General features: G+C 40.8%; 5 protein-coding genes across 8 annotated transcripts; all 5 read right to left on the bottom strand.

The window, feature by feature from the left end:
• Positions 1 to 44,362: 44,362 nt before the first annotated feature.
• LOC124118186 (eukaryotic translation initiation factor 4E-like) lies at positions 44,363 to 121,316 on the bottom strand. Its single transcript, XM_046480298.2, has 7 exons — positions 121,228 to 121,316; positions 110,345 to 110,550; positions 83,660 to 83,723; positions 75,766 to 75,879; positions 75,256 to 75,395; positions 69,653 to 69,707; positions 44,363 to 50,938 (listed from the first exon to the last, which is right to left on the bottom strand). The coding sequence occupies exons 1-7, from the start codon at positions 121,255 to 121,257 to the stop codon at positions 50,879 to 50,881; spliced, it is 669 nt and encodes a 222-aa protein (XP_046336254.1). The 5' UTR covers positions 121,258 to 121,316; the 3' UTR covers positions 44,363 to 50,878.
• A 37,614-nt stretch (positions 121,317 to 158,930) lies between these two features.
• On the bottom strand, positions 158,931 to 159,449 carry LOC125375989 (angiomotin-like). The gene has a single exon (XM_048387126.1). It carries the CDS (start codon positions 159,447 to 159,449, stop codon positions 158,931 to 158,933), a length of 519 nt encoding a protein of 172 aa, XP_048243083.1.
• Positions 159,450 to 160,886: 1,437 nt separating this feature from the next.
• LOC125375990 lies at positions 160,887 to 162,437 on the bottom strand. The gene has a single exon (XM_048387127.1). It carries the CDS (start codon positions 162,435 to 162,437, stop codon positions 160,887 to 160,889), a length of 1,551 nt encoding a protein of 516 aa, XP_048243084.1.
• A 3,991-nt stretch (positions 162,438 to 166,428) lies between these two features.
• On the bottom strand, positions 166,429 to 168,809 carry LOC125375991. The gene is made up of 3 exons (XM_048387128.1): positions 167,976 to 168,809; positions 167,327 to 167,881; positions 166,429 to 166,515 (listed from the first exon to the last, which is right to left on the bottom strand). The coding sequence occupies exons 1-3, from the start codon at positions 168,807 to 168,809 to the stop codon at positions 166,429 to 166,431; spliced, it is 1,476 nt and encodes a 491-aa protein (XP_048243085.1).
• Positions 168,810 to 177,216: 8,407 nt separating this feature from the next.
• On the bottom strand, positions 177,217 to 215,124 carry LOC124118191 (SPARC-like). Of its 4 annotated transcripts, none has more exons than XM_046480307.2 (10): positions 214,901 to 215,123; positions 204,176 to 204,240; positions 203,921 to 203,971; positions 201,752 to 201,836; positions 197,942 to 198,057; positions 178,958 to 179,096; positions 178,687 to 178,769; positions 178,410 to 178,528; positions 178,004 to 178,152; positions 177,217 to 177,769 (listed from the first exon to the last, which is right to left on the bottom strand). In XM_046480307.2, the coding sequence occupies exons 2-10, from the start codon at positions 204,233 to 204,235 to the stop codon at positions 177,717 to 177,719; spliced, it is 855 nt and encodes a 284-aa protein (XP_046336263.1). In that variant the 5' UTR covers positions 204,236 to 204,240; positions 214,901 to 215,123; the 3' UTR covers positions 177,217 to 177,716. The 4 variants fall into 4 exon arrangements, with proteins under 4 accessions (XP_046336263.1, XP_046336260.1, XP_046336264.1 ...); XM_046480304.2 differs by lacking the exon at positions 214,901 to 215,123 and adding an exon at positions 207,527 to 207,599; XM_046480308.2 differs by lacking the exon at positions 203,921 to 203,971 and having other exon boundaries at positions 214,901 to 215,124.
• Positions 215,125 to 288,358: the final 73,234 nt, after the last annotated feature.

Here is a 288,358-nt window from a genome sequence, read left to right on the forward strand (position 1 = left end):
TATCTTAGTTAAATTATGTCCCTTACCCATCATCACATAAGGTGGGGTAATGACGATATTCAGTAGCCACTCGATGTTTGCTTCGATCATAGTCCATTTATTATCGTCGTTGCGAGTAATATTGTACGAAGTGTTTTTAAGGAGTCTACTAACATCAACATCGCTTAAATCTCCTAGATTACCCGTGAATGTAACTTCTTTCCGATTGTATACATTATCGTGTAAGTGTAAAGCGTATAACTTACCATCGGTACCGGGTTTACCAAATCCTTCTGTGTCTCCGAGATCGGAAAGCGCAATTGTATTACATTGTCTTACTGTTCCAGGGCCTGATGCATCAACCATTATTTTTAATATGGAGTGTTACACTTAAGTATCCTATATGTACAGGTTGGTGTTTTACATCTAATACAGAAATTTTGAGGTCTGAAATAATACCCCGCTTTAATTTTTTATATTGTAATGACGAGAAAGATTCCGTTCTACCGCTATTATATTTTTCATTTTTCACTGGAATAGATCTGAGCAAAGTTGAAGGACTTTCTAGTTGAATATTATCCGTCGTGCTTATTTGATCAAGATGGATGAACAACTCTTTATAGGGAACTAAATCGGGTAATTTAATATAAGGATGTGCGTCATCTAAGCGACTAAATTCCTTTCTACCTGGTTGGCCAAATACAATTATATTAGGACCATGGTTGTATTTCACTGTCCCAGTCGCCTCATTTTGTGTGAGACTAATTTTATTAGGCTTAAAAATTTCATCATTGAGTGAGCTTACGCTGTAATACCCATCAGGTATAGTAATGGATTTGCTAGTACCATATGAAGTTATTATCATTATCCCATTATTATTTTTTATAGCATTTATATTGGTCCACCTCGGGTAATACGTTACATCGCATAGGGCGACTTCGAGTTGTCCATCCGAGTTATCGATAGTACGAAGCAGTTGAATAGACTGACCATTTGTTATTCCCAGGAGTGTAACATACATATCAAATATACAATGATACTATATCATAACTTAAATATGGAATCAACCATTATTTTTAATATGGAGTGTTACACTTAAGTATCCTATATGTACAGGTTGGTGTTTTACATCTAATACAAAAATTTTTGGGTCTGAAATAATACCCCGCTTTAATTTTTTATATTGTAATGTTGAGAAAGATTCCGTTCTACCGCTATTGTATTTTTCATCTTTAACTGGAACACATCTGAGTAGAGTTGAAGGACTTTCTTGTTGAATATTATCCGTCGTACTGATCTGATCAAGATGGATGCACAACTCTTTATAGGGAACTAAATCGGGTAATGCATATACAGTCACTGTTTTTTTGGGTGGTAATAATGCTGACTGTCCAAGTCCAAGTGTAATTGCTAAGTACTCGTAAATAATTACACCTTTTTCTCCAGTGTATATTTTCACTGTCCCATTCGACTCATTTTGTGTGATACTCATTCCATTAGACTTAAAAAATTCATCATTGAGTGAACATACGCTGTAATACCCATCAGGTATAATGAGTTCTCTGTCAATACCATTGTTTTCACCTGGTATACTCATCTTATTATTATTTTTTATAGCACTTATATTGGTCCACAGTGGGTAATACGTTACGTCGCATAGAGCTACTTCGAGTTGTCCATCCGAGTTATCGATAGTATGAAGCAGTTCAATAGACTGACCATTTGTTATTCCCGGGAGTGTAACATACATATTAAATATACAATGATACTATATCATAACTTAAATATGAAATCGACTCACATTACTAATCAATTGATTATAGTAACTGCCTCCGGTGCTGAGTTTACCGTTAAATTCCACGATATCTTTGAAAAATACAGTCTCACGGCAACTAACGATAAAATGATTGACGATTGGTTTAACCGTCCGATGCAATTTTGGCAGAATCAGTTAAACTTTGCCGTATGGTGTGCCACAACGGGATGTGGCGTATCTGTTAATGTCCCAGGATTTAAACTATATAAGTCTGTTATATTATTTCACGTGTACTATCAGATTAGACGTATACTTAAAGAAATTAGTGCTCCATTACCGATGGATCCAGCATGGAATCATGCAAATAATCATTATAATAAGAGGGCCTTCGAACGTATTTGTAATGAATTTAATGTTTCTACGAGTAAAGATTGGCGCATTAGTGGACCTAGCCATGGTCTAGGTATTCCGTACAATGGACAAAGAACTATTAAAGATAAAAGCGATTATTTAATTAAAGCGGGTGTGATCCCTTCAGGCTTTGCTCTCTCGGATAAACAGTTTAGAGCAGATCGTATGAACTTTGAGAGTGGCATTCCTTATCTTATAACAAAGTTTGTGCATCCAAACGATACAACGGGCGCTTGGAATGAATTTCTTAATGATAAAACGGAAAATAATTTTACTAACCCAGGATTTGAAAGAGTTAATGAATCGATAAGAACTTATGTATGGGCAATTCTCGGAGCACAATCGCAAACACGAACGTCCATTATCGGTACTGGGACGGCGTTTGATGCGCAAAAACAGTTTGTCTCAAACATTGAGGACGCCATTAATTCACCAGTTGACATACCATCGTCTATAAAGCGTTTTCAAGATGCATTACAGTACGCTCAATCCAAAGTGGACTTCGTTTATGTGCCGGGACTATACATGTCTCCGAGTAATATGGAACTTAAGATCGGTCAAGTGATAGGCTATAATAATAAAATTGTTATCGCTACAGATCAACAAAAACCAGGTATAAATTCAGATATTAACGTCGAATTAATAACGCAAACGATCACGGGCGAAAAGGGAATAGTCAAGCCGCAAACACCACATGTTTCACAACCATCTACTAATGCACACGCACAAGTACCACCGCATATTGAGGCTAAAAATCAACAACATATCGATGAAAAAACAGCGCTTGTAGTGGGTGGAGTCTCGGTTGGCTTACTCATGATTTGGTGGTTAAATAGTTCTTAGCGAACTGATTTGGTGGATAAATAGTTCTTAGCGAATACGTACAACAGCCCTGCAATTGCTACGATCAGCCCCCACAAGTTTTGACTAAGCCAAGTGGTGGTCTTAGCTAATAAATTCAATAGCCAGGAAACAACACTCCCTATTATACCGGGAAGTGCGGCTGCGGCTTTCTCAGCGAGCTTTCCCAGTGCTGAACCTAATGCTTTTAAATGCTTTTTTATCCACTCTTTTATACTGTTTTTATCGCTGGGCGGTGTACCTCCACCTGTACTACCACCTGTTAAAGAGAGAGTCAAAGTCGATATAATAAATCCCAACGCGGTTAAAATACTGACAATGGTTATTCCCTGTTCTCTGAACAATGTTTTAATTTTATCGGCCAGTGTAGTATCATCGTTGAGGACTTGATCGATAGTTTCTCGAATACGACTGATTTGCGAACGAAGTGCCTTTCTATTACTGGAAGCAGCTTCGAGGCGGGCCGATCTTTCGTCTTCAAAGTTACGCAATCTTTCCGCTACGCGGCGTCTACTGAACTCATCGCCCGCCTGTTCGAGTTTTGTTTTCTCTTTAGCTATATGCTTGTCGATTTCGGATATCTTGGCTATATTATTGATGAGTTCACCCCGCATTGTTCGCATTGCCTTGTCAAGACCTCGTAATTCCCTAATACTGAACTCTGAATATGGTGATACACTGACCGTGGAATTATCATAATAGGTATCTAAGATTTCTCCGAGTCCGTCCATGGCCACCTTCGAGGAAGCTTCCAAATCATCTGTATTAACGAGTTCATCACGCACGGTTCGAAGAACCTTAGTAGTCTTCGCGGAAAGTCGTCGGTAGTCCACAAAACCTAATTTATCACGAACAGTGCTGATGCCGTGTTTAGCGGCTATCGTAGACAAGGCTAGGGGCTTACGAGTACGGGAATGCATAAGATCAATATCCGGAGCGCCACGCAGTCGCAATATTCCTTTACTATCTATCGTAAACTTTGAATAGTCACGACCTATTGGGGTATCATCTTTTAATGCATCGTAATAATCATTGACGGACGATTGTAAAAGTTCATCGTTAAGATTCGTGCCACCAAAGTTGGTTTCATCAGTACCCTCTTCGTTTGGGTTATCAAAGTCATCAAAGGTACTTAGATCAAAGTCATTATGTTCAAAATTAGCCATTTTTATATTAAACATAGGGTACATAATTTCAATATAAACAATGTCTTCGCAATACGGACGCAAGTTAAACCCACAACGTAGACTTCGAGATCCATTAGGGGTCAAAGCAGTTCGTCAGTCTGTAACTATAACTAATAACCCTAGTACCATAGATCAGAATCAAACGCTTCTGGTTCGCTTTCCTAATCTCGGCGCACACGATGTGTTAGTTCCCGGAACTGTCCGACTAGCATTTACGATTAGTTTGACTTCTACAGACGTTAACAGGGAGCCCGTTCAGAACATAGGTCGTGCTATCGTTAAGAAAATCGCGATTAAAATTTGCGGTAATGAGGTTTTGAGTATTGACGATAGCGATGTATACTATTGCTACATGGATCTCTGGAGAACGGATAAAGAGCGGGAAAACTTACAGTACCAAGGTATTTGTAATAAGAACACATTGAGACTGCGCGTGGGTGCTGAAAATGGTGTTGATACCAACGAAAAAGATAAGGCCGTTGCCGACGCATTAGGTAACAGATTCTATGTTCCCCTAGACTTTGAATTACTAGATTCCCACATGCCCTTTTATCAAGCATCCCTAGGCGATAGGTTAGAATACGAACTCACTTTTAATGACTACGGTAGAGTAATCAGATCTGCTAATGAACATGCTAGCTATTCCATTGACAATATATCGCTGGAGTACGATATGATAACGGATCCCGAATTAGCCAGACAAATTCGTAACCAGTATACGGGAAGTTTAGCCATTTTGTACGATCGCGTGCTGCGACATCGAAAGATCACGAGGGACAAAAAAGATACGATGTGGAATATCAATCTAAACGTTCCCACGAGGTCGTTGAAGGGTATTTTAATGTTGTTCGAGGACCCCTCCGATGCGTTTAAAAGAAATACCGAGAAGTTCTACAATCCCAAGATTACAAAAGTAGAATTGACTATTGAGGGCGTTCCTAATCAACTATATAGCCAAGGAATGCTAGCGTATCACCAGTGGGATGAGATTAAAAAACTTCCTTCTATAAAACGTTCTCCGGAAGTTAACGCCGTCGTGAAAGATTTGTCTCTCGGGAGTGTATCGATGGGTGAATACCTCACCACGAAGTACGCGCTATGGCTCGACATGCGAACAACGGACGATGACCAATTACACGGCAGTGGGAGGAGAATAGAAAATGCTAGCGAGGGTGCCACCATACAGATAACGAAGCTCCAGGAAGCGGCTGGTAAATTAAACATATATTTGTACGTGATTATGGATGCGCAACTTAATATACAGAATGGAAGATTCGTGCAAGCAATCTATTAATAATCTTTTACCAACAGATATGCACTGCGCTATCATATGCGGGCAAACGGGCTGCGGAAAAACAGCCTTTATTCTAGATATTTTAGAAAGTCATTATCGGGACGTTTTCGATCATATCATTATTCTTTGCCCGACTATAAGCGTTAATAAAACCTACTTATCGAGAGATTGGGTAATGAATGACGACGGGGTACACAGAGTCGATCCGGGCGATCGTTTACAAGACTGCCTCCGAGTATGTCACGAAAAATACAAAGGAGAATCAACCCTTTTCGTAATAGACGATTGCAGCGCGAGTAAAGAACTCACAAAAAAGAAAGATATGCTATCGTATTTAGCATTCTCCGGTCGGCATACTCAACATAGCGTTTGGGTACTTACTCAAAAATACAACTCTGTCCTGAAAGATCTCAGAGAGCAGACCAAATGGGTAGCGCTTTTTCATTGCAAAGATCGAGATTCATTCGAGGAATGTTTACGCGAAAATGATGTCATTTATACCAAGGGCGAACGAGACAAAGTCAGAAAAGTGTTAGCGGCAACGAAGCACTGTAAACTCGTATTAAAAACCGATCAACCAGCTGCTTATGCAATTGCTTAGCAAATTATAGCAAATTGTAGCAACTGCTTAGCAAAATTATAGCAAAATGTAGCAAATTATAGCAAAAATGTAGCAAATTGAACATTAGCGGTTAATATTACATAAAATGTGGTTCGAAATCCTCATTCTTTCACAACAGTTCATTATTACGGGTTGTATTGGATATGCCATATTATATTATGTTAGACTTAAATATCTCCTTAGGTATTACATTATGGAATGCGACGAACTCATCGAACAAATGCTCAAAGAATCTGATGCAGATCAAAATGTTACAGATAAATCTTTAGATAAACATAGAGAAAGACTCGCCGCTTTGGTAGCCGGTGGAAAATGTTCCCAATATTTGGGGGAAAATTATACCATCGAAAAAATTGATAACATGACCGACAAAGAGATTAAAAAACTGTACGCTCGTTACGAGTCTAGACTGGGAGCTACCATGACTAAAACGATAGGGTCTTCTATATTACAACTATACACAGCTGTAGCTAGTACGTTTCTCCCCATCCCGGCAGAACATCGCCTGTATTTATGCGAATCTCTCGAGAAAGACCCATTCATCGAACACGCTATAAGCGCAGTGAGCTGTGAGTTTTATCATAGATTCGGAATGTTCTTAGCTCCGTTCACCACAGCTTTAATAACGGCTAGGTATTGTCAATTTAAACATACTTGCCCACTTAATAATATAAATGGAGACACAACAGATTGCGGAAACACAATCACAACAGGTGACACCACAGATTGTGAACGAGGAACCACAGATTGCGGAAACGCAACAACAAGTGAACACACAACAACAAGTGAATGAGGAACCACCTGTGAATGAGAAAATACTGAAAGCTAGAGTTACTAAGAACCCCCCAAAAATAGCCGCAGGAAGAAAGGGTGGGCTGGCGCGCAAAGCGAAATTAATAAATAATTCAAACATTTATCCGATTAAAACATGGGCACTAGTAGGAGTTGCTGGTATAGCGGCTGTATGGTTCTTTTATAAGACCGGAGAAGAGAAAACGTCACCCCCGCCGCAACAACAAGTTCAATTAGAGGTTAGTCCTCATATAATGCTATAAGAAGCATGACTACTCCAGCTACAGACGGTAAAATGTTGGTAAACGCGACGTATCATTCAGCGGTGGTCACCGGCTTGGCCATTGGCTATGCCCGTATGGCTAAAATGATTACTAAAGCCACACCTCCCAAGCTAGATTTTAATGGATATGACATACCAATGATGGTTCTGGATATTGGATTAGCTATGGCAACGAAGGATATGCTCATCAAACAAGGACTTATCCCGGAAGACATAATGAAGTAATTAAACATTTGAATATTTATATTCATATAAAGATTTGAATATATTATATTCATATAAACATGGCAACAATTGCGATGATGGTCGGTGGAGCTGTTGTTAATGCTCTAGCTTTTTCGGGGAGTAATTATTTATTTTCCAGTATGAGGGAATCAAACGCTAAAGAAGTTGAAGAGGAGCGTAAACGACATAACGAAGCTTTAGAACAATACCTAGCAGCCCAGTTACAATATACACAGCAGAGAATGAAGAGATTAGACTTTATTCATGAACAACTGATTAAGGAAGCACATTCAATTCAAACGTTTAAGGATGTCGAATCTGCCATGCACGAATACTTCCTCGTTTATGGGAAAAAACTAGACCCAATACTGATACCAACAATGAGTCAGTTTTATACACCGTCAGAGGAACAAATGAACCGAGAGGTCGCATTTATTATTATTGGATTGACTTCTCTATTGATTTTCAGCTATACCATGCATAAGTCAGAGTGACAGCTGTGGCTATGATCTATAAATAGCATAATCAATATCTCGCAGTGTAGCTGTGATTTGCATTTAGACAAATGATATGATAGATGTATATACCATGAATAACTGCAAGTTTACACTCATGGGGAAGACTACCCTTTGTAACCGACGCTGTGTTGATTTTTTTTACTGCGGCATACACAATTATTACATCAGGCGCGGAAACATTAACTATACGTGTTCTGTATGCGGGATAGGGGTCAAAGGTCGTTATTGTTTATGTAAGGAACACGGTGCCGATAGGGTCAGGAACCAGATTATTTATGCTAGGAAGAGAGATTACATCAATGAGAGGAATAGGTTGGGGAGAATATGTATTTAGATATATGAAAACAACCAATTAGACATTTGTCTCATTTTGCATATACCATTCAACCACAATGGTTTTTGTCAGAGAATTAAAAGCTATGGCAAAGCAAAGTGGACTGCATGGATATTCTCGTATGAGAAAAGCTGAATTGATTGATTTACTCGGTTTGGAATACAACAGACCCCAGACTGTTAGAGAACTCAAAGTTCGAGCGAGAAACAGTGGGCTGAGAGGTTATTCTCGAATGAGAAGAGCTGAATTGATCGCTTTACTAGATAATAATCAACCTATTGATAATGATATTCAACCTAAGAATGTTGATAATCAACATAATAATGATAATGATAATCAACATCAAGAATTAATATTTGTACCCACATCCGCCGGCGTTGGTAAATATCTAAGAGGTTGGAAGATGGATATTAATTCCAACATGGATGTTAACGATATTAAGCCCATCATATCGAGTAAAATTAACGAGGAATTAGATGATTTAAATAGTATAAAATACCAGCTGACGATTAAAATGACATTGAGTAAAAGTAACACAGACGATAGCACCGAATATACCGAACCATATTTCCGTAGCAATCAAGAAGTTATAACCGAATCCGATACTATAAACTCATCATTAGATACATCAATTCAGAGGATACAGGAAACTTTAGAACGCTGGACTAATAGAGGTTCTGGTTGGGGTGTTGATAAAATCGATAGTTTATATTTAGATATAGCAAATTATATGCCTTTCAAAGGTGGATCTTATATAGATTTACCCCCGTATTATAAGAAGAAAAAAGCCATAATTAACGTAAAAAATAAATCCGATGACTGTTTAAGAATGATGATAAGATCTGCATTGTTCCCCGTAGACAAAAATCCGGATAGACCTTCTAGCTATCCCCAAAACGATGGACTCAACTTCGATGGTATAGACGAACCTACACCAATATCGCAAATTGATAAGGTGGAAAAGCAAAATAATTTAGCTATAAATGTTTTCGGACATTCTAAAGGAATTGTTGTACACAGGATAAGCTCTGCTCCGGAAAATATCACCAGAATCAATTCATTTCTGATCGAAAAAGATGGTAAATATCATTATACGTGGATAAAGAGTTTAAACAAGCTATTATACGATCAAACTAAATATAAGGGAAAGAAATATTTCTGCGAAAGATGCCTGCATGGGTACAGCAGACAAGATCTATTAGAAGCGCATAAAGAAGACTGTAGAGGTGTTGGACAGAATGCTATCAGGATCGATATGCCTAAAGAGGGAAAAAATATATTAAAATTTGAACATTATTGTAATCAAATGCCAGTACCGTACGTAATTTACGCCGACTTCGAAGCGCTTATCAAACCCATAGAAAATACCAACCGTAGCAATACTGATAATAGTTTTACGTACAAAACTCAAGAACATATTCCTTGTGGGTTTGGATATATAGTTGTAAGGTATGATGGGAAAACAAACCCGCCCGTGATTTACAGAGGACCCGATGCAGCGGGAAAGTTCCTAGAATATCTACAAAATGAAGAGAGAATAATCAGGGAAAAATTATCGTGTAAGAAACCCATGCGTATGACGAGGGATGATTGGAGAGTCCATAAGAAGTCAACGAGTTGTCACGTTTGTAATAAACCCCTGGATGGGGATTCCGTAAGAGATCATTGCCACGTCACGGGTAATTATCGGGGAGCCGCTCATAACGAGTGTAACTTGAAACTAAAAATGAACTCTCAAACAATACCCATCCCCGTTGTGTTTCATAACCTTAGGGGATACGATTCACATCTCATTATGCAAGCTATCTCGAAGACCGAGGGTGGTTTAACGTGCATTCCTAACAATATGGAAAAATACATATCGTTCTCGTTAACTAAACCTATACATTATAGGGACAAGGATGGGAAATCTAGAACAAAGCAAAGTAATGGGCTAAGATTCATAGACTCCGTACAGTTTCTGTTATCTTCCCTGGACAATTTAGCTAATGCGAACAATCCCGATGACTTTGCGATAACAAATAAATATACCGATAAGATAACTCGTCATTTGTTGCTGAGAAAAGGTGTATATCCTTACGAATATATGGATGATTGGTCTACATTCGAAGAAACTGAATTACCACCCCTCGAATCATTCTATAGTAACTTAACAGAATCTAGAATAACAGATGCCGATTATGAACACGCTCTGACGGTCTGGGATAAATTAGGTTGTAAGAATTTAGGTGATTATCACGATCTGTACTTAAAAACCGATGTACTGTTACTCGCCGATATATTCGAGATATTTAGCAAGACGTGTTTCAAACAATATGGCTTGGACCCGGCATGGTACTATTCCAGTCCCGGACTATCGTGGGATGCATTGTTGAAGAAGACCGGCGTAGAACTAAAATTACTCACAGATTACGATATGCACTTGTTTATTGAGAAAGGATTAAGAGGTGGTATATCGATGGCAGCTAAAAGGTATTCTAAGGCTAATAATAAATTAGTGGAAGGATACGATCCTAGTAAACCCGACACGCACATATTATATCTCGACGCCAACAATTTGTACGGATGGGCTATGAGTCAACCTTTACCTACGGGTGGTTTTGAGTGGGTCGATGATATCGAAGTGAATGATATCCATAATAATGATGCGAATAAAGGGTACATACTAGAAGTTGACTTGGAATATCCAAGTTCGTTACATAAAGATCATAACAGTTATCCGCTAGCTCCCGAAAGATTAATGGTTAATAAGGATTGGATGTCGGAATATCAACGCTCCTTGATGGGTAATAGTAGGTTAGCTAACATAGAAAAACTCGTACCAAATTTGATGGATAAAACAAAATATATAGTTCACTACAGAAATCTCCAGTTGTATCTATCGTTAGGTATGAAACTTAAGAAAATACACAGAGTTCTAAAGTTCGATCAAAGCCCTTGGATGGAGCCCTATATAAGGTTGAACACAGATTTAAGAAAGATAGCTACCAGCGATTTCGAAAAGAATCTGTATAAGCTCATGAATAACTCAGTATTTGGTAAAACTATGGAGAATCTAAGGAAGCGTGTTGATGTTAAATTAGTCAGATCTAACGAGGAAGAAAGACTCAGGAAACTTATAGCCAGTCCGGCTTTTAACAGGAGCAAGATATTCGATAACGACTTAGCCGCGTTGCATATGCAGAAGAGTAATATAAAATTCAACAGACCGGTGTACGTCGGTATGAGTATTCTCGACTTGTCAAAACACTTAATGTATGACTTTTATTACAACGAACTTAAGAAGCAATACGGCGATAGATGCGAGGTGTTATATACCGACACAGATTCTTTGTTGATGGAAATACAAACCGAGGATGTGTATAAAGATATGGCAGAAAAAATAGATATGTACGACACGAGCGATTACCCAAAAGATAATCCACTGCACAGCGTAGTAAATAAAAAGGTGTTAGGTAAGATGAAGGATGAATGTGCTGGGACCCCTATAGCGGAGTATGTGGGATTAAGACCTAAGATGTATTCTATAAAGAAGTCTGATAATGGGGAGATAAGAAAAAGCTAAGGGCGTTAAGAAGTATGTTGTAAAAAAGCATATCAAACACGAACAGTATAAAGAATCATTATTCAACGGTAGAACGTTCAAAAACGAGATGAACTCTTTAAGAAGTTACAATCATAGGATATATGGATTAAGAATGAACAAGACATCATTATCCCCCTTAGATACAAAGAGATGGATTGATAATGATGGTGTAAATACCTATGCTTATGGTTATGGTGGTAATACCGTACCGTCGGGAACTATGAACAACTCTTCTCGTACAAATGCCCTACCCGGTCCATCTTGAAGATAATAAAGAATAGGCTCTCCTTCTTTCGTAACCAATCGACTAATGTTATACGTCTTAAGGGACCATATGGGATCGGTTGCGCGACGTAGGCCTCCTTCGAGTTCACCGGCCTGGTATAAATATCTTACCCTTACTCTATCCGGAAGTTTTTCGTTCTTTGCCTCTCCTCGGTGCTGAAGATTCGGAAGTCACTGATTTCATTTTAATAGCATCGGATGGTTTCTTCCCTATTAATCTCGTTACTTCATTATTCAGCGCTGATACAACGGCTGGTAATCGTTTCACCCATTCGGTTGATCTCAATCGTTCCGATTTCATTTCGATCCCATACTGATAACCAAACAAACGTTCCGCTAATGTCCTGTTAAATCTTTCGACGATAGCTTGACTTCGGTGGGCCTCTCTTTCACCACGGACGATTTCGACATCGTTCTTTGTTAACAGTTTAGTTACTGATCCCATAAACTCGCGACCGGGATCTACTTGAAATAGCTTAGGCCATTTTAGCGGTCCACGTTTGTATATGCGACTCAGTGCATTAGCTACCTCTGTTGATTCTTTCGATGTTAATGGCTCAGCCTCTTTGTATCGACTAGCCACATCCACTACCGTTAAAGCGTATTTATACGTTTTGCGTTTTACCTTATCGTGGGGAAGAAACAAGAGGTCAGCCTGATGAACTTCATTCGTCGTAAAAATATCAAACTTCTTCCTCGGTATATAACGCGGTGCCGGTAAATATATTTGCCACATCGCTTGTTTCTTTAACCAATCCTTGGCCACATCTTTAGATACCTTAGCCGCGGTGGCTAATTTTTTTATTGCTCCTACACCCTTCCAATATCCTCGTGGGCTATAGTAAATTTTATTCATTATTAATTAATATTGATATTTCGTTTAATACAAATCCGGCTCCAGTGGAAGTGGTGCAGAACCATCATTACCTATAAAAATTTATATCATTGGCCCCAGGTATTGGTGAGCTGGGGCCAATTTAACTTAATCTTATGACTATCATTGAATTGCATAATCATTTTGGCAGAAAAAATCCCCCCTGTAGTGATGGTATAGGTATATAAATCCAGCTCCAGTGGAAGTGAGCCAGAACCCCTATTACCTATACTACTCTATGCTTGAGGATATGGTTAGGGCGTTAGACAAAGATTTTTCAAAACATACGCTTGCGCCTTCATTCAAAGCGCCAAAATTCAGAAAAGATGAGTTTCCTATACCTGCCTTCGCTGTAGCAGATCAGGGCCTAGAACTAGATTTTCGAAACGATAGTAGCCCTAAAGTTATCATAAAGTTATTGTTCGAAACTATCGTAAATCGAAGATAGCCCCATACCTGTTGTAAGTATATTTTATCTTCATCCATACTTTGCTATAGATATTTTGCCAAACAATAAGTCTGCTTTACGTTCAAACATTGACATTTCATTTTGTTAAACTGTGTGATTCAAATTGACACTTCGAAAACACGAAGAATGCATCAATGACTTCACGTTAGAAATGTTCTTAATCATGACATCGATCCACATAACTATGGAGTTGATAGCTTAAAGTATATTTCTATCCAAGTCCATGCTAAAGAAGTCTGAAACAATGTACCTTTTCGATAATTTGGGAAGGATAAAAGTGGAAGGTGTCGGCAGGCTATAGTAATGACTGTACCTTATTGATAACTCAGGGGCAGCTAATCTTAGTTCATACTCTAGTTGAGAGTGGTTTCCCTTTGTATTCGCCCGGCAATACTTTGCTCAATGTTACAGTTTTCATAAAGAGCATAGTTCCCCTGTTATATTTTCTTGATCGCATTTGTGTCAGTGCTTTAGTCTTTATTTTCGCATTTTATAAAATTATATCAATCTATATATGTAGAAAACCCATTAAGGTTTCACACCAGTTTTTACCTCTTAAACCATGTGGGACGAGCGGTTTTAACAGTTGAATTTTTACCTTACAATGTAGTATTTATTGACTTAACAAGGAAATACATGTGATCATATATTTGTATGGTAAACTTAATATTTTTCTAGCAAAAGTAATTGTATTTTGTTTCGTTTTAAAAACAACACCCAGGTTATCTATATTATTGAAAGACAAATATTTGATAACAAGTGATTAGAAACTGTCTGTTGAACAGTTGCATTCTTTATAAACAGTTGAGGCATATAGATGCATTCCATTAAATATAACAATTTATTGAAATTTTGACAACAAAAGTAGGGCACAGATTTTCGTATAGAAAAATCAAATACAAAATGGGTTCCCATGCTCGTTCGGGTTTAAAGTGCTGTCAAAAAGTAGAATAGTTTGCACATCGTCCAAAATTCACTTTCATATATATGTTCGCAGAAAATGTTTTAATGAGTGAAGTTTACTGATCAATATAAGATAGACATTTTCAACACAATAATCTTTGAATTTTGCATTCAATAAACTGATTTTAAAATGATAATTGATTTTGGACTTTTTAATATTTAGTCGTACATCTACCCATTTTATGTTAAAAAAATATATAGATACTTGAGACCATGTACGATTAAATGACCCTCAGCAATGCTGCCTAACGTCATCGAACTACGTTCGGGATTAGATTTCACACATTTACAATGTAGATAATGTTAACTTTATATTTTTGTTAGTGCAGTGATCAACATAGCCTTTCACCTATTATTAACATTGATGTCTACACAATAGATTATATATTTGTCACCTACGTAAGGTTTTTCTCTTTATTTCCAGTTGTCATTTTTCATTCAGAATCGTCCGTGAACGATCACATTTCTTCTCTGTATCAAGTTACTATTTTCTATCCCAGAATGCAATATTTTTTTCTACAGAGCATGCTCAGTACTACAGATGTGACGTCAATTTGTTTATCTATATTAACAACAAGAGCCTCAATGTCGTTCAGCTTGTTTTCATTATTCTCTCAGCTGTCATTACAACCCTCCATCCATCCCCATCTCCGGGCTGGCTCGGAAAGGGCTTTTTTTCAATTATTCTATAAACTATCATTATATGGCTTGCTGCCCCCAAAGTATTTTCATTTTCACTCATACCCGCAGGGTATCACCCTTTCTACTGACCTAACTAAGACGAATGCACCCAAATAGGTGTACTCCCAAATAAACATTTGAGGTACATAGGATATATAAAAATGCCAAGAGCATCCCTACCAAGAGAAGTATACACCGAAATTCGTTTGGGCACTTTATCTGTTCGAGCAGCAAAACAGAAGTACCACATTTCACAAGCTAGATATATGCAAATTTGTGGGAACCAAGAGGAGGCAAATTCTGAACAGCAAGAAGAGGTATTGGAGGCCTATGATTGTAGATAGAGTTGATAGAGAGAAACAAATCTTGGAGTATTTAGGGTATACTTTCTACGAGCGGTACCAAATCCCTAAGCAGTTTCTAGAGATATATCTATGCGTCTTCCATCCTGCAATCGAGTCTGGTAAGATACTAGACTTCGTTATCTTATACAACAGACATCGAGGCCTCGGCAAACTTCGTATTATTTCCTCTAGAGAAAGTGAAAGAAATCCACACAACCAATGCGGGGACTGTCTCTCCACTTATCCTACACCACCAAGCATCTTCGAGAATCCTACTTCCACTGGCAAATGCGGCGCCACAGACCACTGCGTCGATAGCAATAAACGCCCACTATGGATAAACAGATTCACCACCATACCACCACCAGAAAAGCGGCTGCCTCTAGTAGCCCCACCGGGGAGGAATCCACCCATCTTACAAATACTAAACCACGGCGGTCCAACAGATCTAGAACTATTACCTTTGCCACCCATTTCCAAACATAGGAAAGCATCAACATTGCCAGCTGGAAAATATGTGTGCACGAAGTTTGCCGTAGCAACGCTAGAGAACAATGGACGAAAGACGAACAGACTACTCCTACTCCTTTATGTGGGTGGAGAAACAGTGCCAGTCTATGGATACCAGATACAAGAAGCCGTTCGAGAGATGGGTGGCTAACTTGCGGCTATCCAATGCACCATTCTATTGCATCCTAGACAAAGTCTGCCACTCACCAATCTCGGATAAAAAGGATGACAAAAAAACAATGCTCATCTTTCCTCCTAGCAAAGTAGTCGAAGAAGACAGGACAGTCAGCCTGTTCTTATAGACAGGGCAGAGAAACAACTCAAGCCACCAACAAAGGAAATACCTCTTAAACAAGGAGAAATAGAGGAAACTGAAGAGGAAACCAATCTATGGTTTCGTGCTGTAGGAGAAGAACTAGAAACAAAGACAACTACGAGAGAAAAGAATAGACGAACTGGAAAAAACAGCTGTGGACTACAAAGAAAAAAGCATAGGTAGTAGAAAACTAGTCTATATGATTTCAAGAGAGCGCATTTTTCTTCTTTGGCACCCCCGATTTCGGCACCCCCCTACAATATTTTTTCCACTGGAGCAATAAGATGTGCCCAAAGCATACAACTGTGAACATTTGTGCCCAACTATAGTATAGAACAAAAATGGAAGAAGCGAAATATACAACTATGGAGATCATGGGCATAAGTGCAGAAATGTCTGTGTTCCAACATATACTAGTGGAGAATGCATACAAAGACAACTTGCTACCAGATATATCCAAGGTAGACTATTTGGAAGGAAATCTGAGTAGAACACATCTAGAACCTTTGGAGGGCCTACCAACATTTGTAGATGATATGTATTGCAAATACAATTTCCTATATAGGAGGCTCCGGAAGCAAAATACGAGACACAATACAACAAATACAAAAACAAACAGAATACAAAGCGAAGAAAAAATGGATGGAAAGATTTTCCAACGATGAACCCAAAGGTATATTTGTATGCAAAATAGATGTCTCTGAGTTGTCCCTAGAGGAAACACAAAAGGGGTTGGATGCACTACAGTGTAGTGACTACACGCAACTATATTCCTTCGGATACGAGATAAATTCCATAGACTATACTAGAGACTTTCCTGGTGTGCTAGATAGGGAAAAATTAGTGGAATACCTACAAAGCCAGGGATACTTTCTACAAGGTATAGAAGGAGAAAAAGAAGGGACAATTCTAGACAATACAGAGTCTGTAGGAGAAAACGTATGTACTTTATGGTCAATGTCTAAACGTTCCCAAACAGGCACAGACTCACTGGACAGGGATTCCTGCAGTTCCTGACAAAGGAGACCAGTGAAGACCCGGGGTAGAATAGGTCTTCAGCAACCCATGCTTTCCGTAAAAGGCGACCTGTGAAGATTCCGGGATAGAATAGGTCTTCAGCAACCCATGCTTTCCGTAAAAGGCGACCCGTGAAGATTCCGGGATAGAATAGGTCTTCAGCAACCCATGCTTGCCGTAAAAGGTGACTATGCTTGTCGTAAAAGGCAACTAACGGGATCGCTGTAAGGCTCGCTGACTTGGTTGATGCATGTCATCGATCCCAATTGCGTGGATCGATGATCATTATATTAATCACTGGATTGTCCGGTCCAGACTCCATTTACAGACCGCCGTCATATAGGTGGAATATTGCTGAGTGCAGTGTTAAACAACAAACCAACCAACCAACCAACCCAATCTTTTGTCATCCTTTTACGATGTCATTCCATGTTTTACCTCTGTTGTATCCACACTTTTGTATCATGTAAAAGACCCAGTACTAAACCAGTGCATAGAAATATAGGAAAGTCTCGTCTTCTCTTCACCTTCACCTTCACAATGAGTAGCCTGTTCATCTTGGTTTTAAGAGCGAGTGAGTGAATGAGTTGTATAGACCGAATTACTCTGAAACTTACATTAGCAAATATATTTTGCACACGGCGCATTTTCTTCATTTGAACGCAAAGTATTTTTACTTTTGCTTATATGTGCAAATTTACTCTGTATGTAAAGATACTCATGTGTGCATATTTAGGCATGTGAACAGGGTATTAGTTTAATGTCATGACGATTGTAGAATAGCATTATCATTTTAATGGAAGAGAGAAATCCTTTTTGATAAGCTCTGGCGACAAGCGGTAATATGACCTTTTGTGACATCATCGAGGTCACACATGTCAGCGGCGATGGTCCTACAAAAAGCGGGATTTGAGATTGAAACAGCTTTTTCTCTTTCACCCAAGATGATTGCTTGGTGCTGTCTTTTATTGTCGTAAGGTAAGCAGTATATGCATCAAGGAGTAATGCAGGATAAGCATGCAAATGTAAAGAATATTTAGATTTTACTCAATTTTACTACACTGTAGTAACTAATTTAATGCTCAGGTTTATATAGTTGCATTCAAGCACAAGGTTATAAAACATCTGATTTGAGGAAAATACCTTTTAACAATATAACAATTTGTACTCAATTTGCTTGCCAGGGTCCCTTAGTTTAGAATCCTGAATAATGCTGTGTACTTGCATCATGTTTTGAACATATTTCAGATCCCCCTGACAGACCCCCAGTTGAAAGACCACCAATCAGTCCAGTTCATGATACCTCTATCGATAGTACTTTAGAATGCTGTTCTGCATCACTCAACCTGCTTCCAGATGCAGCCAAAGCAGGACTCATTGACACACATATGTTGACTATATATATATATTCAGGTTATCATCTGGCATTTACCTTTCTAGCTCTCCTGCCCCACATCAGCTGCCGAAACCTTCCACATTTTCCACTTCTCTGAAACCGTTTGGTTGTGTGTGGCATTGTCCATATTTGAGTGAGTGAGTATGGTTTTACGCAGCTTGTAGCAACGAGCGGGGGACACCATAAATGGGCTTCACAAATTGTACCCATGTGGGGAATCGAACCCAGGTCTTTGGCATGATAAGCGAACGCTTTAACCACTAGACAACCCCATCACCCTGGTTCAATTTGAAGCAGGGCTAACTTCTAACATTGCCTTTGAGTTTTGTTATGTCTGTGTTTAGTAGAAACCATTTACATAGGTGTGCATACTGAATTTGAAATAAGGCCTGCTTCTATAATTTTGGGACATGATAGGATCAAATTTGGTCTTTGTGTTCATAAAGGCAATGTGTTCGTGTAAACCTAACAATATTTACATATTCATTTGGTCAAAGTTCCTTGTGTTTCTTGGCTGAATTATGAATGGCTCTGACTCTTGTAAATACGAGGGGCGTTCAATAAGTTTTGCAACTTCAATATAAGTCTGGGCTGTACAGTTAAATCACCCACCCTACAGCCCAGACCTAGCCCCCAGTGACTATTTCTTGTTCCTGCAAATGAAATCTGCCCTACGTGGAAGACGCTTCCAGGATGACGAGGACATAAAGGCTGCCACAGAGGCGTGGTTAGAGGGCCAATCTGCAAATTTCTATAAAAAAAATGGTATTAAAAGCTTGAAGGACAAACGGAATAAGTGTATTGAGGTAAATGGAGACTATATTGAAAAATAAAAGTGCAAAAGGTATTCTGCAACTTGGTCTTATATTGAAGTTGCAAAACTTATTAAACGCCCCTCGTACAATCTGATTTGGACCACATTTGGCTTTTGATTTAACATATCATTGTCTCTCTATGCCCAACAATATGCATACTTGTAGATGTGAATTAGGTCAACTGTCATTTGATTAGCTAATTTGAAACAGGGGTAACTTCTACGAATGGATACCAAATTGAATTAAACTTGGCCTTATACAATTTCAAGGTGTTCATCTGTATGACTTCATGGTTAGCTGCATAGCCATTGGGGCTATTTTCATTTTGTGTGTGAGTGTGTGTGTGTGAGAGAGAGAGAGAGACACACACACACACACACACACACACACACACACACAGTCAGTTGTCTGATGTGTTTCCTATGTTATACGCTCAGCCTGCCCCAAATAGCAAGCCAGAGGTTTGTGTGAGTATTGCAGACAGTACAGCAGACACTAAAGTCAATTCAAACCCAAGGCAGTTTGTGACTGTGTCAAAATCCACAAACACTTAAACTAAACTTTTTTGGGATAAAGTGAGTGCATGTGTGTATTGCCAAAAAGTCTATGCTAAGTAACAAAGACACATGGAACAAAAACATAAGGATGACATTGAAGTTACTGCCATCTTAAGTTTCCTACAGAAATCTGCAGAACATAAGTTAAGATGGTAGAATCTCAGAAACAGGTGGTTTTAGCCAGTAACCGGGGGAGTACAATACCTGTGAAACGAAAGGGACGTGGGTGCTGGGGATTTTCTGCCTTTTGAAAACTGTTTTGCATTTCTACGTAGAAAAGACCATTGGTGACATGTTGCAACATGCAAATCCAACACTTGACAAGGTGGTAAAGGGTTGTTTGGACGATGACATCAAGCAGCCATTTAGTGCTAAGTTGCCTGTTTCAGTAGAGGCAAATGCTTTGCTCAGACGAAACATACTAGATTGAATGGCATGTGATTCTATTCCGTGTTTTTAGGAATGATGACTTACTTGTTCAGTTTGGATCCAGACTTTTCAGTACATGTGCAAACAATGCTCATCAATACCAGTATGTGAGGCAGAAAACGAGAGAGTTGGGAAGATGCTTGCTCAAAATGCGGGAGATTGTACAGTTGTTGTACTGTAAAGCAGTTGTTGTACTGACTGTATGAAACCCACATATTCAAGAATGTTGTTCAAGCTGTGCAACACACTTCCAAGAACTAGGACATTCCCTTAACATGTGTGCCAAGATTGTCAAAGCATCTGCTCTAATTGTAGATGAAAAGATGATAAGAAAATAGGCAGAAGCTTTCTTTGACCTGTGTGAAAGTGAATGAAATACTGCTGTTTCTAGCTTAGCTTAACAGACCCTGCATGTTTGGAAGTATATTCCAAAGAGAATACCCCTAGCCATCTTCCTGAGGCAAGCGTGTTAACTGACTATAAAAGTCCAGTTTCCACCCTTGCCGAACTAGGCTGGTATTATGGAGTTAGAGTTTGGCTGGACCAACGAGTCCATACATAGTCCATATCAAAACCGCACAATGAAATTGAAATCTGGTTCGTAAACTGTCATGCAGATTTCGGTCGATTGCAGGATTTGCAAAGCATGTGCACTGCCAACTAGGTGTCAACAGATATTTTCCAAATCTTTTCATGTTTTTAATCAAGGTGCTCACATGATTTGATGCACTTTGCGATGTAAGATCTGTTTTATCACAGTAAAGATCTTGATCATCAATCAGATCGTCTTGACCAGGCGCTGCCATTTTGTTTGAAGCAAATGCAAGTGATACGAGGGGTGGAACTTGATTGGCCCATAGGAGAGGCAGAGAAGGGATATCACTTGTAATAACCACTGGTGGCGCTACGATCAAGCACAGGATTTCCAGCGTAATTCGCCAAGGGTGGAAACTGGACTTTTAAAGTTAACTTTCTTGCCTAGGGAAGATGACCCCTAGCAGACTAAGTCAAGAAGATCAACCAATATCTAAAGAAGAAGGGTGATCATCTCTGCAAATCACTGGAGCCATTTCCGTGTCAGGATACATGAAGCGTATTAGCTTGTGCTTGCTCAGCTTGTGCTTTTCAATAGGAGAGGGATGGTGAAACTGAAGGAATGGAGTTGAGACAGTACACTGATGGAATGATGGCTGATGGCAAGTTGCAAGAAGTTGCTCTCTCTCTCTCATCATTTAGGCACGGTGGTGAATCTCAGTCACATCTAAGAAGAGCTGATGTGTTGAGGAAGTTTAGTGTTCAATGCAACGCAAAATCACCTGAGCTTGTGGCCATTGTATCGCACATACTGAATCTGAAGGACCATGAGTTGGACACTTTAGCAGACATTCTGGGGCATGGTATCAGGGTCCAACAAGAATACTACCGTCTACCAGTAAATACTATCCAGATAGCAAAGGTCGGCAAAATCTTCATGGAACGTGAGAAGGGGACAATTCAAAACATTGCAGGAAAATCATTGGCAGAGATGCCGATTGATGTTGATTGTAAATATTTATATAGTCATTTCATAATATCTTTAGTTTGCATGATCAGCACTGAGATTGATGTTTGAAAATGATCATTCTAAATGTTTTTTATCAAATTTTGCACAGATCCTAGGCTACCAGCCATTGGTTTTTAACTTTTCATTTCTAGAGCATAATGCCTCTGTCACATTTCCTGCGGCGGCCATGGGGTCTAACATATCTCCGGCCAATAGCAATTATATGGCCGCCACAGCATACCCATGGTCACATACTGTAGCAGTCACATATGTTAGGGTAGCCCCACAGCGTATTTTGAATTTGTGGAGACAGAAAGCCTGCCTTAGGCCTTTGAAGTGATGATGCACGTTCGCCTTAGGGCGTCCCTGCTGTGGCCGTAGGTTTTTAACAAATACCAAGGCAGACGCAAGGTAGCCTCAAGGCGGCAGCAGGGGGACCTTACGGCGACCATGCGGCCAGGCTGACGCTACCGCTACACACAGCAGCCGTACGGCAACCGCAAGGCCACTGTACGCCCCGCGTTATGACTGAGGCATAATTTGTGAACTGTCCGAGTTTCCACACTTATCAATCGCATGGTGACAACTGGTGACATTCAAGATACCAATCTACTTCTCAGACCTCGAAAAAATTGATGTTTTGCTGAAAAACTGCAGTGTATCGGATAACCATTGCGCTCCTGGTGATCAATGCTGCCCTACTTTCCTCAATTATCTTGATTCTTGGTTAAGTAATACCCCCTCATATATTATCTCATATTTATTTTACTTCCTATTAAATGGCTAAGGTACCACTCAGCTAGCAGCATGTTAATTAGTTTTTTATTCAGTACTTTTGGGCTTTTAGAACAGGTCACAGGATGAACATAGTCGGGGATATTAGTATTTCATGCTTCAAGTCTTTGAAAGGCATTTAGAAGTGATACACATAAGGCAGAGAATTTTATGGATGTCAATTTCTTTATTATGAGGAACAGAACGTTTTGGAGTATATACTTACTCGTTCATCAGGTGAATAGAAGGTATGAGGCAGAGAGCATATATGTTAGTTCCACCTTTATTGTATTAGTATTGTTGTTCTCACAGGCACATATATATGCTCTCTGCCTCATAGCTTTTATTATTGTTATTGTTCCTGTGGTTTGCAACCTCCTTCCAACTTTATCCCTTCCCCATGTGACGGGCGGTGTTCAGTTTGTTTTATATGTAATAATTTCATTTGGTGCTTCTCACTCAATGGGTGGATTGAAACCATAATGCACCTCTTTGTTTACATCATTTCCGTTACATCATTTCCTCTTCCAATTTCCCACCACTTACATCATAATTCTACTCCCTTTGATGTCATCAAACTTTCTTTTGCGTCATCGCCATCGTCCGTTAGTTACACATATCTGGTATGAGTAAGGGCAAGCTTAACTTAACTCTATACAGCTGTTTTTCCCACTGCTTTCTTTAGATTTTTCGGAGCAGGTGAGCTGGTACAAAGTAAACCAGGCCAATTGGGCATTGCCATGAAGGACATAATATTACAAGCAGAACGGGGACAAGTCACAATCATTCTAAGGCACTCCAAAGGTCACAGGGCTCAAAACGGGGTTTCCATCACCCTTACAGCTATTCCACATCATCCTCTGTGCCCAGTCACAGTGCACATTTTCAGCATCTCAAGATTTGTGCTGGGTTCCCTCTATGTCTGGGACAGAGTCCACCTCTCAGTCAAAGGACTGCAAATATTTACTAGCTCAATCTGCAAATCCCTGATGCCAATGTATGTAGTAGATAAACAAGTAAGTAACACCTAATTCTTTTGTCTGTGCTTAGTTAGGAGGTCCCTCATGGTTCATGGTCCGGTGTGGGCTTAGCACATGCATGCCGTTGACGTAGTTCTTGTGGGCTACAAACGTAAATACTTACTTAATCACCAACACCTAGGTTACACCTTTCCTTGTCAACTTTGGCAAGGCTGGTTACTATGCAAGGGGTGTTTCAATAATATGTGTTATTAACACGTGAAGGTGACGTTCGTCATAGTTTTCACATGTTCCATTCCACCATCTTGAATTGCTAATTTGTAGGGGACATCGCAGAACTTCTATATTTCATGGCTGGCTAGGTATTTGCGTGTAAATACCTTTAGCATTTTATCCGCTGTTATAGTGTAATACAATTCTCTAATTACGCTAATTTTCTATTATTGTGAACTTCAATTTGATGCCATATTTATAATAACTTCTGCGTAATTTATTTAGCAATTGGCCTTAGTTACTTGCACTCTAAAACCATTTTGCGGTTACTGTAGTGTTACATGTTAAATATAACGTAAATTCTTTGTGGAGAATAAAAACTGATATGTTTGTCCGTTATAACACAACAACAAACTTGTTTCCTACTTCAATTTAAATTGGTTTGCAATTTGTGCTGTTGCACTACTAGTACTAGTATTTGCCAGGGTAAAACATCTACCAGGGATCCTCAGTGTCTAAACTGCATTCAACTTTGCACTTCGACACACAAGTGTAATTTTTGTGTTTCACTTTCTCCTTTAAGTTTCACCAGGTATCAGCAAAGCACCTGCCTCAAATGTCTCTGTGGCACTCCAAAAGAGTGCTGGACTCACAAGAGTCTACAATGCTTACTTCCCCGGTAATTATGACTCAACCCTCTACCTCTGGGTGGGCACTATCCATGCCCGATATTCGAAATAGAATTTCCAGGAAGCTGGTGAAATCGTATTATCTACTGCAGTATTATTTTTTGTGTACTTTTTAATGATGCTCCAGAAAAGTTACTGATTTCAATAAATTAAATAATTTTTAATTAGATCCTCCTTCTTCAATGAAATCAATGTCATTGTCCATTTCTGCCTCATTGTCTGTGGTGATGTGTTTAATTGTGTAAGTTCATACACATTGCTGTATTATAATGTGGGTTAAATGTACCAGTGTGTGTACATGAGACTACTTTAATACATAAGTTTTAATGAGGTAAGTTATCTTTATTTCCTTGAACATATGGTTCAAATAGCAACTAACATAAAGCCAGCTACATTGTTCTTGGTGATATATTTTAATGATACACTGCAAAAGTTAAATTGTGATTATTTGAATATTAAAAGAGTCATGAATGAAAACTCAAGGCTCACTTATTTTCTCATCAAGGCACAGCTCAAAATGGCAAACACTGAAGGTCTCGTTTATGATATCCAACAATGACCTCACAATGAAGTTGTTTTAATATCGACGTAGTGCCACACACCAACCTCATAGTCTGACCCTTAAAAATAGTGCACATAAACACACACCAATCATCACTAATTATACATACTAAGGTCATCAGGATGAAGGCATTTCTGTGACATTCAAGCCATTTTTTTTATAACAGCTAATAGCTATTATTATTTTAAACTATGTCTAATATTTTGTTAGGTTTGGGTAAGGTTTCATAATGTTTTTTTGCTTTTGTTAGGGATATAGAGAACACTAATTTTTAAACTTATCCTATCTCACTCTATGCATTCCTCCTTCTTTCGAGCCCTTGAGAGGAAACGTCCTTGATCAAAGTTTCAAGCTACTAAGCTTCATTTGCCCAGCCACCCATGCATCACCATGACGACCACCCCAGTATCAAGGTCATGCACCCGGATTTCGTGCAGCATGCTGTCCTTGATCTGGTCCATTGACTGCCTCATTACTCTCTTTCTTTTCAACTCCCTGTGGAGACATACTTTTTTTGAGAGAAAGAATATTTAGGCCTTTATTTTTCTAAAAAACAACAACCGTGCAACCAAGACTAGCAGTCTTCCAACTGTGAAATCTGTGGTAAAGCTTCAGATTCCCTGTCAGTGGAAGAGATACCGTTTCCGATAGTTTTCTGCACGACAAAGTTCCCGCTTGTTCTTCACAGTCTAACAGTGATTCATCGACTACAACAAACTCCCAGTCAACAAATATGTCAGACAAACATATGGTGCTGACAGTAAATTTTGATCAGTCTACCGAGATATGTTTATCTTCTCAGACCCGATCTACAGGAAGTCATGTATTGACTTCGGAGATTACAACGCGACCAGTTGATTCTACATCGACCAGCCATACCTCCACTCTGATCAACCAAGCCATTTCGGAATTATCTACTGAGACTACTATTAACACTAGCAGAGACCAGGCATCGTCATCGCCTACCGGACAGAAAAAAAGTACAGAGCGGTCTCGACCCAAGGACATTTGCCAAGATAAGGATCAACATTCAGAGTCGACTTCAAAGAGTCGACATGCTACAGAGAAATCAACATGGAACCACGATCGACCCTCCAAGTGTCGACATTTGGTGGGTCGACAGTCCAAGGAACCCACTCCCTCCATAGATCTCGAGATTGGATAAGGATTGACTCTCTAAGGGTTGACATTCAGATCACTCTCCTCAAGGTCGATCGTCTCAAGAACACACTTCAACACCGAAACAGGGAGATTACTCAGATTCAGAACATCACCTCTCTACAAATCGATTGTATAAACATGAACTGAGGCGTTCTCATCCTACAGTTCAACATCTTCACCTCGACCGATCACGTTCATCGGATTCAGACTCACAGGTTGTCCCTATCGACAATCATCTCGACACTTTGGTTAGCATAAAGATGTCCACTGGGATCAACATTGATCCCCATCACACCGATACCAACCTATGACATACTATCCTTAACTGACAACTGATCGATATGGAGACCATTGATATCGGTCCTACCCTGAATATACTTTGATGCCAGACTATACTGAACAACAAAAGTTCCTGTGTCATTGAATAAGATTTAATGCAAAGTTATTTTTTTTACCAAATCTGATACAATTTCGGTTTGCTACATATAAAAGACTCCTGTAAGTGTTCAAATGGTTTAATTTGCCATACTGACTTCAGAAAATGCATGATTTCATAAAAAACATGAACATGCCAAAATGTCAATTTACAAATCAATAGCCTGTGTGTCCAGCTCTGGTTGCGATGCAGCCAACACATCTTCATCTCAAGGAATGGACCAGGCGTCGCACAAAGTCCTGTGTGATATCTGTCCATATCTGCTGGAGCATGTTTCGAAGTTCCTGGAGTGTCTGTGGAACATGTGGTTGACGCCAAAGGCACAGATCCATCTCATCCCACATGTGCTCGATAGGCTTAGAGATCAGGGGAGTGAGCAGGGTATGACATTCATGTTGTTTTGTTGAAGAGAATCCTGAACAAGTCAAGAAATATGAGGCCGGCCGTTGTCATGTTGAAAGGTCATGCCTGGGCCATGACGACACAATAATGGTAGATCTCGTCCTGGTAGCGCTGTCCATTGAGACCACTATCAAACGGGTCCTCTGTCTTGCTTTAATCCCACCCCATACCATAACGCTACCGCCCCCGAACCGATCTTCTTCCATGACACAATGGTTGACGTAACGTTCACCTCGACATGTACACTCGAATCAGTCCATCCCTGTGGCTGAGGTGAAAACGAGACTTGTCAGCGAATAGAATTTGTCCCCACTGCATGGCCGTCAAGCGTAGATGCTGTCTGCACCACTGTCAAAATGGGATGTCTGGTGGGTCTTCTGGCGACAATCCCTGCACATCTGAGGCGACGACGTAAAGTTTGTGAAGATATTTGTCGAAGGCCAGAGATGCTTCTTGCAGTCACATTGCTGGCTGGAATCGATTCCGTAGGTGTGTTGTTCGAATCCAGTTGCCTTGTTGATTATTGGTTACGCGTGGCCTGCCACTCCGGGGATGGTCTCTGACTGCATTCGTCTGTTGCCAACATTGCCATAAACACCAAATGGTGTTTCTGTGGACATTAAATTGTCTTGCAACATCACATTGACCAGATCCTGCTTCAAGCATACCAATGGCTCGCAGACACTCATTTTCAGACAGGCGTGGCATTTCGTTATGTTGAATAATTGCGTAATTTTGTCGTTTTTCTGAGTGGTTGTTGTCTGCACGATGCTAAACAATGCATATGGAATCACATTAACTCACATGTTTTATACCCATTCTTGGGTCGTGAAATGCATGGGGCTTGCATAAAAGTCAACTTTTGCGTCGAATGCATGCTTTTCTGTAGCAGTTGCATTTTTTGTGACTTGATTCCATACATGTACTACAATATTGAAAACCAAACTTTACTTGTTTGAAAAATACACTAAAATATTGGTGTCACGGGAACTTTTGTTGCTGAGTATATTATCGATATGCTGCTCCTCATCAACATCGAGTTGACATCGATATAAGGGTCGACAGATTGAACAAGATGGATCCTCCTCACACTCACGTTCCGAGTCACCGATAGAGACACACATGGACCAGCAATCTCCAGACAAGTTGCACTCTCCAGTTGTGACACTTCCCTCTTTACCTCCACTGTCGAACCCAGTTATTAGTACGGCTCCTCTAATATGGAATCCCCTATCGCCTTCACGGGATCAGAGTGATTTATCTGAACAAATCAGATCTCTTCTTCAATCCCTTGAATTCCTATGTTGAATATCGGCATCGAAAACGTGTCCTGTCTGCAGAAGGCCCTGAATGCCTGATCTAACTGTATAGTTAAGTCCAACATGATAGCCGCTGGTGGTAAGGTAACGGTAGAAGCCGGGTTAGATGTCATCACGAAACCTGAGTTGATGTCTTGAGGGTTGGGCGAAACTGCCCGTGGATGACGAAGGTGAGGTCTGACTTTCAGCAGTAGCATCCGACAGAGTAGATGTATTATTATCTCTTTCCCTTATCTCTGTTCCTGGTACATTGATATCCAAGCATGCTCTAGAGTGTTAAGGCCCATGTCCCTGAACCCTGGGTTTCTACTCGCTAATATTTCTGGTCAGGAAAAAAGACAGCAAGAAATTTGGCATGACCTTCAACATGAAGCTGTTCAACGTGCGGTACCTAGAAAAACTGGCTCATTTTCGTATGACGTCTGTCGCGCTTCTTTGCACCATCATTCGACAAGGGGACTACCTCCACGTGCCCATCCACCACGAGCACTACCACTACCTCCGGTATATTTTCCAAGGTCGACACTACCAATGGAAGGTGCTCCCATTTGGATTTTCTTCGGCCCTGTGGCTTTTTACCCGCCTTACTCAAGTTGCAAAATTCCTACATGTCAGATGGATCATCTTCGAGTCGTTCATCGACCATTGCATTCAACGCTCAAACCAAGCAGATCTCGACGAGAGTTGTACCGACTCTCTGTTGCACCCTCAGCTATATTTAAGATATTGTTCATTATTCTTGTAAATAAAACTGAAATTAGTCTCCCACGTGACTCCGGTTCTTTGCTGACTTATTCCTCTAAGAAAACCAGCACACCATTTGGAAGGTAAACTCAGGTCTCCCGTTCAGCAGTCACCTTTTGGTTACGATCTACAATACACGGAGCCTACAACTTTGTGGGATTGCCTCCACCCCAGACATCGAATCCTCATGAGACGAGAGTTGTCACATCTACCATGGCTCCACATAGCAAGTGTTCCCTCAGTGCGATCATAGAAGGATGTTTCTGGAAGTCCGACATGGTCTTCGTTTCCCACTACTTAAAATATATCACCGTAACTTATGTCCAAGGGCTACACCACTTTAGTCCGCTAGTCCTGGCTCAACAATAAACAACAGCCCTTCAACGGAGATAAATTGCGAGTACACTCCCTTGTATCATGTACAGCATAAATAAAAATTTGAGAGCCACTCCCTTTTGTTTATTATTATTAGGCCAGGCGTTTTATATTTTTCGGATTTCTAATTTTTGAAAAAAAAAAAATTAAAAAAAGATTTCCATTTATTTCTACCCCGCCGATACCCGCGTATGTCAGTTATTTTATTTGTTATCATCAATTATTTACCGTTGTAAACTAGTAAAGAGATACATAATCGATCTTTGTTGATCTTGAAGCCGAACATGAATAGCCTCCCTTGACAATTGTCCGTGTTGTAAGTGGTAGAATTTCTATTGTTATAAGGGGCTTTATCGTCACAAATGGCGGTCTTTTGAGCAGAGAATATGTTCATAATGTATGCCAGAGGCATTCTGCATTTGCCTGCTTTCCCTTGCAACATTCGAAAACATCTAATTAACATTCAGGATACGAACAACTGCGTTGGGGATGTTATTTTAACCTTAGTAGATGAATAGGAGCAAGTAATGTCGGCACATGCATCAACTCAAGAAACTTCGAAAGATGACATGTTGATTGAACTTAGTACAACATCTTTTCGTACGTTGTTGAAGTTTGGGAATCGCAGATAAATTCATGTCAAAACGAAAACCACCGGTAAACTGCAAGTGCAATGGTTGAAGACCCCAAAACGGAACCAGCGAAGACAGCATTCGATGTTCTGCTGGCGATGTCAAGAAAATACTGTCATCTTATCAGTGTTGTGAGTTGTGATATCGGGGAAAAACAGGTTGAGTTTAATATAAATGTTTGGTTTATTTTTGTTACACTCTTAATAGTATTTTATGTGAATAACTGTAATGCAGCAGATCTTGTAGCAATATTATGTTCAATATGCTGTTGGCTCTATGATCATTTGGACATTCAGTTTTTGAAGTTTGTGCTGAGGAGACTGTGCTGCAAAATACACAATAAACTTTCATGAAGACATCAGTCTTTTTTATTTCCAGCACTAAAAAAAGTTATTACTGGTGTTGTTTTACCATCTGCAGTTTATGATAGAATATGTAACTGAATTTGTAATGAGTAAGGATGAGACCTTTGGACGAACAACTTCTTTATTAAAATTAGGAGCGATGGTTTCGGTGTAGGTCCTGACACCGTTATCAAGCAAGTGAAGTACAGAGTATGGTTGACAAGAATATATAGTGTTTATACAGTTGAGTAGGTTTAAGATCAGTTACACTGTTGTATTTGTAATAAGTTGTGTTTCTGCATGAAGTTAGTCAGTGAATGCAACAACTGTGTCCATGACACTTTTGGAGGAACATACACACAAGCAATGCAGAACTTACCAACAAGAAAGGAAATGTATTCAATACTGTGAGATGACATTTTGTGCCAAGTTTGGTGAAGAAATATGGTACGGTTTTCAAGATCTGCTCCAGAAAAGAGGACTACCGCCATTTTCAGTCTAAATCAAAGTCGTTGCCATGGAAACTCCAAAAATAATTTTTTTTAAAATCCCTTACTATCAAAAGGCACCAGTTCACCACTAGATCTATCTATGTGCCAAGTTTGGTGAAGAAATATGGTACGGTTTTCAAGATCTGCTCCGGAAACGAGTACTACCACCATTTTCAGTCTAAATCAAAGTCGCTGCCATGGAAACTCAAAAAATAATTTTTTTTTAAATCCCAAACTATCAAAAGGCACCAGTTCACGGAAGGACGGATGGCACCCATTCCTATATCCCCCTTCAACTTCGTGGCGGGGGATAATAATACCTGCATAATTGCAGAACTAATTGACTTGGGACCCCTTCCGAATTGGTTAATAGTCGTGGTTAAATAGCCTGCCATATTCAAAACCATACGGTTGTCATAGTAAGATGTCCTATGCGAAAACACACAAGCGTATGTTACAGCTGAAGACATCCTAGCAGCGTAAAGGGATTTCAAGATCACTCTATAGCAGTGATTCCCCAATAGAAAAATCAAGTAAATCTCCAGACGCTGATGTGTGACAGTCCCAGGATTGAAGCATGTCATCACCAGCTTCCACGTGTACATCTCACGGTTACAGAGGAATACAGACTAGAGTAATCTGAGACTCACTGTCCAACTGTGGGAAAAATGTATAGAGTGAGATAGGATAAGTATTATAAATACACAATTTATTGTAAAAAAAAATCTTTTTTATACCCCTAACCTAAAAGGGTGGTGGTATGTAGTTATACCAGGGAATTCCTTCCATCCGTTCCTCGAAGGAAGTGTTTGTTTGTTTGTTTGTTCCTTAACGCCACACTCAGCAATATTCCAGCTATATGATGGTCAGTAAATAATCGAGTCTGGACCAGGCAATCCAGTGATTGACATCAAGAGCATCGATCCACGCAATTGGGAGACGATGACATTTTTTGTGTGACCTACTACTTGAATACATTTTCTTTTCAAAGTTGAAAACCTTTTGAGTTTTCATACCTATTGGAGAGGTGCAGTGCAAAGTTTTGATTTCAATTTTTGGATTTTATGAAAACAAACATCTTTTTTATTTAATTAAATAGTCCTAGTCCAGGCCAGAAAATCTTGTGGTTGGCTGCATGAGCAACAATCTATGCCATCCAAATAGGACACACAATAAGCCAGGTCCCGTACTGTTAACAACTGATTAGATGACACTTATTATAAAGTTAAACTGGTAGTAGTGAATAATAATTATTATAGAGTCTCTTTGATTTAAGGAAACATAATATAAAAATGCTGTCATCAGGGATTCTGGATGTGGAGCTGGCTTGTCTTGGCACTCTGTACTGGTGGTTTTATGGGTGATGTAGGAGGCCTTGAGTTCCACATCCTGGATTGGGGTTGTAAGATAGAAGGCTGTGTCCATGGAGGTTTTACATGGAAACAAAGAAAAGAGAGTTAGCATGTTCAAATAATATGTCATATATAAATACTTCCTCAGTTTGTCTGTAATAACTAGAAAATAAAACAAATATGATAATTATGATGTAAAAGATCAGTACATAATTATTACTAAATGGTGTCATGACCAGGAAGAATGTATTGGCGGCAAATTACAAAAGTATATCATGAAAAAAATAGTAATATCCTTCTACTTTTGGATACAATCATTAGACGCATTATATATACATATGTGTGCATGTGCATATAACAAGTGCATTGATTTATTACATTAATACGGTATACAAAAAGTGTTAGAAAGGTGTATATCCTTTTTAGAATTCATTGTTAGTTTTCGTAACTATTTGGTTTGCCTTTTCTTTGTTTTGGTTCATTTCGGTTGTTAAGTTTGCTTTATTTGAATTTGGTTTGTTTCGCTTTGATTTTCGTTCGGTTCAATGCGATAGGGTTTGGTTTATTTTGCTTCGGTACGGTTTGCTTCGCTTCGGTACGGTTTGCTTCGCTTTGGTACAGTTTGGGTTCAATTCGCAGTAGGGTTTGCTTCGCTTCGGTACGGTTTGGGTTCAATTCGCAGTATGGTTTGCTTCGCTTCGGTACGGTTTGGGTTCGATTCGCAGTATGGTTTGCTTCGCTTCGGTACAGTTTGGGTCCGATTCGCAGTATGTTTTGCTTCGCTTCGATAGGTTTCTGTGCAATTCGCAGTATGGTTTGCTTCGCTTCGGTAAGGTTTCGGTTTGCTTCGGTACGGTTTGGGTTCGCAGTATGGTTTGCTTTGTGTCATTTCACTTCGCTTTTGTCTTTGTTTACCTTTTCATTTACCTTGGTTGGAGCACTAGGACCTGGTGTGGCATGATTTTCCTTCATTGTTGCCGTGGGACTGGTAGGTTTTTCTGTTGTACTTGAAGCAGGGTTATTCTTCTTTGTTGGGGTCTTTTGCTTCGGACTCTTGTTGCTGGAAGTACCTGCCTTTGTTTTGGAATTGACCTTGTTACCTTTCTGTTGTGGAGGTGATTGATCAGTAGCCTGGTAAGTTGAACTTGTTGGTGGGGAATTGTTGCTGTCAAGATGAGTATCATTGACTGGTTCCTCGTTGTCATCCATGACTCCTGAATCTATGTTACTGGAGTCATTGAGGTATGGTTCTGGAGGATACTGTGGATGATCAGCAGGATCAAAATACGGCTTCAGGCAGTTGGCATGGACCAGTGGTTTGTGTATTTTGTCGGCGTAACTTCGGCGTAGTTTGTAGGTATAATTTGGACCTGTATGGATGATATAATAGCTACCATACCACTTTTTGGTTAATTTGTTGGAAAGGCCTTTTTCAACTTTTTGACAATAAAGCCAAACTCTTTGACCTGGGGCTAATTCTGGTTCTTTAGCCTTTCGATCATATTGTTCTGAATACACCTCCTTAGCCCGAGCAGTGTTTTCAGCTGCAATTGTTCTAGTGATTTCCAGCTCCTCAAGCAAATTTGAAAGATAACTTTTGTTATTGTGGCCTAAATTTTCTTTTGGAATTAATGCTACAACTTGTGGACCTCTCATTTCTCGGCCAAAAAGCATAACATATGGGGATTTTTGTGTTGATGAATTTGGAGCCATCCGATAGGCCATCATGATGCCAGGAACAAAACGGGGCCAATCATTGTCAGATTTGTTACAATAGGCTCTTAGTGATTGATTGATGTAAGAATTGAGCCTTTCTACACAGCTGTTTGTTTGAGGATGGTATGGGCTGGTATGGGTAAATTTAATTGCCAAAAGTTCACAAATTGCTTTGATAAGTTTGGACATGAAGTTCTGACCTCTGTCTGAAATTAAGGTCCTTGGAGCGCCATACCGACAAAATATTTCTCTGACGAGAACATCTGCTACTTCTTTGGCTTCTTGGGTCCGAAGTGGAAAGGCTTCACACCATCTGGATGATGCATCTGTGATGACCAAAATGTACTTTTACTTGTCTGGTGTTGTTGGCAGGGGACTGAGAATGTCAACGTGCCATCGGGTTAAGACCTCTTCTACAGGTAGTGGACGAAGTGGTGCCTTCTTGCCATGGTAGTGCCTCTTTGTCTGTTGACATACCTCACATGTCTGGACATAAGTAGCAATATCGTACATTTTGGGCCAGTAGTACTCATGATGTTGTGCATCCTTTCTTTCCCATGGTGGCAACCGCCAAACTCATGGTAGGATTGGAGGACTTGATTCCTGAGGGTTCTTGGGACTGCCAGCTGTTTAATGAACTTGTCTGCATGGCCTTTCTGTCTATGTGGAAAGAATCTGTATAGTATGCCTTCATCAATTTCAAAAGTATTGGCTTCGATAAAAACTTTTGACGATCCTTTTCATTTTGTGGAAGGACATCATCCTCTTTGTAGTCAAAGATTTGGATGAAATCTTGATAAATCCTTTGTAGGTGACGTAAATTTGGATGTTCTTTTATACTTACTTCAACCAATGTGTCTTGAGTAACATCAGCATTTGTAGCATGAAATGCTGCGACAGCATTAACTGGTACTGACTGATAATCCTCTTCATATTCAAAGGTGACTGACCAATGTGTTGTCTGTGTGTCTGATTCTAAGTGATTGACAATAGGTGTGCAATTATCCTCAGTCTCAGTTGTCTGTGTGACCAGTGTGGATGAATGGGTATTTGGCAAGATTGTACTGCTAGTTGATTTGCTTTGCTGAGTTGAAGTTGTTTTTCTCAGCATCTTCTTCTGTCTGATCATTACAGTTAATATTTTCCTCATATTCCCTACGTGAGAGAGCATCGGCATTCCCATTGGCTTTGCCGCTGCGGTGAACAATGTCAAAAGTGTAGGTAGAAAGTTCCAAAGACCATCGCCCTTACCTACCTGTGGCATCCTTGATGGATTTCAGCCATTTCAATGCTATATGAACAGTGTAGACTGTGAATTTGGAATATGCAAGGTATGGACGAAAGGATTCTAATTGCTTCAACTAGGGCTAAGCCTTCCTTTTCTGTAATGCTCCAGTTCTTTTCGCTGCCATGAAGAGCTCTACCACCAAAAGCTATTGGATGTTCATTATTTTTCTCATCTTTTTGACTTAAAACAAAACCTATGCTCATATCACTGGCATCAGTAGCGAGAAGAAATTCTTTGTCAAAATTTGGATAAGCCAGAACCGGTGTATTACTCATAGCATGTTTGAGTGTGTTGAATGCCTGATCACTCTCAAGTGACCATTGGAACTTTGGTTTCTTTCCTACTTCTGACTCTGAATGCTTCTTTAGCAAGGCATTCAGTGGAAGCGCTATGTGAGCGTAATTTTTCACATACTTCCTGTAGAAGTTTGTGAGACCTAAGAAGGAGCGAATCTGCTTTTGTGATTTGGGCACTGGAAAGGTTCTAATTGCTTCAATCTTTTTGTCATCAACTTGAACACCTCCACATGATAAAACATGACCCAGAAAAGAAACTTTGTCTGTTGCAAAATTGCATTTGGATGGCTTTAGTGTTAATTTTGCCTGTTTCAGACAGTAAAACACTTGCTCCAAATGTTGGAGATGCTCTTCAAAGTTTTTGCTGTAAATTATCAAATCATCAATGTAGATCAGCGCAACCTTAAAAAGCAATTTTCGTAGCACTTTGCTCATGAGCTGTTGAAAACAAAGTGGAGAATTTGTCAAACCTTTGGGAAAACGTTTGAATTGATAAAGGCCTTGATGGGTGACGAAAGCAGTTTTATGCTTTGAATCTTCATGTAATGGCACTTGGAAGAAGCCATTAGCAAGGTCTAAAGTTGAGAAGATCTTAGCTTGGGCATTGGCGATGTGATTAACAACATCATCAAAACAGGAAGAGGCCATGACATTGGTAAAGTGACAGAATTAAACTTTCTGTAGTCAAAAACAAATCTATATGAGCCATCACGTTTTTTGACTAGGATAATGGGAGCTGAATACATAGAAGTAGACTCCTCGATCAAATCATACTTCAGAAAATCATCTATAAGTTCTTCGGTGACTTTTTGGAGATGAGGAGATTGGCAATATGGTCTACTCTTAACGGGTGGGTGGTTGCCAGTGTCAATGATATGTTGGTGCATGTCAGTCTTTCCTAAATCTGCAAGACTCTTTGAAAACATGTCTCTATTTTGTCCCAAAAATCTAAGTAGTCGGTGTCGTTGGTCTGGAGTCAGTTGTGTATTGGTCAAATCAAATCCTAACTCTTGTGCAATTTTAACATAATCCCTGGTGTCATTGTCTCTCTTCTCATTGTCAGTGTTAACGGTACTTATGAATGGTTGGTCAGAGTCGTTTTCAAAAACAGAGTCTTTGTCAATGTAACTAAATTTGCCTACAACTGTACCCTTGTCAAGAACCTTTTCTTCTTGGGAGGGATTCATAAGCCTAAATGTAGCAGTTTTGCTTTTTGCTTAAGAAAGAGTTCTACCGCCTGCTACTTCAGAATGAGCAGTGAGGGAAGCAATGGGTTCAATGAGGATGAGGGAATCCTCTTTGGCTTCTGATAGTCTAACCTTGAAATGAATTTCACTCTGAGGGGGGATGTAGATCTGATCTATTGTTTTTGCTAATCCACAAATCTCTTGCACTGAATTGGCTATGAAATTGATATATTGCCTATCTGAGGTGCTGTTGTTAAGTATCAAGGAGTGACAGCTATAGTCTAAGACTGCATCATTGTCATCAAGGAAGTTCTCACCTAGTATCACTGCTTCTGGTAGTGTAGGCAGAACATAGAATCTTTGAGAAACTTCCTGATCCTCAATGACAAAATCTAACACAACTGAACCTAACACTTTATGCAATTCGCCGCCAACACCTTTAACCTGTGGAAAGGGTGAGTTTCCAAGAGTAAGGTTTTCAAAAGCTGTGCTCAGAAAAGCAGACGAAATACAACAAATGGATGCCCCAGTATCTACTAAACAATTTGTTGTTTTTGTGCCAAATTTTGCCTGAATTACACTTTTGGCAAGGGGCGTAACTAAAGACACTGTTGGAATTTCACTTACAAAGTTACTTTCCATTCCAGACTCCATATTTGCCATGACACCTATTAGTATGTACCGTACTAAATTAAAGGAAGACAAGTAATCAACAATGTAGTACTTACAATATTTGAAGACTTTTTCTTCCTTTGTTGGTGTCTTTGGAGGAGTTGGTTGTCTTTAATCCAGTGTTGAGGTCAGAGGTAGATGCAGCTTGCTTGTTATTCCATCAGATGATCACGGTTGGACATGTCCTCCAATGGGTTCTTGTAGGTGGTCGTAGTTCCTGGACTCCGTGGTTCCGGAAACGATGATTCTCCGCCAAATTATCATGGAACTGTTCTGGGTGAACAATACCTTCCAAATAACGTGCTGGTTTTCTTGGGGAATTAGTCAGCAAAGAGCCAGAGTCACAGGAGACTAATCACAATTTTATTTACAAGAACAATTAACAATTTACAATATCTTACAAAATAACTGAGGGTGCCACAGAGAGTCGGTACACACTCTGGGCTGTGGGAAAGAGGTCTGCTTGGTAAGAGAGTCAAACCCCTTCTCTGCTTAAAACCTGCCTACAGTATGTATTTAACAAAAATTTGAACAATAAAAGGGATGTGATTGGTTGATACACGATTGGTTGTGTCCTAAGCTAAATGGATGGCTAGACAGAGGGGAATACTAAATCCTGTTTATCCTGTTGGACTGGCACTAATCTTGTTGACATATTTACTGGATGCTTTGAAAGAGATTAGGGTGTCACTATAGATGAGCTTGTGTGGGGGCTAATCCTTAATGCCCTATAGACGAGCTTGTATGGGGGCTAATCCTTAATGCACTATAGACGAGCTTGTATGGGGGCTAATCCTTAATGAGTCTTAATTGAAGTAATGTTATTCTAATATACCCCGGTAGGTGATGACAGATATACTTAAATAAATATCCTTTGTCTGGGAGATGGGACCTTGATACCTTAGGCTAGCATTTATCTAAAAGCTTCAAATCAATTAAACTATGTAGACGTAACTCTTGTCTTATTGAATAGTATGTCTAGAAGACGCGCTCCCATTACCTTAGGCTAGCAACCATCTAAAAAGCTTTAACTGAAACTACTGATATTCCAAATCTCAAAATTCCCAAATCTATATAAGCAACCCCTAAAACCCCCCTCTTGGGTTGCACAGACCACTTTCGCCCCTTTTGGAAACACATTAAATGGCCTGGCCGGGCCGGAGTGCGAAATACACATCAGTCGGAAAGCGCACGTTAAATCTCCAAAGTAAGTAAGTACTACTGATATTTTATATATGCATTTTACCTAATGATAATTATTACTTGCTAAACTATAATTATATGAAATGATGTATAAATGTTACGCAAGATAACTCATAAAAGCACTTGATGTAGATCTAATTATTAAAAGATAACTTAGTATAAATGTTATCCCATGATATAAGCATCATTTTTTTTTCCTGAAAAATTTGTGCAACCGATAACTTTTTGGATTTTTTTCTAAGTTAGGAAACAGTTTCCATTCAAATAGAAAAGGTGCAGTGGAAAGTTAAACTTTGATATGTGTAGTTTTTGAAACAATTATGTTTTTACCTTTTAGCACATCTTCTGTTTTTCAACTCAGAAACTGCTATAAACACAAGAGGTGTGATGATAAGTATTTGCAAAGTGATATGTGCAACACAAATACACTCTTATTGAAAGAAATTACTGATCTGAAAGGTAATTTTACCAAATTCATTATTGAAAGTTGGATACCTAAATCCATAATAACCTTTGATAAGACAGGATTTGTTGTATGATGACAAACTTCATGGCATTGAAAGCCTTTTAACTGTACTCAATGGGATTGTATGGAAATGATCAATACTTTGTATCGTTGTTCTCAGTTTATTGTAACGCCACTATTAAAGACATACACTTACTCCTCGCCGCCTGCTTGCCTGCCTGCCACAGGAATGGTCAGCTGGCCTAAAGTTTTCTCTTTGTCCTAATGGAGATAGAACTTGTTTTGAGAATTTTCATTTGGAATAAAGACAATATCTCAAGATGTTGCATTATATGGAGGGCATAACATTATTCTGTGACAATATTGCAAAAGTGGAGACCCGTTACCAGAGATGGAGACCATGCAGTCATCCACTTTTTGCATGAATACATATCAGTATAGTTAATCGTAGCTACCATGACAGATTAACTAATGTAATATTAAAGAATCGGTTGGTCCTTAAACCTTTTTTAGTCATGTAGGATGACACCATGATCTGTACAAATGATGTTGATTCCATTGGAATTTTGAAGTAACAAGTATGATATGGCCTGTCTCTTTATTAACCCTATTGTGACCCTTTTATTTTGACTATGCCACATGTAATATTCAAGTAATAAAAGGACTAAAGTGTTATTAAATTTTGAAAGGCTCCATTTCCTGTTAATGCTGCAGACATTTGGCCATTACTGGACAGGCTTATTCCAAACACCACACATGGTTCCTTGCTTATTATACATGACATATCCAGGTTTTCATGATGAAGGCATTTTTATACATATCTCTCTCTCACACGGGTCCTTGCTAATCATACATCCTGGTCCTAGTAATGTGAAATGGGGTTTAACGTCACGTCCAAGATATACATGCGAGTGCGTGCATGTTTTTTTGTGGTCTTTTTATACTGACTCCAAGCCAACCAGTTCTTGTTTTAGCCAATTAATGCTAAGCGCCAGACAGGGTAGCAAGATGTACCAAATTTTAACCTCTTTTGGTATGACGTGGCCGGGGATCGAAGCCGGCTACCACTAGACCAGTCCCTCGAATGGAGGCATCGTAGTAAGTCTTAAGGGCACACATCCAGGTCCTCCTAATGAAGGCATCACTATACATCATAAGGGCATACAGACTCGGGTCCTCAATAATCACACATTCAGATCCTCGCAATGAAGGCATTGCCATACAGGCACACACCAAGGCTCTTACGATGAATAGAGATCAGACTAGTAGAACACATGGTTGTTTTTGGAGCGTGTTTGATAACTTTCTACCTTTAGCATGAGGAACACACATGGAGGATAATTCCAAGTTTTATGAAATATAAATATATATTGACTTGTTTTACGTTAGCAGAATGAGGACCTACACATATCCAGTATTATTCATTGCGAGGACCAACAAATTGCATTATGGGAATGGTCCTCACTTGTCTTGCAGGTTTGAAAAATGCTATCTCTAGACCTATTTGCCTTAGGTGAGGTGAAATTGGGTTTAACGTCGCGTCCAAGATTATTGCACTTATATAGCGACGTGCATGCACGTGTATGTGTGTGTGTGGCTGCTTGTACTAGTCCGGACTGATGCCGATTTATAGTGCTAGCTCACTGAGATACCATGCCGCAGTTTAACATGAATACCCCACTCAGACACAGTATACTGACTCAAAGCCGACCAGTCCTTGTTTTAGCCCCTTAATGCCGAGCGCCAGACAGGGTAACAACAAGTACAATCTTTTAATGTCTTTTTGTATGACGCGGCCCGGGATTGAACCCTGGACCTTCCGCCCTCTGGGCGGACGCTCTACCACAAGACCACGAAGGCGGTCTATTTGCCTTAGGAATAAAACAATGTGACGAAGTTACTTGTGGAAGAGGACATATTCAAAATACATAAAAACCTATACATAGCACCTCTGGGACTAAGGGTCCTCCTTACGGGGTTTCAGTATATGGCCTCACTCCGCTGCGTGTGTGTATCCGTGCCGCACTAAGCAATAGTCCAGCTGAATGACGGCGGTCTGTAAATAATCAAGTCTGGACCAGACAATCCAGTGATTGATATCATGAGCATCGATCCATGCAATTGGGATATGATGATATGCATCAACCAAGTCAGTGAGTCTGACCACCCGATCCCATTAGTCGCCTCTAACGACAAGCATAATCTCTTTTTACGTCAAGCATGGGTTGCTGAAGACCTATTCTGTCCCAGTTCTTCCAAGTCGTGTGTGTGTGTGACTAGTCCGGACTTATGCTGATTTTTATAGTGCTTGCCCACTGAGATCCCATACCGCAGTTTAACAAGAATACCCCACTCAGACACAGTATTCCGATCTGAGCTGACCAGTCCTTGTTTTAGCTCCTTAATGCTGAGCGCCAGACAGGGTAACAAGTAGTACCATAGTTCAACTTCTTTTGGTACGACGCAGCCGGGGATCAAACCTCGGAATGATATTGTTTGAGATTATGTTCTACCCTTTGTGCACATGAAGGGATGTATCATGACGTTGCAGTAGAATAATGCCCATTGCACTTGTAACCAGTAGCCAGCTGTTTCTCCAGACCTCTCCTCCATGTCTGGGATGAATTAGAACGATGCCTAAGACACCCAGCAGGTAACGCTAGCTCAGTTGGCCCAATCTTTGGTCGTCATTTGGAACAACATACCCCAGGCTGTTTTCAATTGTGTGGTGTCTTCAATGTGCCGCTGCATTGCCTGTATCAACACAAATGGTGGTCACATTGACATTGCTAATGGAGTTGTTACGCCACACCTCTTGTTAGGGCGTGTAGCTCTCTCCTGTTACTAACAGGTACTGGTTTTGTCAATGAATTGGTTATGATAAAACATTGATCGGCAAATGGCCAAATAGGTTATTCCCACTTATATGAATCACATTTACGTTTTTCCACTAGTATACTCTTTTTTTGCTCAAAAGTCTTTTGATTAAGGTTACAACATTCAGGGCCACATTAAAGCTTTCAAAACATTTTATGATACACATGTGGAGGACATTTCCAACATTTGACACATCAGTGACAAAAATTATTTCCAATGCAATTCCCTATTTTGACTTGTGCAATATGTTCCAGTACGTTTGTTTTTTTATTTTGATGTAACTCACTACTGACAAACGAACATGATTCTTTTAAGCTATTATCTTTTGCCTTATCAGAAAAGAAAAAAACTATATGTTTTCATAGCTACTGTTTGGTATTCAGCTTCCTGAAGTACCCATTCACTATAATGAAGCCATCTTTGACATTGTGCGACCCAAGATTCAGTCATTTCCTTTTGTAAAGTGGCATACAGTAACCCATTACCAAGCTCTTACACCTTGCTTCTTTCAGACGGACACAAATGTCCATGACATCAGCAAATCTTTCAACATCTCGAGAAAAGCCTGGGCAAATAGGCTTCAAATTTGTCAACTTTCAAAGTTTCCCCCCCAAAATATTGCCTTAGCTGCAACAGCTTGTATTCAGCAGTCGCTGGTGCTTGGTCTTTGCCTGTCATAAATGCAGCTTTTGAACTTCTACTTGACATAATAGTTGCATTTGACCTATTATCTATGTGAACTTGTGCCTGTTCAACTACATTAGTTTCATCTTCAAGATGGCTAATTTCTTGGTAAGTTTTAGCTACAATTTGATCTTGATGCATTGTAAAAGCCAAGGTGAGTTTAGTCGTAACATTTGATTGCTTTCACCTGACTATGCCATCTCCAATGTCAATTTGAGATGGTTGATCAAGAAATTCTAGTATATTGTACAACTTGTTTGGGGCTTTTGTTAAGGCTGACTTAACATAAGCTTTTAGTTTTTTCAGTTTCAAAATGTTCCCCATTTAACACTCTTTACAGAGCACTTTTTCCAGAATTTCAGACATAACTGACTTAAAGCTTGTAACCACGCTCTGCTACCATGATATGGGTAGGGCTCACAAATACCCCCGACTTCTACTCCAGCATGTTTCTAAGTTCAAAACATTAAAAAAAAATTTTAAATAATAAATATTTTCTCAAATCCACTTATCGAGATCAAACTTTGCACTGCACCTCTCCTATTGGTATAGAAACTGTACCCCAAATTGGAAAAGATACCATGCAGTAGTTATCAAGTTATAGATCGCACAAATGTGGAAGTAAAAAAACTAATTTCAAAACATGAAAAAAAATCATATGTTCTTAATATCCACATAGAAACACTTTGCACTGCACCTTTTTTTATTAGTATGGAAATTGTTCGCTTAATTTGAAAAGAATCCATGCAGTAGTTTTCAAGTTATAGGTCCCACACAAAAATGTTCTCCAAAGCAGAAAAGAATTCCTTGGTTTTACTACCCTGAGTATGTACCTGGCTCTTTTAAACCTGTAATATAATGTCTGAATTTAAAAACCCCAAAGTACAATATTCCTCTACATTCACCGCAAGTGTGAACATTAACTTCTTTCTATCATAAATGGTGTTTTCTCCCCGATAATGAAAGTTCTATTTCCTCCAGACAAAGCAAACTTCTGTCTTAAAGACTACGGACATCTCCGTCAAAAAAGGATTATGTCAACAGCTGATGTCAAGTTATTTAGTGTAGTCTGTCAACAGATACAGAGCATGAAGAGCACGATTCACAACATATGGAAAATGTTCAGTGACGGGTGTCTTGGGGTGTGCTGTCCCACAACGAACCAAGAACAACTGTTTCCTTTTGTTCACATGCTAAAGTTCAGCTTCCTCAGTCAAGCAACTTCAGATGAGAAGATGTTTACAGAACCAAGAATGCATTTTGAGAGAATTTAAGAGCATAACATCACATTTTGAACAAACATGGCTGAGCTGTGGCCATAGTCTTTTCAAAATCTGCTTTGAACCCCACAACTAACTTCACATGTATACTTGACACCCAAATAAACTGTGCATGAGCATATAGCATCAGTAAGATTGTGACAACAAAACCAGAAAGATAAATCAGACGGAATTTGAAAGAAAACCCATTTTATTCAGATGAGGTGATGGTTAGGATCATGAAGTGCTACTGAGAAATCAACAACGTCATCATCCAGTCGCTGGGACAACTGCTGCTGTGGTGGCCATATTGAAAATTGGATGTGAATCTTTTAAATAGATCCGGGTGTCATCACTGACGGAAACAAATACCGGGGTATGTAAAGTTTCAGCTTTTTTGGTCCAGTGGTATCTTTGGAGACACACTATAGACAATGGATGTCAAGGAAAAACACATGAATTAACCGTCAACAAGGTGAGCTAAGAATGATATTTTCAATGTGGCTGCTGTGGCAATTTTAAGTTTTATCCATAAACGAACCAGTAAAAGCATTCTCCTTAGCCATTTCTATTCCATTGTACCATGTTCAACTGCGTAGCTCATACACACTAATGAAAGGGAAAAAGAGAGAGTAGATTTCAAGTTTATTTTTTTCTAGTAAGTAAATCTGCCCTTGTCACTGTGAACTATTGCCCCAAACACTTTAAATGAATCCAGCGCTGATTTATCCCCATTCAGAAAAAAAAGAAATGTATAATTTTCAACAATGATTGTCGTGACACGGATGATATGCCTTCAATTAGAAACCACAGTTTTTGACAAATCTCTGGCCACATGTAATTACATATCTAATGTATCAGTCATTTAATGGCAATTTCTTTTTCAAAGACAGTGTGAAGAACAAAAAGAAATACTGCTCAAAGATGTGAACTATAATAACTGAATCTGCCACAGTCACCTTCATCCAATTCTCTATTCATCTTTGTAAATTAATTAAATGCAACATTTGATTGAAACCATAATAACTAAAGTAGAAGCTCATTCCCAGCCTTTCTGCAACTGATCATGTTACTTCTGTTGATCAGTTGTACTGGCTTACACCTCAACATATAACGACCCAAAAACCAGCTATCTGCTTTCAACAAGAAACTACATGTTAGGATGTGACAACTAGCAAAACATACAAAACAAAAGATGTTTATGAAGAGGACTATGTGATAATCTGAATAACATCCTGTCAAACATGCATTTACCCCCTGGTAATTAATTACATATGTCTGAATTCCAATATTTTCCTTAAATTCAAAGAAATCCTGAATCCTGATTCTGGAGCATACACATGCATCTGTATATCTTCCGAAGTTCACGATGGAAACAAAAAACCCAGAAGAGTGAAACAATTCCAGTACTAAATATAGAGCTACAGACTAGTTCACCTGAAGACATCCAAACTATATGTACATGGAATTACACATTGAGAATTTAGTAATTGTATCTGGCCAAATATTCATTTTCAGAGTATACTCAATATAAGGTATTTTGGTTTAAAAAAAAGATGTCCAAATGCAGTAAGACTAGATTTACAGGGGTATGTAAAGGTCATAGTTGATAACAATAATATAACTAACATTATTCTGCATACAACATTTTTTAACTGCACATCAAATGATGCCTGAAGAAATATCAATGTTACAGTAAACGTGACAATTTCAATATGGTTGCCTTGGAAACCATGTTTAAAATCAGTTTGGTGAGAATTATTTAATTCTGGGATCATCAGTGTAGAACCTTAGCAGAAATGCCAACCCTAATTGAAGCTTTTGAGCAATCAGTGGGGCAAACAAAAATGTTAATGTTAACTTTCTTAGAAAGGGTGTCACCTTTGAGACTATCTAATGTGTTCTAAGTTTTGTAGTAATAAAGTTATCAATTTGCAATTAGTTACCAACTGCACCAACAAAGATCTAGCGATAACATGACTTGAGTGTTTTAGCATAATAACTAATCAGAGACCTCGTATCTCTGAGTAGTGGACATTGACCTTGTTGTAGAATGTTTCATCTCACAATTTGCTCTCTTGGATATTTTATGCATATAGAATCCTAAATGCGCTCCCGTGTAATACCAATTTTATGAAACGGGTGAATAGTTCTTGTAATTGACGAGTGAAAGCGAGACCTGCACCACAAAGTTTACAATCACGTCACAATACTCTATGACCTGTGGAATTATGTTGCAAGATCCTCCAGCGAAACAATGCCATGTGATGTCAGCCTAGCAACGGGGTTGCTGGGGTCATTGAGTGTGCATAAGCTCCTCTCAGTGATCTATCATCTCCTCATACTATGTCGTTGAATAAGCCAAGAGATGTTGAGAGCTTTGTCAGTGTAACTTGTTCCCCGCAGCACATAGGCAAGTGCTTTGGTATTAAACGATGTGTACACGGGCATGTAATAAATTTAAATAATTAATGAAAAAAAATGTGTTTCAAGGAGGAATGGCTTATTTTTAGGCTCAAAATTGTAACTATTTGGCCGAAATCATAATGGTTGGCATCTCTACCTTAGCTTCATAGAGAAATTGAATGTTTACAATTACTGTATGCATGGGAAGATGACAGACAATGCTCCTGGGAAAAGCTCACTTGAACTTCAGTTGAGGTAAGCTAAAATCAAATGAACCTGGCCTAATCACATTAATCATCTTAAAATCAATCTCATAAGGAATGTTTATAAAAAAAGGGGAGTGGACAATTTATTATAATACCAATTTCAGGCCATATATTGCAGAGATCATTTATGAAAGTTATTTAGAATGAGGCCACTTAAGGTCACAGAAATAGAGCCAACATCGGCATGAGAGCTCACCTGAACACAACAGTGGGGTCTTATGAAATAAGGAAACAATGTATAGTGAGACACACGATCATTGCATCTGACATAACTTCCCTCAAAGTGAAAGGAAAATTAGCATTTCTAATAAACATGAATCAATTTTAAGACACTCTACATGCAAGTTACAAATAACAGTGAAACATATCTTGTTAACATCACTAGATTCAGATAAATAATAACATGTGAAGAGGAAAGCATCATTAGCATCGCTGTAAGTACCTAACGAAGGTACTTTGCAAAAATTATATAAAATAAACCAAAAGAGATTTTCAGCATGCATGATATGGAGGCCAAAACTGATTTTAAAAAAAATTATCATTTGACTTGTGATAGTACCAACATTGCTTGGAGCGAACAAACTTTAGCAGAGTCACGGGAGAGAATCCGACAAATAAAAATGGTCTGTGTAGTTGGCTAACCTCAGGCTTGAAAGTTGCAACACAGCTTTATGCTAAAAGTGATAAAAAGCAAAACATGGTGCCAAATTGTAGACATCACAATGAAATGACACAAAGATTACCAATACTGTAACAGGTACAAAAAAAGTGTGACTGCACTGCAGCTCACCTGGAGATTTATTAAGTTAATAAGTTGCTGTCAATATTGATGTCCAAATATTTTATAAGTGAGTGAGTATGGTTTTACGCCGCTTTTAGCAATATTCCAGCAATATCACGGCGGGGGACACCAGAAATGGGCTTCACACATTGTACCCATGTCGGGAATCGAACCCGGGTCTTCGGCATGACGAGTTAACGCTTTAACCACTAGGCTACCCGACCGCCCCAAATATTTTATGAAGGGGTAATGGAGAACTAGAGGAATTAATACATAACCACCCCAAATTTCCAATGTCACGCCATTTCTGTCAGTTTGTTGATGCATGCATACCACAACCTCATACTGGATTAAACAACCTTGCCTCTGCTAACACAATGAGCCTAAAGACACTTTTCCTGTTATGTTATGAAATATATTCTTGACACACGTCTAATGCAAGACAGCTTTAAACCATAAAGACCTATGCCTCCAACTATCTTCAAAAGAATGTTACACACACTTCCAAGTTGGATGATAACACTCCCATTCAATGATATTACTTCTGGTTGGGGAAAATATAGAAAACAGAAAGTCCCATGCCTCTACAACTTGTTTGTTGACAACCACTGCTGCTAGCAATATTACAGCAACTTCCAAGCAGAAGGACCAGACCAACCAGTGGAAAATGTTATGAGCAAAATGCTCCCTTCTGTTAGGTGCCTTCTATGCCTCCAAATCAATTGAATAGTAATGGAGCTTTTCAATAAACAATTCAATAAGTTAATTCAACAATTAGGCACAAGGCTAAGCACTTGCATTCATTAAGAAATATTGAACGGTTGGTCTACAAGTTCATTATGACTGTATGGCACAACTGTCAAAGATCAAAGTTGTGAAAAGAAATATTTCAAACATGCTACGTTAGGCTAAAATAAATAATAGTCTTGGTTCTCAGGCACCGCCCGCTTCACCATAAAGTCTGCCGCAAGTTTCGTTTTTATTTCCATTTTCAAAAACAATTAAAAAATTCTAATACTTCAAAAGAATGTGATCCAATATACCACACAGTTACTTCCCTTCACATGTGCACTGCTTTATGGCGGCAATAGGAATTTGTATGCTTGTTTATGTAGGGAGACCCTTTCCCAGGTTGATGGTACACAACTGTTCATTTGCTTACATACTACAGTTTGAACAAACAAAAAACTACCAGTGCCCACCCGCATTATATTTTCAAACGTCATTGCCTAAGAACCAATTCATTTGTTTTTATAAGTTTTATTCCCAAATCTTACAGAATATAAAATTCAGAACCTTGAAGTGGCTGAACATTGTGGAAAAATGACATTTTCATAATGGCTGTCATGAGTACTTGAACATGTTTAAAACATGGCTTCTGGAATTCTGTGAGCTACTTGGAGACCCCACAACTGGATTTTCATTTCCAGGCTTTGAAATTTCAGGAGATATGGAAATTGCAAAAGTTAATGACAAACATAACCACATGGATAGCCAATTGATAATAACATGGAATGAAGCAGGAATTTCTGGGTTTTATTCAAAATATTATTGTTGTGGACAGATTTATGTCTATCATCATGCCTTAATAAACTCAAAAGCACTAATCATTAGCGTTCACACAAGGTTTGCACTTTGAAAATCTTGCAGATTTTTTAGAAGATGTTTTCAAATTTTAAACATTTCTTATGAAAATTCTAAATACTATTTAAGTAAGAGAAAGTCTATAATATTTCAGTTACGTCAATGTTGCCTGTAAATAGTCCTAGTCCAGGCCAGAAAATCTTGTGGTTGGCTGCATGAGCAACAATCTATGCCATCCAAATAGGACACACAATAAGCCAGGTCCTGTACTGTTAACAACTGATTAGATGGCTCTTATTACAATCATAGTAATCTGCCCAAGAATCCCCATTATGCCACTTTTAAAGAAATTTCATCTCACTATTGATAGAAATGTATGTGCCAAATGTCTACTTTATGAGTCAAGAACTTAAGAGAGCATAGAATACATCTTTAGGGAATCTAAAGGAATGAACAACATTCAATTTTCTTACTTCAAATCAAGTTTAAAATTCAAAAATTGAAAAAATAGGTTCAGCCCTACCATAAACAAAACAATATCAATCTCAAAACAATGGCCAAGTGATGTCCATAAAGTTTGTCTTTTTCAATAGGCAGCCATTTTGCAAATCAGATTGGAACCTCTTGAACTGCAAATTGATAGAATGATAGAAATTAGTAAGCAAAGTTTCAGCTTCATTTGTCCAGTTGTTCTGAGGGGTGATATTTACAATGGACACACAGGCCATCAATTAACTCACATGGCTTGACCAAGATGAGATAAAAATCTGCCCTTTTTCTCGACCCTCCCAAAATAGCACATTTATTTACACAAAACTCTCCCTACAACTATCATCACAATGGAGACCCTCCTCTCATGCTCTCGAGTTCACCACCACCATAATAAATGGTCTGTTCCTTTGATGCAACTTGATTTCGTTTGGTAAATAAAGACAATAAAACAAGAGCGTAATTACATGTTCAGGTGAGCTGCATTTAACGCAAACAAAAGGGAACATATTGAAAAGGAGAGATTACACTTGCAAGACAATGGTTACTCTTGTTTCCATTTCAACCCACGGAAAGTAAACATGGTTATAACAATGTGAACTAGTATTTATAAATAACAAATGAACAGTATAGATCTCCATGTGGTTGAAATGTAAACACACCCATGCTGTAAAGCTCTGAGGCCATCATTACTTACGATGATGAATTATTGAACCATGGACATGATTTTTTTTTACATATGTATGAAAATATGATACATTATTTTTTTTTCTTTTAGAATTGTCTTGGACACAACTTTATCGAAGAGGAACTACACATAATAAGGTAGTCCACATATTGGTCATTCAGAAGTGTAGATAGTCCTTTTGTCTTTAGTGTTTTCAACTGTTAAATCCATGAATATAAAGTGTCAAGGAGCAAGCAGCTATCATGTGTTTGTGTCTCTCTGCCTTATATGTACTGTACACAAGGGGATGCCACAACCAATGACAGGGGCCGGCAGGCTGGTGGTAGGCAGGCAGGCAGACACAGACACACAGGTATGTTGGTGCGCAGACAGGCAAGTTGGCAGGGTAGCCATCACTCCATTGATGGGGAACACTTCTTGCTGCCAAGCATAGCACTGGAACCACCTGCATTCAAATATGCACAGCCCAGCATTGTCACTTTACAAGGCCAAATGTTAGACAGTGAAACGATTCTTGGCAGTCGAACCTGTTTTTGATATGGTATCTTGGTGAGCCTGAAAAATAACATACAACTTATTAAGGAGAGCAGAAAGAAATATAATATATAAAATATAATATATAAAATATAATATATAAAATATAATATCAAAATAAAACATTGCTAAAACAGTATATTCAAAACTAAAAGTAGCCATTGCAAAACAACTACCCAGGACTTGTATAGATTTGTCCAAGTTCAAGGATTTTCAATACAAATATGATTATAGATGATAGATATCATGATTTAACACATTTTATTATCCAATAGTTAGACAATTCACATAACAGTTCACTGTTATATGGTTACACACCAAAAGAAGGACAATTTAATGTGACAGCCTATTGCTTCAGTTCTGAAATCTTATTTTCCAGTTTCTGGGCTACCTGCAACAACTGTTTTTCTTTTCCTTTGCTGCTCTCCCTATAGCATTAGACTGGGATATGAATGAGATCCCGCCTCTGTTCTCTGCCTAATTTACTGATTTTATTTTATGGTCCATGTCCATGCTTAGTCATTTTTAATTGGCTTTGAGTTCTGACAGCTCTTCAAACACATGCTTTCTCTTTCTCATGAATGTTCTTTTCTGTCTGCCACTGGTCCAAATAGGCCTCATACTGCTGTCTTGACATGGCTACTTTAAGAAGTAAGGGCTTGCCAATTGATACATCTAAAATCCCAAACACATTACTGACATGGTCACAAACATCTGTCCACAAGAAGGGTTGCCACTTTGTTCAACTTCACATTTCAGGGCTGGTTACCATTTCCTTGGGGTAAAGTGATGAGATATATCTTACCAGAGAGTAAGTGAGTGGGCATTTGGTGAGTATTTTCATGACAACGCTCAAAACCAAAACGAATTCAATGCACTCCATTCTTAAGTCCATGACCTATTTGTATCAAGAAAGAAGTGAGCATAGCTCACATACCCCTGTTATCCCCGCTGGTCAACAACAAATAGTAAATAGTTTGTTAATTAATGAAATATACCTGTTGCTTTAAGTCAGAGAAACTGCCCTTTCCTTTGTAACCCCATGAGGATGCATTATGTTTGAAATGAACACATGTTTTTGCAACTATATTTCAATCTAGTGTGGGATAATCATTGCTTAGCACAACATACATTCTTGGAATCCTTTGATACTGGAAATTAACTATAAAGCATGACGCATACTTATTATACATTAAATGAAAAAGAGCAAAAGAGAAAACTTTCAGAATCTTATAAAAGATAATAAACAATCATAGTGGTTAATGTAGCAATTTTGCTGAAGCTAGGAAACATAATATTGTAAACATGGATCGTACAAAAACTCTACCCAAAATTTATGTTTCACCATGATTCCATGGAAATGGCAAAAACAAAAAAACTCAGAATCTTCAAACTAGCAAAAGGCTTAAGTACTCATTGTGGTAAATGGGTGTAGCACGTTGGGTGAAGCTAGGGTGCATAGTTAAAAAGATATAGGCCGTACAAAACCCCACCCTAAAAGTTGAAGTTTCTTAATGTTTCCATGGAAACGGCCAAAATTAAAAAATTCAGAATCTTCAAACTACCAAAAGGCACAAGTACTCATTGTGGTTCCATTATAATCCTAGATATTTATTATATTTGTATACTAATCCTGCATATTACTGCTTGTTTCTTGACAGAGAAAAGAGCTGTGTGAGGGTCTTTGCTTGAAGAAGTTGCTCCAACTAGCTTTAGAGGCCAGCCCACCACGCAGCTCCCACGTTACCAAGGGAAGTGACGTCACGGATCCTCACATTAATCTGTAGTCCGAAACATCGGAAGGCATCGTGGAGAGGTAGATCTGCGGTGGGCAGGTCCCTTTAGACGCAGTCATGCAGGATAAGTATACAAATATAAAAAATATCTAGGATTTTACTAGATTTTTTACTTATCCTGCATTACTCCTTAATGCATCTTTATCGGACCGAAACGGAGGTGGGCATACCTTCAGATGTGGACTTTCATCTGTTATTTCCAGACTCTGTTCGCTAGCCAATCCTTGGCTGTGTGGTCGGCATCGGGTGACCACTCCATGTATAGGAAACTCTGTTTCCGTCAGCCCGTCTTCGGCTGTGGTCGGCCTGGATGACCATTACATGGAAGGGAAGAGTCAGGTATGCGTTGTGTCCTGGTACTGCACAGCCTGACAATAACGCTCGGTTAGGTCGAGACTGGAGCACCGAGCCGTATGCAAATGAGGCATGAACCTTCTAGTCCAGGGCTTATGCCAGGGGAGGTCAAAAGGCTGGCTCTGGACTTGGAGGCGTGGTCAATGACATGTAGTAGTGGTGACCTGCTGGGCCACTACTAACGGACCAAAGCTGTGCGTGCCTTGCACATCCTACAATGCGACGTCTCGCAGGTAATGACTGGCAAAGACCGTGTTGGATCGCCAGAAACATCCCTCCATGATGGCGCATAGAGAGCAGTTGCCGTGTAGCGCCATGGTGGAGGCGACCGCCCGGATCTCATGCAGGTTGTTGGAGCATAGGGGGTCCAATCCTGCTGCCCTGTAGGCCTGAAGGATGATGGCGCGTAGCCAGAGGGCGATCGTGTTGTGGCTGACTTCCGCTCGCGAGGTCGCAGATACCAGTACGAAGAGGCGTCGTCGTTGTCTATGGCGTTCCTTGGATCGTCGGATGTAGCAACGAAGTGCTCTAACCACACATAGACGGAGCTCTTCCGCGCCTACAATCGATGAAAGAGGGGGGATGAGGAACGATCTATCGGGCTGGCCTGGGAGCTGATTCTTTGCATAGGCCCAGATGCACGGCTCCGTGTGCTCCCTGCTCAAAGCAGACCCGTGTGACGTCTAGGGCGTGTAGCTCACCGACACTGGCTGCTGTGGTGAGCGCCAGTAGGAAGACCGTCTTTTTTGTCAGGTTGTAGAATGACGACGTTTCGAGTGGCTCGAAAGGCGCGTCTCTTAGCAAGGTGAGAATGATGTTCAAGCCCCAAGCTGGTGTACGAGATTTCGCCTTTTGGTCTTCCAGGCTGAATGAGCGGAGCAGAGCCTGTAGTTCCGGGACTTACGTCATGCGTCGATCTTCCGGAACTGCCAGGACGGAGTTGTGCGCCACCAGGTAGGTCATGATGGTACTGCCCTTCAGCTTAGACTTGTGACCCAGATGGAGCTTGAACTCCGCCAGGAATTGAGGCGATGCAGATGTGGGGTCTAGGTGCTTGCCCGTGCAAAAGCTCTCGAAGGATTGCCACTTGTCATCATAGAGGCTCCTGGTGGTTGGGCGATGTGGATCAGCAGATTTGGCACTCTGGGTGTGGCAGTGGGTTCACGTCGGACAGCTCACTGAGGTCGACAACCCAAGCCCTCGCTGGCCACTTGGGGGCGACCAAAGTCAGATCGAGGTTCCGTGTCGATCTGATCTTCTGGACAACTTTGGGGAGGAGTACAGGTGGCAGAAAAGCGGATGCTTTAAGTCCTTCCCAGGGGACACTGAAAGTGTCGACTGCGCAAGCCAGTGGATCCAGCACCGGACATATGTAGGTTGTGGATCTGTTAGTCTTGCTGGTGGCGAATTGGTCTATGTTGGGGAGACCGTGGTCTCGACAAACAAGAACGAAGGCATCTAGGTGAAGTTTCCACTCTGTGGGAGTCACTTTGCCTGGCCGAGAGAGGGCATCCACTAGGATGTTTCGGCAGCCCTGGATGTGGTGGACCTGGAACTGAATCTTCAGATGATCCACCAGGTGAAACAATCGGAACGTCTGTTGAAGGAGCGAAGTGGAGTGAGTCGTTCCTTGGTTCCGAAGGCACCATACGACAGTGATGTTGTCCGTCGAGATGGAGAGCCGGGCGTGTCTGAGGGCCTACTTCCATTGAGCAATGGCCAAGATAAAAGCTTCCAGTTCAAGGTTGTCCATGTGCCATAGGCGCTGATCAGGCGGACCACAGCCCCGAGGCAACCTGTCCCTCCAGGTGTGTGCCCGAACACTGCAGGGGCCCGTCCATGAATAGGCGCAGAGGTGTCGTAAGTCCTGTTAAGGAAACGTCGCCTAAGACATTTGATTCCACCGTCCACAACCAGGGATGCCCAGGAGGAGGCCCAGGAGGACTTGCCATTGGTGCAGAGTGCGTGGTAGGTGGAGAGCTGGAATCAGGTGCGCCTGCTGCGCTCCAACCGGTCTCTGGGTACAGAGAAGAGATAGAGGTCCGTCTGGAAGAGGCCCCCAATGAACTGAAGGCGATTTGAGGGTGTCAACTCTGACTTCCTGAGTTTGATCTTCCACCCCAATAGGTGCAGGAGCCAGGAGGTGAAGTCCATGTGGCGAAGTAGAGTGACGGTGTCCCAATGATTCAGGAGACAGTCGTCTATGTATGCCTCGAACTGAATGTCCCGGTGATGGTGGTAAGCTGTGTGAGTAGCCACCGTGCCGAAGAAAATCCAAATGGGGGAACCGCCCATTGGTAATGGACCCGGTCGTCGGGATGTATAGGGACATGTCGATAGGCATCCTCGATATCTAGGCTGATGAATACATCCTTTGCCTGGTCCTGGGAGCACAGCAGCCTGAGGTGGTCATCCTAAATAAGGTGGACGCTCCAGGTAGCATTTGTTGAGTAGGGAGGTAGGTGGCTATAGGCAACGACGTGAGCGGCCGGTCGTCTATAAGTGCCAGGTTGTACCCATGTAGCGGCGGGTCGTCTATAAGCGCCAGCTTGTTCCCATGTCGGATGTACAATTAAGGCACAGGGGGTGGGGATCCCACGCCGACATATTACACCGGCTCCTTGAGCAGGAGGGCATGATATCTGCAACGAAGCAGTGTAAAATCACAATGCGTCCCCGCCCGATTATGTATGCTTTAATTTGTTTATCCCACTGTGTGGGTTTATAAAACAAATATTACGACAAACGTAAGACAACATACAACAAAACAAACAATACTTGCGAGGATACACCAATCGTGGGGTACCCAGCAAAAGAATATAGAACGCAAACCAGTTCACAAACTGCTGGCTACGCAAAATATTCAAGATGGCTACTTGGAGCAACAAGACACCTGGCCTTATGGTTTTTTTTTAGAAAATGCCAGTAAGTGTCTAATAATGTTATGCACATGTTTATCAAACATAGAATGTACAAAATACAAACTGTAGGCACAACACATAGACAAAACAACATTAACCCAGATAGCAAACACGTGTTAGGGTTTGAATCAGTTTTATGTTACAGCAAAAAAAAAAACAGTGACAAGAGTAATGTGAGGATCCGTAACGTCACTTCCCTTCGTTACGTGGGTGCTGCGTGATGCTGGCCTCTCAGCTAGTTGTAGCAACTTCTTCAAGCAAAGACCCTCACACAGCTCTTTTCTCTGTCAAGAAACAAGCAGTAATATGCATTAAGGAGAAATGCAGGATAAGTAAAAAATAATGTGTGTAGATAGTTTGGTGAAGCTAGGGTGCATAGTTAAAAAGATATAGGCCGTACAAAACACCCACCCTAAAAGTTTAAGTTTCTTAATGTTTCCATGGAAACGGCCAAAATTAAAAAGTTCAGAATCTTCAAACTAGCAAAAGGCACAAGGACTCATTGTGGTAAATGTGTGTAGCAAGTTTGGTGAAGCTAGGGTGCATGGTTAAAAAGTTATGGGCCGTACAAAAGCTTGGACAGAAGGACGGACAGACGGAACACTATATACCCCCGATTTACTTCGTAAACGGGGATATAATTAACACCACAATTGGATTCCTTAACAGCATCTTGACATGGAAGATCAGTCTTCCTGTAGTTAAGAAAGTTTCGCTGGTCACTCAATAAAGATGCCAAAGTTTCTACTATTTTGGCCTGGGTTAGTTTTCCATCCTAGAAAAAAAAAAACACTGCACAAAGCTCCTGAACATGCTGTTCAAATCCTGAGCAAAGAAACACATTATTGGTTTCTCACGCAGATGGGTTGTAGGTAAATACATTATCACATGTGCCATTATACTTACTGCACGGGATTGCTTGGTGGAGGAACTGATAATTCAGTTGTGTCGATTGTGTTAGGTTATGCAGTAGTACATGTTCTTGGTTTCTACTCCTGATTGTCAGCTTTCATTGAAAAATAGACAGGAATTGTTGACAAGTCCGGATAATGTGATCGTTCATTTTACCAAAGTACACGGTTTCAAGCATGCAACTTCAAAGCCGATTTCGCCCATATTCCCTAATTCAAGAAATTGGTGGCAAACACTGCACAGTGCTTTATACCTTCAAACTCCCACATCCATTTACACGGTCCGTTGTAAATTATAGACTGTCCTGTCCATGTGAAACTTCATGAGTGATAAACTTCAGGGCCTAGATTTTCGAAACGATCTTAGCTAAGATAAATCTTAACAACTTACGTTCAAAGATAAGATATCTTAAGGTTAAGATAAGATAGATTTTCGCAAACCTGTCACAGATCGTTCAGAGTTTCGATACCTATTGTAACTCTGACAAAGAACTCATTTGTGTTAGAGATTGAAAAAGCGGGGTGTTCCCCAATGACGTCACTGGGATTTCCCAGCTGCTGACAATATTTAACAACATATATAAGTGAAAGGGAATTCATGATCACATTGTCAGGTCACATTGTTTAACATGCACATATTTGAGTGAAATTCTGTACAATCCTACATGTAGACGTTTTGTTCTTATGATAAACGATGCCATGACTACCCGAACACAAATAACATTCGCGTGCCATGCAATAGCATTTTTCAAAACCAATAAGTGTTATAATCAATAAGTGTAGTGTTACCACACTTTAGAATTGAAATAATGTGCGAAAAGATACTTCACTATTTTCCATTCAAATGGTCCTCTCGTGAGCGCGCAGAACTATAGGACGAAAGTAAGAGACGTTATTCTAAATGACAATGACGAGACCCTTGATCGAACTGCATATGCGTTCAGCATTTAACATGCGTGTTCAAGTCTGATGTTAAGTGATGTATACTGTATATATTTTGTGTTTATGTCAAAAGTCAAGTTTATATTAGTGTAAACAACAACATTATACGTGGAAACACTCAAAACAAAAATTGTTCAGGAAACAGCGCACCCACAAGCAAGTTTTTATAACAATCTAAGCTAACTTAGCTTGTTAAGTTTGTTTTGTTATTTATGTACCCAATATATTTCACAAATTAACCAAGGACTTAAATACAATATCAAGCTATTAGTATTTAGATAGTGAAATAATTTTTTTATCTATCTAGATCCATAATTATTTTCAAAATTTAAAAGTGACACTAATTTTCGTTCGCAAAGAGAGATAATTTAGGAACTGTCAAGTTATGTTGTCTCATTGAACATGCCACAAGTTAACATACATATAATGTAGTCATTTTCTATCCTTTTAAATTAAGTAGAGCTAATAAACTGATTTGTATGATTTCATTTAAATCTGGCTGAGGAGTGAAATACTTTGTAATGTGTCAAATCTATTCCAGAACGTAGTTCAGTGATGTTTGGCTTGTCTGACAGCATTGCTGAGGATCATTTACTAGTAGTTGTCTGTTGACCCTATACGTTACAACGATTTTATTGTCTGAATGGTCTCAAGTCTATCTATATATTTTTTAAACATAAAACGGGAAGATGTAGACTTAAATATTAAAAACACCAAAATATTTTAAAACCGGTTAATTGAATGCAAAGATTATTGTGTTGAAAATGTGTATTTTATATTGATCAGTAAATTTCATTCAATAAACGTTTTTTCTGCGAACATATATTGGAAAGTGAATTTTGGACAATGTGCAAACTATGCTACATTTTGATGAGAACCAGAACGAGCATGGGAACCCATTTTTCATTTGATTTGTCGATACGAAAATCTGTGCTTAACTTTTGCTGTCAATATTTCAGTAAATTGTTATATTTAATGGAATACATCTATATGCCATAAATCATCTGTTTTTAAAGAATGCAATTGTTCAACAGACAGTTTTGAATCACTTTTTGTCAAATATTTGTCTTTCAAGAGGATATAGATAACATAGGTACTGAATGTAAAACGAAACAAATTACAATTACTTTTGCAATAAAAAATATTAAATAATGTATACAAATATTTGATCACATGTATTTCCTTGTTAAGTCAATAAATACTACACTGTATAGTGAAAATTCAATTATTAAAACCACCCGTCCCACACGATTTTAGATAATATAATCTTATGCAAAACCTTTATGTTGTTTTTTTACATTTGTAGATTGATATAATATTATAAAATGCGAAAATAAAGACTAAAGCATTGACACAAATGTGATACAGAAAATATAACAGCGGAACTCTGCGCTTTATTAAAACTGTAACATTGAGCAAGGTGTCCCGGGCGATTACGAAGGGAAACCACTCTCAACTAGAGTTTGAACTAAGATTAGCTTCCCTTGAGTTATCAATGAGGTCACGGTCATAACTGTAGCCTGCCGACACCTTCCGTTTTTATCCTTCCCAAATTATCGAAAAGGTATGTTGTTTCACACTTCTTCAGCATGGACTCGGATAGAAATATATTATAAGCTATCGACTCCACAGTTATGTTTTTTTTACGTAAAATCCTTTTTGCGTTCTTTGTGTTTTCGAAGTGTCAATTTGAATCACTCAGTTTTACAAAATGAAATGACAATGTTTGAACGTAAAGCAGACTAATTGTTTGGCAAAATATCTATGGAAAAGTATGCCGCCATCTTGGATGAAGATAAAATAAACTAACGACAGGTATGGGGCTATCTTAGATTTATTACAATCTTAAGATATCTTAGGGCTACGATAGTTTCGAAAATATGCTACGATAGCCTACGATTTCCTTACGATGAATTTACGATAATTTTAGGGCTACGATCTTTTCGAAAATCTAGGCCCAGCTTGCTGCTTACAGACGAAAAGATTTAGTGCCATGATGTAATAGAAAGAGAACTCATCCCGGATCGCACTTGCATTCAACTGGTAAAATACTTGTAATTTAAGCAAACAAACTACGTAAAATCTGCTACAAAGTTTAACTTACTTGTTTACAATGCAACATTACTGCATAGATTCGTGAACATTCATATGTGTATTTCAAATATATATACCAAAAGAAAAATATGTGTAGTTGGGTGTTATTCAAGGGTTTTTTTCAAATCATGTATAATTTCAAGGCCTATTCATGGCAAATGATGATTTAAGGACTTTTCAAGACAAAGTCTAAAATTCAAGGCCTTTTAAAGTATGCATGCAACCAGAAACCTCTTATTTAATCCAAATTCAATCTGTCCCTATTAATACAACCAAGCTCCCAATAGTTTTCATCAAGAACCTGAATGCAAAATATATATGATGCAAAAAGGTATTGATAGTATGAGACAAAGAGAGCTACAGAGCTAAAGAGCTACACATAGAGTGCTATTGGGTTACAGTTTTACAGTCACATAGCTACTGGGTTACAGTTTAAAAGTCACAGACCTACTGGGTTACAGTTTTACAGTCACAGAGCTACTGGGTTACAGAGAGCTGCAGGGTTACAGAGCTGCATATGATTCCTAGTGGGCCTTCCACAGAACTTGGAGAAGTATAGGTTGAGGTGGAAGAAAATAAGTCACAATACTTGTCCAATCCAGCGTGAGAGCAATGGATGCCCACATCAGCGCATCAGAGACAAAAACACTGGCAGTCTACTGACACACACAATGCCATGGTAAGAGCCCAGATGGGCTCCCCACCCAATCTCTGATGCTTCTGTGAACAAGACAGCAGTGGTGGTTGCAAGGGACATTTCTGCTGTACAAACTCTGCTTGGAGCTACTGAACCACAGCAGACCTGAACCAGGTCCCAGCTGACACGGTCTCAACTATGCGCTAGAGATGGAAACCTAACTGAAGCTTTGGAGTAGCTGCGATAACCATATCTGTGCTGCTACCCATAAATTATTTTGATTTGTTGCTACACAGATTCATGATTCAGAATTACCACACGAACAACACTGCCATTATGTACGGGAATCCTAATCCTGTGAAAACTGCAACATGACTCAATTCCTAAAACACTTGCCTTCAAATATGTGCACTTATTTTTTCGATCATGTAACTTCCTATATACTTATCGGGTTGGAACCATCGAGAGGGTACAGATCTTTGGCCTCCATTGCTGGTTAGTAAATAAATTGTTGGACAATCTAAAATATACCCTAAGTACTCATATTTGAAGGCAGGTGCCTGAAGGAAGGAAGTCATTTGTCATCTGTCGTTACATCAGAATGCATGCAATTTGCTGAAACATATAAGGGCTATGCAGATTTGCATTGGGGATGTATTAGGAAAACAGGTAAACACTTTGGTAAGTCATTACCAAAATTGTTTATAGGGAGCAGCACAGGGATATGGTTACCACAGCTACCTTTGGAGTAAGCAGTGGTGTAAAATAGTGTAATTTCATGTGAAAAAGAAAAATGTTAAAAGTAGCATGATGTCGGTTTTCGCTTTGACAGTTTCATTACGCCTTGATGTATGTGAAACATTGGTAGACATCAAACAATAGTTATCATTGTGTATTATTCTAAGAATACTACCTCTATTACATCATAGCCATAAATTCCTGAATTCTGAAGTAAACCCTTTCCTTAGGCTCAATTCATCTGTGTATGTGCAAGGCCAAAAAACATCACTTCTTTCCAATAACCTTCATCGACTAGATGTAAGATATATTGGGGAGGTGGGAGGGACTATTTCCTGATGTAATAGAGGTAGTATTCATAGAATAATACACAATGATAACTATTGTTTGATAATTCCTTCGAATATCCTACCTCTATTACATCATAGCCAGCATTTACTAGGACAGGCAGGATATGGCATCTTGTACTCCCAGATAATTGGCAGCAGTGAAGTAGGGAAATATATAGAAAAAAATGGGGATGAACCAATGCCTAACCTTCTGATTTTACCCTGGTTGGGCCAACCTGAATCTTTTGTCACTTTGTGGCATCATCCCATTCTATGATGTCGTAATTGTTACTTGTTTGGTGATATATGACCATACATGATATTTACCTCCGATTCTGAGGTCTTTTATGACGTCACTTCCAGTTCTGAAGACATCTATGATGTCACTTCGGTTCATTCTCCTTGTGACGTCACTTGGGGTTATTAATGTCGTCACTTCCAGTTCTGAGGTCATCTATGATGTCACTTGTGGTTAATAATCCATTGTGACGTTAGACATATACATGTTGCTCTATAGCCAACAATATACATGCTTATCTCAACTTAGATATGATAATGATGTACATTCCTACTGATGACGTATCCTCCCTTTTATGTTGGTGATAATACGTACTATTCCTCCGGTAGCTACACGTTACGCCAAGAGACTAATGATGTAATAACCATATCACCTATATATCTGTGATCTCTGATGTTAGCCTATGGTTGCCCAACCTAGTCAACAATAATCTAAAGGCTAACTTACACCGTTTGGGGCTTTTTCTGGGATCTGGAGAGGCTACTGAGTGACTACAGCCTGGGCAGCCACCATGGGGCCCAAGGAGTATAGTCCCCTCTAGATCTAGAGTAGAAATTTGTAAAAGTATGGTGTGATCTCCAATTGGCACCTTGAAACCACTTGTTCAATGGATACTGAATTCCATTAGGCCAGACTTGTTGCTGATGCTGAAATTTCATGAGCCTTGCAACTTCTCCATTTTGGTGTTGACAGCTGGGCTTGATGACAACTGTCAGGTATTGTGGTTCCAAGCCATCCTACCACAGTAGCCTTAGTAATGTCCTTTTCTGACAAGGCTTGCAAGAGGTAAAGAGAAGTTTTTCTTCTTTCTGTGGTTTTGTGTAGCTGTGATATAATTCCTCTGAGCTCTGATTGGACATAATAACCTATCTGTATGATCCACAGTTTTGCATAGATGGAATAGTTTTGTCTGTGTCCTAGTGGTCTAAACGCTGACGACTGGTTCTTGGCGACAACTCCGGAAGCTATCTCCAGTCTTGTGAGTGCGTAATGGAAGAGATATGAATTGCGTGAAGCTCAGATTCTCTGGCTGCTGTAGCTAACGCTAAGAGAAAAGGTGTCTTTTTTTAAGCTGTTAAAAGTGTAGCATCTGTCGTTGGCTCGTATGGCGCCATCAAGGTGGTCAGTACAATAGACAAGTTCCATTTTGGGAAAGTGCGTGGGACAATAATATCTTCCAGAGAAAATGACTTCATGAGTTGATTTAATATTGTGGGAGTACCTACAGAGAGGCCTTTATGCTGCAGTACTGATTTTGGTTGGCGGGGAAGATCGTGACATTCTGGCAGTTTGAAAGGCTCCTCTACAAGTAGTGGTAGCAGTCCAGGGAACCACGCTCTTTGGGGCCATGCCAGAGCTATCATGACACAATCTGTGTCCGCAATCTTCCTTATAACTCTAGGAAAGGCCAAGGTGGGAAAGCATAGATGAACATCCTTTGCCATCTTATGGATAGGGCATCTATCTGGAGGGCTAATAGATCTGGAACTTGTCTGACATATACAGGTAGTCGATTGTTTAGGCATGTGGCAAAAAGATCCAGATGAGGAGTATCCCACGTCGAGGTGATCCATTTGAATACCGCATGATGAAGGGTCCATTCCATGGGTACAATCTTGTGTTTCCGTGATAGGCAGTCTGCAAGTATGTTCACCTTTCCCAGTATGTGCCGTGCTTCTATCCTGCAACTCACCGAGTCTGCCAAGGCAATTAAATGTGTAACCTCCCTCAAGAATGTAATAATCTCGTGCCCTCTTGATGTTGTATGTAAGCTAACACCATGGTGTTGTGTGTGGCTATCAATACTGATGAGTGGTGCATTACATGAGTCCATGCTTTAATTGCTTGGATAGTGGCACATTTCCAGGCAATTTATATGTAACTTCTTGTCTTGGACACTCCTTGGACTATGACATCGTCCATATGTGCACCCTAACCTTCGCTGTGGAGGGGTTGTGGAAGATTTTCCAGTTCCATATTTCTGGAAGTATTCATCCACGCTTGCAGTGGACATAACTGAAGTGATGTTAACGTTCCTAGGAAAGACAACACCCAACAACGTGATCTGCTGGGTTGGTAGAGTGCATTTTGTATCATCTCTCTTGCTCTAGATATCTGTCCCCTGGAGGTTTTAAGATACCTTTTAAAAGCTGAAACCTTGCCCCTATGTCCACAATGTCTTGAGTTGGTATTAATTCCGACTTGACAGAATGTACCAGGAAATCCATATGTGATAGGAGTTGAATAAGAAATTCAGCGTTCTGCTTTATCCGAATGTCAAACAATAGTAACCAATGAAATGCTTTTATGTCTGTAATGCTTGTGGTATCCGTGACAGGAAACAGCTCCATGCCCCAGTTTCCAAACTTAATCAAGTCCACACAGCTACCATGCAGTGCCCATGAGAGAGATTCATCCAACTGTAATTTCTTTTCACTCTGAACAGAGTCTAATTATAAATTTCTAGGCCAGACCCCCGATGTGTGCGAAGACTAGCCATCCAGTCCCTGAATGACTTCTTTGTCTGGGTGGAGGACCAAGCTGAGTGCTGTAATCATTTTATAATCACAAATTATGCAGGTTTTTTTTTGTAGATGAAAACAGAAAGTGAAACACAGTGATCAGTAAACAATGTAGTCGAAATGGGGTCAAAGACTGAGACTGGCTGAGCTGTAGAGCAGCATTGGCAAATGTTGCCAAACTGTTGGACTGATTTTGTTCCGCTTCTTAAGACTGATGACCTCGAAACATCAACAGAGCTCTACTGCCATGTTGCTAGCTTAGAAAAACCAGGCAGACTGATCTGGATAGGGAAACCTATGGTAATGGATATGCAGCCATATTTTGAAATGCAAATATCCAAAATTGACTGTATGATGGAGGCCTCTGAAGTATTCAGTGTTGCTGAAAGTGGGAATGCAATGGGGAAAATGTTAATTTCAAGCGTCAAAGTGCGATCACCAGTGCAATGATCAGCTGGTGTAAGACATTTGGCAACTGTACCAAAAATGTTCTTCCGCCCGAGCAGACCAATCACAAAAGATTGGACGACTTCCGGTTCATGTTTCAGCATGCTGACTCTGTAGAAATGCTCTGGATAGTATATTTGAACAAATGGGAAATACCATGATATATTGTCCTTATAATATGAGTTTGTACATCTAGGTACATTACAATGGACTTTGATCTATGTTTACCTCAGAAAACACTTTGGAAAAAGCTAGTGAACCAAAGACGGCAATGTTTACCGCAGTGACTTCAAGGTGCCGAGATATAAACTTGAAGTCCATGTGCGTCAGCCTACACAGCCAGAGGAAACAATGTGCAATTGTCTCATGTGTCATCCATGACCATCTTCCCGAGGGAAGCGAGTTAACTGACTATTAAAGTCCAGTTTCCACCTTTGCCGAACTAGGCTGGTATTATGGAGTTACATTTTGGCTGGACTAAGGAGTCTATGCATAGTCCAATCAAAATCGCGCACCGAAATCGAAATCCGGTTCATAAAGTGTCATGCAGATTTCGGTCGACTGCAGGATTTGCAAAGCATGTGCACCGCTAACTCGTTGTCGGCAGATATTTTCTAAATCTTTTCATGTTTTTAATCAAGGTGCTCACGTGATTTGATGCACTTCACGATGTAAGACTCGTTTTATCACAATATAGATCTTGATTATCGATCAGATCGTCTTGACTGGGCGCCGTCGTTTTGTTTGAAGCAAATGCAAGTGATACGAGAGTTTGAATCTGATTGGTCAATAGGAGAGGCATAGAAAGGACATAACTCGTAATAGCCCTGGTGGCGCTACGATCGAGCCCAGGAATTCCAGCCAAGTTCGGCAAGGGTGGAAACTGGACTTCTAAAGTCAGTTAACTCTCTTGCCTCGGGAAGATGTCCATGACAGAGCCATTGGCAACTAGAGCATATTTTGTTAATACTTACAGACTTTTCATATCCTTATTATCATGGATAGCTTATTGAATGGTGTTTAGTTTGATCAGTTGATGTGATGGCCATGTTGTGAGAAATCAGACAAAGGCTGATCAATAAAATGGGTTTGTATTATTTAACTGATGCAATGTTACCCTGGACTGCCAGAATGCCGTCAGTTTAAATATGTAGAAAAACGGCCAGGACAATAGTTTTGCATGGTGTGGTCATCGTGCCAGTTCATGCTATAGTTGCAGACTGAACAAACGTTGCTATTCTGAACTATATCATTGATTACAAAACATGTATTAGTTTCAGACATTCAGAATATAAATGACAGTTTTTGAATGAAGTTGCTATATGGAACAGTTTAAGATTGGTGCCATCTTATATGTTACATGTTGTCATAGTTCACACTGAACAGGGAACCAGCGACAGAAGCGACATGCTGGACCACTGCTATTACCCTTGCAATAGAACAGCTATTTCTCTTTGGGTGCAAAAGATCTCTCACTGACCTGCTACTAAAAGGAACTATTTTACTGTCAAAAATGGTCGCCACCATTTACAGTTCCAACACAAATCTTGTCTGTTCATGTTGATTTAGTTGAATGTTACAGCAAGTTGACCAAAGGGGGAATTTAATCAGCCAACCATTCTGTCATTGAGACCGTGCGGGTGGAACGTTTTAAGCTCAAATATCCACCTCAGTTCGAGTGCTCTTCTTTTAACTGTGGTGTCATTAGACTCAGGGTTTTCCTTGAGCTGTGCTATGATGTTATATCTAACATCTTTAGTGCTGTGATCATCACTATTGAAGTGATTAGCTACAGGTTTGTCTCTCTTGTAGCTGATGTCTGCAAAGTGTTCTTTCAGTCTAGTTTGAAATTCTCTTTTGGATTCTCCGACGTATTGTTTCTTGCATTTGTTGCAAGTTAACAAGTAAACTATGTTTTTACTTGTACATTCAAACTTGTGGGTTTTGAATGTTTTGCCTAATGTTGAGCTGCGAAACGTGTGTGTTCTGCCTAGGGAGTTGCAGATTTTGCATCCTTCTCTTTTGCAACTCTCATTAACGAAGTTGACTACCTTGCCGCTGATTTGCGGTTTGGAGGGTGGGTAGTGTAGTACTGTCCTGACAAGGTAATCCTTAAGGGTAGGATTCCGTCTATAGGCCGAGACATGGGGAATTGAGAAGCAACTTTTGCAAGTGTCAGAACCGGTGAGTAAGTGCCACCGATTTCTGATGATCCTGTTGAGCTCCATGTTCAATGGATTGTAATCGCTAATAAGCACCTGTTTCCTGATGGGAGCAGGTTTGGGTTTGGTTGCTAAGAGTGATTCTCTATTGCAAGCGTCTGCCCGGTGTTTATTTTGTTGTAGTGTTTTGTTAGGGTAACCCCTTTTCAGGTAGTAGTTGATGAGATTTCTACTATGTGTATCATAGTCTGATTCAGAGGAGCAAATTCTCTTAAGTCTCAGGAATTGGCTGAATGGCCCTTTCGTTTTGATATGGCTTGGGTGACAAGACGTGTACAACAGGTAGGAGTGTGTGTCCGTGGGTTTGATATATAAAGTGAACTGCAGTTTGCATTTCTGTTTGTTGTACGAAACCCACGTGTCCAAGAAGGCCACTTTATTCCTGGAAAATTCTGCGGTGAATTTAATGGAGTGGTGTGCATTATTAAGAAAGTTAATAAATGCAGCTAGGCAGGTTTCGCCTAGCGTCCAGATAATGAAAATGTCGTCAATAAATCGGGCATAGAAGTCCGGCTAATCGAGATACCCAGATAGGAGTTGAGTTTCTAATTCTCCCATGAAAATGTTGGCATAGGACGGGGCGACTTTCGTCCCCATGGCTGTGCCTCCAACTTGTAGATAATGTTGGTTATTGAACACAAAATTGTTATTGTGTAAAACGATTTTTAGGAGAGAGAGTAAACCAGTGGGCGAAATTTGCCAGTCTGGTTTAAACTTACGAATGGCTTGTGCAACGGCTCTAAGGCCTTCGCCGTTTGGAATGTTGGTGTACAGCGAGGTGACATCCATAGTAACAAGTAAAATGTCTCGGTTGTTGGGGAGATTGAGTGATTCTAATCTCTGTATAAAGTGTGTGGTATCCCTGAGGTAACTGGGATATCTGCTGACAAATGCTTTGATGTGTTCGTCTACAAAACTACTGATGTTTTCGGTAGGTGTGCCATTCCCTCTGATGATGGGACGGTCACACAACAATGCCAATCACGCATTGTGACGTCACAATCACACCAACCCTGGCTACTTGACGTCATCACGTCATGACGACAACAGTCCATCGTCAGTAAACAATCAGCCAAACAAGATGTCTAATTCACACTCTTGCGCTCTATGTGGGAAGAACTACACCCGTAGGGATAGTTTGCGTCGCCACTTTAGCGCCACTTTAGCGCCACCCACTCTTCAACACGTATCGTGTGCATAATCTGCACTAAAAACTTCAAAAGGCCCGACGATGCCAAGGCGCATGTCAAGCGAGTACACGGCCCCTACCTGGAGCCTAACTACAGTACGGGCGATTACTTAACCAAGAAATCTGAAGGGCAGCCCTGCCACAACAACAAAAATGTGAGTGAAAGTCTCCACACCACCACCTATCAATTTCCATTCCCATGGATACCGGTGCCACCGTTCACCAAATGGGACCATTTTGTGATTGCAGGCGGCGACCTCGACACTGAGCCGTGGAAGGTGTTCCCTCAACAAAATCGGGAACACCTAAAAAAAACAAGCCGGTAATATAGTCGCCCCACTTGATACCATTCTAGAAGATTTCATGGAACTCTAACCCGGAGTCGCCATAAGGACATTCTTAACACCAGTGACCAGCTCACTCAACAATAAGTTTGAAACTCACCAAGTGTGCCCCACCGATGTCCTTCCTCCTCCATTCGGGACTCATTATTTACAACTTCCTTCTCTTCGTTGTTAAATAATAAAACACAACACGTGTTTATTTTAACCCTTTATTCCATTGTTTCGTTTTTTTCTTCCATAGTATGTTACATCCAACATACATTTTCTGACATTCACATTTATTATGTTCACCAAGGACACAATCTTGAACCCTTGCCTTCTGAGAGCTTTGCTAAAACATATATATATAAACCTAGAACAAATCAGTGTTCTAGTAACGACCCCCACAACCAAATAGGCGTCTGGAAAAAACCGGCGAACCTCCGGTCACCTCCTCTCAAACCGGCGACCACTTTTGACCGCCACCGGCGACCAACCCAGGCCACCCTCACTCACCCGGCAATAACACCGGCGACCAAAAATAACTTCTTTTTTCTGTACCATAAGCATACCTAAACCGGCGACCCACCGGTCTATGTACACTTTCCACAGTTTCAAAGCCACCACCGGCGACCACTATAAGTCACGGGAGCTCACGCTTAATCGCCAATACCGGCGACTACATTTTACGCCACATCACCGGCGACCTAATAACGACGTGTCACTATAACACACCACTCAGCCGCCATAAAAACAACCAATGACAGGCTTACACATCATGGAACAAACGACTTCGCTTGTTTATTCAGGTATTTAAGGACGCACACGCCCCTAAGCAATCAGTCTGATGAGCACAAGTCGTGCGAAACTAGTCACTACTACCATTGCTACTTTTAGCTTTATATCTACTGGTGAAGCCCCCACCAGTCAGTTTATTTAGTTGAATGTTAGTTTAATTATTAAGCTGAAAAGGGCACTTACTTTAAGTTATTAATCAAAGCTTTTCACTTACCTGGAAACCTATTGGAAACTTTGCAGGTATATTAAGCCGTTCTTTCAATTTCTTTCTGCAATGTGAAAAGAAAAATAGTCATAGCATTACATTGTCAACTCAGTAGTCTTGGATATATAATTTCACTCATTCATCTCAACAGAGGTAAATGAGTAAATCAGACATACTGACTGTCAAGGACAGTAACAGAAAGATACCCTGTCATATTGTGTTGGCATTGTTCCATGTAGGTTTGGTGACAAGTTCGCACAGTGAATTATGAAATCTTAAATAACTGGTCCAGCTCTATTGAACTCAATAAGCAAAGCATGATTCTGGCTCACTAATACGACAATTAAAAGCATGCTCTTCGTCTGGTGTGACTTTGTGTTTTGGAACATATCTACAATTCCATGCTGAACTCACCAAATTCTACCTATATTCATTCTGGACCCCTAATGTTGCTTAATGCAGTCCTATGACTCAATCTTCATTAAATGAGAGTTACAAGCACTTCTGGAACAATACTGCTTCCTTTTGGGGAAAATGCATGCCCAATGCAGTGCAACTTCTATGACAATAGGTACCTTGTAACAAAGTTATCATTGTTGTACCCTGACTTGTATGTCAAAACGCAATGACTGCACAATGGCACAACACACATCTATACTACAAGAACTTTATTGAATAAAACATGTTGCTCACGTTTTAATTACATATTGTAAGTGAAATATATGCCCTAAAAAAATCTCAGAAAAATTAATTCTTACAGACTAAATGTTTTGTGTTTGGGCCACATTTCTGAGGTAGAATACAGAGGGTAAAACACCAGATCACTTCAGCTGTATATAACATTTCGTGTGTATGCTTTAGAAGATTACACTATGCAGTGCTGACAAGTCTTGTAGCATTCACAAACAACGTGTGAATGTAGTGGCTAATTCTAATGTTTACATTTGGAGCTTGCTGGGGTTTATCTTTTTATAATACTATGTCAGCCTTTTTCAATTCCAACATTCTTGTATAAAATATGGATGGTTATTTTTTATCTGATTAGTAAGATTTTTCAAAGTGGATGAGTGAGTGAAAGAGTTTGTTTGAGCAGTAATCCAGTTATATCACGGCGTGTCAATGTGGGAGGATCACAGGTATCTGGTGTGCCAAAGCGACGCAATTAAGCACAGTGTATTGCGGCGCCTTAGATAACTGGGCCACCCATGCTCCTTCAAAGTGGTTGATGGCACATAGAAGCACTTAAACTTGGGATTTTCTATAGTAATCAAGTCCACTATATTGGATTCACTGTGTGGGAGTCGCCATTGCGCTGTCATTGTCTGGGGCTTGGTTCTGACTGAAGACCCAGTGCAACAGGATGGCGCAATGCTATTCAACTTTGAAATAGAACTTGCCAAGCCTATGGTTTCTTTAATAACAAAGTAATAAGCATTTCCGGCATCAGTTCCTGAATTAGGAAAACACATGCCTAATATAGAACTCAGAAATAGTAAAAGACTTAACAAGATGATAAAGTCATTGATTTCACCATGCCCTTTTAAATATGTTAGTTAAATAGGACAGCACTCTCAATATTCCTGCCATATATCATGGCAACCTGAAAATAATGGAGTCTGGACCAAACAATCCAATGACTGACACTATGTTCAACATCAGGGTGCACTGAGCCTGACCCTGACCCTGAATCACTTATTACAACAAGCATTGGCTGGTGGGAATCCTCACAAGACTGTATGATGTCTGACATGTCATCAAGATACTGAACGGTTGGAGTTTTACCCCGGATAGAAACTCTACAGTCATCAGAACCTAAGTCCACTTTGCTGTCTTGGAAATGGAAACAAAAGCAAACATTTATATACATGTATGTCAAACTACTGAATGTCAAAAGGCACCAGCTCAGCACTTATCTGATGTGTATTCAGAGTTTACAAAAAAATATTTTACGGTTTATGTTTGTTTGTTATTTAATGCCACATTCAGTAAAATTCAGGACAATGAAGTGACTGATTTTGTGAGCAACAATCCATGCTATCGGGGTTTGACATGCAGTCAACCAAGTCACCAAGCCTAACCACTCAATCCATTTGGTCGCCTTCACGACCATCATAGGCGGCTGCAGACTTAATTCTAAACCAACCTCCTCACGTGGTGACAGTTTATGAGTTATGGTCATGAAGTGAATAGAAATTGTCTACATGTAGCTCATTGCCACGCACAACAGCCACATGTTTGTGCCGCCCCTTACAAATCATCATATTACCAATGATGAGTCCAGATTCACTTCACATTTCCTTGATAAGCGTAGTCCTGTCTGGCAACATCAAAATAAACGTCAACCTGAGACCCCGAGTCTGACCCCAAGGACCATAAAGTCTCAAAACTTGCTTGACAATAGTATGTCCACTGATGCGCTAAAACCTTTGCCTCATATGAGACAATTTGTATACATGACCCTTTGCTAGAGAAATGTTGGATATTTTTGCGAGATAATTGTGTTGGTTAGACAACCACCAACACACAAGACACCTCTGTCATTCCATCTGAGGTTCCAGTTTGTAGACTGAACTGGACTTCCATCACTGAGATCCTGATATTCCTTTGGAAGATGGTATCTTTGAACATATTTGACCACTTCAATTTCAACATCTTTAAGCTTGTCTACACTTAATGGAAATGGGAGATTTCAAACAGGCTTTTCTCCTTTGATTCCTTTCAATAACGAGGAATGATGATTATTGCTTAAGAAGTCTTGAAGTGGCGCATTCAGAAGGAACTTGCACCAGGCACACCTTTGCCTCCTTTGTCTGCAGGTTCTCATCTGATACCCACAAAGCTTCTAGTATGCATGGTCAGACACTCTCATCTTGCTTGATGCAATCTGGTCCATAGGTCCACAGTTTCACTACGGGTATCTTATCTGCCCCTAGGCCTCATGATGTATACTACTGTATTTAAACTAGTTCCAACAAAACTCCCATTATCAGATGATGATCCATCACAAATAACACTAACTCTGCAACAAATGGCAAGAGCCATTGTGATTCATTCTTGCTGTCTGACGAAAATAAGGTCCAATTTGACTGATATCACTGCAGCCAACAATTCAAGATGTGGTATGCCAATTTGTTTAATGGGTGCCAATCTTGATTTACCCATTAAAATGGTGCCATGAATCAAGCCATCAGTTCATAATTCTTAGATATGACACAGCACCATAACCAACCATTGAAACATCTGAGAGTGAGTGAGTGAGTTGGGTTTAACGCCGCTTTTAACAGTATTCCAGTTATATCACGGCCTGTTAGCTTAATGTGGGAGGAAAGCCCGAAGTGATGCCGGTCTCAGACGTTGACCACTTCAGTGAAACCCACGAGCACGGGTATGGTGCTGACAAACCTAGAATCATAGGTTTCTGGCGTGTCCAAGGGACGCAACTCTGCACAGCGAATCGCGGCGCCTTAGACGACTGGGCCACCCGTGCCCCCCGAAACATCTAAGAAATGATGAAGTTCACAATTCATAATACCAAAGTCAGAAGGTGTTATACATCTTGCAGTTGTAAACTACTTGATAAAAGGTAGTTTCTGAAGCCATGTGAACCATCTATCAGCATTCACCTGCTCCAATGTAGCATCCCACTCTTTCTTCAATCTGCATTCCTCCTGGAATATTTGTTTTGCCTGAAGAACAACTGGGCACACAAAGCCAAAAGGAACAGAGCTGATTACACTTATCAATCCTCTTCTGGTAGCTGGCCTTTTTTTGGGTAAGATTTTGAAGCCAAGCTCATCTAATTCAATGTTCCACTTTGATATCATTTGATTGTCAGCACTTTAGGAGTACCTTTAGCATACAGAACACAAGTACTTGTGAAGACAATCTCTGTCGAAGGTCATTATGTTGAGGGCCAGTGGGTGTTTGGAGGTGTTGAGACATTGGCCCGAAACAAGATTTTTATGGTACCAGTAGAAAGACGAGATACTGACACTTTTATTCCATTAATCAAACAGTGGATTTTACCTGGTTCCATTATCATTTCTGATAGTTGGAAAGCCTACAATCCTCTTGATTCTGATCAGATTATACACATCTCACTGTCAACCACTCTGAGAATTTCAGAGACCCCATCACAGGTGTACATACAAATACAATTGAAGGCACTTGGCTTCATGCGAAGCGATCCATGAGTAAGTATGGCATTGTCAAGTCACTCTTTGAATTGTATCTCAATGAGCATATTTGGAGAGGAGGAGATCTATTTGACGCTTTTCTTCGTGAAGTTTCCTGCCAGAATCCGCTCTCAAACTTACCTGGATCCATTCCACACCTCTTGCTGCTACCTCCACCCAATGACTGAGTACTGATCATGCCTTGAATGACGTCCAGATCCATGTTTGGTATTCACCAAACACCAATGCAATTTTTGTCGATTGTTGAATTAAATTCATGCACATTTGTAAGTGTATGGTATTTGTGTGAACAATCACTGCATTGATGCAAGCAAGCAAGCCAGCAAGCAATAAAAAAAATCCCTGTGCCCACACAGTGGCCTCTCTCCTAATAAAAAAAAGTCTCCCCACTTCCCCAGTAATGTTATTAATGTTTAAAAAGGTACATCTAAATAATTAACACAGAACATTATTTTTTTTAATTTTCTGAAATTATCTTTTTTTAAATATATTTTTTTTTTAAACAAACATAAATAATTAACACTAAATACATTTAAAAAAAATAATATTACGTACGTACTTAATGCGTTTTACAGTCCAATTTATTAATTTTACATGGAAAAACAGACACAGTAACCTAAAACAAATGAAAAACATTTTAACTTTAAACTGGTCTTTGTAAAACAATGGGCGACCGCAGGCTATTTTGGATAAAATTTTAATGAAAACTAACATTACTCTTACAATTCACTCAATATGCCCACAGGAACAATGTTACAGTGACAGGAGTTTACACGCACCCGATGACCCCAGCAACCTTGTTGCGAGGCTGACGTCACAGGGCATTGTTCCAGCCGTGTCTTTTGCATGCTCCCTCTCCAAATTACGTCATTGGGTATTATGACGTGTTTTTAAAGTTTGTGGTACTGCATTCTAAAGGTAGGCTGCACTTTGCCATACAGATATATTCAAATGATACATGCATAATACTTCAAACATAAGTCTGCATAAAAGTCACTTTAGTGTAAATGTCAAACATACTGTACAAATGACTTTCACTTTCAGCTCCACCCCAAGTATGACATCTATCAAGTTTCATTGACACACAATATTGAGTGAGATGGGTTTAACAACGCTTTTAACAGTATTCCAGTTATATCACGGCGTGTCAGCTTAATGTGGGAGGAAAGCCCAAAGTGATGCAGGTCTCACACATTTACCACTTGGGTAAAACCCACGAGCACGGGTATGGTGCTGACAAACCTAGAAACATAATCAAGGCGAACCGGGATTCGAACCCACAATCATAGGTTTCTGGCGTGCCCAAGGGACGCAACTCTGCACAGCGAATAGCGGCGCCTTAGGCGACTGGGCCACCCGTGCCCTCCCATAAGATACTTGAGCTGAGATAACAAGGATATGATAAAGTAGAAGTACCCAATTTTTGTGTTGGATTCTGCTCTATTTGCATCAACTGTCCATAATGCTAACTTGTCCCCTTTGCCTCGAATGTTAACCACTGCTCCGCATACATCATCACTTTGTTCATCAAAGGCCTCCCCGATCAAACACAGTAACTGAAAAATAGAAACATTGCTTAAAGTTATCATGAAATTGTACTTTTCAATGTCTTAGGTAATCTGTTAAAAAGATTTAAGCACTGACAATCCTTGGCAATATCATATTTCCAAATATACATGATGGTTTTGTTTTTTTGTTGAGTGCCTCAAACTTCAGTTGTTCTATTGCTCACCAACATTCAATGAGTATAACTTACATGTACACAGATCCTAATGTATCAAGAACTGTATCAATTTAACTATTTAGCAAAAGAGTTACAAATGTGCTGCCTTAAATCTCGAAACTCTAAAATGTAAACGTAAAATCAACACCGTCACTTTCAGCAATGATGACTACAAATTTCAACTGGTGTGACCGTAAACTTACCGTTTCCAGCCAAAAATTATCAAGATCTGTATGTCTCTGTTGTTTGTTGAGACTAATAAGCCAGCGGCCACCATTCTTATTGCGAGAATCTTCCCATGCCGGCTGTATTCCTTCCTATTTATATAAGACACAGACATCAGTTTTCACATGTAGCAGTATCATTGAAAACCAGGGGCCATAGCCCTGTAGCTCACCTTCATATGTAGCCAACAGTTAAAAAAAACAATAGAGAGACACTTACAAAAGTTGCTATCACCACTGATATTCAAGTGTTATTTACATCAATACTAATAGCAAACACTAAATCTACAAACGAACTCAACACAATACGGTGTCATGACAAGGAGAAACAAAATGCAAAATGTGTCGAAGCATTGACCAAAAATAGCTTTTTCAATATGGTTGCTGTGGTAGCCAAATTGATAATGGAATTCAACCACTTAAAAAACATTCAGGGGTCATCATGACTACATGTTAAATTACAGCTTTATTGGTACAGTAGTTTCTGTGGAGTGATGACTACAGTTTGAGACAAGCTCATAAATTTGTCCATAAATTTTCAGCTTTCAGTATGGTTGATGTGCAAAGGTCAAATCCAAGTCAAAACATAAAATATCACCAAACGAAATGCAGAACATATATGTTTGACCCCAAGTACTATCTACAGATGCACCAAATGTCATTCCACTTGGCTTGTGAAAGGCCAAAATAAGTGAAATCTAAAGAGTTTGTACATTTGTATACTTATCCTGCATTACTCTTTAATGCATTTACTGCTGTGTTTTGACAGAGACGGAGCTGTGAGAGATCAAGCTGCAGAAGAAGTTGTTCCAACTAGTTGTGTGGCAAATATCCTCACACAGCTGCAACATGAACCCAGAAGTGGAGACGTCTTGAATGAGCACATTACTGCTTGAACATAACATCTGAAGACTTCATGGGGATACACCACGGCCATTGGGAGGGCACTTAGATGAAGTAATGGAGGATAAGTATACAAATTTAAAAAATACTTAATTTTTACCTAATTTTTTAACTTATCCTGCATTACTTCTGCATGGATCTTTATCAGACGGAGGGGGGCATACCTTCAGATGTGATCCTCAGTCTGGGGTGACAAAAACCAGAGAGGTCAAAAGGACAGCTCTGGGCATCGGTAAGAGTAAATGGCATTTGGGGTTGGTGACCTGCCGGGTAACAACCAATGGGCAAAAGCTGTGAACGCCCTCCATGTCCTCTAAGGCTACATCTCTCCGGTAGTGGCTGGCAAAGACTGTGTCAGGACTCCAAAAGAAACCTTCCATGATGGATCAGACAGACGTCTGTCTGCGAGGGTCATGGAAAACCGAATGACGGTCGTCTTCTGGCACCACTAGGATCCTTGGTGTATCTGTGAGATAACAGCTCAGTGCACGAACCGGGCATGGAGTTCTTGCTCGTCTTCGGCACCCACTTTCGAAGAAAGACGTGGGATGATGAAGGAGTGGTCTGGCTACCCTGGGAATTGATTTTTGGCTATGAAATCACAGCACTCACATTTTATATAGGTGGCGCTAAAGGTCTCGTTACTCCGCATGTAGGCATCAGAGGTCTTCTGAAATTAGTGATTCGGTCACATTGAAGTAAGCATAAGGCTTCTGATCGAGAGGTTACATCATTTAGTACAAGCAAGCTTCCAAACCAATCTGTCCAAATACACTGCACGGCTAACATTAGGTCAGTTGACCTAATTCCAGTCGAAGATTTTTACAAGAGTTCTTGACATGCAACATTTAAATCACCTTCAAAGTACCGGTAATCTAGAATCCCGCATTTAGTCGGATATGAGGTTCACGCTCCACAAACGGACAATCCCCTGTGAACTGTGTGGTAGACAGACAAGTGGTCAAAATGATCACTATGATATTTGTGACGCCTTGTCCTGAACTCTCAACAATGATCCCGAGAGGTGGGTAACCGGTAGCCTATGACAAATTAGTCAAGTGGCTAATCAATCTTGAATATTGATGACCTACAAGATTTGGTACAGATGATGTCTGAAACCAAGGAATCTTAAACACCGGTGATGAAGATAATATCGCAAAATCTTCGTCCAAAGCTGAAACCAGATCCTTCAGCATCGGATCCAGCATAATGGGGGTGGGCTTGGCGTCTCGTTTATGCATGCCCTGGCCGGGTGATGGAGTAATGGTGGCCTAACAGGACTGACGGCAGACAGGGTAACAAAAAGTACCATCTGTTAACGTCTTTTGGTATGACACAGACGGGGATCAAACCACTGACCTAGCTCTCCGGTCAGACACTTTACAACGAGACCACTGAATTGGATCCTTCATCCAGTCAGGGACTTGGTTACGGCTTAGATGTGTGTCCTTCTCAGGGGAAGATTCGTCTTACTTAGGCACAAAAGAGAATTCAGACGAAATCTAGTGGAATCCATATGATCAGCCTGCAGTACCTTCAGCACTCCTTGATATCACCTGTCATAATTTAAAAAAGAAGACTGTAACACATGAAGATGCACTTGCCGGAAATATGGTCTCACTTGCAATGCTGTGTGTGTGGAATACCATGGTACAAGCTGTACCAATAAACAGTTACCTGACTTCTCAGGGGATGACAAACCAAATATTGGTATTTGGTGGTTATATTGAATTTCTGCAAATGAACTGCATGTACTCATCGACTTCAAATGGGTCAAACTTGTTTCCAGTAAGAATTTACATGATTGAAAACAAAACTTGTTATAGCATTTATTGTCATGTTGTAGGTAGATTCAGACAATAACAATCAACATTGATATCTAAACTCGCTAAAATTTGTCAATTATGAGATAAATATTCATATTTGGAGGTTATATTGGATTTATTCAAATGATTGAGTATTCTACATGCATCCCTGTATCTGTTTACCCCAATGTAGAAGTTCAAATCACTTAAATATGTCATCAGAGACCAACAGTGTATTGATATTCTATGTCTATCTAGCCATCAAACTCTTGGCAGCCATCTTGGAATTTTGGGCCTCCAGGGAGCTCTGGTGACGGAGTTTCTATCGAAAAGTGTTGACTGTACTTCAGTGAGTTAGTGTGCCAAGTTATATGCACATGACTCCTAGCACACTGTTTTAGAGTTAAAAGATTCAACAGTGTAAACACACATTTAGGAAACTTGTTGGACATCTTGAAATTGGCAGCCATCTTGAATTTTTACAGATTTGTTAATAGTCGAAAACGTTCTGTAGTTGTGAATATCTTATAAGAAACATAATATGGCTATTTCGCAATACAACAAATGCCTTTTTAACATCAAAACATTGAACCGCATCTGATTTGGTTGGTTGGTTTGTTGTTTAACGCCGCATTCGGCAATATTCCATCTATAAGAAGGCGGTTGAACCTCATCTGAACTATGAAGATATATTGAAAATTGGTGGCCATATTGGATTATGCAAATTAGACATATTTCCCAAACTGGGATTGCTTGATACTTTTTGTATGTTGTTTTTGGGACTTGTAGAAATTCATTGTGGTGAAATAAATTCTGTTGCAATTTGTTCCAAGTTGAGTGAAAAAATGGCCTAGATTGCCTGGACTAAGGGAACGCTGATATTAATGAGATGATGAGAGGAGAAGTGAGTCGTTCCCTGATTACAGAGGCACCATACCACGGTGATATTGTCCGTGGATATGGTGATCCGAGCATCTGCTTCCAGTGAGACAAAGCCTCGATGAAGCACTTCTATTCTAGTTCGAGGTTGTTGATATGCCACTGTTAAGTGGTGGACCACAGCTCCAAGACAACTTGAGCCTCCTGATGTGCTCCCGAGCCTTGAGGGAGGCGTTTACGAACAGGTGTAAGCAGGTCGTGAGCTCTGTCAAGGAGACACCATTAAAGACATTCGACTCCACCGTCCACCAACGGAAATGTGGTCCTGGCGCCTGATGTAAGGAGCGAGGACACTTGCATTGAGTGGAGCTCAAGCTGTCCCCTGATGTGAGGAGACCCAGGAGCACCTACCTTTGTCCGAGAGTGTGCAGTTGTTGTACAGTAGATGGCGCAGTCCGTCTGAAAGCGGCCTTCAATAAATTGGAGATGGTATGCAGGTGGGAGCTCCGATATCCGGACATTGATAATCCAGCCCAACTGATCGTCCCATAGTGTCATCCCCGTGGCGGATTAGTGTGGCCATGTCCTGGTTGTTTAGGAGGCAATCGTTGATGTAAGCCTCAAACTGGACACCCCTCAGGTCGAGGTCGGTGGCTACCACCTTCGTAATGCCTGTAAATAGCCACGGGGCCGAAGAAATTCCAAATGAACCATTGATAGTTGACTCCCTTGAAGAATAAGCAGAGGAATTTCATTAAGTTGGGGTGGATTGGTACATGCAGGTAAGCATAGATGGCTAGGCTGATCAGGGCATATGGGGCTTGATCTTGGATCTGAGTAGCCGGAGAGTAGACATCCGTAAGTACAGTAAGCACCAGATAGCGCTTGTTGAAAGTCGCCAAGTTGTGAATCAGTAAGGATACGAATTTATGGATGAACAACTTCTTTATTACAATTAAGAGCAACGTTTCAGTGTAGGTTCTAACACCTTTATCAAGCGCTGTGTCTGCAATGTTCAATGCATGGATGAGAAAGTCCTCTTTCCTATATTTAGGAGCCTTAAAGCCTGTTGTCAAAGAAAGTTTGGCAAAACCCTCGCTGAGATCATATCCATGATCAAGGGCTTAGGTGGAACTCAGGTAGGATGGGACCACAGAGTGTCCAGTCTATTAACCTCAGCGCCACTGCTGCCAGACAATCTACCAAACAGTTGGAGATGGAGCCCTCATAAGAAGGGATGAAGGAGCCCTGTGAGGTACTCTCGACAGTATCATACTGGACCACTACTGGAGGATCTACTTCCACTACGCCTCGAAGTAGGAGATGTCGAACAAGGGAAGGTGGGGTGATATGGGGTTTAACGTTGCGTCCAAGATTATTTCACTTATATAGCGATGTGCATGCACGTGTGTGTTTGGTTACTTGTACTAGTCTGGACTGATGCCGATTTATAGAGATACCATGCCACAGATTAACATGAATACCCCATTCAGAAACTATACTGATTCCAAACCGACCTGTCCTTGTTTTAGCCTCTTAATGCTGAGCGCCAGACAGGGTAACAAATACCATCTGTTAATATCTTTTGGTATGGTCAAACCCTGGACCTTTCGCTCTCCGGGCGAATGCTCTGCCACTTATCAACTGAGGCGGTACCAAACCAAGGGAAGGGCATGTGACAGGGGTGCCGCAAAGGTCCACAGGAAAAGCCGAGGACTCGAGGTGTATCTAGACACAGGTTGCTGAAACATCATACTTTGAATGAAGCTTTTGAGTAAGTGAGTATGGTTTTACGCCGCTTTTAGCAATATTCCAGCAATATCACGGCAGGGGACACCAGAAATGGGTTTCACACATTGTACCCATGTGGGGAATCGCACCCGGGTCTTCGGCGTAACAAGCAAACACTTTAACCACCAGGCTACCCGGGGCACCTGAAGCTTTGGAACCAGGTTGCTTCCATGTAATGTGGCGCCTGGAGTGTCGCTGCCACGGGCGCCGTGGAGAACTGGTATGACGCCTGAACGGTGACAGGATGAGATTGAGTCGGAGGGCAGGAGGTAGCAATTGTCCCTGCTGAGGATACGGGCGTGGGGGTAAACGCTGGAGGAGGTAGAAGCAAATGGTTGGGTGGGGAGGCAGGTTTGGCCGAGTTGGACATTCTTAATAAAGAGTGAGGCTGTTTCCGAGTCTGCTGGGTCTTCTCTTTCCTGGACACCTGTAGGTATTTGGAGAAAGCAGTACAAGGAGCTGACAATCTTTGCACCTAGCAGTCGGGGCACAGATGGTGGTGCAATTGAGACATAAAAGGTGCGGGTCCCACCCAGACTTATTCCTGTGACACTTGCTAAAGGGGGCATGTATCTGCAATGAATGTGTTCCCACCCATTTATAAATAAAGTTTATGCAACACAAAAAAAAACAGTTAAATAATAATTATAATAATAATAAGCCCACAGCGACATTTGCTAAGATATTGGCTAGTGAACAATCCCAATTAGCACCCCTTCCGATTGATCAATGTACACAAGACTTATTTATTCGCGTATAATACACACTTGTGTGTTATATGCACCCTTAATTATGGGCATTTAATTCTGGAAAAATATATCTGTCGTACATAAACATTTCAGGCTGTCAGCATAAACCACAAAATTTATCTTTCAACTGTTTTTTTTCACCAAAATAATATTCTAATAAGAGCCCCCTATTTCTAATTTTGAGACCGCCCTGGGCGCTTATTACGTTGAATACGGTAATAATAATTATAATAATAATAATAATAACAATATCGCTAAGGTATGCCAATAAATTGCAATACCAAGCAATACAATGAATACAGAACACATGACACGTCAATACATGACCACGATGTGAATTCAAGATGGCCAGTTGGAACAACAATGCGTCTGATAATTACTGTGGTAAACACAACACCAGACAATAAATTTTAATTTGAAAAGTCACAAACCGTAGGCACAATAATAATTCACAATAAATAACAATAGAGTAGCCAATACTCAAAGGATTCAATTAGCTAATACTGAGACACAAAAACAGGTCTTGTCTCTGGGCTTGACTGCAGTAATGTGCTGTTCAGTGACGTCATTACTTCCAGGGTCACGTGGGAGCTGTGTGATAGGGTTAGCCACACAACCAGTTGGAACAACTTCTTCTTCAGCAAGACCTCTAACATGCTCTTTCTGTCAAAAACAAGCAGTAAATGAACTAATGAGTAATGCAGGATAAGTTAAGAAATTAGTAATTTTGAACAAAACTGGCCATAAGAAGAGATTCCATTGTGATTCCATTGTGATCCAGGTCAAACGTAAAATATTGGGAAAAAAACCAGAACATACACGTTGTGAGTGAGTGAGTGAGTTTGGTTTAACGCTGCTTTTACCAGTATTCCAGTCATATCACTGCTTGTCAGTTTAATGTGGGAGGAAAGCCTGAAGTGATGCAGGCCCCAGATGTTTACCACTTCAGTGAAACCCACAGGTATGGTGCTGACAAACCTAGAAACATAATCGGGGTGAACCAGGAGTCGAACCCACAATCATAGGTTTCTGGCGTGCCCAAGGGACGCAACTCTGCACAGCGAATCACAGTGCCTTAGATGACTGGGCCACCGTGCCCCCACATACATGTTGACCCATTCTACCTATTACACATGCACCAAATGTCATTACATTTTTTACATAAAAAGGACCCTGTAATGACCATAAACAGGGAAGCCTTTATGGTTACATTGAAAATCAGACTTGAAACTCTTCAGCAAAATACAGTTGTCACGGCCCAGTTGTGGGACCAAGCATGTGAAGTTTCAGCTTTATTGGTCAAGTGGTTTGCGAGGAGATGATACGTACGCCGGATGATGCATGCCAAACAAACAAGCCGAAAGATAAATTTCGTGGTTTATACTGACAGCCTGAAATGTTTATATACGAGAGATCCTTTTTTCGGAATTTAACTGCCCATTATTAAGGATTCATATAACAAACGAGTGCGTATTATACGCGAATAAATAAGTCTTGTGTACACTGATCAATCGGTAGGGGTGCTAATTGGAATTGCTCACTAGCCAATCTATTAGCAAATATCGCTGTGGGCGCTTATTAGAGCGGGGCGCTTATTACGTCGAATACGGTAATCTTTTTCTGTCATCTCGGAAAACGGACTCATTTACAGTCTAAGCCTCAATTTTTAGGTGTAAGATCATTGAATTACTAAGAAAACATAGCTGTCCCTCTTTCAGTGGTCCCATAGATGGACCCCAACATTACCTTAAACATGGAATAGTCACAGCCCGGAGGCAACTTGCTGGCTTTCTGTACATGGTTGTACAACCTGGAAAGAAGATGATAGGGGCGATAAAACAATGTATTTCGTCAAAATATCATGCTTACCTTGATTACAAGGTAACAATACAATGCATGAACAAAAGGAAAACTGAAAATACACAATAATCTAGATATTTGCATGCACCTGCAAAAACAGAAGCAGATCCTTCACTGCTATTTTTTCTCAAAGTCCTAAAATACCACTGAGTACTTCCCATCCAAAGACAATTATTTCCAAACCTTGACACTAATCAAGGCACCTTCTAAAGATCCAACTGTTACCCTGTCTCAGGAGGGTACAAATAAATATGCAACCGTAACCAGCAATGAAAAACAACACTTGTGACTCCCGTTGGCACAGTTAGGACACAGGTTTATCAAGAGAAAATGTTTACTGGTGGCAGGGAGCAACCCTTAAGAAAAACAACAAACAGTAAAGATCTTTTCACTGGGCCTCTGAAGTGTCTATGCAGGGCCTTTTGTTGATATTTATCTAAATATTAAGAATGTTTCTGAAGAATCTTACAAATGCACTCTTGTCTTAACATAAAGATAAAGAGAACACAACATAACACAATTGCAGTAAACATTTACTGATTTTATTAAGACACAAACATCACTTTAGTACAGAAATTTGTTTCCATTGTGAGAAACAAGTGGCTTTGTAACAACCCTTAACGTAAAAAATACTCTTAATGTAAAAATATTTGACATTAAGGGTTGAAGTGATAGATAATAAAAAAATTTACGGTAAAGGTTACCACTATGAAATAATACTTATCAAACTTTCATGAAACGTCGCAGATTTAATTGATCGTTACTTTGTCAAGATGTGCAAATGACTAACCATTTTTAGATTCCCTCTCTACAACGACCACCTGGTTGTTATGTTCAGGCTTCATAAAAGGGTTTATGACTCCTAACCCTTTTAACCGAATTTGATCAAACTTACTGTTTTACAAAGGCTATTTTTCGCTACTCTGCAAGGTAACCTCATTACTATCCTAATACCGTAACGACGGAAAGGAGGACTCAGCGCAGGCAGATCAGACCAAGTTGTAGATGATGGTGGGTTGTTAGAATGGTCCATTAACAGAGTTTTAGGCATAAAACAATGGACATTTTGTTGCAGTATTACGGATATGACAGTTAAGCAGACACCAGAATCATATGCTATTACAAACAACTGGAATTCAAATGCAATGATGTTTGGTTTAAAAAAAACCTGAAGGTTTCCCAAGTACCGTGCCGAGTCAAATATAGCCACTAAAGTTTATATTTTTCGGATATGAAGTCTATACCTTTTCTATAGCAACTTAGCAGATCAGGTAGTAAGACATGGATTGCGAATAGATTTCTCATGACAGATGACGCACACCGTACAAAGACGGATGGCATTACGTCACATAAGCCTTTTGGACATGTTGTATGTATGGATAAAAATTAAGCTAAAACTTGCCTTAGATGGCTATAACATAGAAAAATTTACAAAAAGTGGTATTCATTTTCAATATGGTTTAGGTTACAAACTTTAAATTTTCTAAATTCACCAGGAATATTGAAATGTCATCCACGTTCAATTTCTAAATTGTGAGAACTGAGCCAAAAACGAGTCAATGTGGTCCTGAATTTATTTACAGTTATACTACTCAAATAGTTCTCACATGAAATGGATGTTTTAAACTGTGCATAATAAGAGATTTGGGGGCTTTCGCATAGATCACAATGCCAAACCTGAAAAAAATGTTTTAACCGCTGATGTAACATATTAAAAAATGTGGTTTTATTACCACATGTCTGAAAGCACCAGACATCACCAAATCCTAATCTGAAAATATCAGTTTTAAGTTTCGTTATCCAATTTACGTGGCCTTGATCATCGTACAAATGCACCATATTGTAAAATTTTGGGGGGTAAATGAGATTCCTGCATATTATAAAGAGAAAGCCAATATTTGACACATTTCAAAACAGCTAGCGACTTAATAGAACATCTGCCAGACTCGGTTCTATGTCACTGAACCCCAAATTTCAGCCCCGTATGAAAGTATTGGTGTTATGTTTGTAATAAAACATTTGAAGTAAAAGTGAGGCGAGTATGGTTTCAAGGAATGTATACTTATTAACAGGACCATGAACACCTTTCTTGCCTGTAATTGCAATATTATTTAAGCAATCGACCTCAGTAATCTATTGCTACAATATAAGCCAAGATAACTGTATCCAGTAACTACTTCATACGTATTTCCACCATAATACCATTTTTTTCGTGATAAACCTCCCCTACTTTTGAAAAACAACTATTTTTGTTTTTGATAGACTGGCATTTTCCCATTTACAACAGTCATCATGCATGATATTCAACTTCATTTGTATGTTGTTGACAGTATTGCCAAACACAATAAGGTCTTCCGCAAATAGAACCGAAAAATATAAATAAATTCCAGATGTTACTTAACACCAAAGCGACAATTTTGTTCCATTTCAGTAACCAATTCGTTTATAAAAAAAACCTGAAACAAAAAGGGACAAAGCATACACCCTTGCCCCACACCCATGAGTGAGTGAGTGAGTGAGTGAGTGAATACGGTTTTACGCCGCTTTTAGCAATATTCCAGCAATATCACGGCGGGGGACACCAGAAATGGGCTTCACACATTGTACCCATGTCGGGAATCGAACCCGGGTCTTCGGCGTGACGAGCGAACGCTTTAACCACTAGGCTACCCGACCGCCCCTCCCCACACCCATGAAGCAACAAATATACCAGATACTCTGTTGTTTGAACAAACACAAGCCTTTACATTACTGTACATGGATTTAACATTTTACCCATTCTAGCACTCAAACCATGTTTGTACAATGGCTTCCATAGACGTCACCAAGGCCACCTTATTTATTATGTTTCTTGGCATTGATGCTTTCAAAAAGTTCTGATCTGGTGATTGGGGATTCTAATATGTCAATTGTCAGTTCTTACACATAACCTTGACATGTCACTACGTCCTCCACCTCACCAAGATTATCCTGAATACCCATTGGTTCACAATTTAGCGATGAGAAATAGTTCCCCCCAAACTTTTGTATATCAATAGGGTTGGATTATTGCGCTCGTCCAGACACACACTTTATGATGTCCCAGAAACGTTTAGAGTCTACCGCTGCTGCATTTTCTAGGTCACTCCTTTTACATTGTGCAAACCGGTCCTTCTTGATACCACACAGTTATCTGTATTCATTGCAAACTTTGTTATACTTAATAAGGTGTTAGTTATCTTTAGTTTCTTCTGAACGCATTTAAATAATGGCACCGTTCATATTTTTTACAGACATTCATCATCATCGGGGAACATGTCACTCGATACTAAACCATAACACTATCACACTACACCCTAAATGTCCAATAGGGGGCACAGGTGGCCCAGCCATCTAAGGCGCCACGATTCGCTGTGCAGAGTTGCGTCCATTGGGCACGCCAGAAACCTATGATTGTGGGTTCGACTCCTGGTTCGCCCCGATTATGTTTCTAGGTTTGTCAGCACCATACCCGTGCTCGTGGGTTTCACTGAAGTGGTAAACATCTGAGGCATGCATCACTTCGGGCTTTCCTCCCACATTAAGCTGACAAGCAGTGATATAACTGGAATACTGTTAAAAGCGGCGTTAAACCCAACTCACTCACTCACTAAATGCCCAATACATGTACAGTCACCGATTCCAAATCTTTCATTCACAATGTGTATGTTCAGAATTGAACACATTTTCAAAAGAGTTTTTCCAAAGTTATTTAGTAATTTATCCCATGAATATCTTTCCATCTGAAATTGTGTAAAAAAATCTACTAATTATTACTTTCAACATGGTGAGTAACATCTTTCTCCACATAGTCCCGTGTCACATCAGTTCTGCTGTTCATGTACAATGGACCCGTGAAGATCCGGGGTAGAATAGGCCTTCAGCAACTCATTCTTGTCGTAAGAGGCAACTAACGGGATCGGGTGGTCAGACTCGCTGACTTGGTTGATGCATGTCATCATATCCAAAATGCGTGGATCGATGCTCGTGATGTCGACCACTGGATTGTCTGGTCCAGACTCGATTACAGACCGCCGTCATATAGCTGGGTGCGGCGTTAAACAACAAACAAACAAATTCAAGTACAATGATAGAGACATCTGGGTACTCTTCCAGTGTACTCAATAAAAAATACAGCAAAATCTCTACCCCATTTTGTCCATCTTTGTTATCATACTAGGTCGATCTATCCGGCTGAATATATGTAAACACACATAATGTAGCTCTAATGAAACCAAACATACTTTCTCCAACAGAATAGTAATAGCATGTTCTCTGTATCGAACATCAAAAACATATCTTAACTGTGAATATTTTATCAAAAAGTATTCCTTCCAAATACCTCCAGAATTTGGACCTTTTTGTGGCTGGTAAACAAAAAAGTTTATACTCTGGAAAAATGTCACTAAAGTAATTTTCTATTGACTATGTTTCATATAAAGCAACAATGTCATGTTCAGATACAAAAGAAACAAAGCCAATGTCTGACAGTTGTTGGTTAAATCTTCTATATTCCTTGCAATGTAAGATATGCTTTTGCATAACCTTTGACTCTGACGGCAGCACCCGCTCCTGATCCACAGTTGACGATGTTCCACTTGAGTCACGATCTGCGCCTGGAGCCTAGTACTAGAGTAGTAGCTGGCATGTCGAGTCTGCCATTCTTATAATAGCCCCTCTTGTTCTCAGATCTGAGCAAAGTCAGTTTCTCACGCTGTCGCTTATTACGAATAATTGCAAGAAAACGAGCAAAAAGAATAAAAAACATGAAAATAGCAAAAAGTATCCTATGTTTCCAATCAAACTTTGTTGATAAGAATATTTTCACTAAGGGGTGATATGTGCGATTTTAACCCTAAATGTAAAAAAAATATTCTTTACATTAAGGAGTTAACACGTAACCCTTAATGTAAAATTATTTACATTAAGAGTAATTTTACATTGAGGGTTGTAACATGGCTTTCACTTTTTGCCAACTTAAGCTTAGATCACTTAAAAATGTTAAAGGTAAGGCTAAAAAAAATATTAGTCTTTGTTCTCAGGCACTGCCCACATCATCATAAAGTTCATTGCATGTTTTGCTTTTGTTTCCATTTTCAATTTTTGTTGTGCATTGTGTTTATGTATTAGGATTTTTTTGAAAATGGAAATAAAAACAAAATGTGCGGCAGACTTATGATGATGCAGGTGGTGCCTGAGAATCAAGACTATTATTCTTTTTAGCCTAAGTTGCCTTTCCCTAGGCTCTAAACTTATATACCGTATTCGACGTAATAAGCGCCCCGCTCTAATAAGCGCCAACGGCGATATTTTCCAATATATTGGCTAGTGAACAATCCCAATCAGCACCCTTCCGACTGATCAATGTACACAATTCGTGTACATTTATTCGTGTAAAATACCCACTCGTGTGTTATATGCACCCTTAATTATGGGCAATTAAATTCTGTTAAAACATATCTGTCGTGTATAATATGCACAGACTTTTCTTTTGTATCATTTCAGGCTGTCACCAAAACCATAAACTTTACGATCTTTCGACCCTTTCACCAAAATTATATTCCAATAAGAGCCCCTATTTCGCTTATTACGTCGAATACGGTATAGTTATTACTTTTGCAGCCTGCGCCTTTTGCATTTAAAAATCTTTGTAAAGATATAAATATATATACTCATTGCCAAAAGAAACACGCACAATAGGAACATATAGAGAAATATGTTAGTCAAGAAGAGATGTTTCCAATGTGTACCAATTAATAACAAACCTAACAATCAGTCAAGTGTTACCACAGAGTGTTTTTCTTCTTATCACAATATGCTCCACTTGATTTCAAAACTGTACATGCTAACCCTGCACAAGACAACTGGTACATCTGGAGTCATGGATCTATGACGTCACATGTGATGCGTTCAAGAGCATCGTTTCACACAACATAACATTATGTTCGACTGCACACTGAACTAATCTAATATCTCTTGAATATGAGTAATTTTTCATATATCAACCAACATGTAATTGCAGCAGTAGAAACTAACATTTTTAGTCGAATAGTCCTTATAATGATAGCATATAGCAAAAGCTGTAAAAATGGCAAATTTTGACTAGTCCTTTGATACGTAACTTAACTATTGGGCACTTTGGCAAGGACTACAGGACTATTTATAACACTGTAATTGTATGGTATTCGCGTTTTTGTCAGAGAGTATAAAAACTGTGAAGTTTGAAATTAACGTGAACATGAATTAAATGCGAAAAATATGCGTGGTCTTCGTTTGCACTAACGAAACTTCGCATTTATGTCTACAAAACAACTATCAACAATAAGACGGCCTCACTGCACACTACCAACTTGAATACAAACACAAACATAGTTTATTGAGCAGCAGTTGTAACAAGTATATAACAACGTCAATCAAAGAATAGGAATAACACAATAGGCATCCAGTGAGTTATCACTGCTGGGGTCAAGAGTTCTACACCCTCGTGTCAAACTAGGCATCATTGACCACTCCAGCAGTTCAGACAGACGCCACCCACGCAACACTGTGTCAAAGGCCGACACGACCCAACTGAACTGATAGGCTTTATCACACTCCTCAGATTGATCTTTGTCTTGTCATCTGCCTTCAAGTTTGTTGACACTTTCTCTGCATACCAATCAGTGAGCTGTTCTTGGTGTAATTTCTTCTGTTGCCTTTGAACTTCCTTGCCAGTCAACAGAATAAACATATAAACTTTTTTTTTTCCCTTTTCTTCTTTAATCATCTCAGCAGGTACAGCATGCATGTGTGTGTGTGTGTGTGTGTGTGTGTGTGTGTGTGTGTGTGTGTGTGTGTGTGTGTGTGTGTGTGTGAGTGAGTGAGTGAGTGAGTGAGTGAGTGAGTGAGTGAGTGAGTGAGTATGGTTTTACGCCGCTTTTAGCAATATTCCAGCAATTTCACGGCAGGGGACACCAAAAATGGGCTTCACACATTGTACCCATGTCGGGAATCGAACCCGGGTCTTCAGCGTGACAAGCGAACGCTTTAACCACTAGGCAACCGGTACGTGCGCACGTGCGTGCGTGCGTATGTATGTATCAGGGTTAGAAACTAACAGTTTTTGTCCACTAGTCCTTAAATGATAGCATATAGCAAACCCCTTAAAATGGGCCAATTTCTACTAGTCCTTAGGATACCTTTACTATTGGGCAGTTTGGTAAGGACTACAGGACTAGTGCCAATTTCTAACGCTGATGTATGTATGTATGTATGTATGTATGTATGTATGTATGTATGTATGTATGTATGTATGTATGTATGTATGTATGTATGTATGTATGTATGTATGTATGTCATGTCAACACAATTGTAGTACATGGTATTCAAGAAGTGTACACCTATTCATACATATAAATTCTTGCCTAAGTCAACGTGACTGTATCAGTATGTATTACAGATTGGATTGTAAACAAAGTGTGGAAGGATGACCAGAAACTTAAAAAGTAAGCATAGTTACAATTTGTAAATGACATTACCTTTGTAGCATTGTAATAACTAATTTTATCATATAATGGGTAGGTTTCTCGGCAGGATAAAGCCAACGGATAAAAACGATATCCGTTGGGGTCATATGCGGATAGAGATGCAAATATCAAAGGTCAAGTAGGGACTACTTTCACTGTTTATAAACAAACATGGCGTCGCCCTCGTCTTTCGGCGATCGAGTCAGAATTAACCATCGGGAATCTGGATAAACTACAGGGATAAATGCTATCATCATCAAAAGAACAGTCTAATATACTGAAAATCATAGTCTAAATGTGACGTAGCTAAGGCATTTTATAAGTTTTGGCAACTTTGGCGATATAAATTTCGAAACAATTTTACGAGGGCACGAGGCCTAGCCAAGCGGGATCAGTAGCCATATCTGTGCTTGTAGACCTCTGCGGCTTGAAACCTTCTCCACAAATTAAAATAGTTGGATTTGGCCGAAATATGTTTGAATTGTTACCTTGTTTCGTTTTGTCTCTGTGTGTACATCTGACTACACTTCTTAACGTTATGACAGGACAGACCGACTGTCAACAACGTCTGACCGTGGTCGTGACGTCTCATAGACTAGGGTTAGAGTAGCTTCCCTTTGAAAAAGGGCAGTTACTCTAGCGGACAGACCGATGGATTGCCGCGAAAGGCAATTAAAAACAATTGTTGTTTTGCGTATATGTTGCTTCGACACTGTATAAGAAACAGATTTCAGTTGGAACTATATTGGCTACTGTCACTGTCCGACTGACACATCACTTACCCTGTGACGTAATAAATATTAATGCGCGCATTCCAGGAAAACTCGCAATGTTTCGGTAATGTTTATGAGAGAGGGAAAGCGATTTTGAAGCACAGAATTAAAGAATGACATTATATGATAAAGAGGTTATCACGCTTGTGTGTTAGGGGATGGTAAATATCCTGTATTAGGAATAAACACTATGTATTTAGCTCGCCAAGGCTCGCTAAATACAATGTTTATTCCTAATGCAGGATATTTACCATCCCCAAACACACTCGCGTGATAACCTCTAGATCTCATGCTGTATTTGTTCAAAATGTGGCATTAATGGTTTCCTACATTGTCTGTCTGTAACTTGTTTGGTTATTAAAAGTACAATATTCAATCAGTTGTCATATTTGCCTCATTTTCTCTGTTCAAATCAATGGTTCCTTCCACAAAGTTTTTTACCCAAATGAACAGTTTCTCCCAAATCTTTCTGTTCACAATCATATAACATATGAATTATAGTTTCAGGCTCATGTGTACACGAAGTACATTTTATATGAATATTTGTTAGCTGTAAGAATGTAATGAATAATCTTAAACTTAAACCATAATTTGTTTAAATTCCATACATATGCACAAAAACATCAAATATATAAATTTTACCTTTGTCATCCACTAAATCCCCAATGAAGGTTATAAATCTGCTTGACCAATGTTTATAAAAGGTTGGGCTATTTCCAATTTGTATTCTTCTATTAAACCATATAGATTGTCTCATAATATCTTGACCAGTTTCCATTTTCTTTTGGACAAAAAAATAAATTCATGGTATTTGGAGTACAAACTACATCAACATCGGAGGCATCTGCCAACCATAATCTCTCTCTATTTGGAGTTCAGCAAGAAACTAACTCAGTCCATTTTGAGTGATTACCGTATAATCTCCTGATCCATGAAAGTTTTTGTGCCACAATCACAATAATAAACATAAACTGTGTGTAGTTTTTAGGAAAACACTACCGGTGTTTATTGTTTTTATGGAAGTGCACTACTCAACGCTAATAAGCGATGCTATTTGCTGTTTGATTGCATTAAAGTAAGGTTGGATTAATGGTAAGGATATGTATCATTCCACTGGGGATGGGGGGGATGAGTCGCATTGATATTGAGTCACATTTCTGGCTAGGGGTAAGCAGTCGTATTAATGTGGGGAGGCATTAATTTCAAGATTTACAATATACAGTCAAGTCTCGTTAATCCGACACTCGTTAATCCGACAATCGGCTTTATCCGACGCTAATGATGGGAACAGATTACATCAGTGCTATTTAGACCCGTTAATCCGACAGTCTCACACTCCGACTCCGACACACCTAATTTGCAACAAATTACCGAAATCACTCATTAATCTGTCTCGTTAATCCGACACAGTCATCAGCGTACTCCGGGTCATCTGCCCCGAGAACACAGCCCATGTTTTGATGCGAGACGATTTGGCTGGTAGCTGCATATTACAACAACAATATTAAACTTGCCTAAAAATAAACAATTAATGCTTTAAATAAAAAGAAAAAAAGGATAAATCACATGCTTACATTACCTCAATCTCATTAAAATCAGATACAAGTTCTCGCTCGATGAGGACATCCCATTACAGGTCACGTCAGAACAACCTTTCGCGAACTATGACCTACCAATGAAATGGCCAACAGGAAGTCGACGTTAGCCACTTAGAAAGCAGCTTTCTTAAGCTTTAGGTACCAGTTTCAAAGTTGCGACTTGCATTCCAGACTATGCTTTTTAAAGTATTTTGAATAAGTCATACAGTCTGTAACAGTTGTTTTGTGTTAAACCTTAGAGGTTGCATGATTAGAAAACATATTCCGCCAACAATGTAACATAACAATATAAGTATTTATTTTATATTTTGTATTACATGTTTAAATCCTTATATCTATCGTGTAGTTGTCCGATTTTCGATCACGAACGTTGATACTACTTAATTTCGTTTATCCGACATACTCGTTAATCCGACATAATCATATGCAACCATCGATGTCTGATTAACGGGACTTGACTGTATATACAGTAGAAGTTGCAACTAAAATATTGGTTATATATCATTCCTAATAAAATAATGTTCAGATACAACTCTACTGGACATTGTATCCAAATTCTTTGAAGTTATATTACTGGGTATTTGAGACACACGCCATATGTCATTTTGTACACATTTTTGTGCTATTTTGAGGCTTCACAGCTGACACTTACAAATCAAGTGTTTTTTAAGAAAATGCAAAATTTCAAGGCCTGTTCAAGCTTGAATAGTTTGACCAGAAATTGAGAATTTTTCAGCCCATTTTGCCATCAATGATATCAAAGGTGTATGTAAAGCTTATTTGACTTTGATTCAAGAGAGACAACACCATGTGTCATATTTTTAAGTATGACGAGAGATGTCTCCCTTGGTAAACAAGCCAGCAGACAGGCAAACAAGACCACTGTGGAAATGGCAGCTTTGTAATGAATCAGATCAGCACAGACATTCCACCATCAACTGTGTACCATAATGTTCGAAAAATATGGAGTGGAGATGGGATTAAGCACAAAAAGGTAGCAGAAACTGACTGTTGGTGACAGGTGACTTGGTATATTGATGTCTAAAAACAGATGCATGACCACAGAAAATATTAGGCATGAAATGATTAATAGAGGAACAGTTCATGTTTCTAAAGAGACAAATAGAACGCATTTGCATGTTATGGATTGGCAGAAAGCAAGAGGAATTCCATCACCACCCCTAAAACCTGAAAGTTTGAACTGGTGTTTCGAGTATAAAACTTTCAAAGTTCAATGTGTCAATGCCAAACTGCACAAAATGTTGACCAAAGGTACAGCAAAACCAATTTACAAGCCTCCAAAGTAGAGTCCTAAATTTCATGTGTGGGGTGGGGTGTCTGTGTTGGGTGTAAGGGTGAAAGGATACACTGATATTCCGATGCATTGCGATGCTTCACCTACGATACGATACGATACGATACGATACGATACGAAACAATACGATACACGATACATGTGGGCCTATACATTGATACGCCACGATACGGAATGCAAAAGTAAATTGTTCCCTCGCTATTGCACCCTTCAAAATAGCTCTAACTAGGTTATGGCGCGGTAATGCATGGCTCCCAAAACTAATTTATGTTTTTAATAAGCTCAAATTTTAACTACACAATATTTTTTTCCCCCCATCTCATAAATCATCATCAGCTGATCACTGCGAGCAGGTAACACCGTAAATACCAGTCAACAAATCCGACCTGAAGTTCACAATTTAATCCCATTATTATACTATCTGGCTATAAAGAAGTGTTCATTGTATATCTGGACTTATATTTGAAAATATTGGAAATAATGTTTATTAATTTTTATGAATTTTAAAATTTTTTATTCAATTTTAATTTCAGCGATCACACAACTCACTTATTTGCAGCAACCACAGTCAGATTACCACTACTGACACCTTGAAGTGAACTTTAGTTGCCAGAGAATGGATACATATATTATAAATGCCATACTTTGACTCTTTAAAAGTTATATTTGTGGCATTATATGTCAACATAATGTTTTCGCTATCGAAATACATGTAAAGTGTGAAGTTCCTCATCTATAAATATCCTGCAATAGCAAACACCTGCACCAAAGTGCTACACTTATGTTTCTAATAAGTTTAAGTATATACATGTATTCTAAAATTTGACACTAAAAGGAACACTATATAGTATTAGAATATCTTATTCCTGATGAAACAATAATTTCAGATACAATTTCTTTCAACCACTGCATAAAAATTCTTATGTGTTGTATCATTGGGTACTTTTCAGCTGAATCAACAGTAGAATGGGGAAAAACTTGTGTACAGCTGATTGCTATTTCCGGCATAGTGTACACGAAAATACAATGTTAAAGGGCAAGTTCACACGGAAATTAACCTACTTTTCTTGTACTTTTTCCACATTAAAAGTGTTAACCTAGAAGTGTCATAGACAAAATTATAAAAATATCACAATTAATCAACATATTTTTCGCATTAAAACGATTTATATTTTTCACATTTACCAAGTGTTCTATTTCCACAACAAAAACACCATGGCTTATGCCCTTTGCAATATGACGTCATTGGTGCCAATTGATAAACATTATGACGTCATCATGCTTTGTTAGAGCCGCTTCACGTGGTGTAGGTCTAGGTGTGTGATTCTAGCGTCTCAGATGCCAGCCAGCATAGTGTTATGCTGAGTCACCACTGCGCCGGAGTGTGTCGTAGGCCATGTTGTTTTACCGCAAACTGGTACTTGATATCTTTTGCGTTGAGAATAGACAGGGACCCAGTTGAATTGGCACCAATTACGTCATAATCTAAGGGGGATAACTCAGGCCTGTTTAGCTCGAAAAACGAAGGCCTCATAACGGCATATCATTTTCACACTATTGTGAGCTTCCTACTTTCACTATGAAAAAAATGAGGGTATATTTTCAAACACAGATACTAATTAATTCTAAAATTGCGTTTTGTTTAGAAAAAGAAAGAAAGTGATTTTTGCGTGTACACTTCCCCTTTAATGAGAGCAGGAAATAACATTTGAATGGTAAATCATCGTGTCTAGTGATGTTTTATATCAAATTTCAAATTTTCATTGACCATGTTTGTTATACCTGCTCTTCATCTGAATTCGCTGAAGAGAAACAATGTGTTTTTTTATAGCGCATAACACTCAATAAATATTTTTTTACACTATGAATAATAAACAACTACTATTCTAATCTTTTTTCAAATTCTGAAAGTACATAGTAGATCATGTAAGGTAGGCACAGTATGTACTGTTGTGTTGTCATCTACCCCCCATGACTCCACCTCCGTTAAGACTCAACAGCAGGAGACATTGTCAGAACCCAGAGGGCATCACTGTCTCGACAGTGTTGACATTTTAATTTTTCTGAAAAAGAACCTGAAGTTGAACTATTCAGACTGTGAAGTATATTGATTATTTTCTGGTGTTTTAAAATTTTAAGTGTTTTGAAGGAAAGTTGGAGAAGGTTGAAGCTTAACAACTTAAGTAATCTTGTTATTATAAAAATAATTTTGACTGTTCCAAAATCATGAAAGGTCCAATCTTGACATACTTGAAGTCTTGAAACTTAATAAATGCTGGAGTACTGTTGTCTGGGTTTTATTAATTGTTGTGTATAGATTAATGTTTCGTATCGTGACCAGAATATTGAGATACATATCGTATTGTATCGTGACCTTCCTGTATTGTTGCAGCCCTAGTAGGGTGCCACACAATTATATGTATACTCAACAAAAGTTCCTGTGACACCATATTTTAGTGTATTTTTCAAACAAGTAAAGTTTGGTTTTCAATATTGTAGTACATGTATGGAATCATGTCACAAAAAACGCAACTGTTACAGAAAAGCATGCACTCGACGCAAAAGTTGACTTTTATGCAAGCCCCATGCATTTCACTACCCAAGAATGGGTATAAAAACATGTGCGTTAATGGGATTCCATATGCATTGTTTAGCTGACAACAACCACTCAGAAAAACAACAAAATTACGAAATTATTCAACATTACGAAATGCAGCGTTTGCGAGCCATTGGTATGCTTGAAGCGGGATCAAGTCAACATGATGTTGCAAGACAATTTAACGTCCACAGAAACACCATTTGGTGTTGGCAACAGAGGAATGCAGTCAGAGACCATCCTCGGAGTGGCAGGCCACGAGTAACCAATAAACGACAAGACAATTGGATTCGAACAACACACCTACGAAATCACAAACCATACGTCGTCGCCTCAGATGTGCAGGGATTGTCGCCAGAAGACCCGCCAGACATCACATTTTGACAGGAAACCACTGTCAGCCATGTCTACAGTGGTGCAGACAGCATCTACGCTGGACGGCCATGCAGTGGGGACAAATTCTATTCGCTGACGAGTCTCGTTTTCACCTCAGCCACAGCGATGGACGGATTCGAGTGTTCCGACGTCGAGGTGAATGTTACGTCAATCATGGTGTCATGGAAGAAGATCGGTTCGGGGGCGGCAGCGTTATGGTATGGGGTGGGATTACAGCAAGACAGAGGACCCGTTTGATAGTGGTAGAGGGAAATCTCAATGGACAGCGCTACCGCGACAAGATCATCAGCCCTGTTGTTCTACCGTTTTGGCGTCGTCATGGCCCAGGCATTACCTTTCAACATGACAACGCCCGGCCTCATATTGCTCGACTTGTTCAGGATTCTCTTCAACAAAACAATGTGAATGTCGTCCCCTGGCCGGCTCGCTCCCCTGATCTCTCACCAATCGAGCACGTGGGATGAGATGGATCGGCGCCTTCAACGTCAACCACGTGTTCCACAGACACTCCAGGAACTTCGAAACATGCTCCAGCAGATATGGACAGATATCCCATAGGACTTTGTGCAACGCCTGGTCCATTCCATGAGACGAAGATGTTTTGCTTGCATTGCAGCCAGAGGTGGACACACACTATTGATTTATGAATTGACATTTTGGCATGTTCATGTTTTTTTATGAAATCACACATTTTCTGAAGTCAGTATGGCAAATTAAACTATTTGAACACTTACAGGAGTCTTTTATCTGTTGCAAACCGAAATTGTTTCAGATTTGGTGAAAATCATAACTTTGCATTAAATCTTATTCAATGTCACAGGAACTTTTGTTGTTCAGTATATATAATGACTAGTGCAGTATAAACTGATATTCTACAGGGCCTCTCCTTCCAACAGCACAAGTTTTGTATGGGTACGGGTGGGTATTCCAGCTAGACAATGATCCAAAACATAGAGCGAGGCATTCTCAGGAATGCTTCAACAAGCAACATGTTGAGAAAAATGGACCCGCTACAGTCCTGTATCTGAACCCAATTGAAAATATTTGGGGAAGTACAATATCAATCAAAATAATAATAAAAAATGTGAGATGCGGATAGAGGTAGTGAGATATTGGGACAGTACAGTTTCTAACTTCCTTGATAGGCAGTTGGTCTCACCACATTGAAGCATGTATTAAGAAAAGAGGTGCTCTGATAAAATGTTGAACAGTTTGCTGTTTTGTAAGCTTTAGGTGAGCAGTGTTTCTTGGACAAACTTATCTCTTGGTTAATAATGTTCTATGTTCTCATTCTCCATAATTTCTGGTCAAACTGTACAACCTTGATGCGGTAAGATGTTTATAGACATAAAAATAGGAAGGATCAGTCATAAAATTCTTAATTTGCTATGTTTAGCAGGTCCTATTTGGTAACAAAATAAACAATGGCAACCATGTAATACCATGTGGTTAAACTAATACATGTCTACAAACCTCATTATTTTGATCTTTAATTACCGAGTCTTATGCCGACCAGGTCTTCTAACATGGTAAGAGGTTTCTTTTTGTTCTTGTTTTCAGATCTCTGTTATGACCAGTTTGTTGATGCAATGATATGCAACTCAAGGCTGAGAATTAACCTCTATCTTTGCGAACTTGCATTTTGGAATGAAGGGAATATTTCTCCATGCATTTGGCAAGTGTGTAACATTTAACACATAATAAAAATTGCCACCGGGTATTTGAAATCACCAGACATGAAGAGCATTATAAATTGATATTTTGATACATATCTCGGAAAGAATGAACCTGAATATATACAGATAATACAGCAAACCCATAATCATGATAATAGCTTGTGTTGTTTGAAAAGAAACACAGCAATAATTGATCATTTTATTTTGTACATTCTGCAGTTTTTCAAAATAAAAGGCCAGACCATTTCCCCCTTGGAGCACTTTTATATTGTCTTTGGTATCTACTATGTCTACTGCTATGTTAAAGCCATGGATGCCGCACGCTCAGTAAAAATTTTACATGCAAGGGAAAATAGGCAGAACTTGCTATTAATAGCAACCCACATGTCACAATCTAAAATACATGCAGTAATCGCCAACACATGAACAATAGAACATCATTATGCACAGCATTAAAGTCGTAACAAATTAACGTTGTTGAAACTTTAAAACAAAGTACCAATGTTTACTTGAGGAAAATGGTTGGTAATCCAAATCCCACACGTAAATTTTCTGTTTGAGAACTTTAGTCTCAGCATGACTTATGGGATTTCTGGCATCCATGACATATTTCAATGATTTCACTGGTGTATTTTGATGTTCATTCCAGTCTAACAAGGCCATACGCCATACTTGTAGAAAAACGATAAACATCTTCACAAAAGTTCATTCTTTTGTTGTGATCAGTGAATTGTTTAAACATTCAACGAATAACGTGCCCATACATGAATGTAGCCATCAGTCCTTTTAAACAAAGTCCTTTTCCAAGCTTGAAACAGCAGTAGCTAAACCTTTAGGTCCCAAATCAATGCTTAGGAAGATTCCTAGTGCGTGTCGATTGTACATTTCTGAACAGTTATTATGGATATCCTTGTTATGACTGACCACATTCAAATTATTATCTCAGAGCTTGTTAGCATCTTGATCACAGTTTCTAATGCACCAATAAAAATGAGTCTTGATACTTCCTGCTTTGTCCGATAACTTGCGATGTCATGTTACATACCCCTTGTATTTGTGACCCAAACACTTGACTTCCTTTTGTGACATTTTCTGACGTGAACCGTAATGGGATGTCCTCAGATCTTTGATTAGAGGTAGTGAAAACTAAGATCTGATTTTAATGAGATTGGACTACTGGACTAGTGCCAATTTCTAACGCTGCATATTGTCCTGTTTTCGATCAGCATCACATATGCCTTTATCATTATTCATGACACAATACTATTATCGTTGGCTCACAGGTTTTCAGACATCATGCTTTTTCTATCACGAATACTTGCACTATAACGAGATCACGAATACTTGCACTATTATGAGGGGTGTGGCATCACACAGAAATTGTAAATACTCAGATGATGGCTTGTTTTTAAGATAAAGTTGTCCTTTATAAGTGAATGAGATGTTTTACAGTTGCTATGCCCGATTTTTTAAAAGTACTGATTTAACTTCGAAAATTTTACTGCATCCGCCATCTTTGTTTATTTGACTTATTGACTTTTGCCATTGACTTAATACATATCTTAGGTCAAAGTCATTGACCTGTATACAGCCTCTTGTGTCAGATAGGGCCATCATATCACATAAGTATGGTTTTACGCCGCTTTTAGCAATATTCCAGCAATATCACGGCAGGGGACACCAGAAATGGGCTTCACACATTGTACCTATGTGGGGAATCGAACACGGGTCTTTGGCGTGACGAGTGAACGCTTAATCCACTAGGCTACTCGACCACCCCTCATATAACATGATTTTTTTCACATGGGAAAGTAATATAGACAAATTATCCAATCATTTTCATGTCCGATTTCTGATCAGGAAACAAGAAGGACAAAAGTACAAATGAAGTCGATCACATAGCTCTTCGAGACAATGTTCAGAGGCACAAAAAACTTTTGGTGACATTCAATGATTCATCAGAACTTCACACTTGCAAAAAGAAACAAGAGTCATCAGAAAGATGACATATCCCCCCGGCAGCTGTCTGTAAAGTAACCACAAGTAAATGTGCTATTGTGTATTCTGTGGTTTTTTTTTATGCAAACAAATGACAAATTACAAGAAACAATGACTAAACAAGCGTACAGTCACGAAGTCATCTTTATCCCCCACCCATTTTAACACGTTATGGTCCCAAACCAGGTAAGTGACCCAATATTTCTTTTAGCCCATTTAAAAATAGCTGCAATGGAAATTCTAAAATATACATTTCTAAAACTTATTAACTTCAGTTTATTTGCTTTACTCCATAAGTGAACCCACCCTATATTAAAACTTAAATCCAACTTGTTGCCATGGGAACGTAAAAAATAAAAATTTATAAAATTCCTACATAGCAAAAGGCACCAGTTCAGCAAGAGTCTGATAGACATGCAAAGTTTGGTTAGAAAGTTTTGAATAGGTTTTGAGTTATGCTCAGGAAACAAACTCTACCCTATAGAACCTAAGTCCAACTTGTTGCCATGGAAACATAAAAAATAAAAATTTATAAAATTCCTAAATAGCAAAAGGCACAACTTCAGTATTAGACTGATAGATTTGCCAAGTTTCGATCAAATACAGAGAATTGTTTTAGAGTTCTGCCCCGGAAAAGGAAATGATTACGGACAGACAGACAGACTGGCTGATCGCTATATCCCCTTTATTATATGCCGGGAAAAAAAAAATCATGAGTGAAAGATTCATCTGTTATATTCCATCGTTGGCATCATCCAGCATTCCTGTTTACTGGTAATTACCATTTTTTAACTGGTATCATTAGGCTTGGACCGGTAATTCATGTGGCTGCATGTTGCTGACTGGCAAATATAGTACCTTAAAAATCATTGTTGTTGACAAAAACATTGGTGATCATGGTGATAACCAATAAAGTATATTTTTGAATTTTCATCCAACCCAACAAGTATTAGACTACCCACCAACGCTTAGTTTACACAACACAAGAAAACGCTGGCCAAATCAAAGCGCTACCATTATTTTGAGGATTGTCAAGGATTGACTACCATTGAAATTTTGATTAATGATGTCTACTAGCCATGAATAAAAGTTCTTAATGTGAAATGTCCCTGATTCTTGGTAATAATGAAAACTTTATGCAATCGCTACAAAAATGTAAAAATCAAAATATTTTTTATGCTAAAAAAAAAGAATAATCTTGGTTCTCGGGCACTGCCCGAAACATCATAAAGTGTGTTGCAGGCTTGTTTTTATTTCCATTTTAAAAAACAACAGCAACAAAATCCTTAAATATTCCAAACAAATAGTCCCAACACATGCCCCAGGCAGTGAAATGCTACATGCTACAATACAATACTCCAATATAGCGTGCAGTTACTTCCCTTTACTACGCATCTCGTGTTATGGTCATGGCAGAAAAAGGCGTTTGTTTGCTTGTTTTGCCGTTTTCAAATTTGGTCAATGAAAACATAATTTACGATAAAACATCACTAGACATGATGATTTACAAATTCAATGGTATATGTGTACTGTATACCTGATAATGACAATACGAGATTAAGATTACATGTGTATTGTCTCGTAAAATAAGCCAGAAATAGCTATCAGCTGTTCTCCCCTATCTATGGGTGATACTTAATGTCATGGCCAATATCACAACAGAAAAGAAATTTCAATACAGTGATAGGAAGACCGGCCACTGGTCTTGATGTGACTTGCCTGTCTTTTCATACAAGAGTTCGCCGAAATTAATTTTAAAAAAATTGAATGAAATCTTGGATAAAAGTAAATTAATGGATTTCAAACCTAAGTCCAGATACACAATGAACACTTTCATAGCAAGACAGTGTTATAACAGGACAAAACTGTGTACTTCAGTAAAGATTTGTTGAAATGCTTCTTCCGGTGTTGTCTGCCCATGATATTGTCTCCTTGTGAAAGAAAATCAAAGCTTATTGTTTGTGCGTATTATGCACACACTGATACTCCAACAGTAGCCAAATACTGTATTCCAGTATTTTACTCATCAAGGAGTACATTTATGTAGGGAGGCCCTTTCCCAAATTGATTGTACACAAATGCTTTACTTGGTTACATACTAGTTTGAGGGGAAAAAAACAACCCAAAAACACCCCCCCCAAAAAAACACCGCCCTCCAGCACTGTATTTTCAAAAGCCATTGCCTGAGAACCAATTCTTTTATTTTTTTAAACTATACATTAAACATTAAACACATTTGTAAACTTATCCTGCATTACTCCTTAATGCATTTACTGCTGTTTTTTTACAGAAAGATAAAGCTGTGAGAGGTCCAGCTGTTGTTCCAACTAGTTGTGTGGCAAATATCCTCGCACAGCTGCAACATGACCCTGGAAGAGGAGACATCTTGAATGAGCACATTACTGCTTGAACATAACATCTAAAGACTTCATGGGGACAAACCATGGCGAAGGAAGGGCACTTAGATGAAGTAATGCAGGATAAGTATACAAATGTAAAAAATACTTTGATTTGAAGGGGGCATACCTTTAGATGATATCCTCAAGAGACCCTTGTCAAAATGTCGAAGGAACTATCAAAGAATCCTTTGTGATGACCAGAACTGTGTGACCATTCTTGTCAAAAAGAACCGAGAGTGTGAAGGATGCAGGATATCCAGGTAACAGTACAGTTACAGAAAAAAGTGTGAGCTTAGGTCTAGAACTGACGTACCGAGCTGACGCTAGTAGCATGTAAACCCTCTAGTCTGGGGTGACAAGCACCAGAGAGGTCAAAAGGACAGCTCTGGGCATCGGTAAGAGTAAATGGCATTTGGGGTTGGTGACCTGCCGGGTAACAACCAATGGGCAAAAGCTGTGAACGCCCTCCATGTCCTCTAAGGCTACATCTCTGCGGTAGTGGCTGGCAAAGACTGTGTCAGAACGCAAGAAGCAACCTTCCATGATGGATCCGACAGAGCAGTTGCTGTGGAGGACCATGGTGGAGGCAGCGGCTCTGATCTCGCGAGGGTTATTGGCCTGGGGGGATCCAAGCCAGCGGTCTTGTAAGCCTGTAGAAAGAGCTTGTAACCACAAGGAGATTGCGTTAATGGCTACCATCTGTCTGCGAGGTCGTGGAAATCAAAAGGAATAGTCAAAAGGAAACGTGGAGCCTTGGTGCATCGGAGATAACAGCTCAGTGCACGAACCGGGCACAGGTGGAGTTCCTGCTCGTCTTCGGCACCCACTATCGAAGAGAGAGGTGGGATGGTGAAGGATCAGTCTGGCTGCCCTGGGAGTTGATTCTTGGCTATGAAATCACATCGCAGCACAAGATATACAGCACTGTGCATCTTGCACTCAAATCGGACAAGATGCATGTAGCTTGTTCACCCTTGCTGCAGTAGCCAGAGTCAAGAGGAAGACCAACTTCTTGGTGAGGTGCTAAAATGAAGCTGAGTAAAGTGGCTTAAATGGGGCATTAGACAATACCATGTTCAAATCCCACAGAGGGGGTCTGAACTTGGCCTTCTGATCCTCCAATCTGAAGGAGCTTGGAGTTCCAGAATATCTGTCATTTTGCAAACTTCCAGGACTGCCAATACCGAGTTAAGGGCAACCAGGTAAGTAGTAATAGTACTGCCCTTGAAGTGTCTTTTGCTGTGCAGGAACAGAAGAACTTCCACCAAGAATGGGGAAACACAGTAGGGTGCCCTGATGTTTTTCCTTGCAGTAACTCTCAAAGGATCGCCACCTGTCGTCGTTAATTCCCTTGGTAGAAGGTCTTCGAGTCAAAATTATAGTTGTCGCTGCTCTGACCGGATAACCCTTGGTGCTTAAGGCCATTTGCAGATGTACCAGGCATGAGAAGAAAAACCTGTCTGTTTGGCCCATCTGGTAGTTCAAGGGGGTCGTCTGTGGACATGTTTTTGAGATCCACGAATCAGCCCCTCATTGGTCACCAGGGCTCTTAGTTGACCTGAGCTTCTGCATAACCTTAGGAAGAAGCACTCATGGCCGAAAAGCATAGTCCTCTCATGCTTGCAGGTCTGGTATCGGGGAGACATAAGGTGAGATCAGGCATGTTCTGGCAAGTGGCGAAGAGGTTGATGTTGGGATGACATAGCCGCTGACATAGGAGAAGAAACACCTCTGGAAGGAGCTTCCTTTCCTGACCTAGATAGAGCATCTGCCAGAACCTTGCTGCATCCGTTGTAGGCCCAGTCGATCTACCAGATGGAAGACCCGGAACGTCTGTTGAAGGAGGGAGTGAGAGTATTATATCGCCAATATGAGGGCCTCCAAATCGAGGTTGTTGATGTCCCAAGTGCACTGTGCCCTTGACCACAGTCATAAGGTCAGCTCTAGGTCTTGTGGTCGTCTGGTCCAAACCTGTAGAGAACACCTATCAACAGCTGGAATGTCAAAGATAATTTTGAGAGGGAGACACTTCCTTAGATGTTTGACTCTTCAGTCCACCAGCTGTGTGTCCGGAATCTGGATAGTCATTGGCTTTGACAACTCCTGTCATTCGGTGGATATTAGGGCTGCAACGAATACACTATGCGGCGAATACGATTCGTATCATGAATATGGGTAATGAATATGAATATTAATTCACGAATACAATAACAAGTCATCAGTTTATGTATTATTTGTCATATTCGGTGAAACAACAACAACATAAATTATTTGACATCGTTTGTTAATTATTAATATATTATACATTTATATACTGCTCTTATCCAGGTACCAGGTACTAGTATCTGCTAAAATGCGACAATAACCAGTGACCACAATATTGTTAAATGATTTACCGTTTAAATTGTATTTTTTGTTCAGCTAGGCATTGTTTTATATCCAGGGATTAAGATTACCATGTTCATTTTCTCGTAAACTAAGCCGGACACAGCAATCAGCTGTACACACGTTTTCTTGGAATCTACCGGTGATTCGGTCAAGAAACACCCAATGATATAACTTTACAGGATTTTAAATGCAAGGATCGGCAAAAGTTGTATCTGAAACTATTTTTTTATCAGTAATAATATATTCCAATATCTTGTTAATTTAGATGCAGCTGTTACTAAACATATTTAAAATAATAATAACCCTAAGCGATGCAGCTGATCGCTATTGCTGGGTATTATTTTTTACATGGAACCAGTCTGACCAGTCACCGTCAAGGATCCCCTGCACGTGATCGCGTGATCGCGAGAATTACGTGTTGACATAGAATCGTCCAACAAAAACAAATATGACTTTTAACGAATCAATGTATGGCATTTGTGATATATGTATCCATTCTCTGTCAACTTAAGTTCGTTTCAAGGCGTCAATAGCGGTAATCTGACCGTGGTTGCTGTTAATAACGGTGAGTTGTGCGATCTTCCGATCGCTTCACACACGAATTCGCCGAAATTAATTACAACAATATTAAAAGGAATTTTGAATAAAATTAATGAAATAAGTTACAAACAAAAGTCCAGATATACAAAGAACACTTTTTATAGCCAGACAGTGTAATTACATGAATAATTTGCGAACTTCAGTATGGATTTGTTGACATGGTATTTCCGGTGTTACGTGCTCACAGTAATGTCTTTCCATGGTGGAAAAAACATCAAAACTCATTAATTCATGTATAATGCGCACCCCCTTCTACACAGCTGTGTTTTTTGGAAAAAAAGTTCGCACTATTCTCAAGAAAATACGGTAAGGCTTACTGATGAATTTACGCCAATTTGACTGAATTGGTCCCAATAAGCGCCCACCCCTTCTGTCTTTTTTTAAGCGCCCTGGGCGCTTAATGGGTCGAATACAGTAGGTGTCATTGTCAATAGCCTTTCTTAAATTTTCATCAGTCCCATCTAGAAATATTTCTGTATCATCAGCATATTGTCGGAGTTTATGTTCCATATTATTCAGTTTTGATACCTTTTATTGCATTATTATCATGAATCATTATTCCCAAAGTTTCAGCAACGAGCAAGAATAGATATGGAGACAATGGGTCTCCATGATGCAAGATGAAGCATTATTTAGAAGTATGTATATCCATTTTCTCATATTAGGTCCAAAGCCAAACTTTTCCAGTGTCAACATGGTAAATTGTTCTAAAAAGGTATCAAAAGCTCTTTCAAAGTCTAAAAGTAATAGTAAACCCGGCTTATTTTGTAATTTTGTTTCAATCATATAGTAGTTGAATGTTTCCAGGGATAAAGCCAGTTTGGTTTTCATGTATAAGAGTATTAATTGTATTTTTAATTCTGTTTGCTATACATGTACTCAAAATTATATACAATGAATTTGAGGGAGGAATTGGTCGCCAGTTTTTGAGTAGTTGTTTATCTTGAGAGCCTTTTAGGTAATGACACCTCTATTCATTGTAAGGCTTAAAGCTAAAGTGTTATTTCTAAATGTTTCTGTAATATATCTGTATACCCATATTCCATTTGTATTCCAAGATCCTTCCAGAAAAGTTTGAAAAATTCTACTGGGAATCCATCAATACCTGGGCTTTTGGTTTTTTTCATAGATTTTACAGCCTTTATAATTTCATTCAATGTTAATCATGTCTTCTAAATTACAAAACTGTGATTTACTAAGTTTTGGTGTATTAAGAATGTGTAATAATTTTTTGGATTCTTTAGATATTTCTCCACTTGAAGAGTATGGTTTCTCACAAAAATTTCTTTGTTCAGGTAAAATGGATTGTCCATCAGTTATTAACTCCCCTTTTTCAGTTATAATACTGTTAATCAGTTTACTGGTATAGTTTCTGTTTTCCAAATGACAAAAATATTGTGATGTTTTCTCTCCTTCCTCGTACCACTGGATTCTGTTTCTTACCTGTATTCCCCTTGATTCTTCTTCTTTTCAAAAAGTACTTTATATTTTGACACGTCTGACAGCTTTGATTCACTCATTATATATTCTGAAAATATTCCCTAATTTCTTCTATTTGCTCTATTTTTACCTCTCAGTTTTTACTTTCTTCATTTTTGGTTTTCTTTAAATAAGTGGAAAATGATATTGATTTGCCTCTCACTTTCATCAAAAAGGTTTCTAAAAAAGAGTATCAATGATTAAATTCTACGTTTAGGTCTCCAGTTTTTCTCGCTTTAACTTTGGAATATTTAATGTTTGAATATTCTAGCTTTGTTTCTTCTAGTGTATCTTTCGCTATTTGGATATATTCATTGTTAAACAGTAAGCCCATACCTCTTTCTTTGCTAAGTGTATCTGAAAAAGTCAAAGTTATTGCAGAAGGATCAGATTTGTATCCTGTTATAATTGTAGAATCAATAGTTATATTTGCAATGTCTTTGGAAGACCAAAAAGAAGTCAAATCTAGCTTGTTATTTTGGCTTTTTCTTCCACCATGTGTATTTCTTTGCATCTTAATTATCAATTAGATCAAAGCTTTCTGTTTTTCAAGTACTAACTTTCTTACTACGGGATTGTTGAAATGCTTATAATTTTCCAAATCAACAGCTGGATTGAGTCCCAACTTCCAATCTCCGCATATGACCAGTGATTCGTTTACAAATTCGTCAAAATTATTGAATAAAGTATTTTATAAAGCAGGTTCATCTTCATTTGGCCCATAAATATTAGTCAGAGTTATCCTTATGCCCTCTATTGTGATATCTGCTATTATATAGTTTCCATTAATATCTTGTTTTTATCTATGGACTTATATTTCTAAAGTGTTACTAAACAAAATGGCAACCTTTCTTGCATTTGACTTGTAAGGCACTATTGTACTTTGAAGTACCCATTCATTTCCCATTATTGTCTTCTTTAGAAATATGAATGTCTTATGTTTACTTTTATCTGCTAGGCCCCTGCAATTTGTTGGCACTATTTTGATTCTTTTTGTTTTACTTGTCCAGTAAAGTATGTGGTGCAGCCAGTTCATCGGTTGTGCAGCCAGTTACTTGGTCCAGTGGAGAGAAAACTATGAAATTGCACCCTGTATGAGCATTACCTTTTGAAAACACATGGTTGTGTTGTGGCCCAAAGTTGGCTTTTCAAAGGACTGCTGTAGCAGATTTAAACCTCTTGAATAAATACAGTTGTCTTCATTGTTGGAACAAGCCAATGATGATACTGACAATACCAGACAACCAGGCCACGAGTGAGTGAGTGAGTGAGTGAGTTGGGTTTAACACTGCTTTTAACAGTATTCCAGTATGTGGGAGGAAAGCCTGGAGTGATGCAGGTCTTAGACGTTTACCACTTGGGTGAAACCCATTAGCACGGGTATGGTGCTGACAAACCTAGAAACATAATCGGGACAAACTGGGATTCGAACCCACAATCATAGGTTTCTGGCGTGCCCAAGGGACGCAACTCTGCACAGCGAATTGTGGCGCCTTTGACGACTGGGCCATCCGTGCCCCCCAACCAGGCAATGACATAAGCTCACATGCCTTTCAGTGAGGTGAGCTAAAAATTATAGAGAAATTGCCACAAATGGATTTTTAACATGGCTGCTTTGGTGGGAACAAGCAATGAAACATTCAAATTTACAAAGAGACATTCAGTAAACTACGGTTATAACGAACTCAAAGGGACTACTAATATTAGTTCGTTATAACCGTAGTTCGTTATAAGTACATACACAGCAATGACTACAGCAAGTAGTCGGGACCAAAATGTAAGTTCATTATATCCGTAGTTTACTGTATATGCAAAGTATTGAATATTTACCCCCAAAAGTCCTCCACTGTATCAAAAGAGGTGATACAACGCTGATTCTCTGTCCAATCTCTATTCTTGTCATTCTTGAAAAACCACAAGGACCATCTGTTCTGCAAAGGATGCTTAATTAGCATCTCAGGAGAAGCAACTGCATCATCCACAACTGCAATGCCACCATCCTTCTCTCCATCTTCAGATTGGGAAGTTGCCCCCTGCTAATAACAGAAATCATTCACAATATTCATGTGTAACCTTACATGTATGGAGTTTAACATTGCATTCAAGATTATTGCACTTTTATAGCAACATGCATGCACGTGTGCGTGTGTGCCTGCATGCATGCGTGCGTAATGCTGATTTTGTAGTGCTAGCCCACTGAGATACCATGCCACAGTTTAACATGGAATACCCCACTCAGACATAGAAAACGGACTCTGAGCCGACCAATCCTTGTTTTAGCCCCTTAAGGCTGAGCACCAGGCAGGAAAACAAGTCCCATCTTTTAACGTTTTTAGAATGACGCGGCCAGGGATCAAACCCACGATCTTCCGCTCTCATGGCAGACGCTCTACTACAAGACCATGGATGTGGTCTTACATGTATGAAATGCATATATACTTAAACATAAGAATTGGAAATTTCAAGTATGAGTTAAGATGTAGTAGCCTTATTGCTGTATATCCACCAAAATATAAAGAAAAGAAGTGAAATATACCAGTAAAAATCTCTGACCCCGTTGTCCATACAGCTTTATTTATCATGTTTTATGTACTGCAAACAATTTTTCTCTTAAATAATATTAAATATGAAACATTTATTTGTATGCTTGAAAGGCCCCTATTTTTTTTTGTCTTATACAGTAGCAATAGAATTACCCTACTGTTCCCGTCGTCTAAGAAACCAGAAGAAACAGCTACCGGTACTACAAGATTACATCCTGTTCATGATTCAACTTTGTCATGGCTTCCGAGTGCAACACTGCCCAACAATACAGTAACCTTCATCAACTGGGCCCTATCAAACAATCTGAAGAATTGCAGCATTCATTTGCCATGCATAAAAGTTTCAGCTTTATTGGTCAAGAGGTGAAGTTTCAGCTTAGTTTCAGAAATTTCTGATACAGTGAGCTTGGATATAATGAACAACTAGGGACCAGAGAAATCAGTTTGTTATATACGTTGTTCGTCATATACGTTTTCGCTCGAAAACGTCCACCATCTTGGCTAAAACAAAACACAATACACATACACATTTATGCATGTTTCCTCCAGCATCTACCAGTGAACCATAAGCATAGCACTTTGGTACAGGGGATTGCTATTAACTCATGTTTTTATGTATGGAACAATTTAACCAGTCACCATCGTGACTTCCGGCACTACATGTATTTCGATTGTGAAAACGTTATGTTGACATTTTTTTAAAAGACTAAGGAGGCCATATTGACAATCAGATATGAACCTCTTTCACAAGCATGTGAAATTTGAGCTCCATGGTCTTACGGTTTCTGAAAAGATGTTAAAGATAGATGACACATGACTTTTTATATTTACCAGTATGGTTGCTGGCAGTGGCAGATATTCAAGAAGCCTCAAACAAACTATAAATATGATGACAATCTCACCAAGTTTCACCAACGGTTGCATCAAGATAAGAAATAATATATGTGAGTTGGAATATTTATTATAAAATATGCCGCTCCACTTGCCTGTCATTTCCAGAGAGGAAAATCATCCAGAACACTCAAAACAAAGACAGACCTTCAACAACAGCAAATGATCCCACCAGTGCAGTTAACCACATTACATGTGATTGTGGGGACTCTTGTGTTGGAGAAACATTAAGCCCTCTTCCCAAAATCCCTCATATCTGACCATATCCAAGCCCATCCATTGGAACAACATCAACATACTCACCATGCTCTTCAAACCAACCACAATATCTGGAAACTCCATCTTCATCGTAAGACCCCAACCAACCATCAACAGAGTAAGTGAGTGAGTTGGGTTTAACACTGCTTTGAAAAGTTTTCCAGTTATATCACTGTGTGTCATTTTGATATGAGAGGAAAGCACAAAGTGATGCAGGTCTTTGACATTTACCACTTTAGTGAAACCCAAGAGCAAGGGTATGGTGATGAAAAACCAAGAAACATGGTTTCTGGGCGAACCAGAATTCAAACCCAAAATCATAGGTTTCTGGTGTGCCCAAGTACAACTATTCACAGCAAATTGCTGCACCTTAGACATTCACCTTGAACACATTCAATATGTCTAAGCTTATTTTCTATACTAAGTCTACAACCCCCTTCTAATATGAACATACATACATACGTACGTACGTACGTAGGGGGGCAGTCGGGCAGCCTAGTGGTTAAAGCGTTCGCTCACCACGCCGAAGACCCGGTTTGATTCCCGACATGGGTACAATGTGTGAAGCCCATTTCTGGTGTCCCCCGCCGTGATATTGCTCGAATATTGCTAAAAGCGACGTAAAAACAAACTCACTCACTCTTATGTCATTTATCTTGCTTTCTTTTGCTTGATGTAATCAAAATGTGGGAACTCCAATTAAGGATTGAAGTTGTATTTGTTGACGTTCATCAGCTGATGAAGACAGTGCCTCACGTGAGCAAATTCCATGATAACAGATACATAAATCATAACAAAACTATCCATTAAAATTAATCTTTAATTATCTGAAGTGAACTATATTAACACAGAGTCGTGATGCCATCCTTCCCATACATTCCATTTGGAGTGACATCCCTTGGTTTTACAAACAGCAGAAAATGGCGGCTACGGCATGTCATTCACTTGAAATGAGCATCCAGAAAAAGTTAGCGCTGGAAAAGAAATCCAGACCCAGCTGATGCTGAAAATAAATTGATATTAACATTCAGTGAACTTGGGGTGTGTGTTTGAGTCTTACTACAGCTGCAGATGACAGGAATTACCGCTTGAGGCGGTGCGGTTGGATTTCCCAAAGCAATACATGACAGTGTGGAGCTCAGTGATTTCTTTTGGTAAGTCGAGTGTTCTCTGTTATAGCTTCGAATGGACACTTCATTATGGTGACCCGACATATACATGATCTGTCTGGCCTCAAAGCCTGCATCATTCATAGCCTGAATAGATGTCGTCAGTTTCCCTAATGATTTTTAATGTTATTTTTAAACATTGAGGAATTCCTCTCAAGAAGTTCTGTATGTCTCTGCTCGGTTGACAACGTAATTGCGTGACATACTGACGCTCATCGTAAAATGAACGACAGTCAGCTACTGTCGATATAAATTCATGGCAACCTGGTTTTGTGACGTGCAACTCGTTTTTCATTGTTAACATGCACCTGGTGCAAATTAAATCAAGTTCCTTAAATCTAGCCGTGTGCGTGCATGTGTGTGCCCTTCTCATCTTAATACTGGCTTCCAATCAACTTGTCCATACCAATCACTGTGTTGTTTTTACTATCATGCCTTGTTAATCATATTTACCATGTTTACAGTCAAGTCTTGTTAATCCGACACTCGTTTATCTGACACTTATGATGGGAACCGATTAAATCAGTGCTATTTAGACCTGTTAATCTGACAGTCTTGCACTCCGACACACCTAATTTGCAACGAATTACAAAATCAGTCTGGTTAATCTGACACATTGATCAGCCTGCCTGATGACTGCCTGTGAGTACACTGCCTGTGTTTTGATGCTAGACGAGTCGGCTAGTAGCTGCATATTACAACGGCTGCAGAGAAAAACTTGTTGAACAATAAACATCTAATGCTTTTAATAACAAAATAGGATTAATAACATGCTTAGATTACCTCAATCTCATTAAAAACAGATACACATACTCACTACTGTACTACAGGTCACGTCAGAACGTCCTTTCCAAAGGTTGCCTTTATATGCAAAAGGCCAAAATTAAAGACCAACTTCAAGAATGGTGTGTCTGGTAAGGGATGGATTCCTCAGTTTATAAAGCACCACCCCAATATCCATGTAAGATCTCCATTCCCGTCTCCATAGTCAGTTCAAGAATGCTCAATGTCTGAGAGACACAAACAACTTGTCAAGGACATGGAGCTTGGCAATAAGCCACGTAGATAAAACTAGTGTCCCACCGAGGCACAAACAAAACAAAGTGCTGATGGAAGCAGGGGTCAAAAAAATTCCAGGGCACGTGGGAAATGTAACAGTGTTGGCGACTTTGCGTGCATAAATGCAGTGGGTTACCATATCACCCAAAGTGACCCATAGGAAGACCAAAATCCTGTGGGCTTACAATACTGTTTTTAGTGGTAGAGAGGCGATCTTTGCAGAATGGTGGGAAGTCAGCATCTCACTCTAAGGTTACTAAATACCTAAAACAGACATCAAGTAAATAGGATCCACATGAGTTCCACTGAGGAATAAAAGAGTATTTATTATTCGGAGAGTGTGTGGGACTGGTAGTTTTTATGTTTGATCGCTGTTTTTTCTCTCTCTGAAAGACGGAGCCGTTTTAATCCACCATGTCAAACAAACTAAATTGTGTGTCAAATCTGAGGCAATTCATTTTTTCCCAGCATGCCAGATATTGATAATTTTGCATCGGAACAATCACATGCACAGATCATGTACAGGTTGATGTCAACTTCCTGTCGGTAATGTCATCTGGCACACATATTTTTAACTCTCTAGAGTCTAATCAGCGGGATATCATGCACAATCTCTAAAATGTTTTATCAATTATTAGAAGGTATCACAGGCTTCATTGTACAGACAGTACAATCCTGAAGCCTTAACACATGCTTACTTGACAATGTACAGTAGGTGTTGATGTGGGTATCAAGACTGCTGCACAGATGTTGTCTGTATCTGAAATTACTCTGAGAAAAAGGGCAATAGGTAGACAACACCCTGTAACCATGTTTCGGTTTATATGAGCACATTTTCAATGCCATGAAACACAACCACATGCATGAAGTTGCCATATCTCCTTTAGACAGAAGCACAATTTGCCTTCTAGCTTTTAAGGCATACTCTGCATGCCTGATGCCAAATATCCTGTGTTTGGCATTTAATTCCAGCAAGCAGAGCTTGTTGCATGATGTCTGGGTAGTGGGTTCACTTGAAATACTGCACTCCCGACACTTATTGTTTACACACGCATGGTGAATTCAGGGGCCCATGTCACTCAGATAACTCTGAGGATAGTATGGAAAATTGTTTAATGTCCACAAGTCCAGTAGAGCGGGTGGGGTAGTACTTGGACAGTGGCAGTACCCGGACACCCAGCAAATTAACACGTGTACACAATAAACAAACGTACTGATACGCATAATTTTCACGCAGGCTTCTTCCTCTTCCTCCCTGACATCAGCAAAGATTCGTCTGCTACTGGTAACACTCACGATAAAAGCTTGTGTACATGTTTTCCCACGTGACCATGCCGCACACGCATTTTGTTGCGTTTTGGCAATGCATCGCAGTTTCTGATCATAAGTTTATAGCTTCCGCACAACTAGTTTCTGGTCTGTTTTTGGTGACTTCTTGTGAATCGACCACGCCAACATGGAAACGTTTGGCGCGGAAATTCTAAAAATAACCTAATTAAGCTGTGTCCGACTACTACCTCGGAGAAATTACGTGGGAAGGCAGTACTCGGACAGTCGACAAATAAAATTTGGAAATACATATTAGAATTTTTTTTAATAAAAATAATTGAAAAAGCTAGATTCTATTAAGAAAATGCAAAATGAAAAAAAATTAGGTGTTTTTCAATCGCGAGTGACATATTTTAAGAGGGTTCTGATTGGGGATGGGTGGTGTTGTGCACGTGACTTTGTCTTTGGGGATGTTATTCAGGGGGGTTAATACATGTCTTTAGTGTTAATATTCAGTAACTGTCAATCTCATAAAAAAGACCTTATCTCAGTGTCGTTTATCAATCATATTTTACTTTTGCGATGAAACTGAACGTTTTTTACGTTTACAGTCAGCAGTGACACCCATCAGGACCCTCATTCATTCTAATCTGATAACAGAAGATATTACGTTACGTCGTATCAGTAACATTCCCGTTATTTTTTAGTATATGGATATGATAGTTCCATTGATTAGTTCTAATTATATTGTAGGACCGTCTGTGTAGATTTGCTAAAATGAGCGTTCGAGGAGGAAAGCCTGCCTATTCATATGAAAACTTAAAGCAGGCTATGGATGCTGTTAATGCCAAGCAGATGTCTGCACGCAAAGCTGCCGTCGCGTTCGGTATACCCAAAAGTACTCTTCATGACAAACTCTCCAATAAAGTACCTCTTGTTTACCGCAAAGGTCCTTCACCAATTTTATCACAGGACAAGGAAAGACATCTTTCAGATTGGGCTATACACATGTCAAGTATAGGGTAAGGCCAGACAAGGGACGAACTGTTAGACAAGGTCCAGAAAATAATCAAATTAGATGGTAGGGAGAATCCTTTTACTGATGACAGACCTGGTAGGGATTGGTTTAGGGCTTTCTTAAAACGAAACCCTACAATATCAATAAGAACACCCACACAACTTTCAAAACAACGTGCTATGGTATCACAACAAAAAATTGCTGATTGGTTTGATACCTTCACAACCTACATCGCTGACAAAACTGTTTCAGACATCTTACATGACCCATCAAGGCTGTATAATGGTGATGAGTCGGGTTTCCCCATGTGTCCAAAGAGTGGTAGGGTTCTGGCCGAACGAGGATCCAAAACAGTTTATAACTTCTCGGCCTCAGACAAGAGCCAGATAACAGTTCTTGCTTGCGCAAGTGCTTCAGGTGACTACACTCCCCCCATGATCATCTTTCCCGGTTCAAATACAACCCCCTAGATGGTTTTGAGCAGGCGGTTCTAGGGCGAACCGAGAATGGCTGGATGGACGCAGAACTTTTTGTTTCTTGGCTTAAAACTTGTTTCATTCCTCATGTCGATAAACAGGCAATCAAGAAACCAATAATTCTGTTTCTAGACGGTCATTCAACGCACCTGACCCTTGAAGCGTGCACTGTTTGTGTGGAGAACAACATCGTCCTGTACTGTCTCTCATCACACGCATCACATGTTATCCAGACATTGGACCTGAGCTTGTTCAGTCCCCTCAAACATGCATGGTGCCAATCTGTCCGAGATTTTCAGATTTCAAACATCGGCGAATGTGTTAGGAAATGTACCTTTGCCAGTGTATTCAAAACTGCATGGGTAAGGGCAGCTACAACAGAAAATGCAAAGAGTGGTTTCCTCAAATCGGGGCTGTTTCCGCTCAATCCTGGTAAAGTTACCGATAATCAGAAATTCAAACCCAGCACCATCTTTGATACATGCAAACCAGTCCTTCAGTCAACCCCTGTAACCCCATCCACAGTCAGAACATTAACATTTGCACCCCCAGCAGACACCCCATCCCAACCTTCCGCTACACTAACATCACCAGAATATGCATCCTCACCAGTTGTACAAACAACTCTGCCATGACCCCATACAGACCCTCATGCACCAGTACAATCACAAACTGCACATAGCACAACACCCCAAACAGACACTTCATACCTCGTCTTACATTCTACATCAGCCACAGCCCACACATCTTCCAGTGACGCATTTGACAAATATTTAGTTCTCCCTAAAGTACGGAGCCGTACCCAAAAATGTAAACCTACAGTGTTGCCCAAATCTGCCTCAGGAGAAGACATCAGGGAACTTCTCCTTGAAAAGAAGAGAAAGGCAGAGGAAGAGAAACAGATGAAAGAAAGCAGAAAGCGAATGAGAGAGGAAATGAAGCTTAAACGAGAAGAGAAAGCAGCCCGGAAAGCCCTAAGAGAAAAAGAACGGGAAGAGAAGCGTGAGCGAAGATGTCTCTGAATCCGAGATTCCCTACATGGATGAGGACGAATACGACGACACTGATTTTTCCGATAATACCCTCCGGGATTTTTGTCACCTTTGTTTAGGTCAGGATTTGGCGGCAAATGATGACTGGGTGGGATGTCTTAATTGTACCAAATGGTTCCACAAGAATTGCCTGGGATACCAGACATTAACACACAAACAACTTGCCGACCTACCCTTCATGTGTGACACTTGTAGCTGAGAGAAAAAAAAACGTTTCCCTCATATGCAATGTGAATGTTATTGTTGGCACAGTTTGCTTTTTTAAAAGAAGTGAACTCAGTGTTCATTTCACATTAAAATGTACAAAACAAACACATTTTTCATATTTTATCAGAAAAATGGAATATCCCTTTGACGCCCTTTTCCAAAAGATTCATGCATACTCTGGACCACCAGGGTGGGGTATAGACACCAATGCTGTCAGCTATCACCATAGCACGAAACCCATCGCAATATTTTCGTAAATTACTGGGTAATATTAAACCTGAAACTATATTCATTTGATTTACTGGTTTATTTCTATGAGTATAAGTTTTTGGGAAATATATGACAACTATCAAGTACCAGATTAATGATAGACTTTGCACCTAATTAACAAGGGAAGATTATTCAGCGAATGTTGTCACTTGTTATATTATATTTTCTTTCTTCATAGGTACCATGTGTATCATGTGAAGCCGTTACCATTTATGGCACTGAGGATGAATCAGGAACCAGAAAACATCTATGACGTAAACGCTCTCAAAATTAGTATTCCCGATGAAGCTGACATACATTTCCGTAGTTTAGATCTGGAAGTCCGGCCCCCACCCAATAGACAGGTTTTACGGGACATAGCTGGCCGTGTCGTCGGCAGAGTTCCCTTACAGTTGTCAGGAGTACCCACTCCTTTGATGACGGAAGGTTGCGTTTTAAATGTGACACCGTTCTTTACTGGTAGAATTACACACAGCGGGCCTGTTAGGGACGGGGGCCCAAAACTAGACTGTTTTTGTTTATTGCGTATCAAGCCACAACGTCGTATTTTATTCAAAATAATAGAAAAACTGAATGAAACAGAATTCGATGGTGACAGCGTTTGGGTTTAGTGACTGAGAAGAAAACTAATGTCAGTATACGAAAACACATGTATCTGTGTACAGTGATACCAAAATGAGAGAGATAGGACAATTAAGTTGCATTTATGTTGCTATTGTTTTGATGTTCTCATTGACACAATGAAAAAAACACAATTGTAATTATGTTATATTCGGTTAAGACATTTTTAAAAAAATCTTAAAGTGTCCAGGTACTGCCGCAAGGGTGTCCGACTTCAACCGCAGGCGTCCGATTACTACCGAAGTAGTCGTCGAGTAAATATCCTGAGAATTTTCTGAAACAAGCGCACGAACACGACCACTACCGAGTATAATCACCACAGCAGTTACCTCCCTTCACATATACGATGAAAGAAAGTCAATAGGTACTTTGGTTCAACTTGCATTAAGTTTCCGAGTACTGCCCCACCCGCTCTAGTTGCTTCTCAGATAGTTACTCTTTGGTCCTGTTTGAAAATATTACAACACAAAATCTTTGATTGTGTCCATGCAACAGTAAGGAGATATTTTTTCTGTGACCTTTTTAATTGTTTTGTACCTTCAAACTTGAATGCATGAGATAGTAACAAAATGACATCTGAGTGACACTTCTTGCTTGGCAAGACATTATCACAATAACACTGACAAGATTTGTTGTATTGGGATTGTTATTAGAATCGCTTTGTTAGTATGTTGTTTAATGCTGCACTCTGCAATATTCCATAAATGAATTTGTTGAACCTGTGCATTTCATAACCCGAACATTGATTCAACCAGTAAATCCAATTTTTTAGAAGAATTGACATCTACAGGTGTACTGTTCAGATGCTGTGCAGAAATAAATATCTTACAATATTATTATGACAGTCAAACTCTACAAACTTTACCCCATGTTATGGGTTTCCGGATGCTTTAGAAACATTCATAGCTTTCTCTCTGATCACATGAACAACTGTAAAACATCTCAATCACTTATGAAAGACAATGATCTCTTAAAAACAAGCCATCATCTGAGTATTTACAATGTCTGTGTGATGCTACACACACACTGTTATAGTGCGAGTAATTGCGATTAACATGACTGTCAGAAAACATCAGATGTCCGAAAACCTATGATTCAATGATCTATGAACGATATTAGCGTCTTTTCACTAGCCTCAGTGTGTGCATAAAACGGGGGGGAAATGCACCACCAGTTTAATGGGGAGGCAAGATTGTTTAATAACATTTCGACTTGCATTCGCCATGACATCTGCTTATAAAGCTTGTTACGGGAGATCTGCAACCCACAGATAAGGATTTTTTGAGAACTGACTATTTTACTATTTAGTGATACTGATAGTGATGTTATCTGCACGAAAATTAAGGTTACTCTTGGTTAGTTTCCCCGGGTCAACTGTCAACCCCATATCACACCACATTCACTGGCGTCTGCTTTTTAAGTCCCACAAAAGGGTGTCAATCAAGAACCGACTGTAAAAATAAATAAACATAATTATGATCCTATATGATCTAACTGAAACACAAGCCATAAATACGCTCAGGCATGTGAAGATGAATGGTAAAATCGTGATCCCCACTGTACAACTCATGACCCATACGTATTTTTCAAAAGTATCTTCTGGCATTCAATCGCACAAGTTTCTGATAGACACCCAAAAGAACATACATAAGTCAATTTAGATAAAACGTGTATCTAAATCGTTCGAATTTGCCGTAAGGTGCAACATTGTTCGTCGTCCAGAACATACTGACGGCTATATAAGATCACAAATGTATAGGTTTTCATAAAGTTTGACATTAATATAACGGTAAGAACAGAGTAACGATACTTTGAGGGAGCTGGGTCGGTCAAAATACAAATATGGAAACAAAAGCAACTTTAAATAACTTCAATATCACCTCTCTCGACTCGTCTCTTTCGGAAGCCATGTTGTAATACAGTCACATGGTACTACCGGCATACGAAAACGAGGCTCTCACACTTTTGCTGAAAAAAGAATAGACACAAATTCTAATTGTCAGAATTCTCGCAACTACATTTTAGTCAGTACATAGACTGTAAGGAAGATGAACTTCCCACGTCAATTTATCATTTAATCAGTTAAAAGTGAAGAAATGAGGCACGCTGTAAGAAAAGATCGGGGGGGGGGGGGGGGGGGGGGGCACAGCAGAGTTGTCTCCCTTTGACCACGGACCTAAAACGTACCGAAATTGCACTGAAGCCAAACTGCCCAAGGACTCGAGATCATTATCTTATATCAATAAATGAATTTCTTATCACATTAATTCTATATCATAATATAAATTACTTTCAAACTGTAGGCCTATACTGGTTTTTAGAAAGAGAAACAGGCCCAAATAAGAATTTGATTGTTATTGGTGACAAAAAATTCGATTTTGCGACTACACTAATACATTTTTATGTCTTAACATCGAATATGTAACATCTATAAATATATCTGATCACACTCGTGTATTTATTATACAAAGAATTGATTTACACCCGTATACCCAAAAGTATATATTTTCGGTCTTTACCTTTATTCCACACCCAACGTGAAAGTTGCTTTGGTTGATCAGTTTGCGTTGCTCTGAGGGGTTTTCCAATATTTTATATTTAAAGGGGCACTGATCTAACGCAATTCCCCGGGACTGGTTGTTGCCTTTGTTCTTGTTTTTTCCCAGGGAGTACCCGGATGTATAGCAGAAATCTAGACTAGTTCGCGACCTCTGTTGCGCCATTCGTAAGCGCATTAGTCACTTTTATGGGTAGTAATAAGGGCGTATGGTCACATTGATCAACAAAATGAAACACAGTTTTCGAGATAATAAGGAAATGTAGGTATCTCTGTGGGTAGAATCGGTAATGGTGACGAAGTTTTGATAAGTCACTTGCTTGGTAATTTTGCGATTTTCGTTTACACTATTTTGACTTGCAACACAAAGTAAATATTTCACCTGAGCATTGCTTTTATATAGTGTGTTACACGTATCTCTGTAACAATCAAATATTTTAAAAGATATATATCGTTTCGGGATATTATAACCCGTATTCGTTTGTCAACTGATCACTTGGATTGTTTCAGGTGTTTCACATAGGTGTCAAGTCTCAAAGGTCGGCTGAGAATGCCCACGTGACAACTATTTTCATAACGTCCATGGTTCCTAAAAACTCCATTGAGTGATAGATAACAATGATCAATCAATCAACGTATTATCAGTTAACCCTTTGAACAAAGTATGTTGTTTTTACATCGGCACTTCACGCCATGATATGAGTGTATTCCCTTTGTTTTAGTAAACCTAGACATGTCAACACTCCCTTTTGACATATCCACTGTGCAAGATAACAGTGATTAATCAATCAACGTATTTTCTGTTAATCCTTTGATGACTAGGAACGATCCGTGGATTTATAAAAAAAAGTAAATCAACTGATAATTCACCTCTTGCTGGTCAGCCACGTGCATATTACATAACACACATTTCACCTCACTTCAAACCTGGATTTAGAATGAATAATTACCCCAGACACAATAAATGCCAAATAGGAACCTTTGTCAGGTAATCTAAGTGGTGTTACCACTAATTGTACCTGTAATAAATTCATTAACTGAGCATCAAGTGAATGACGACAAATACACAAGTGTAGGGTTATACGAGAAAACGTGGATGACAACAAGGGAGTAATAATCGTATTATCGACGCAATCCGAAATCCGAAAATGCTTTCACTGCATGGATACTTATTTTAGTATTAAACTATAACCATCTGGGGTATTTCACAATGACGACATCCGATGAGCTCCGCCGTTCTTTTTGTCTGTTTGTTTAGGCTGAAGAAATTAATTAACATGCGCCCTTTGTCGAAATCCTTATAAATTTTAGATCACAGTTAACCAATCAGTGTTTATGCAAAAATGCGTAAAAAAAATATTGCCTCCAGCCTCCAAGTTTATTTAGCTGTCCTTGCAGACGGTAGCCCAGTCTCTGGTCACGCTCAGTTGCATTGCGTATCATCCGGGTACTCACGGGAAAAAAACAATAACAAAGGCAACCACCAGTCCGGGGAATTGCGTTAGATCAGTGCCCCTTTAAAGGTGCACTAATCTCAGGCTTCTTCTCGGCTGTCTGACACTGCCCGCTAGAACGGCAAGCCGTTTTCACATTTATTACGGAATTACTGATATCTTCAATTGTTTTAAAGATATCTTGTATTGAATTGAAGATGTCTTAAATAGAATCGAAGATATCTTAAATACAGATAATTGTAGATATCTGCAATAAGATTTAAGATATCACGAAATGAATTAAGGATGTGGTGAAGCTTATTACTGATATCTTGAAAAAATGGCTGATATCTTAAATTTGATTAATGATATCAAAATATGATTTAAAGATATCAAAAGTCATATTTAGTTATGATATCAGTAATTCAATTCCTGGTATCTTGTAACTAAATACAGATTTCAATAATTAATTATTGATATTTTCAATTGTTGCCATTATTAAAGACTTCAACTTATTTATAGATATCTTCAAATACTTCCGTCTGTTAAGTAATGTCGGTAAGGTTTCTAACCATGGCGGGCAATGCTGACAATTCTCAACAGGTTCTTGATCGTATACATTCCACAATGGGTGACGTACAACGTTTGTTGACTGAAATTGCCAATTTTTCGTCCGCTAAACAACGTCTTCAGACTGCTTTATCTTATTTACATCGTATATCGCCTTCAATTGATAATACCAAGTATTTATCGGTTAGACAGCCAATCCAGCAGTTGCTAACTTTTTGAGAGAGGTCAGAGGTCGAGAATCCTCTCTCGAGTGCATCCACCAACAATCAAAGAATTCGTGTCCAGTCGGGTAAGTACCATGTATGTTCTATACGAGTGTGGAGCCATTGTACACAAGGGTATTGCGAAATTGCGAGTTGCGAGTCGTGTTTTGTTTTATACTATTCCCAATTTTTGAGTTCATGTTTAGAGTAGATGCCTCGTTTGCTATGCCATTGGGCGCCGGGTATCGGACTATAATATCCATCGTAAGTAAGTCTCGCTAAAATTCTTATGTGCATACGTGAAAGTGTTGATTTACTTTTTCAGGAATGAGTGAATGAAGTACACATGACACCAGCACCGATGTAGTACGAGCACACCACGAACTTCCTATGAATATAACCCGAGTTTAGTACGATGTCACTACTAAATCATACCGATATTGGCACTATATAGGCCACTTCGGCCTGGTCTTGGCTCTGTGTGGGTGTGGCTGTGAGTGATCTCTCAGAACTGGGACTGGGGGGTTTGGGCTGGTCCTTGGCCTGGTCCTGGCTCTGTGTGGATGACGGTGACCACTCACTCCCCTCCTCCACCTTCCTGGGATTCCTCCTCAGCCGCTGTCTTGTCCCTAGCCTACTCCAGCCTTCCTTCGAGGTGGCATACTGATATTAAAACACGGAAAACCTGAAACTTGCTTCAGCTCTGGAAACGCACTGGAGTCTTCTGAAACTCGCTGTAAAACTGACAGTGGATTAAACTCCCCGTAATCTGATTGTTGACGACACAACAACAACAACAACAACAACAACAATACATTTGGAGATTTAACGTGCGCTTTCCGCGTGTGGAAATGTAAAACGATACATCTCGCGTACTTCGCACATGGGATTGTTGGCGAGGGATGCGACCTGTATTTATACCCGTGATGATCTTGCGTCACCCGTGCGTCCCCATGTAAAAATATTGTAGCGCACTCGCAATAAGCTCGTATTCAACACTTAGAACATCGTAACTACCTCGTACTATGAACGTGTCCAGCTCGTATAAACATCGCATCATACTCATGGCAAAAAAAAACAACGTGTTGTGCTCCTATAAATCGTACTTAGACTGTGTCACAGATACTGCACGATGTCATTCCGAGTGTAGTACGATATACACTCGCTAACTATACGAACAATACCGAGCATAACACGCGTATAAAACATGCAGGACTCGATGTAAAACGAGTACTGGAGGTATTTGGAACATATCCGAAATATCTCCGACAACGTGAACCAATCACGATCACTCACGATGTATCACGAGCACATAAGGAGCTAAGTACGAGTACACCACGAGCGAATCGCGATGTATAACGATCTTTCACGCGAGTTAACACCGTCATGTATCACGGCCAACATCACCAAGTCCGGGCAAGACGAAAGTTGGGATAGCCTATGACATAGGCCGCAGTATACAGGGCACCATGCTCCAAATGTGTAATAGAGTCGAACTTTAGCCTCGTTTGAGATTAAACGCAAGCAGTTATGCATGTATTAAGTTTTGTTTGATGTGATATGAAAGTTTAATCATGTCAATTTTCAATGACAAGAACACAATACTTCATATATTTCCTAGATGATGAATGGGTATCTACGTTCTGATGGGGGTCTCTGCCCAACGCAGCAAAGTCCGACAGTTGACCCAACTGGTACACGGCGGGGGAGGACAGTAGCTGGGCGTACTTATTCTGTTACAACCCCAAACAGTTTATGGCACATGGATTCTCATATGAAACTGAACAGGTGCGTCTACTTTGCGTTGACATCGTGCCTTTTCGTTCTGGTTGTTTCTAGTTACTTATTATCCTTCACCACATGTAAGTAGTTATATCAATATGTAGTCTTTGAGTTAATACATTACACTTATGATATAAACTTGTTTTGGAATATACATTTCAGATGGTCACTGGTGACCCATGGATGCATAGATGTCCTTTCTTGGTTCATAACAGCACTGATAACAATAAGGCTGATGATGTGTTGAGAATATTTGTTCAAACCTCAGATAATTATGGTCTTCAAGCGAGGGTTAGGAGCGATCATGGAATCGAACACATCAAAGTCGCATACAGGATACCAAGGAGCACGTCACATTACTAGGAGATCTGTTCACAATCAGAGAATAGAGCGACTCTGGCGTGACGCTCATAAAGAGGTGACTGTAACATTTTACAAGGAGTTTTAATGCCTTTGAGGATGAGGCTATTCTTGAAGTATTGAACACTCAGCACATTTATGCATTGCACTTCGTTTATGTTCCGGAAATATACAGTCGGCTGACACCTTTTCGATGTGGTTTGAACTGTCACAGAATGCGAACAGAAAGTAACCGGTCACCTGAACAAATCTGGATTGATGGTGAACAATCCGAATTCATGACACATGTTGAAAAAATAATTGGCGGTGTACCTTCGTTTGCAACCCGCCTTGTCGATGCGGTTCAAGCATATGGATTTGATGCTGATATTGAATCACACACAACCAGCATGGCGCATGGTAGTCAATCATCTCTTTCCTTGACAGATGTACACAAAGAATCAAGATAAATTTATTCTTTGTGCGAGAGAAAATGACAATCTACTCAACTTATAAATGCTGTCTTCAATTGATCGAAAAGACATGTCATCGATTGATCACTGGTAATCTATCATCAAAGTGAAATATATTAAACATTCACAGTGTGACATGATTTGAAACTTTTTTTAAGAATTGACTCCAATATTGTATGCATTTATGGAGGTATAAACGTAAAGACAAATGTGAATACTGTGTACTGGTGTCCCTCGCAGTCATATTGTGGAATATTGTCCAAAGCGGCGTACAACCATACTCACTCACTCAATTATCATGCTCTTTGATTACCTTTTTTTTCTTCACTTTTCACATTCTAATTTTATTAATTCATACTACCACACCATTCCTCATTGAACCTTATAATTGAAACTTTAAAATGACGTTTTATTATAAGAACAGTAGATTGAACGAGAACAAACAATAAATATTTTTAAAACAAACACATACCCGATTAAGAACAGATTTAAGTAATAGTGCTATTATATGACTGTTATAGTGCAAACCATTTCAATACTTTTATTGAACATTTCATTTATCTTAAATACCTAATTGGTTCAATATGTTTCCAAGTGCACCGAAATTCTATGCCCTTTGTCTGTTTAATATATTCAGCAAACATTCGGCGTATCCCCTCTGATCACAAGCCCCCTCCGGGCAGGACCCTTAATCTCCAGCGCTATCTATAAATGTCAATTAACACCTCCTTAAGTCACCGGACCTTACGTATATATACATGCACGTGGGTCAATGACCTTGCCCCACGTTATATAATACCTCTATCTATAAAACCTGACTGACTCGAACGTATATAAACAGAGCAGCCAAGGATAGAAATGAAATCATATCAATATAAGAAAATAGAAATCATATCAATACAAAAACAGAAATTATGTGAACACCAAACTCACAATAGATAGGTGTACCCTACTCATACACAGGAGTCCCAAAGAGGGACAGATCAGCCGAAATTGCCTAGGCAGAAGGCGACCTCCTAAACACTTAATGCAACAACAACAACATCAGTCAGGGAGACGATCCAGATCACCGATGTGTGTAAGTGACAGAACGGGTCTCCGCACCCGGGAACGGTGTCTAGCCGGGAGAGCCAAATTTCAGAAATCACATTTAAATTACTAAGTGTGGTGTTCTTTAGAGATACCTTTAAATGAGTGTCCCGCATTAGTTGGACTTTGAACGTGCAGCTCACAATGCCGTGACTGATGTATTTCCTGGGACATTAGTTAGAGGGTGTTTCTTTCACTTCACCCAATGTATCTGGAGGAGGGTGCAGAAAGAAGGTCTGGTGATGGACTATAAGGAAGATGAGGAGGTGAAGAAGGATCTAAACCTGAGGATCTAAACAAACTACTCCAAATAAGCGATAAATCTACTATATTCCTAGGAGACTTTAACGCTCACCATCCTACATGGAGCATAGATGATAAAATAGATAATCATGGCAAATTAATCTCTGAATGGATAGAAACAAACGACCTAGTACTCCTTAATAGCAACCAACCCACGAGGTACGATAAGATAAACCAAAAAATGTCGGCTATCGACCTAACCATATGCACCGCAGATCTAGCCCAAAGTACTCAATGGGAAGTGCACGACGTCCCGCTAGGTAGTGACCACTTCCCCATAAACATAACCATAGGAAATACAAACGTACCAATCCAAACAGAAAACCAAGAACCAAAATTCCATTACAATAAAGCTAACTGGGACCAATTCCAAGATATCTGCAACGAAGCTAACCTAAACGAAATAGAAAATAATGATCCAGAAACCTATTGTAAAAACCTAACAGACTATATAATAAACGCAGCCAAAACCTCCATCCCCTTCAAAACATCTAAGACAGGCAAACCGACGGTACCATGGTGGAATGAGGAAATAGAACAGACTAGACGAAAACGTAAATCAGCCTTCAATAAAGCAAAACGCGACTACAAATATTTAAACATAGCCCACGAACTAAACCACCAGGTTCAAAAACTAGTCCAAATAGCCAAAAGTAGAGACTGGAAAAAATTCTGCGAAGGTATAAATAACCGTACAGATGCCAGAACGGTCTGGCGCAAAATCCACGCCATCAGAGGCTTAAAACGACATAAAAAAAACCCTAACATTGACAACTCAACCAACCCCGCCCAAAAAGCAAATAATCTCGCCAACCACTTTTCGGCCGTTAGCAGTAACACCAACTTCAGTAAAAAATTCCAAGATAAACTTAAAACAGAAAACAAACCCACAAAAGAACCAAACAATAACAATCTAGAAATAAATCAACCCTACACAATGGAGGAGCTCCTCTACGTAATCCAAAACAGGAAAAAGGGCACAGCCCCAGGATTAGACCTAACTTCTTACCAAATAATTAAAAAACTCCCCCTAAAACTACTCCAGGCACTACTCAAACTATACAATCTCATCTACCTAAACGGACAGGTTCCTACTCCCTGGAAACAGGCCCTAGTCATACCAATCCCTAAACCTAATAAACCAGCTAATCAAGCTAACTCATATAGACCAATATCCCTAACTTCAAACTTATGTAAAGTAATGGAATCAATGGCTAAAAATAGATTACAACATTACTTAACCCAAAATAACATCATAAACCCAGATCAAAGCGGTTTCACTCCTGGCCGCTCAACCCTAGATAACCTCACCCGACTAGAACAAGATATTAAGACAGGACAGCTAAATAAACAATATACCACAGGCATCTTCTTAGACTTCTCTAAAGCTTTCGACATGGTATGGCAGGATGGGCTAATACAAAAACTTAAAAAAATAGGACTCAAAGGTCAGATAATAAACTACATCCAGGACTTCCTAAACAATCGTAAAATAACCGTGGGTATAGACCAAACTCTATCGGACCAATGTCCCCTAGAAAATGGTACTCCACAGGGCAGTATCCTCAGCCCCACCCTCTTCAATATAATGATAAACGATCTATTCGAGGGCCTATCCCCTAAAGTAAACACATCAATATTCGCGGATGATGGAGCCATCTGGATCCGCACTAAAAGCATGAACATGGTCCAAAATTTACTCCAAAAATCTCTTAATAAAATACAACAGTGGGCTGACAAATGGGGCTTCTCCCTTAACTCAGAAAAAACAACAGGAATAGTATTCAAACATAAAAACATGAAACCCGCCTCCCCAATCCTCCAGCTAAACAATCAAACAATCAAATTTCAAAAACAAACCAAATTCTTAGGACTTATTTTCGATGAACATCTCACCTGGGATGCTCACATCCAAAACCTAACAACTAAATGCAGTAAAGACCTAAACACCCTAAGATGCCTAACTGGTTCTAACTGGGGAGCATCCAAAGATACCCTCCTCTCTCTCTACATATCACTAATTAGATCAAAACTAGACTACGGCTGCGCCATATACAACACCCTAAACAACTCTCTATCTAAAAAACTTGACTCAATACAATATCAGGCTCTCAAACTAATTACACGCACCCAACATGGCACCTCCTACACCTCACTTCAGGCCTTAACAGGAGAAATGCCACTAAGTCTACGCAGGGAACAGCTAAGCTTAAATTTCTGGGCCGCGTCCCAATCAAACCCTCTCATCCAAAACTTAATAAACCAAAACATCAGCCCCAAAAACCAAGCTCTAGCTCGTAAACACCCCTTACTTACCCCAATATCCCAAAGAATAACAAACTACCTAAATGAACACCAAATTAAAAATCTTAAACAAAACTGCAAACAATCAAATATCTTCACCCCTAAACTTAAAATACCCCAAATAGACACAACACTAGCTAGCCAAATAAATAAACAAACCGACCCAAACATAGCTAAAACTACCACACTAGCATACATACACGAAAATTGGCCAAATTGGTGTCACATTTACACGGACGGATCCTCAGATCCGACCTCCAAACACACAGGTTTCGGAGTCCATACCACACAACCAACTAAAACCACACAATCCTTCCGACTCCCAAACAACCAATCAATATTCACGGCCGAACTAATGGGCATGGCCTCAGCCCTCCATAATCAAGAATCCAAAAACCACAAAAAAATCCTAATACTTACCGACTCCCTAAGTGGACTGCAAGCCCTCCAAAACAAAAATACCAAAATCCGACCTAAATTAATAAATCAAATACTTAAAAGCTCCAACGACCTAACTAAGGCAGGCAAACAAATAACCTTCTTGTGGATACCCGCCCACGTAGGAATATACGGTAATGAAAACGCCTATAAAGCAGCTAAACTATCCCTCAAAATCCCAGAAATAAGCTTAAACTTACCCATCTCAAAATCAGAAATTAAAAGTGTAAACAAGCAAAAAATCACCAAAAAATGGCATAACCTATATCTAAACTCAAATAGCCAAATCAAAAAAGTGCTCAGCAAACCACTAACCAAACCAAAAATTCTCCATCCATCCAAAAAAATCGACAGAGTAATCACTAAACTCCAAACAGGACACACCAACCTAAATAACCACCTAAAATTTTTTAAAAAACACACTACAGGTAACTGCCCACACTGCAAACAACCAGAAACCCCAGAACACGCACTCATCCACTGCACACACTACCTAACACATCGAACCGCATTACAAACCACCCTCAATCTAAACAAGGCTCTAACTCTAGAAGCAATACTAAACCCACAAAATAAACTAGAAAACTTCAAGGCCTTAGGCTTAATCAAAACGGAACTAATAAAACGCATCTAAAAACACAATAACTCACCAAATCAAAATCACATAAACAAACAAACATCCACCATACCAGGCTCCCTTAGTTCTCCTCCCCAATCCCATCGGCATCTATTCCAAATCTCAAAATTCCCAAATTCTATATAAGCAACCCCTAAAACCCCCCTCTTGGGTTGCACAGACCACCTTCGCCCCTTTCGGAAACACATTAAATGGCCTGGCCGGGCCCGTGTGCGAAATACGCATCAGTCGGAAAGCGCACGTTAAATCTCCAAAGTAAGTAAGTAAGTAAGAAGCTGGTGAGAAGAGCTGCTGCCCTCCCTCTACTACCTCGTGACAAAGTGGATGATGTGTGGCTTGATGCCATTGCTGACTCTCCTGCTGGCCCTAAAGTGACTGCCTTCATGGACTACGTGACAACCAGTTGGGTTCAAGGAGGGGCCTTCATGCCAGAGATTTGGAACCATTTCGAAAACCAAGGCCACCGTACCAACAATCACCTGGAAGGGTGGCACAACAAGATAAAGAAACTTGCCAAGAAGTGCCACCCGAACATCTAGGAGGTAGTGAAGCTATTTCAGCGAGAGCAGTCACTCAAAGAGGTTGCAGTCCTGAGACTCTCTCACCAGTGGTCAGAACCTTCACGAAGAAAGAAGTACAAGGCAATCGATGCACGTATTGCGTCCCTCAAGATACAGCTCCTGAACCAACACCTGAGTGAGATGGAATATGCTGACCACGCGGGCGACCTCCTTCATCTGCAGTAATGACATTAAATCCATTATGATATTCATATGCTATTCATATTCATCAATGTAAAGTTTTGATGAATATGTTATCCTTGTTGAATAAAAAATGAGAAAACAAGACTTGTTTTGTTATATACGGTAACCTGTTAGAATCACAAAGCATGTTTTGACAGCATAGCCGCGAGAGCCACATTATACAATCACGCAACCATAACCATTGCCGCGAGAGCCACATCAATTTGGGCTATCTATTTTCGAAATGTGGCTTTGCCGGCCTGTAACCCCCGGGAACACTGGCCACTCGGTCCCGGTGTGCGTTCTGTCACATTCTTATCAACCTGTACCATTTCGACTTGCAACCATAAATATGTCTGCTGTCGTCTAAAACTTCACCCCTGAGTTTTGTCTTCCGTCTCCACCCTGAGCTAGCATCCCGGGGCCGAATCTTATGGAGACAGTGACTACGTAATACCTATAAATCAAAGTTGTCAATAAGCTGTCAATCATCAATCCGAGACAACAATTTGAGTAATGTCAACAATCATAACTTTACAGACTGCTCAAAAGCTGAAGACAACAATATGAACTGAGTGACATCTTCAGCGTAATAATGCAGCTTAAGCCCCGCCCATTCTATTATCAGCCAATAAGTAAACAGTAGTCCATAATGGGCGGGGCCTAAATTACATTTCTGTTTAAGGAAACATAAACACAAACAATGCCAAGGAAATTCCACGGGATCACTTGCGATTTTCTATGTAATAGTATGTACATTTTGATAGAAAAAATAACTTGTATACGTCGACTCCACATGCAGAAACATTCATAACAAATGTATAAACATCAAACAAATCGGATTTACTATACGTTTTCTGTATCCTGAACAATAAACATACAAAAGAAGACGCAACTCAAATGTTATATATAGACAGGTCTTCATTTAACCCATTCATAATCGACAATGCATTGTTTCATGACTTGGTGAATGCTCAATTCTGATCGTGATTGGCTAATGACAGGGTTCCAGACCAAGAAAGACCACCTTTTCTGTTCTTTTGTTGACCACATTAGTTCACATGAAAATATCCTTTCCACCACTCCTCTTTTGGAGCACGTGCAGCAGCACTATGAACGGTATTAAAGTGCAGGGTTTTTGATTGCCTGGCATCTGCATCAATCGAACAGTGACAGTTCAACAACATGCCAAGATTAATGGACGTGCCAAAAACAACGTCACAGGCCGCTTGCAGGCAGGGGAATCCCGATCAGCTGTAGCCTAGGTTTTCAATGTAGCGCCCCGTACCATCACAAGGCTATGGGATCGGTTTCAACAGCATGGGTCAACACGTGATCGGCCAAGGTCGGGACGACCAAGAGTAACCAGCCCCGCCCATGATTGCTACATACGTAAAAAAACGACCACAGCTACCCCAACCGCATCCCAATTACCCGGACCGCGCAGAATCTCCGACTAGACCGTACGAAACCGTTTAAGAGCTGCAGGTCTACGAGCAAGACGCATCATATTGAGTCGATAACATCGTCAACAACGACTGCATTGGTGTCGTCAACACAAGGTATGGCCTCAATTGCGATGGAGAGATGTCTGGTTCAGCGACGAATCAAAATTTCTCCTCCATCGAGGGAATGAAAGAGCACGGGTCTACAGACGTCGGGGAGAACGTTACGCCGGAAACACAGGAAGTGGACAGGTTTTGTGGGGGTAGCGTTATGATGTGGGCGACTATCTCTCATCATGGCAGGACAGGTTTGGTCCATATCCAGGGCAATCTTACCGTTCAACGATACATCAACGAAATTCTCCTACTACACGTCCTCCCAATTGCAGCCAACGGCAACGGTGTATTCCAGCAGGACAACGCTCGACCGCATACAGCACGGATCACAAGAGCCTGTCTACACAACAACAACGTTGATGTTCTCCCCTGGCCCCCCAGATTCCGGATTTGAACCTGATAGAGCACCTGTGGGATGAATTGGATAGTCGTCAACCACAACCCCTGACGTTGCAGCAGCTGGCTTTTGCGTTGCAGGCCACGTGGGCTACCATTCCCCAGGATTGTGATTCGCATACTCGTATCTTCCATGGGCAGGATTTGTTATCAATGAGTCCATTTCTTTATCATCAAGACTTTGGAAATGCCCCATTGCCTTTTGAAGCAGATGTTGCTCTGCTGTGGTACAAAAGAGCAAAATGTCTTCTAAAAGGCATTGTCTGTCCATCTCTGATGCAAAGACAATTGCTATGAGAGAACTACCGCAATCAAAGATGACAGACATCTTGTCAGTGCCACCGAGTGAGTTAGTATGGAACCAATTGATTGATACTTCCACATCTTTCGAAATGAGGGATCCTTGTAATGTTGCAATAACGACTCATCCACATCTGGACGTGAAACTGGCATCTTTCTCTCTGCCTCCAGATCGAGTAATCTTCCAAGTGTCGACAGTGTTGATAATAAATTTCAGATAAATTCAATAAAATCACAGATATCATTGCGGAACTTTGATACGTTTGTGATGATCGTAGTGCATGCTTAGCCTAAACACATCTGTGAGAGTGATTATGATCGTAGTGCATGATAGAACTAAACACATCTGTGAGAGTGATGATCGTAGTGCATGCTATGACTAAACACATCTGTGAGAGTGATGATCGTAGTGCATGCTATGACTAAACACATCTGTGAGAGTGATGATGATCGTAGTGCATGATAGAACTAAACACATCTGTGAGAGTGATGATCGTAGTGCATGCTAGAACTAAACACATCTGTGAGAGTGATGATCATCGTAGTGCATGCTAGAACTAAACACATCTGTGAGAGTGATGATCATCGTAGTGCATGCTAGAACTAAACACATCTGTGAGGGGGATGATCGTAGTGCATGCTATGACTAAACACATCTGTGAGAGTGATGATGATCGTAGTGCATGATAGAACTAAACACATCTGTGAGAGTGATGATCATCGTAGTGCATGCTATGACTAAACACGTCTGTGAGAGTGATGATGATCGTAGTGCATGAAAGAACTAAACACATCTGTGAGAGTGATGATCATCGTAGTGCATGGTATGACTAAACACATCTGTGAGAGTGATGATCGTAGTGCATGATAGAACTAAAAACATCTGTGAGGGGGATGATCATCGTAGTGCATGCTATGACTAAACACATCTGTGAGAGTGATGATCATCGTAGTGCATGCTATGACTAAACACATCTGTGAGAGTGATGATCATCGTAGTGCATGCTATGACTAAACACATCTGTGAGAGTGATGATCATCGTAGTGCATGCTATGACTAAACACATCTGTGAGAGTGATGATGATCGAAGTGCATGATAAAACTAAACACATCTGCGAGAGTGATGATGATCGTAGTGCATCATAGAACTAAACACATCTGTGAGGGGGATGATCATCGAAGTGCATGATAGAACTAAAAACATCTGTGAGGGGGATGATCGTAGTGCATGATAGAACTAAACACATCTGTGAGAGTGATGATGATCGTAGTGCATGCTATGACTAAACACATCGGTGAGGGTGATGATTGTAGTGCATGCTATGACTAAACACATCTGTGAGAGTGATGATGATCGTAGTGCATGATAGAACTAAACACATCTGTGAGAGTGATGATCATCGTAGTGCATGCTAGAACTAAACACACCTGTGAGAGTGATGATCATCGTAGTGCATGATAGAACTAAACACATCTGTGAGAGTGATGATCATCGTAGTGCATGCTAGAACTAAACACATCTGTGAGGGGGATGATGATCGTAGTGCATGCTATGACTAAACACATCTGTGAGAGTGATGATCATCGTAGTGCATGATAGAACTAAACACATCTGTGAGAGTGATGATCGTAGTGCATGCTAGAACTAAACACATCTGTGAGAGTGATGATGATCGTAGTGCATGCTATGACTAAACACATCTGTGAGAGTGATGATCATCGTAGTGCATGATAGAACTAAACACATCTGTGAGAGTGATGATGATCGTAGTGCATGCTAGAACTAAACACATCTGTGAGAGTGATGATGATCGTAGTGCATGCTATGACTAAACACATCTGTGAGAGTGATGATCATCGTAGTGCATGATAGAACTAAACACATCTGTGAGAGTGATGATGATCGTAGTGCATGATAGAACTAAACACATCTGTGAGAGTGATGATCATCGTAGTGCATGCTATGACTAAACACATCTGTGAGAGTGATGATGATCGTAGTGCATGCTATGACTAAACACATCTGTGAGAGTGATGATCATCGTAGTGCATGATAGAACTAAACACATCTGTGAGAGTGATGATCATCGTAGTGCATGATAGAACTAAACACATCTGTGAGAGTGATGATCATCGTAGTGCATGCTAGAACTAAACACATCTGTGAGAGTGATGATCACCGTAGTGCATAATAGAACTAAACACATCTGTGAGAGTGATGATCATCGTAGTGCATGCTATGACTAAACACATCTGTGAGAGTGATGATGATCGTAGTGCATGATAGAACTAAACACATCTGTGAGAGTGATGATCATCGTAGTGCATGCTAGAACTAAACACATCTGTGAGAGTGATGATCATCATAGTGCATGCTAGAACTAAACACATCTGTGAGGGGGATGATCGTAGTGCATGCTAGAACTAAGCACATCTGTGAGAGTGATGATCGTAGTGCATGCTATGACTAAACACGTCTGTGATAGTGATTATCGTAGTGCATGCTAGAACTAAACACATCTGTGAGTGATGATCGTAGTACATGCTATGACTATACACATCTGTGAGTGATGATCGTAGTGCATGCTATGCCTAAACTCATCTGTGAGAGCGATGATCGTAGTGCATGCTATGACATAACACATCTGTGAGAGTGATGATCGTAGTGCATGCTATGACTAACCACATCTGTGAGAGCGATGATTGTAGTGCATGCTATGACTAAACACGTCTGTGATAGTGATTATCGTAGTGCATGCTAGAACTAAGCACATCTGTGAGAGTGATGATCGTAGTGCATGCTATGACTAAACACGTCTGTGATAGTGATTATCGTAGTGCATGCTAGAACTAAACACATCTGTGAGTGATGATCGTAGTACATGCTATGACTATACACATCTGTGAGTGATGATCGTAGTGCATGCTATGCCTAAACTCATCTGTGAGAGCGATGATCGTAGTGCATGCTATGACATAACACATCTGTGAGAGTGATGATCATCGTAGTGCATGCTATGACTAAACACATCTGTGAGAGTGATGATCATCGTAGTGCATGCTATGACTAAACACATCTGTGAGAGTGATGATCGTAGTGCATGATAGAACTAAAAACATCTGTGAGGGGGATGATCATCGTAGTGCATGCTGTGACTAAACACATCTGTGAGAGTGATGATCATCGTAGTGCATGCTATGACTAAACACATCTGTGAGAGTGATGATCATCGTAGTGCATGCTATGACTAAACACATCTGTGAGAGTGATGATCATCGTAGTGCATGCTATGACTAAACACATCTGTGAGAGTGATGATGATCGAAGTGCATGATAAAACTAAACACATCTGCGAGAGTGATGATGATCGTAGTGCATCATAGAACTAAACACATCTGTGAGGGGGATGATCATCGAAGTGCATGATAGAACTAAAAACATCTGTGAGGGGGATGATCGTAGTGCATGATAGAACTAAACACATCTGTGAGAGTGATGATGATCGTAGTGCATGATAGAACTAAACACATCTGTGAGAGTGATGATCACCGTAGTGCATGCTATGACTAAACACATCTGTGAGAGTGATGATGATCGTAGTGCATGATAGAACTAAACACATCTGTGAGAGTGATGATCATCGTAGTGCATGCTAGAACTAAACACACCTGTGAGAGTGATGATCATCGTAGTGCATGATAGAACTAAACACATCTGTGAGAGTGATGATCATCGTAGTGCATGCTAGAACTAAACACATCTGTGAGGGGGATGATGATCGTAGTGCATGCTATGACTAAACACATCTGTGAGAGTGATGATGATCGTAGTGCATGCTATGACTAAACACATCTGTGAGAGTGATGATCATCGTAGTGCATGATAGAACTAAACACATCTGTGAGAGTGATGATGATCGTAGTGCATGATAGAACTAAACACATCTGTGAGAGTGATGATTATCGTAGTGCATGCTATGACTAAACACATCTGTGAGAGTGATGATGATCGTAGTGCATGCTATGACTAAACACATCTGTGAGGGTGATGATCATCGTAGTGCATGATAGAACTAAACACATCTGTGAGAGTGATGATCATCGTAGTGCATGATAGAACTAAACACATCTGTGAGAGTGATGATCATCGTAGTGCATGCTAGAACTAAACACATCTGTGAGAGTGATGATCACCGTAGTGCATGATAGAACTAAACACATCTGTGAGAGTGATGATGATCGTAGTGCATGCTATGACTAAACACATCTGTGAGAGTGATGATGATCGTAGTGCATGATAGAACTAAACACATCTGTGAGAGTTATGATCATCGTAGTGCATGCTAGAACTAAACACATCTGTGAGAGTGATGATGATCGTAGTGCATGCTAGAACTAAACACATCTGTGAGGGGGATGATCGTAGTGCATGCTAGAACTAAGCACATCTGTGAGAGTGATGATCGTAGTGCATGCTATGACTAAACACGTCTGTGATAGTGATTATCGTAGTGCATGCTAGAACTAAACACATCTGTGAGTGATGATCGTAGTACATGCTATGACTATACACATCTGTGAGTGATGATCGTAGTGCATGCTATGCCTAAACTCATCTGTGAGAGCGATGATCGTAGTGCATGCTATGACATAACACATCTGTGAGAGTGATGATCGTAGTGCATGCTATGACTAACCACATCTGTGAGAGCGATGATTGTAGTGCATGCTATGACTAAACACGTTTGTGAGGGTGATGATCGTAGTGCATGCAATGACTAAATACATCTGTGAGTGATGATCGTAGTACATGCTATGACTAAACACATCTGTGAGTGATGATCGTAGTGCATGCTTTGCCTAAACTCATCTGTGAGAGTGAGGATCGTAGTGCATGCTATGACATAACACATCTGTGAGAGTGATGATCGTAGTGCATGCTATGACTAAACACATCTGTGAGGGTGATGATCGTAGTGCATGCTATCCCTAAACACATCTGTGAGTGATGATCGTAGTGCATACTTTGACTAAACACATCTGTGAGTGATGATCGTAGTGCATGCTATGACTAAACACATCTGTGAGAGTGATGATCGTAGTGCATGCTATGCCTAAACACATCTGTGAGTGATGATCGTAGTGCATGCTTTGACTTAACACATCTGTGAGAGTGATGATCGTAGTGCATGCTAGGACTAAACACATCTGTGAGAGTGATGACCGTAGTGTATTCCTTTGACTAAACACATCTGTAAGGGTGATGATTGTAGTGCATGCTATGACTAAATACATCTGTGAGAGTGATGATCGTAGTGCATGCTATGATTAACAACATCTGTGAGAGCGATGATCGTAGTGCATGCTATGACTAAACACATTTGTGAGTGATGATCGTAGTGCATGCTATGCCCAAACCCATCTGTGAGAGTGATGATCGTAGTGCATGCTATACCCAAACACACCTGTGAGAGTGATGATGGTAGTGCATGCTATGACTAAACACATCTGCGAGGGTGATGATCGTAGTGCATGCTATGCCGAAACACATCTGTGAGTGATGATCGTAGTGCATGCTATGACTAAATACATCTGTGAGAGTGATGGTCGTAGTGCATGCTATGACTAACCACATCTGTGAGGGTGATGTTCGAAGTGCATGCTATGACTAAACACATCTGTGAGAGTGATGATCGTAGTGCATGCTATGCCCAAACACATCTGTGAGGGTGATGATCGTAGTGCATACTATATCCAAGCACATCTGTGAGTGATGATCGTAGTGCATGCTATGACTAAACACATATGTGAGGGTGATGATCGTAGTGCATGCTATGCCTAAACACATCTGTGAGTGATGATCGTAGTGCATGCTATGACTAAACACATCTGTGAGAGCGATGCTTGTAGTGCATGCTATGACTAAACACATCTGTGAGAGTGATGATCGTAGTGCATGCTATGACTAACCACATCTTTGAGAGCGATGATCGTAGTGCATGCTATGACTAAACACATCTGTGAGAGTGATGATCGTAGTGCATGCTATGACTAAACACATCTGTGAGTGATGATCGTAGTGCATGCTTTGACTAAACACATCTGTGAGAGTGATGATCGTAGTGCATGCTATGACTAAACACATCTGTGAGAGTGATGACCGTAGTGTATTCCTTTGACTAACCACATCTGTGAGGGTGATGTTCGAAGTGCATGCTATGACTAAACACATCTGTGAGAGTGATGATCGTAGTGCATACTATATCCAAACACATCTGTGAGTGATGATCGTAGTGCATGCTATGACTAACCACATCTTTGAGAGCGATGATCGTAGTGCATGCTATGACTAAACACATCTGTGAGAGTGATGATCGTAGTGCATGCTATGACTAAACACATCTGTGAGTGATGATCGTAGTGCATGCTTTGACTAAACACATCTGTGAGAGTGATGATCGTAGTGCATGCTATGACTAAACACATCTGTGAGAGTGATGACCGTAGTGTATTCCTTTGACTAACCACATCTGTGAGGGTGATGTTCGAAGTGCATGCTATGACTAAACACATCTGTGAGGATGATGATCGTAGTGTATGCTAGAACTAAACACATCTGTGAGTGATGATCGTAGTGCATGCTATGACTTAACACATATGTGAGGGTGATGATCGTAGTGCATGTTATGCCTAAACACATCTGTGAGTGATGATCGTAGTGCATGCTATGACTAAACACATCTGTGAGAGCGATGCTTGTAGTGCATGCTATGACTAAACACATCTGTGAGAGTGATGATCGTAGTGCATGCTATGACTAACCACATCTTTGAGAGCGATGATCGTAGTGCATGCTATGACTAAATACATCTGTGAGAGTGATGATCGTAGTGCATGCTATGACTAACCACATCTGTGAGGGTGATGTTCGAAGTGCATGCTATGACTAAACACATCTGTGAGAGTGATGATCGTAGTGCATGCTATGCCCAAACACATCTGTGAGGGTGATGATCGTAGTGCATGCTATGCCTAAACACATCTGTGAGTGATGATCGTAGTGCATGCTAGAACTAAACACATCTGTGAGTGATGATCGTAGTACATGCTATGACTAAACACATCTGTGAGTGATGATTGTAGTGCATGCTATGACTAAACACATCTGTGAGAGCGATGATCGTAGTGTATGCTATGACTAAACACATATGTGAGAGTGATGATCGTAGGGCATGCTATGACTAACCACATCTGTGAGAGCGATGATCGTAGTGCATGCTATGACTAAACACGTTTGTGAGGGTGATGATCGTAGTGCATGCTATGACTAAACACATCTGTGAGTGATGATCGTAGTACATACTATGACTAAACACATCTGTGAGTGATGATCGTAGTGCATGCTATGCCTAAACACATCTGTGAGGGGGGTGATTGTAGTGCATGCTAGGACTGAACACATCTGTGAGAGTGATGATTGTAGTGCATGCTAGGAGTAAACACATCTGTGAGAGTGATGATCGTAGTGCATGCTATGACTAAACACATCTGTGAGAGTGATGACCGTAGTGTATTCCTTTGACTAACCACATCTGTGAGGGTGATGTTCGAAGTGCATGCTATGACTAAACACATCTGTGAGAGTGATGATCGTAGTGCATACTATATCCAAACACATCTGTGAGTGATGATCGTAGTGCATGCTATGACTAACCACATCTTTGAGAGCGATGATCGTAGTGCATGCTATGACTAAACACATCTGTGAGAGTGATGATCGTAGTGCATGCTATGACTAAACACATCTGTGAGTGATGATCGTAGTGCATGTTATGCCTAAACACATCTGTGAGTGATGATCGTAGTGCATGCTATGACTAAACACATCTGTGAGAGCGATGCTTGTAGTGCATGCTATGACTAAACACATCTGTGAGAGTGATGATCGTAGTGCATGCTATGACTAACCACATCTTTGAGAGCGATGATCGTAGTGCATGCTATGACTAAATACATCTGTGAGAGTGATGATCGTAGTGCATGCTATGACTAACCACATCTGTGAGGGTGATGTTCGAAGTGCATGCTATGACTAAACACATCTGTGAGAGTGATGATCGTAGTGCATGCTATGCCCAAACACATCTGTGAGGGTGATGATCGTAGTGCATACTATATCCAAACACATCTGTGAGTGATGATCGTAGTGCATGCTATGACTTAACACATATGTGAGGGTGATGATCGTAGTGCATGCTATGCCTAAACACATCTGTGAGAGTGATGCTTGTAGTGCATGCTATGACTAAACACATCTGTGAGAGCGATGCTTGTAGTGCATGCTATGACTAAACACATCTGTGAGAGTGATGATCGTAGTGCATGCTATGACTAACCACATCTTTGAGAGCGATGATCGTAGTGCATGCTATGACTAAACACATCTGTGAAAGTGATGATCGTAGTGCATGCTATGACTAAACACATCTGTGAGGGTGATGATACTAGTGCATGCTATGACTAAACACATCTGTGAGAGTGATGATCGTAGTGCATGCTATGACTAAACACGTCTGTGAGAGTGATGATCGTAGTGCATGCTAGAACTAAACACATCTGTGAGTGATGATCGTAGTACATGCTATGACTAAACACATCTGTGAGAGTGATGATCGTAGTGCATGCTATGACTTAACACGTTTGTGAGGGTGATGATCGTAGTGCATGCTATGACTAAACACATCTGTTAGTGATGATCGTAGTGCATCCTATGACTAAACACATCTGTGAGAGTGATGATCGTAGTGCATGCTAGAACTAAACACATCTGTGAGAGATGATCGTAGTACATACTATGACTAAACACATCTGTGAGTGATGATCGTAGTGCATGCTATGCCTAAACACATCTGTGAGGGGGGTGATTGTAGTGCATGCTATACCCAAACACATCTGTGAGAGTGATGATCGTAGTGCATGCTAGGACTAAACACATCTGTGAGGGGGGTGATTGTAGTGCATGCTATGCCCAAACACATCTGTGAGAGTGATGATTGTAGTGCATGCTATGACTAAACACATCTGTGAGAGTGATGATTGTGGCGCATGCTAGAACTAAACACATCTGTGAGGGGGATGATTGTAGTGGATGCTATGACTAAACACATCTGTGAGAGTGATGATTGTAGTGCACGCTAGGACTAAACACATCTGTGAGGGGGGTGATTCTAGTGCATGCTATGCCCAAACACATCTGTGAGAGTGATGATTGAAGTGCATGCTAGGACTAAACACATCTGTGAGAGTGATGATTGTAGCGCATGCTAGGACTAAACACATCTGTGAGGGGGGTGATTGTAGTGCATGCTATGCCCAAACACATCTGTGAGAGTGATGATTGTAGTGCATGCTATGACTAAACACATCTGCGAGAGTGATGATTGTAGTACATGCTATGACTAAACACATATGTGAGAGTGATGATTGTAGTGCATGCTAGAACTAAACACATCTGTGAGGGGGGTGATTGTAATGCATGCTATGCCTAAACACATCTGTGAGAGTGATGATTGTAGTGCATGCTATTACTAAACACGTCTGTGAGAGTGATGATCGTAGTGCATGCTAGAACTAAACACATCTGTGAGTGATGATCGTAGTACATGCTATGACTAAACACATCTGTGAGTGATGATTGTAGTGCATGCTATGACTAAACACATCTGTGAGAGCGATGATCGTAGTGTATGCTATGACTAAACACATATGTGAGAGTGATGATCGTAGGGCATGCTATGACTTAACACATATGTGAGGGTGATGATCGTAGTGCATGTTATGCCTAAACACATCTGTGAGTGATGATCGTAGTGCATGCTATGACTAAACACATCTGTGAGAGCGATGCTTGTAGTGCATGCTATGACTAAACACATCTGTGAGAGTGATGATCGTAGTGCATGCTATGACTAACCACATCTTTGAGAGCGATGATCGTAGTGCATGCTATGACTAAATACATCTGTGAGAGTGATGATCGTAGTGCATGCTATGACTAACCACATCTGTGAGGGTGATGTTCGAAGTGCATGCTATGACTAAACACATCTGTGAGAGTGATGATCGTAGTGCATGCTATGCCCAAACACATCTGTGAGGGTGATGATCGTAGTGCATACTATATCCAAACACATCTGTGAGTGATGATCGTAGTGCATGCTATCACTTAACACATATGTGAGGGTGATGATCGTAGTGCATGCTATGCCTAAACACATCTGTGAGTGATGATCGTAGTGCATGCTAGAACTAAACACATCTGTGAGTGATGATCGTAGTACATGCTATGACTAAACACATCTGTGAGTGATGATTGTAGTGCATGCTATGACTAAACACATCTGTGAGAGCGATGATCGTAGTGTATGCTATGACTAAACACATATGTGAGAGTGATGATCGTAGGGCATGCTATGACTAACCACATCTGTGAGAGCGATGATCGTAGTGCATGCTATGACTAAACACGTTTGTGAGGGTGATGATCGTAGTGCATGCTATGACTAAACACATCTGTGAGTGATGATCGTAGTACATACTATGACTAAACACATCTGTGAGTGATGATCGTAGTGCATGCTATGCCTAAACACATCTGTGAGGGGGGTGATTGTAGTGCATGCTAGGACTGAACACATCTGTGAGAGTGATGATTGTAGTGCATGCTAGGAGTAAACACATCTGTGAGAGTGATGATCGTAGTGCATGCTAGGACTAAACACATCTGTGAGGGGGGTGATTGTAGTGCATGCTATGACTGAACACATCTGTGAGAGTGATGATTGTAGTGCATGCTAAAACTAAACACATCTGTCAGAGTGATGATTGTAGTGCATGCTAGGACTAAACACATCTGTGAGGGGGGTGATTGTAGTGCATGCTATGCCCAAACACATCTGTGAGAGTGATGATTGTAGCGCATGCTAGGACTAAACACATCTGTGAGAGTGATGATTGTAGTGCATGCTAGAACTAAACACATCTGTGAGAGTGATGATTGTAGTGCATGCTAGAACTAAACACATCTGTGAGGGACATGATAGTAGTGCATGCTAAAACTAAACACATCTGTGAGGAGGAGGATTGTAGTGCATGCTATGCCCAAACACATCTGTAAGAGTGATGATTGTAGTGCATGTTATGACTAAACACATCTGTGAGAGTGATGATTGTAGTGCATGCTAGGACTAAACACATCTGTGAGAGTGATGATTGTAGTGCATGCTAGGACTAAACACATCTGTGAGGGGGGTGATTGTAGTGCATGCTATGCCCAAACCCATCTGTGAGAGTGATGATTGTAGTGCATGCTAGGACTAAACACATCTGTGAGAGTGATGATTGTAGTGCATGCTAGAACTAAACACATCTGTGAGGGGGGTGATTGTAATGCATGCTATGCCCAAACACATCTGTGAGAGTGATGATTGTAGTGCATGCTATACCCAAACACATCTGTGAGAGTGATGATTGTAGTGCATGCTAGGACTAAACACATCTGTGAGTGATGATCGTAGTGCATGCTATCACTTAACACATATGTGAGGGTGATGATCGTAGTGCATGCTATGCCTAAACACATCTGTGAGTGATGATCGTAGTGCATGCTAGAACTAAACACATCTGTGAGTGATGATCGTAGTACATGCTATGACTAAACACATCTGTGAGTGATGATTGTAGTGCATGCTATGACTAAACACATCTGTGAGAGCGATGATCGTAGTGTATGCTATGACTAAACACATATGTGAGAGTGATGATCGTAGGGCATGCTATGACTAACCACATCTGTGAGAGCGATGATCGTAGTGCATGCTATGACTAAACACGTTTGTGAGGGTGATGATCGTAGTGCATGCTATGACTAAACACATCTGTGAGTGATGATCGTAGTACATACTATGACTAAACACATCTGTGAGTGATGATCGTAGTGCATGCTATGCCTAAACACATCTGTGAGGGGGGTGATTGTAGTGCATGCTAGGACTGAACACATCTGTGAGAGTGATGATTGTAGTGCATGCTAGGAGTAAACACATCTGTGAGAGTGATGATCGTAGTGCATGCTAGGACTAAACACATCTGTGAGGGGGGTGATTGTAGTGCATGCTATGACTGAACACATCTGTGAGAGTGATGATTGTAGTGCATGCTAAAACTAAACACATCTGTCAGAGTGATGATTGTAGTGCATGCTAGGACTAAACACATCTGTGAGGGGGGTGATTGTAGTGCATGCTATGCCCAAACACATCTGTGAGAGTGATGATTGTAGCGCATGCTAGGACTAAACACATCTGTGAGAGTGATGATTGTAGTGCATGCTAGAACTAAACACATCTGTGAGAGTGATGATTGTAGTGCATGCTAGAACTAAACACATCTGTGAGGGACATGATAGTAGTGCATGCTAAAACTAAACACATCTGTGAGGAGGAGGATTGTAGTGCATGCTATGCCCAAACACATCTGTAAGAGTGATGATTGTAGTGCATGTTATGACTAAACACATCTGTGAGAGTGATGATTGTAGTGCATGCTAGGACTAAACACATCTGTGAGAGTGATGATTGTAGTGCATGCTAGGACTAAACACATCTGTGAGGGGGGTGATTGTAGTGCATGCTATGCCCAAACCCATCTGTGAGAGTGATGATTGTAGTGCATGCTAGGACTAAACACATCTGTGAGAGTGATGATTGTAGTGCATGCTAGAACTAAACACATCTGTGAGGGGGGTGATTGTAATGCATGCTATGCCCAAACACATCTGTGAGAGTGATGATTGTAGTGCATGCTATACCCAAACACATCTGTGAGAGTGATGATTGTAGTGCATGCTAGGACTAAACACATCTGTGAGGGGGGGTGATTGTAGTGCATGCTATGCCCAAACACATCTGTGAGAGTGATGATTGTAGTGCATGCTATGACTAAACACATCTGTGAGAGTGATGAGTGTAGTGCATGCTATGACTAAACACATCTGCGAGGGTGATGATCGTAGTGCATGATATGCCCCAACACATCTGTGGGGGTGATGATCGTAGTGCATCCTATGCCTAAACACATCTGTGAGTGATGATCGTAGTGAATGCTATGACTAAACACGTCTGTGAGGGTGATGATAGTAGTGCATGCTATGACTAAACACATCTGTGAGAGTGATTATCGTAGTGCATGCTATGACTAAACACATCTGTGAGTGATGATCGTAGTGTATTCCTTTGACTAAACACATCTGGAGAGTGATGATTGTAGTGCATGTTATGACTAAACAAATCTGTGAGAGTAATGATTGTAGTGCGTCCTATGCCTAAACACATCTGTGAGTGATGATCGTAGTGAATGCTATGACTAAACACATCGGTGAGGGGGGTGATCGTAGTGCATGCTATGACTAAACACATCGGTGAGGGTGATGATTGTAGTGCATGCTATGACTAAACACATCTGTGAGAGTGATGATTGTAGTGCATGCTATTACTAAACACATCGGTGAGGGTGATGATTGTAGTGCATGCTATGACTAAACACATCTGTGAGGGACATGATTGTATCGCATGCTAGAACTAAACACATCTGTGAAGGGGGTGATTGTAGTGCATGCTATGACTAAACACATCGGTGAGGGTGATGATTGTAGTGCATGCTAGAACTAAACACATCTGTCAGAGTGATGATTGTAGTGCATGCTAAGACTAAACACATCTGTGAGAGTGATGATTGTAGTGCATGCTATGCCCAAACACATCTGTGAGAGCGATGATTGTAGTGCATGCTATGACTAAACAAATCTGTGAGAGTGATGATTGTAGTGCATGCTAGAACTAAACACATCTGTCAGAGTGATGATTGTAGTGCATGCTAGAACTAAACACATCTGTGAGGGACATGATAGTAGTGCATGCTAAAAAAAAACACATCTGTGAGGGGGGTGATTGTAGTGCATGCTATGCCCAAACACATCTGTGAGAGTGATTATGGTAGTGCATGCTATGACTAAACACATCTGTGAGAGTGATGATTGTAGTGCATGCTAGGAATAAACACATCTGTGAGAGTGATGATTGTAGTGCATGCTAGGACTAAACACATCTGTGAGGGGGGTGATTGTAGTGCATGCTATGCCCAAACCCATCTGTGAGAGTGATGATTGTAGTGCATGCTATGACTAAACACATCTGTGAGAGTGATGATTGTAGTACATGCTATGACTAAACACATATGTGAGAGTGATGATTGTAGTGCATGCTAGAACTAAACCCATCTGTGAGGGGGGTGATTGTAATGCATGCTATGCCCAAACACATCTGTGAGAGTGATGATTGTAGTGCATGCTATACCCAAACACATCTGTGAGAGTGATGATTGTAGTGCATGCTAGAACTAAACACATCTGTGAGAGTGATGATTGTAGTGCATGCTATGCCCAAACACATCTGTGAGAGTGATGATTGTAGTGCATGCTATGACCAAACACATCTGTGAGAGTGATGGTTGTAGTGCATGCTAGGACTAAACCCATCTGTGAGGGGGGTGATTGTAATGCATGCTATGCCCAAACACATCTGTGAGAGTGATGATTGTAGTGCATGCTATGCCCCAACACATCTGTGGGGGTGATGATCGTAGTGCATGCTAGGACTAAACACATCTGTGAGTGATGATCGTAGTGAATGCTATGACTAAACACGTCTGTGAGGGTGATGATCGTAGTGCATGCTATGACTAAACACATCTGTGAGAGTGATGATCGTAGTACATGCTATGCCTAAACACATCTGTGAGTGATGATCGTAGTGCATGCTATGACTAAACACATCTGTGAGTGATGATCGTAATGTATTCCTTTGACTAAACACATCTGTGAGGGTGATGATTGTAGTGCATGCTATGACTAAACACATCTGTGAGAGTGATGATTGTAGTGCATGGTATGACTAAACACATCTGTGAGAGTGATGATCGTAGTGCATGCTATGACTAAACACGTCTGTGAAGGTTATGATAGTAGTGCATGCTATGCCCAAACACATCTGTGAGAGTGATGATCGTAGTGCATGCTATGACTAAACACGTCTGTGAGAGTGATGATCGTAGTGCATGCTTTGACTAAACACATCTGTGAGAGTGATGATCGTAGTGCATGCTATGACTAAACACATCTGTGAGAGTGATGATCGTAGTGCATGCTAGAACTAAACACATCTGTGAGGGTGATGATCGTAGTGCATGCTAGAACTAAACACATCTGTGAGAGTGATGATCCTTGATAGCAAAGGGCACCACTTCAGCCCCGTTGACTTGGTTGATGTATGTCATCGTATCCAAGTTGCGTGGATCGATGCTCATGATGTCAATCACTGGATTGTCCGGTCCAGACTCGATTATTTACAGACCGCCGTCATATAGCTGAAATATCGCTGCGCGCGGCGTTAAACAACAAACAAATAAACAAACAAACTTCAGCCCCTGATAAATACATGTACCAAGTTTGGATGAAAAATGTTTAGGAAACAACACCTACCGTAGGTGAGTCGTTACTACGATAGTTTGGATGTGCATTTCTTCGTTTTGTTCAAAGCGAGGATATTCGTGAACGAACTTTCAGTTTTAACATACATTGAGAAACGTCAGAGAGTTTGACTGCATGATCGTTCACGTATATCCTCGCTACGACCCATCCTAGTGAACCAAACGTAAAAATGCACATCCAAACTATTGTAGTATCGAGTCGATCTGTGTCTAGACCGAGACAGTGATAGTTTACAGCAATCTATGAATTTACCTTAGTGTCTATTTGACACATCCTTAATCACACTTCAGGTACGGCCAATTGATCAATGATGACTAAAACATGTAAACGCCACAGGATCATTAACAACTTCCGAAATCACTCCCGTCACATTTATCGTGTCCGCCATTTTGACGTCTTGTGCTTGATGTAAATATATTACGACGCGCTTTCATTGTGACTGTCTTACTGAGGTAGTTATGAACAGAGGGGGCTGTCGGGTAGCCCAGTGGTTAAAGCGTTCGCTCGTCACGCCGAGGACCCGGTCTCGATTCCAAACATGGGTACATTGTGTGAAGCCCATTTCTGGTATCCCCCGCCGTGATATTGCTGGAATATTGCTAAAAGCGGCGTAATACCAAACACACTCAACACTTAACATACTTTTCTCATCAAATATTGATATTGTTTTAATACATTGAAGCAAGTTGTGCATACATATGCTCATGTCACCTCTCTTTTTGAGGAACTATTTTATTCCGCAATACAGTAGGTTGTTATGGCTGTCAGTGTAAACATGAGGTCACGCGTACTAAATAAAATTGTGTATAGATCTTGTGATAATTGTGATAAAAACTTATAAGAATTGACTTTCACTATGTGTGAGTTCATTGGAGTATGAACCTCCATAGTGCTAGGGCAAAACATTGTATGACCCTCACTCTATAAAGGTTCATACTCCTATGAACTCACACAAAGTGACAGTCAATTCCTAAATTAACGTCAACTTCGCAATTATGTGACCCACATCTCGTCCAGGGGAAAAGAAGTATTTCGTGTAAAATTGGCTTGTAGTTGTACACTGAGTAGATGTCATTACCATTGGCATGTTGTTGTACACCGAACAGATGTCATTATCCTTTGCATGTTGTTGAAGACCGAAAATATGTCATTATCATTGGCACGTTGTTGTACATTGAGTAGAAGTCATTATCATTAGCATGTAGTTGTACACTGAGCAGATGTCATTATCATTGGCATGTACTTGTACACTGACCAGATTTCATTATCATTGGCATGTTGTTGTACACCGAGTAGATGTCATTATCATTGGCATGTTGTTGTACACCGAACAGATGTGATTATCATTGGCATGTAGTTCTACACCGAGTAGATGTCATTATCATAGTGATGTTGTTGTACACTGAGTAGATGTCATTATCGTTGGCATGTTGTTATACACTGACTAGATGTCATTATCATTAGCATGTAGTTGTACACCGAGTAGATGTCATTATCATTGGCATGTAGTTGTACACCTAGTAGATGTCATTATCATTGGCATGTAGTTGTACACCGAACAGGTTTTCTTATCATTGGAATGTAGTTGTACACCGAACAGATGTCATTATCATTGGCATGTTGTTGTACACCGAACATATGTCAATATCATTGGCATGTTGTTGTACACTGAGTAGATGTCATTACCATGGCATGTTGTTCTACACCGAGCAGATGTCATTATCATTAGCATGTAGTTGTACACCGAACAGATGTCATTATCATAGTGATGTTGTTGTACACTGAGTAGATGTCATTATCGTTGGTATGTTGTTGTACACTGACTAGATGTCATTATCATTAGCATGTAGTTGTACACTGAGTAGATGTCATTATCATTGGCATGTTGTTGTACACCGAACAGATGACATTATCATTAGCATGTAGTTGTACACCGAGTAGATGTCATTTTTATTACAATGGTGTTCTACACCGAACATATATCATTATCATTGGCATGTAGTTGTACACTGAGTAGATGTCATTATCGTTGGCATGTTGTTGTACACCGAACAGATGTCATTATCATTAGCATGTAGTTGTACACCTAGTAGATGTCATTATCATTTGCATGGTGTTGTACACGGAACATATGTCATTATCATTGGCATGTAGTTGTACACCGAACAGGTGTTCTTATCATTGGAATGTTGTTGTACACCGAACAGATGTCATTATCATTGGCATGTTGTTGTACACCGAACATATGTCAATATCATTGGCATGTAGTTGTACACTGAGTAGATGTCATTATCATTGGCATATTGTTGTACACCGAGCAGATGTCATTATCATTAGCATGTTGTTGTACACCGAACATATGCCATTATCATTGTGATATTGTTGTACACTGAGTAGATGTCATTATCGTTGGCATGTTGTTGTACACTGAGTAGATGTCATTATCATTAGCATGTAGTTGTACACCGAGCAGATGTCATGATCATTGTCATGTTGTTGTACACCGAGTAGATGTCGTTATCATTGGCATGTCGTTGTACACCGAGTAGATGTCATTATCATTGGAATGTAGTTGTACACCGAACAGATGTCATTATCATTGGCATGTAGTTGTACACTGAGTAGATGTCATTATCATTGGCATGTTGTTGTACTCCGAACAGATGTCATTATCATTAGCATGTAGTTGTATACTGAGTAGATGTCATTATCATTGGCATATTGTTGTACACCGAACATATGCCATTATCATTGGCATGTAGTTGTACACTGAGTAGATGTAATCATCATTGCCATGGTGTTGTACACCGAACAAATGCCATTATCATTGGCATGTCGTTGTACACCGAACAGATGTCATTATCATGAGCATGTAGTTGTACACTGAGCAGATGTCATTATCATTGGAATGTTGTTGTACACCGAAAAGATGTCATTATCATTGGCATGTAGTTGTACACCGAACAGATGTCATTATCATTGGCATGTAGTTGTACACTGAACAGATGTCATTATCATTGGCATGTAGTTGTACACTGAGTAGATCTCATTATGATTAGAATGTAGTTGTACACCGAGTAGATGTCATTATCATTGGCATGTAGTTGTACACCAAACAGATGTCATTATCATTGGCATGTAGTTGTACACTGAGTAGATGTCATTATCATTGGCATGTTGTTGTACACCGAACAGGTGTTCTTATCATTGGAATGTTGTTGTACACCGAACAGGTGTTCTTATCATTGGAATGTTGTTGTACACCGAACACATGTCATTATCATTGGCATGTAGTTGTACACTGAGTAGATGTCATTATCATTGGCATGTTGTTGTACACCGAACATATGTCGTTATCATTAGCATGTAGTTGTACATCGAACATATGTCATTATCATTGGCATGTTGTTGTGCACCGAACAGATGTCATTATCATTGGCATGTAGTTGTACACTGAGTAGATGTCATTATCATTGGCATGTTGTTGTACTCCGAACAGATGTCATTATCATTAGCATGTAGTTGTATACTGAGTAGATGTCATTATCATTGGCATATTGTTGTACACCGAACATATGCCATTATCATTGGCATGTAGTTGTACACTGAGTAGATGTAATCATCATTGCCATGGTGTTGTACACCGAACAAATGCCATTATCATTGGCATGTCGTTGTACACCGAACAGATGTCATTATCATGAGCATGTAGTTGTACACTGAGCAGATGTCATTATCATTGGAATGTTGTTGTACACCGAAAAGATGTCATTATCATTGGCATGTAGTTGTACACCGAACAGATGTCATTATCATTGGCATGTAGTTGTACACTGAACAGATGTCATTATCATTGGCATGTAGTTGTACACTGAGTAGATCTCATTATGATTAGAATGTAGTTGTACACCGAGTAGATGTCATTATCATTGGCATGTAGTTGTACACCAAACAGATGTCATTATCATTGGCATGTAGTTGTACACTGAGTAGATGTCATTATCATTGGCATGTTGTTGTACACCGAACAGGTGTTCTTATCATTGGAATGTTGTTGTACACCGAACACATGTCATTATCATTGGCATGTAGTTGTACACTGAGTAGATGTCATTATCATTGGCATGTTGTTGTACACCGAACATATGTCGTTATCATTAGCATGTAGTTGTACATCGAACATATGTCATTATCATTGGCATGTTGTTGTACACCGAAAAGATGTCATTATCATTGGCATGTAGTTGTACACCGAACAGATGTCATTATCATTGGCATGTAGTTGTACACTGAGTAGATCTCATTATGATTAGCATGTAGTTGTACACTGAGTAGATGTCATTATCATTGGCATGTAGTTGTACACCGAAAATATGTCATTATCATTGTCATGTTGTTGTACACTGAGTAGATGTCATTATCATAAGCATGTTGTTGTACACCGAGTAGATGTCATTATCATTGGCATGTTGTTGTACACCGAAAATATGTCATTATCATTGTCATGTTGTTGTACACTGAGTAGATGTCATTATCATTAGCATGTAGTTGTACACTGAGTAGATATCATTATCATTATTATGTAGTTGTACACTGAGTAGATGTCATTATCATTGGCATGTAGTTGTACACTGGTTATATGTCATTATCATTGGCATGTAGTTGTACACCGAGTAGATGGATGTCATTATCATTGGCATGTAGTTGTACACTGAGTAGATGTCATTATCATTGGCATGTTGTTGTACACCGAACAGATGTCATTGTCACTGGCATGTTGTTGTACACTGAGTAGATGTCATTATCATTGGCATGTAGTTCTACACCGAGTAGATGTCATTATCATTCACGTGTTGTTCCTTTTACAGTGGAAAGGGGATAAGTGTCATATTTTCTGTGTGTGATTCATAACCAAAGCCTTCATTCAGTGAATACGACTTTATTTTCATTGTTACAGTAACAGTGTTTAGAAATCTTTTAGAAATTATGTAGAAGAGAAATAACTGCCTTGAACTTAGACTGTGTTAAGTGAGATGGAAAGGTTCCCCCCTGCAATGGTACAGCTTCACCTTTCAAGTGTAGGAAATCAAGACGCCGGTAAATACATTCTGTCATGGTTTCTCCTTTAGTTCTGTTCTTTTGTACATAAAAGATATAGGAACCCCCAAACTGTTCAGCAAATCTAAATCAAGAGTTTGTTCAGAAGTAAACGAGGGCGCTGTGAGTGAGACATTGTAGGGAACTATAGCGTCCATTTCAAGAGGTAGACGTGTCCCATATCGCAGTTTCACACAGATTAACTTAAATTCGAAGTTGTACGGGATTTGATATTTATCAGGCTCACTTCTAAATGCCTGGGTTGATAGTTGGTACCAAGTATACCAAGTAGAATTCCTGAGCATAAGTGACCGTACTCAGTTATAACATAAGGAGAAGTGTAGATAGCAAGATAATTATATTTCTTGGCGTCGACAACATCTCTATTGAGATTCAATGAAATATTTAGCCGCTTGTTGGAGATTAAGTACGGACATAGCGAGATGGTGAGAGAGCGTCAGCATTCGGATTTTTGTAGCCAGATAGGTTTTACCACTGCTGTTTCCACCAATCACCGAAATTGGTTGTTGGGGTAGTGAACGGTTGAAAGCTAGTCGATTCCATGACAAGTTCACAGTTTGACACAAAATTAGCGAATGAAGTTAGTGACTCTTTGTCAAACTTTTAAAGGCCACTTTTGGTACGAGAAGGAAAACGCGTTGACCTCGTCTGTGGGGAATATCTTACGCCTCGTCTTTCGTACATGCTCGTAAAGATAAATGGTATTAGATATGTGTGACCAATGAGACTGCCTTTGATAGATCTATCAAATGATATTAGAAAGAGTGAAAATCCTCCAGTAAATGTTATTGGGTTGACTTGTAAATATCTGCGTCTTTCGTAACCAGTTACTTGTATTCTTCCATTTAAAAAAACCGCTTGACAATAGCTACAGAAGCTTTTACTTGTACCATATTTATCTCCTGAATAAATGTCTCAAGAAATTGTAAGAGTTGACAGGTATGGCCATCCTGTGTGACTGTCACGTGAAAACTGAATACAATGCCATGTTTCGAAACTATTAAATAACGTACAAAAACACAAAACAAATCTAACACATGTTATTCCTGAGCATACAGCACTGAAAACGTATACTAGCATATTTTGTGATATATAGATATCGGTGTACAGTTTGTTATTGCTTCGATTTTGGTTGTTGTGTAGCTTGGGTATAACATGGATACAACTTGCAGTGATTCTCGATAAAGTGCACATAATCTGTATGATAATAGCGTGCAGAATGTCCGCATCGACGAAAATTTCACCAACATTATTTTCAAAATAAACTGTAACCTAGTGCTGACCATATGAGTTTGAGGGATCTGTCTTGGCAATACATCCCTGTCTGACGGGACATCGGCCCCTTTACTCCACGACACACACCTCCTGAGTGTGGGGTCACTGTCAATTGCACACAACAGCTGTCCATGGTTCATAGTTTGAGTGTGAGTGTTGGGCTTCTTTATATCTTTATTATGTTTACTTGGTAAACACGATGCCAACCTGCACCCCACCCCCTCTCTAAAAGTGCAGGCGACTAAGACATAGAATTAACGTTGACTACTCGTAAATTCCAACTTGAATTGTACCTCCAGTCTCAAGGTAGCTGACCTGAGATAGTTGCCACCAGTGGATATACAGAGGCCACAGAGGCCATTTTCACTTCTTTCTCATATAAGGATATAAGGCATTCGACTTCTCAAGCTCTTCGTTATGTGTGAGAATTAGAGGAGTGTTAGATCAGAACAATGCCAAGTGATGACACAACGACTAGCGTCTTATTAACCGTCATTCTCCAGCAACCTGCCTTAGTTACGTACGTCATATATACTAACACACAAACTATTACTTGTTAGTAACAAGTTACCCCTTCGGCATCGAACGTGATCACTCGCTGGGCGCCACCATCTTGAATGGAGGGTTTCTTTCGTGAGATCGCGTCTATATTTACAAACTAACTTTTAACATTTTAACAGCAGTTTTTACTATCAGTTTACATACTTTTAGATACACATCTTGTAGATTGATGGTATACTCCTGACATCGGACATAAGGAAAATGGATGTACTGTATCCAAACATCTTGATTTCAATGTCTTTTCAGTTTTCACCTGAGATTAAAGGCATATTCTAGGATGGGTCCACATGGGGTGAGGGGTATGGGCAATAAAGGCTCGATTGATGAGATCATCGTTCCTTCCGCCAATCGGATCTTTGGAAACCAGATCAGCTAGTGATGTTCCCTAGTCAGGATAGTTGTGACTGAAGCTGTGAACATTTCGCATCTGCTCCATACTTGAGAAGAGTTTCCATGATAGCTTTGTAAGGATAACCTCCATTATTGGACCTCATATGTTGTCCTTGGAAGTGGACTGACACTTGCGACCCTAGGGACCGTAAGTTGTGTATTGTTGAGCTGTCGAGCTGTCGTCTTTCTTTTACTCACGCAACGCACCTACTTGTAAGGGACTATTTTCTCTCCTGTTTTGCGTTTTATAGCTTTTCCTCTCTTCTGAGCTGCCGCAGACATTCCAATGCAATACGTTTTTCGGAACTTTCCGCGACTTGATGGGGTCAGTACACCGTGGGTCGAGGGCGTCCTTTCACTCTGGGTTCCATCGACACAAATATGCGTTGGAAGCTGTCCACTGTGTGGACTGTTGTTCGAATAAAAGTGCACACATTAATCGTAAGTGACAGTAGTAGTTGGTAGCATCGTTCTCGAACCGCTCCTGGCTTCTGATTGGTAGGTGGGGTCACGTGATCTCTGATGACGTCATTTCCGGTTTCGGTTTGCTCAGGGCATTGTGGGTCATGCGTGCGCCTCCAAGATGGCGGCACATCCGTTTCCGGTGGCGTGCGCACCTCCAAAAGGGCGGCACATCCGTTTCCGGGGAGGAGGGGGAAACCCAAAGAAGCGCTCGTACAATGTGAAAAGATCGACATTGAAAGAAGCGCATATAAAATCCTGCATGTGTACCTTGCAAACGTGATGTACTTCATGTTGCTATGCAAACGTGATGTCATGCGTGTCTTCAAACACACGTTGTTCCACAGGATTATTTATCATATTTAGTATTTTATAAGGAGAGAGAGAGAGAGAGAGAGAGAGAGAGAGAGAGAGAGAGAGAGAGAGAGATACGTGGTGTTTGACTCGTGTCTCCAGGCACACATGATGCCACTCGTGTACACCACCATACATACCAACATACATACATACATATTTTGAAACATGCTGTCACGCGTAGGCGTGTGCCTCCAAGAGGACGAGAGGGAGGGTGTGGGTTCTTTTGGATTGTTGTTGTTTGTGTTGGCAAAGCAAGCAGGGTGGGTGTCGATTAGTCTGAACATCATGTTGACACCATGACGTCTTGCATGTCACTGACGATGTGATAAGACTCCATCCCCTGTTTGGGCTGACTGACACCAGGCAGCTGATCTTTCAAGCATGAGCCTTTTTTTTCTTTTATCTATTTTTATATGTTATTCTTTATTTTATTTCTTCACTTTGGTGTGCACAGCCATGACAGACAGACAGACAGACAGACAGACAACGTAGACGACATCTCAACTCAGCCCCTACCCTCGGTTCAGCATCCTGTTGGAGTTGAGATCAATCAAGACACAAAGAGTCAGTTCAATTTATCCCTGTTTAATGATGACACCTAACACACTTCAACTTAGATACAGGGCAAACAATGCGAAACAATGCGAATAATGCGAAAAAGTGGATGACAAACTTCGTCATCGTCATCACACAGGTAGCCTGCTCAATGTTGCAACGAGTGCTGCAGTTGCTGCTGCTTCTGTTGGTGAAGGTGTTGCTGCTGCGGCTGCTATTGTCGCTCTGTATAGTGCTGAGATGAGTTCTGGTGCTGCTGCTGCTGGTGAGGATGTTGTTGCTGCTGCGGTGGCTTCTGCTGCTGCGTGGAGTGCGTCGAAGAGTTCTGTTAGTGAGGGTGTTGCTACTGGTGCTTCTATTGCTGTGGGGGTGGTGGCTGCCATTGCTGGTGCCACTGGTTTTGGTGTGGATGCTGATGCATCTGAGGTGTCCATCGGTGATGGTGATGGTGATGGTGGTGGTGGTGACTGCGCTGAAGTTACTGCTGTTACTATGGCGACGAGTGCTGCTATTGCTGCTTCTACTGCTGTGGGTGTGGCGGCTGTGGCTGTTGCTGCCGCCCAGGATAGTGCTGAGGCGAATTTTTCTGTTGCTGCTGCTTCTCGGGGTGTCCCCTTCGATGCTCTCACACCTGCCGCGCATTGCGCCATCTGTAGTGCATTGATGAATACTTTTAGTGAGGGTGTTGTTGCTGCGTCTGCAGCTGCATCTTCTTCTGCCTGTGTGGTGGCTGCTTCTGCTGCTGCTACGGGTGTTGTTGTTGGTGTTGTCTGCTATGAGTACTGCTGCAGAAAGGGTGCATGTGACGTTACTATTTCAACGAGTGCTACTGCTGCTGCTTCTATGGCTGCAGGTGTTGCTGCGGCGGCTGCTAGTATCGATGTCCATAGTGCTGAGTCGAGTTGTTGTGTTGCTTTCACTGCTTCTGAGGGTGTTGTTGTTAGTATGGGTGCTGCTTCTGCCGCTGCTGATGCTGCGATGAGTGCTGAGAAGAATACGTGTGTTTCTTTTAACGTTCCCTCTGCTACCGCTGCGGTGAGTGCTGCGACGTGTGGTGCTGCTGCTTTTTTGGCTGCTTTGAGTATGGATGCTGTGAGTGCTGCTGCTTCAGGTGTTGGGGTTGACTTTTCCACGTAAAGTTCCATGCTGGGGATGCAGATGCCATACCCCGGAGGCAGAAATGTGTCCACAACACTCTTTAACTTCTCATGCATGCAGTCATGGGAAGCTTTGTACAAGGCGCTTATTTTCATCATCTCCCAATGTAGAACTAGCCACTCCCCAGGATGTCCGCCATTGCACGACGAAAATGATCGCCATTGAGAACGTCCTCGCCCTTGTCCCCCTTCTCCTTCTTCTACTGTTTGATGGTGATGCGGTAGTAGCCATTGTTGTCATACGGTAGTAGTGGCCGGAAACATGATGGTGTTGTTGCTTGGACCGTTCAGTGAAAAGTGATGGCCAGGGAACGTTGGTCGTATTAAAAGGCACTGACACCCTGCTTTCTGATTGGTCGGTTCCGGGGCCTGGTCTGAGTCAATTTTTCCAAACTGGACCGACCCTTGTGTTTCTTTTCCATAGGGTCAGGCTTGTAGCGTGAGAGAGAAAGCACAACCTCATTTTGACCAATCAGAGCCCAGCATGGCCTGAGCACGGCCTCTGATGGGTCGACAACCCAAGCTTCTGATTGACCAGATTTCGATCTGGTTTTTCTGTAGGTGTCCATGTCGATTCAGTTTCGATCCGTTGTTATGAAATAAACAAAATGATTTAGTCGTCTCTGTACCCAAAGGGAAGCGTGTCTACAGGTAGCCCTGTGGTTTCATCATAGACGAGACGTCGCTTGTCGTACACGGTATGATAGTCTTTTCAGGTGGGTCGGGTCACAAGAGCGTTTCCGTGCCGAGGTCCTTTTCGAATGATTTGATGAAGGTAATACAAGCTGATTTTCTCCCCCTCCTTCCGAGGCCGTTGTCCCAGTATCAGTCCTTTCATGGTGTCAAAGTTGAGTTGTTGTTCGTTTCTGTAATTCAAAGTGAACCCTCACACTTTGCAGGTCGTGCGCGTTCCATCCAGTCTGGGGTTCATTAACTCATAGCCATAGTTTTTGGGGCCTCCTGACACAAACGTGTTGATGGTGTTTCCGTCCAGTTCATCTGTAAACTCACCCAACGAATGGCCCAGCTCTGGATTCGTGTAGTGGGGTCGATGAATGTAAATGACACTGTCCGTGTCAAAGTACAAGACCCTGCGACCCACCAGGGCAAGGGTCTCGTACAGCTTGAGACGTGCTTGGGCAGTGACCCAAGCAGCGATGGCAACATTGAAATGAGAATGAGGGGTTTGGAATTCTTCCTCTGGGTATAGGTCACTTCCACCATGTGTTCGTTGACAACGGTGACATCCTCGATGGTATTGCGTTCATTCCTCCACAAGGCAAAGTCCTGTACAGGATCGTTCATATAGATGTTGTGACTGTAGTCTAACCGTTGTCCAAACTTGCCCCAGAGCGAAGTCAGTTGCATCTTGGCAATCGTGCGAAGTCTTGGGTTTTTTTCGATGCGGTCCTTGTCCAACCCAATGCCTTCTTTGTCATAGATCTCCTGGATGTAAGCGCCGTGATCCGTACATCCCTCGGGGTATCCGCTGGCTTCGAGCTTCTCCTTGAAATGACGATCGATATAAGTGTCAAAGAGTCTTACTTGCTGGGTGTCGGGGTCATGCTGTGCAAAGGTGTCAAAATGCCAAACATCGTAGATCTGAAGCACCTGGTAGTCATACTTCTTCACGGCTTCATGCAGTTCTATGGTGGCGTACGTACCCACCCTTGACCCCTCTTTGTCCGTGTGCTTGCAGGGGGAGTCTGACCAGGTATCGGCATACGTAAGGCACAAAGGACAGAGCAGTTTGCCACCGGATCTGTAGGGCAGTAGCGGATGATAGAGTCGTTTCGGGGGTAGGACACGACATTGGATAAGTCCTTTCAGCTCAAACAACGTGTCCACAGGTGGTTGATGGAGAGGGGTCGAGTGTCCCATGGGAAATGCTCCGGTCTTACAAATGATGTACTTGATGGTTTCATCTTCTTGGGCTTCATTGGCATTGGTGCGTCCTCCATAGAAGGCGTCGCGAGGGTTGAGCGGTCCAGGGATGTGGATACAGGGGGGTCCCTGCAAGAAAGCACGCAGAATGGAGTTCTCCTGTTGCATTTTTGTAAACTCATGCTCCCACAGGGTGACGATCCGTTTCACCTCAGGGTGTTGACTCAAGAGACTCAGGCGGTAGCGGGTGTTTGTATAACGTGCTCCCAACGGCGTGCCCAGGACGGGATGAGGTTCTCCACGTTGGGTCTTGTGACAGGCTTGACACCCATGCCAGAAACACCTCAGGAATTCGTAGATGGTGCCTGTTGCTCGATCGTAGCCATCCACATTGTACTGATTATGGCCCACTCCACACGTGAACTCTTTTTCACCTCCATTCCTAGCGTGCTGGAGGTGCAGATTGGGGTCCGTCTCCATCAGATAATTTAACCAGTGCATACAGGCCTGGGAATAGTTTCTCTTGGGTTGGTAGCCTTGAGGTGGGAGAATGGCAATGGTATTGGGTTTCAGATCGTGTTTTCGGAAGGATTTCATGGTGAACGCAGAAGCTGTCATCACCTCTACAAAGGGATCCATGCGAACCGACCTGATGGCGTTCTGTGGGAAGTCAGCGCATCCCCGTCTCAAAATGTCCACATTGCTCTGGCAGTAGGCTAAAAGTTCTCCTTGCAAGTCAAACAAGGCTCCTTCTTGCACTTTTGGGTGTGCCACTGGAGGAAGGCAGTTCTTTCAGCCCAAAGCTCTTTGGAAATGCTTTCAGTGGGTAGGGTATGAAATTTAAACTGTCTTCGAAACACAAGCGTCCCAGGGTCACCTGCAAAATCTGTTGTCCATTTCGAATCTTGGTGGGGAGTTTCACCAGAAGGGGGTACAGGCCCTTCAGGATCAAGTGCAAATCATAGGATCGTGCATTATGTGCCATCACATAAATGCGGTCCTCCTTCTGGACCGTAGTGGTGGTGATGTTCTTGTTCTTTGTCTTCTCCTTCCCCTTTTCCTCCTCCAACGGGGTGGGTGCGTCAACTTCCATGGCATCCTCCCCCTCCACTTCCGCCTCCTCCTCCTGGGGTGATGAATGTCGTTGACGTTTTGAAGAGTGCTTTCTTGAGGGGGTTCAATCCCGTTTTCTTTTCCCAAGGCGTCCTGTTGTCCCCTTTCGTGCTGTTGCCCCCTTGTGTGTGCTGTCCTCCTCTTCCTCTTGGTTCTTCTTCTTGGCCAGCATTGTCAACCGGACACACACATCATGTCGCGTGGTGGGGCCTCGAAACACGATCTCGCAGCTGGCACCATAACCTTCTTCTCTCCATGGACAGTGTTCACACAACTCCTTGCTCACTTCACTGATGCATCGTCCAGATCCTAACTGCACCACGCACAAATTTGGAATGTGCTCCCCCGTGTCTTGCATGCATTCAAAATCATAGAACACATATTTGACATTGTCTCGTATTTGATGTTGTTCCTCTTCCCCCTCTTCCCCCTCTTCTTCCCCCTCCTCTTCCTCGTGGGCTTCACGGAGGTAAGCAGGGATGTTCTTCATCTGAGCACTCATGGTGAGCCATGGGGGTCTCCAAGACGTGGACCAGCTGAAAACAGTTCGGGCACCTGTGAATCAATTGACAGGCGCTAGGTTTTCCCTCTGACGGTGACTGAAGATGTTGAGTGTAACAGTGTTGATTTGGGAACCAGCGTTGACATGTCAAGCAAGGGATCCCGTGCTCTTCCTTGGGTCCGCAATAGCTAGAGTGGAAGCAGCGGTGGCAGTGGTATTGCTTGGTGAAGGGATGGTTTTCGGGATGGTCGTAACGGTGGTCGCAGCGTTCGCAGTAATAGTTAGACGCATAAAAAGCTGACATGGAAGTGATCACATCGTAGTGCTGATCATGATGGTATAAATGCAGCACGGTGGCGGTGGGTGGAGCCTCATCACACTTGTACAACAGTCTCTGGTCCACCTCTTGACTGTAGACTTTCAGTTGATAATTCATGTGGGCCAAGGCGCCGTCACACGCGTGCTAGGTCGTCCAGGCCCTGACAGGGACCTTCAGGCAGGCCAAGACGCCGAAAAAAGTCCCGTGCCCGTATGCCTTGAACGTCGACTCGATCCGTTCTCGTCAGTCTCATTCACTGGTTGGTCTATTCTGGGGTCAGAGGGTTGGGCTTCTGGGCATAATGCTGTGCCACCACCAGGGCCCGTGCCAAACAGCATTGATCTTCGTTCTTGATCCGTACAATGCCCTTTTTACGTTTTAAAAGTCCAATCACGTTTTTCAGACGGTCACCTGATCCTGATTCTGATCCTAGCCTGTCGGGATCTGCTACGTGTACTAAAGTCACAACCATGGTGGCCTCAATGTTCAGGCTCTCGTGTAGGTCTACATACGTACTGTCATGCGTGTCTCCGTGCACACGTCATGTACTTCGTGTTGCCATGCAAACGCGGTGCCACGCGTGACTACAAACACACGTTTATTCATAGGATGATGACGTTGTCATTTGTTCACCCACGCCGAGGTGTCGACACTCGTGTGGGTTGACATGCGTACTGTCATTCGTGTCTCCATGCAAACATCATGTACTTCGTGTGTTTCCATGCAAACGTGATGTACTTCATGTTGCTATGCAAACGTGATGTCATGCGTGTCTTCAAACACACGTTGTTCCACAGGATTATTTATCATATTTAGTTTTTTATAAGGAGAGAGAGAGAGAGAGAGAGAGAGAGAGAGAGAGAGAGAGAGAGAGAGAGAGAGAGATACGTGGTGTTTGACTCGTGTCTCCAGGCACACGTGATGCCACTCGTGTACACCACCATACATACCAACATACATACATACATATTTTGAAACATGCTGTCACGCGTAGGCGTGTGCCTCCAAGAGGACGAGAGGGAGGGTGTGGGTTCTTTTGGATTGTTGTTGTTTGTGTTGGCAAAGCAAGCAGGGTGGGTGTCGATTAGTCTGAACACCATATTGACACCATGACGTCTTGCATGTCACTGACGATGTGATAAGACTCCATCCCCTGTTTGGGCTGACTGACACCAGGCAGCTGATCTTTCAAGCATGAGCCTTTTTTTTCTTTTATCTATTTTTATATGTTATTCTTTATTTTATTTCTTCAATTTGGTGTGCACAGCCATGACAGACAGACAGACAGACAGACAGACAGTCAACGTAGACGACATCTCAACTCAGCCCCTACCCTCGGTTCAGCATCCTGTTGGAGTTGAGATCAATCAAGACACAAAGAGTCAGTTCAATTTATCCCTGTTTAATGATGACACCTAACACACTTCAACTTAGATACAGGGCAAACAATGCGAAACAATGCGAATAATGCGAAAAAGTGGATGACAACCTTCGTCATCGTCATCACACAGGTAGCCTGCTCAATGTTGCAACGAGTGCTGCAGTTGCTGCTGCTTCTGTTGGTGAAGGTGTTGCTGCTGCAGCTGCTACTGTCGCTCTGTATAGTGCTGAGATGAGTTCTGGTGCTGCTGCTGCTGGTGAGGATGTTGTTGCTGCTGCGGTGGCTTCTGCTGCTGCGTGGAGTGCGTCGAAGAGTTCTGTTAGTGAGGGTGTTGCTACTGGTGCTTCTATTGCTGTGGGGGTGGTGGCTGCCATTGCTGGTGCCACTGGTTTTGGTGTGGATGCTGATGCATCTGAGGTGTCCATCGGTGATGGTGATGGTGATGGTGATGGTGATGGTGGTGGTGGTGACTGCGCTGAAGTTACTGCTGTTACTATGGCGACGAGTGCTGCTATTGCTGCTTCTACTGCTGTGGGTGTGGCGGCTGTGGCTGTTGCTGCCGCCCAGGATAGTGCTGAGGCGAATTTTTCTGTTGCTGCTGCTTCTCGGGGTGTCCCCTTCGATGCTCTCACACCTGCCGCGCATTGCGCCATCTGTAGTGCATTGATGAATACTTTTAGTGAGGGTGTTGTTGCTGCGTCTGCAGCTGCATCTTCTTCTGCCTGTGTGGTGGCTGCTTCTGCTGCTGCTACGGGTGTTGTTGTTGGTGTTGTCTGCTATGAGTACTGCTGCAGAAAGGGTGCATGTGACGTTACTATTTCAACGAGTGCTACTGCTGCTGCTTCTATGGCTGCAGGTGTTGCTGCGGCGGCTGCTAGTATCGATGTCCATAGTGCTGAGTCGAGTTGTTGTGTTGCTTTCACTGCTTCTGAGGGTGTTGTTGTTAGTATGGGTGCTGCTTCTGCCGCTGCTGATGCTGCGATGAGTGCTGAGAAGAATACGTGTGTTTCTTTTAACGTTCCCTCTGCTACCGCTGCGGTGAGTGCTGCGACGTGTGGTGCTGCTGCTTTTTTGGCTGCTTTGAGTATGGATGCTGTGAGTGCTGCTGCTTCAGGTGTTGGGGTTGACTTTTCCACGTAAAGTTCCATGCTGGGGATGCAGATGCCATACCCCGGAGGCAGAAATGTGTCCACAACACTCTTTAACTTCTCATGCATGCAGTCATGGGAAGCTTTGTACAAGGCGCTTATTCTCATCATCTCCCAATGTAGAACTAGCCACTCCCCAGGATGTCCGCCATTGCACGACGAAAATGATCGCCATTGAGAACGTCCTCGCCCTTGTCCCCCTTCTCCTTCTTCTACTGTTTGATGGTGATGCGGTAGTAGCCATTGTTGTCATACGGTAGTAGTGGCCGGAAACATGATGGTGTTGTTGCTTGGACCGTTCAGTGAAAAGTGATGGCCAGGGAACGTTGGTCGTATTAAAAGGCACTGACACCCTGCTTTCTGATTGGTCGGTTCCGGGGCCTGGTCTGAGTCAATTTTTCCAAACTGGACCGACCCTTGTGTTTCTTTTCCATAGGGTCAGGCTTGTAGCGTGAGAGAGAAAGCACAACCTCATTTTGACCAATCAGAGCCCAGCATGGCCTGAGCACGGCCTCTGATGGGTCGACAACCCAAGCTTCTGATTGACCAGATTTCGATCTGGTTTTTCTGTAGGTGTCCATGTCGATTCAGTTTCGATCCGTTGTGATGAAATAAACAAAATGATTTAGTCGTCTCTGTACCCAAAGGGGAGCGTGTCTACAGGTAGCCCTGTGGTTTCATCATAGACGAGACGTCGCTTGTCGTACACGGTATGATAGTCTTTTCAGGTGGGTCGGGTCACAAGAGCGTTTCCGTGCCGAGGTCCTTTTCGAATGATTTGATGAAGGTAATACAAGCTGATTTTCTCCCCCTCCTTCCGAGGCCGTTGTCCCAGTATCAGTCCTTTCATGGTGTCAAAGTTGAGTTGTTGTTCGTTTCTGTAATTCAAAGTGAACCCTCACACTTTGCAGGTTGTGCGCGTTCCATCCGGTCTGGGGTTCATTAACTCATAGCCATAGTTTTTGGGGCCTCCTGACACAAACGTGTTGATGGTGTTTCCGTCCAGTTCATCTGTAAACTCACCCAACGAATGGCCCAGCTCTGGATTCGTGTAGTGGGGTCGATGAATGTAAATGACACTGTCCGTGTCAAAGTACAAGACCCTGCGACCCACCAGGGCAAGGGTCCCGTACAGCTTGAGACGTGCTTGGGCAGTGACCCAAGCAGTGATGGCAACATTGAAATGAGAATGAGGGGTTTGGAATTCTTCCTCTGGGTATAGGTCACTTCCACCATGTGTTCGTTGACAACGGTGACATCCTCGATGGTATTGTGTTCATTCCTCCACAAGGCAAAGTCCTGTACAGGATCGTTCATATAGATGTTGTGACTGTAGTCTAACCGTTGTCCAAACTTGCCCCAGAGCGAAGTCAGTTGCATCTTGGCAATCGTGCGAAGTCTTGGGTTTTTTTCGATGCGGTCCTTGTCCAACCCAATGCCTTCTTTGTCATAGATCTCCTGGATGTAAGCGCCGTGATCCGTACATCCCTCGGGGTATCCGCTGGCTTCGAGCTTCTCCTTGAAATGACGATCGATATAAGTGTCAAAGAGTCTTACTTGCTGGGTGTCGGGGTCATGCTGTGCAAAGGTGTCAAAATGCCAAACATCGTAGATCTGAAGCACCTGGTAGTCATACTTCTTCATGGAGTTCTATGGTGGCGTACGTACCCACCCATGACCCCTCTTTGTCCGTGTGCTTGCAGGGGGAGTCTGACCAGGTATCGGCATACGTAAGGCACAAAGGACAGAGCAGTTTGCCACCGGATCTGTAGGGCAGTAGCGGATGATAGAGTCGTTTCGGGGGTAGGACACGACATTGGATAAGTCCTTTCAGCTCAAACAACGTGTCCACAGGTGGTTGATGGAGAGGGGTCGAGTGTCCCATGGGAAATGCTCCGGTCTTACAAATGTAAGGATAAAGGGAACAAATATTGATGTACTTGATGGTTTCATCTTCTTGGGCTTCATTGGCATTGGTGCGTCCTCCATAGAAGGCGTCGCGAGGGTTGAGCGGTCCAGGGATGCGGATACAGGGGGGTCCCTGCAAGAAAGCACGCAGAATGGAGTTCTCCTGTTGCATTTTTGTAAACTCATGCTCCCACAGGGTGACGATCCGTTTCACCTCAGGGTGTTGACTCAAGAGACTCAGGCGGTAGCGGGTGTTTGTATAACGTGCTCCCAACGGCGTGCCCAGGACGGGATGAGGTTCTCCACAATGGGTCTTGTGACAGGCTTGACACCCATGCCAGAAACACCTCAGGAATTCGTAGATGGTGCCTGTTGCTCGATCGTAGCCATCCACATTGTACTGATGTTGGCCCTCTCCACACGTGAACTCTTTTTCACCATTCCTAGCGTGCTGGAGGTGCAGATTGGGGTCCGTCTCCATCAGATAATTTAACCAGTGCATACAGGCCTGGGAATAGTTTCTCTTGGGTTGGTAGCCTTGAGGTGGGAGAATGGCAATGGTATTGGGTTTCAGATCGTGTTTTCGGAAGGATTTCATGGTGAACGCAGAAGCTGTCATCACCTCTACAAAGGGATCCATGCGAACCGACCTGATGGCGTTCTGTGGGAAGTCAGCGCATCCCCGTCTCAAAATGTCCACATTGCTCTGGCAGTAGGCTAAAAGTTCTCCTTGCAAGTCAAACAAGGCTCCTTCTTGCACTTTTGGGTGTGCCACTGGAGGAAGGCTGTATGTTCCGCGGGAGACATGCCATCGGGATCGTATATGATGGCTGGTGGATAGGGGCCTCTGTAGGTCTGGTTGGCTTCAGTATTGAAAAAGTGTGGAAAATACCCTTTCTTCAGTTCTTTCAGCCCAAAGCTCTTTGGAAATGCTTTCAGTGGGTAGGGTATGAAATTTAAACTGTCTTCGAAACACAAGCGTCCCAGGGTCACCTGCAAAATTTGTTGTCCATTTCGAATCTTGGTGGGGAGTTTCACCAGAAGGGGGTACAGGCCCTTCAGGATCAAGTGCAAATCATAGGATCGTGCATTATGTGCCATCACATAAATGCGGTCCTCCTTCTGGACCGTAGTGGTGGTGATGTTCTTGTTCTTTGTCTTCTCCTTCCCCTTTTCCTCCTCCAACGGGGTGGGTGCGTCCACTTCCATGGCATCCTCCCCCTCCACCTCCGCCTCCTCCTCCTGGGGTGATGAATGTCTTTGACGTTTTGAAGAGTGCTTTCTTGAGGGGGTTCAATCCCGTTTTCTTTTCCCAAGGCGTGCTGTTGTCCCCTTTCGTGCTGTTGCCCCCTTGTGTGTGCTGTCCTCCTCTTCCTCTTGGTTCTTCTTCTTGGCCAGCATTGTCAACCGGACACACACATCATGTCGCGTGGTGGGGCCTCGAAACACGATCTCGCAGCTGGCACCATAACCTTCTTCTCTCCATGGACAGTGTTCACACAACTCCTTGCTCACTTCACTGATGCATCGTCCAGATCCTAACTGCACCACGCTGAAAACAGTTCGGGCACCTGTGAATCAATTGACAGGCGCTAGGTTTTCCCTCTGACGGTGACTGAAGATGTTGAGTGTAACAGTGTTGATTTGGGAACCAGCGTTGACATGTCAAGCAAGGGATCCCGTGCTCTTCCTTGGGTCCGCAATAGCTAGAGTGGAAGCAGCGGTGGCAGTGGTATTGCTTGGTGAAGGGATGGTTTTCGGGATGGTCGTAACGGTGGTCGCAGCGTTCGCAGTAATAGTTAGACGCATAAAAAGCTGACATGGAAGTGATCACATCGTAGTGCTGATCATGATGGTATAAATGCAGCACGGTGGCGGTGGGTGGAGCCTCATCACACTTGTACAACAGTCTCTGGTCCACCTCTTGACTGTAGACTTTCAGTTGATAATTCATGTGGGCCAAGGCGCGTCACACGCGTGCTAGGTCGTCCAGGCCCTGACAGGGACCTTCAGGCAGGCCAAGACGCTGAAAAAAGTCCCGTGCCGGGATGCCTTGAACGTCGACTCGATCCGTTCTCGTCAGTCTCATTCACTGGTTGGTCTATTCTGGGGTCAGAGGGTTGGGCTTCTGGGCATAATGCTGTGCCACCACCAGGGCCCGTGCCAAACAGCATTGATCTTCGTTCTTGATCCGTACAATGCCCTTTTTACGTTTTAAAAAGGCTTCAAGTCCAATCACGTTTTTCAGACGGTCACCTGATCCTGATTCTGATCCTAGCCTGTCGGGATCTGCTACGTGTACTAAAGTCACAACCATGGTGGCCTCAATGTTCAGGGCTTTGTTGGACTATTGGACTTTTTTCACGGCATGCAAAATATCTAACCCATGGAGATCGTCAAAGCGACGAAAGAGAATCCGTATGGGGGTGTTCAAAGCGGGATGATCGATACCTAGACCAATACGATCTCCCTTCTGGCCTGACATCTGTTGTTAAAAGTCATCGATCACTCTGTCAAATAAAGCCGGCAGTTCAATGGGAACGCAGTCCGGTGGTATGGTGTCCAAGTAGTCTGAGTTGAAAGTCAAACGATAGGTATGGTTAGCAGTTCTTAACCGCCTGGAGCGTGTGGTGTCTTTCCTCTCCAAACGATAAGGTGTACTCTGCTTGTCCGTCATGGTGGCGATGAGTGCCTGATGAACATCAGCCCTTCCTTTATATACACAAACAAGACGATCTATTTATAGAAGGTCTCTGATTGGTCGAAAATCTGACCAATCAGAAGTCAGCACTGACCAATCAGAAGACAGCACCCAAGCCGAGTTGTGCTTTCTCTCCCATGGAAAATACATTTTTTTCCTATGAAAAAACCCCAAACACAACGGTTGGACCAATTTGGAAAACTGAGGCTCAGTCCAGGCATCGAAACGGATCCATCGGCGTGTCGCGTTTTGGAGCCATCAAAACAGGGGCCCTTTCGATCCGCTCTAAAAGTTGAAAAAATGAATTGTGTTGTGTTTTTAGGATTGAGAAATCAGCATGCTCACACCAGGGAGAAAAACAGGATAAAAAATGATTACCCATCAGAAGTTTGGGCTGTCGTCCAATCAGGAAACAGGGTTACAGTGTCTTAAATAGGATAGACACTCTCTGGTCATCACTTTTCCTATGGAAAAGAAACACAAGGGTCGGGCCAGATTGGAAAACCTGGGTGAAAGTCAGGCGCCGGAACGGACCAATCAGCGCGCACCGTGTTGGACCCATCAAAACAGGGGCCATTTCGATCGCTCCCTGCATTCCTACATGTCTGTGCCTGTCGATTCACCTTTAGAAATTCAGGAAACACCGTTAGAATTCCACACCATGATCGTAGCGCTAAGGTGATCGCCACTCACCCACTGTTTCTTAAACGAACGATTGTCCTTGTGCTACAATACGATCGCCTTGTGGAACAAAACCTTGCACCTCAAAGTTTACAATCACGTCATCATAGTCGATGACGTCATTTGTGGAATGTTGTAGCAAGATCTTTCGCCGATGTGGTGTCAATCTAGCAACAAAGTGGTTGGGTTATCGACTGTGTATGATAACTTTGATAAGCTCGTCCCAGTGATCTATCATCTCCACACACCATCGACACCCACCCTGCTTGCTTTGCCAACACAAACAACAACAATCCAAAAGAACCCACACCCTCCACCTCGTCCTCTTGGAGGCACACGCCTACGCGTGACACCATGTTTCAAAATATGTATGTATGTATGTTGGTATGTATGGTGGTGTACACGAGTGGCATCACGTGTGCCTGGAGACACGAGTCAAACACCACGTATGTCTCTCTCTCTCTCTCTCTCTCTCTCTCTCTCTCTCTCTCTCTCTTTCTCTCTCTCTCTCTCTCTCTCTCTCTCCTTATAAGATACTAAATAAAATAAATAATCCTCTGGATCAACGTGTGTTTGAAGACACGCATGACATCACGTTTGTATGGCAACTTGAAGTACATCACGTTTGCATGGAAACACACGAAGTACATCACGTTTGCATGGAAACACGAATGACAGTACGCATGTCAACCCACACGAGTGTCGACTCCTCGGCATGGGTGAACGAATGACAACGTCATCATCGTATGGATAAACGTGTGTTTGTAGTCACGCGTGGCACCACGTTTGCATGGCAACACGAAGTACATGACGTGTGCACGGAGACACGCCTGACAGTACGTACGTAGACCTACACAAGAGCCAACTCCTCTGTATAAATAAACAAGTGACAACGTCATCATCCTCTGGATAAACGTTCGTTTGTCGTCACGCGTGGCACCATGTTTGCATGGGGGAGACACGAAATACATCACGTAGGCATATACCTACATCACGTTCATGTCTGTGCCTGTCGATTCACCTTTAGAATTCAGGCAACACCTTTAGAATTCCACACCATGATCGTAGCGCTAAGGTGATCGCCACTCACCCACTGTAACTTAGACGAACGACTGTCATAGTGGGCTAAAATACACGATCGCCTTGTGGAACGAAACCTTACACCTCAAAGTTTACAATCGCATCACCATACCCGATGACATGATTTGTGGAATGTTGTTACAAAATCCTTCGCCGATATGACGTCAACCTAGCAACAAAGTGGCAGAGTCGTCGACTGTGTATGATAAACTCGTCTCAGTGATCAATCATCTCCACACACCATCGACACCCACCCTGCTTGCTTTGCCAACACAAACAACAACAATCCAAAAGAACCCACACCCTCCACCTCGTCCTCTTGGAGGCACACGCCTACGCGTGACACCATGTTTCAAAATATGTATGTATGTATGTTGGTATGTATGGTGGTGTACACGAGTGGCATCACGTGTGCCTGGAGACACGAGTCAAACACCACGTATCTGTCTCTCTCTCTCTCTCTCTCTCTCTCTCTCTCTCTCTCCTTATAAAATACTAAATATAATAAATAATCCTCTGGATCAACGTGTGTTTGAAGACACGCATGACATCACATTTGCATGGCAACATGAAGTACATCACGTTTGCATGGAAACACACGAAGTACATCACGTTTGCATGGAGACACGAATGACAGTACGCATGTCAACCCACACGAGTGTCGACTTCTCGGCATGGGTGAACGAATGACAACGTGTTCATCCTATAGATAAACGTGTGTTTGTAGTCACGCGTGGCACCACGTTTGCATGGCAACACGAAGTACATGACGTGTGCACGGAGACACGCCTGACAGTTCGTATGTAGACCTACACGAGAGCCAACTCCTCGGTATAAATAAACAAGTGACAACGTCATCATCCTATGGATAAACGTTCGTTTGTCTTCACGCGTGGCACCATGTTTGCATGGGGGAGACACGAAATACATCAGTAGGCATAAACCTACATCACGTTCATGTCTGTGCCTGTCGATTCACCTTTAGAATTCAGGCAACACCTTTAGAATTCCACACCATGATCGTAGCGCTAAGGTGATCGCCACTCACCCACTGTAACTTAGACGAACGACTGTCATAGTGGGCTAAAATACACGATCGCCTTGTGGAACGAAACCTTACACCTCAAAGTTTACAATCGCATCACCATACCCGATGACATGATTTGTGGAATGTTGTTACAAGATCCTTCGCCGATATGACGTCAACCTAGCAACAAAGTGGCAGAGTCGTCGACTGTGTATGATAAACTCGTCTCAGTGATCTATCATTTTCACATTCCATCGCCACCCACCCACCAAACCCAAACAAAGAACCCACCACCACCACCACCACCCACTTCCTCACCCACCACCGCCTTCCTCCACCACCACCACCACCCACTTAATCACCCATCCACCACCACAACCACCTCTCTCCAACACCACCACCAACGCTTCTTCTATTTTTAGAAAAACAAAAAAACAAAAAACGGTACATCCAAGATTTTATACGCGCTTCTTTCAATGTCGATCTTTTCACATTGTACGAGCGCTTCTTTGGGTTTCCCCCTCCTCCCAAGAAACGGATGTGCCGCCCTTTTGGAGGTGCGCACACCACCGGAAACGGATGTGCCGCCATCTTGGATGCGCACGGATGACCAAAATGCCCTGCGCAAACCGAAACCGGAAGTGACGTCATTAGAGGTCACGTGACCCAACCGACCAATCAGAAGCCAGGAGCGGTTCCAGAACGATGCTACCAACTACTGACAGTTACCATTGCTGTAATCACTACGATCAAAATGATTATAAAACTGGGAGTAAAAGAAACGCAAACTACTCGAAAGTCTCGACTGTATTCAGGTTTATTTATGCTGCGTCTGATTTTTATTAAGAGCAAATACGACATGTCAATCTACAGTAAGTGTACGCATACATTACGACTTTTAAAAACCAGCGGTCAAATGGAATTTGCTTCCAGTTTTTGGAGTTTCCCTGCCTTTGTCCCAACAGCTTGATTGTGATCTGTAATGTTCACGAATAGAGCCTCAATACCCATCGAAGCTGCTGTTAACTTGTGACCTGTTAGAACGAATCAGCATCCCTCAGGTCTGGAGACAAAGACTGGTTGCAGATGTAAAACTTTTAACCCCAGAGGTCGGATGTGATTTGCTTCCAAATTTTAGTCCTAGTACAAGTTACTAGTCCAAAGGATGAGAGTTGCCAAACACTCGCTATCATCGATTCCCTCTTCCGCCAGGCTTGCGTCCTCTGTGACCAAATCCTCATCGCCTTGCGCAAACTGGCGACCGCTTTCTCGTGCTCTGTAAGGGTGTATGAGTGTTCATGCTACAACCATAGGACTCTTTTTTTCTTGAGGGTATACAATTCCTCTTAGGAGCATCACAAAAACCATGGCCCCTGGAAGAATCCTGTGGACTCTCAAATTGGTACGCAGAGCTATGAGCGCTGGCTGACAGATTATTTCTAGAAATGGTGGAATTTATTGGTGGTGTCCTGACACACTCCATCTAAAACCTTGTTGAGCTTATTATTGAACAGGAAGGGCGCTTCCAACTTCCTAGCCTGAGCTGATACACCTATGGTGCTAACTTGAGAAAGGAGATGTTGCCTCTGCAAGCAAGTGAACTGACTGGACATCCACATCTGTGAAATTATATGTTCTTCTTTCATACTGATGATGCTGTGATCAAGTAGGCTGTGAATCAGGTCGACTTGGTCAGTCTGGGTTAAAAACTCACTGTATCTCTTCATACACCTTCAAAATGGTTCCTGTAAAGGTGGTGTAATGCAACACCTGCTGCAAACCAGTTGATATATGCCCCAATATCCATCGCATGTCTTCAATGGACATCGATTAAAACACCTTAGTATTTGGAGAAGTAACTTGCTCCCCATTCACACGTACTTAGATGATCTGGTGGGGCAATCACGAGTCTGCTAAGTATGATGCTTTAGTTGTGAAAGAGGGAGCTTTTCCTTAATCCACAACTTCTTAATGCTGTCGTTTGCGTGGTTGTAGACATTAGTTCCGTAGAGGAGAGAGAAACGTCTATGAGTTAAGATGGCAACCTGGGTACTCTAAACATTTGTGGTTTAAGGTGGGCATCAGATGGTAAATCTCTTTCAATAATTTCTGTAAGGGAATGTCAGATTGCAATCTGCTCTAAGAGATACATCGGACTCTTTAGTTCTCTTCACTCTAATTCTTTATTACTAGGTCTGACCCGAGAGCTGTAACGAGGCTGGTAATACCGTCAGTAAGCAGCATACTGGTCGTCTTGTTCGTGGCCGGAAACTGCTGTCAGTCCCAGTTCAACTCGGCTGCGGTTCCATGGTGGCGGTGTCCATGATGGGTAATTGTTAAAAACCCGACTACCCTAGTCACCATGCGGTGGACATGGGATCGACGATGGGCTGGCGTAACAAATACTCACTCACTCTCTCTTCTAAGAATCCACCACCTTGGCGAGCGACTCCAGGGAAAGAGAGCATTACCGAGTACACCTACTAACTCTCCTAGGTATGCACTTCCAGCAAAGCTTGTGTGGATCAACGCCGATCGTGGAATTACCACACTTAATAGGAAGACGATGTATCGCCATGTCAACCCCAAACACACATTACTACCTGGCAACTACTGGTTTCTCAGGTAAGTAAAATGGTATATATCTTCTTCAGGTGTATATATAACCCCAATCTTCACTATACTGAAGATATAATACAGCGTGACAACTCTGTTGTTGCCAGTAGCACACACACAACGTTTGTTGAAATATACGTTCTATATTTGCAAGAATTACTCATCTTCCCGAGGCAAGAGCGTTAACTGACTATAAAAGTCCAGTGTCCACCCTTACCGAAATAGGCTGGTATTATGGAGTTAGATTTTGGCTGGACTAACGAGTCTATGCATGGTCCAATCAAACTCGCGCAATGAAATCAAAATCCGGTTCGTAAACTGTTCGTTGATTTCGGTCGATTGCAGAATATGCAAAGCATGTGCACCGCCAACTCGGCGTGAGCAGGTATTTTCCAAATCTTTTACTGTTTCAAGTCGCTCACGTGATTTGATGCACTTCGCGATGTAAGGTCCGTTTTATCACAATATAGCTCTTGATTATCGATCAGATCGTCTTGACTTGGCGTCGCCATTTTGTTTGAAGCAAATGCAAGTGATACTAGGGGTGGAATCTGATTGGTCCATAGGAGAGGCTTAGAAGGGACATAACTCGTAATAACCACTGGTGGCGCTACGAGCCCAGGAATTCCAGCGTAGTTCGGCACGGTTGGAAACTGGACTTTTAAAGTCACTTAACGCTTTTGGCTCAGGAAGATGGAATTTCTTGAGTTACAGATTTCGGTTAATAATATTATGCTACCAAAGTAGCACCATTAGGCTTTCGTAAGAATAACGCCCTGTGATGCTGATGTTGTGGCTTCACGTTGAAACATATTACACATGGATTTTCCTTTGACATTCCTACATACTCTCTCCTGTCAGGTCAATGACGATTGATCCAAAAACCATTAAACACATGTATCACTGTTTATCAATCTTATGATTTATTGTGTATCAATAAAAGGTGTTTGGCAGTGATTACAGTTCTCTTGAAAGTAGAACCAGTGTTAACTAGAAAGCAAACAACGCTATGTCACATATTTGAATACCAAATTAGGGATATTAACCTCTTGATTAATATTATACCAGTTAAACATGTCAGGTTCTGAATTGAATTTGATTTGATATAAATATTAAACATGTTATGTATGAAGTAAAATAAATATCATATCTCCATATACCTGAGATAAACGCCGATGCAATGTTAATTGTAAACATTTAACTATTATCATGTATAACTTTCTGTGATTTTCTTCCCGTCCATTTCGTCTTTGTTTCTTTTTGATAATGTGTATTGAATTGGTGTTACAGACGCTATTTTCTTTAAATCTAGTTTCTTTATCGGTATAGCTTTCTTCAGTTACAAGATGTACTTGATGTCCCTGTGATGCGTTGGCCTGGTCAGTTAGGACTCATGCCTTCTAGTGTCTTTTGGCCCGGGCCCGGATGTCAATGCATTTGTCCGAGATTTTCTCTGAAAGCACAATCTATATCTGTTAATCTGCTCACAATCGACGGTTCAAATAATACATTATCTCCAAATGGCACTGAAACGTACACACACAAACCAATAAAGATAGAATTATGCAAAAAGGTAAAGTTACATGGTGCGGATGGAATATTATTGATGGAATAGACCTTTAAGTACTTGAACCACGTACACATGGCATGTCTGCATGTGTCTCTAAGGTATAAATATTTCTCTTACTTGAGTTAACGCCGAGGCAGGCTCCCCATTCTGTAAGTGTGATCTTGCGATTGCTGTCTTGATCGCACATGGACAGGAAGGGAACAAGGCAGTGCTCCCACGCCTTCAAAGACTGAACAATGTATTGCAGTTCTCTCCGGGACACTTGTCTGAAGCAGGAATTGATGAGAGTGAACAAAAACATTGAACTTACAATGGATCTTGCAGAAGAACTAAGAGGGTGGCTTATCATGTCCTCATGTGCCACAAGTAATGCTGTATCTACTTAAATATGGTTAATCGTGTCATTCATTCTGACGATAAATAGGATTTTGGATAGCCAGTGTTTTACAAGGATATTATCCCATGATGCTGTTTTACTGTACAAAACACTTTTTTCCCTGTATCACGTTCAGTATGTTCTAACCTGTCTTGTGGACTGGAGTCAAGGTCACAGAACTTCCATAGCACGGCCTCTGTGTGGTTGGCATCGTTCCTGGCCTTGTCTAGGAGGTCTATATACTCGCCAAGTTCATCTCGAGAAGCCTTGAACATAAATATACGTAGTTTAGTTCATGGATTAGAAAATGCTATTTCTATTGACAGGGAGATGGCGCAGGTTGCATAAATGTTCGAGAAACTACACCTAGAATGCCTTCTAAAAATGAACAAATCAACCAGTAAATTTCTACAAGTTGTCTCACCAGCTGTTTCATGACGAGGAACAACCATTCCTTCATCCTTATAGGGAATTCCTCAAATTCATCGTCGGGACACTTTGTCAGTTCTGCAATATAATGAAATACACCCACCTCAAGAACGCATCTTTACACAATCTTATAATCTTATAATCTATTAGAAACGCACACTGGCCCTAATTCAGATGGTACAAAATTCAGTATTCAGGACTCCATAAAGTAGCATACTATGTTTTGTTTCTCTATTGCTGTCATGATTATATGTAGCCAAACCTACTTCGACAGCCCCCAAAGTAATCAAGCTGTATTTTGTTGAGTCTGGCGTTGCTGCAACCGGGCTGTTTGGTCTTACACAGACAGTGATCGCGATCTAGCTCACACTCGCTTTCGTAGGTCTGGTTTTTCGTGCTGCATACCTGCAATGACAGCATGTGCTGAATAACTAGAAGATGAGAAGTCTTCTTAAATTAATACATCATATAAGCTATGTATTTCTCGTTATAGTTGTATATTGTATCGAGTATACATGTTTCTGTATTCCTTTAGTCGTATACTGGTGAGGTGAGGTGAAATTGGGTTTAATGTCCCGTCCAAGATTATTGCACTTACATAGAGACGTGCATGCACGTGTGTATGTGGTTGCTTGTACTAGTCTGGACCAATTCCGATTTTATAGTGCTAGCCCACTAAGATACCATGCTTTAGTTTAACATGACACTCAGACAGTATACTGACCCCGAGCCGACCAGTCCTTGTAAATGCCGAGTGCCAGGCAGGGTAACAAAATGTACCATCTTTCAACGTGTTTTGGTTTGACGCGACTGGGATTCGAACCTGGACCTTCTGCTCCCGGGGCGAACGATCTACCACTAGACCACGGATGCGGCCAAGGCGTATACTGTAGATTTCGTTATTTCTAGGTGTCAGATCATTCTGATACGAATTCTCGTTATCTTTGTACACCAAATCATGTATACGGTGCAGTCAGACTGTGAAATGAGTGAAATGACTAGTTGGGTTAGCATGGTTAGTCATTACGCTAACTAAATATTTAGTAATTTCATGAAATCGATTTCAAAGTAACATATCCATATATTGTTATTCATACCGCATGTCTTGTCTCCCTGTCTGGTTATATTTTCCATGTCCGTGACTCGTTATCATTCCAAGGCATAAAGTATGAACAGAATTCAATATTGGTGGATTTTTTCATTTTTCACTCGTTATCTTTCATTTCATTAACTAAATTTATATACATTACTTGTCATCGTTTGATGGCATAAACTAAGTACATGTTATTTTTGTCATGCAAAATGTACATCGTTATATCAACACATGAACAAATGCATCTTTAATATCCACATCTGGTTATTTTTGCAGAGCTGCAGGTAAGCAGCGTATTTCCGTAAAATACCCCCCAACATATCCAAAACCCAATTACTTTCAATAAACTTGCGTTCAGAAACGCATGCGATAAATGAAAAACTCAAATGTTTAAAAAAACAGCTCGCGTAAATACCCCAAAAGGCTTTTTCAGCATGGATTCAATGGAGCTAATTTCCGAAACACACTTACGAGCTAATTTACTTTCCGAGACAGTTATATACATCTGAAACAATATTACATGTTTTAAAAATCTTAAAATGTTCACTAATTTTGGGACATACCCAATAGAGTGATGAATAGATGAGTGAAAAAATATTGGTTACCCAATGAAAACTGTAATAACCCAATTAAAATAGTAAAAACTCAATTGCTCAAAAAGTTATCTGGAGCTCTGTTTTTTCCATATATTTTGTTCATGTCCCGTTATCCATATATATTCACATATCGATCATATATTCATGTTAAGAAATAAACGACTCATGGTCGGTGTTTATGGTACAATAAACCACCACAGGGAGAATAAACCATGGTGGCTTATTATCCTGCAGTGTTGTATTGTACGAAAAACAACGACCACGAGTCGTTTAATTCTTATATGAGATATCGACATTATGTACAGACTCTTTAAGTTTCAAAATAATTTCCCCATATTTAAATAAAAATAACTCCCTGAATACCATCCGAACTCGGCAATGTCGGACAAGTCCATTTTATGAACAGGGTAAAGGGGGTATTTTGACGATTATCTGTACCGTTTCTCCCAATACCGATTGTCATATCTCTCCCACTTTAGGGTGCGATCGTTTGGCCATTGCGTTTATCCAGCTACATCTATGGGGATCAACACACTAGACACTTCCCTCTCAAAAGTAATGTCGTCAAAATTACGTCATCAAGTTCGAATCTCCAGAAATGACGTCAAGATTCAAGATACATTGTACTTTGAGGTTTATCACCTTGCTATGTTTTATCTTATACCTCATTATAACTATGCATCATGTCATACATATATGTCGCGTTATCTAGTTATTATATAATTGTCAGTGAGGAAGTCACATCTATCACTGATATAAATCCTCTATCTCTGCCAAATACAGATAAACCATTTTATAAATATTTTTTTTTATACTTTTGTTGCAGTTTCCAACCATTGTACTGCAGTATCACGTGAACATCGAGATAGTACATGGTTATAGAGGCCAGATTTCAAAACATATCTTGTCAAGTATCACGTCCCATTTTTCCAAATTTATGTTCTGCAGTAAAATTGAGACCCTTTCGATACTTTTAATAAATTATATACTCTTCATAAAAAGCAGAGGATCATGAAATGTAAATGTTAAGAACGTTTATGTCTGAAAAACACCAAAACACATCAAATAGTTTGCACGTGCCTTACGCAGTAGTGCCACACACGTACGTAGTGTATCATTCCTGATTTTGACACTTTCAAGGACGGTCATTAAATGTCTGTGGACCACTATTTCTGTCTTATTGATTCTGCCAATGTTGCAGTCGTGGTTTATGTGATTTCATTCATTGTTTGTGTATGAACAGGCAATGCGGCGTCGGCAATGCGGCGTTTGCAGCGCGCGGATTCTCTTCCGGCTATTGACATTCTGGAAACTTGTTTTAAACAGGTACCAACAAACCAAAAACTATGGAAACATACAAATACAGAAGCCTGGACCCCACCAGCCCTAGGAGACAGCCACAGAAGCCTGGCCCCCACCAGGCCTAACAGACAACTAAAGAAGACTGGCCCCAACCAGCCCTAACAGACAACTACAGAAACCTGACCCCCAGCGGCCCTAACAGACAAATACAGAAGCCTGCACCCACCAGCCCGAACAGACAACTACAGAAGCTTGACCCCCACAAGCCCTAACAGACAACTACAGAAACCTGACCCCCACCAGCCCTAACAGACAACTACAGAAGCCTGTCCCCACCAGCCCTAACAGACAACAACAGAAGCTTGACCCCCACCAGCCCTAACAGACAACTACAGAAACCTGACCCCCACCAGCCCTAACAGAGAACTACAGAAGCCTGTCCCCCACCAGCCCTAACAGACAACTACAGAAGCCTGACCCCCACCAGCCCTAACAGACAACTACAGAAGCCCGACGCCCATGAGCCCTAAAAGACAGCCACAGAAGTCTGGCCCCAACCGGCACTAACAGACAACTAGAGACGCCTGACCCCCACAAGCCCTAACAGGCAACTACAGAAGACTGACACCACCAACCCTAACAGACAACTACAGATTACTACAGAAGCTTGACCTCCACCAGCCCTAACATACAACTACAGAAGCTTGTCCCCCACCAGCCTCAACAGACAACTACAGAAGACTGGCCCAATTCAGCCCTAACAGACAACTACAGACGACTGGCCCCCACCAGCCCTAAAAGACAACTACAGAAGACTGGCCCCATCCAGCCCTAACAGACAACTACGTGCGACTGGCCCCCACCAGCCCTAAAAGACAACTACAGAAACCTAATCCCCACCAGCGCTAACAGACAACTACAAAAGCCTGCCCCCCACCAGTGCTATTAGACAACTACAGACTACTAGAGAAGACTGGCCCAAACCAGCTTTAACAGACAACTACAGACGCCTGACCCCCACCAGCCCTAACAGGCAACTACAGAAGCCTGACCCCACAACCCTTACAGACAACTACAGATTACTACAGAAGCTTGACCCCCACCAGCCCTAACATACAACTACAGAAGCCTGTCCCCCACCAGCCCTAACATACAACTACTGAAAACTGGCCCCATCCAGCCCTAACAGACAGCTACAGACGATTGGCCCCCACCAGCACTAAAAGACAACAACAGAAGCCTTATGCCCACTAGCGCTAACAGACAACTACAGAAGCCTGATCCCCACCAACCCTAACAGACAACTACAGAAGCCTGATCCCAAACCAGCCCGAACAGACAACTACAGAAGCCTGTCCCCTACCAGCCCTAACAGACAACAACAGAAGCTTGACCCCCACCAACCCTAACAGACAACTAAAAACTATTACAGAAGCTTGGCCCCCACCAGCCCTAACAGACAACTACAGAAGACTGACCCCACAACCCTAACAGGCAACTACAGACCACTAAAGAAGCTTGACCCCCACCAGCCCTAACAGAGAGACACATAGAAGCCTGACCCCACCAGCCCTAGCAGACAACTACAGAAGCCCGGCCCTCACCAGCCCTAGCAGACAGCCACAGAAGCCTGGCACCCACAAGTCCTAACAGACAACTACAGAAGCCTGACCCCTACCAGCCCTAGCAGACAGCAACAGAAGTCTGGCCCAAACCAGCACTAACAGACAACTACAGACGCCTGACCCCTACCAGCCCTAACAGGCAACTACAGAAGACTGACCCCACCAACCCTAACAGATAACTACAGATTACTACAGAAGCTTGACCCCCACCAGCCCTAACATACAACTACAGAAGACTGACCCCACAACCCTAACAGACAACTACAGATTACTACAGAAGTTTGACCCCCACCAGCCCTAACAGACAACTACAGAAGCCTGTCCCCCACCAGCCCTAACATACAACTACTGAAGACTGGCCCCATCCAGCCCTAACAGACAACTACAGACGACTGGCCCCCATCAGCACTAAAAGACAACAACAGAAGCCTTATGCCCACCAGCGCTAACAGACAACTACAGAAGCCTGATCCCCACAAAACCTAACAGACAACTACAGAAGCCTGATCCCCACCAGCCCTAACAGACAACTACAGAAGCCTTATCCCCACCAGCCCTAACAGACAACTACAGAAGTTTGACCCCCACCACCCCTAACAGACAACTACGGGAAGCCTGTCCCCCACCAGCCCTAACATACAACTACTGAAGACTGGTCCCATCCAGCCCGAACAGACAACTACAGACGACTGGCCCCCACCAGCACTAAAAGACAACAACAGAAGCCTTATGCCCACCAGCGCTAACAGACAACTACAGAAGCCTGATCCCCACAAAACGTAACAAACAACTACAGAAGCCTGATCCCCACCAGCCTCAACAGACAACTACAGAAGCCTTATCCCCACCAGAGCTAACAGACAACTACAGAAGCCTGTCCCCCACCAGCCCTAACAGACAACTACAGACGACCGGCCCCCACCAGCCTTAACAGACAACTACAGAAGACTGGCCCCATCCAGCCCTAACAGACAACTACATGCGACTGACCCCACCAGCCCTAAAAGACAACTATAGAAACCTAATCCCCACAAGCGCTAACAGACAACTACAGACGCCTGCCCCCCACCAGCGCTATTAGACAACTACAGACTACTAGAGAAGCCTGGCCCAAACCAGCTTTAACAGACAACTACAGACGCCTGACCCCCACCAGCCCTAACAGGCAACTACAGAAGCCTGACCCCACCAACCCTTACAGACATCTACAGATTACTACAGAAGCTTGACCACCACAAGCCCTAACATACAACTACAGAAGACTGACCCCACAACCCTTACAGACAACTACAGATTACTACAGAAGCTTGACCCCCACCAGCCCTAACATACAACTACAGAAGCCTGACCCCCACCAGCCCTAACAGAGAGACACAGAAGCCTGGCCACCACCAGCTCTAGCAGACAACCATAGAGGTATGTTCCCAAACAGCCCTAACAGACAACAACAGAAGACTGGCCACCAGCCCTAACAGACAATTACAGAAGCCTGGCCCCCACCAGCCCTAACAGACAGGTACAGAAGCTTGACCCCCTCAAGTCCTAACAGACAACTACAGAAGTCTGTCCCCCACCAGCCCTAACAGACAACTAAAGAAGCCTGGCCCCCACCAGCCCTAACATAAACTACAGAAGTCTGTCCCCCACCAACCCTAACAGGCAACTACATAAGCCTGATCCCCACCAGCCCGAACAGACAACTACAGACGCCTTATCCCCACCAGAGCTAACAGACAACTACAAAAGCCTGTCCCCCACAAGCCCTAACAGACAACTATAGAAGCCTGATCCCCACAACCCTTACAGACAACTACAGATTACTACAGAAGCTTGACCCCCACCAGCCCTAACATACAACTACAGAAGACTGACCCCACCAACCCTTACAGACAACTACAGATTACTACAGAAGCTTGACCCCCACCAGCCCTAACATACAACTACAGAAGCCTGACCCCCACCAGCCCTAGCAGACAGCCATAGAAGACTGACCCCACCAGCCCTAGCAGACAACTACAGAAGCCCGGCCCTCACCAGCCCTAGCAGACAACTACAGAAGTCTGGCCCAAACCAGCACTAACAGACAACTACAGACGCCTGACCCCTACCAGCCCTAACAGGCAACTACAGAAGCCTGCGCCCCACCAGCCCTAACAGACAACTACAGACTACTAGAGAAGCCTGGCCCAAACCAGCTTTAACAGACAACTACAGACGCCTGACCCCCACCAGCCCTAACAGGCAACTACAGAAGCCTGACCCCACCAACCCTTACAGACATCTACAGATTACTACAGAAGCTTGACCCCCACAAGCCCTTACATACAACTACAGAAGACTGACCCCCACCAGCCCTAACAGACAACTACAGAAGCCTGATCCCCACCAGCCCTAACAGACAACTACAGAAGGCTGATCCGTACCAACCCTAACAGACAACTACAAACTATTACAGGAGCCTGGCCCCCTCCAGCCCAAACAGACAACTACAGGAGACTGACCCCACCAACCCTAACAGGCAACTACAGACTACTACAGAAGCTTGACCCCCACCAGCCCTAACAGAGAGACACAGAAGCCTGGCAACCACCAGCCCTAGCAGACAACTACATAAGTCTGTCCCCTACCAGCCCTAACAGACAATTACAGAAGCCTGATCCTTACCAGCCCTAGCAGACAACTACATAAGTCTGTCCCCTACCAGCCCTAACAGACAATTACAGAAGCCTGGCCCCCACCAGCCCTAACAGACAACTATAGAAGCCTGGCCCCCACCAGCGCTAGCAGACAGCCATAGAAGCCTGACCCCACCAGCCCTAGCAGACAGCCATAGAAGCCTGACCCCACCAGCCCTAGCAGACAACTACAGAAGCCCAGCCCTCACCAGGCCTAGCAGACAGCCACAGACGCCTGGCACCAACAAGTCTTAACAGACTACTACAGAAGCCTGACCCCCACCAGCCTTAACAGACAACTACAAAAGACTGGCCCCATCCAGCCCTAACAGGCAACTACATGCGACTGGCCCCCACCAGCCCTAACAGACAACTACAGATTACTACAGAAGCTTGGCCCCCACCAGCCCTAACATACAACTACAGAAGCCTGACCCCCACCAGCCCTAACAGAGAGACACAGAAGCCTGGCCACCACCAGCTCTAGCAGACAACCATAGAGGTCTGTTCCCCACCCGCCCTAACAGACAACTACAGAAGCCTGATCCCCAGCAGCCGTAACAGAAAACTATAGAAGCCTGGCCCCCCACCAGCTCTAACAGACAACTACAGAAGCCTCAACCCCACCAGCCGTAACAGAAAACTACAGAAGCCTGATCCCCACAAACCCTAACAGACAACTACAGAAGCCTGTCCCCCACCAACCCTAACAGACAACTACAGAAGCCTGATACCCACCAACCCTAACAGACAACTACAAACTATTACAGAAGCCTGGCCCCCACCAGCCCTAACATAAACTACAGAAGTCTGTCCCCCACCAGCCCTAACAGACAACTACAGAAGCCTGGCCCCCACCAGCCCTAACATAAACTACAGAAGTCTGTCACCCACCAACCCTAACAGGCAACTACAGAAGCCTGGCCCCAACCAGCCCTAACATACAACTACAGAAGTCTGTCCCCCACCAGCCCTAACAGACAACAACAGAAGACTGGCCACCAGCCCTAACAGACAATTATAGAAGCCTGGCCCCAACCAGCCCTAAAAGACAACTACAGAAGTCTGGCCCCCACCAGCCCTAACAGACAGGTACAGAAGCCTGACCCCCTCAAGCCCTAACAGACAACTAGAGAAGTCTGCCCCCCACCAGCCCTAACATACATCTACAGAAGTCTGTCCCCCACCAGCCCTAACAGACAACTACAGAAGCCTGGCCCCCACCAGCCCTAACATAAACCACAGAAGTCTGTCACCCACCAACCCTAACAGGCAACTACAGAAGCCTGGCCCCAACCAGCCCTAACATACAACTACAGAAGTCTGTCACCCACCAGCCCTAACAGACAACTACAGGAGACTGGCCCCTACCAGCCCTAACAGACAAATACAGAAGACTGGCCCCCGCCAGCCCTAAAAGACAACTACAGAAGCCTGGCCCCAAACAGCCCGAACAGACAACTACAGAAGCCTCAACCCCACCAGCCGTAACAGAAAACTACAGAAGCCTGGCCCCCACCAGCTCTAACAGACAACTAAAGAGAGCCTGACCCCATCCAGCCCTAGCAGACAGCCATAGAAGCCTGACCCCCCACCAGCCCTAGCAGACAGCCACAGAAGCCCTGCCTTTTCCAGGCGAAGCAGACAGCCACAGAAGCCTGAGCCCCACCAGCCCGAACATACAACTACAGAAGCCTGGCCCCCACCAGTCCCAGCAGATAACTACAGAAACCTGGCCCCCACAAGCCCTAAAAGACAGCTACAGAAGCCTGACCACCACCAGCGCTATCAGACAACTACAGAAGCCTGACCCCCACCAGCGCTAACAGACAACTACAGAAGCCTGACTCCCACCAGCCCTAACAGACAGCTACATAAGCCTGACCCCCAACCAGCCCTAACAGACAACTACAGAAGCCTGACCCCACAACCCTTACAGACAACTTCAGATTACTACAGAAGCTTGTCCCCCATCAGCCCTAACAGACAACTACAGACGACTGGCCCCCACCAGCACTAAAAGACAACTACAGAAGCCTGATCCCCACCAACCCTAACAGACAACTACATAAGCCTGATCCCCACCAGCCCGAACAGACAACTACAGAAGCCTTATCCCCACCAGAGCTAACAGACAACTACAGAAGCCTGTCCCCCACCAGCCCTAACAGACAACTACAGACGACTGGCCCCCACCAGCACTAAAAGACAACTACAGAAGCCTGATCCCCACCAACCCTAACAGACAACTACATAAGCCTGATCCCCACCAGCCCGAACAGACAACTACAGAAGCCTTATCCCCACCAGAGCTAACAGACAGGTACAGAAGCCTGACCCCCTCAAGCCCTAACAGACAACTAGAGAAGTCTGCCCCCCACCAGCCTTAACATACATCTACAGAAGTCTGTCCCCCACCAGCCCTAACAGACAACTACAGAAGCCTGGCCCCCACCAGCCCTAACATAAACTACAGAAGTCTGTCCCCCACCAACCCTAACAGACAACTACAGGAGACTGGCCCCTACCAGCCCTAACAGACAAATACAGAAGACTGGCCCCCACCAGCCCTAACATAAACTACAGAAGCCTGGCCCCCACCAGCCCTAACATAAACTACAGAAGTCTGTCCCCCACCAACCCTAACAGACAACTACAGGAGACTGGCCCCTACCAGCCCTAACAGACAAATACAGAAGACTGGCCCCCACCAGCCCTAAAAGACAACTACAGAAGCCTGGCCCCAAACAGCCCGAACAGACAACTACAGAAGCCTCAACCCCACCAGCCGTAACAGAAAACTACAGAAGCCTGGCCCCCACCAGCTCTAACAGACAACTAAAGAGAGCCTGACCCCATCCAGCCCTAGCAGACAGCCATGGAAGCCTGACCCCCCACCAGCCCTAGCAGACAGCCACAGAAGCCCTGCCTTTACCAGGCGAAGCAGACAGCCACAGAAGCCTGACCCCCACCAGCCCTAACATACAACTACAGAAGCCTGGCCCCCACCAGTCCCAGCAGATAAATACAGAAGCCTGACCCCCACCAGCCCTAACAGACAGCTACAGAAGCCTGACCACCACCAGCGCTATCAGACAACTACAGAAGCCTGACCCCCACCAGCGCTAACAGACAACTACAGAAGCCTGACCCCCACCAAAGCTAACAGGCAACTACAGAAGCCTGACTCCCACCAGCCCTAACAGACAGCTACATAAGCCTGACCACCACCAGCCCTAACAGACAACTACAGAAGCCTGACCCCACAACCCTTACAGACAACTACAGATTACTACAGAAGCTTGACCCCCACCAGCCCTAACATACAACTACAGAAGACTGACCCCACAGCCCTTACAGACAACTACAGATTACTACAGAAGCTTGACCCCCACCAGCCCTAACATACAACTATAGAAGCTTGTCCCCCATCAGCCCTAACATACAACTACTGAAGACTGGCCCCATCCAGCCCTAACAGACAACTACAGACGACTGGCCCCCACCAGCACTAAAAGACAACTACAGAAGCCTGATCCCCACCAACCCTAACAGACAACTACATAAGCCTAATCCCCACCAGCCCTAACAGACAACTACAGACGACTGGCCCCCACCAGCCTTAACAGACAACTACAGAAGACTGGCCACATCCAGCCCTAACAGACAACTACATGCGACTGGCCCCCACCAGCCCTAAAAGACAACTATAGAAACCTAATCCCCACCAGCGCTAACAGACAACTACAGAAGCCTGCCCCCACCAGCGCTATTAGGCAACTACAGACTACTTGAGAAGCCTGGCCCAAACCAGCTTTAACAGACAACTACAGACGCCTGACCCCCACGAGCCCTAACAGGCAACTACAGAAGCCTGACCCCACAACCCTTACAGGCAACTACAGATTACTACAGAAGCTTGACCCCCACCAGCCCTAACATACAACTACAGAAGACTGACCCCACCAACCCTTACAGACAACTACAGATTACTACAGAAGCTTGACCCCCACAAGCCCTAACATACAACTACAGAAGACAGACACCACCAACCCTTACAGACAACTACAGATTACTACAGAAGCTTGACCCCCACCAGCCCTAACATACAACTACAGAAGCTTGACCCCCACCAGCCCTAACAGAGAGACACAGAAGCCTTGCCACCACCAGCTCTAGCAGACAACCATAGAGGTCTGTCCCCCACCCGCCCTAACAGACAACAACAGAAGACTGGCCACCAGCCCTAACAGACAATTACAGAAGCCTGACCCCCTCAAGCCCGAACAGACAACTGGAGAAGTCTGTCCCCCACCAGCCCTAACATACATCTACAGAAGTCTGTCCCCCACCAGCCCTAACAGACAACTACAGAAGCCTGGCCCCCACCAGCCCTAACATAAACTACAGAAGTCTGTCCCCCACCAACCCTAACAGGCAACTACAGAAGCCTGGCCCCAACCAGCCCTAACATACAACTACAGAAGTCTGTCCCCCACCAGCCCTAACAGACAACAACAGAAGACTGGCCACCAGCCCTAACAGACAATTATAGAAGCCTGGCCCCAACCAGCCCTAAAAGACAACTACAGAAGCCTGACCCCCACCAGCCCTAACAGACAGGTACAGAAGCCTGACCCCCTCAAGCCCTAACAGACAACTAGAGAAGTCTGCCCCCCACCAGCCTTAACATACATCTACAGAAGTCTGTCCCCCACCAGCCCTAACAGACAACTACAGAAGCCTGGCCCCCACCAGCCCTAACATAAACTACAGAAGTCTGTCACCCACCAACCCTAACAGGCAACTACAGAAGCCTGGCCCCAACCAGCCCTAACATACAACTACAGAAGTCTGTCCTCTACCAGCCCTAACAGACAACTACAGAAGACTGGCCCCGACCAGCCCTAAAAGACAACTACAGAAGCCTGGCCCCAAACAGCCCTAACAGACAACTACAGAAGCCTCAACCCCACCAGCCGTAACAGAAAACTACAGAAGCCTGTCCCCCACCAGCTCTAACAGACAACTAAAGAGAGCCTGACCCCATCCAGCCCTAGCAGACAGCCATAGAAGCCTGACCCCCCACCAGCCCTAGCAGACAGCCACAGAAGCCCTGCCTTTTCCAGGCGAAGCAGACAGCCACAGAAGCCTGACCCCCACCAGCCCGAACATACAACTACAGAAGCCTGGCCCCCACCAGTCCCAGCAGATAACTACAGAAGCCTGGCCCCCACCAGCCCTAACAGACAGCTACAGAAGCCTGACCACCACCAGCGCTATCAGACAACTACAGAAGCCTGGCCCCACCAGCGCTAACAGACAACTACAGAAACCTGACCCCCAGCAGCGCTAACAGACAACTACAGAAGCCTGACTCCCACCAGCCCTAACAGACAGCTACATAAGCCTGACCCCCACCAGCCCTAACAGACAACTACAGAAGCCTGACCCCACAACCCTTACAGACAACTACAGATTACTACAGAAGCTTGACCCCCACCAGCCCTTACATACAACTACAGAAGCTTGTCCCCCATCAGCCCTAACATACAACTACTGAAGACTGGCCCCATCCAGCCCTAACAGACAACTACAGACGACTGGCCCCCACCAGCACTAAAAGACAACTACAGAAGCCTGATCCCCACCAACCCTAACAGACAACTACATAAGCCTGAACCCCACCAGCCCGAACAGACAACTACAGAAGCCTTATCCCCACCAGAGCTAACAGACAACTACAGAAGCCTGTCCCCCACCAGCCCTAACAGACAACTACAGACGACTGGCCCCCACCAGCACTAAAAGACAACTACAGAAGCCTGATCCCCACCAACCCTAACAGACAACTACATAAGCCTGATCCCCACCAGCCCGAACAGACAACTACAGAAGCCTTATCCCCACCAGAGCTAACAGACAGGTACAGAAGCCTGACCCCCTCAAGCCCTAACAGACAACTAGAGAAGTCTGCCCCCCACCAGCCTTAACATACATCTACAGAAGTCTGTCCCCCACCAGCCCTAACAGACAACTACAGAAGCCTGGCCCCCACCAGCCCTAACATAAACTACAGAAGTCTGTCCCCCACCAACCCTAACAGACAACTACAGGAGACTGGCCCCTACCAGCCCTAACAGACAAATACAGAAGACTGGCCCCCACCAGCCCTAAAAGACAACTACAGAAGCCTGGCCCCGAACAGCCCGAACAGACAACTACAGAAGCCTCAACCCCACCAGCCGTAACAGAAAACTACAGAAGCCTGGCCCCCACCAGCTCTAACAGACAACTAAAGAGAGCCTGACCCCATCCAGCCCTAGCAGACAGCCATGGAAGCCTGACCCCCCACCAGCCCTAGCAGACAGCCACAGAAGCCCTGCCTTTACCAGGCGAAGCAGACAGCCACAGAAGCCTGACCCCCACCAGCCCTAACATACAACTACAGAAGCCTGGCCCCCACCAGTCCCAGCAGATAACTACAGAAGCCTGACCCCCACCAGCCCTAACAGACAGCTACAGAAGCCTGACCACCACCAGCGCTATCAGACAACTACAGAAGCCTGACCCCCACCAGCGCTAACAGACAACTACAGAAGCCTGACCCCCACCAAAGCTAACAGGCAACTACAGAAGCCTGACTCCCACCAGCCCTAACAGACAGCTACATAAGCCTGACCCCCACCAGCCCTAACAGACAACTACAGAAGCCTGACCCCACAACCCTTACAGACAACTACAGATTACTACAGAAGCTTGACCCCCACCAGCCCTAACATACAACTACAGAAGACTGACCCCACAGCCCTTACAGACAACTACAGATTACTACAGAAGCTTGACCCCCACCAGCCCTAACATACAACTATAGAAGCTTGTCCCCCATCAGCCCTAACATACAACTACTGAAGACTGGCCCCATCCAGCCCTAACAGACAACTACAGACGACTGGCCCCCACCAGCACTAAAAGACAACTACAGAAGCCTGATCCCCACCAACCCTAACAGACAACTACATAAGCCTAATCCCCACCAGCCCTAACAGACAACTACAGACGACTGGCCCCCACCAGCCTTAACAGACAACTACAGAAGACTGGCCACATCCAGCCCTAACAGACAACTACATGCGACTGGCCCCCACCAGCCCTAAAAGACAACTATAGAAACCTAATCCCCACCAGCGCTAACAGACAACTACAGAAGCCTGCCCCCACCAGCGCTATTAGGCAACTACAGACTACTTGAGAAGCCTGGCCCAAACCAGCTTTAACAGACAACTACAGACGCCTGACCCCCACGAGCCCTAACAGGCAACTACAGAAGCCTGACCCCACAACCCTTACAGGCAACTACAGATTACTACAGAAGCTTGACCCCCACAAGCCCTAACATACAACTACAGAAGACAGACACCACCAACCCTTACAGACAACTACAGATTACTACAGAAGCTTGACCCCCACCAGCCCTAACATACAACTACAGAAGCTTGACCCCCACCAGCCCTAACAGAGAGACACAGAAGCCTTGCCACCACCAGCTCTAGCAGACAACCATAGAGGTATGTCCCCCACCCGCCCCAACAGAAAACAACAGAAGACTGGCCACCAGCCCTAACAGACAATTACAGAAGCCTGACCCCCTCAAGCCCGAACAGACAACTGGAGAAGTCTGTCCCCCACCAGCCCTAACATACATCTACAGAAGTCTGTCCCCCACCAGCCCTAACAGACAACTACAGAAGCCTGGCCCCCACCAGCCCTAACATAAACTACAGAAGTCTGTCCCCCACCAACCCTAACAGGCAACTACAGAAGCCTGGCCCCAACCAGCCCTAACATACAACTACAGAAGTCTGTCCCCCACCAGCCCTAACAGACAACAACAGAAGACTGGCCACCAGCCCTAACAGACAATTATAGAAGCCTGGCCCCAACCAGCCCTAAAAGACAACTACAGAAGCCTGACCCCCACCAGCCCTAACAGACAGGTACAGAAGCCTGACCCCCTCAAGCCCTAACAGACAACTAGAGAAGTCTGCCCCCCACCAGCCTTAACATACATCTACAGAAGTCTGTCCCCCACCAGCCCTAACAGACAACTACAGAAGCCTGGCCCCCACCAGCCCTAACATAAACTACAGAAGTCTGTCACCCACCAACCCTAACAGGCAACTACAGAAGCCTGGCCCCAACCAGCCCTAACATACAACTACAGAAGTCTGTCCTCTACCAGCCCTAACAGACAACTACAGAAGACTGGCCCCGACCAGCCCTAAAAGACAACTACAGAAGCCTGGCCCCAAACAGCCCTAACAGACAACTACAGAAGCCTCAACCCCACCAGCCGTAACAGAAAACTACAGAAGCCTGTCCCCCACCAGCTCTAACAGACAACTAAAGAGAGCCTGACCCCATCCAGCCCTAGCAGACAGCCATAGAAGCCTGACCCCCCACCAGCCCTAGCAGACAGCCACAGAAGCCCTGCCTTTTCCAGGCGAAGCAGACAGCCACAGAAGCCTGACCCCCACCAGCCCGAACATACAACTACAGAAGCCTGGCCCCCACCAGTCCCAGCAGATAACTACAGAAGCCTGGCCCCCACCAGCCCTAACAGACAGCTACAGAAGCCTGACCACCACCAGCGCTATCAGACAACTACAGAAGCCTGGCCCCACCAGCGCTAACAGACAACTACAGAAACCTGACCCCCAGCAGCGCTAACAGACAACTACAGAAGCCTGACTCCCACCAGCCCTAACAGACAGCTACATAAGCCTGACCCCCACCAGCCCTAACAGACAACTACAGAAGCCTGACCCCACAACCCTTACAGACAACTACAGATTACTATAGAAACGTGACCCCCACCAGCCCTAACATACAACTACAGAAGCTTGTCCCCCATCAGCCCTAACATACAACTACTGAAGACTGGCCCCATCCAGCCCTAACAGACAACTACAGAGACTGGCCCCCACCAGCACTAAAAGACAACTACAGAAGCCTGATCCCCACCAACCCTAACAGACAACTACATAAGCCTGAACCCCACCAGCCCGAACAGACAACTACAGAAGCCTTATCCCCACCAGAGCTAACAGACAACTACAGAAGCCTGCCCCCCACCAGCCCTAACAGACAACTACAGACGACTGGCCCCCACCAGCACTAAAAGACAACTACAGAAGCCTGATCCCCACCAACCCTAACAGACAACTACATAAGCCTGATCCCCACCAGCCCTAACAGACAACTACAGAAGCCTTATCCCCACCAGAGCTAACAGACAACTACAGAAGCCTGGCCCCCACCAGCCCTAACAGACAGGTACAGAAGCCTGACCCCCTCAAGCCCTAACAGACAACTAGAGAAGTCTGCCCCCCACCAGCCTTAACATACATCTACAGAAGTCTGTCCCCCACCAGCCCTAACAGACAACTACAGAAGCCTGGCCCCCACCAGCCCTAACATAAACTACAGAAGTCAGTCCCCCACCAGCCCTAACAGACAACTACAGGAGACTGGCCCCAAACAGCCCTAACAGACAACTACAGAAGCCTCAAACCCACCAGCCGTAACAGAAAACTACAGAAGCCTGGCCCCCACCAGCTCTAACAGACAACTAAAGAGAGCCTGACCCCATCCAGCCCTAGCAGACAGCCACAGAAGCCCTGCCTTTACCAGGCGAAGCAGACAGCCACAGAAGCCTGACCTCCACCAGCCCGAACATACAACTACAGAAGCATGGCCCCCACCAGCCCCAGCAGATAACTACAGAAGCCTGGCCCCCACCAGCGCTATCAGACAACTACAGAAGCCTGACCCCCACCAGCGCTAACAGACAACTACAGAAGCCTGACCCCCAGCAGCGCTAACAGACAGCTACATAAGCCTGACCCCCACCAGCCCTAACAGACAACTACAGAAGCCTAATCCCCACCAGCGCTAACAGACAACTACAGAAGCCTCCCCCCCCCACCAGCCCTAACAGACAACTACAGAAGCCTCCCCCCCCCCCCCCCCCCCCCCACCAGCCCTAAGAGACAGCTACAGAAGCCTGCACCTCGCCAGTGCTAACAGACAACTACAGAAGCCTGCCCCTCGCCAGCCCTAACAGACAACTACAGAAGCCTGCCCCCCACCAGCTCTAACAGATAACTACAGAAGCCTGCCCCCCACCAGCCCTAACAGATAAATACAGAAGCCTGACCCCAACAAGCCCTAACAGACAACCTGAGAAGCCTGACCCCCACCAGCCCTAACAGAAGCCACAGAAGACCGAGTACAGTGGCCAAGGAACAGCCACATTGGGTGGTCAAGGAAGTTAAATGTCCCAACCACTGATGAGTCTGAGTGTGATTTAGTACTCGTGATTTCTACATCCCCCCTGAGGGATCACGTTACTATAGCCATGTGTGTTTCAATGATATTGAATCTGAGATATGTGAATATGATTCTGATTTTGATATTGTTATGTTAGGAGATTTTATGAAAAATGAACATTACTTGTATAGAATATACACTATCTGCACGCTTAAATATCCCAGAAGACATAAAAGAAGAATTAAATGCTACAGAAGACATTACATCATTAGGTATAGACAACGCAAGACACTTACAAGATAATGGAAGAGCTAATGATCATGGATATATTATTTTAGAATGGTAAAAACAATAACTTGTCCACCATCAATTGAAGATTTGGAGAAGATTAACACCTGGGAAGAAATACATGTAAAGGTGTTAGTTTAATCGACTATACTATAGCAACTGCAGGTAGACTTAAAGATGTAATTAATTTTTATGTACAAGACTTTGATCCTATGTATAGTGCTATACATCTAAACATAAACACTTTGTCAAGACGACACTGCCTGCCAATCAACGCCTGCTACTGACAGGCGCACTATGACACATGCGACTACCGTCAGTAGGGCAGCAGAAAAACATGTCAATTTCAAGACGCCAGCAACACTGACGACGTGAATACAATATTTGATAAACTGAATATGTGTGGTTCTCATCTTAAAAAGAATGTTTATCAGATATTGTTGACAATGTTAACAATGTTTTTGTAAGTGCTGCACATGTGTCCTTTGGTTTATAACATAAGGGGACAGTTAGACAAGGAGACAATTTACAGCATTTTTTCCTTGTGTAAAGACCATCAGAAATCACTAAATTGTTTTGAAACTTATTGTAAGCTGTGGAAACTAACTGTAAACATGAATAAAACGAAGGTCCTTATTTTAAATTTTTTTAAATGCCAAAAGATGTCTGTCCAAAATAAACTGTGTACATGTGTGAACATTATAATGAAAATTGTAAAAAGTCCCGGTTAACCTCTGTCCACGGCAATGTAAAATACTGGTTGTACCTCATATGCCGATATACTCGGCCTGAGAGAAATAAAGTGCTGTTCTGTTCTGTTCTAGGAAGAAGAATACTCTGTACCCAATTCGAATATTCTTTTTAATCATATATATTGTAAAGATAAAGTCAAGTCGTCACTTTCGAGAGTTGGGATATCAACTGCTCTAAGTTTTAGGCCACTTGTATTGGTTTAGATGTGCAATTCATAGACCAGACCGACATTTGGCACCCACCATTAAATATCCTCTTTCTGTCATTATATATACGATAGCACTTTTTTCTGTGTAGAGAAGCGTCCCTTTGGCAATCTATCTATCTGAAGTATATGTCATTTCTACTATAGACCCTTAATTTTTCAGTTTATCCCGCTCCCCACCTCATTAAATGCTAAAAAACATAGAAAGCTCCCCTTTTAAAATTACCTAAAATAAAGGTAAACGTATCAAGGTATCACTGGATATGGGTCTTTCCCACATGGAGACCTTATACACGTTTAACTGTTAAACATAATTCTAAACACGTTTGTGTTTAGAATCTAAACACATTTTTACAATGTACAGATGTACAGTTGACTTACGTGATAGCGAGGATCAACCTCCGGCTCGCACTCGTGAAGGCACACACACTCAGCCTGCTGCCGGTTGTCTAGGCGACACACTTCACCACGGTAACATTTCTTCTTTTTGCACAGATCTGAAAATATGGTAGTGAAATGTGATCTAATGACAGAGACGTGTGATGTATGGACAGAGACGTGGACAGAGACGTGTGACGTGAAGGCAGAGACGTGTGATGTATGGACACAGACGTGCGATGTATGAACAGAGACGTGTGATGTATGGACAGAGACGTGTGACGTGAAGGCAGAGACGTGTGATGTATGGACAGAGACGTGTGATGTATGGACAGAGACGTGTGACGTAAAGACAGAGACGTGTGACGTAAAGGCAGAGACATGTGACATGAAGGCAGAGACGTGTGATGTATGGACAGAGACGTGTGACGTATGGACAGAGACGTGCGATGTATGGACAGAGACGTGTGATGTATGGACAGAGACGTGCGATGTATGGACAGAGACATGTGACATGAAGGCAGAATCTTGTGATGTATAGACAGAGACGGGTGACGTAAAGGCAGAGACATGTGATGTATGGGCAGAGACGTGTGATGTATGGACATAGACGTGTGATGTATGGACAGAGACGTGTGACGTATAGACATAGACGTGTGATGTATGGACAGAGACGTGTGATGTATGGACAGAAACGTGTGATGTATGGACATAGACGTGTGATGTTTGGACAGAGACGTGTGATGTATGGACAGAGACGTGTGATGTATAGACAGAGACGTGTGACGTATAGACATAGACGTGTGATGTATGGACAGAGACGTGTGATGTATGGACAGAGACGTGTGATGTAGAGACAGAGACGGGTGACGTAAAGGCAGAGACTTGTGATGTATGGACAGAGACGTGTGATGTATGGACAGAGACGTGTGATGTATGGACATAGACGTGTGATGTATGGACAGAGACGTGTGACGTATAGACATAGACGTGTGATGTATGGACAGAGACGTGTGATGTATGGACAGAGACGTGTGACGTATAGACATAGACGTGTGATGTATGGACAGAGACGTGTGATGTATGGACAGAGACGTGAGACGTAAAGACATAGACGTGTGATGTATGGACAGAAACGTGTGACGTATAGACATATACGTGTGATGTATGGACAGAGACGTGTGATGTATGGACAGAGACGTGTGTCATGAAGGCAGAGACGTTTGATGTATGGACAGAGTCGTGGATAGAGATGTGTGACGTATGGACAGAGATATATGATTTATGGACAGAGACTTGTGATGTATGGACAGAGACGTGTGATGTATGGACAGAGATTTGTGATGTATCGACAACGATGTGTGATGTATGAACAGAGAGGTGTGATGTATGGACAGAGACGTTTGATGTAAAGGGAGTGATGTGTGATGTATGGACGGAGACTTGTGATGTATGGACAGAGATGTGTGATGTATGGACAGAGATTTGTGATGTATCGACAACGATGTGTGATGTATGAACAGAGAGGTGTGATGTATGGACAGAGACGTGTGATGTAAAGGGAGTGATGTGTGATATATGGACAGAGACGTGTGATATATGGACAGAGTCGTGGATAGAGATGTGTGACGTATGGACAGAGATATATGATTTATGGACAGAGATTTGTGATGTATGGACAGAGACGTGTGATGTATGGACAGAGATTTGTGATGTATCGACAACGATGTGTGATGTATGGACACAGACGTGCGATGTATGAACAGAGACGTGTGATGTATGGACAGAGACGTGTGACGTGAAGGCAGAGACGTGTGATGTATGGACAGAGACGTGTGATGTATGGACAGAGACGTGTGACGTAAAGACAGAGACGTGTGACGTAAAGGCAGAGATATGTGACATGAAGGCAGAGACGTGTGATGTATGGACAGAGACGTGTGACGTATGGACAGAGACGTGAGATGTATGGACAGAGACGTGTGATGTATGGACAGAGACGTGCGATGTATGGACAGAGACATGTGACATGAAGGCAGAATCTTGTGATGTATAGACAGAGACGGGTGACGTAAAGGCAGAGACATGTGATGTATGGGCAGATACGTGTGATGTATGGACATAGACGTGTGATGTATGGACAGAGACGTGTGACGTATAGACATAGACGTGTGATGTATGGACAGAGACGTGTGATGTATAGACAGAGACGGGTGACGTAAAGGCAGAGACATGTGATGTATGGACAGAGACGTGTGATGTATGGACAGAGACGTGTGATGTATGGACATAGACGTGTGATGTATGGACAGAGACGTGTGACGTATAGACATAGACGTGTGATGTATGGACAGAGACGTGTGATGTATGGACAGAGACGTGTGACGTATAGACATAGACGTGTGATGTATGGACAGAGACGTGTGATGTATGGACAGAGACGTGAGACGTAAAGACATAGACGTGTGATGTATGGACAGAAACGTGTGACGTATAGACATATACGTGTGATGTATGGACAGAGACGTGTGATGTATGGACAGAGACGTGTGTCATGAAGGCAGAGACGTTTGATGTATGGACAGAGTCGTGGATAGAGATGTGTGACGTATGGACAGAGATATATGATTTATGGACAGAGACTTGTGATGTATGGACAGAGACGTGTGATGTATGGACAGAGATTTGTGATGTATCGTTAACGATGTGTGATGTATGAACAGAGAGGTGTGATGTATGGACAGAGACGTTTGATGTAAAGGGAGTGATGTGTGATGTATGGACAGAGACTTGTGATGTATGGACAGAGATGTGTGATGTATGGACAGAGATTTGTGATGTATCGACAACGATGTGTGATGTATGAACAGAGAGGTGTGATGTATGGACAGAGACGTGTGATGTAAAGGGAGTGATGTGTGATATATGGACAGAGACGTGTGATATATGGACAGAGTCGTGGATAGAGATGTGTGACGTATGGACAGAGATATATGATTTATGGACAGAGATTTGTGATGTATGGACAGAGACGTGTGATGTATGGACAGAGATTTGTGATGTATCGACAACGATGTGTGATGTATGAACAGAGAGGTGTGATGTATGGACAGAGACGTGTGATGTAAAGGGAGTGATGTGTGATATATGGACAGAGACGTGTGATATATGGACAGAGACGTGGATAGAGATGTGTGACGTAAAGGCAGGGATGTGTGATGTATTGACAGAGACGTGTGATGTATAAAATGAGACGTGGACAGAGACGTGTGACGTATGGACAGGGGCGTGTGATGTATGGACAGAGACGTGTGACGTAAAAGCAGAGACATGTGATGTATGGACAGAGATATTTGATGTATGGACAGAGACGTTTGACGTAAAGGCCAAGACGTGTGATGTATAGATAAAGATGTGTGATTTATGAACAGAGAGGTGTGATGTATGGACAGAGACGTGTGATGTATGGACTGAGATATGTGTTGTATGGACAGAGACGTGTGATGTATGGACAGAAAAATGTTATGTATAGACAAAGATGTGTGATGTTTGGACAGAAATATATAATGTATGGACAGAGAGGAGTGATGTATGGATAACGTCTGGTGACAAATCCAGGTAGTGGTATGTAGATGGGAGGCTGTGGGCTGTAGGTAGTGGGCTGTGGTATGTAGATGAGAACCGTAGGGCTCCAGGTAGTAGTATCTGATACAGTTACGGGTGTTAGTAAAGACGTGTGATTTATGGGCAATGACGTTTGACACATGTGCATAGGCACCATGTTGACTGTGACATGTTATTGTCAACACTCACCAATTCTCATTCGCAGCCTCTTTTCTTCGGCATATACATCAACTTTTTCATCCTCGTCGCTCTCCTCCTCACCACCTTCTTCTACCTGCAGAAAAACTCCATGGTTATATGCCTATAATTACACAAAATTACAGTGCATTACACACCATCTGTAAGCACAATTTCCTGTCACCAATAACCACCAACAAAGGAAACATTTCGACCGTTATCCAACATAACCCAATATACATATTTGAACTGGACGCATTTAAACAATTCAGTTTAAACACGTCATATTTACAAACTCGTGAAAAGAATCGGGCAAAAGTTATCACAGGTTAGTAACCCCTCTGAAAAATACGTTTACAAACAATATAGTTACAACAAATAAATGAGGAAGTAAAGAATATAAGGAGCGACAGATTAAGAAGAAATATTTCAGTATAAACTATGAGCTAACCATTGCTAAATATGTACTTTAATTTTGTGTGATTATTATTAGTTTCTATCGTCATATGGGTAAAATGTAGGGTCAGTTGTATACACAATGCTGCCATTTTGTTCAATAAAACGGCCCACAGCCTCCTATCTACATACCATAGCCATCGGCCTCCAATCTGCATACCACAGCCCACGACCTACAGCCCACAGCCTCCCTTCTACATACCACAGCCCACAGCCTCCCATCTACATACCACAGCCCACGACCTACAAACCACAGCCTCCCATCTACATACCATAGCCAACGGCCTCCAATGTGCATATCACAGCCCACGACCTACAGCCCACAGCCTCCCATCTACATACCACAGCCAACAGCCTCCCATCTACAAGACCTTCAACCCATAGCCTCCAATCTACATACCACTGACTACAGCCTTCCATATACATGCCACAGCCCACAGCCTCCCATCTTTATACCACACCCCACGACCTACGGCCCACAACCTCCCATCTACATACCACAGCCCGCAGCCTTCAATCTACATACCACAGCCCACGACCCACGGCCCACAACCTCCCATCTACATACCCCAGCTAAAGGCCTCCCATCTACATACCACAGCCCACAGCCTCACATCTACATACCACAGCCAACAGCCTCACATCTACATACCACAGGCCACAGCCTCCATTTACATACCACAGGCCAAGACCTTCAACCCATAGCCTCCCATCTACATACCACAGCCCACAGCCGCCCATCTACATACAACAGTCCACAGCCTCCCATCTTTATACCACAGCCCACGACTACAGCCCACAACTTCAAATGTACATACCCCAGCTAAAAGCCTCCCATCTACATACCACAGCCCACAGACTTTCATCTACATACCACAGCCAACAGGCTGCCATCTACATACCAAAGCCCACGACCTACAGCCCGCAACCTCCCATCTACATACCACAGCCAACAGCCTGTAATCTACATACGACAGCCCTTGACCTACAGCCCGCAACCTCCCATCTACATACCACAGCCCAAAGCCTGCAATTTACATACCAGACAGCCAAAAGCCTCCAATCTACATACCACAACCCACTACCTACAGCCCACAGCCTCCCATCTACATACCACAGCCCACGACTTACAGCCCACAGCCTCCCATCTACATACCACAGCCCACGACCTACAGCCAACAGTCTCCCATCTACATACCACAGCCCACGACCTACAGCCCACAGCCTCCCATCTACATACCACACGCCACAACCTACAGCCTTCTGCTTCCCATCTACATACCACAGTCAACAGCCTGCCATATACATATCACAGCCCACGACCTACAGCCAACAGTCTTCCATCTACATACCACAGCCAACAGCCTGCCATCTACATACCACAGCCCACGACCTACAGCCAACAGCCTGCCATCTACATACCACAGCCCACGACCTACAGCCAACAGTCTCCCATCTACATACCACAGCCCACGACCTACAGCCAACAGCCTGCCATCTACATACCACAGCCCACGACCTACAGCCAACAGTCTCCCATCTACATACCACAGCCCACGACCTACAGCCAACAGTCTCCCATCTACATACCACAGCCAACAGCCTGACATCTACATACCACAGCCCACATGTCAGCTACATTTAAAGTATCTTCTACGGCCTAGGATCCTGTAGTTTTCATTCTAGTTATCAGTACAACCATATAGGTTGTAGAGTTGAACTCACATCATCAGCTATATCGCTTTGTACATCCTGTCTCTGTTGTCGCCTGCCTCCCTGTAAATCATAGTTACCTACATGATCAACACATAGTAAACACAAGGGCAAACAAACTTCAAGTCAGTATATTCATAGGAACAAACAGTCTTTTTTCTTTTGCTCTATGTAAATATACTCGAAATGAATCATTGAATCTTGTAATCATTGAATACATACGTGTGACATGATCACCATGTGTTACTAAATGACTGTTCTTCTCACCTTTGCAAAGACAGCAGAGAATATAACAGCAAGCAGGGCGACCAACAATAAGTGTCTCATTGTACCTATAACAATAAAACAGTGAGTCATCAACCACAATACTTGTCTCTTTGTGATGCAGCATCAGACTTTCAACTTTCGAATAGTCGCCTTTCCCTTTATGTCGAGCAATATTGCTGCAGCGCCAGCCTTTGGTGTGTACATTTCTGTTCGGATTGGCAAAGTCAAAACAAGGTAATTTGGCCAAGAAGTTTAACTTAAGCTTCAGGTATATCGATGATCTGATATCGTTCAATAACAATCAAATAGCCAATTCCCTTCCACTGATTTACCCACATGAATTAGAAATAAAAGACATCAGTCAGACCGCCTCATCTTTTTCATATTTAAGTCTATCCATAGAGAGTGACAAAACCCTCTCCACAAGACTGTATGACGAGAGGGATAACTTCAACTTTCCAATAGTCAACTTTCACTTCATGTGGAGCAAAATTCCAGCAGCTCAAGCCTTTGGTGTTTACAATTCGCAACTTTTGAGAAACAATCGAGCATGCTCTTTCTACGAAGATTTCAAAGAGCTTTGAGCGTAGTTAGGCGTGGTGTTAAACGTTATGTAAATAGACATATTACTGTAGTAATTATATTAAGCAGTAATATGTGTCTTATTGGGAAAAAGCAATGTAACATCACTATCAATTGAACAAAAACTATGCCACTTCCCCAACATTTTGTCTGTGTTGAAATTCGCGTACAATCTCTTAGATTATTGCTTTCTTGATATCTCTAAACCGTTGACTAATTCCGATTGCTTTGCAATATGACCAATCCTTTTGTTTTGCTCTCAAATTCATTAAACATTACATTAGTTTTTCTTTCTGCTGATTGAACATGAGGGAGCCATCGCTGAGGAAGTGCGTGAACAGTATGGGTTAGGCTATGTGATATTCTTTTCCCAATCATTTTATACCCCTGTAAATGTCTGGTAAAACGTGTACGTGTACGTGTAATACTATCTCTCTAAATACAATATCATGTTCAAATTTAACACCCTTCATGAAACTAAGCCATACACTTATGACAAACATCCACATAAGGTATAGGAATAGTTCAACCAACTGATTCTGAGAAAAAGTATAAGGAACTTTACTCTTAAAAGCACTTCAACGTTAATTTGCTACAAAGATCTCTCGTTATTTGAACAAGAATTGGTGCAGAAAATGCAAGGGTTTACGACTTCGATGTCAAGTGCCAATAGTGATGCTTCTCACAGACATCAACATGTGCACATGCCACGTGCTCTGTGGTTTTGAACATTTGATTTTTAAAAATACCTTTAACAAAAGACTTTGCGATAAAATCTAATTGATTTGAAGAAGGTAAGATGTTTTTCTAAGACGACACGTAGATGCCAAGAAGCATGGTAAGTGTAAGTGTCTTTACTACTCGGTGTCACAGGGACATGTACCTTTAAGTAATCTGTCACAAGAAAGAAAACACTCTTTGACATGCTGCAGGTCCCCGGCCCTTGCCTCAACTGTTCCGGTTTTGACTAGCCAAATGGAGGATAGCACTAGTTAAAGCGGCAAATGCGCTTGCCCTCCGCCCGTGTCCAGTTTTGGTCAACTTGAATTTGTTTCACTATCATTTCACTATTGTAAAACGATTTCTTGATCATCCTACCGATAGCCTTTACTAATGTTACTCGAACCATTTCTTTTCAAAGTCAAGCTGGGTTTCTATGACAACTATATGGGAAAACCGTTTCTATGCCAAAGCTCCCATTAGTAGGCAGATATTGTGATAAAACACGGTGGCAGGAACCTGTTCAGAAGGGTCTAACATGGTCTTTTGCACCTACTTTGATGACAACATTTCCTCTTTGATGACACAAACTATTATTCTGTAATATCGCCAAAAATGGAACAAATATGTCCCCCACATCCAACTACACCTATACCAAATTTCAATACATTTTGAGAAACAATATACTGGGTTTCTTAAAATTGCTGTTGTGGTAGCCATGTTTAACATCGGATCAAAATCTTGTAAGCAGGTTTTAGAAACACAAGAGAAAAGGCCATTCACGTTCATGGTCACTGAGTTTCAGACGAGATATCGAAAAGTAACAAAATATGTACAAAACATGTTTAACTGAAAACCACATACCAATACCAAATGTAATGATGATACATGCAGGAATGGCTGAGAAATGGACATTATTTGGTTACCATTCGGTTACCATGTTTAAAATCCAATTTGGAATTACGTGAGCACTCTTTAGTACAAAATATGTAAAATATAAACATCACTCCCCGCATACATCCCATTACATCAAAAAAAGATATTAGATATTTCTTCCAGCTACAGCTACAAAACGAAATGTTGTTTTTTTATTTAAATATATAAGCTCGAATCTTTTAAAGAAACACACGTGCAAACATATACTTTTTGTGGCAGGCAAATTCTTTTTTTTCACCAGACTGAAGCATAATTTTCGAGTACAAAGTATGTTTTTCGATAAAAACCCAAACGAATTAGTCAATCAAAGTAGTTCCGGAAGGAAGGAAGGGCCAAGCATCAACTAATCAAATTCCATGCAAGTGTCATGAAACGAGTTTTATGAATCTTTTGTACAAATTCTTCTCTCTGTAAACACTGTAGACACATGCAACAGAATATCAACTGGCGATGATACATAAACTACGTTTTTATAACCTGAACTGTAAAGTTTGAGTAATCCGGACCAAGATTGTTATACCACGGCAGCATCCTAGTCAAGTGATACACTAAGCTTGATGGTAAAATCATTAGTGTGGAAAGTCTTACCATGCTTTAGATAGGTTTAGATAGCTTAATGTTAATGTCACCACTTCCTATCTTATGACATTAAAACTGTTTAAAAAGAAAATCGAAACTTCTTGTGAATAATACGGACAGTAAACAGTTTCATGTCATAAGATAGGAAGTGGTGACATTAACATTAAGCTATCTCAACCTTTCTAAAGCATGGTAATTTGGTGCAACTTATTCTGTGAAAATAAAAGTGCAGAGGTAAAATGAAGATCAGTATTCAAAATATCCCCAACTCATGGAACATAAATGATGAGCCCGATCATGTAGTAATAATAATATACTCTGCATAAAAAGAAACGCAAAAGTAGTAAATATTTGACAGGGTGTTGCCGAACCCATACATTAAATTAATACCAAAAATGAATTGGCCATTTATACATGGAATGGGATTGATTTGTGTGGAAAGAATGAGGCACTGCAGAAATTTGGTGAAAAGATGGCATGCAGGTGCAAAATCATCACAGTTGGGTTTTCATTTGCATGCCATCACAATCTTACAGCAAGTGAACAGCGAAAACATGCCACGACTGACGAAAGCCCAACGCAGCAACTCCATCGGCCGTCTGCAAACAGGAGAATCATCTTAGGCGGTAGCCAGGTTTTTCCGCGTAGCATCAGGCACCATTACAAGACTGTGGAACCGTTATCAGACACACGGGGCAACACGTGACCTTCCCAGATCCGGTCGACCACGTATCATTAATAGAGCACAGGTCAGATTCATATGCTTACCTCAAGAGCGTGAAAGAACCACCACGGCCACCTCTACAACTAGACACTGAGGACTAAAGGTGACGTCACTCACAAAGGCAGCATTGTACAGATGCTGTCGGAGGGGTTTGGCTTTGGGGCCTACCTGCAGGGCAAATGCTTTCAGTGGCAGATGCCTGGACCAGTAGGTTGTGGATGGAACAACACGTAATGTGACCCTCCCGGAGCTGTTTCCCGTCGCACTGGCCACCCAGCTTTGGGGCAAGCAATTAGTAAACAAAAATGTCCAACTGCGACTGTACATTTTGTAGCGGATAAGCTGTCAGCAGGATTTTTTCAAATCTGCTTGCCCGTCAGGCAGCAGAAACCCAGTCACAATAGATCTGCTTTGTGAGGTCACCAACTATCTGTCACAGGATATTCGTCCTTATAGCCTTCTTCGGGTTCTTCGGGGTTCTTCAGGTTCTTCGGGGTAAGCGAATTGGTTCAGAAACCTCCAACCAGGTTGTTCCATCCACAACATAAGTATATGTGGCAACCCCCAACAGCTTACAGACTATCTCCCACACTCCAAGGGTGATAAGTCCATTTTCGGGATATCAGTTACAATGTCTCCCATACAAGGTAATCCGCTATGTCCCGAACCAGAACACCATGATGATTCCAAATAGTACCATTTTCGTCTATTTTTCCGTTCTTCATTTGAAAGTCACCCAAGGTGTTGTAATCGCACTTAACGCTACTCGAGCGGTTTCAATTTGATTGGAATGTTGGTGGAGAGTTATTTTTAAGCGTTCGGTTTCAAATGAAATTTAGAGACTATCAATTCGGTCTAATATTAATCTTATTTTCAAACACAGTACATTTATCTCCATTCTACCATGACCGATTTAAAATCGAACTTTTTCGTTCCGCGGAAGACAGTGCGTAATCTGGCATGGAACGAGATGGGAATTGACTTAGGTAAGCGTCTTTCGTTGTGTTTTTTTAACAATGTAACCTAAAAAGATATTCGTCAAAGGAAAACAAACAACTGTTTGTTCAATGCAACAATTTTGTACGTTGTAAATAAGTAACAGCTTGGTTATCTAAACCCCCCAAACACGATAGAAACCAGCTTACTGTACCCAACACTGGCCGGACCTACTTATTTTCTGGGAAGTTTTTGTTGACAGTTACCCAGTCTGAAATTTAGACAGAGGCGGACGCGCCAGTTTTTACATTTTGTGCAAGATTGAAATGACAGTGGATGATAATTGACTGACTGTCGAATCTGAACCCTGCAGAATCGAAGAATAGTTCTTTTTCTGATCGGCCGACGAGTCAGTGTTGTAACTCAATAAGGACTCTTGATTTGTATGACCAGTGAGTTGGATGATTGCACGTGCCTCTATCCTGGCATGCGAGTGACAGTGGTGGCCCTAACGCAATGATTTGTGTAAATGCAACTAACTTTGGATTCCTTCGATTTTGGATTGTTTTCATCATTTGGGACAGAGGATTGGTTTTAAAGTGTACCAACATGGATCACCAGCAGTGACAGTTTCGCAGGGAAGATGGTAGAATTCTGGTGGTTCAGTTTTGACATGTGTATTTTGAATGATGCAACGGGGCACGAGGGAAGCGTTTTGCCCGACTCCAATACTGCCAGCCCCCCTTGATGGCTTTTGGTGGATTGGGTTATTGTGATAAACTCTATCCCAACATCATCTGATTCGACGACAGATTATTTGTGTAATTGCGCAGTGAAACGGTCATAAAATCAGACGCATTTTTCAATCCGAATTGATGATGTCTAATTTCATTGATTGTCCAATCAAATTCGAGTATTTCACGTAGTCATAGTAGAATGCCATTTTAACGTTGAAACACGACGTTGTTTCAACATTGACATCTGATGTTGATGTCGACATTTCCACATCATCATAACTTTTAAATCAAACAAAACATCACTGAAATATCAACGTTGAAGCACAACATTGATAAAACATTGTTGTGCCTGCTGGGAGATTTGTTTTTTCTTTATTCAGACTGTGGATTCCGGGTAAAAATGAAGGTCTCCAGCAACCAATGTTTATCGTAAGAGGCGACAAAATGGATCGGGTGGTCAGGTTCGGTGACTTGGTTGATTGCATCCCAATTGCGTTAATCTATGCTCATGAAATTAATCACTAGACTGTCTGGTCCAGACTCGATTATTTACAGACCGCCGTCATATACCTGGAATATTGCCGTGCACAGCATTAAACAAAAAAAGAAAACAATGACAAATCATCCAGGATTTCATATGTTCTGATACCACCGTTTCCGCTAGGCGCAATTGACACTTATTTTGTATGATTTACTATGCCGCGTGAATGTTAAATAAAAGGTCTATCTTCATTATTGATTTGTCATGTGGTAGTTTCAGAAGGAGTTAGTTTTTAAACATGACACGTTTTATTTAGTACTCTGATACGTTTCGACGTATTCATAGTTTCTCTCTCTCCCATTTCTGCTGAATTGTGCTTAAATGTCATGCCAAGTAAAGTGAACGTTGTGTTTGACCAATCTAATTTCCAGTCCATGTACGACCATTTAATTTTGTGAACCTATCCATATTATCTTAGGTTTGCTTGTATTAATGTGTAATCCGAAAAACGTGAGTGGCGTTCCTTTGTATGGCAACAAGTAGAAAATGTCTCGACAGTAAATGTGATTGCTAAATCAAGATACAGCCAGCTGATTAACATATAAAACAAAAGGGGATGGGGACCAGTGCCTGCAGAGCAACAATAGGGACTTCTTGTCCACGGAAACACACAGTGCCGTATTTAGACTGTGTGTGTTCCTATCTGTGTGGCCACAATTTTCGTGACTTTGCAATCTGAAGTAGATTCACCCAGAAAACAAGTAACGGTACCAAATGAAGCTTTATATAAAAACAAATGATCTCACAGGGATATCACTGACAACCTCGAAAATCGCTGACGCATACCCGAGAAGAAAGGTATTGTGAAGGAGACTTGAGAAGGCTGTGAGACAGCATGCATGTGTTAGCAGATAAACTGGATATATATAATGCACACGATGATGATCAGGTGTTTATAGAGAGAGTACACAGAGTTGGTCGCGGGAGAGAGGGGGTTCAGTACAGACTTATTGTTGTAAAGATTACACGCAACTAGTCCATGTCTCTCAATTTGTCCAGAGCTCGATTTAACCTTTAACGAACACCACTGAAAGTTAGTGAGGACTATAGTTTCACAGAGAAAACACCACCTGTCCTACATGGTGAAAGCCTGCAAAGTGGAAAAGGATCATTCTTTCAATGTTGACAAACTTGTTGTTGGTACCAAATCCTATGATATTGATGTTAATACTGATAAACTCATTAGATTAAAATTCAAATGGGGTCTTTGTCTGGGCCATTATATGTACCAGCAAAGGCAATCAACCCAAAGTAAGCATAAACTTTTCAAATCTTTTAAATTATTTAAATAGAACAATCACTCGTTAGGCAGATATAAACAATGTCAACATTGAAAATATATTGTGAGAGTATCCAATCATAGTTTTGTGGAAAACATGGTGTCGCTCCAGTGCTCCAGTGCAGTTATGGTAATTTGCTTCCATCACTCAAAGTGTTCCATACATGTGGAGGTACGGGGAAGGATTGTGGGAAGGATTGTGTATATATAAACTAGTGTCCAAAAGAAACGATACCAACTTATTTTCAAAATTGTTTTTTACTAAGTGAATTGTCAAGTATGAAAACATGCCAATTCGTATTGCACATCCCAAACACAGCATAGTCGATAAAAAATACCGGGAACACGTGATCACTTCCGGGAAAAAACGTAAATTTCGTGAAAGTGACATTTCCCTCTCTAGCATGTTCTGCACGTGCAGAAAAAACTGTATAAAACGGCTGATCAGACACGTTGATATCACAGCAACAAAAAGAACACAAGATATGCCACGTTTGACAGCCATCGAGAGAGAGAGAGCCGTTGGAATGGTCCAACAAGGAGCGTCACACGTCGACGTCGCCAGAAGATTGGGCTGCGCACGCATCACTATCACCAGGTTGATGCAGCGGTTACGTCAGACAGGTCAGACGTCAGACAGGCCCAGGAGTGGAAGACCACGAGTAACCACGCCCCGTGAAGATCGTTACATCCAGGCATTACACCTGAGGAACCGCACCGTAACAGCGACGTCCACGGCGGCTACAGCACTGGGACACAGGATCAGTCGACAGACCGTCTACAGGAGACTACGCAGTATGGTATCCGACCACGTCATCCCTACCGCGGACCGCTCCTGACGCCTCGACACCGGAACAACAGACTGATCTGGGCCAGGCGAGTTCGACGTTGGCAACGGCGGGACTGGGCACGTGTTATGTTCTCTGATGAGAGCAGATTCCTCATCTTCAGAAACGATGGACGGCAGCTTGTATACCGACGATTTGGTGAACGTTTGGTGCCTAACTGTATCCAACAGGTCCGCCCGTTTGGAGGTGGAGGGTTAATGGTTTGGGGTGGCATATGTGGTGACGTCAAAACGATGCTTGTCGTAATTCGTGGAAACCTGAATGCACAGCGTTATCTTGATGACATCCTACGGCCTGTTGTGGTGCCCTTTATTCAGCAACAGCCTCGTGGACTCCTTTTCCAAAATGACAATGCAAGGCAACACACAGCAAGATTGACACAGAACTTCCTTGCCAACGCCAACGTACAGGTTTTGCCATGGCCCGCATGTTCACCGGACATGAATCCCATCGAGCACTTATGGGACCACCTCGATCGGCAAATCCGACGTCGCCGTGTGCCTCCAGTCAACGTCCAGGACTTGGAACGATGTCTCCTCGAGGAAAGGCAACGCATCACTCCCAACGTCATCAGACGTTTGACGTCATCAGTCCGTAGGCGTGTTCTGGCATGTATTGATGCTCACGGTGGACATACCCGCTACTGACTTGACTTTGAGACGTGTGGTGTGACATTTCCCGTTGTTTCTGTGATCAGTGCTCTAACGAAATGTTCATTTTTCGACCCCACCCATCTTTAAAGGCTTGTCATATTGGTTGTACAGATTTTATTGAAATGGAACTTTTGTACAGATGTTGTAAAAGGATTTCTCAAAAGCATAACACCAATCCTAAACTTCTGCATTGTTTAGTTTTTCTTTTATGTCGTTGCAAACAGGTGGTATCGTTTCTTTTGGACACTAGTTTACATATGTTCTCTTTTTTTGTCTGTGATGATGTCAGGATCACATGTGAAGGATGCTGTGTATTTATTATTGTGAAAGGAATTCGTTAATCCTGATAGATATATTATATTAGGAACACTATACATTCACCTGAATATTCTGCTCATTATTATAGACAGACTACAGACAGCCTGGACCTGCTGGAGAATACACTGCATGACATGGTGACCTGCGAAAAGCTCCTGTATTTATTTCATATCTTTGCCAGGATATGAAGTACGTTGATGATATCATCATACACACATATTGCAGTCATGTCTAATAGACGTTTCGATAGTGTGTTCAAGAAATGAGAGTACAGTCCAGTTCATATGGTCACTAAATGAAGGATATTGTTGACTAAGTTGTGTTCAGGCTATAATATATATATATATATATATGTGTGTGTGTGTGTATGTGTGTGTGTGTGTGTGTGTGTGTGTGTGTGTGTGTGTGTGTGTGTGTGTGTGTGTGTGTGTGTGTGTGTGTGTGTGTGTGTGTGTGTGTGTAAAGTGTAATTTGCAGTATGCCAGATCCGCAGTGGAACTTCAATGTGAAGCACATGGACCGCTCCCCGGCAGACGGTGGTGGAAATTTCCACGCCCGGATTCAAACAATGCCAGACAAACCTGACCGACATAACCAGATTGCAATACTGTATCCGCGACTTCTCAGCCAGATTTAGTTAGGTGAATGTCGATCCTCTCTGTATTGGCAGCACTGTGTCGACACTTCTTCTCCAAAATACAACATTGGAAAATGATCCGTCACAATATAAATATCCTTAATAGGCTTTAGAATACGTATATGTGGATGTCTTTCTTCTTTTTCTTTCTAGCAATTGGGCTTTCTTTGCATTATTACGTCACAAATCAATAGCTCAAGTTTACTAGTTAATGACTATCGGGAATGATTAAAACTGCAAAGTGCATGTTTTTACATATCACCAAATTTTGTTCATTTAACGACCACGATAATAATAACACCCACATCTGACACAACCATACCAACATTAAATATCTTGATATTCTTGAGAATTACTGAGAAGTCGTTTATTCTTGTGTGTGTCCTCTCACGATTGTGTGTCGTTGTTACAGAGACCCCCCCCCCCCCCCCCCCCTGCGATTACACGAGCTATGTTTGGACACATAGATATGTGATGACGAGAGACTCTGGGGTGATCTTTGGGTTTTTGGTAGTATCAGTGTCAGGAGACGTTTTTTTGTCATGACAATTGCACAGATAAGTGTAAGAAATTTTAAGATAAAGTCATTCGCCCAGGGATACAAACGTAATGTGAAAAAACAGAATCCGATTAATTCATAACGACACACTCTCCACCGACCGACTTTAACTTTTGGTGGACGGTTTGTGCACTGTTCCTTTTTTCAACGAGTCTATTTCAGTTAGTTTTTGTTCTTTTAGCAATAGTGAAGACTGGAATGGCGGGTAAAAATGTCATCATATAAATGTCATCATTATATATACTGACAATCACTTGACTCCCACCAAGACGATGGACAAATATAAAGCTCATGACACAAATTCGTGAATATCTTGGGATTCTTCAAATCAAGTGTTACCCGATATAGCATTAGATATTGTTCCACCATCTGCACATAAGCATTTCCGAGCAACACAATTGGACAATGTCGGTACCAAACTAGACTAACGTACTTTATACTTGATAGTATCTACCATGCAAGATGTTAATACACAGGTTTACAATGAACAGTATACAGAACAGCAGATATGGCGGAGAACAGACCTACTGTTATACAGATGTCGGGACATGTTTAAATTCAATCGTAGCAGTTAAAGTAAATAGACTAAACTCCCAGCGCAAGTGCCAGAAGGCATATAAAGTACAAGGATGTCTTTTACAAGAATGATACACAGAGAACCAGAAATACGACTCACCGGCCTGGGGACTGGTCCGACTTCGTCTGAGGTATGCTCCTTCACAGCACTTTCCCCTTGATAGCTAACACTGCGACGTTTTCGGTCGCCTCAAACTTTACCTCGTCTTGCCGCTTCTAACCAAGGGGGCGGAGTAACATAGCTATTTCCTCATTTCACGTTTGTGCTTACTGAGCGTTAAGACCTATTGGGTAACCATGAAACACCTCTTTCCACCACCAGACATTCTAGCAAGTACACGTTTTTGCTTAACTAGGTAGCTGAGAGGCACGTTGTTACCATGGCAACAAACTCTTATAACATGGCGTAATTATTCCCATCATTTCTTTCTTTTCGCAGGTTGGCACCAAATAGAAGAAGTATTCATTGACGTGGGAAAGTATGTGAGAGTGGTGACGGCTACATAGATAGATAACTGTGTCGGAAATTGTGCTCTTGATAAGAGTAAAGTTGGTGTTTGATATATATATATATATACAACTGTCTATTTCCTGGGGTTTGTGAGGCATCAAGCAGACTGAGGCAACAGGCAGAATGCCACTACGCCAGTGTATGATGGTAGATAGGGCCGGGTGGATATGTGCGACGGTCTTTCATTATCAGGGTCCATCCCCAAACTAAGTATACCATGTACGTGTTTGTTATAGACACTTAAAGACGCTGCACATTCCATTAGTGGGTATGCTTGACTAGCTATCATATAGCTTAAAGACATACACGAGTACCATCGGGAGACATCGTATACATGGGCTTCTGTCGGCAAATGCGTGATGCTTATCAATGCACTGCCAAACGTTAAAACACTTGGTTGCAGCAAACATATTAGACATATTAGGATAACTCATCACATTGCCACTAAATCTGTCAACTTATGATGTACACGATGGATGGTAAGTTTTATTCAAGAAAGGAAAATAGGAGCTATAGAGACTAATCAAAAAGTATGACTGATAGTCATAAACTGAATATCTCATCATCTTTTATCTTTTCCCTACATTTCTTGGCAAACTGCACCACGAGTGTGACATCACTCTCTGTCGCTTCTAACCAGGACAATAATATGCACATGCACTTTTCTTAAGAAGATAACATACGTTGGTTTTGGTAACATGAAATTAACATTGAACCTGATTCTATATATACCAAGCAAAAAAAGCATACACGTTAATAACACTCATGAAATACGTTCCATATCCAAGGGTTGACAACATGACGAGAACCGTGCAATCGCATTACCCCTGAGATGCTACAAAAGAAAGTAATATGAACAATGTGACGAAGTAATGAATTCGAAATGTTGAAATGTCTCTTCCAAGCACAGCGTCTGGATGCAAGGAACGAAGTATTTAAATATTCAAAGGCAAGATTTTAATCTGAATATGTTCTATACACATCAAAAAAAGTTAAGCACCCCCCAGACATTTTCTGTATAGTAAATAAGAATAACAAACATGATAAAATTATGTTTGTAAAGAGCAACCATCTGAGAACAAAAAAACAAAACAATTTTGAGCCAGAATGAAATTTTGATTGGGATATGGTTGCCCAAACACCTGTACTCCACAACACAACACCCTCTATAAGTACACCACTGCTAATCTGGAAATAACGATAAATCATTGCACATAATGAAGAGAAATGTGTATTAACGTCCATTAATGACATTCGCGTGTCAAAAAGTTTAATAAGGGGAAATAGCGCCCATTCATGATGCAAAGCTGTGTGGAGGGGGGTGGGGTGTGTGTGTGTGTGTGTGTGGGGGGGGGGGGGGGGTCCATTGCCTGCACTCTACGCCCAAGAATGTCCCGAATGTGTTGTATGGGGTTAAGATCAGGACTCAGGCCAAGGCAGTCGCAATGGCGTTGTTTGACAAATATGCAGTCGTAGCTCTTGAACAGTGGGATCTAGCGTTATCGTCCATGAACAGGGGTCTTGATGCCAGAGGGTGGTTGGCAAAATGGGGAACAACAACTGGTTCCAGAACTTCCCGGATGTAACGTTCACCATTGAGATTGCCCCGTATAGTACAATCGTGGGACATGCACCCCCATATCACCACGGAGCCACCACCAAACGGAACAGTTGGTTTAATGCTCTTGGGGGTGTATGCTGTACCTTGGTGCCTCCACACTCTCGTTCGGCCATCATTCACATGCAGCTGAAACCTGCTTTCATCTGACCAATGGATACGCCTCAATGTTCTGAGGTACCACCCTTGGTGTGCCAAACACCATTGTAATCGCAGTCTCCGATGACGTTGTACCAGTAGGGGGCGTTTGACGACTCTTCGGGCCTTCATTCCAGCAACTCCTAAACGATTCCGCAATGTTTGGCCAGACAGACGTCTATGGGGTAACCAATTACGCCTCAGGTAGGTGCTCGTTGCAAATGGATTTCTTCGCACTAATCGCAGTAATATCCTGTTTTCACGCCCTGACGCCACAGGAGGGCGTCCTGTACGTGGCAGGTTCTTTACTGAATGGGTTTCGGCGTGTTTTCGCTCTAGTCGGCTGATTACTGAGTAATGGTAACCCAGTTAACGTCCAATCGCCTTGAAAGACATCCCTGCGGCATACATACCAATGATTCTCCATCTCAGTGCTTCACATAATCTCCTCCTTGCCATTTGGCGATTACACAAAACTGTTGACACTGTTTTCAGTTCCAGTATTTGCTGCGCGAACATACTGTCTTTTGCTGAGTGCAAGAGAGGCATGATGCACGTGCAAAACACGGGAAACTGGGTGGGCGCACGGGTGGCCCAGTCGTCTAAGGCGCCGCAATTCGCATTGCAGCGTTGCGTCCCTTGGTCACGCCGAAAACCTTTCATTGTGGGTTCGAATCCCGGTTCGCCCGGATTAGGTTTCTAGGTTTGTCAGCACCATAGCCGTGCTAAAGAGTTTCATAAGAATTGTAAACGCCTGAAACCTGCATCAATGCAGGCTTTCCTCCCACAATAAACTGGCACGCTGTTTCATCACTGGAATACTGTTAGAAGCGGCAGTAAACCCAAATCACTCACCCACTCACCTACCCTACGCACTAATATCAAGGTTCTTTGGTCCTTATACTATAGACCGTAGAGTTAGAGAGACAGGGTATGTTGTTTACATGCCAGATGGGGTCGAAAAAATAGGCTCTGTCACATGAACGTGCTGAGGGCATATCCAAAGAGACAAGCCTTGTTGTAACGTTACTACATCTCCAGAGGATAACAGGATGGTCGACATGAAGCTAACCAACAGCGAAATCTTGGTTTACTTGAACATCAAACTGCAGAAATCAACTTAAACTCAGTGAGACGAATTAGAGAATTCGCCTTAATCTTCCCTCATGCCCGAAGTGTGACAACAGCCATGACTCACCGTGTGGAAATGGGAACCACCCCAACCATGCTATACCTGAACAGGCTGAACCCACAGAACCGAGGGTACCTGAAGGCTGAGGTGGACTACATGCTGAAACATGGCATCATCAATCCATCTAACAGCGACTGGAGTTCACCGGAGGAAGTCCATCAACAGTTCAGTGACTGTCATCCATTCCCCCCTATCAAATGATTGCACCGACCATGTCCAACACTCTAAGTTCTCAACCAAGCTCTGCCCATTGAAAGAATATTACCAGATTCATCTTACGGAACGTGCGAAACGATGAACTCCACGCGTACCTCGAGGATGTTGTATTGGATCCACTACCTGGCAAGAATACCTACACCTGCACCAATCTCACCGTTAATCTGGACTGAGGTTCAGGCACAGGTAACGTTCCAAGGTCACGTAGCAGACCTATCATCCGTAGTCCCCGTTACAGCCAAAGGCGACGGTATCCTCGATTTCCATCAGCCTACCATAGTCCCCGGTTTCTAGGGATGGCTGGTTCTACCAACGGTTCTGCCCTGAATTCGCCTCGGGTGCCACTCCCCTTACCACCCTGCTGAAGAAGGACGTAAAGCATGCTTGCCACCTGCTGAAGATGATGCTGTGCTCATTGCCAGTGTTTGCCGCTCCCGACTTTGATGTTCTCTTCAAGCTGCTGCATGTCAACTGGAGCAGTCGCGTGCTGTGTCTCAATCTCAGATACGTTGTTTTATGAGAAAAAGGTGTTAGACAAATGTGTTCCCCAGTCTTAAAAACAGTAACTGTTTCCATTTTTGCACCTGATTGATAGTCTTCACTCGATTGATCTACATTGCTTTCCTCACTGCTGGAAAGGCTTTTTTGACTAACCGCGGGCTCATATTGACTTGGACGAACATGTGTAAGGTCATTGAGCAAAACTTTCACGTTTTCATCGGTGTCATTGTCTGATGATGGCATTGTCAGGTGATGCCATGGCGAACGTTAGTATTCTACTGAACACTATACAGAAACAGTGATCGTCTGTAAGTTAACTCTCCACTATGACGTCACGTCACGTGATGACAACTCTTCTCTTTAACCCTCGGTAGTTTCCGGAATAAGAGTAGGTTATAATGTTTCTGGTTATGACTATTGATGGGAGTCAACCGCTAATGTGGAGAAGTTTATAGATTGTCTTCCCGGAGACGGGAAGGTCAGGGTTCGATCACTGGCCGCGTCATACCAAAATACATTAAACGATGGTACTTGTTTTGAACGTACCTGGAACTGGGCATTGAGGGGATTAAACAAGGACTGGTCGGACTGAGAGGGGTATCCATGTCAAACTGCAGCATGGTCTCACACACATGTACGCGACATTAAATCTCATATCCCTCACTTTTAATGAATAGCTGAGATACCCTTCTAAAACATCTCGACAGGGAAAGATAAGAATACTAAAATATTTCGCACCTGTAAATAAACAGAATGTGGGACACCTAAAGGTGAGCAAGAAGACTTTGTATCTGACTTACAGCTGTGAAAGGAAATCCAGATGTTAATCAGTAATAAGAACATGTGGTGAATGTTTCTTCGAAATTAAAAGGAGAAGTCCTGGTGAAGCAGGGTAAATTACAGTTGCTAAAAAAGGTATCAAAGTTGATAGTGTTGGCGGGCTGACATCCAAAATGCAGACAACATTTGGCGAACACAAATGGCGACCTCGCCATTGATAAGTGGCAGTAGGTGAACAATACACCGATCCGATTCATTTGTGATGACATCAGGAGGTCTCTATCTATAACTGAAAACGTTAAGACTACCAAGAGTCAATGTATGGAAGATAAAAAGTCTCCTTCGCAACGCCACGGACCGGGGAACCAATGAGCATCGCAAATATTCAGGAAAACTGACAACTAAAAAAGATATTCACCTTTATACTACGCTTCCCTCGATAATTGGTCTAACAGGGTTTGGCATGACCGACTCTGCTACAAGTTGGTATACGTTTGGAATCACTGGCAAAATATGGAGAATTTTGCGTTTATCATACAACTCAATGGAATCGTGTGTTAGTTATGCTGGATTTAAGAAGTATTTCTTTCAAACAAGGAGTTGGCCAAGGCCGAGTCATATCTTCATGTCTGTTTACCTCCATATCAATGACCTACTGTAACACCTGAACGATTGAGTTTATGGACAATGTAGATAAACACAACTTTACTGATCCGCACGGGATTGCAGAAACTACGACATTTTACTGCCACATATACACATTCATGGCAGATAGAATACAATGCAAGTAAGAGTGTTAAATTGCCCTTTAGATGTACAAGGAAGCTGACGCCACCTTCAAACCAATATCTAGGTGAACTCAGATTCTGTTATATAAGCAGTAGTATTTATCAGTGCAGATATCTAAGACATCAATATCAAAAGTGATGGTATGTTTGGCAAATCAAAACGTATATTTTCTCGACTGTGGGACAAGAACCGTCAAATGGGTGGGGTTGCAATGAGACCTTGGTGTGACAGGCCTAAACTAGCGACATCTAGACAAGATCGTCTCATTACATTAATTGCACTATGCAATAGATACAAATCTTCTCCTGTTAACAATAGAGAATTCAATACAATAACAAGAAAGCTAATTTCAACATCTGTCGTTAAAAAACAGCTCCATGCAGCCCGCCTGAAAGCAAGGCGTCCTGTGAAAGGCGTGACCCTAACAGCTTACCGTAGCCGGTGTGACATTGAAAATGGACCCGCGTTGAAAAGTGACCCGGGAGTCAGTATTCAACGTTGGATACATACCCGGTCTCAATTTTCAACAGACCAGGGTCAATTTTCAACAGTTGAAAAGTGACCCTGTCAGCTTACCAAGTCGTTAAATAGTGACCCGGGCCTCGCGTTGAAAAGTGACTCCGTTGAATTCTAGAGTAAATAAAAAGATCTAATCTTATAATCGATGAAATCTTTGTTAGTGTTTTTATCTAGGTGTTTCTGAGTGCGTATCTGTAAGCTTGCATCAGTTGTTTTACGTACATGTATGTTTTTTTGAGTGCGGTAGAGAGAAGGGTGGGGGCGTTTCATGTTTTATTAAAACGGGAATAATCTCGATATTCAAGATTGACTGGACTGGACATAACTATAGATCTATACACCCAAAAATCGCCGATACAGCTTCTCTTGGATTTTAAACTTATTGACACCACATTTGCTGCAGATCGAAGGAAGTCAAGCAATATTGCTCATTCGATTTCATTCGTAAAGAGGCCAAAGTGTCTTTTGCAATGGTTTACAAATAGCTATTGTCAGTGGTTTTATAGTCTCTATGTTTCAGCTGGTTAAATCAAGGACGTATGTCTTGCATAGATTTTCGTGCATATCAGTTTTGTTGATATCGGTTAATATTTTACAAAGATGTCGGCTACATTGATGTTTGCCGATGTTTGTCAACGTATGTTTACAGAATCCTCTCATCCATGATTTTAAGCAAAATGTATATTTCAAACCTTGCCGACTTTTTGATGTTTATTCTGCTTACCAGAAGACTCTGTTATCTTTGGCAACATGTCTAAATTGGTGCAAATATTTATCAGTGTGTTCGGGATGAGGGTTGGATGTGACACGCATTTATAGACATGTGTTAACGTATACGTATACAAATTGCCATGGTTCCTGGCTTTAGAAATGTCCAAAAATGTGTGTGCATGTACAGCTGTTTTGAGCGCCCAGTCACAGCCAGTGCGTACGCTTGCACGTGTGTTATGTTTGTTTGATTGAGTTTTACGTGGCTTCGGGTATTTATTCAACCCTAACGCCACGGTGGTTTCAATGGGGCACCAGTCTTCGGGCTGAACGAAAGTGGCTACCTTGCTTTTTGTTCGGTGCCTTTGTTAGGGTCCATCACTTCAACACTGGAACCCGAACATCTGTTGTTCAAAACGAACTGGTGTTTCATCATTTTGAAGATTCTTCATTCCTTGAAGTGTTCTAAAATGTTTGTCCTCCAAGTTGCCTAAAACATCTACATGTATATGTATACCTTTTTCAGGAACATATTTACTAAAAGATATCAGATACATTAAGTTCCAAAAGTTCTCAGATTCATCGTTTTTATTACAAATCTCAGAAACAAAATTTGAAGTTCTTCGATGTATTTGTGAAATATTAAATCAATTTATTATGCTGTCAAGAACAATCGTCATATGTACGCTCATCCGTCTACTTCGCGTCATAAGAAAATGTTCTCACAAACATATATCCTCAGAATTCAAACGAGTAGGAAGCGTATTAGTGTCACGGTGGAAAATGTCTGCAAACATCTACGTTGATAATACTTTCAACTACGTTTTCTATAGTTTCATCTACGTAGATGATAATCCTAGTAAATGATACTTTCATATACAGATAATACTTTCATCTACTTACGTTGTACTTTCATATACGTAATTGTTTGTGGAAAAATTTCACCGTGGCACTAATAGGCTTCCGTACAAACGTTTACTGAAAAATCGGTACTATGGTTCTCAGGAATATCGACACTCAAAAGTACTGAAAAAACAAAGTTCCCTGGGACAAACATGTATATATGTGACGTTAAAATAAACCCAAATGGTCTCGGAATCGGAAAAATCTATTTTCGGAGTTCCAAAAATCTAAACTAGACAGTTTTCTGAAATAACCACCTTTAAGTTTTCCATGAAAGATCTCTACTGTACACGTCGCTATAAAAGTGCAATAATCTTGGACGCGACGTTAAACCCCATTTCACCTCACCTCACCTCACCTCACCTCACCTCTCTACTGTAAGTTCACAAAACGTCATATACATCGATTTCAGATACATATATCAATGCCTCTGAATCATAAATCAGCGAACTTATTGCTCTCAGAGCCATTAGTACCCTTGATGTTCTGAATACGTATCACCACAAAGGAGATTGAACAATGTAGCGTCGATGTCCGATATTACTGACTCTGTACCTGGGACACTGAAGTGCAGATCCGTAAATTTGTACACATACACATGAGCGCTGCTATCCAGACGGCGCATTTTGGCTTCATCCTCATAGTTGTCGCAAACTATTGCGTTCAGAGTGTCATCAGAAACGTAGTCGGTGTATTTCTTGGGAATGTAATTTTTTACACCAAAGTATGGTTGGCGGACGAATTGTTCTAATTGTGGTTCCTCCACACTGAGAACTGGAACAAAGTGAGCGCAAACATTACTTAGATAGATGCACTTTTCAGGCACTGAACTCTCATTAACCAATGGTGGGTACTTGAGCCATGCAAAGTTCGTCAGTCCATCCTTCGTACCGCACTGACTGTACACATAAATGGTCGTTGTCATCATCGTGGCAAATATACTAATTTCTACATCTGAACCCCATGTTCCAATACTTGACATGTTTGCTTCATCAATGTAGCGATTGACGGGTCTTGAGTCAACTTTCCTCATCAAGTCTTCTTGAGTATTTCAGAATGGAATTTCGAACAACCATGTGAAGCTTTTGCACACCAAACAACAGGTACCTGAATGCTCTGAACTGACAATTCCCATCGCCTCTCATTGACACAGTTCCTTTTGGCTTACAAGATCTGTCCATCATACCAAATCGTTTCATTGTAGGTAAACTGTTTTTAACACTGATATTAAAGTATGATGCCTTCTCCTCTTGCCAGGTATCGTCCACTGGATAAAACGGTACATGGTCCTGTATACTCTCAGTTCGCACGAACGCAACCTTCTCTGGGGAACTAGGCCAGCTTGTACTATCCACTCCAGAACTCGCTTCATCCTCTGTTTGTTGATTTGTTTTGGAAATTTCGTCTGGAACGTCGACAAATTCATCGGGTGACCCTTCTTTGAAAGTGCACTGTTGAATCTTGGAATCGTGCAGCCACTTTTGTTTTTTTCTGAGCTTTGTCAATGTTCTTCTTTGCGACATTTCGCAGACTCCAAAGAATCATCACCATCACGATAGGTTGGGATGTCAAGTTCCACAGGAAGTCTTGCCTTCCTTCCATAAACAAGCGAAAATGGATCTGATTTTGTTGAAGCATGTTCTGCGGTACGATATGCAAGAAGAACATAAGGAAGTTGATCATCCCAATCATTCTGTGCTGAATTAACTATTGTTGTCAACATCATGCAAAGTGTTTTATTAAATCGTTCAGTATGGCCTCCAGTTTGTGGATGATACCGTGATGCAACTATGTGATCGATGCCCATAGCTTTGCAAAATCTCTTATTCAAATCATTGCAAAACTCCCTCCCCTGGTCGGTAATAAGTTTATCTGGTACACCGTGTCTGCAAACAAAATGGACAAAACAGTTCAGGACTGTTTCAGCTGACTTTTTCGGAACTCCCTCTGCCTCGACCCACCTAGTAAGATAGTCCGTGAAAACCAGAATGTACTTGTTTCCTGAAAACAAAAACGCATATTTCAAACCGAAGTACTTCTTCAAAAGGTTAGTTTACAGTTAGCACGAGTTTCTGGCAGTAAATAGCGACCATAAGCTGTTTTCGTCACAGGATATGGTCATACGTTTTAGTATGAATGTGATAACAAAAAAATATGTCTTGTCTGCAAACTTAAGATGGTTTCAAATCTTTATGGAAGAGTTTGTAGTTCAATCTTGATTTGTGAACTAAGCCGCATGCTGAAGCTTGTGATCTATGATGTGTCAAATACATCACGTACGGTTGGTGCTATTACACGGGAGTAGTCGCGTAGTGTATTTGATATGCGCCACAAGTTCATTTTTTTATAATGCTCGGCATGCAAGGGGGCTAGTTTTCAGTTGAAGATTAACGCACCACGTGAATCATATTTCAAATTCAAAGCCATGTTACAGAACATATCATACCCCATAACGAAAACAGCTTATGGTCGCTATTTACTGCCAGATACTCAGGCTAGTTTACAGGGTACAGACACAGTCATTAAGTAGGAGAGACAATCTTTAATAGACAAAAAGAATATTATCAAATGACAACAAACTTCTTATTTAAAAACAAACAAACTTGTAGACCTGTCTGTATGCAATCAATCAAAGTATAGTTTATTTTCAAGGCCACAAACCTGTATACATATGGTATCAAAATGTTTAACCCACCTTTCTCAGTCTCTTCAAGTGGACCAATCATGTCCATTCCAATCTGACTGAATGCAGTTTCGGAAACAGGAATAGGTTGAAGAGGTTTCTTTGCCTTCTTTATACTTCCTTTTTTCTGACACTGACTGCATTTAGCTACAAAGTCTTGGACCTGTTGGAAGGAGCCCTTCCAGTAGTACCTCTCTCTGACTTTCTTCCAGCTGCAAAATAAAAATGCACAAATGTTACAAAATTTCTGTTGATTACAAAGGTCTAAGCCTAACCCGGAAAGTCTTGTCTACAAACAATATAACAACCTTCCACCTACGTAAGTCTCGAGTTGAGAACCACAACAGCATTCAGTTGTCCTGGTTTACATATCTGTCAGACGTTGACAAAAAGGAAATTGCAGTCTCAAGTGTCTGCACCTCACGACAATACACATGTCCATTTGACATCGTGTGTGGGGGTGTGGGTGAGCACTGTGCCCTGAATGGTCACAGTTGATTATCCAAAAATATTATCTACAATCTGGAAGTCGTAAATAGAAAGGGGTACACCGAAAACGTCCACAACCTAAAACGTCCCCATGCATAAAATGTTCATTGTGGTCTTAACGATTATTGTTTCGAAGTGTTAGCATGATGCCAAGTATATTTCAGTGCAATAATAAACGTTGCAATCTTAAGTCATTCTGATATAATTATATTGATGCAAATATATATTGTGTTGGCACGAAAGTTGGTATATTTACATACAAACTTCAACCCCATAACATTTCAAAATATGAGGTTAGTATCAATAAGATTAGTTAAAAACACTAACATTAAAAGCACAATTCGCATTCGTCAGCGCTGATTTGATGCGTGGGCACATTTTCGGTCGAATTCGATAGAAACCATTAATCGAATGCATTACAAAGGGCTGAAAGGACAGACTCGCGTGTTACCAGCTAACAAAAGGACGTCCCCACGACGTTGTAAGGCCGTTACTTTGTTTAGGCAAAGTGGCATCCAACGTTACCCTCAACGTGACGCTGTCGTAATACTGCTACAACGTATTAAAGCAACCAATTAGTCTGCAACGTAACACGAACGTTGCACAGACGTTGCATGGTTCCACAGACGTTGCATGGAACGTTCTTGTAACATTACTGGGAGTCTACATAGTAACAAAATAGTAACCTACGTATGCAACGTTGCCTGGACCCACTGTGTTAACTGGGTTATTAGCATCTCTGTTGGAAGGGTGGATCATATTATCACCATCAAATTAGGAATAACAACGGTTTATGCAAGGTGGGTGAAGCAAATCAGAAATGCATCGTTTTGTATTATAACCCTCGAAGTTTCTGATCACATATGTTACAATGACCACTTCCATCATTTGCAACGTGAAACAAAATTATTTCTGAAAAGGTCAAATACTCAAAAGATCACACAACGGTAAACATCAAAGACACATCTGCATACTATAGGTATTTCAAGACAAGAAAGCTAAAAACCTTACCAAAAGGGTCATGTTCTATTAAGTCAGTGAACTGTTTACTGTGGTAATGAAGGCAATCTATAATTGCAGTTTCGAACTCTTCGAAAAACCACAAAATCCAAGAGATTGAACTCGTTTAAAAAATGGACAATACTGTTACACTTTACACAATTCCTATAAAAGCCTGTTTTAAATGTGAAAAGTGGTGTGTGCGATTTAATGAAAAGAAACCAAACCAGCACTATTTCAAAAACTTAGTCAATTGTTGTAACATTTGTGAATTTTGCCGAATTTCAAAAATGTGTATGTACTATGAATTTTGGAAATGTGGAAGTTATCAAATGTTTTGAATCTAAAACACTTGTAATAAGTAGATAACGAAGAGCATTCTCTACCACATTAAGCGACTCTATACAATACAATGGAGGATACCCAAATACTAGTACCTGTTCTAGATTGTCTAACAACAAAACGCACCAGTACACGCCAGTTGGGTTGAGATGAATGCTGTTCGAGAATGTGGGTTCGACCTGTGACCTACAGATCTAGCCCCCAGTGATTTCCACTTAGTCCATAAATTGAAAAAGCACCTGCAGGGTTGAAGATTTGAGGACGACAACAATTTACTGCTGGACCTCAAAATATCGGGCATTAATGAAAAGCCAGATGGAACAAGTGTGTGAATTTGAACGGGACTATGTTGAAAAATAATTGTAACTTTAACCAGAATTTCAACTTTCAACTAAGTGAGGCTCAAAACTTTTTGATATCCCCTCGTAAAAGTACTTGGTTTATTAATTAAATCTTAACAAAAATGAAGATTGAAAGGTAGCTGGACCTATACATACACTCTACTTGAATACTCACGTTTTATTGACTCCTAAATGTTCTCCGTGCTTTTGTGAATGAGTACTTGTCAGTACTTTAGGTACTTCATCCTCACCCAGCACTCTTAGACATCTCGCATTCTTTGATTTGTAGTCCAAAACATCATTGTCAAGTGCGAATCTTTTACATTTTCGTCTGAAATTTCTTTTAGCAAATTCAGTGCATATACATTTCGGGTAGGTCCTGTCTTTGACGAAAATGGAGGTCTCACTGATCTCTTGTTGTTCCATTTCTGACTATTGTGTGAATGCTATGACACATGAATTATGACATACACGACTGTATGCCCATCCATAACATCGCATATGACAATCTTTCGATTCTTGTCACGTGGTACTGCTGCACGTGCAATACGGTCGAATATAAAGGGTTTTTTGGTCTCCCGAAAAAGCCATGATAACACGTTTAAAGAAAACATCAAAAAGTCGGCAAGGTTTGAAATATACATTTTGCTTAAAATCATGGATGAGAGGACATCTTTGTAAAATATTAACCGATACCAACAAAACTGATACGCACGAAAATCTATGCAATACATACGTCCTTGATTTAACCAGCTGAAACATAGAGACTATAAAACCACTGACAATAGCTATTTGTAAACCATTGCAAAAGACACTTTGGCCTCTTTACGAATAAAAAATCGAATGAGCAATATTGCTTGACTTCCTTCGATCTGCAGCAAATGTGGTGTCAATAAGTTTAAAATCCAAGAGAAGCTGTATCGGCGATTTTTGGTTGTATAGATCTATAGTTATGTCCAGTCAATCTTGAATATCGAGATTATTCCCGTTTTAATAAAACATAAAACGCCCCCACCCTTCTCTCTACCGCACTCAAAAAATCATACATGTACGTAAAACAACTGATGCAAGCTTACAGATACGCACTCAGAAACACCTAGACAAAAGGGTCACTATTTAACAACTTGGTAAGCTGACAGGGTCACTTTTCAACTGTTGAAAATTGACCCTGGTCTGTTGAAAATTGAGACCGGGTATGTTTTCAAAGTTGAATACTGACTCCCGGGTTACTTTTCAACGCGGGTCCATTTTCAATGTCACACCGGCAAAAATTTGGTGGGCGACGTTGCGGCGAACGGTATACCAGGTCAACAATTCTTGACCATGATCGGCATGGGGGCAATGACAATTACTGGCCACATCGTGCCCAGGTCGTCACCGATTATCTCCGACGAGAAGGCATGCGGACATTGGATTGGCTCACTAAGTCCCCTGACATGTCCCGTATAGAGCATCTGTGGGATGTTCTGGGGTGGAGACTATACCCTACAAACCCAGCACTCGCCAACCTGGCACAGTTTGGGACAGCTCTTCATGCGGAATGGCGGGAAGTACCAAGGGAAACCATACGCAAGTTAAACAACAGTACACCATCAATGTGTCATGCATGTACTGCCCAACATGGTGGAGACACCAGATATTGATCTACACTCCCAAAATTAATTTTACAGACATTTATCGTCATTACACCTTCCCTGTCTTTTCCTCAGTTCCCTTGTTCTTTGCCGGTAGTATATACATAAACTAGTGTCCAAAAGAAACGATACCAACTTATTTTCAAAATTGTTTTTTACTAAGTGAATTGTCAAGTATGAAAACATGCCAATTCGTATTGCACATCCCAAACACAGCATAGTCGATAAAAAATACCGGGAACACGTGATCACTTCCGGGAAAAAACGTAAATTTCGTGAAAGTGACATTTCCCTCTCTAGCATGTTCTGCACGTGCAGAAAAACTGTATAAAACGGCTGATCAGACACGTTGATATCACAGCAACACAAAGATCACAAGATATGCCACGTTTGACAGCCATCGAGAGAGAGAGAGCCGTTGGAATGGTCCAACAAGGAGCGTCACACGTCGACGTCGCCAGAAGGTTGGGCTGCGCACGCATCACTATCACCAGGTTGATGCAGCGGTTACGTCAGACAGGTCAGACGTCAGACAGGCCCAGGAGTGGAAGACCACGAGTAACCACGCCCCGTGAAGATCGTTACATCCGGGTATTACACCTGAGGAACCGCACCGTAACAGCGACGTCCACGGCGGCTACAGCACTGGGACACAGGATCAGTCGACAGACCGTCTACAGGAGACTACGGCAGTATGGTATCCGGCTACGTCATCCCTACCGCGGACCGCTCCTGACGCCTCGACACCGGAACAACAGACTGATCTGGGCCAGGCGAGTTCGACGTTGGCAACGGCGGGACTGGGCACGTGTTATGTTCTCTGATGAGAGCAGATTCCTCATCTTCAGAAACGATGGACGGCAGCTTGTATACCGACGATTTGGTGAACGTTTGGTGCCTAACTGTATCCAACAGGTCCGGCCGTTTGGAGGTGGAGGGTTAATGGTTTGGGGTGGCATATGTGGTGACGTCAAAACGATGCTTGTCGTAATTCGTGGAAACCTGAATGCACAGCGTTATCTTGATGACATCCTACGGCCTGTTGTGGTGCCCTTTATTCAGCAACAGCCTCGTGGACTCCTTTTCCAACATGACAATGCAAGGCAACACACAGCAAGATTGACACAGAACTTCCTTGCCAACGCCAACGTACAGGTTTTGCCATGGCCCGCATGTTCACCGGACATGAATCCCATCGAGCACTTATGGGACCACCTCGATCGGCAAATCCGACGTCGCCGTGTGCCTCCAGTCAACGTCCAGGACTTGGAACGATGTCTCCTCGAGGAATGGCAACGCATCACTCCCAACGTCATCAGACGTTTGACGTCATCAGTCCGTAGGCGTGTTCTGGCATGTACTGATGCTCACGGTGGACATACCCGCTACTGACTTGACTTTGAGACGTGTGGTGTGACATTTCCCGTTGTTTCTGTGATCAGTGCTCTAACGAAATGTTCATTTTTCGACCCCACCCATCTTTAAAGGCTTGTCATATTGGTTGTACAGATTTTATTGACATGAAATTTTTGTACAGATGTTGTGAAAGGATTTCTCAAAAGCATAACACCAATCCTAAACTTCTGCATTGTTTAGTTTTTCTTTTATGTCGTTGCAAACAGGTGGTATCGTTTCTTTTGGACACTAGTTTAGATCGTCCATTAAGCTACGACCCCAACTTATGAAAACCTCACACCATTCATTAACCTTAATCATGACATTGGCTTGTACTTTGGTGATCTTAACCAAATTGCTGGTATATATAATTCAAAGGGATATCTATAAAAAAGAGGGGATACTTGGAAATAATTTATACCATTACTTATTACTTTCCTAAATTGTAAGAGATATTAGTTTTTAGTAATAGTTGCATGACAAAAATGAACGAATTGGGAACAGATTACAACTGGTAGTGAAGTATGGCAATAGATTTTATGACCGCCAAAGATATTAAAGGAAAATAGGAGTAGGACTGGAAATTTAAAATTTGACGTTTTTGGATCATGATCAGTTGTGCGTTATACACGATTAGTCAAACACTAACTCACTCGACGGGGCATGCGAGTATCTGGGCTCACTGCTGGCCAAGGCATTCTATGGACGTTGTCCTGCTCACTGCTGGCCATGGCATTCTATGGATGTGGTGTTGCTCACTGCTGGCCATGGCATTCTATGGATGTTGTGCTGCTCACTGCTAGCCATGGCATTCTATGGACGTTGTGCTGCTCACTGTTGACCATGGCATTCTATGGATGTTGTGCTGCTCACTGCTGGCCATGGCATTCTATGGATGTGGTGCTGCTCACTGCTAGCCATGGCATGCTATGGATGTTGTGCTGCTCACTGCTAGCCATGGCCATTCTATGGATGATGTGCAGCCAACTGCTGGCCATGGCATTCTATGGATGTTGTGCTGCTCACTGCTGGCCATGGCATGCTATGGATGTTGTGCTGCTCACTGCTAGCCATGGCATTCTATGGATGTTGTGTGCTCACTGCTGTCCATTACATTCTATGGATGTTGTGCTGCTCACTGCCGGCCATGGCATTCTATGGATGCTGTGCTGCTCACTGCTGGCCATGGCATTCTATGGATGTTGTGCTGCTCGCTGCTGGCAATGGCATTCTATGGATGTTGTACTGCCCACTGCTTGCCATGGCATTCTATGGATGTTGTGCTGCTCACTGCTGGCCATGGCATTCTATGGATCTTGTGCTGCCCACTGCTGGCCATGGCATTCTATGGTTGTTGTGCTGCCCACTGCTGGCCATGGCATTTTATGGATGTTGTGCTGCCCACTGTTGGCTATGGCATTCTATGGATGTTGTGCTACCCACTGCTGGCCATGGCATTCTATGGATGTTGTGCTGCCCACTGCTGGCCATGGCATTCTATGGACGTTGTGCTGCTCACTGCTGGCCATGGCATTCTATGGATGCTGTGCTGCTCACTGCTTGCCCTGGCATTCTATGGATATTGTGCTGCCCACTGTTGGCCAAGGCATTCTATGGACGTTGTCCTGCTCACTGCTGGCCCTGGCATTCTATGGATGTTGTGCTGCCCACTGCTGGCCATGGCATTCTATGGATGTTGTGCTGCTCACTGCTGTCTATGGCATCCTATGGATGTTGTGCTGCTCACTGCTAGCCATGGCATACTATGGATGTTGTGCTGCCCACTGCTGGCCATGGCATTCTATGGATGTTGTGCTGCCCACTGCTGGCCATGGCATCCTATGGATGTTGTGCTGCTCACTGCTAGCCATGGCATACTATGGATGTTGTGCTGCCCACGGCATTCTATGGATGTTGTGCTGCCCACTGCTGGCCATGGCATTCTATGGATGTTGTGCTGCCCACTGCTGGCCATGGCATTCTATGGACGTTGTGCTTCTCACTGCTGGCCATGGTATTCTATGGACGTTCTCCTGCTCATTGCTGGCCATGGCATTCTATGGATGTGGTGCTGCTCACTGCTTGCCCTGGCATTCTATGGATATTGTGCTGCCCACTGCTGGCCATGGCATTCTATGGATGTTGTGCTGCCCACTGCTGGCCATGGCATTCTATGGATATTGTGCTGCCCACTGCTGGCCATGGCATTCTATGGATGTTGTGCTGCTCACTGCTGTCCATGGCATCCTATTGATGTTGTGCTGCTCACTGCTGTCCATGGCATCCTATGGATGTTGTGCTGCTCACTGATGTCCATGGCATCCTATGGATGTTGTGCTGCTCACTGCTAGCCATGGCATTCTATGGATGTTGTGCTGCCCACTGCTGGCCATGGCATTCTATGGACGTTGTGCTGCTCACTGCTGGTCATGGCATTCTATGGGCGTTCTCCTGCTCATTGCTGGCCATGGCATTCTATGGATGTTGTGCTGCCCACTGTTGGTCATTGCATTCTATTGATGTTGTGCTGCTCACTGCTAGCCATGGCATACTATGGATGTTGTGCTGCCCACTGCTGGCCATGGCATTCTATGGATGGTGTGCTGCTCACTGCTTGCCATGGCATTTTATGGATGTTGTGCTGCTCACTGCTAGCCATGGCATTCTATGGATGTTGTGCAGCTCACTGCTTGCCATGGTATTCTATGAATGTTGTGCTGCTCACTGCTAGCCATGGCATTCTATGGTTGTTGTGCTGCCCACTGTTGGCCATGGTATTCTATGAATGTTGTGCTGCTCACTGCTAGCCATGGTATTCTTTGGATGTTGTGCTGCTCACTGGTGGCCCTGGCATTCTATGAAGGTTGTGCTGCTCACTGTTAGCCATGGCATTCTATGAATGTTGTGCTGCTCACTTCTGGCCATGGAATTCTATAAATGTTGTGCTTCTCACTGCTGGCCATGGCATTCTATGAATGTTGTGCTTCTCACTGCTGGCCATGGTATTCTATGAATGTTGTGCTTCTCACTGCTGGCCATGGTATTCTATGAATGTTGCGCTGCTGAAGGTGAGCACTGGCGATGCGTGCACGGTGCAGTGAGCACGTGCGTTGTCGTCCTCAAAGTCAAAACGTCGCCTTGCAAACGTAGCGACATTAATATATGCGATGTACTTGATATAAAATTACTTTTGGGAGGACATTCTTCTATAACATGTTTATCAATAACAAAATCTTAAACATTTAGGACATTTTGGATGCCAATCATTGATATGAAATGAATACATGTTGTAAGAATGCTTTTTGTTGATTAAGGACATTTTTTTTTCTTACTAGTTTTTATGTACCATACTTGAAATGTGCTTGAAATGTTTTTTTTTTAATAGTTTATGAAATCCGGGTGTCTACCTTAGAAATACATGTTCATAAGTTGCACTCGTCACTCCATATAAGTCATGTCACAATGTGCAATATATACATGCTGTTTTTGCCTGCAAAAGCCAGTTGTTTTATCAGCGCAGTAAATGGAAATACACAAGTGTTGGCCATCTGTAACTCTCACAAGTATGTTTGGCGCCATATATGCGCAGTAGACTGGTTTCTGATCCTTGTAAGTTGTTGAAGGTTAACTTATATAGCTGGGTTCTCACGAAGAGTTGCTCACGAAACTCAACAAATATAGGAATAGGTCACTTGGTTATTCTTATTTCTGGACTCCGACAAAGTTACCCGGTGTAGGTACCAGTTAGAAATCAGCACGTGCCCCAGTACATCTCCAAATACATACACAACCATCATCATATCCAAGTGGAACATGCGTAGGTTGCTGGCGAGCAAGTCACACTGACCTGGTTATGTGTCACGATGAATTTGAAATGTGCTTCCCTCGCCATATTCCCAATGATATCCACATGCTGGCTTTGTTCTAAATAAATTGCCTGATACCATATTAACATCATGACGCCAGAAGTCGCCGCCCAACATGCCATGCTCTTCTTGTTAGCCTAGTTGCTAGCATATGTTAATTCGGTCCTCGCGTAATCTATCATTTGGAGGATTTGGAGTCGTTAGATGAAGTGAAATTGTCGCTCGCTAATTATTACTAAGAAATTTCGTCACATCATATATACCTGACTAACCTGAATTAAGAAAGGTTTAGAAAGGTTTTGTGATATTCCCTTACTGCATGTATAACATTGTTGTTATTTATATACCATGTCCACGTCAGCTATTTTCCCATCATATCATAATACCATAATCACATGACTATTAAGACTAACAACGGAAACACATCTCAGTACGTGGGAATTGGTATGCGTCATGTTGTATTGAGTGCAGAACAGACGTGCACATTTTGGTGCAGGGTGTCTGCAGGTCGCGTGGGTTGGCACGTTTCCGGAACACCTCACACTGAGGTTGAGCAGTACGCACGGCGAAACAGCTGTTTAGATCAGGCAAAATAGTTGATATAACTTTGCCTATCTTGCCACTAAACGGGACAGTCGCGATAGATTCGCCAAAGGCCAGTCTTGATATGTATGGCAAGAATTAAACGAATTGTACTGATTGTTTTCTTAACTCCCACCCACCGAGCTGCTGGCCAATCTCATATATACAATGTGTAGAGGGTAAATTACAGCATGTATTAACATGCATAAAGAACAGGTATTTATGTATCGTAAGTACATGCTTTAGATATGCTGTGGCAAAATATATACTTTATAACCGTACTGTTCATCTGTTAACATTTTGGGAACGAAAATCTTCGCGAAAGCACGAGAAAATATAATCCTGCATGATGTTTGTCCTTACATATTTGTGTTTTGTTTTACTTATAATGTGTGTTTTTGTTCCATGACGACTGACCGTTTGAGGTATTTTTGTTTGTTTCAGAATAAGTGGAAATGCAATAAAAATTCCCCTGTGTGAAATGTGCCTGACTTGCAACACTTTGGACTTTATATATCACAAGTCATTGTACAAGATGCACACTGTTTACCGTGAATCTTCATTTCATGTCCAATTATTCTAAAACACCTAACACTCCTGTCGAGATTCTGACTTTGAACTGGCCCACAGAAACCTATGCTAGTCGTTCGAGCTTGGCGACTATGTGGATCGGGTGTCAGGCTCCGTGACCTGGTTGATTGCGTGACATCGTACACAAAAGGTAAGAGTCGTTGCTTATAATACCAATGACAGATGTATATACTACAGACTCGATTATTTACAGACCGCTGTCATAAACCTGGAGTGTTGCTGAGTGCGGCACAAACAAGATGTATTAGAATTTGACTAACAGAATATTAGCGGGGTTGCAGATTTGAATTAGCCCACAATGTCTAGATTGTGTCACACTGAATAGGCAAACAGAGCACTTCTTGGTTAAGGCTGTATCGGCGGAAATACCAATATTACCGACCACCGTTCAAACAATACTCGGTGGACGTCAGCGCCCCTTGACCGTCCCCTTCCCCCACTCATCCCTGTCACTGGCTGTCCTCACTGTCGGCACAGATGTTTAGCCTTGATCCAATACACCAAAACTCACTGCCACATTCGGTGCTTCTCCTTGCTGTTGGCTATTCTAAGTAAGGAGACAAATTTCATAGGCTTATTAGATTTAATGATATTTAATATGTTGGCCATATGCTATACTTGCATAAGCCTGTGAGGAAATTAGTCCAGATGGCAAGTTTAAATTTCCTTAGTCCTGGAATTCAGATTTTTCTGAGCTAAATTTAGATCTTATGTTTTTTTCTATTTTGTAGATATATGTTCTCAAATAAAAGAACTTGTTTACTAAATGTCGGTCTAAGAGACAGTGTGTGGGAGTGGCCACTTGTTATGAGAAACGGACACTGATGAATGTGAAACATGGGAACGCGGGAACACGGCAAGCCGAACATGAGGAACTTGTTTAGACGTCCCCATGGAATGGGGCGATGAGTTTTCCGTGTAGTCTTGGAGAAGGGATACTCATCTCTGCCCGCGGGAAGGAGAGAGACACAACCCAGAAGAAGAGGAATTGTTTTGGGGAAGGGACGGTCAAAGGTTGGGGAATGGGGTGGGAGGATGTATATGGTATTAAGTTTCATTGTGACATACAGAGGCGGCACACGGGAGCGTGACACGCGTAACTTAAGGAGCTTGTTTAGTATATTTCGTTATGCACTTATACTTTGCTATTCATTCAAACTTTAGAAGACACCGAATTTCACAATATTCTTAAATTTCGTGCAATATAATAAAATCGACATATTTTGAGTTAAGGAACCTACTAACTTTAAATGTAATAGATACTTCGCAGTACGTTGAGGTACGTTAAAACTATCTATTTTGTATTTTCTGAATTTATTGAGGTCCCTCCTTGATATTTATGTAACATTGATAAAGAAGACGTCATACTCTACTAGCTATAAACACATAACGATTTTTACAATGGGCTCCTGTAACATGTACTTTTTAGTGAAAGGGAGTGGGCATGGTTGGCACGACCTGTAAAGGTCCTTCTAAAACCATGCAAGATAATTTTAAACTTGACATAAAATATTTTCGTTTCAAACATATTATTTGAACGTTTGATGTGCCATAGATTGGGAACGGATCCCCACTACGTGCGCCTCTACCCATCAAGTGAGGATGCGGTTGTTTTTTAAAGGATTGGTGTGCACTTAATAGAAAAGAAGACGAATGAAAATACTTCGAGAAACAATTTGCGTTTGTTAGCCAAAACAGTAGTCAATTAATCACTATTTTTGTTATATGTGTTTTTATACGTCAACAAAATTGGTATGCTATAGATTGTATACACATACAATTCCTTCATGCCATGTGGCCAATATGAGAATTCCCAGAGTGCCGCCTGGCTTGCATGCCATCCGGTAGATGAATGTAGGATAAATATGAAAAATGAAATGAATGGCGACGATCCATGGGACTGCAACATAGATAGGCTGGGAGGGACCCGCCCGTGTAATTAAGTTAGCCTGTGTGCATGAGTACGTAGACTAAGAAACGTGAATTGCAGCAAATGAGTCATCATTGTAGACAGGCGTGTATATGCCTGGGTTTTGAAGTTATCCGACGTTTTCAATGTATTAAACTCTGACAATTACCACTGCGCAGACCCGAGCTTCCTGTTTGCTTCTACTCCATCCTCATCACATTCCTGGTAGCTGTGTCACTCCCGTTGCCACGTCTAAAGCGATTCAAAACATATACCAACCCGTGGCACTTCAAATCAAGCAGAATTAAATATCTGACAGCTGTGTATCCGCGAAGTAGAGTTGCTAGACTCAATCCTAACGCTCCTTCAGATGGAGACGGGTTAGTGATGTCACCCTGATGTGGAACATTCTTCAGTAAAGAATGTGGTTTTTGTAGAACACTGCCCTTTAAAACAAACCGATGTGATTGGATCTTCTGTCAGAGGCCACGTTTGTAGCGACCAGAACTGGGATACGACCAGAACTGGGATAAACACCGTAGAGAATTATATCTCTGGCATGCAACTATGTGTTTAATTGACAAACATTTAATAAGAGCAAAATCATCTGCACTTCTTGTGTTTTGTATCTTTACTCCGTTCTGCAAAGTGCGCCAATGGCAATGCTACGGACTCGATGTCCGACATTTGCAGCTAAATATAGCAGCGTATAAAAGTGGTAATGCGGAACTAAAGCGGAATACAATTTCTTCTTTTTATGCAGATCGCTCATGAAAAAATGCAATTCCTATAAAAATGGTCGTGTTGCTTATTATCTGTAATTACTGCCCATTTCCATGTTTAATTTATAACCATGATATCACTCCCAAATGTATTAATTAATTGTCTATCATATCATAACCTTTGTGAGGTACATGTTTAATAACAGAATAACTTTTCTGTTAATAGCTATCTTGGCCACTTCTGAACACAGTGTTTCCTACAAAATAGCAAAAGCCAAATGAAATTAAAATTATTCTCTAATTTATGTATTTTAAAGATGTTATGCCACTCATTGGTGGGGATACAAGCGTAATAATTCAAGTTCCTAGGATGTTTGTGTTATGCTAGAGTTATGAGAGTTGGACATATTTCTTCTCATACACAGTAACACAGCAGGTAAATGTCTAGGAATAAATACTCATGACATTGTACAATAGGCCATGATGTTCACAAAATATATGTGGGAGGGTATGTACATCAATATAATAATATTAATTATTTTCAATATAACTAAGCGTGTCATTAAACATCAAACAATGAATACTCAACATGTCAGAGTTGAAAGGGGTACAGTTAAATTTGTACTATTCAAGGGATTTCTAAGCCCCAACACCTCACAGCCCTCTGGCAACTGATGCGTGTATTTTTGTTTGTATTCTCAAGTCCCAAAGTCATTTTTTTTAAATATTACTATCATTATCATGTTAGATTTTAGTGGTAACAATTATTCAAAATCACTCCATTTGATTATTGTGTACATGATGATAAAAGCAACTATTTTTTATATAAATGGTGGAGGTACATGTAACTGCTTCCATGCATAGCAGATGCAGGATGTGAGAGAGTTTGTGTTTCATCTTAGAAGTCTAACTTAAAAAATAAAAGAAACTAATTACATATAGGAATATTAGAGTAGAAATTGTTGAAAAAAAATTCTCTTGTTGAAAAAGATTTCTTTAATGTTCCTTTGATTCACCCACCACCCTATTCTTTTTCTCATTGTTTTAAAGGAAAAAATACCATATGTAATACCCGGTATGACAAAATCTCCTTCCTGGTCAGCATTAAAATAACTGGGAAACTCATTGAACCATTCCTGGTAGCTTATTGACATAAAAACGTTGAAGCTTTCATAACCGTTTTGCCAGCAAAATGTCCTCATATTTCTGGGGAGACCATATGGAATCTAAATGATATTATTTAATATGATTGAAATATTTAGAAAGGTTTCAAAATTACCAACTTAAGACAGATAACATATATTTAATAAACCCATTACTAATGGAGAACTGAACTTGTTATCTCAAGCTCTGTCATCATTGACATTAATATTTGCAAGACAAAGCAACAGTAAGAGTTATCCTCCCTTTACAACTTGATCAAAATGGTCGTCTGGTCCTTGCTGTAGAAGGCCAAGTGGCTGAAGTTTCTAAGATAGTATTTCTTTGAAAGACGAGAATGTGTAGGTAAGTCATTATACTTTTAGTTTTTACTTTTTTTTCTGTGATTTCTATCAAGGCAGGTACAGACCTAGCACAATGTCATATATTGTGCAGTCAGTCCCTCCATGATGATCAGTTAGCCTATTACAGCTGTGAAGGGGACGAAGCTTTTTTTAAAACTATGTAGTTTCAATATGCAAAGCTTATTGTCAAAGTACATGTTTCTCAAAGGTTGTAAATGTGAATGACAATGTTCAGAAAACAAAACTCTCAAGATTCCTTTCATTCTTGAAAGCATTACATTTATGCCACTTCTGGTCGAGGGGATGTGAGTAATAATATAGTCAACAATCTCTTAACATTAGCAATATTGACCCATAGCATTCAGATTCTCCTCACAAGTTTGAAATGTTATTTACTATCATCTGCCAAAAGAAAATCTTAAGATTCCATTATTTGTCGAGTTAGTAGGTGTTATCCCATTTCCGGTCAAGGTTATATGAATAATAATATAGTAAAAAAATCTCTTAAAATTAGAAATCTTGACTCAAAGTGTTCAGGATTTGCTCACAGGTTTGAAATGTTATTTACTATTATCAGCCAAGAAGAAATCTTAAGATTTCATTAATTGTAGATTTTAAAGGTGTTATCCCATTTCTGGTCAAGGTTATATGAATAATATATAGTAAAAAAATCTCTTAAAATTAGAAATCTTGACTCAAAGTGTTCAGGCTTTGCTCACAGGTTTGAAATGTTATTTACTATTATCAGCCGAAAAGAAATCTTAAGATTTCATTAATTGTAGATTTTAAAGGTGTTATCCCATTTCTGGTCAAGGTTATATGAATAATAATATAGTAAAAAAATCTCTAAAAATTAGAAATCTTGACTCAAAGTGTTCAGGCTTTGCTCACAGGTTTAAAATGTTATTTACTATCATCAACCAAGAAGAAATCTTAAGATTTCATTAATTGTAGATTTTAAAGGTGTTATCCCATTTCTGGTCAAGGTTATATGAATAATAATATAGTAAAAAAATCTCTTAAAATTAGAAATCTTGACTCAAAGTGTTCAGGCTTTGCTCACAGGTTTGAAATGTTATTGACTATCATCAGCCAAGAAGAAATCTTAATATTCCATTAATTGTAGATTTTAAAGGAGTTATCCCATTTCTGGTCAAGGTTATATGAATAATAATATAGTAAAAAAATCTCTTAAAATGAGAAATCTTGACTCAAAGTGTTCAGGCTTTGCTCACAGGTTTGAAATGTTATTTACTGTCATCAGCCTAGAAGAAATCTTAAGATTTCATTAATTGTAGATTTTAAAGGTGTTATCCCATTTCTGGTCAAGGTTATATGAATAATAATATAGTAAAAAAATCTCTAAAAATTAGAAATCTTGACTCAAAGTGTTCAGGCTTTGCTCACAGGTTTAAAATGTTATTTACTATCATCAACCAAGAAGAAATCTTAAGATTTCATTAATTGTAGATTTTAAAGGTGTTATCCCATTTCTGGTCAAGGTTATATGAATAATAATATAGTAAAAAAATCTCTTAAAATTAGAAATCTTGACTCAAAGTGTTCAGGATTTGCTCACAGGTTTGAAATGTTATTTACTATTATCAGCCAAGAAGAAATCTTAAGATTTCATTAATTGTAGATTTTTAAGGTGTTATCCCATTTCTGGTCAAGGTTATATGAATAATATATAGTAAAAAAATCTCTTAAAATTAGAAATCTTGACTCAAAGTGTTCAGGCTTTGCTCACAGGTTTAAAATGTTATTTACTATCATCAACCAAGAAGAAATCTTAAGATTTCATTAATTGTAGATTTTAAAGGTGTTATCCCATTTCTGGTCAAGGTTATATGAATAATAATATAGTAAAAAAATCTCTTAAAATTAGAAATCTTGACTCAAAGTGTTCAGGCTTTGCTCACAGGTTTGAAATGTTATTGACTATCATCAGCCAAGAAGAAATCTTAATATTCCATTAATTGTAGATTTTTAAGGAGTTATCCCATTTCTGGTCAAGGTTATATGAATAATAATATAGTAAAAAAATCTCTTAAAATGAGAAATCTTGACTCAAAGTGTTCAGGCTTTGCTCACAGGTTTGAAATGTTATTTACTGTCATCAGCCTAGAAGAAATCTTAAGATTTCATTAATTGTAGATTTTAAAGGTGTTATCCCATTTCTGGTCAAGGTTATATGAATAATAATATAGTAAAAAAATCTCTAAAAATTAGAAATCTTGACTCAAAGTGTTCAGGCTTTGCTCACAGGTTTAAAATGTTATTTACTATCATCAACCAAGAAGAAATCTTAAGATTTCATTAATTGTAGATTTTAAAGGTGTTATCCCATTTCTGGTCAAGGTTATATGAATAATAATATAGTAAAAAAATCTCTTAAAATTAGAAATCTTGACTCAAAGTGTTCAGGCTTTGCTCACAGGTTTGAAATGTTATTGACTATCATCAGCCAAGAAGAAATCTTAATATTCCATTAATTGTAGATTTTAAAGGAGTTATCCCATTTCTGGTCAAGGTTATATGAATAATAATATAGTAAAAAAATCTCTTAAAATGAGAAATCTTGACTCAAAGTGTTCAGGCTTTGCTCACAGGTTTGAAATGTTATTTACTGTCATCAGCCTAGAAGAAATCTTAAGATTTCATTAATTGTAGATTTTAAAGGTGTTATCCCATTTCTGGTCAAGGTTATATGAATAATAATATAGTAAAAAAATCTCTAAAAATTAGAAATCTTGACTCAAAGTGTTCAGGCTTTGCTCACAGGTTTAAAATGTTATTTACTATCATCAACCAAGAAGAAATCTTAAGATTTCATTAATTGTAGATTTTAAAGGTGTTATCCCATTTCTGGTCAAGGTTATATGAATAATAATATAGTAAAAAAATCTCTTAAAATTAGAAATCTTGACTCAAAGTGTTCAGGATTTGCTCACAGGTTTGAAATGTTATTTACTATTATCAGCCAAGAAGAAATCTTAAGATTTCATTAATTGTAGATTTTTAAGGTGTTATCCCATTTCTGGTCAAGGTTATATGAATAATATATAGTAAAAAAATCTCTTAAAATTAGAAATCTTGACTCAAAGTGTTCAGGCTTTGCTCACAGGTTTAAAATGTTATTTACTATCATCAACCAAGAAGAAATCTTAAGATTTCATTAATTGTAGATTTTAAAGGTGTTATCCCATTTCTGGTCAAGGTTATATGAATAATAATATAGTAAAAAAATCTCTTAAAATTAGAAATCTTGACTCAAAGTGTTCAGGCTTTGCTCACAGGTTTGAAATGTTATTGACTATCATCAGCCAAGAAGAAATCTTAATATTCCATTAATTGTAGATTTTTAAGGAGTTATCCCATTTCTGGTCAAGGTTATATGAATAATAATATAGTAAAAAAATCTCTTAAAATGAGAAATCTTGACTCAAAGTGTTCAGGCTTTGCTCACAGGTTTGAAATGTTATTTACTGTCATCAGCCTAGAAGAAATCTTAAGATTTCATTAATTGTAGATTTTAAAGGTGTTATCCCATTTCTGGTCAAGGTTATATGAATAATAATATAGTAAAAAAATCTCTAAAAATTAGAAATCTTGACTCAAAGTGTTCAGGCTTTGCTCACAGGTTTAAAATGTTATTTACTATCATCAACCAAGAAGAAATCTTAAGATTTCATTAATTGTAGATTTTAAAGGTGTTATCCCATTTCTGGTCAAGGTTATATGAATAATAATATAGTAAAAAAATCTCTTAAAATTAGAAATCTTGACTCAAAGTGTTCAGGCTTTGCTCACAGGTTTGAAATGTTATTGACTATCATCAGCCAAGAAGAAATCTTAATATTCCATTAATTGTAGATTTTTAAGGAGTTATCCCATTTCTGGTCAAGGTTATATGAATAATAATATAGTAAAAAAATCTCTTAAAATTAGAAATCTTGACTCAAAGTGTTCAGGCTTTGCTCACAGGTTTGAAATGTTATTTACTATTATCAGCCAAAAAGAAATCTTAAGATTTCATTAATTGTAGATTTTAAAGGTGTTATCCCATTTCTGGTCAAGGTTATATGAATAATAATATAGTAAAAAAATCTCTAAAAATTAGAAATCTTGACTCAAAGTGTTCAGGCTTTGCTCACAGGTTTAAAATGTTATTTACTATCATCAACCTAGAAGAAATCTTAAGATTTCATTAATTGTAGATTTTAAAGGTGTTATCCCATTTCTGGTCAAGGTTATATGAATAATAATATAGTAAAAAAATCTCTTAAAATTAGAAATCTTGACTCAAAGTGTTCAGGCTTTGCTCACAGGTTTGAAATGTTATTGACTATCATCAGCCAAGAAGAAATCTTAATATTCCATTAATTGTAGATTTTTAAGGAGTTATCCCATTTCTGGTCAAGGTTATATGAATAATAATATAGTAAAAAAATCTCTTAAAATGAGAAATCTTGACTCAAAGTGTTCAGGCTTTGCTCACAGGTTTGAAATGTTATTTACTGTCATCAGCCTAGAAGAAATCTTAAGATTTCATTAATTGTAGATTTTAAAGGTGTTATCCCATTTCTGGTCAAGGTTATATGAATAATAATATAGTAAAAAAATCTCTAAAAATTAGAAATCTTGACTCAAAGTGTTCAGGCTTTGCTCACAGGTTTAAAATGTTATTTACTATCATCAACCAAGAAGAAATCTTAAGATTTCATTAATTGTAGATTTTAAAGGTGTTATCCCATTTCTGGTCAAGGTTATATGAATAATAATATAGTAAAAAAATCTCTTAAAATTAGAAATCTTGACTCAAAGTGTTCAGGATTTGCTCACAGGTTTGAAATGTTATTTACTATTATCAGCCAAGAAGAAATCTTAAGATTTCATTAATTGTAGATTTTAAAGGTGTTATCCCATTTCTGGTCAAGGTTATATGAATAATATATAGTAAAAAAATCTCTTAAAATTAGAAATCTTGACTCAAAGTGTTCAGGCTTTGCTCACAGGTTTGAAATGTTATTTACTATTATCAGCCAAAAAGAAATCTTAAGATTTCATTAATTGTAGATTTTAAAGGTGTTATCCCATTTCTGGTCAAGGTTATATGAATAATATATAGTAAAAAAATCTCTTAAAATTAGAAATCTTGACTCAAAGTGTTCAGGCTTTGCTCACAGGTTTGAAATGTTATTTACTATTATCAGCCGAAAAGAAATCTTAAGATTTCATTAATTGTAGATTTTAAAGGTGTTATCCCATTTCTGGTCAAGGTTATATGAATAATAATATAGTAAAAAAATCTCTAAAAATTAGAAATCTTGACTCAAAGTGTTCAGGCTTTGCTCACAGGTTTAAAATGTTATTTACTATCATCAACCAAGAAGAAATCTTAAGATTTCATTAATTGTAGATTTTAAAGGTGTTATCCCATTTCTGGTCAAGGTTATATGAATAATAATATAGTAAAAAAATCTCTTAAAATTAGAAATCTTGACTCAAAGTGTTCAGGCTTTGCTCACAGGTTTGAAATGTTATTGACTATCATCAGCCAAGAAGAAATCTTAATATTCCATTAATTGTAGATTTTTAAGGAGTTATCCCATTTCTGGTCAAGGTTATATGAATAATAATATAGTAAAAAAATCTCTTAAAATGAGAAATCTTGACTCAAAGTGTTCAGGCTTTGCTCACAGGTTTGAAATGTTATTTACTGTCATCAGCCTAGAAGAAATCTTAAGATTTCATTAATTGTAGATTTTAAAGGTGTTATCCCATTTCTGGTCAAGGTTATATGAATAATAATATAGTAAAAAAATCTCTAAAAATTAGAAATCTTGACTCAAAGTGTTCAGGCTTTGCTCACAGGTTTAAAATGTTATTTACTATCATCAACCAAGAAGAAATCTTAAGATTTCATTAATTGTAGATTTTAAAGGTGTTATCCCATTTCTGGTCAAGGTTATATGAATAATAATATAGTAAAAAAATCTCTTAAAATTAGAAATCTTGACTCAAAGTGTTCAGGATTTGCTCACAGGTTTGAAATGTTATTGACTATTATCAGCCAAGAAGAAATCTTAAGATTTCATTAATTGTAGATTTTTAAGGTGTTATCCCATTTCTGGTCAAGGTTATATGAATAATATATAGTAAAAAAATCTCTTAAAATTAGAAATCTTGACTCAAAGTGTTCAGGCTTTGCTCACAGGTTTAAAATGTTATTTACTATCATCAACCAAGAAGAAATCTTAAGATTTCATTAATTGTAGATTTTAAAGGTGTTATCCCATTTCTGGTCAAGGTTATATGAATAATAATATAGTAAAAAAATCTCTTAAAATTAGAAATCTTGACTCAAAGTGTTCAGGCTTTGCTCACAGGTTTGAAATGTTATTGACTATCATCAGCCAAGAAGAAATCTTAATATTCCATTAATTGTAGATTTTTAAGGAGTTATCCCATTTCTGGTCAAGGTTATATGAATAATAATATAGTAAAAAAATCTCTTAAAATGAGAAATCTTGACTCAAAGTGTTCAGGCTTTGCTCACAGGTTTGAAATGTTATTTACTGTCATCAGCCTAGAAGAAATCTTAAGATTTCATTAATTGTAGATTTTAAAGGTGTTATCCCATTTCTGGTCAAGGTTATATGAATAATAATATAGTAAAAAAATCTCTAAAAATTAGAAATCTTGACTCAAAGTGTTCAGGCTTTGCTCACAGGTTTAAAATGTTATTTACTATCATCAACCAAGAAGAAATCTTAAGATTTCATTAATTGTAGATTTTAAAGGTGTTATCCCATTTCTGGTCAAGGTTATATGAATAATAATATAGTAAAAAAATCTCTTAAAATTAGAAATCTTGACTCAAAGTGTTCAGGCTTTGCTCACAGGTTTGAAATGTTATTGACTATCATCAGCCAAGAAGAAATCTTAATATTCCATTAATTGTAGATTTTTAAGGAGTTATCCCATTTCTGGTCAAGGTTATATGAATAATAATATAGTAAAAAAATCTCTTAAAATTAGAAATCTTGACTCAAAGTGTTCAGGCTTTGCTCACAGGTTTGAAATGTTATTTACTATTATCAGCCAAAAAGAAATCTTAAGATTTCATTAATTGTAGATTTTAAAGGTGTTATCCCATTTCTGGTCAAGGTTATATGAATAATAATATAGTAAAAAAATCTCTTAAAATGAGAAATCTTGACTCAAAGTGTTCAGGCTTTGCTCACAGGTTTGAAATGTTATTTACTATTATCAGCCAAAAAGAAATCTTAAGATTTCATTAATTGTAGATTTTAAAGGTGTTATCCCATTTCTGGTCAAGGTTATATGAATAATAATATAGTAAAAAAATCTCTAAAAATTAGAAATCTTGACTCAAAGTGTTCAGGCTTTGCTCACAGGTTTAAAATGTTATTTACTATCATCAACCTAGAAGAAATCTTAAGATTTCATTAATTGTAGATTTTAAAGGTGTTATCCCATTTCTGGTCAAGGTTATATGAATAATAATATAGTAAAAAAATCTCTTAAAATTAGAAATCTTGACTCAAAGTGTTCAGGCTTTGCTCACAGGTTTGAAATGTTATTGACTATCATCAGCCAAGAAGAAATCTTAATATTCCATTAATTGTAGATTTTTAAGGAGTTATCCCATTTCTGGTCAAGGTTATATGAATAATAATATAGTAAAAAAATCTCTTAAAATGAGAAATCTTGACTCAAAGTGTTCAGGCTTTGCTCACAGGTTTGAAATGTTATTTACTGTCATCAGCCTAGACGAAATCTTAAGATTTCATTAATTGTAGATTTTAAAGGTGTTATCCCATTTCTGGTCAAGGTTATATGAATAATTATATAGTAAAAAAATCTCTAAAAATTAGAAATCTTGACTCAAAGTGTTCAGGCTTTGCTCACAGGTTTAAAATGTTATTTACTATCATCAACCAAGAAGAAATCTTAAGATTTCATTAATTGTAGATTTTAAAGGTGTTATCCCATTTCTGGTCAAGGTTATATGAATAATAATATAGTAAAAAAATCTCTTAAAATTAGAAATCTTGACTCAAAGTGTTCAGGATTTGCTCACAGGTTTGAAATGTTATTTACTATTATCAGCCAAGAAGAAATCTTAAGATTTCATTAATTGTAGATTTTAAAGGTGTTATCCCATTTCTGGTCAAGGTTATATGAATAATATATAGTAAAAAAATCTCTTAAAATTAGAAATCTTGACTCAAAGTGTTCAGGCTTTGCTCACAGGTTTGAAATGTTATTTACTATTATCAGCCAAAAAGAAATCTTAAGATTTCATTAATTGTAGATTTTAAAGGTGTTATCCCATTTCTGGTCAAGGTTATATGAATAATAATATAGTAAAAAAATCTCTAAAAATTAGAAATCTTGACTCAAAGTGTTCAGGCTTTGCTCACAGGTTTAAAATGTTATTTACTATCATCAACCTAGAAGAAATCTTAAGATTTCATTAATTGTAGATTTTAAAGGTGTTATCCCATTTCTGGTCAAGGTTATATGAATAATAATATAGTAAAAAAATCTCTTAAAATTAGAAATCTTGACTCAAAGTGTTCAGGCTTTGCTCACAGGTTTGAAATGTTATTGACTATCATCAGCCAAGAAGAAATCTTAATATTCCATTAATTGTAGATTTTTAAGGAGTTATCCCATTTCTGGTCAAGGTTATATGAATAATAATATAGTAAAAAAATCTCTTAAAATGAGAAATCTTGACTCAAAGTGTTCAGGCTTTGCTCACAGGTTTGAAATGTTATTTACTGTCATCAGCCTAGAAGAAATCTTAAGATTTCATTAATTGTAGATTTTAAAGGTGTTATCCCATTTCTGGTCAAGGTTATATGAATAATAATATAGTAAAAAAATCTCTAAAAATTAGAAATCTTGACTCAAAGTGTTCAGGCTTTGCTCACAGGTTTAAAATGTTATTTACTATCATCAACCAAGAAGAAATCTTAAGATTTCATTAATTGTAGATTTTAAAGGTGTTATCCCATTTCTGGTCAAGGTTATATGAATAATAATATAGTAAAAAAATCTCTTAAAATTAGAAATCTTGACTCAAAGTGTTCAGGATTTGCTCACAGGTTTGAAATGTTATTTACTATTATCAGCCAAGAAGAAATCTTAAGATTTCATTAATTGTAGATTTTAAAGGTGTTATCCCATTTCTGGTCAAGGTTATATGAATAATATATAGTAAAAAAATCTCTTAAAATTAGAAATCTTGACTCAAAGTGTTCAGGCTTTGCTCACAGGTTTGAAATGTTATTTACTATTATCAGCCAAAAAGAAATCTTAAGATTTCATTAATTGTAGATTTTAAAGGTGTTATCCCATTTCTGGTCAAGGTTATATGAATAATAATATAGTAAAAAAATCTCTAAAAATTAGAAATCTTGACTCAAAGTGTTCAGGCTTTGCTCACAGGTTTAAAATGTTATTTACTATCATCAACCAAGAAGAAATCTTAAGATTTCATTAATTGTAGATTTTAAAGGTGTTATCCCATTTCTGGTCAAGGTTATATGAATAATAATATAGTAAAAAAATCTCTTAAAATTAGAAATCTTGACTCAAAGTGTTCAGGCTTTGCTCACAGGTTTGAAATGTTATTGACTATCATCAGCCAAGAAGAAATCTTAATATTCCATTAATTGTAGATTTTTAAGGAGTTATCCCATTTCTGGTCAAGGTTATATGAATAATAATATAGTAAAAAAATCTCTTAAAATGAGAAATCTTGACTCAAAGTGTTCAGGCTTTGCTCACAGGTTTGAAATGTTATTTACTGTCATCAGCCTAGAAGAAATCTTAAGATTTCATTAATTGTAGATTTTAAAGGTGTTATCCCATTTCTGGTCAAGGTTATATGAATAATAATATAGTAAAAAAATCTCTAAAAATTAGAAATCTTGACTCAAAGTGTTCAGGCTTTGCTCACAGGTTTAAAATGTTATTTACTATCATCAACCAAGAAGAAATCTTAAGATTTCATTAATTGTAGATTTTAAAGGTGTTATCCCATTTCTGGTCAAGGTTATATGAATAATAATATAGTAAAAAAATCTCTTAAAATTAGAAATCTTGACTCAAAGTGTTCAGGATTTGCTCACAGGTTTGAAATGTTATTTACTATTATCAGCCAAGAAGAAATCTTAAGATTTCATTAATTGTAGATTTTAAAGGTGTTATCCCATTTCTGGTTGAGGTGAGAAGTAGTATAGATAATGATGGTTCTGGACCACTTCCACTGGAGCCGGATTCATATACCTATACTGCTACTACAGGGGGGATTTTTTATGCCAAAATGACTATGCGATTCAACAATAGTCATAAGATTAAGTTAAATTGGCTCTAGCTCACCACCACCTGGAGTCTATGATATAAATTTTTATAGGTAATGATGGTTCTGGACCACTTCCACTGGAGCCGGATTCATATACCTATACTGCTACTACAGGTGGCATTTTTTATGCCAAAATGATTATGCGATTTAATGATAGTCATGAGATTAAGTTAAATTGGGTCCAGCTCACCAATACCTGGGGCCAATCATTGCTTCTATTAGTATAAAAATGATGATGCGATTCAACGAAAGTCATTTTAAAAGAAACATCAATATTAATTAATAATGGATAAAATTTACTATAGCCCACGAGGATATTGGAAAGGTGTAGGAGCAATAAAAAAATTAGCCACTGCGGCTAAGGTATCTAAAGATGTGGCCAAGGATTGGTTGAAGAAACAAGCGATGTGGCAAATATATTTACCGGCACCGCGTTATATACCGAGGAAGAAGTTTGATATTTTTACAACGAATGAAGTTCATCAGGCTGACCTCTTGTTTCTTCCCCACGATAAGGTAAAACGCAAAACGTATAAATACGCTTTAACCATAGTGGATGTGGCTAGTCGATACAAAGAGGCTGAGCCATTTACATCGAAAGAATCAACAGAGGTAGCTAATGCACTGAGTCGCATATATAAACGCGGACCGCTAAAATGGCCTAAGCTATTTCAAGTAGATCCCGGTCGCGAGTTTATGGGATCGGTATCTAAACTGTTAACAAAGAACGATGTCGAAATCAGGCGTGGTGAAAGAGAGGCCCACCGCAGTCAAGCTATCGTCGAAAGTTTTAACCGGACATTAGCGGAACGTTTGTTTGGCTATCAGTATGGGATCGAAATGAAATCCGAGCGATTGAGATCAACCGAATGGGTGACACGATTATCAGCCGTTGTATCAGCGCTGAATAATGAAGTAACGAGATTAATAGGGAAGAAACCATCCAATGCTATTAAAATGAAATCCCTGACTTCCGAATCTTCAGCACCGAGGAGAGGCAAAGAACGAAAACTTCCGGAAAGAGTAAGATATTTATACCAGGCAGGTGAACTCGAAGGAGGCCTACGTCGCGCAACCGATCCCATATGGTCCCTTAAGACGTATAACATTAGTCGATTGGTTACGAAAGAAGGAGAGCCTATTTTTTATTATCTTCAAGATGGACCGGGTAGGGCATTTGTACGAGAAGAGTTGTTCATAGTTCCCGACGGTACGGTATTACCACCATAACCATAAGCATAGGTAGTTACACCATCATTATCAATCCATCTCTTTGTATCTAAGGGGGATAATGATGTCTTGTTCATTCTTAATCCATATATCCTATGATTGTAACTTCTTAAAGAGTTCATCTCGTGTTTGAACGTTCTACCGTTGAATAATGATTCTTTATACTGTTCGTGTTTGATATGCCTTTTTTACAACATACTCCTTAACACCCTTAGCTTTTCTTATCTCTCCATTATCAGACTTTTTTATAGAATACATCTTAGGTCTTAATCCGACATACTCCGCTATAGAGGTCCCAGCACATTCATCCTTCATCTTACCCAACACCTTTTTATTTACAACGCTGTGCAGTGGATTATCTTTAGGATAATCACTCGTGTCGTACATATCTATTTTTTTCTGCCATATCTTTATACACATTCTCGGTTTGTATTTCCATCAACAAAGAATCTGTGTCGGTATATAACACCTCGCATCTATCGCCGTATTGCTTCTTAAGTTCATTGTAATAAAAGTCATACATTAAGTGTTTTGACAAGTCGAGAATACTCATACCGACATACACCGGTCTGTTGAATTTTATATTACTCTTCTGCATATGCAACGCGGCTAAGTCGTTATCGAATATCTTGCTTCTGTTAAAAGCCGGACTGGCTATAAGTTTCCTGAGTCTTTCTTCCTCATTAGATCTGACTAATTTAACATCAACACGCTTCCTTAGATTCTCCATAGTTTTACCAAATACCGAGTTATTCATGAGCTTATACAGATTCTTTTCGAAATCGCTGGTAGCTATCTTTCTTAAATCTGTGTTCAACCTTATATAGGGCTCCATCCAAGGGCTTTGATCAAACTTTAGAACTCTGTGTATTTTCTTAAGTTTCATACCTAACGATAGATACAACTGGAGATTTCTGTAGTGAACTATATATTTTGTCTTATCCATCAAATTTGGTACGAGTTTTTCTACGTTAGCTAACCTACTATTACCCATCAAGGGTCTTTATTAACCATTAATCTTTCGGGAGCTAGCGGATAACTGTTATGGTCTTTATGTAACGAACTTGGATATTCCAAGTCAACTTCTAGTATGTACCCTTTATTCACATCATTATTATGGATATCATTCTCATCGACCCATTCGAAACCACCCGTGGGTAAAGGTTGACACATAGCCCATCCGTACAAATTGTTAGCGTCGAGATATAATATATGCGTGTCGGGTTTACTCGGATCGTATCCTTCCACTAATTTATTATTAGCCTTAGAATACCTTTTAGCTGCCATCGATATACCACCTCTTAATCCTTTCTCAATAAACAAGTGCATATCGTAATCGGTGAGTAGTTTTAGTTCTACGCCGGTCTTCTTCAACAATGCATCCCACGATAGTCCGGGACTGGAATAGTACCATGCCGGGTCCAAGCCGTATTGTTTTAAACATGTCTTTCTAAATATCTCGAATATATATCGGCGAGTAACAGTACATCGGTTTTTAAGTACAGATCGTGATAATCGCCTAAATTCTTACAACCTAATTTATCCCAGACCGTCAGAGCGTGTTCATAATCGGCATCTGTTATTCTAGATTCTGTTAAGTTACTATAGAATGATTCGAGGGGTGGTAATTTAGTTTCTTCGAATCTAGACCAATCATCCATATATTCGTAAGGATATACACCTTTTCTCAGCAACAAATGTTATCTTATCGGTATATTGATTTGTTATCGCGAAGTCATCGGGATTGTTCGCATTAGCTAAATTGTCCAGGGAAGATAACAGAAACTGTACGGAGTCTATGAATCTAAGCCCATTACTTTGCTTTATTCTAGATTTCCCATCCTTGTCCCTATAATGTATAGGTTTAGTCAACGAGAACGATATGTATTTTTCCATATTGTTAGGAATGCATGTTAAACCGCCGTCGGTCTTCGAGATAGCTTGCATAATGAGATGTGAATCGTATCCTCTAAGGTTATGAAACACAACGGGAAGGGTTTTGTTTGAGAATTCATTTTTAGTTTCAAGTTACACTCGTTATGAGCGGCCCCCCGATAATTACCCGTGAGTGTTTGTTTTCCCATCATACCTTACAACTATATATCCAAACCCACAAGGAATATGTTCTTGAGTTTTGTACGTAAAACTATTATCAGTATTGCTACGGTTGGTATTTTCTATGGGTTTGATAAGCGCTTCGAAGTCGGCGTAAATTAAGTACGGTACTGGCATTTGATTACAATAATGTTCAAATTTTAATACATTTTTCCCCTCTTTAGGCATATCGATCCTGATAGCGGTCTGCCCAACACCTCTACAGTCTTCTTTATGCGCTTCTAATAGATCTTGTCTGCTGTACCCATGCAGGCATCTTTCGCAGAAATATTTCTTTCTAGCATGTTTTGTTTGATCGTATAATAGCCTGTTTAAACTCTTTATCCACGTATAATGATATTTACCATCTTTTTCGATCAGAAATGAATTGATTCTGGGGATATTTTCTGGAGCGGAGCTTATCCTGTGTACAACAATTCCTTTAGAATGTCCGAAAACATTTATAGCTAAATTATTTTGCTTTTCCACCTTATCAATTTGTGATATTGGTGTAGGTTCGTCTATACCATCGAAGTTGAGTCCATCGTTTTGGGGATAGCTAGAAGGTCTATCCGGATGCTTGTCTACGGGGAACAATGCAGATCTTATCATCATTCTTAAACAGTCATCGGATTTATTTTTTACGTTAATTATGGCTTTTTTCTTCTTATAATACGGGGGAAAATCTATATAAGATCCACCTTTGAAGGGCATATAATTCGCTATATCTAAATATAAACTATCGATTTTATCCACACCCCAACCTGAACCTCTATTAGTCCAGCGTTCTAAAGTTTCCTGTATCCTCTGAATTGATGTATCTAATGATGCATTTATAGTATCGGATTCGGTTATAACTTCTTGATTGCTACAGAAATATGGTTCGGTATATTCAACGCTATCGTCTGTGTTACTTTTACTCAATGACATTTTAATCGTCAGCTGGTATTTTATACTATGTAAATCATCTAACTCCTCGTTAATTTTACTCCATATGATGGGCTTAATATCGTTAACATCCATGTTGGAATTAATATCCATCTTCCAACCTCTTAGATATTTACCAACACCGGCGGATGTGGGTACAAATATTAATTCTTGTTGTTTATTCTCAACATCGTCATTATTAATATCATCATCATCATCATCATTATTATCTAGTAAAGCGATCAATTCAGCTCTTCTCATTCGAGAATAACCTCTCAGCCCACTGTTTCTCGCTCGAACTTTGAGTTCTCTAACAGTCTGGGGTTTGTTGTATTCCAAACCGAGTAAATCAATCAATTCAGCTTTTCTCATACGAGAATATCCACGTAGTCCACTTTGCTTTGCCATAGCTTTTAATTCTCTGACAAAAACCATTGTGGTTGAATGGTATATGCAAAATGAGACAAATGTCTAATTGGTTGTTTTCATATATCTAAATACGTATTCTCCCCAACCTATTCCTCTCATTGTTGTAATCTCTCTTCCTAGCATAAATAATCTGGTTCCTGACCCTATCAGCACCGTGTTTCTTACATAAACAATAACGACCTTTGACCCCTATTCCGCATTCAGAACACGTATAGTTTATGTGTCCGCGCCTGATGTAATAATTGTGTATACCGCAGTATATATCATCAACACAGCGTCTATTACATAGAGTCGTCTTCCCCATGAGTGTAAACTTGCAGTTATTCATGGTATTTACATCTATCATATCATTTGTCTAAATGCAAATCACATCTACACTAGTGAATAGCTGAAAATCAATAGAGCAGATAACCCAATAATAATAAATGTGACCTCTCGGTCTTTCTGAGCCTCTGACGGTGTATAAAACTGACTCATTGTTGGTATCGGTATTGGGTCTAGTTTTTTCCCAAAAACGAGGTAGTATTCGTTCATGGCATATTCGACATCCTTAAACGTTTGAATTGAATGTCCTTCCTTAAGCAGTTTTTCATGAATAAAGTCTAATCTCTTCATTCTCTGCTGTGTATATTGTAACTGGGCTGCTTGGAATTGTTCTAAAGCTTCGTTATGTCGTTTACGCTCCTCTTCAACTTCTTTAGCGTTTAATTCCCTCATACTGAAAAATAAATAATTACTCCCCGAAAAAGCTAGAGCATTAACAACAGCTCCACCGACCATCATCGCAATTGTTGCCATATGTTTAATAATATAAAATATTCAAATGTTTAATTACTTCATTATGTCTTCCGGGATAAGTCCTTGTTTGATGAGCATATCCTTCGTTGCCATTGCTAATCCAATATCAAGAATGGCCATACCTATATCAAATCCATTAAAATCTAGCTTGGGTGGTGTGGCTTTAGTAATCATTTTAGCCATACGGGCATAGCCAATGGCCAAGCCGGTGACCACCGCTGAATGATACGTCGCGTTTACCAACATTTTACCGTCTGTAACTGGAGTAGTCATGCTTCTTATAGCATTATATGAGGACTAACCTCTAATTGAACTTCTTGTTGCATCGGGGGTGACGTTTTCTCTTCTCCGGTCTTATAAAACAACCATACAGCCGCTATACCAGCAACTCCTACTAGTGCCCATGTTTTAATCGGATTAATATTTGAATTATTTATTAATTTCGCTTTCCTCGCCAGCCCACCCTTTCTTCCTGCAGCTATTTTCAAGGGATTCTTTGTCACTCTGGGTTTTAGTATTTTCTCATTCACATGTGGTGCAATCGCTGGTGGTGTTTTCCCCTTCACTCGTTGTTCCGCAATCTGTTGTGGTTCCTCTTTCACAATCTGTTGTGGTGTCATCTGTTGTGATTGTGTCTCCATTTATATTATTAAGTGGGCACGTATGTTTAAATTGACAATACCTAGCTGTTATTAAAGCTGTGGTGAACGGAGCTAAGAACATTCCGAATCTATGATAAAACTCACAGCTCACTGCGCTTATAGCGTGTTCGATGAATGGGTCTTTCTCTAGAGATTCGCATAAAAACATGCGATGTTCTGCCGGGATGGGGAGAAACGTACTAGCTACGGCTGTGTATAGTTGTAATATAGAAGACCCTATCGTTTTAGTCATGGTAGCTCCCAGTCTAGACTCGTAACCCGCGTACAGTTTTTTAATCTCTTCGTCGGTCATGTTATCAATTTTTTCGATGGTATAATTTTCTCCCAAAAATTGGGAACATTTTCCACCGGCTACCAAAGCCGCGAGTCTTTCTCTATGTTTATCTAAAGATTTATCTGTAACTTGTTGATCAACATGTTCTTCAGATTCTTTGAGCATTTGTTTGATGAGTTCGTCGCATTCCATAATGTAATACCTAAGGAGATATTTAAGTCTAACATAATACTATATGACATATCCAATACAGCCCGTAATAATGAACTGTTGCGAAAGAATGAGGATTTCGAACCACATTTTATGTAATATTAACCCCTAATGTTCAATCTGCTACATTTTGCTACATTTTGCTACATTTTTGTTACATTTTTGCTACATTTTGCTACATTTTGCTACATTTTGCTATAATTTGCTAAGCAATTGCATAAGCAGCTGGTTGATCGGTTTTTAATATTAGTTTACAGTGCTTTGTTGCCGCTAACACTTTTCTGACTTTATCTCGTTCACCCTTGGTATAAATGACATCATTTTCACGTAAACATTCCTCGAATGAATCTCGATCTTTGCAATGAAACAGTGCTACCAATTTGGTTTGCTCTCTGAGATCTTTTAGGACAGAGTTGTATTTTTGAGTAAGTACCCAAACGCTATGCTGATTATGCCGTCCGGAGAATGCTAAATACAAAAGCATATCTTTCTTTTTTGTTAGTTCTTTACTCGCGCTGCAGTCGTCTATTACGAAAAGGGTTGATTCTCCTTTGTATTTTTCGTGACATACTCGGAGGCAGTCTTGTAAATGATCGCCCGGATCGACTCTGTGTACCCCATCGTCATTCATTACCCAATCTCTCGATAAGTATGTTTTATTAACGCTTATAGTCGGGCACAGAATAATAATATGATCGAAAACGTCCCGATAATGACTTTCTAAAATATCTAGAATAAAAGCTGTTTTTCCGCAGCCCGTTTGCCCGCATATGATAGCGCAGTGCGGATCTTTAGGTAAAAGATTATCAATAGATTGCTTGCACGAATCTCCCATTCTGTATATTAAGTTGCGCATCCATAATCACGTACAAATATATGTTTAATTTATCAGCCGTTTCCTGAAGCTTCATTATCTGTATGGTGGCACCCTCGCTGGCATTTTCTATTCTCCTCCCACTGCCGTGTAATTGGTCATCGTCCGTTGTTCGCATGTCGAGCCATAGCGCGTACTTCGTGGTGAGGTATTCACCCATCGATACACTCCCGAGAGACAGATCTTTCACGACCGCGTTAACTTCCGGAGAACGTTTTATAGAAGGAAGTTTTTTAATCTCATCCCACTGGTGATACGCTAGCATTCCTTGGCTATATAGTTGATTAGGAACGCCTTCGATAGTCAATTCTACTTTTGTAATCTTGGGATTGTAGAACTTTTGGTATTTCTTTTAAACGCATCGGAGGGGTCCTCGAACAACATTAAAATACCCTTCAGCGACCTCGTGGGGACGTTTAGATTGATATTCCACATCGTATCTTTTTTGTCCCTCGTGATCTTTCGATGTCGCAGCACGCGATCGTACAAAATAGCTAAACTTCCCGAATAATGGTTACGAATTTGTCTGGCTAATTTGGGATCCGTTATCATATTGTACTCCAGCGAGATATTGTCAATGGAATAGCTAGCATCTTCACCACCGGTTCTTATTACTCTGCCGTAGTCATTAAAAGTGAGTTCGTATTCTAACCTATCGCCTAGGGATGCTTGATAAAAGGGCATGTGGAAATCTAGTAATTCAAAGTCTAGGGGAATATAGAATCTGTTACCTAATGCGTCGGCAATGGCCTTATCTTTTTTGTTGGTAACAACACCATTTTCAGCGCCCACGCGCAGTCTCAATGTGTTCTTATTACAAATACCTTGGTACTGTAAGTTTTCCCACTCTTTATCCGTTCTCCAGAGATCCATGTAACAATAGTATACATCGCTATCGTCGATACTCGAAACCTCATTACCGCTAATTTTAATGGCGATTTTCTTAACGATAGCACGACCTATGTTCTGAACGGGCTCCCTGTTAACGTCTGTAGAAGTCAAACTAATCGTAAATGCTAGTCGGATAGTTCCCGGAACTAACACATCGTGTGCGCCGAGATTAGGAAAGCGAACCAGAAGCGTTTGATTCTGATCGATGGTACTAGGTTTATTAGTTATAGTTACAGACTGACGAATTGCTTTGACCCTAATGGATCTCGAAGTCTACGTTGTGGGTTTAACTTGCGTCCGTATTGCGAAGACATTGTTATATTGAAAACATGTACCCTATGTTTAATATAAAAATGACTAATTTTGAACATAATGACTTAGATCTAGATACCTTTGATGACTTTGATAACCAGAATCCAATCGAAGATACTGATGAAACCAGCTTTATGAACCCAACCGTAAATGATGCCCTTTTACAATCAGCCTTTGATGATTATTACGATACATTAAAAGAAGATAAAAATTATGTTATCCCAATTGGTCGTGAATATTCAAAGTTTATGCTAGATAGTAAAGGAATATTGCGGCTGCGTGACTCTCCGCATATTGATCTTATGCATTATAGTACTCGTAAGCCCCTAGCCTTGTCTACTATAGCTGGTAAACATAGCCGCAAGTTTGTTCGTGATAAATTAGGTTTTGTAGAATACGGACGAGCAAAACTTCCCGCGAAGACTACTAAGGTTCTTAGGACTGTGCGGGAAGAACTCGGTAACACAGATAATTTGGAAGAAGCCTCTTACGTGGCCTCGAACGGACTCGGAGAAATCTTGGATACCTATTACGATAATTCCACGTTACAGGTACCATCCTTGGAGTTTAGTATTAGGGAATTACGAGGTCTTGACAAGGCAATGCGAACAATGCGGGGAGAACTGATAAATAATATGGCCAAGATATCCGAAATCGACAAGCATATAGCTCAAGAGAAAACAAAACTTGAACAGGCGGGCGATGAGTTCAGTAGACGCCGCGTAGCGGAAAGATTGCGTAACTTAGAAGGCGAAAGATCGGCCCGCCTCGAAGCAGCTTCCAGTAATAGAAAGGCACTTCGTTCGCAAATCAGTCGTATTCGAGAAACTATTGATCAAGTCCTCAGCGATGATACTAAACTGGCTGATAAAATTAAAACATTGTTCAGAGAACAGGGAATAACAGTTGCCAGTATTCTAACCGCGTTGGGATTTATTATATCGACTTTGACTCTCTCGTTAACAGGTGGCAGTACAGGTGGTGGTACACTGCCTAACGATAAAAACAGGATAAAAGAGTGGATAAAAAAGCATTTAAAAGCATTAGGTTCAGCACTGGGAAAGCTCGCTGAGAAAGCCGAGGCCGCACTTCCCGGTATAATAGGGAGTATTGTTTCCTGGCTATTGAATTTATTAGCTAAGACCACCACTTGGCTTAGTCCAAACTTGTGGGGTCTGATCGTAGCAATTGCAGGGCTGTTGTACGTATTCACTAAGAACTATTTAACCAAATCATGAGTAAACCAACCGTGACTCCACCCACTACAAGCGCTGTTTTTTCATCGATATGTTGTTGATTTTTAGCCTCAATATGTGGTGGCACTTGTGCGTCAGTAGATGTTTGTGCATTAAAAGATGTTTTTGCGATAGTTGGTGTTTGCAGCTTGACTATTCCCTTTTCGCCCGTGATCGTTTGCGTTATTAATTCGACGTTAATATCTGAATTTATACCTGGTTTTTGTTGATCAGTAGCGATAACAATTTTATTATTATAGCCAATCACTTGACCGATCTTAAGTTCCATATTACTCGGAGACATGTATAGTCCCGGCGCATAAATGTAGTCCACTTTGGATTGAGCGTACTGTAATGCATCTTGAAAACGCTTTATAGACGATGGTATGTCAACTGGTGAATTAATGGCGTCCTCCACGTTTGAGACAAACTGTTTTTGCGCATCGAACGCCGTCCCAGTACCGATAATGGATGTTCGTGTTTGCGATTGTGCTCCGAGAATTGCCCACACATAAGTTCTTATCGATTCATTAACTCTTTCAAATCCTGGGTTAGTAAAATTATTTTCCGTTTTATCATTAAGAAATTCATTCCAAGCGTCTGTTGTATCGTTTGGATGCACAAACTTTGTTATAATATAAGGAATGACACTCTCAAAGTTCATACGATCTGCTCTAAACTGTTTACTCGAGAGAGCAAAGCCTGAAGGGATCACACCCTCTTTAATTAAATAATCGCTTTTATCTTTAATAGTTCTTTGTCCATTGTACGGAATACCTAGACCATGGCTAGGTCCTTTAATGCGCCAATCTTTACTCGTAGAAACATTAAATTTATTACAAATACGTTCGAAGGCCCTCTTATTATAATGATTATTTGCGTGATTCCTTGCTGGATCCAGCGGTAATGGAGCACTAATTTCTTTAAGTATACGTCTAATCTGATAGTACACGTGAAATAATATAACAGACTTATTTAGTTTAAATCCTGGGGCATTAACAGATACGCCACATCCCGTTGTGGCACACCATACGGCAAAGTTGAACTGATTCTGCCAAAATTGCATCGGACGGTTAAACCAATCGTCAATCATTTTATCGTTAGTTGCCGTGAAACTGTATTTTTCAAAGATATCGTGGAATTTAACCGTAAACTCAGCACCAGAGGCAGTTACTATAATCGATTGATTAGTAATGTAAGTTGATTTCATATTTAAGTTATGATATAGTATCATTGTATATTTAATGTGTATGTTACACTCCCCGGAATAACAAATGGTCAGTCTATTGAACTGCTTCATACTATCGATAACTCGGATGGACAACTCGAAGTAGCTCTATGCGATGTAACGTATTACCTGCAGTGGACCAATATAAGTGCTGCGAGAGGTAACAATGAGTTGCTTTCACTGATAAGCAAATATACATTTGACAAATTAATTACTATACCTGATGGGTATTACAGCGTATGCTCACTCAATGATGAAATTTTTAAGCCTAATGGAATGAGTCTCACACAAAATGAGTCGAATGGGATGCTGAAATTAGCCACTGGAGAAAAAGGTGTACAGATTGAAGAGAACTCATTTTTAATAAACTTGGATTTACACTCTTCAAACCTATACAACCCAACATAACAACACAGGGAGTTAAACTACCTGATTTAGTTCCCTATAAAGAGTTGTTCATCCATCTTGATCAAATAAGCACGACAGATAATATTCAACTAGAAGTCCTTCAACTCTGCTCAGATCTATTCCGGTCAAAAATGAAAAATACAATAGTGGTAGAACGGAATCTTTCTCATCATTACAATATAAAAAATTAAAGCGGGGTATTATTTCAGACCTCAAAATTTCTATATTAGATGTAAAAAAACAACCTGTACATATAGGATACTTAAGTGTAACACTCCATATTATAAATAATGGTTGATTCATCAGGCCCTGGAACACTCAGACAAACCCGGTTACAATGGTAAGTTATACGCTTTACACTTACACGATAATGTATACAAGCGGAAAGAAGTCACATTCATTGGTAATCTAGAAGATTTAAGCGATGTCGACATTAGTAGACTCATTAAAAACACTTAGTACAATATTACTCGCAACGATGATAATATAGGACTATGGTCGAAGCAAACATCGAGTGGCTACTGAATATCGTCATTACCCCATCTTATGTGATGATGGGTAAGGGACATAATTTAACTAAGATAATAAATAGTGGCATCGTACTCGCGGCTTATATCCCGTCAAAACGAAAAAGTGTGTTGGTCACTCCCCTGCCAGAAAACCCAGGTCATATGTTATATAGTCGTCCGGCCTTAAAAAATATTACTTTAAATTTGGTTACTGAATTCGAAGATATTAAAGATAACTTGAGTGCAATACCTAATATTTCGACGCTTATTATTGAAGTCTTGTTCGGAGATCACCGGAAGATGCCTTCGAAATATTACCAGGTCTATCGATTAAATGGCTCAAGAAACACGAGCGTCGACGTTGCAGTATTATTCATATCGGAGCATCACCCGTTGCAACCCTCGAGGGGGTCCAAATTATTAAAAGTGACAGCATTTCTCTTTCTAAGATATTCTTGCCGTATAATATACCTTTGATAAGGTTTATGTATAGTCTCAAAACATTTAAGCAAGACCAATTAAAGACTATTATATGATCGTAATATACACTATGAGTTTATATCCAGCGCTCGATGAAGCATTTGAAAAGATGGAAACTGTTGATGGATTTCGATTACATCAAATAAGCGACATAAAACATCGAATAGAGAAGGATAGGGAGTTGAGACTTGGATTGTATAAAAAGTATTGCAGAGCCGTGAATACTCTGGACGGAGTTGACACCGCTCTTGTAGTATCTGGCATGGGACTCGGTGTAGCGGGTATCGGTTTACTATCAACTATAATCGCCGCGCCTATCGTGCTCGGCATGGAAATAACCGCTGGAGTCTCGGGACTGGCAGGAATAGCGATAAAATTCATTTCTCGTAGGTTGCATAGGAAAGCATTAAAACACGATAGTATTCGGATACTCGCCGAAGCAAAGTTGAACAGCATTGAGGATCATATTTCGACAGCAATGGCCGATTGTAAGATATCCGAAGATGAGTTTCGTTTAGTGCTGTCGGAACTCACCAAATACAATGAAATGAAGCAGGAGATTCGATCAAAATCTCATAAGACCAGTGGTATTAGCGAAGACGAGAAAAAAAAGTTCATAGAACAGGGGAGGCAACAAGCGTGTCAATTATTCCGTGCCAAAACCAAAGAACTGGTTGGAGATTAAAAATAGATTGTTTACTATCGTTTGATCACATTTAGACAAATGCTTACATACATACATATAATAATGGAGATTGAAAAAGCTATTAAATGGAGTGAATTACCACAAGGTTTTTATTATATCAGTGATGTCAAACCAACCAAATACGGTTATCAATTGTTTCTTATCAATTTACAAGAAGAGTGTAATTATATAGTCTGGTCTCCTAGTAAAATGAACGAAGAACTTAATAAAAATGTTGAATATCGCTTTATCGATAAAAATAATAAAGAATATTTTTATTACCATTTAGGCTCATCTAAAGCAATGATTGGCCCCAGGTATTGGTGAGCTAGAGCCAATTTAACTTAATCTCATGACTATCATTGAATCGCATAATCATTTTGGCATAAAAAATGCCATCTGTAGTAGCAGTATAGGTATATGAATCCGGCTCCAGTGGAAGTGGTCCAGAACCATCATTACCTATAAAAATTTATATCATAGAAGCATTGATTGACTCCAGGTGGTGGTGAGCTAGAGCCAATTTAACTTAATCTTATGACTATCGTTGAATCGCATAGTCATTTTGGCATAAAAAAGGGGATAGGAGTAATAAAATAGTAAAAAATCTCTTAAAATTAGAAATATTAACCCATAGCATTCAGAATCTGCTCACAAGCTAGAAATGTGATTTACTATCTGCAGCGAAAAGAAAATCTTCAGATTCCGTTAACTGTAGATTTTATAGGTGTTATCACATTTCTGGTCGAGGGGATATGAGTAATAAAATAGCAAAAAATCTCTTAAAATTAGAAATATTGACCCATAGCACTCAGGTTCTGCTCACAAGTTTGAAATGTGATTTACTATCATCAGCCAAGAAGAAATCTTAACATTCCATTAAGTGTAGATTGTATGATGATATTGTGTATAAAATGTCATAGGTTGATTTATATGACCTTTGAACATCTGTATAGATTGATGTATTACCACCTTCCATGGAAGTGTGTATTTGTCTATTTCTAGACTTGCTAAAGCCAAACTGGGGAAAGTGGAAATTGATAGTTTATACTGAAGGGTTCATTGGTCTGTTGAGGGCTCTAACAACTGAATACAGGCTAGCTACTGCTAGCACTGACCTGACACACTAGCCGTAAACATGTCACAAGATGATTCCCTAATTACTACTGACTAGTTGTCTGTTCAGATCTCTTACTGCTCAGGAGATTGTTGATACTTGAATTCCAAGGAGGAACTGGCTCTATGAAGGGTGTGAGAACCTCAGTGTAAATCTAAGCAAGGTCATTAGCTCATATTGTTAATGTTGTAGCAGAAAAAAATAATTTTACTTTACTGGAATTATTTGAATTCCCTATGGGAATGAACACAAAAGAAGATTGAATAATATTTTGTGAAATAATTTGTAAATCTGTGAAATTTAGATATGATTGTATATGGCAAGGTTATGTTTTAACTTTTTTAATGTCCGCTTGTCTGGAGCGTATGTCCAAAGTTACAGATAACCTATGAGTATCACTAACACTGACCTTTCTCATTGATAATGTTGTAGTAAGCCTATGATGCAGCTTACAAAACAAAAACATATTCAAGTACGGTAGTTGCAAGAAGCAGTATTTGACAAATTGTTATAACGAGCAACACTGTTTTGTACTGTGTGCTCAATCACAACAACTGTGCAAAATTCTGTTTAGAGTCTGGCTGTAAAAAGAATATTCATATCATTATTTTCAAGAAGTTACATGCATACAGTCTTTAAGCTGATATCTTCAAAACTTATATGTACGAAGTGACAATGAGAATAACTGCCTTTCAAAATAAGGCATGTTTTCTTTTTGTCCAACATTTTATTGCAGGATTCAAATTAGCTTACCATATTGCTGCCATACAGTCATGACTACTTGGTGCAGACAGAACTAAATGACAACATAAAATTAATATTATCTTAAAGAACCATACTGTTACGCCTTCATCGTTTATGAACTAACCATTTACATTTTCTCTATGCTGATAGATATGATTATGATGCAAAGGTCATTGACCAAGAAAAGAAGTTCACCAACAGATCATCAGATACAGGCATATGGAAAGCTGTAGATATGGAGACCTGTTACATGTGATCCAACCAAAACACAACACATTATAACCTCAGGACACCTTCTTTAAAGTAAGGGTAAACTTTGACTAGTAGCTCAGATTCTCAAAAGTTTTTAGGAGTTCCAGAAGCACACATGGCCCAGTCTAGACAAACACCTTGTCTCTGAAATGAACATATTTTACAGATCAAAACAGTTGTTATGTTATAGTTATAAAAATATAATAAAAAGGAGAGACTCTTTTGGATATAATTGTTTCAGGGTATGTATGGCAGACTAGACCCAGTCATCCAAGGCATGCAATTAGCTGTGCAGAGTCGTGTCCATTATACATGCCAGAATACCATGATTGTGGGTTCAAGTCATAGAATTGTCCAGGTTATGTTTCTTGGTTTGGCAGCAGAATACCTGTCGGCTTGATTTTCATCAGAGTGGTAAACGTCTTCGACTTGCATCATGTTCGGCATTCATCTCCCATTAATCTGACATGCCATGATATGCCTGAAATACTGTTCCAAGTAATGTGTCACTAAACGAAGCAGATTATTTGTTTCTTGTTTGACACTGCACTTGTCAATATTCCAGCTGCATGATTGTGGCCTGTGAATAATCGAGTCTTAACCAAACAATCCAGGGATTCATACATGCGACATATGGATATAATACAGCTAAGTAAGATATATGAAAACAACAACAAGTGTAACATATGTTTTACCACCTTTTTTTAAAATACCATCCCATCCATAAAGCTTTAATATTATCAAATATATCATTCTGTCAAGAAGTGGCATAACCTTTTTAAAATGTATCAACTGTTGAATTTGCTTTTGTTTGAGGATAGTCAGTTCCATTACAATCTTGCTTTCAAGGCAAAAGGACAAGAATTTTTATTTGAGAAGAAATTGACTTCCAGTATATTATTTGCTCACCAAAAGGTCCATGTAAGATGATTGTAGCAATTTTGTATTCTTTCTAAGATAGCAAAATGGTATATATGAAATAAGAAATTTCACAATAAGTAGTTTGACTCCTATTTGAAATTCCTCCTGAATCTGTTGTGATTGTGATTTGCTTAACAATTGTTTTTACTGGTTTCAGGATTAGAACTGATAGAGAAACTGGTTAGTGGCCGGAAACGCCACATTTGAACAGCAGATAGCCCTGCGAATGCAGAACACAGAGTTTTACTGTTGGTACCGCGAGTGTCACATCCATGGATTAGCCGTGAATGGGTACAGAAAGCGCTTAAAGGGCAAGTTCACAAGGAAATGAACCTATTTTTCGTGGACTTTTTCCACATTAAAAGTGTTAACCTAGTAGTGTCATAAACAAAAAAATATAAAAATATCACAATTAATTAACATATTTTTTGCATTAAAACGATTTATATTTTTCACATTTACCAAGTGTTCTATTTCCAGAACAAAAACAGCATGGCTTATGCCCCTTGCAATATGACGTCATTGGTGCCAATTGATAAACATTATGACATCATCATGCTTTGTTAGAGCCGCTTCACGTGGTGTAGGTACAGGTGTGTGATTCTAGTGTCTCAGATGCCAGCCAGCATAGTGTTATGCTGAGTCACCACTGCGCCGGAGTGTGTCGTAGGCCATGTTGTTTTACCGCAAACTGGTACTTGATATCTCTTGCGTTGAGAATAGACAGGGACCCAGTTGAATTGGCACCAATTACGTCATAATCTAAGGGGGATAACTCTGGCCTGTTTAGCTAGAAAAACAAAGGCCTCATAACGGCATAGCATTTTCACACTATTGTGAGCTTCCTACTTTCACTGTGAAAAAAATGAGTTTATATTTTCAAACACAGATACTAACTAATTCTAAAATTGCGTTTTGTTTAGAAAAAGAAAGAAAGTGATTTTTGCGTGTACACTTCCCCTTTAAGAAGATAAAACCTACTGAAGAGTTCTTGACTGTGTTTACAGTTACAATGAGTCTACTCACGAAGCAGATAGTTTTACAGATAAAGCGCTTGTTTCAGAACACATAAAATATTGAAAACCTTTCAAAAGTCGAATCATAATATCATCAATATGACACTGAGTAAAAATGCATGCTTAAAGAAGTCTCATCCAAAGTCTTCATCCAAAATAATACAACCAAGATGGCAAATGTGCAACTGAGAGTGACTTTTAAAGAGAGTGTGAGAGGCAGACAGCAGCTGTATGAGACTTTTATTATGAGTATTTAAAAAATATATATCAAATATAATGAAACGGTAGACATTGACCAAGAAGTGTTACTTATAGGCCTTGGACGAGTGCAAATTAACTACCCGTGTACCCACCCCACTATTACCCAACCCTACTCGGGTACCCGCTGTTGGTCCCAAGAGATAAGTACAAATGTGGAACGGGAATAGTTTGACTGTAGCCCTGGCAAAATGTATGTAGATACTCATAGAAAACGATCTGGTCATGTATACACTGAAGCTGACTGAAGTCTTACCTCTATTCAAACATATAAAGTCAGAAGGAATGTGTGCATAGTCAGAAAGAAATGTGAACATTAGTCACTTATAGTGTTACCGTGGAACTTCTAGATATTTTTGTCATTAAACAATATATCACGTGACTAACCAAGGGTCTGGGTTGTCCTGTGGGTATCCGGTCCTACTCAGTACCCGAGTTCCCTGTCCCAGCCCTAGTTAGTTAGTACAAGTTTACAATCCACCAATGATGTTCTTGATTGTAATTGAACCAAAGATGAAATACACATACACAGGTCATACACAATCTTAAGACACCTAAAGTTACTGGAGTTGATTGCAAATGAGTATTTAAAATTTGCTGAGGGAAAGCTACTCCCTGGTATGGAAAAGTTATTAATTTTCAACAGCGGAATAATACCTGAATGTTGGCTGAATGGTATTATCTAATCTAATCAGGAAAATATTTACTACTACCAGGGTAATATAAACTGTGTTGGCAAATTCTTTACTGCTGTATTAAGTACAAGAATTGCACAATGCCTTAAATAGAGTGAAATACTGTCAGAAATGATGGTGGCTTTTGCGGAGGTTGTAAAATATTTAATGATGTCTGTATAACCAGGGTATAATGGAAATTCCAGATAACAACAGGTCACCTGAATTTAGTTCAAACATAAAATGACCTGCACCATTTGGAACAAGTCCAATTTCACAAACTTCATGAACCAAGTCAATATCATTAAGGAACAAAGCCAAATTGCATGAAGGATTTTGAAATGATCTTTGAGCTGGTAGATTGTGGCATTTTATAAGCATATGATTTGGAGTGCAAAGTTCATATTGATCACTTGTGAATTCCAAAAACGTCTCATCAACTGTAGAATTGGCAATATATGGTATTGTCTCCCCAACCACTGTGGCATCACCAGAAGTGTGATTTAGAGGAAATGGGAATGACTTAACTTGATAAAGTTGTGTTTCCCTATCTTTGGATGTTACTGGTAACATCATACTGACATAAACAGTACTGTCATATCTTATGTAATGTACCTTGGTAGCTGTGTAATAGTATGGCAAATCCTTATGAATCAGATGGAAATTTGGATGTTTATCCTTTAATGCTCTCCTTTTTTGATAGAGCACGCCTTAAATGTTGGAAAGGTATCAACTCAGGTGATAGTACATTTTGTAACAACTTATATAATCCTGTGCTCAACCAATTAATCTTCCTTTTAACCATAGTAGCAAAATGTAACTTCTTTGCAACAAGTTGTATCCAATGTGCATACATGGCCTGAAACCATCGTATCTTACCATCCTCTACCTATATCAGTTCAGTCAATTCATTATGATTCGCAATTATACCTTGCTTCAAACCATCCATTCTGTCATTCGCCTTTGATATGTACGAACCCATGTAATCCTGTGACACATTAAAAGCTGCTTCTTCAGCTCTCATTCTGTTTGATAAGATATTGATATGTTGACATATTATATTCACGTCACAGTCAGGGCGGCACCAAATAAATTGTGTGAGAATTCACCAATAAAAGGTAGCAATGCTCTCTTGGAGCGAGTCTGAGAACCAACAATTTGACCTTGAAGAATAATGTTTGAAGAAGTAACCCCTTCTAACATGTCTTTGAAAGTGTCATCATGTACGCGATAAGTAAAATTTAATATAGCCCTCATATTTTCATCACAGGACATATGATTTGCCTGAAGACTAATTCTTACTTATACTTTGTACATCATGTCTGAACTCCTGAAGCAAAGACAAAAAGAAACTATTCTGCCTGACATAGATTATCAATATGTACATTTTACCTCAACATTCAAGTAGATCTCCATACATTAACTATGGTAATAAGCAGTACTTTTTTTGTTCTCGTTTTATTTGCCAGGTACTATACTCAACAAGAAAAGTTCCTGTGACACCAATATTTTAGTGTATTTTTCAAACAAGTAAAGTTTGGTTTTCAATATTGTAGTACATGTATGGAATCTAGTCACAAAAACGCAACTGCTACAGAAAAGCATGCATTCCATGTAAAGGTTGACTTTTATGCAAGCCCAATGCATTTCACAACCCAAGAATGGGTATAAAAACATGTGCGTTAACGGGATTCCATATGCATTGTTTAGCATCGTGCTGACAACAACTACTCAGAATAACAACAAAATTACGCAATTATTCAACATTACGAAATGCCACGCTTGTCCGAAAATGAGCGCCTGTGAGCCATTTGGTGTTTATGGCAACATTGGCAACAGACGAATGCAGTCAGAGACCATCCTCGGAGTGGCAGGTCACGCGTAACCAATAATCGACAAGACAACTCGATTTGAACAATACACCTATGAAATCGATTCCAGCCTGCAACAGTGACTGCAAGAAGCATCCCTGGCCTTTGACGAATATCTTCACAAACCGTTCGTCACCACCTCAGATGTGCAGGGATTGTCGCCAGAAGACCCGCCAGATGTCCCATTGACAGGAAACCACCGTCAAGCATGTCTACACTGGTGTAGACAGCGTCTACACTGTACGGCCATGTAGTGGGGACAAGTTCTATTCACTGACGAGTCTCGTTTTCACCTCAGCCACAGCGATGGACGGATTCGTGTGTACCTACGTCGAGGTGAACATTACGTCAATCGTTGTGTCATGGAAGAAGATTGGTTCAGGGGCGGCAGCATTATGGTATGGGGTGGGATTACAGCAAGACAGAGGACCTGTTTGATAGTGGTAGAGGGAAATCTCAATGGACAGCGCTACCGCGACGAGATCATTGGCCTCGTTGTTCTACCGTTTTTGCTTCCTCATGACCAAGGCATTACCTTTCAACATGACAATGCCCGGCCTCATATTGTTCAACTTGTTCAGGATTCTCTTCAACAAACCAACGTAATTGTCATCCCCTGGCCGGCTCGCTCCCCTGATCTCTCACCAATCGAGCACATATGGGATGAGATGGATTGGCACCTTTGACGTCAACCACGTGTTCCACAGACACAGCAGGAACTTCAAACATGCTCCAGCAGATATGGAAAGATATCCCACAGGACTTTGTGCGATGCCTGGTCTATTCCATGAGACGAAGATGTGTTGCTTGCATTACAGCCAGAGGTGGACACACATACTATTGATTTGTAAATTGACATTTTGGCATGTTAATGTTTTTTATGAGATCACGCATTTTCTGAAGTCTGTATGGCAAATTAAACCATTTGAACACTTACAGGAGTCTTTTATCTGTTGCAAACCGAAATTGTTTCAGATTTGGTAAAAAACATAACTTTGCATTAAATCTTATTCAATGTCACAGGAACTTTTGTTGTTCAGTATATATTATTACTTATATGGCCTCGACCAGAAAAAGGGAGAACACCTGTAAAATATACAGTTAATGGAATCTTAAGATTTTCTTTCAGCTGATGATAGTAAATAACATTTCAAACTTGTGGACAGAATCTGAATGTAATGGGTCAATATTATTAATTTTAAGAGATTTTTGACTATACAGTATTATGACTCATATCAGCTTGACCAGAAGTGGGATAATGCCTTTAAAATCTACAATTAATGGAATCTTAAGATTTCTTCTCGGTTGATGATAGTAAATAACATTGCAATCCTTTGAACAATGGTCTAAATGTAATGGGTCAATATTTCTAATTTTAAGAGATTTTTGACTAGATTATAACTCATATCACCTTGACCAGAAATGGGATAACACCCATAAAATCTACAATTAATGGAATCTTAATATTTCTTCTAGGCTGCAGATAGTAAATAACATTTCACACTTGTGGACAGAATCTTAATGTAATGGGTCAATACTGCTATTTTTAAGAGACCTTTTACTATATTATCACTCATGTCCCTTTAACCAGAAATGGGATAGCCCTTTCACATGTACAATTAATGGAATACTTGTAGCTGATTTTTATTAATTATTGATTAGATATTTACCCTTGTATTACTGTAAACAAACTGTGCAGAAGCGGCATAACACCTTTAAAATTTATTAACTGTTGAATATTTATAATTAATTTTAGCTTTTGAAAGTGATTAGGACCACAAACTTAGCAAATATTGAGAGAGGTCATGATTGGTACTTTTATTGAGAGTATTATCATGATTATACCAGTAAGTGTGTTACACAAGGAGTGTCAGAATTCAGAAATTCTTGTATTTAGCGTATATCGCTGTGTATAAGGCGACCCCACGTATAAGACGACCCCCCTGTACACGCCTTAAAAATCAACCCAAAATCCTATACTCCGTGTATAAGGCGACCGGGAATGGAACATATCACAAGTCTGACTGATATAGAAGATTAACGTGCGCTTTCCGACTGTAGCGTATTTCGCACACGGACATCAGAAGTTAGTTAGTTACTTTGGAGATTTAACGTGCGCTTTCCGACTGATGCGTATTTCGCACACATCACAAGTGCGCACACAAACCTTATATATGCAATAAAAATATGTTTATCTTGCGTTGTTTTTTTTCTACAACGATAGGTCGCGTGTGTAACTCCAGCACTCTCCTACCCAGAGTTCCATGCGGCCGGCAGCCAGCTAGCATAGTACCTCTGCCACAGGCCAGCGCCATGTGACGATTCGTCACATCTTTCACAGTCCATTCAAGATATTGCATATGCTTTTCATCCGTTTCATGTTTGACAAGTCTACACATTTTCATAAACAAATGTCAAAGAAAGGTTAACTTTCATTGAGAAAGTATGCAAATACGTAAAAATCTACTTGTTTTTGCGTAGTTATCCTATGTTTACATTGGTTGTACGGCTCCACGTGCTGTCATCGAAGCCCAACGGAGAGCTAGCGACACGGTCACTTTGATGCATAAATATATATTGTCATGCAACTCACTGTCGCAGTTGTAGTAGCATATCTATATAGATATGCAAAACAATATGTAAAGCGCCCCCAAATACTTGCATTAGTCCGTTCTATACTGATTTCTGAAAAAGCGCGTTTGTTTACAAACAAGAGAAAAGTCCGGTCACGTGATATGCAAATTAGCCTGTGGCAGTGGTGTTATGCTGAGTCACCACTGCGACGGAGTGTGTAACTCCAGCACACGTCGCCATTTTGTGTTTACACGGTACGACACCAAATTGGGGCCCGTAAAATAAAATTCATTTATGAAGTAATAAGATATAAGAGACAATGGTGAGTAATTTAATCGCCAATTAACTATGTTGTAACTAACTAGACTTATGTTTGCTTCACATTCAGCGTGTTTATTCCACAATCACTTGTACACACCGTCTCCAACACTTGTTAATACAACTGTAAAAACAGCGGGAATTGATTTCAGCTTCACCGGTTATCACATGTTAGGTCACATGTGCAATATGCAAATGCTTACCGGTACTTCCGGCTCTCTACTCGCGGATGTTGATTGTTTTATCGTGTCAATCTGCATCGAGGCGAGGGTCATTTCAACTTTATTTGCAGAAATTATTAAACTTTATTCAAGGAAAAGAGATACAAATCATGTTTATGTATGGAAATAGTTATTGGAACAGTTATTGAGGACGAAATGCGAAGTTTTATTGTCAAATGCTGGGCTGGCTATCGGACGCCGGTTGACATCGCCAGTGGGAAAAAAATGTACCCAGTGAGGGTGAAGGTAATACATGGATTCTTACATGAGTTTTGTAAAACAGAATATGTACTGTGTACATTTCTTTTATCCACGTAATGCCAATCGCCAAGCACGGGTACTATCTTATTCAGTGTATTTTACCTTCCGCTGTCAGGGGTGCGATTGGTTAGCCTATTGGTCAAAGCGTTCGCTCGTCACGTTGAAGTTCCGGGTTCGATTCCCATCATGTGTTCAATGAGTAAACCCTATTTCTGGTGTCCCGTGCCATGATACTCCAGGAATGTTGCTAAAAGCAGTGTAAATACATATTCACCCACTTACTCACTCCTTCTGCAGACGTCTATCCACTAGACCACTCAGGCAGTTGATTTCGTGTAGAAGGGGTCCCCAGCAACACATGCTTAATTTTTATTGTCTTACTAGGTGACTTCATGGATCGGAGGTTCAACGTCCTCCGACGTGCTGGATGTTTGCTTATAATATCAATCACTATTTTGCTCTCTGCCCATGTGGACCAACATTTTACTGCAAGAACCAGTAACAGCAAAGCTGACCATGCAGGTAATATTCCCTTGATTGGATGGGGAGTCCGGCTTAGAATCATATAATGAGAGGCGACTAACGAGCCTCGGGTAGTCAGGTTCATTATTTGGTTGATTGCGAGACATCGTACATGTCGGCGTGGGACGTTGTTCATACTTAAAGCAATCGTTTATTTACATGTATTTATATCGGGGTACATGACACACAATTAACGAAGTCACTATACAAGCATGCCCACCCAATCCATCGATTGTGGTGCCCGTGAAGATCCGGGGTAGAATAGGTCTTTTCAGCAATCCATGCTTGCCCTAAAAGGCGACTATGCTTCTCGTAAAAGGCAACTAACGGGATCGGGTGGTCTGGCTCACTGACTTGGTTGATGCATGTCATCGTATCCCAAATGCATGGATCGATGCTCATGATGTCTATCACTGGATTGTCTGGTCCAGACTCGATTATTGACAGACCGCCGTCATATAGCTGGAATATTGCTCAGTGCGGCGTTAAAGGGGCACTGATCTAACGCAATTCCCCGGACTGGTTGTTGCCTTTGTTATTGTTTTTTCCCCCGTGAGTACAACTGAGCGTGAATAGAGACTGGGCTACCGTCTGCAAGGACAGCTAAATAAACTTGGAGGCTTGAGGCAATATTTGTTTTACGCATTTTTGCATAAACACTGATTGGTTAACTGTGATCTATAAAGATTTCGACAAAGGGCGCATGTTAATTAATTTCTTCAGCCTAAACTAACAGACAACAAGAACGGCGGAGCTCATCGGATGTCGTCATTTGGAAATATCCCAGATGGTTATAGTCAACACTAAAAAAAGTATCCATGCGCTGAAAGCATTTTCGGTTTTTCGGATTGTGTCGATAATACGATTACTACTCCCTTGTTGTCATCCACGTTTTCTCGCATAACCCTACACTTGTGTATTTGTCGTCATTCACTTGATGCTCAGTTAATGAATTTATTACAGGTACAATTAATGGTAGCACCACATAGATTACCTGACAAAGGTTCCCATTTGGCATTTATTGTGTCTGGGGTAATTATTCAATCTAAATCCAGGTTTGAAGTGAGGTGAAATGTGTGTTATGTAATATGCACGTGGCAGCCCAGCAAGAGATGAATGATCAGTTGATTTACTTTTTTTTGTAAATCAACGGATCGTTCCTAGTCATCAAAGGATTAACAGAAAATACGTTGATTGATTAATCACTGTTATCTTGCACAGTGGATATGTCAAAAGTGAGTGTTTACAAAGGGAATACACTCATATCATGGCGTGAAGTGCCGATGTAAAAACAACATACTTTGTTCAAAGGGTTAACTGATAATACGTTGTTGGATTGATCATTGTTATCTATCACTCAATGGATTTTTTAGGAACCGTGGACGTTATGAAAATAGTTGTCACGTGGGCTTTCTCAGCCGACCCTTGAGGCTTGACAACTATGTGAAACACCTGAAACAATCCAAGTGATCAGTTGAGAAACGAACACGGGTTATAATATCCCGAAACGATATATATCTTTTTAGAATATTTGATTGTTACAGAGACACGTGACATCGAATAAGTTTCTTTGTATAGCTTCAGACGAGTTGGATATTGTTCCTTTGTGTGGATATTCACGGATACATTCCTCGAACAAGGAAGCTGCCTAAAATGTATACACATAAATTTGGTTGGTTGTAATTATGGAATTTGCATTTTGTTTTCCTTCATTTGAACCGATTCGTTCTTGTTTCTCTACGTCTTGGTTGGAAATTCTTCAATGCTTGATAGACGTTGTTTCACAGGTCTTTTCCTTTGTAAGCGTGTATATATTACCGTCAATTTGTAAAATGTGATTCTCTCAGGCAATTTATAAAATGTGTAAATATTTCAGTCATTTTGACTAAAAAATCTGTCCAGATTGATTAAGACGATCAAAAGGGCCTACGAACATCACAACAGATTATTATGTAGGATTAGAAGCCAAACAACATAGAAATGTACTTTTCAACGTAATATTTTCAGTCTCTTGGTGATGACATTAAACATCAAAATGTTTGGAATTCGTTATCATAATAATACAGATGGAAATGTTTTTCAGTCACTTTGTAAAATAACTGAATATTTATACGTTTAATAAATATGTTACACATTTTGGCATTAAAAAAAATATACACACTATAAAAAAAAGCAATGCTCAGGTGAAATATTTACTTTGTGTTGCAAGTCAAAATAGTGTAAACGAAAATCGCAAAATTACCAAGCAAGTGACTTATCACAACTTCGTCACAATTACCGATGCTACCCACAAAGATACCTACATTTCCTTATTATCTCGAAAACTGTATTTCATTTTGTTGATCAATGTGACCATACGCCCTTATTACTACCGGTTTCCATAAAAGTGACTAATGCGCTTATGAATGGCGCAGCAGAGGTCACGAACTAGTCTAGATTTCTGCTATACATCCGGGTACTCACTGGGAAAACACAATAACAAAGGCAACAACCAGTCCCGGGGAATTGCGTTAGATCAGTGCCCCTTTAAACAACCAACCAACCAACCATCGATTGTCGCCTCACATGACAAGCGAAGCGGTGGGTATATTTTAAGCAATGCCCAACATAGACATATTCAATGCACTGTCCATGGATCATCGTGATTTTAGGCTAAATATATAAATATAATATTTCGACTTGCTTCAATATATCTTTCCTTTATTTCAAATTGAAGCTGTCTGGTTCCTAAAACACTATGGAGTAACTAAGTACTCCTTTCTGTTAGGTCTGGTTTACTGATGCATGCATGCATGAGCAGTCATATCCGTCTTACTGCTTATATCTGTTAGTTATACATTTATATTTATACATTTATTATAAATTTGCACACCAAACTTCTGAGCTTGCATTACCTGCATCATGTATTTGTGAAGGAGGTATTTGAGGTTACCACTAACTTGTATATGTGGGTAGAATGCCATTCTGAAACAATCGTCAATATCCAGCTTGGATACTTCTTAGCATGTTTCAAAGCTTACATTGGTCTGCATCTACAGCATTCTGAAGTATGTATAATATAATACATCCGATACAAACCCTCTATTGTTATCTATCGTTCTGAGTGATGTATAGTTTATATCCAATATACATACTCCCCCGTCTTTCATTTATAATGATTTATATAACATGTCTGATATACAACACCCCGCGTTTCATTCTGAGTAATGTATATTTTATGTCCAATGTACCTGTGTACTCCCCCGTAACTTTGTAAAAAGAACACTTTCATCTTGTGTAATTTTCGCCTCAATCTTCTGGCAAACCATATACAATTAACCCATCGAACTAATTAAAAGAAGTGGAAAGAGCTTGTCTAAATGCAGAGGCAAGTGAAATAATTGTTTTGAAATTATATAAATATGATTTCTCACATCTACTCATGTGTGAATTACAAGGATTCCCTTCAGCACAGTTACATTAAATAAATTAATGAGGATACATGTTTTGCATTTCTATTCACATTGTGGGATTGGAGGAGACCGCACGTTAAATTGGGCCACGAACAACAGAATACGGAAAATTGTTTACAGTTACAATTTTTTTTTTTAAAAATGGAATGCATATTGTGTCGAGGCTCTTTTATTCTACGGCCACAATCCGAAATATTTCAGAAACCTCTCGAGTTACCACTTTTACTTTTGTAATATGGCCGATTCCATTACATTCTATACACTATTGTGACCACCATGTGATTTAGAAACACATCCTTGATTTCAATTTTTGATCTAATTATAACATAATTTGTTAAAAGAAATATCGTACAGACACAGTGACATTTGTGTATGAATGTGAATTGCCGCACAGAAAGGCTTGTGAATATTTGTCAAGTACAAAATAACAAAATAATAATTTAAACTAAATCATATTCCGCATATATATCGCCATGCGTTTTAGAGCTAACCGAAAGCATTACCGCAGTAAATGGGGTTTTGCGAAATTGTGGACTGTTTATCCAAGTTATGGTCGTATCCCAGTTCTGGTCGCTACACACGTTTGTGTGGCTCTCTTTATGCGACCCTCTTGCGTATAAGAAGGTAGCGTTTCACATTACATAGTGCATTAGAAAATGAGCATATATCTACAAATGCGCTCATCTTTATGACCGATAGGCTTTGAGGCTGCTGATAAATTGCACACGTTTAAACGTAACATATCACACATGCAGTAATTTGTCAGGTTCATATTGCACATGATGAGTGACAAATAGTTTCTATCATCAGTCATATCATCAGTAAGTCATTAGTCATATACATTAATCCCATTGAAACTCGGTGTCATTCCTTCATTTTCCCTAGATAATTCGAGCACCGATACATCATGCAGTCATGTCCCACTTTGTCATTCATACATCAGTCACGTGGTGCAATGTCATTCAGACATCAGTCACGTAAGACACTGTCATTCATACATCTATCGTGTACCACACTGTCATTCAAACATCAGTCACGTAGCACGTTGTCATTCATTACATCAGCCACGTAGGACATTGTCATTCATTACATCAGCCACGTAGCACATTGCCATTCATTATATCAGCCACGTAGCACACTATCATTCATTTCATCAGTCATGTACCACTTTGTCATTCATACATCAGTCATGTACTACTTTGTCATTCATACATGAGTCACGTAGCACATTGTCATTCAGACATCAGCCATGAAGCACACTCTCATTGAGACGTCAGCCACGTACCACACTGTCATTCATACATCTGTCACGTAGCACACTGTCATTCATACATCAGTCACGTAGCACACTTTCATTCATACATCAGTCATGTAGCATGGTGTCATTCATATAAGAGTCATGTAGCATGGTGTCATTCATACATCAGTCATGCAGCACACTGTCATTAATTACATCAGTCATGTAGCATACTGTCATTCATACATCAGTCACGTATCACACTGTCATTCATACATCAGTCACGTAGCACACTGTCATTCATTACATCAGTGACTTAGCACACTGTCATTCATACATCAGTCACGTATCACTGTCATTCATACATCAGTCATGTAGCACACTGTCATTCATTACATCAGTCATGTAGCACACTGTCATTCATACATCAGTCACGTAGCACACTGTCATTTATACATCAGTCATGTAGCACACTGTCATTCATTACATCAGTCATGCAGCACACTGTCATTCATTACATCAGTCATGCAGCACACTGTCATTCATACATCAGTCATGTAGCACACTGTCATTCATATATCAGTCATGTAGCACACTATCATTCATACATCAGTCACGTAGCACACTGTCATTCATACATCAGTCATGTAGCACACTGTCATTCATTACATCAGTCATGCAGCACACTGTCATTCATACATCAGTCACGTAGCACACTGTCATTCATTACAACAGTCATGTAGCGCACTGTCATTCATTACATCTGTCACGTAGTAACTGTCATTCATACATCAGTCACGTAGCACACTGTCTTTCCTACATCAGTCATGCAGCACACTGCCATTCATTACATCTGTCATGTAGCACACTGTCATTCATACATCAGTCACGTAGCACGTTGCCATTCATACAAGAGTCATGTAGCATGGTGTCATCCATACATCAGTCACGAAGCACCCTATCATTCATTACATCAGTCATGCAGCACACTGTCATTAATTACATCAGTCATGTAGCATACTGTCATTCATACATCAGTCACGTAGCACACTGTCATTCATAAATCAGTCACTTAGCACACTGTCATTCATACATCAGTCACTTAGCACACTGTCATTCATTACATCAATCAGTCATGTAGCACACTGTCATTCATACATCAGTCACGTAGCACACTGTCATTCATACATCAGTCATGTAGCACACTGTCATTCATTACATCAGTCATGCAGCACACTGTCATTCATACATCAGTCATGTAGCACACTGTTATTCATACATCAGTCATGTAGCACACTGTCATTCATTACATCTGTCACGTAGCACACTGTCATTCATACATCAGTCACGTAGCACGTTGTCATTTATACATCAGTTACGTAGCACACTGTCATTCATTACAACAGTCATGTAGCGCACTGTCATTCATACATCAGTCATGTAGCGTGGTGTCATTCATACATCAGTCACGTAGCACACTGTCATTCATTACATCAGTCATGCAGCACACTGTCATTCATTACATCAGTCATGTAGCATACTGTCATTCATACATCAGTCACTTAGCACACTGTCATTCATTACATCAATCAGTCATGTAGCACACTGTCATTCATACATCAGTCACGTAGCACACTGTCATTCATACATCAGTCATGTAGCACACTGTCATTCATTACATCAGTCATGCAGCACACTGTCATTCATACATCAGTCATGTAGCACACTGTTATTCATACATCAGTCATGTAGCACACTGTCATTCATTACATCTGTCACGTAGCACACTGTCATTCATACATCAGTCACGTAGCACGTTGTCATTTATACATCAGTTACGTACCACACTGTCATTCATTACAACAGTCATGTAGCGCACTGTCATTCATACATCAGTCATGTAGCGTGGTGTCATTGATACATCAGTCACGTAGCACACTGTCATTCATACATCAGTCACTTAGTGCACAGTCATTCATACCACAGTCACATAGTGAACTATCATTCAGATTGTCACGTAGCACGTTGCCATTTATACATTAGTCATGTAGCACTTTGTCATTCATAAACTTGTCACGTAGTAATCTTTCATCCATACACATGTTACGTACCACGCTGTCATTCATACATCTGTCACGTAGCACATTGTTATTCATACATTAATGATGTAGCAGGTTGTCAATCATACAGCAGTCATGTTGCACGTTCTCATTCATACATCAGACACGTAATGCACCATTCATACATCAGTCACGTACCATATTGTTATTCATCCATTAGTCACGTAGCACACTGTCATTCATACATCGGGGGCACGGGTGGCCCAGTCGTCTAAGGCGCCGCGATTCGCTGTGCAGAGTTGCGTCCCTTGGGCACGCCAGAAACCTATGATTGTGGGTTCGAATCCCGGTTCGCCCCAATTATGTTTCTAGGTTTGTCAGCACCATACCCGTGCTCGTGGGTTTCACCGAAGTGGTAAACGTCTGAGACCTGCATCACTTCGAGCTTTCCTCCCACATTAAGCTGACACGCCGCGATATAACTGGAATACTGTTAAAAGCGGCGTAAACCCAACTCACTCACTCACTCACTCATTCATACATCAGTCACGTAGCACGTTGTCATTCATACATCACTCATATAGCACGTTGTCATTCATACAGCAGTCAGGTAGCACATTGTCAATCATACAGCAGTCACTTAGTGCACTGTAATTCATACATCAGTCACGTAGCACACTGTCATTCATACATCAGTCATGTAGCACGTTGTCATTCATACAGCAGTCAGGTAGCATGTTGTCAGTTATACATCAGTCATGAAGCAAGTTGTTCTTAATACATCACTCACTTAGCACACTGTCATTCAGACATCAGTCACTTAGCACACTGTCATTCATACATCAGTCACTAAGTGCACTGTCATTCATACATCAGTCACTTAGTGCACTGTCATTCATACATCAGTCACTTAGCACACTGTCATTCATACATCAGTCACATAGTGCACTGTCATTCATACATCAGTCACTTAGTGCACTGTCATTAATACATCAGTCACTTAGCACACTGTCATTCATACATCAGTCATGTAGCACACTGTCATTCATACATCAGTCATGTAGCACACTGTCATTCATTACATCAGTCATGCAGCACACTGTCATTCATACATCAGTCACTTAGTGCACTGTCATTCATACATCAGTCACTTAGTGCACTGTCATTCATACATCAGTCACATAGTGCACTGTCATTCATACATCAGTCACTTAGCACACTGTCATTCATACATCAGTCACATAGTGCAGTCATTCATTACATCAGTCATGCAGCACACTGTCATTCATACATCAGTCACGTAGCACACTGTCATTCATTACATCAGTCATGTAGCACCCTATCATTCATACATCAGTCACGTAGCACACTGTCATTCATACATCAGTCACGTGGCACACTGTCATTCATACATCAGTCACGTAGCACACTGTCATTCATTACATCAGTCATGTAGCACACTGTCATTCATACATCAGTCATGTAGCACGTTGTCATTCATACAAGAGTCATGTAGCATGGTGTCATTTCTACATCAGTCCCGTAGCACACTGTCATTCATTACATCAGTCATGCAGCACACTGTCATTCATACATCAGTCATGTAGCACACTGTTATTCATACATCAGTCATGTAGCACACTGTCATTCATTACATCTGTCACGTAGCACACTGTCATTCATACATCAGTCACGTAGCACGTTGTCATTTATACATCAGTTACGTAGCACACTGTCATTCATTACAACAGTCATGTAGCGCACTGTCATTCATACATCAGTCATGTAGCGTGGTGTCATTCATACATCAGTCACGTAGCACACTGTCATTCATTACATCAGTCATGCAGCACACTGTCATTCATTACATCAGTCATGTAGCATACTGTCATTCATACATCAGTCACTTAGCACACTGTCATTCATTACATCAATCTGTCATGTAGCACACTGTCATTCATACATCAGTCACGTAGCACACTGTCATTCATACATCAGTCATGTAGCACACTGTCATTCATTACATCAGTCATGCAGCACACTGTCATTCATACATCAGTCATGTAGCACACTGTTATTCATACATCAGTCATGTAGCACACTGTCATTCATTACATCTGTCACGTAGCACACTGTCATTCATACATCAGTCACGTGGCACGTTGTCATTTATACATCAGTTACGTACCACACTGTCATTCATTACAACAGTCATGTAGCGCACTGTCATTCATACATCAGTCATGTAGCGTGGTGTCATTGATACATCAGTCACGTAGCACACTGTCATTCATACATCAGTCACTTAGTGCACAGTCATTCATACCACAGTCACATAGTGAACTATCATTCAGATTGTCACGTAGCACGTTGCCATTTATACATTAGTCATGTAGCACTTTGTCATTCATAAACTTGTCACGTAGTAATCTTTCATCCATACACATGTTACGTACCACGCTGTCATTCATACATCTGTCACGTAGCACATTGTTATTCATACATTAATGATGTAGCAGGTTGTCAATCATACAGCAGTCATGTTGCACGTTCTCATTCATACATCAGACACGTAATGCACCATTCATACATCAGTCACGTACCATATTGTTATTCATCCATTAGTCATGTAGCACACTGTCATTCATACATCGGGGGCACGGGTGGCCCAGTCGTCTAAGGCGCCGCGATTCGCTGTGCAGAGTTGCGTCCCTTGGGCACGCCAGAAACCTATGATTGTGGGTTCGAATCCCGGTTCGCCCCAATTATGTTTCTAGGTTTGTCAGCACCATACCCGTGCTCGTGGGTTTCACCGAAGTGGTAAACGTCTGAGACCTGCATCACTTCGAGCTTTCCTCCCACATTAAGCTGACACGCCGCGATATAACTGGAATACTGTTAAAAGCGGCGTAAACCCAACTCACTCACTCACTCACTCATTCATACATCAGTCACGTAGCACGTTGTCATTCATACATCACTCATATAGCACGTTGTCATTCATACAGCAGTCAGGTAGCACATTGTCAATCATACAGCAGTCACTTAGTGCACTGTAATTCATACATCAGTCACGTAGCACACTGTCATTCATACATCAGTCATGTAGCACGTTGTCATTCATACAGCAGTCAGGTAGCACGTTGTCAGTTATACATCAGTCATGAAGCAAGTTGTTCTTAATACATCACTCACTTAGCACACTGTCATTCAGACATCAGTCACTTAGCACACTGTCATTCATACATCAGTCACTAAGTGCACTGTCATTCATACATCAGTCACTTAGTGCACTGTCATTCATACATCAGTCACTTAGCACACTGTCATTCATACATCAGTCACATAGTGCACTGTCATTCATACATCAGTCACTTAGTGCACTGTCATTAATACATCAGTCACTTAGCACACTGTCATTCATACATCAGTCATGTAGCACACTGTCATTCATACATCAGTCATGTAGCACACTGTCATTCATTACATCAGTCATGCAGCACACTGTCATTCATACATCAGTCACTTAGTGCACTGTCATTCATACATCAGTCACTTAGTGCACTGTCATTCATACATCAGTCACATAGTGCACTGTCATTCATACATCAGTCACTTAGCACACTGTCATTCATACATCAGTCACATAGTGCAGTCATTCATTACATCAGTCATGCAGCACACTGTCATTCATACATCAGTCACGTAGCACACTGTCATTCATTACATCAGTCATGTAGCACCCTATCATTCATACATCAGTCACGTAGCACACTGTCATTCATACATCAGTCACGTGGCACACTGTCATTCATACATCAGTCACGTAGCACACTGTCATTCATTACATCAGTCATGTAGCACACTGTCATTCATACATCAGTCATGTAGCACGTTGTCATTCATACAAGAGTCATGTAGCATGGTGTCATTTCTACATCAGTCCCGTAGCACACTGTTATTCATTACATCAGTCATGTAGCAAACTGTCATTCATACATCACTCATGTACCAGGTTGTCATTCATACAAGAGTCATGTAGCATGGTGTCATTTATACATCAGTCACGTAGCACACTGTCATTCATACATCAGTCACATAGTGCAGTCATTCATTACATCAGTCATGCAGCACACTGTCATTCATACATCAGTCACGTAGCACACTGTCATTCATTACATCAGTCATGTAGCACCCTATCATTGATACATCAGTTACGTAGCACACTGTCATTCATACATCAGTCACGTGGCACACTGTCATTCATACATCAGTCACGTAGCACACTGTCATTCATTACATCAGTCATGTAGCGCACTGTCATTCATACATCAGTCATGTAGCACGTTGTCATTCATACAAGAGTCATGTAGCATGGTGTCATTTATACATCAGTCCCGTAGCACACTGTTATTCATTACATCAGTCATGTAGCATACTGTCATTCATACATCAGTCACGTAGCATGTTGTCATTCATACAAGAGTCATGTAGCATGGTGTCATTGATACATCAGTCACGTAGCACACTGTCATTCATACATCAGTCACTTAGTGCACTGTCATTCATACATCAGTCACTTAGGACACTGTCATTCATACATCAGTCACATAGTGCACTGTCATTCATACATCAGTCACTTAGTGCACTATCATTCATACATCAGTCACTTAGCACACTGTCATTCATACATCAGTCACTTAGTGCACTGTCATTCATACATCAGTCATATAGTGCACTGTCATTCATACATCAGTCACATAGTGTACTGTCACTAAGACTGTCATGTAGCACGTTGCCATTTATACATTAGTCATGTTGCACGTTGTCATTCATACAGCAGTCAAGTAGTACTTTTTCATCCATACATCTGTTACGTACCACGCTGTCATTCATACATCTGTCACGCAGCACATTGTTATTCATACGTTATTGATGTATCACGTTGTCATTCATACAGCAGTCATGATGCCCGTTCTCATTCATACATTAGTCACGTACCATATTGTTATTCATACACTTGTCACGTAGCACACTGTCATTCATACATCAGTCGCGTAGCAAGTTGTCATTCATACACGAGTCATGTAGCACGTTGTCATTCATACATCAGTCATGTAGCACGTTGTCAATCATACAGCAGTCACTTAGTGCATGGTCATTCAAACATCAGTCATGTAGCATGTTGTCATTCATACAGCAGTCATGTAGCACAATGTCAGTTATACATAAGTCATGAAGCACGTCAAACTGCCATTCAGACATCTGTCACATAGCACACTCTCATTCAGACATCAGTCACGTAGCACACTGTTATTCAGACATCAGTCACATAGTGCACTGCCATTCAGACATCAGTCACGAAGCAAACTGTCATTCAAACATCTGTCACTTAGCACACTCTCATTCAGACATCAGTCACGTAGCACACTGTTATTCATACATCAGTCACTTAGCACATTGTCATTTATACATCAGCCACGGACCATACCGTCATTCATACATCAGTCACGTAGTGCACTGTCATTCATACATCAGTTATATACCATGTTTTAATTCATACATCAGTTACGTACCACGTTGTCATTTATACAAGAGTCATGCAGCACGTTGTCATTCATACAAGAATCATGCAGCACAGTGTCATTTATACAGGAGTCATGTAGCACAGTGTCATTCATACAGGAGTCATGTAGCACGGTGTCATTCATACAGGAGTCATGTACCATGTTGTCATTCAAACATCTGTCACTTAGCACATTGTCATTCATACATCTGTCACCTTGTGCACTGTCAATCATACATCAGTCACGTAGTGCACAGTCATTCATACATCAGTCACGTAGCACACTGTTATTCATACATCAGTCACATAGTGCACTGCCATTCAGACATCAGTCACGTAGTGCACTGCCATTCAGACATCAGTCACGAAGCAAACTGCCATTCAGACATCTGTCATGTAGCACACTCTCATTCAGACATCAGTCACATAGCACACTGTTATTCATACATCAGTCACTTACCACACTGTTATTCAGACATCAGTCACGTAGCACGTTGTAATTCATACAGCAGTCATGAAGCATTTTCTCATTCATACAGCAGTCACGTAGCACACTGTCATTTAAGCATCAGTTACGTTGTGCACTGTCATTCATACATCAGTCATGTAGCATTTTTTAATTCTGATAGGAGTCATGTACAATGTTGTCATTCAAACATCTGTCACGTAGCACATTGTCATTCATACATCTGTCACTTGGCGCGTTGTCATTCACACATCAGTCACGTAGCACACTGGCATTCATACATCAGTCACGTAGCACACTGTTATTCATACATCAGTCACATAGTGCACTGCCATTCAGACATCAGTCACGTAGTGCACTGCCATTCAGACATCAGTCACGAAGCAAACTGCCATTCAGACATCTGTCATGTAGCACACTCTCATTCAGACATCAGTCACATAGCACACTGTTATTCATACATCAGTCACTTACCACACTGTTATTCAGACATCAGTCACGTAGCACGTTGTAGTTCATACAGCAGTCATGAAGCATTTTCTCATTCATACATCAGTCACGTAGCACACTGTCATTCATACATCAGTCACTTAGCACACTGTTATTCATACATCAGTTACATAGTGCACTGCCATTCAGACATCAGTCACGTAGTGCACTGCCATTCAGACATCTGTCACGTAGCACACTCTTATTCAGACATCTGTCACGTAGCACACTCTCATTCAGACATCAGTCACTTAGCACACTGTCATTTATACATCAGCCACAGACCATGCCGTCATTCATACATCAGTCACATAGTGCACTGTCATTCATACATCAGTTATGTACCATGTTTTAATTCATACATCAGTTACGTACCACGTTGTCATTTATACAAGAGTCATGCAGCACGTTGTAATTCATACAAGAGTCATGCAGCACATTGTCATTTATACAAGAGTCATGCAGCATGTTGTCATTCATACAAGAGTCATGTAGCACGGTGTCATTCATAGTGCACTTTCATTCATACATCAGTCACATAGTGCACTGTCATTCATACATCAGTCACATAGTGCACTATCATTTATACATCAGTCACTTAGTGCACTGTCATTCATACATCAGTCACATAGTGCACTGTCATTCATACATCAGTCACTTAGCACACTGTCATTTATACATCAGTCACGTGGCACACTGTCATTCATATATCAGTCACATAGTGCAGTCATTCATTACATCAGTCATGCAGCACACTGTCATTCATACATCAGTCACGTAGCACACTGTCATTCATTACATCAGTCATGTAGCACCCTATCATTCATACATCAGTCAAGTAGCACACTGTCATTCATACATCAGTCACGTGGCACACTGTCATTCATACATCAGTCACGTAGCACACTGTCATTCATTACATCAGTCATGTAGCACACTGTCATTCATACATCAG

This window comes from Haliotis rufescens, unplaced genomic scaffold, assembly GCF_023055435.1.
Source record: "Haliotis rufescens isolate VD_foot unplaced genomic scaffold, xgHalRufe1.0.p SCAF_66, whole genome shotgun sequence".
NCBI lineage: Eukaryota > Metazoa > Mollusca > Gastropoda > Lepetellida > Haliotidae > Haliotis > Haliotis rufescens.

Coding starts and splice junctions, on each gene's coding strand:
- LOC125375990 (XM_048387127.1), bottom strand. CDS start 162,437: ATGAAATCCTTCCGAAAACACGATCTGAAACCCAATACCATTGCCATT.
- LOC125375989 (XM_048387126.1), bottom strand. CDS start 159,449: ATGGCGCAATGCGCGGCAGGTGTGAGAGCATCGAAGGGGACACCCCGA.
- LOC124118191 (XM_046480304.2), bottom strand. CDS start 207,584: ATGGAGTTGCTGCGTTGGGCTTTCGTCAGTCGTGGCATGTTTTCGCTG. Junction 201,837..203,920: donor AAAGCGATATAGCTGATGAT/GTGAGTTCAACT, acceptor GTTTTTCTGCAG/GTAGAAGAAGGTGGTGAGGA. Junction 178,770..178,957: donor TTACTTTGGGGGCTGTCGAA/GTAGGTTTGGCT, acceptor ATTATATTGCAG/AACTGACAAAGTGTCCCGAC.
- LOC125375991 (XM_048387128.1), bottom strand. CDS start 168,809: ATGAAATCCTTCCGAAAACACGATCTGAAACCCAATACCATTGCCATT. Junction 167,882..167,975: donor CGGACAAAGAGGGGTCATGG/GTGGGTACGTAC, acceptor ACCTTTGCACAG/CATGACCCCGACACCCAGCA. Junction 166,516..167,326: donor AGAGCTGGGCCATTCGTTGG/GTGAGTTTACAG, acceptor ATCAAACAGTAG/AAGAAGGAGAAGGGGGACAA.
- LOC124118186 (XM_046480298.2), bottom strand. CDS start 121,257: ATGGCTTCCGAAAGAGACGAGTCGAGAGAG. Junction 83,724..110,344: donor ACAGTGGAGGACTTTTGGGG/GTAAATATTCAA, acceptor TCTTCTTTCCAG/GTTGTACAACCATGTACAGA. Junction 50,939..69,652: donor AGTTTCCAATAGGTTTCCAG/GTAAGTGAAAAG, acceptor GTTATTTTTCAG/GCTCACCAAGATACCATATC.